Source organism: Myotis nattereri, assembly GCF_964212035.1.
Source record: "Myotis nattereri genome assembly, chromosome: 12".
Lineage (NCBI taxonomy): Eukaryota > Metazoa > Chordata > Mammalia > Chiroptera > Vespertilionidae > Myotis > Myotis nattereri.
In genome coordinates this window covers 73206008-73493592 of record NC_138087.1, presented here as the reverse complement: position 1 = coordinate 73493592, position 287585 = coordinate 73206008, and the positions used below count along the sequence as shown (strand labels likewise).

Below are 287585 nucleotides of genomic sequence, written 5' to 3'. Positions count from 1 at the left end.
GTGGCGGCGGCTGAGGGCAGGGTGTCGGCCGCTTCCAGGAGCAGATGGCTGGTCTCTTGGAGTTTCCCTTTTCAACTCTCTCCTCCCTCTGTCGGTGACTTCACTGGGCCACAAAAGTTGCTGACAGATGAGAAAGAGTCCAGGATGTTAAGGAAACTCCCTAACCTCCCCGTAAACCTGCTGTACCCCATTTCTCCGAGGCCAAGATCAGGGGCCCTAGTTTTATAAACTCTAAATTCTTCTTTTATTCTTTGGCTGTTCACTTTCCAAGAGAAAACAGCACGTGTTTACTGAGCACAACTGTGCACTAGGTACAGGTGAGTACAACTGTGCACAGAACCCTAGCCCTTGAGCATTTTACAATGCCTGACGAACTCCTACCCAACCTTCAAAGCCCAGTTCGAAAGTCCCCTCCTACCTCTCCATGCTACTCATCTCTGCCACTTCCTGGCGGGTTCTCTGCTTACAGCCATGTGAGCTTTTCAGCAGCTCCTTGAGGCCAAGTTCCCATTCTCTCAAGGACCTTCACTGGTGCTGCCCCCTCCGAACGCTCCCTGAGCAACCCACACGCATTCTTCAGATCTCAGTGTCCCTGGACTTTACCCTTAAAGCCGTTATTGCAGTCTGCAATTTAAAGCATGTTTATCCGAGTCCTGCCCGTCTCCATCCCAGGAATGTAAATTCCACAGGAACAGGGAGTGTGCACGTTTGATTACTTTTGTCATATCAGGGTCTGGTATGCGGAGGACTCTCAGTATACGTCTGCTAAACGTACCCCCTCTTCCATGAAGTCTTCCCCGATTTCCTCAGTCACAGTTAGTTTCTCTTTCACCTAGACATCTCTCATCGCTTTCTTTCTTACTTACTTTGTTTGTAAATTTTTACTATTCCAGAATATCTTATACATGTAGAAAAGTATATAAAATATGTGTACAGTTTAACAAATAATTTTAAAGCAAACATCCACTTGACCAGTGGTTCTCAACCTTGGCTGCACATTAGAATCACCTTGGCTGCACATTAGAATCATCTGGGAATCTTTTTAAAATCCTGAGGATTTTAAAAAGATTCCCAGATGATTCTAATGTGCAGCCAAGGTTGAGAACCACTGCACTTGAGTGCCACCCAGGTCAAGACAGAGAACATAATCGGCAATTTAGTCAGTGTGTCTTTCTCTCCCCACCAGAGTTAGCTATGATCCTGTTTTTTGATCGTTTTCTTGCTTTATTTTATACTTGTGCTGTCTACACAGACATTCTGAAACCACAGAGTCTAATGTTGCCCGTTTTTGAGCTTTGCGTGCACGAAATCAGACTGCGTGTGTCTTTATGCGTGTTTGGCTTCTCTGGCTCAATGCCGTGTTTGTGACGCTCACCCATGCTGGGGTGTGAAGTTGCGATTCATTCACTTTCTTGGCAGTATAGTATTCTACCACATGACATCACTTACTTATTCATTCTGCTGTGGACATTTTAACTGTGCTGTAAATATTTATGCAGCAACCAATGAGCCTGCGTGTCTGCGTTCTGGGAGAAAGGAGAATGAGGTTGTGCCTCTGGGCGGTCAGGCCCCTGCCCCAAGCTGCCTCGTTCCAGAAGTGGGCCTTGCAGAAAGCTGCCTCCATGCTCAGCCTGGGCCTGAGGCTGTCCTCACCGTTAGGACCGGGTTCAGGATATGGGCTGAAAGCTTGCGGGCCGGGCAGCCTCGCTCCGGCTGGAAGTCACACTGTCCTTGCCTAGAAGGTGGGGCTGTTCTGATCCGCCCCCCCCCCCACCCCCAGGCTTCCGCTCCACTGTCCTTCATTTTTAAAATAGATTTTAAATCCTCCCTGTGGAGCGTGGGGACTCCGGTTTCAGAACTGACAGGTCAGAGCCTGTGGGTCCTGAGCCTCTGTGAGCGGAGGCGAGTGGAGGCTGCTTGGTGGGGTGGCTTCTGCCTCCCAGGTCTGGTTCTCACCAAGTCCCCGGGGGACTCCCGTCTCTGCCCTTCTGCGTGGTGTCCGTGGTTGACATCCAGAAGCCGGCCAGCTCCCCATCTGGGGCCATGCGTTAGGAGGGGGGTATGGCACTGGGACCTTCTTCCTTCCCTCCCACATTGTCAGCGACGGGACTAGTCATCATAATAATGCGAATAATAGCAGCCGCAATCTGCTCAACACGTACTGTGTCTAAGACCCTGTGCATAGCTGGGCTCATGTGACCCTCACAAGGACCGTGTGACTTGGTACCACTACTGACCCGCTTTATAGATGAGGAACCAGAGAGGCTGAGGGTGCCCAGGAGGAATTCTAACTTGGGTCTGCCTAACACTGAAGCCACCTCCGGGCCCGGCCGCCCAGGGCCTAGGCCAGACTTCTGGGTCCTGCCCTCCCTCCCTGCCCCTTGGCCCCACAGGCCTGCATCTGAGTGAACCACTCGAGGCCTCTCTTAGCGCCTTCTTGCCCTTAGGGAATGCCCCTGGGTCACTCAGCGACGCCCCAGCTGGCTGCCTGGTCCTGGCTCTTGGTGCAGGGGGAGAGCCAGCCGTGTGGGAGCTACAAGCACTGCCCTCTCGGGGACCTTGGTCTTCTCCTGCCACGGGGACCCAGCAGTCCCTCCAGGCCCCTGAGAGCCTGCGAGGCCCTGGGCCAAGTCCTTGGCAGAGCGGCCGGCCGAGGATACTGAGTGGAAGCAGATGTGACTGGACTGCGTCTGGCCTGGTGCCAGAGGAGCCCTCAGGCCGGAGAGGATGCTGGGCTGTTAGCGCCGGAGGGGGCTGGGCTCGGAGGGAAGCTACCTCGGACCCCATATTTTAATCTGTTCGGTTTAAGCACCAATCAAGTCTTCGTTTTGGTTGTGTACACCAGAGCTGGGTCCTGAGCCGAAGGTCATTGGAGATTGACCCCACCCTCTGGTGCAGTGGTTCTCAACCTTCTGGCCCTTTAAATACAGTTCCTCATGTTGTGACCCAACCATGAAATTATTTTCGTGGCTACTTCCTAACTGTAATGTTGCTACTGTGATGAATCGTCATGTAAATATCTGATCTGCAGGATGGTCTTAGGCGACCCCTGTGAAAGGGTCGTTCGACTGCCAAAGGGGTCGCGACCCACAGGTTGAGAACCGCTGCTCTAGTGCATCTTACAGATCAGGAAACTGAAGCTGATGCAGGGAATCGTGCAAGGCCCCCACCCTTGGTGCAGTATGACATGCTGTCTAAGTTAGGATGATGATTGGGGGGGACCTGGGTGGGGGCCCCAGCCGCCTCTGGCAAGGCGCTCACAGGCATCTTTTCTGGCCTGAAGTGGGCCTCAGAGCCGTGAGGTTTTCCGGAAGGGACCCCCCACCATTCCAGGAAGGGGAAGACGGCCAGCGTCTACCTGTCCAGCGAGGTGAACTCCTGCCCCAAGGCCGCACCGGCCTCGTCACCATCTACTGGCAAATGGACGCACCTCCCGGGGAGAAGGGAGCTGCCTTTCCTCAGTGACCTTGCTGGTGGGGTCAGAGAGAGAGAGAGCGCTCCGAGCTGGGACTGGAGCCCTCTGTTCCATCCTGGCGTGCTGTGTGGCCTCGGGCAAGCTGCTTCTCCTCTCCGAGCCTCAGTTTTTCTGTCTTTGGCATGATACTTCAAGACTGTGGCAATCTTGTTCCCCAACAACTTTTACCCCAGGGGCCTTAGAAGTGGTGGTCGCCATCATCACCATCACCACCATCATTGCTTTCTTGAACAGGCACTTATTAGAATCGGCGTTTCTGAAAAAGCCAATGGACAATAAGACTGTTTGACCCTGGTCTCACTTGGACAGGCTGACGCTCAGAGAGGCTCAGGGTGTTCCTCAGGCCAGCCCTTGCCAGACATTCCCAGGCACACCGATCCCCTGGGGACCTCGCTGGAATGCAGATTCCCGCTCAGAGGCCTGCGTTCCCGGTACTCTCCCAGGTGACTCGACGCTGCTGGTCCTCGGGCCACCAGTGGACCCCACACCAGTTAGTGGTGGAGCTGTGGCTGGTGTCGGCTGCGACGGCCTGCCCACCCTCCTTCCACCAGCCGTCAGGGTGGCTGGAGAGCACTGGGCAGCCTGGGACCAGGCTTAGGTGATACTGTATCCAAAAGAGCCAGGCCTCCTCTGTCTATATAGAGAATTAGAAAATTAGCATATTGTAACCTCCAGTGTAATTAGTGATTTAGGCAAGAATCATCAACGCGTGCTAAGACCACGGGGTAAACGTTGCTGGGGAACAAGATCGTCACAGGCTGAAGTCTCACACCAAAGACTCCTTGTTAGTACAGAGGGGAGCGGGCTGTGATGCTGGCAAGTCCTGGCGTCACCTCCTTCACGTGACGTCAGCCTGGGCTTTGGCCGTGGGAGATGGGCTGACGGCAGGGGCTGCCCTTGCCGGAAACACTTGGCCTGAGGCTAACGTGGGGATCCCGGGGGACATTCTGAGGGACATCTGGCCTGGATTCCTCAAAGGGTCTAGTGAGACATCACAGCCGAATGCCATACACGATGCTTGATTGCATCCTGGGCTGGGAAGAAGAAACAGCCACCAAGCATGTGTGCGAGGCAACCGGGGAGTGTGAGTGCGGACAGCGCTGGGTGATGTTGCCTGATTAACGCTGATTAGCTTGGGTGCCGTGTGCATGCGGGACTGTGCAGGGGATGTCCTTGTCCCTGGCGGAGGCACGCGGAAGGGCCTGGGGATGGAGTATCACGATGTCCCACCTTATTTTTAAGTGGTTTGGCAAAAGTAAGGTATACGTGTGTGTGCACATGCATGTGTGTGTATGCACATGCATGTGTGTGTGTGTGTGTGTGTGTAGATGGAGAGAGAAGTGTGTGTGGAGTGGGTGTGGCAAGATGTTAGTGGTTGGTGGATCTCCGTGAGGGGTACTTTTTGAACTATTCAGTGTGTTAGAAATGTTTTTAAAAAATGCAGATAATTATAAAACAAAAAAAAGCCACCAAAAAGCCGTAAATCTTTACTGAAATCTAAGGGATGTGGAGACAGGACTTATGTCGTAGGCAGAAGAGTGTCTGACCTATCCTCTTCAGCTGCCCACCACTCCCTTATGATGGAAACTGCTCCTCATAAAGTCCCCCTTTCTCTCTTTATAGTCCCTTTTCGAAGGTTAGACGCCCGGTGTGATGTCTTACTCTGGCATTTACATGCTTGCTGTATGTGGCTTCAACCTTTCTGGCCTCACTGTCCTCCTCTGTGACGGGGGAGAATCCTGGCACCACCCGCATCGTTCTTGTGGGGCTTGAAGACACAGAGGCACGTGGCAGGTTGTCCCGCCCCAGGCCCAGCCTTGTGGGAAGGCTGGCCCCCACTGTGGCTTCCCCGGCGTCGCTGCCCACCCCAAGGTGGGCAGCCGGACATTAGCGCCGCTCATACCAGATCCCCTCCTTCTCCAGCGCGTGTGATGACTGCAGCCAGCCACCCTGACTTGGGCATGGCCACGCGCGTTGCTGTGACCACCAGGTGGAGGCATTTAATTGCAGATGCTCCCTTCCCTGCGCTCTGTTCCCAGGCTGACATGCAGGGGCCGCGCTGAGCCTGCGTGAGGTCCGTGGGCAAGCTGCTTCCTGCGCCCGCGGGGACTCTGCATGAGTGAGAAATGCATCTTTGTGGGTTTAAGCCTCTTGGATGTAGGAGTTGTTTTGTTCGCAGTACAGCGTCATCCAACTGATAAAGGGGCTGCCGCGTCCCCGGCCGAGGCTCCCTGGGATGCTCATCTAAAGGAGGCTCGGTCTTAACTGGGACCTGCTGAGCGTCTCTGACTCCCAGTCAATGCCCTCACCCTGTTGGGAGCCGCTGTGTTCAGCTCTGCCAGCCACCGGCTGTCCCCTCGCCCCGGCCGAGAGCCACTGAAACATGATCACAGAGGAGGCCTCCTCCTTTGCCCCAACATAGGCTCTTATCGGCCCCATCTGCTCAGGACTTTCGGTCACTGTCTTACTCTAGACATCAGAATTTAAATCTCTTATCGGCTCATAGATGGAGGAAGTTGGGTCAGTCAATGTCAGGGCCAAAATTCCCCGGCTTCCGGGGCAGCTGCCGCCGCTCCATGGAGACGAAGCCTGTTGGAAGGAGAACCCGGGACGAGGGCAGGACACTGTGATCTCAGAGTCGCTCTCGTTGTCTTGACCAAAGGTGGAACAGCCCTGCCTTTTCCTGCCTCGCGGCCTTTGCACCGGCTGTTTCCTTTGCCTGACATCTCTCACCATCTATCTCCCCCTCTTCACCTGGTCATCTTGCTCAACATCACATCTCGGCCTACAACTCAGGGTCACTGTGGTTATATGCATCCTGCGTGCTGCCCTCAGAACACACACTTGTTTGCTTTAATTACTTGAGTTAGAGTAATTTAATTACTTGTTCAGAGACCGTCTCCCCGCTGGCTCTGAGCTCTGTGAAGGCGACAATCTGTCCACCTTTCTAAGGAATGAGTGCTGTACGTGAATCTGACCTGTGAGAGCCTCCCTGGGCACGGAGGGTGGCATTGAAGGGTGCCCAGTCCAGGAGCTGCCAGAGGACCCCTGTCTTCCAGTTCCCCTTGGCAAGGGTTAAGTGCGGGCCAGAGACTTGGTCCTGTGCTGCCCCCTGGTGTCCACTGGTAAGATCCCAGACCCAATCACTCCATGGAGGAAACTGGGTGCCCTCCCTGAATTGTCTCCTTCATCCCTAACAGCAGCCCAGTGAGACAGGGGTTATGATTGCTCGTTTTATGAATGAAAAAAGCCCATATCTGTTCGTTTATTTGGAAAATATTGATCAAGTTCCCTATTATCTGCCAGGCACCTTGTTAGGAGCTGCTGCTCCGCTGGTGAACTTTCTGCCCTCACAGAGCTTATACTCAGGTCTGTGACGGGCAAGGAAGATAGCAAACAAATGAGCAGGCGTGTCTGTGTTTCTCTGTGTGTGTCTGTACATGTGTATGTGTGTGTGGCCAGCACATTGGTGGCCCAGATGTCAACTGACTTGCCCAAGGTCCCAGAGGTGCCACTAGGTTGGACCCAGCGGTAAAGGTCACAGCTAATAACGACATACGCCCTAAGGTGGTGCCAGGTGCCGAACTCTGAGTTCCTTACACGTGTTTTATCCTCACACAAACGATGGTCATTCCATTCTGCAGATGGAGAAACAAAGCACTGAGAGGCTGGGGAACTTGCCCGAGGTCACGTAGCTGCTAAATGGTGGAACCAGGACTTGAACCCAGGAGATCTGGATCCAGAAAAGCTTAACACTACACAAACTCCAGGAGTTTTGACACCCAGGGCTTCAGTGGCAGTGGTCACAAATCCAGTGCCACCCTTCCTTCCCACCCCAGCTGAGAAGGATCAGACGGGTCCATCCTGGCACGTGACTTGTGGAGAGCTGCGGGGAGAGGGGCTGCAGATGGCCCCTGCCTCGGGGAGCCTGGCCGTGGGAGCTTGGCCGTGGGAGCAGAACCAACCCTGCTGGGCTGTGAGGTGAGGGGCTCAGGTGCCCAGAGCCAGGGAAGGCTTCTCGGAGGAGTGGGGGGTGGGCTTGGCCTAGGAAGCTGCATAGGATTCAGAAGCATAATTGTGTGGAAGAGCAGAAGCAGAGGGAACGGGGTGAGCGGAGGCTCAGAGGAAGGAAAAGTGAAGCTGCCTGCGGGCTCTGAGCTTCTGAGGTTGCCTGCCAGGTCGGGAAGCTGGACTGCCTGTGGCGTGGGAGCCCTTGAGGGATCGGATGTGGTCAGGTAATGGCTTTGGAAAAGCCTCTGGCTGCAGAGTGGGGCGTGGACGGTGGGGCAGAGAGGCCTGAGAAAGGGAGATGAGGTGGGGGCTGTGGCAGGCGTCCAGGTGAGAGGGACAGGGTCAGCCCGGGGACAGAGATGAAGGACTCACAGAGGCTGAAGCCAAAGATGCGTTTGGGAATCACATGGCCTGCCCCCTACAGCCTCTCTGACTTCGGTTCCTCCACTTGCCCCCTCAGTCCCTCCACTCTTTGTTCTTGCTTTGTTAAAGGAAAGCTATTCTGACACTTGTAAATGGTAAAGACTTGGTTTAAGACTACTGCAATAGGGGTGGGAGGCTGAACTCCATTTTGAATACAGCAAAGGTGGCTGGGATTTATAGGCAAGAAGAGTGAGGGACCAGTGGATAAAAAATTCCCAAGGTGTCAAGGTTAGGGAGGTGCTTGCTAAATGGGTCTAACAGTCAAGGACCTAGATATCAAGGGTAGGGGATTCTTGCTAGACTAACTTAGCAGGATTCTTTGCTAAAACATATGTACATCTGTGTGGCCAGGCACACACACACACAGATACACACACACACACGTACACATGAGCAGATAATCGACACATCCATGTCCACACATGCACATATACATGCAATATATATCCTGCAGGTATTTGCACACATATGCGCACATGCATGTCCACACACACATGCATACATGACACCCGGACTTTGCCTCCTCCTCCTGTCAGGACAGGGATGGTGTTGCCCCCCAGTGTGGCGCAGGCATGGCCATAGCCAGATTGCCAGGGCTCCTTGGGTATCTGTGGACTCAGAGCCTGTGTGGGTGACACCCACTGATCCTCTGTTGCCACCTTGTGGCCACTTCCCAGATAGCAGCACGTAGAAGCCCCCAGGCCCAACCCACAGAGCCCCGGGGAAACTCTTAGCCACCAGGAACCTTGCCCACCCCAGAGCACTTGGTTTTGCCAAGTTCTGTGGGTGATTAGTGGGGCCCAGAGCAGGGCGATGGCCTACCTCTCCCCGCTGCCCCCTGATCTTTCCCATCCCCTCTTCCCTCTGGGCCTTCCCGGGGCTGTTTCCTCTGCGTGGAGCACTCGCTCCCTGTCCCCCATGGCTCTGCGAGTCCATTGGGGCAGAGACATGATGTGCTCAGCTCAGTATCTGGGGACCCGCATGGCCTCTGGCACAGACAGCTGCTCAGTGAGTGGAGGACAGAGGGAGAAGGAAGGAAACAAGAGAGAAAGGGAGAAAGAGGGGGCGGGCGGAGGAAAAGATGGGCTTGGTAAACTGTTACCAGGAGAGCCGTGGCCCTGCCCATCCCAAGGAATGACTTAGCAAAGTTTAAACAAGGAAAGAGAACAAAAGCACCAGAGTTTCCCCACAACCTTTATTTTATCTTGTCTAAGTTATTACGTGTTTACTAAGATTTTTTATTACAAAATAGAGGGGGTCCTCACCTCTAAGTGCCCCCAAAAGGTGGAAGTGACGATTGGATGTGGCCTATGTCCGTCACCTACATAAGAGGAGGCGGGTCCCTCTACTCCTGAGAAGTGAAGTAGGTCCAGGGAGCAGGACCAGAGCTGAACCCCACTCTCCCATCCCCTCTAAGCTGTAGCAGGGGGTGGGGCAGTCCTCCACGGCGAAGCTTTTAAAGCAGCGAGCGGCATCTCACGAGCGGGGGACTGAAAACCTAGTGCTGACAAGTTGTGATGACAATTTGGCACTATTTTGAGTAGATACTAGAAGGAACTTGGTGGAAAACCCCTTTCAACTCATGTCTGTCTCTCAGAGTTCTGGATCTTTCTGTCACTGGCTTCCTGAACGCTCCCCAGTCCCCACACGGGTCTTAGTCACCATGAGCCTCCAGGCCCAGCAGCAGGCACTCAGTGCTGGGAATCTACAATCGGAAACCTGAGCTGGGCTTCCATTAGGAGGCAGCCTCATGCCAATGTCACCTCGAGGCCCATTCCCAGCAGTTGGCGGTGCTGGGTTGACAGGGTGGTCAGAAGGGCCCGCAGCCTCCAGCTGGGCAGCCCCAGGTGCCCGGGCCTTCGGGCCGAGGCCAGCATATCCCGTGACCTGGATTCTAAAGAACATTTTAGAATCCCGGAAAGCACTTGAGGGCAAAGGGAAGGGCGGGCCTTCTGTGGGTGGAGGTGAGGGTGCGCAGCGGGAGGAGAGGAAGGCTTGGACCGAACCTTCAGGACCTGTGCTTAGAAAACGCAAGGGCAGAACTGGCATCATACAACTGGACATTTATTAAACTACCCTTATTTATCTAACATTTTATAAAACCCCAGGTTGCCTTAAATTGCATTTGAAATCTGAAAAGATCAATGCACCATCTATCTTTCCAAAGACAGAAACTCAATTCCCCTCTGCTCTTGGGGACAGAATGCAAAAATAGCCACTGGCATTAGGGTCCAAATGCCACCTCGATGGGGAGGAGGAGGGGTGGGGGCAGTGCCAGCCTCGCAAGGTAAGCTGGGCAGAAACAAGCGTCCCAAACTGCCCGCTGTGGAACCGTCACTGAACCAGGTTAAAAAAAGCTATTCCCACACAGGCTCCTCCGCCGGCCGGCGAGCTGATGCGGAAGCCGCCAAATGTGTGTATTTGTGGAGTTGTAAGTAGGTCAGATATTTCCGTCGCTAATTATTACGTGTGAAAAAAATATGTCGTGAGCTTGCCGCAGGGAGAGTATCGGGAGCAGCATTGATCTGCGGAAACTCCAGCCAGATCTGTCTGTCCAGGGCCGGAATCCTGAGGACAGTCAAAGAGAAAAAATGTCCTAAACCCAGTGCACACGGGGCAGAGGGAAGTCCAGCAGGAGGTGGGGAAACCTGGGTTCCGGTCCCTCGTTTTTATTTCCCTCTCCTGGGCTTTGGTTTTCTCATTGAATTGGGTTTTATATTCGGTGCCTTGGCTACTTCCTGGAAGGTCATTTTCTGGGGGCCAGGGACGTCCCTTGTGTTTTAGGAAAACGTGTTGTCCTGTTCTGGGAGATACAGGCAAAGAATTAGCTTAGAAGGGACACAAAACTGGCACTAAATGTCAGTGGGAAATTTTACGGCATCTGCATCAGGTCCACGTGCCTAAATATTTGCTGAGTGTTGACTGTGTGCTGGGCATCGTGGCAGGCGTGCTGGACACGCTGATGCATATGACCCTCCCACACCTTCGTGCACTTAGGGTTGGTGGCCCCTTCTTATTGCGTTTCAGAGGGTGAGACAATTTGCCCAAAGTTAGACAGCGAGTAAGTAGCAGAGGTGGGATGAAAACCCAGCTTCTCACCTGGTATTTCCAAACCAGCCCCCGTAGCTGTGCCTGAGCGAGCATTTCAGAGGACAAAGATGCCCCTCCCCTCCCTTCTCCTAGATGTGAAGTCTGGGTACCAGGGCAAGATGATGCTGTAATTAGTCCTACTTTCCAGGCTCTGAGACTTGTCAATGCTTTATGCAAAGTTATGCAGAATATGCAAATCAGCAGCGGCTCTGGTTGTGTTGTAACCAGCACAGCACCTGTGATTCTCTGATCTGAAACGTACTCACTGCAGAGCTTCCCGGTGGTGTGGGCAGTCGGAAGGGCCCCGGGCTGCCTTTTGCAATGTCATACTTGCTTGCACGTCTGCTCTAAGAGTGTGTCCATTTTCGGGAAAGCTAACGCCCTTGCCATCCGGACAGTATTAGCCCCACATGCCTGGGCAGGGATGAATTGAGTTGATCTGAGAAGTTTCCTCACCTTCAAAGTAAGCGAGCTGGTTTCGATGGGCTTTATGTGCCTGTGGTAACCCTGATGTTCGGCATCCCGTGTGGAGGCTTCTGGGAGGACCGGTCTCTCCTTTTCTTCAGTCCCCTGCTTAGGATGCCCCAGCTCCACCCCAGCATCCCCGGTTTGCATCTTCCCTGTCCCAGCAGACTATGTGGCCCTCGGAGCCTGCCCTGCCTTGTCTTGCCTCCCGTGCTTTGCACATGCCCTTTCTGTGGCCTGCGATGCCGTTCTTTCTCCCTCTCTCGCTCTAACTCTTCTTTCACGGACCAGCTGAGACATCACCTACTCCTGCCCCCAACCTCAGGCAAGACCAGGCATCCTCCGTCCCCAGCCCTTTGATAGTTCTTACTGGCTGGTTACTTGTCCACACCCCCAGAGGTGGTAAGCCCACTGGAGCCAGGGACCCTCACACAAGACCATTAAAGTAGTTGTGAATCAGCATTTAAGGAATTAACAAGTCAAAGAATAGATACACCACTTTAGCTTAGAAGAGTCCAAAGAGATCAGTTGCAATGATCCGCCCCCCTTACCCCCCAGCTTGTGACTTTAGACTAAAAATAGGTAAAGGGACACCAGGCTCCTCCAACTCCCTAATATGAATTTTAATTTTTAATAACTTGAGAAATCAGTGAGCGATACCTATGGGAAAATGATGAGGAGCCAGCCCCATGAATTAATGGAAAGTATGTGTTCATATTATCTAACTATATTAAGTGTGAATAATAATTAATTATAGATCCTACATGCGGTCTTGTCTTAGAGACTTTGATGTGGAGGAATTTAAAAAGTCATTCATCACCCCCTGTGCTCCACCCCAGGCCATAACATAAAACGCAATGGCCGAAGAATTTTCCATAATTTATGAAATTTATCATCATCTTAGGGGGAAAATAATGCTCATTAGGAGCATCATAACTTGGGAGAAGAAGCTGTGCCCAAGCTTGATGCTGTGTTCATTGATGCTGTCGTGATCATCTGCCCCCCGCCCCCTTCCCTTTCTCCCCTGCATCTATTCGTTCTTCCGCTCACTCTGTGCTCTGTGGTGTGTGGAGAGGTGGTCTGGCCAGTGGATGTGAACATGAACTCTAGAGCTGGGTTGTTTGAGTTCAAAGCCAAACTCATCTACTCTGCAGCTGTGTGGTCTGAGGCAAGTCGCTTAACCTCTCTGTGCCCCAGTTTCCTGATCTATAGAATATAGATAATAATAGTACCTATTGCATATAGTTGGCGTGTGTGTGTAGGGGGGGGAGGGGTGGTAAAGAAACCAGTACATGTGAAGTGCTTAGCAAATAGCCTAAGCTCTCAATAAAGCTAACTCTAGTTGTGGCCTGGCGCAGTGCTGGGTGCCACTGAAGACCAAGTTTCTGTCCTTGAAGAGATTGCTGACTGGTGAGGGAAACAGACTATAAATAAGCAAGCTCATTTTAATTGCAAATGGTGTGTGTTATATATGGAAGTGAGTATGGAACTATGATAGGGAATGGTGGGGGTTTCTTATGGGGGTGGGGCGGAGAGGGGGGGCAGGGCCACTCTCTAAGGAGGTGATGTGTCAGTCAAGACCCGAAGGGGAGGCGGGAGATGGTGGAGTGGGCAGCAGGGCAGAAGGTTTCCGGGCATGGCTTGGGTGCCGTACGCTGCCTGGGTTGCCCTTTCTCCGTTTTCAATTTTTAAAGCGTGGACCTGTTGTATCAGCTCTTAAGACAAGCTGTAGAGCCAGGAGGAGAAAAGCAGTGCAGGGAAGGGCACGGGAAAGTCAGTGGGCAGTGGCTTCAATGTGATGATAGTTTATAGAAGTGCCACGGACAGAGGGGGGAAAGGTCGGAGGCCGAAGGCGGTGGGAAACGGGCCTGCTAGTGGGAGAAAATAAAGGCTAATCTCCGTACCCTACGCAAAAGCTGGGCTCCAGAGAGATGGAAGATGTAAAGGGAAAACTCGGAGTGGAAGGAAATTGGGAATAATAGGTTTCTGACTGGGGGTAAAAGACTTCCTAAGACCCAAAAGGCACAAAAAAAACAGGCAAAATACTGTTAGATTCGACTACATTAACATGAAGGACTCTGTTCAGCCGAGAGTAGTAAACAGATGGAAGCCGGGAGACGATGTATTATGTCTAAAACAGAAGGGGATTACTATCTATACTACACCAAGGCCTCCTTCCGATCAGTAGGGGAAAACCCAGTTACGTGCAGTACAGATGGCACAGGACGTGACGAGGGAGTTCATGGGGGGAGAAGGCCCGATGGCCCACAGCTCATGGAGACCTGCACAGATGCCCTGAAATCCCAGGGAGGCAAAGAGCCTCCTCCGGAAGCTCAGGACGGGGACCCTTCGAAAGGCAGGCAGCACCAAGGATCGGGGGGAAGGGAGCCCCTCTCAGGAATGTGAGGAGGGGCCATGGCCGTTGGCTGAGGGTCAGGGTGGGCTGCAAGGCAGTCACTGCCGCCTGTCAGGTCACGTCCCCACCTTGGGGCTGACTGTGCCTGGAAGAAGGAGAAGCCCCTGGTAATCACACAGACCCAAGCCTGGCAGCCCGGACAGGGCCCTGTGGGCAGCATCCGCCAGGAGGTGCCTTTGGCTGGGTCTCACAGACATATCATTGGGTGATGGGCCCTGGCCTTGGGAACTGCCCACAGTTAAGGATGTAAAGTCAAATGCTATCCATGGCCCAGCGAGACCCCTCCTATCTCAGAGACATCGCACAGGACACAAGGGGCCCTCTGAAGCTCCACAGCAGCCGAGTTTGCAAGGTCAGGAGCGTGGAGGCCACCCAGGTGTCCATCACTGGGGAAATGTCTGAGAGAGACACGTTGATTCTCACCATGGAATATTGCGCACCGTTAGGAGCAACTTTACACACCACTGAATACACCCGGCTGGTGTGGTTCCGTGGTTGAGTGTTGACCTATGAACCAGGAGGTCACCAGTTCGATTCCCGGCCAGGGCACATGCCGGGTTTCAGGCTCTATCCCCAGTGTGGGGCGTGCAGGAGGCAGCCCATCAATCATCATGGATGTTTCTCTCTCTCTCTCCCCTCTCCCTTCCTCTCTGAAATCAATAAAAAATGCATATTTTTTAAAAATATGAACAAATAATGAGGGAACAAATGAGCCTGCATCTTTGGCGAGGAGGTCATGCTCTGTGGTTCCGGGGCGGCACATGGAACCCTCGGAAAGAATGATGTCTCGGAGGAACGGAAAGGTGGCCCTTTGATGCATTATTAGGTCCTAGGGCTGATGCCATTAGGCCTGTTTTTGTTTTTCCCCAGAGTGACCCCGAAAAGCCCCAGCTCACCATCTACAGAGAGAAACCTGTAACGGGCACCAGTGTGGGCTGTGAATTCTGAAATCAATCCGAATGCTGAGAATTACTAAGACACACATATAAAGCCTGAGGTGCTATGATTACTGTTTCCGATGCAGAGAGGCTGGGGGGCGGGGGGGTTATTTGTGGCAGCTCCCGCCTTGTCATGTACACAAACCCATCTCCATGGCAATGGCTTGCTCTGCAAGTTCCCGCGAAGCAGCCATTTGTGTCTGCTGATTTCCACACAAGGATGACCTTGTTAGGTCCTGTTAGATGGGAAGAAGGCGAATGCGCCAACAACACAGCTTCTCTGCTGGTTCCCTCTGGCTAATTACAAGGCGCATGAGATGCCCCTTCGGATGGATTAACATGAGAGGCCTGATGGGTAATTTAAATAACAAACAGGGTCAGCTCAGCCCTCTGCTGATGGCCGCCTACCCTGGCTGTTCCCCTTCAGCCAAAGGGTCTGGTCCCTGGGCCCAGCTAGACCGAGGAGGGTCAGAGGTTGCTGGAGCCAGGAAGCCTTCGTGAGGGAGACAGGCCAGCCTCGAGCTGCAGTGGGGTGGAGCCAGGTTTGGGTCCACATTGCACACCCAGCCACTCCCCCGCCCCCCAGGGGGCAGGAAGAGATGGCCAGGCCCCCAACCAGCAGGATGGAAACCTAGGCCAGCACCATCCCCTTCCGGGAACTGCCAATCCTATTGATCTCCTTGGCTCTATTCCCACCATTGTCTCTGGACCATCAGCTGGCCTCCTGGTGGGTAGAATCTGATCTACCCAGCCCTCCTTCCCTGATCACAGCAGCCCCATCCTCTTTCTTGGGGGGAACAGCCCCTGCCTCACTTGATGTGGTTCAGGTGGAGCATCCCCAGATGTGAGGGTTTGATTGATCTGGGTTGTGGCTTGAGCTGGGGGATTGTAAAGCCCCTCCTGGTCAAAAAGCTCTCTGCTCTCGCCTCCTGGCCTCCCCTCTCTCGGCTGGAATCGAACTGCAGGCCCTTCAATCTTCAGGCCAACGCTCTATCCACTGAGCCAAACCAATCTGCACTCTCTCTCTTTTTTTTAGGGCATAAGGTATAGGGTTTTAAAGCCATACCAAACGGAGGGATAAAGACCTCTGCTTCTCTACTTGGACACAGAGCAGTCCAAGTAAGACCCCACAGGCTCGAAATACTGTACAAGTTGGGGAATTATAATGTGTTCCAAACATAGAGTGAAAGAAAGGATGGAAGGAGATGAGGTTGGAGAATGGGCTCCCAGGCTGTCCTCATGTGGAAGTCATTACAAAGCCTCTCTTTCTCACACTCCCTCTTCACTCTTTCTCCCTTTCACCAGGTTTGTCTATTTGCTTTAAAATAACCCCTCAATTGAAAATTGAAAACAATTCAGGCCTTCGTCAGGATTTTCACCTTTATCCTGAGAACAATAGGAAACCATTTGGCAGACTTAATTAAATGAGTGGTCAGAGCAGGTTTTCTTTTTAAGTTTATTCTCGTTGCTGCATTGAGAATGGTCTGGGAAGGAATGGACAAGAAAGATTTGGACAGAGCAGTCAGGTGGTGACAGGTAAGAGAGATCATGGTGAACTGAAGTGGTGGGAGCAGTAAGATAGAAGGAGGATTGGGCAGGTGTGGACAGTATTTCTAAGGTAGAATTGATAGGTCTTGCTGATGGGTTGCATGATCTTTTACCCTCTCTGCCTCCACCCCCTTCGGCATTTAACTTTGAAGTGTCCTCTGCCTCTGTCTATGGACTTGACCGTGTGCCTGGCTTTGGGTAAGAGAATGAAGCAGAAGTGCAAGTACGGTGCTTCTAAGTCTACAGCTCGAGAGGCCTTGCTCTTTCCTGTGTTTCTGTCATCTCCATGAGGACATTCCTGAGGTCGCCTCCTGGCATGGAACAGGTACGTGGCAGAGACTTGAAGTGCCCAGTCAGCCCAGTTGAGACTCGTCTAGATCTGTGGTCGGCAAACTCATTAGTCAACAGAGCCAAATATCAACAGTACAACGATTGAAATTTCTTTTGAGAGCCAAATTTTTTAAACTTAAACTATATAGGTAGGTACATTGTTATTAACTTAATTAGGGTACTCCTAAGGCTTAGGAAGAGCCACACTCAAGGGGCCAAAGAGCCGCATGTGGCTTGCGAGCCGCAGTTTGCCGACCACGGCCCCAGGTGATTCTAGAATGTAGCCAAGTTGGGAAAACCACTGCCTCCCTCCTCTGGCCCAGGGGTAAGCAGATGAACCACAGTGGGCCAATCAGGCCTTCCCTGGGATTTTGCTGTAGATAGGAGATCTCTCTTTAAAGGCTGCTGGCCCCTCGGTCCCCCACCTGCCACCTGCACAGCCCTCCTCCCCACTCCCCAACGTTCACAGCCCCCCTGGATCACACGTAGCTCTCAGAACCACAGGGCTGCTCCCTGGATGTGCATCTACTTCTCGGAATCCCATGTCACCACCAAGAGCCTAGTGGACATGGTTGATTCTGGGTTTGGGCCACTCCCCTGGACTGCCACAGCCCTGTGTGCTCCACGGAGGACCCCCTCCCTGGACCTTGTCCCTGTCCATACCTGTGTTCCCGCAGACTGTGGCTTCTCTGAGGCAGCGGCTGTGTCCTGTTCCGGTCCAGCCGCCTATGTTTAGCTGGCAGCTGGGCACAGGGTGGGGAATCTCTGTTTGCAAGTGAGTTGTATTTAGCTCCCAGGAACATGGAGGGGGGACCACCCAGACACAGGGCTGGGGCTTGTCCTGTTTCTCAGTGCTTCTGAGATGGAGGGAGAGGAGTGTGTACAGATATGGAAGTTGAGGTCACATTCAAGGTCACCCAGGCAGAGCTGGCACTGGAGCCGTGGTCTCCTGGCCCACTACACATGGCTGTGACACCCCTTCCTCCTTCCTTTCCTTCCTTCCCTTCCTTCCTTCCTTCCTTCCTTCCTTCCTTCCTTCCTTCCTTCCTTCCTCCCTTCCTTCCTTCCTTCCCTCCTTCCCTCCTGTGCCAAACCTGGCTTTAGAGTGTCTAGGATTTAGGAGGAGGCTGCAGTGAACACAGATGCTGGAGGTGAAGAGAGCTCGGGGCTCCCATGGGCCACCGGGGCTGGGGTCTTGCAGAGACGTCACACCTCTGACCACACTGGTCATTCCATGCCCTTTCCCCAAGCCTGGCCCCACTGATGTGAGCAGCTGTGCCTGCCCCTTGGGAGCAGAGGCAAGCTGGGCTGTGGGGAGATGCCCGATGCACGAGACTGTTGGGAAAAGGCCACTTTGTGAAAGTGCGGCCCACACCAGTGCTGGGGGGCATTGTTTGCTTCCTGGTTAGACCCACAGTGTCGCTCTCCTCGGTGGATGCCTTGGGTGCTCTGATGTCCCCCAGTCTGTTCCCTGAAAATTGGGGACCATGTTCATGTCCAGAGCTTGCAGTATTCAGAGGGGCTGCTCAGGCAGCGACCAGGCCAGCGGGTAGATGGAGCACAGAGACGGAGACAGGTACACAGACAGAAAGCACCTGCAGGATGTCATCAGTGAAGGGCATCCCTCAGGGGAACCGGGACTTAAACCCAGGACTCCCTGCCCCTTGTAAACACCCACGCTCTTCACCAGCAAGGATTCCAGCTCTGAAGATCGCAGATGGTTTGGGAGCAGCAAATAAGATGCTATTTGTCAGAGAATGTGGACAACAGAAAAGTGAGGAGGGATGACATTAAATTTATGTCTCGTCCCTGTTCTAGGTGCTTCTCAAACATTATTGCAATAATAATAAGCCTGTTGCTACAAAGAACAGAGGCCCATGGGGGTACAACCTCTTGCCCAGGGTCACTTGTCAGTAATGGCAGAATCAGATAGGGAGATCCAGTTGTCAGCGATTACTCCTCCTGAGAAGTCTGTAAACTGATCATTTAAGAACGTAGACTGCACCGTCAACCCGAGGTGGGGTCTCCTGGCCTCCACCAGAGCCTGGCCTCCTTCCCTTTCTAGAATTTTCCACGTCTCCCTTCCTTCTTCCACTTGCTTCGTGAAAACACCAAAAGTCTTGCAATGAAATAAAACAACTGATTTCACCGCAAACAAAACAGTCCCTTCAACTGGCTTCTTTCTTCTCCGATTCTTTTCTTTAATAATTGTAACTTTGATTTCAAGACATTTGAACAACCCCCCCTAAATGATCATAACATTTCCCCTGAACTTGAAAAATAAAAAGTAAAACACTCTACTGGGAAGAAAGGGAAATTGTATGTTCTTTAGTTTGCACGAGTGTACAGAAAATCGATACAGATCTCCACGCGGCCCCGGCGATTTTCCATTGTGATATGGGAAGAAACATGGAGAAGCTGGAGTTGGCAACCAATCTCGAGGGATTTCTTTTCTATTCAAGTGACCCCTGAAAGGCTTCTGAGCATGCAGCTATTTTGGAAGGAAAAGAGAGGTGGCCCCATTAGCAATAGTTCACCCAGATGCTAGCTTATTCTGATGTTTGCTTGTTTTTATTTTTATTTAATCTGATGTTTTGATGCAATTGTTGGCATTTTGTTTTCAACCTTTAGCCAGTGTAACTCACCTTGGGCATGCCAAGAGAGGCACGGACTCTCAGTGACCAAGAGGCAGCCTCTTTTCTGAAGTGTTGACCCCGCCACGTTCATAGATGAGTGAGGGTCATCTGGGGAGATTGGAAGGGGCGGTGGCGCTGCTTTGATCTTATCTCTCATCATAATTCAGCCCTGGCAGCCTGGAATAGGAGCTTGTTTCCTGTCCCCCCAAGGCTTCCACAAGAGGCCTTGCATTTGAGCCAAGTCCTAACCCATAAATTCCAGATGCAAGACGTGCAGAATGAAGAATTGCTTTCCTAGAATTCTGAGCTACGTACATTCTAAGACTAGTAGATTGAGTACTGGATTGGGAGTCTGCTAACGCAATCATCCCATAAATTCCAGGAAGAGAGTTGTTGTTGTGCCCATTTTACAGATGAGGACACTGAGACATGGAGAGCTGCTCAAGCTAGCACGTGAGGAGTGGAGCCTTGGGTTCAGCATAGGCTCCTCCCTGCAGAACCTGGGAACTTAAGGACCAAGCGCAGTGCATCTCCAGATCTGCTATGTGACCTCAGACCAATCCTCTTCCTTCTCTGGGCCCTTGTTGCCTCTTCTCTAGAGTAAGGAGGCCTGGCTGGATGACCCTTTGTAGCCTTGACTACATATAAAAGTTCGTGATCTTCCCAAAAGCCCAGAAGACACTGGACAGGGGTTGTAGGTGAGTTTCCTCTCCAGAGCCTGAAGAAGGAGAACTCGGTGTGCGCGGAGAGATGCGGCATTAGAAGGCACTGCCCTGTGTGCTGTGTTTTACATGTGCCCTTTGCTTTCACTCAGCCTGTACCATAATTTAATAAGGTCAGTGCTATGGCCATCCTCGTTTTGCAGATGTGAGAACTAAGGTTCAGAGAGGGCACGTGGCTGGTTAGAGTCACATAGCTGGGGAGTGGGGAAGCCAGGGCTAGCCTCGAGGTCCCCACTGTACGCTGCTCTACCCGATCAGAGAGCCTCGTGAGCGCCTGATGCTCTAATTGTGTCGGGTCTAGACCATGAGGGCTGAGTGGCAGGGACCGTGGTTTAGTCTTCTCTGTACTTCTAGGGGCCAGCACCGGGTCTGGCCCAAAATCAATGGTCAACAAACATTGTTGAATGAATAAATGAACCCAACACTCCAGAACGCATTCTATTTACTGAGCTAACTGCTCAGGAGTCTCAGTTGGAAGCAAAACAGTGGGTGTGGGGAGAGGGGCTCAGAAAGAGTCCTCATGTACAGGGTGAGCGGATGTGGCTCCCAAACCCAGATGCCCACCCTCTTCTACAAGCTCAGCTTGACAAAAGGTTTTGCTGAAACGCTTTCATTCTTTCTAAATAAATACCTGGGGAACCAGGAGGACTCTCACCTCATTCCTTTCTCCTACTGGCTGTGATCTAATTAGAAAGCTTACCCTTGAGTTTTGCTCTCTTCTTTGTGATTTTTAGTATTTTCAAAATGTTATATAATGATCTTATAAAAGCAAAATAAATGCTTAGGTTTTTAAAGGTAGGACCAGTCATGAGATTGGATCTTCATATTCCCTCGCTTCGGAAGACAGCAGGTGGTGTTTGGGGAGGGGTAGGATATTCAGGTAGCATTGAATTAAAGAGCACTGGACTTAAAAAAAAAAAAAAAGGAGAAGAAAAGTCCAAGAAAAGCAAGGTTCCACCTCACAGAGGCAGAATAAGTTGGAAAACCTGTTGCTACTGATGATGCCCACAAGGGGGCGTCTCGGGGTCATCAGGATGCAAAACTCAAGTCCAAGATCCACCTTGGCAGCTGCAAATGACTGAAGAGCAGGTTCTGGAATATCAGCGGTGACCCTGCCTCTCCAGCACTTTCTACGTTACGTTAGGGTCTTTCTCCTCCCCACGGGGTTCCAGCCTCCCAAGGCCAGTTCTCTGAGTGGCTGTTTGCCTAGCGGAGCAGCACTGGCACAGCGTGTGTGTGTGTGTGTGTGTGTGTGTGTGTGTGTGTTTGTGTTTGTGTGTGTGTGTCGGTCCGTGGATGAGCAGAGATGCACGCAGCCTGCCACAAGCTGCTCATCTGGCCGTACATCTGGGAATTCATTCATGAGATGTGGCACGCCCACCAATCCCCCTCCCTTTTCAAAACTCCGGGTCCACAACAACCACATTAAAAACATTTTTCACCAACCCTGTCAAAATCAACCTGGTTTTCCAGAGTAGAGGAGGGAAAAGCAAGGAATGGACCGCCTTGCAGCCGTGGGTGGGATGGCAGTCTTTTCTCGACTGAGAAAGGAGAGATGGGGGCCATCTTGGCTGAAACCCATATGGGCACTTGGCACATGTTGTCTCTTTTAGGGGCCACAATCATCCTAGGAGGGAGGTCTCACCATCCCCATCTTACAGGTGAGAAAACTGATGCTCAGTGAAGTTGAGCCATCTGCCCAGCACCACCCTTCCCCCCCTCCCCTGCCCAACTCTCGAGGACACACAGAAGCAAGACTTTAACCCTAGAAGGGCCCAGCCTCCACCAGCCACATCACTGCCTCGATCGAAGCAGGGACAGGCCTGATATTGACTTTCCAGAGAAGGGGTGAAAAGCAGGGGTGGGTTGGGGCTCCAGCTCCCAACCCAGGAGGCCAAATTACCCACTCCAGGGTTCTAGCAGGCTGCGGGGTGGCCCATCGCTAGATCAAGGGTTCTGTGAGCCAGAGCATGAAATCTTTTATGAGTTTCCTCATTAATGCAATCTGTACTTACACTTCTTACTATAATTATTCTGCAGTAATTAACCAGGGGAAATAACACATCTGGGCCTATACTGACACTCCAAACAGACGTACAAGATGCAGAGGCACTTGGAGGGCCTTTTGGTGATTTGACGCATGTGTACTGAGCACGTACTATCTGTAGCCTGTGAAGATGCTGGGGGTCCAGCTGAGAGCTCTCCAGGCGAGGTACCTGGAGAGAGCGTGGGGGAGGACATGAGCACATCAAAGGTGTCGGTAGATGACTGCTGTGAGAACAATAAAGCAGGGTGACATGTGGCCAGGAAGGTCTCTCCCCGGCAGTGACATTCGAGCTGCGGCCTGTGGAGCTGTGAGGAGAAGCATGCGAGGTCCAGGGAAGGGCACGTGCCAAGGCCCTGTGGTGGGAACGAATGTGTCCCGTTTTGCGAGGGCCCAAGGCCAGTGTGGCTGCAGCGGAGCACGTGGTCGTGTGGCGTGGGAGAGGCACAGAGAAGGGCCAGCCGAGACCCTGGTGGCCTCTGGAAGCCGCCTGAAGCAGTTGGGTGGCCCTTCTCCCAGACAGCGGGAAGCCCACGGAATCCCCTGCCCACGGGCCTGCAGCAGGCTGGTTAGGAGAGAAGGGCGGCTCTGACTCCATGGGGAGCCCCTCAGCACAGAGCCCAGCTGGCGGATGGCCCCCCTGCAGCATGGCCAGGCCTGCCCTGCCCAGCTGCGACTGGGTCCTCGGAGGTCTTTCATTTGAATCCATGTGGAAGGCATTCTGGGTAGAGGGCTTGACATGTGCAAATACCTGGAGTCAGGAGAGAGCAGGGAGTTGCTGAGGCTGGAGCAAGGATGGAGGGAAGAGGGGAAGTGAGGGAGGCAGGGGCTAGACCTTGCAGGCTCTTATGGGGACGCCTGTCCTGAGGGCAGTGGGGGGGGGGGGTGTTGTATTGCTGTTGTCGTTGTTATTATTTTTATTCCCCTACACAGATGAGCCAACGGAGAATCCTGCAGGGAGCGGCTTGCCTTTGCAGGGCTGAGCCTGGGGGCCGGGTCTGGGGCTTGGGAAACACAGACCCTCTGAGGGGAAGAAAGCCCAGGCCGGCGGGCTCAGGCCCCTTCATTCTCGCCCCTCCAGCCCCGGCAGAGACACCCCCAAGGCTTCCCAGGCCAGGCCTGGGGCAGGGCCCTGAACCAGGACCTCCTCACAGGCAGACTCTGGGACATGCCTCTTGGAGCCTCTGTAAACACAGTGCAGTGGGGGAGAGGGAAGAAAGAGAGAGGGCGGGAGGGGGGAGGGAGGGGGAAGTCGGGAGGAGGGAATTGGGGCCTGGCCTGCATCACCTTTTCGAGGAAGGGCTGACCCCTAGCCAGGCCAGAGGACTGGCTCCCTCCTTCCTGGGACCCGGTTCTCCCCAGCAGAGTGGGGTGGGTTAGGACCAGGAGACCTGTCTCGGGCTTTCTGCTCCGTTTTCTCTCTCCTCCCTCCCCCGCCTCCCAGTTCGGGGGGATTTCTTGTTCTGTGTGTGTTTGGGGAGCGGGGGAGGGTAAGCAGGGTGAGAAAAGCCTCTTATAGACACGGGTGGGGGTTGGGGGGATCATTGCTACTTTCTGAGCCGCCCCCACTATCATTGCACTTTCCCGGCTTCTAGTAACGGTGTCTGAGCCTATCCTCCCGCCTCCCCCGCCCCGCCTGCTTCTCCGGGCCCCAGGGACCCTCTACAATTATCTCTCCTGCCCCCGGCTCCCTTATACACCCTCCCCCCTCCTGAAGAGCGGGCTCCCTTATACACCCTCCCCCCTCCCGAAGGCTCTCGCTCTCGCTGCGCAGCCGCTGCAGGCGGATGCCACTGGGGACCCCTCGAGGCTGCGCGGGGCAAGCGGTCCCAGGCCCGATATGGAGGTTTACAAACTGCCAAGTCAGCCAGCCTCCGGGCTGCAGGGGCAGGGTTGGGATGGAGGTGGGGATGGGGGTGGGGAAGGACTTGGGGTGGGGGTGAGTCTGGGGGCACCAGACTCAGAGTCAGGAGGGGCCAGCCCACTGCCGCTGGCACCCAAGCCCCCTCTTCTACCCCAAGCCTCCCCCGCACTCCCATCGCAGTGACCACCTGGCCCCCACGCCCTCCGCAGACTGTGGCTGGGGATTTGTCGACCTTGGCCCCTCCAATCTGCTTTCTCTTTAGAAACCTGCGGAGACCGTAACAGTACCGACCCGAGAAGGAGTGAATGCTTGCCAAAACTACTTTGTAGGCAGGATGATGGATTTATATATCGGGGGAGGACGCTCGCTTTGTAGCCTTTCTGTGCTCCAGAGTGGTTAGGATGGCAGCCTGGGAACGGGGCGTCCTGAGTTCTAATCCCAGTGCTGAACAACCCGGGGCAAGGCCCTCCGTTTTTCTGCACCCCCGGCTCCTCTTAGGTGGGGTGGGGTGATGTCGGCAGCCCCGAATGCGGTCAGTTTGAGAATCAGTGCTTCAGACACCTGGAGAGCTTAGGAGAGTGAGTGCACACCAAGCGCCCATTAAGCGTTGGCTATGGTAGGATCGCCCCGTTTTGCAGGTGGGGATAGAGAGGCACAGGGTCTGCCTGCCCCTCCTCAGGGCTCCCAGCTGATAACCTCCTCCCTGTGCGGCTCCTGCATGGGGCCAGCTCACTTGGGTTGCCCATTTTGCTTGGTTTCAGCTCCCAACCTTCTCCCACCTCTACCTCCTCCCCAGGCCGGTCCTCTGAGGCTGAGGTGTAGCCAGCAGGGGAAGCCGAGATGCCCGCAGCGGCGGGCTAGCCCTGGGCTCTTGGGGGAGTGTGAAACAATGCACGGGGTGGGGGTGGGGGCCCTTGGTGCCCTCCGTGTCCTGCTCCACTAGCACTGTGGGCAGTCACTGCCAATCAATTGAAGTTGGCATGAATACTGTCACCCATTTTGCCTCCCCAGTTAGCAACTTTCTTAACAATAATAAATTCTTATTAAATAGGAAGGGTCACGGAGGAAGAGACTCGTTAGGCTCAGGGCTTGGGACTCCTGCAGGCAGGCCTTGGTTAGAAGGCTGCTTCAGGGAATGGTCGCTCATTTCTCCCACCTAATGAGACAGCCTCAGACAGGTGCACGCGCGCGCGCACACACACACACTTCCTCCATGCAGCCTCTCTTTAAACCACCCCCCCCAAATCACCAAGCAGCGTCGGCAAGGAGAGAAGAGATAAGGCCAGATGGGTTTGGGGGTCAGCCAGTGACTGCAGCCAGGTTCCCCGGGCTTCCTAAACCACGCAGTGGGCCAGATACCGCAAGCAGGCTGCCCCGTAATGAATTAATCACCGATAACAAAGACTCACATTCACTCTTATCTCTAAACAGGGGAACGCTTTTGACTAGCAAATTGGAAATTTTCATTTTCATCGCGGCAAAAGCATGAATTTTCTCTTGATTTGTCATTTCCCGCACAGAAAGTATTCCTTACAGAGCCCAGGACTCAGCCGCAGGAAGCCCTGACTTTGCAGGTTCCTGCTGACAGGAGTGGGGAGAGGCCTCACCGGGGCGGGGACACCTGGCCCTTGTCATGTGACCTCCCTGAGCCTCAGGCCTTTCACCATCTCAAGGGGATGGAAATGCCCCCTGCCTGGCTGCCATGGTGCAGGGCGGTGCAGGGCGGTGGGGTTAGTTACCAGCGGGGTAACTTTGGGTAAATTACTTCGCTTTTCTGGCCACAGTTGTCCTACTTAGGAAAGGGAAGATAATGACCATTTCTTGGACGAGGTGTTGAGCAGATGACACTCGATGTGTATGCAAAGGCAGTGCCTGGGAAGCGCAGAGCAGAGCTGAACCTGTCTTGTGAGTCCCTTCCCCACATCTCACTGAATTATTGTAAAAAAGAACGAAGGTGATTTAGGAGGAAACGCCATTTGCACTAGTGCTGTCATAGCGTTAAACCTTCTGCGATGACGGAAAGGTCTCCTGTGTGCGCTGTCCAATGCACTGGTCACCCGCCCCACGGGGCCATGGAGCACAGAAAGCATTGCTACTGTGGTGAAGTACTTACTGTATTTGAAAGTGCATTGGATTTAATTCAATTTAAATGAAATAAGCCACATGGGACTGGTGGCCGCTAGGGTGGACTGGACAGACCTAAGCATACGGCCGTGATCTCCGTGAGGAAGTAAATCTTTTCTCCGTGCCCCACACCCTGGGACCAAGCAGTCATTGGTCCCCAAGGGTGCACGGGTTCGGCAGCTGGCTTAGAGAGCAGGAGCCTTAGAGACTGTCCAAGCCAAATCGGTCATTTCTTATAGGAAAACAGACCCAGAGCGGGCGGCGTGACTCGCCCAGGGGCCCAGGTGTGCTGCTTCCTGGTGGAGTGCTGTCTCCACAGCAGGGAGGGTCTGCCCAGCCGTGGCGGGCTCGCTGGTGACCTGCATGGGGAACTCTGTCTGCAGGCTTCGACCCAGACCACTCCACGTACTGCTAAACGCCGGCAATGCTGATTCCCAGCACAGGAGCCCCTACGGCAGACTAACAGTTAGGTTTCGTCCTTTCCCATCGCTAGGAGGGTCCTGCAGAGGAGCCACAGATCTTCCAGAGGGAAGATGTGTCCGGCTAAGGGCTTTTCCTGTGACCTGAGGGCCCAGATGCTGAAACTCTGAGTGACAGCCAACCTGGCCCTCAGGCAGGCGAAGCTCCGAGTTGTTCTGAATTTTATCTCCTCTTCTTAGCACAGCATGGAGGCCCTTGCGATGGATCTGGTCCAGCAAAGTCCCAACAAAAACACCTGGTAGGAGATCATGAAGACTAAGGGAGAGGATTCAGCAGAGAAATGGATTAACTGAGATATCATCTTATCAAAACCGAAGGCAGAAATAGTCCCTTTAAAAGCAGAGCCATCCCCGTCAAGGGGATCGGCCAAAAAGCTCATCATGGGGATTATGTTATCTAAGAGGGTTTTTGTGCTTAAGACACTGCTCAGCTACAATCGGAGCACTTTCTGCTACTTTCTGTGGGTCGTGCCAGCAGAGAACACTCCTTGCTGTGCAGAAAATGCATGGGTTCCTCCAGTGGCAGCCTGGCTGCCAAGCACAGGGGAGAGAGAGGAGTCAGGCCTGCCAGGGTCGGCAACAGGTTTGCTGAAAATACACGCTTCCCCTGTACGGCCACCACAGCCCTTGGTCAGTAGGAAGAGCTGCTGGGGGAAGGCCCACTCCCTGCCCTTTCTTGGGATCAATTGGAGGCGGTGGGCGACGCTGGCTCTGGGGTTCCCAGGTGGTGAAGCTCGAGTTTCCAACAGTGCAAAGGGGTTTGATGCCACGCTGGCCACCGGCTGCCTCCCTCTCCCTGCCTCTCGGCCTCACACTGTCACCTTCATGGACAGTGTGCACAGATGTGTCCTTCCTTAGGGTGTGCTTCCGGGGGAACCCAAACCCAGACAGGCCCCGCATCAGCCAACTGCACAGGACGGACCCTCAGCGCCCTCTCCAACGGCGGCCCCTTCCAAGGATGTGGGCAGTAATAGCAGCCAAAACTAAGGGCCAGACACACGCTAAGACTTCACACGCACTGACTTTGGCAATCCTCACAACAACCCCATCATCATCATCATCGTACAGACGAGGAAGCGGAGGCGCAGAAGGGCGAAGCAACTTGTCTGAGGTCTTACAGCTAGAGCGTAGTGGAGTTAGAACATCGTGGGGGTAACATCTGAGTTTGTGGGGACAAAACCAGGTGCGCGTGCAGGTTGGTTATGCATCTGCCTGCCGACGTGCCATGTCCGGTTCCTTATGTCACTTCGCCCCTTGTGATCTTGGATCAGCGCTATCAAGGGGGACATACAGGCCTACCTCAGGCCCGGCACATCCTGCTGTGTCCTTCCTGACACTTGTCACAAGCTGTATTTATTTCTGTTTTGCTCTGTTTGTTTCCTTCATGGTCTGTCTGCTCCGTGTGACAATAAGGCACAGGAGAGCAGGGTTCCTCTGTGTCCCGATTTTGTGGTGTATCCTTAGCACCCATTGCAGTGCCTGGCAAATAGCAGCTGTTGAAAAATACCTACTGACGAGTGGATGACGACATGAGAGTCAGAGGGAGCCGGAGCCTTCTCGGTTGTGTGAGCATCCTGTCCATGACCTGGCTCATCCTCCTAGAACACGGCTCAGGTTCAGTAGCCACCTTGCCCAGGTCACGTGGAAATTAGAGACAGCGGGCAGTTCCCAAATGGGGGCTCTATGTCCAGTTTTACTTCCTGGAAAGTGCCCCCAGATTTTAGCTTTGCCAGTCCAGAGGCCAGACTCCCAGGTTTTCAGTTGAAAAATAACAGCTGTCAATACTAATGACAGGTCAGCAGGATGTATATAAATTTCAATTAGAAGAGAAACGCTTTCATCAGACCTGTCAGTCATCACCCCCTCTGCCGCTAGGACATTTCTCAATGTCAGACACGTCTCGCATGCAGACTTACTCTCTGGAATCCGGCCGTGTGGCCCAGGCCGGTGGCCTCCACTCTGGGCCACCCTCCCCCTCCCTGGCCTCAGTCTCCCTGCCTACCTGGGAGGGGGATTCGGTGTGGACAGCCTTGCTCTGACTACCCAACTCTCAGCATGATGGGTTCCAGGGTGGTACATCATGTCTTTGTTCTCTGCTCATCTGGGGCCTGCACAGCTGTCTCTTCTCTCCTAACAGGGCCTGCAGGGGCTCCCTTTTGCCTGGAGAATGCAGCTCCAGCTCATTACAGAGCTTGGTCTAGTCGCCAAATCCCTTCCCACTCACTTTGTGACCTTTCCAGGTGGGAGCCCCTGCCCTGCCTCTCTCACCTCTTCTGCCTCTGCTCCTGCTGCTCCCTGGTCCTCACTCACCCCCCTCCACACCTCTCCCCATCCTGTTCACATCCCGGGCCTGCAGAATGCCCACCACACAGTGGGTCCTCAGACGTGTGCTTTGTCTCTCTGCTCAGGAGACTGAGGAAGGCTTCAGGGACAGGTGACATTTAAGTTGTCTCTTGGTGGCAAACGTGGAGGATCTGGACAGGAAGGCACTGTGATGACAAGAGAAAAGGAGGATATTTCGGGTTGTGGATGTAGCAGACCAGAGTGACCGGCATGTAAGAGGGTGGAGTGAGGGTGGCGGTCAGGGAAGGGGAATCTCATGACCTGGCATTTTAGGAACCCGCCCCACTGACCCTTACAGGCTCTCATGGCCAGCTCTGAGATTTCATAGAAACATTCACTGGTCATCTATTCTCTGCCAGGCCCTCAGCCAGGCACTGGACATGGAACTTAAGAGACATCTATAATGATAAAAGCGTAATATGCTAATTAGACCAGACATCCTTCCGGACGTCCTTCCTTCTGGATGTCCTTCCTTCCGGACAAAGCTGCAGTGGGCGAGGGCCTCAGCAGAGGCAGCAGAGGCCCCCAGGCCTTGGCAGTGAGAGGGGACTGGGGCCAAGGCCCTTGCACGAATTTCATGCATTGGGCCTCCAGTATTTAAACTATGAGCTGTAGCAAACGGTGAAAGAGCTGTGTAGTAAGAAACAGGGTGGGAACTATTATTTGTTGGGCACTTTCTGCCCACTCCTCTCGTGGTGGGTTTGTTTCCAACGACACTGCAACAATATCCCACCCCATGCGCTCCTGGCCCATGTGACTACACCACGTACCCACCAAGAGCTGGTGTATATTTCTCCTCCCCTTGCATCTGGTTGACTGTGTAACTTCGGAGACTGGGCACTAAGAGATTGGCAGCATATTCACTTTCCTGCTTCGTACTCTCCATGGTGGCCCTCTGTGTCCAGCCACCAGAGACCGTGCTGTGAGGAAGCCCAAGCTAGTGATGAGGAGAAGCCATGGAGAGGGACTCCAATGTGTCAGTCACGTGACTGAAGCTGTCTCGGAGCTAGTTCAGCCCAGCCACCAGCCAGAAGAATGGACCCCAGGGGACACACAACTCCTGGACCAGGACCACCCACACCTGAACTCCTGATCCCTAGAATCTTGAGCAAATATAATGGTTGGGTTTTTTGTTTGTTTGTTTGTTTTTATCAGCTTCTAAGTGTTGGCATCATTGGCTGGGCTGCAATAGAAAACCAAAACTCCTCTTAACCCTCCTTCACAACTCCAAGAGGCAGGTGTCATTATCTCCACTTTACAGACAAGCACACCGAGGGTGGGACAGCTGGGGTGACCAATCCAGGGTCCCAGGGGAAGTCAGCGGCAGAAGCAGGATTCAATCCCAGGCCTGGGTGACCCACCCACTTAGCCGGTTCCCTCAGAGCTGAGGGTAAAGGCCTTTCCCTCTGGGGAGGGGAGCTGGGGGCGGCCAGGTGGGCAGAAAACTTTTCTCTCTACTCTTTTGTATCTTTAAAATTTTGCATAAAAATTATCTACTCCACACTGAACAAATAAAGGTAATATTTTTATTTAAAAGAAACATAATAGTGGTATGTGTGCACGTTAGGGTGGGAGCAGATGAAATTAGAGGTCATCTCACAGAACAGAAGCCTGGCTTAGAACTGAGTGGCTCCCACGCCCGGCTGCAGGGTGGAGTCACCTGCAGAGTTTTAGAACTTGGACCCCAGGCCCCGCCCCCAGAGCTGCTGGTTTAATTGCCAGGGGCGTGGCTTAGGCCTCAGGATTGTTCAAAAGCTCTCTGGGTGGTTCAAATGTGCAGCCCAGGTTGAAGGGAGGCCCAGGATTCTGCTAGGGCCTAGCAGCCTGGCAGTGAAAGGCTGGGGAGGGCACGGGTGGGCCGTGCAGGGCCGAAGTGGGTGATTTGTGTAGAAAAAAAAGAAAAAGCATTGCTTTGGGGGTGGAGACGCTTGAACAAAACAAAAGAAAAGAAAACAAAACAGAACAAAACAAAACACAGCGGAGTGGCCCTGCTTTCTGCGCCCTGGTGTGTGTGCGATCGCTGAACAGTTCACAGAAATGCTCAGCCTTCAAGGCCAGGTTGATCAATCCCAGAAGGAAGGAATGTGAAGGATGGTGGAGAAGAGGTTTGCTCTGGGGAGAAGGGATAGGCAGTGCACGAATCCATCATGGCACGGGCTGCCGTTCCTAGTTCCGGCTTAGCCAGGAACCTCAACCTGCCGCCAGCCAGGGCCGGGCCCCCGAGGCTGCAGGAGGGCCTGGGGCTCCCTAGGAAGGAGGTGCAGCAAGAGACCTTCCTTGAGCTTCGAGGGAAGGAAAGTCCCAGGCAGGCCATTCAGGCTGGGCCCCACCTCAAACCACCTGGGAACTTTGCCAACAGATGCCATCCTGGGGTTCAGGGGCCTTTGGTTGCTGTCGGGTGATGGGTCGCCTGTTGAATTGTGGTTCTCTGGAGGCCTCGGGCCGATGAGAGCAGTGGTTCCCAGACTTCCTGTCAGAACCACCTGGAGGGAAACCGGAGAAGACAGGGTCCCAGGCTGGTAGAAGGAGAGTGGGACCTGGGCCCCTGCAGGTGATCCATGTCCCACGTGGTTTTGATGGACACCGAGGTTAGAGAGCCGCTGCGTTAGTGCTAGTTCTCAGATGTGGGGAGTTAGAAACGACTGTTACTTTGGTGACACTCCTAGAGATTCTGATTTAATTAACCGGGGGTGTGGCCTGGGTATGAGACTTTGTAAAAGCTCCTCAGGTGATTCCGGCATGCAGCAGAGTTTGAGAACCCCCAGGTTCTGGAGTCCAGAAGCAGACTGAGGTATATGTGGAGGTGGGATGTGATAAAGGTGGACATTAGGATCAGTGAGGAAAGGGTGAATTTTCAGTAATTGGGCTGGGTCAACCTGCTGTACTTTGGGAAATGAAAATGGGTCTTTCCTCATGTCACAAACAATAATAAATTCCAGGTGAATCACAGACACAAATGTAAAGGACAGAATAACAAAATTACCATACAGGAAAATACTTCCATAATTCCAGGGCGAGGAAGGCTTTTCAAAACGTGATAAAAACCTCAGAAGCTGCAAAGGAAAAGATTGACAGATTGGTTATCCCCCAAATTTAAAACGCTATTGGGCAAAATGAGCAATAAACAAAAATAAAAGACACATGACCTGCTAGGAGAAAATATGTGTAACCCACATAACAAACCAAAGATTAATATCTACAAGATATTAACTATGCTTACAAATGAATAAAACAAGGACAATAACCCAATAAAAATGGGTCAATGGTATGAATAGGTAATTCTTAAAAGGAGAAATACAGATAAACATAGGTTTATATGCCAATAAATATATAAAAATGCTCTCCATTAATAATCAAATAAATATAAATTAAATAATGACAAGATGGATATTTCCTTTATTGGGAAGGGTGGGAAGGGAGGATGGGAGCTCTTAAATATTATTGGTAAAAGTATAAATAGAACTTTTGGGAGGGGCAACTGACATTAATTATCAAAAATTTAATGTATCTACCCTTTGGGTTAGTGATCCCACTTCTAGGGATCTATCCTGCAGAAATACGACCAGCCGTGCACAAGGATGCTCACTGCAGCGTCGTTTGTAATGGTGAAAATGGGAAAGAACCAGTGTCCAACAATACAAGGGAATGAGTCAATAATCTGCAATACAGCCGGGCAGTACACGCGTGCGGCTCTGTGTACTGATACGGAAAGATGTGCGCATATGCTGGCAAAGTAATGAAAGCCATTGCAAGACAACATGGGTAATAAAGAGCTATTTCCACAGCATTTTGGGGCAGCAGTGGTTGCAGGGATTAGGCTGTGATGGTTAACAGTTTCTGCCAAGACCCACTTTTGGCAACAATCAACCCTAGTTTCCAGAATGACTGAGGTAACTTTGGGGTGACAACCACACAAAGTCTTTGAAGGGATCTTACTATGAGACCCATGAGACCCTAATGCTTATGTCTTGAGGTGTTGAAATGATCAGTGCAACCTACACTAATAAAAGAGAAACATGCAAATTGGCGTCACTCAGCTGTGCCCACCAGCCAATCAGGATGAGTATGCAAATTAACCCAACAAAGGTGGTGGTTAATTTGCATATGCAGGCATGGAGCGAAGACTGAAGATGACTGAAGACTGAAGAGGCTTTGCTTCTCTGCTGCGGCTGGAGCGAAGGCCTGGGTCTCCGATGCCAGAGGAAAACCAGCAGCCAGGGGAAGGAAGGCCTATTGCACGAATCTCTTCATGCAATGGGCCTCCAGTGATAATAATAATAATAATAATAATAATAATAACAGCCAGCATGGACACAGTACTTTCTGTGTGCCTGGCACTGTTCTAAGTCCTTTACGTGTATTAATCTGGGCAGACTAGTGTCAAATCCCAGCTTGGCCACTCACTAGCTCTGTGAGTCCTGCCCCAGGGTCTCAGTGGTCCTGTTGGTAAATAAGGATGCTGTTTGCAACGAGGTGACCTAGGTGCAGGGCCTACTCCATGCACGTGATGACCCTCCAGGATTCACTGCCAACCGAAGGGTCACTTCCGCTCACTAACCCTCATAATGTGGACTTAACGTTTAAACTCCGCCTATTGACCCCCTTCCGTTAGTTAAAGCTCTGCTATCTGCTTCCCTAAGATTTATCAGGGTTTGGTTTCAGATTTTCTCTTCTCCACCTCATAGGCAACGCTCTGAGTCTTGAAGTCATTCGGCGCCAATTTTATTATTTCCCACTATAAATTGTCTGGCCCTCTGTGACCCGCTGAGGCCTCCGGCTGTGTGTGACATTTTAAATACTAACATTAGGTTCTTGTCTTAAAGGAAGGAGAAATTAAGTTCAAATGGTGGCTCTTTAGAAATACATAAAACATGAGCTGGGCTTTTAATGGAAAAGTCACCTTCTCATAACCTCTGCCGGGCACGGCTGGGACAGGCAGATTGAGTCCCCTCCCTTTTTCAAAATCAAGAGCAAATATTGGTTTACCCTTAACCAAGATGACCTCAGGCCCATTCTTGCTGTAGAAAAACTGCAGTAGGTGATCAAATGAGAAGGAAGTCAAGGCTGAGCCTGTGAGGGACCTCTTACGGAGGGCAAAGAACACTCTTCAATTAAAGTGTCCTTTTCTCAGGAAAGAGTCCTTTAGCCAAAGGAAGGAACCTGGTGTGACATGTCAGGCATCTGGGGAGTCCTTGAAGGCAGGGACCTCCTTCGATGTTTGTGTCTAGCATTGGGCTTGAAGTTGTCCCAGAGGCTTCTTACGCCAGCTTCAGATTTTTAAATTCTTTTTCTTTTTGACGTTCTGATTGTGTGTTTTCTGCTTCCTTACCTTCCAAATCACTGACTTGATCCTCTGCTTCATCTACTCTACTGTTGGTTCCCTGTAATGTGCTCTTCATTTCATTTAGTGTATTCTTCATTTCTGACTGGCTTTTTTTAATGATTTCCATTCCTTTTTTATGCTGTTGAAGTTCTAAGTTCCTTGAGCATCCATATAGTCATTGTTTTGAACTCTGTATCTGGTAGTGGCTTGCCTCCATTTCATTTTGTTCTTTTTTTTCTGGATATTTCTCCAGTTCTTTCATTTGGGACCTGTTTCTCTGTCTTCTCATTTTGGCTGCTGCCCTGTGTTTGTTTCTGTATCAGGTAGAGCTGCTATGTCTCCTTGAGTTGGTAGAGTAGCCTTGTGTAGTAGGTGTCCTGTAGGGCCCAGTGGCAAAGCTCCCCAGTCACCTGAGCTGGGAGCCTAGGTGCACCCCTTTGTGAGCTGTGAGCACAGTCTTATTGTAGTTGAGACTTGATTGCTACCAGTGTCACTGGGAGGAATTGACTTCCAGAGCAATTGGCCGTAAGGAGCAGCTGTGACTACAGTGGGAGAGCTGCTATGCAGGAGACACCCCTATGGAGCAGGACTTGCTTCAGTGGGGCTTTGGTGCTTACTCAGTCTCTCCCTTTAATGTGTTGCTTATGGATGTATAGAGCTGTAATCTGGTATGGTCTGACACTGACCACTGGGTACACTGGCTTTTGGGTCTCCAGGGAGTTGCAAAGTCAGCCACTGACTGGAGCCACCCAGCAGAAGCTACAGAGAGATCTGCAGATTCCTCCTCTTTGTATCCTGATGGTTTGGAAGTGCCCAGACAAGGCTCAGCTGTGAAGCAAGGCAGGTTGGTGCTGGTGCTGGGTCTTGGGCCTTTTATTGATAGGTGTGAGGCTCCCTGACCCAACTGCAGCTCCTTTGAGAGATTTAGCCTTTCATATGCAAAAGCTGCTGCACACAGCTTGGGTGGGGTTATAAATTATATGAGGCGGGATCTTAGGGAATCACCAGGGCGAAGCAAACAGAAATGGCTGCCAGTCAGCCCTGCGACCAGGGAGGTCCCAGCATAGGAACAATGACCCCTGTGAGCACCTCCATCTGGGAGAAAGCTGCCCTGAGTTCCTGCCCTGATGCCAGACAATCCAGTTCCTCCTGGTATGTGTCTGTGTTCCCTAGAGCCTCACCCTGGTGCTGGAGCTCAGAGGAAGCAGGATCTTGTAAGTTTAGTTTATGGTGCCGGCCTTTTAAGAGGAACAGCTGGGTCTCCAGCAGCCTCTGCGTCACTGAGCCCCAATACACCCTGGTTTTTACAGCCTGTAGTTCTTACTGCCCACAGGGGCTTCTTTTCCCAGCTCTGGGACCCTGGGCTAGCCCATTCCGCGCCTCTGAACCTCCTTCCAGTCTCAGTGTGCTTTCTTCTTTACTTCTCTAGTTGTAGAACTTCCATTCGGCCAGCTTTCTGGTGGTTCTGGATGACGGTTGTTCTGTATTTTAGTTGTAATTTTGATGTGGTTGTGGGAGGCGGCAGGTACAGGCGTTTACCTATGCTGCCATCTTGGCTCCTCCTCTTGAGAGCTTTTAGTAAAGTCCAAAGCATGAGCCAAGACAGGCCATTTTTATAAAAAAGCCACTGGACCAAACCAGCTTGGATATGCCTGAAAATTGGGTGGGGTGGAGTCTTAGGGAATCACCGGGGCAGGGCCACAGTGTTAGCCAGGTTCCTGGAGAGTCAGTAACTCACCTGCTGGCTGTGTGGGGTGGGCTCAGCAAAGGAGCAATGGTCTCTGCCAGGACTTCTGACTGAGAGAAGGTTGTCTCTCCAGCCCTCGTCCTGAAGCCGGACAATTCAGTCCCCGCTTGGATGTCCCTGGCACCTTTCAAGCTGCTGGCCCAGCGCTGGAGATCCGAGCCAGTGAGTCAGAGTAAGTACATGTGGGCCCTTTAAGAGAAATGTTTTTCTGACTCAGCTACAATCTCCTCTGGTTTTCACAGCCAGAAGTTAGGGGGGCTTCTCTTCCCAGCACTGGAACCCTGGGGGGCATAGTGTGGGGCTGGGGCCCCCTGGTTCCTCGGGGTGGAGGGAACCTCTGCGGCTGAGATAGCTCTCTCGATTTTCATCTGCCACTTGTGGTGTGGGACCGGCTTGTTCAGCGTCTCTGCCCCTCCCACCAGTCTTGATATGGCTTCTTTATACTCTTCGTTGTAGGACTTCTGTTCTGCTAGATTCCAGGTGTTCTGAATGATGCTTGTTCTGTAGTTTATTTGTAATTACGATGTGGTTGTGGGTGGTTCTGAGTAACGCGTTTACCTACGCCGACACTTTGATCCGGACTTCTAAATGAGTATCTTTAAGAATGTTCCAAGCAGAGGGGGGGGGGGGGGGGAGAGCCTCAATGTTTGGGTCCCTGTGAACAGGGGAATGGACATTTCTGGCGTCCAGATACCCCTTTTGCCTTACACGGACCTCCCCAGCTCTCTTGTAGTCGTTGGGGCCATGTGACGTTTCTGGCTCATGAAATGCAGCACCATGCAGCACTCAGAGGCTGACGGGGTGGGATTCAGGGCAGTTCCCCGGCGTCTCTCTTCCTCTGCCACAGGGATCACAGAGCGGGCCTCAGACTGTGATGGGAGCCACACGATCAAAGCAGCCTGTGTCATGGGCTCACGGCACTGGGACCTGAGTGGATTTTCATGAGCAAGAAATAAATGTCTGTAGTGTTAAGGCACAGAGGGTTGGGCATTGTTTGGTGCTGCATAAGCCATCATCCTGACTAATACACAGAGAGAGCAAAGGACTATGGGAGGGGCTGCCACTGCAACCTGCTCAGAACCCCAACTCTAGTTCTCCCCAGAGAGTGAGGAAGGCTCGGCCATCGTTTGCTCTAGCTCCATCCCCCATCCCACCCCCTCAGATTGTCCAGTGGTCCCATGGGATCCACAGGCCCCTCCTTAGGAGCCAGAGCTGGGATGCTGCCGGCCCTCAGGTGACGTGGATGTACTCAGCGTCCCAGGACACACTGGTGCCGGGCCAGCGAGGGCTCTGGGTGTGGGAGGTGTGACTTCATTGGCTTTCAAGAGGTCCCTTATGCAGGGAGTGAGGATCTGCAGGCTGGTTGCAACACGACAAACCTGTAAATATGTATTTGGAGTCGCTCACTGCCCGGCCTTTGTATGAAATCTGCATTGCAAAGCTGGGTTCAGAGAAGAGGGCTTTGTAATCAGGCCAGTGGGGCCTGCGCCTGGCTGGCACTGCCCCTCCAGCAGCCTCAGTCCCCTCGTTTGTAAAATGGAATGGTCGTCTCCACCTTGCTGACTCTCGGCCAGTGTTATAGGTTGAGAAGGAGGATGGCCTTGAGGGTGCCCTGTACACTTGAGGGTTCTCAGAAATGAACTAAAAGCACAGATCATGTCCTCTTGTGGCCAGGGAGCCCGTTAACAGGAGAAACGACCCTCCACACAAGGAAGGGGAGTACGCTGTGAAATGCAGAGGATGAGAGACCATCAGCAAGGAGATCAGGGAGGGCTTCCTGGGGGAGGGGGTGGGTGTAATGGTTCTGAGGGGCAAGTAGAATGTCGACAGGAAAACTGGGAGCAGCGTAAGAGAACGCGTGCACCTGACAGCACATTCATGCGCGCAGGACAGCGAAGAGGTGGTCGTTGCTGCCCCTCCCTCTGCTGCTGGAATCCTCGGTAGAAGTTCTAAGCAGAGGCCCTGGGCAGACCAACCTGGGCTTCAGTCTTGGCATCATCACCTCTTGCTCTGTGACTTTGGGTAGTCACTTTACCAAACTCTGATTTATTTGCCTGTAACATGGGGCTGATAATAGCCACCTTAAAGGACAAAACCATGCACAGTAGGTGGAGACCTTCGCACTTTGTCATGTGGTTTGCGCCCCACAGAGGGTAGCTACGGACAGTGGCTTTGTCCAAGAGGCCAGACTGATACAGGAAAGGAGGAGCTGGTATATCCATCCGGTTGGCAGTCGCCTCTTTGGGGAGCTGGTAAACCTTGCGTTGAGCCCTAGAAAGATCATGGTTTCTGGACTCAGAGGCTCTAGGGGCGGGTCCCAGCTCCGCCATTTCCTACTTGTGTGACTTTCTTCTGAAACCTCCGAGAGCCTGTATTCTCTCATCTGTATGTTAGCATCTTGGTTGCAAGGACTGGGTACCCCTGATGCCATCTGGAGAAAAGGAGGTTTATTGTAAGGATAGGCATGGAGTGGGAGGGCATCAGGATTTGAAGAAACTCCAAAAATGAGCCCCGTGGGCCCCCCATGTCATAGGTGGCCAGCCTACAGGTGGGTCCTCGGTGGGCCAAGTGTCTCCCTAGGCCAATCAGTGGTGGCCATTCATAAAGGAACATCCTGCCGGGTCTATTTTCCCAGCAGGGGTTGTGGGAGGGAGCTTGGCTGTTGGGTAGGGCAGCCCCAGAGCAGGGGGTGTTAATTTCCTCTCCCAAAGTGTCTCAAGGATCCTGTGACCAGTGGATGTAAAGGGACCAGCCCAGAGTCTGGCCATGTAAGGGCTGGAAGGGTTGGGACACGTTAGCTCCAAGGGCAGAGACGTGAACAGAGAGACTCAGTGTGCCCGGCAGAAGCAAGATCAGCGCTCCTGGCGGAAGGATACCTGGGGCCTGTCCTCGGAAGCAGAGCCCGGGCCTCCCAAGGGGTTCGTGGGAACGGGGGGCTGGAGGCAGTGTGGATCAGGGGGTGCCACCAGTCCCAGTGTCGAGAGGCCCGATTTTAATCTCTGCTCTGCCAGAGACTTGCTGCGTGGACTCTTCTGGTCAGTTCATCTCTTTGTACCTCACAGTCATCACATTTGTAATGACGCGCGCCCCCCCCCCCCCCCCCATCTTTCTCCCCTGGCTGTCCCTCAGGACATGCATTTAGCTTTTCTGTCACTGATGGGATGTAGCGGTATGACCACAGCCCTTTTTGTATAGAGATGCAAACTCCCAGCTGGCCCCTGCAGGGAGCTGGAGCTGGTGCTGTGAGTGAACGGACAGGCAATATTACCAAGTACTAGTGGAGTGCTGGGAACAGATGCGCGACTGTGATTTCCTACATGTCTGTATACATTGTCTATGTGATCATGGTCATATCCACGGGCAAAGGATGGGGTATGGCTGAGACCAACTGTCTACCGGGGAGGGAAAGAAGCTCAGCTTCTACCACGCACCAAAATAAATCCAGATGCTTATAAGATTTAAATGTAAACAAGTAATAAGAGTGTATAATTATCTGATCTTCATTGTATCAGATCTTTCTAAACATAGGTGCAAACACACAACCACGAAAGTAAAAAGGTTGCTATATTTAACGGAATAAAACTTTACGAATTCTGCAAGGCAAAAATACCTAAACAAATTTGAAAATCTAACAATAAAATGGCCAAGACAGCAGTAATATATATCACAAAGAGCAAAAGCCATTGCAAATGAATAGGAATAAAGAAGAAAGGATGTGGAATATAAAAAGACAGTCCAAAACAAACAAACAAACAAACAAAACCCACTAGTGGCCAATAAATGTATAAAAATATTCACCTTTGCTAATCATAAAATAAATTTGGATTAAAATAATCATTTATTCTCCCACCAATAGTCCCAAATTAAAAATACTCAGCATTGGTGAGGGTGGCTGGAAATAGGAGTTTTCAGGCTGAGGGCCAATACTGGTACAGCTGTTCCAGGGGTAAACAAAAGATGATGCATCCAAAGTCTTAAAGCCATACCTACCTCTTTCAGCCAGCAATTCTATTACGACAACCTTATCCTGAGGAAATAATCATGGAGGTCTACAAATATTCAGCAACAGAAATATACATTGCAATGTCTGTGTGTGTTTTATTATGACAAAGTAAATGAAAACAACCTAAAAGTCTAATAAAAGGTAATTGGTACTGTAAATGATGGAATAGCACCACAACAGAATAAATCCTTGACTGCCATTAAAAATGACAGTGTAGCCCAGCTGGCCTGGCTCAGTGGCTGAGCATTGACCTATGAACCAGGAGGTCATAGTTCAGTTCCCTGTCAGGGCACATGCCCGTTTGCAGGCTCGATCCCACGTGGGGCATGCAGGGGGCAGCCGATCAATGATTCTCTCTCATCATTGATGTTTCCATATCTCTCTCCTCTCCCTTCCTCTCTGAAATCAATAAAAAAAAAAAGTGACAGTGTAAATCTAGTTTTAATAACAAGGAAATATGTTCTAATTTTATTATTTGGGCAAATAAAACATATTACAAAATGGTGTTAAGTGTGACCCCATTTTATAAAAATTATATATATTATTTTTACAAAGAGAAAGGTCTAGAAAATGTATACTGAAATCAATATATCTCTCCAGGAAATGGGATTTTTTGGTGACTTAGTTTTTTTCTTTTTTTTCTTTTTTTTTTTTTTTTTGCTCACTGTTACTTTTCCTCTAGAACAGTGGTTCTCAACCTGTGGGTCTCCAACCTGTGGGTCGTGCCCCCTTTGGGGGTCAAACGACCCTTTCACAGGGGTCGCCTAACACCATCGGAAAACACATATATAATTACATATTGTTTTTGTGATTAATCACTATGCTTTAATTATGTTCAATTTGTAACAATGAAAGTCCATCCTGCATATCAGATATTTACATTACGATTCATAACAGTAGCAAAATTACAGTTATGAAGTAGCAACAAAAATAATTTTATGGTTGGGGGTCACCACAACATGAGGAACTGTATTAAAGGGTCGAGGCATTAGGAAGGTTGAGAACCACTGCTCTAGAAGATCTTATTTGTCTATTAAAACATACATGAACCAATAAAAAGTAATACATAGATGATTTTGCAGTATGCAGACATTCACACCTTTAAACCAAGTTATCATCACAAAGAGAGAAGCTACCAACTTTATGTTCTAGAAAAGAGACAAAAATAACCCAAAGGAATATGGTAAGAATAACATAATAATAAAGATGAAAGTTCAAGTAAATAAATTAGAGAGAGAAAAAAACAAAAACAAAAACAAAAAACCCAGTGGAATCAATAAACAAAACAAAGAGCTAGGTCTTTTAAAATATTAAAAAATATAGAAATTCTGGCAAATCTAATCAAAGGGGAAAAAGGACACGCAAACAAAATGAGGCAGGGGCATCGCTGCCCATATGAAAAAGGATGACCGCAGATAGGACATGCCATGCACGGCTTCGTGGTCATCCGTTAGAAACATCTTAATGGAAATGGCTCATTGTCCGCAAAATACATGAACTACCGTGGGCCTCCGAAGACTCTCCTCATTTGCAGGACAAAATTCGACCACCAAGGAAGGCGGCGGAATGGACCAGCTTTCCTGTGCCATTGTTCTGAGAGTCAGCCTTCCTCTCCTCTGGACAAAATAAAAATGAACCAAATAAATAAATAGAAAGGGAAACTCCTGCCAGAAACTCGATCAAGCATATCAAGATTGGCCTCACAATACTATAAAGACTCGTTTGGGCTGCAGGGTGAGATGACATCATTTGACAGAGGCTGAGCTTTCTAAGTCTCAGCCACAAGCCAGCGCAGCCATTTCCGAGGCACTGGCTCCCGGGGGCCTCCGGGTCACCCGTGGCCTCTTCTGCTGGGGGAGGCTGAAGACCTCGGAGCGTGCTTCTCGGCGAGGCTCCTGGGTCCAGGCCCACCTGTGTCCTGGCGAAGTTGCAGCCTTGGAAAGAAGGCCTTCTCCCGCGAAGACCCTGGGTGGAGGGCCATGGATTCAATCCTCTCCTTCGGTGTGTCGGCCTCATGCTTTAATGAGCTTGAACCTGCCCCATGAGAAACACCGTGCCCCGAGGATCCCAACACATTTGTGGGCGAAATGAGAACCACAGGGTGGCCCGAACCGGTTTGGCTCAGTGGATAGAGCGTCAGCCTGCAGACTGAAAGGTCCCAGGTTCGATTCTGGTTAAGGGCATGTACCTGGGTTGCGGGCACATCCCCAGTAGGAGGTGTGCAGGAGGCAGCTGATTGATGTTTCTCTCTCATCGATGTTTCTAACTCTCTATCCCTCTCCCTTCCTCTCTAAAAAAAATCAATAAAATGTTTTTAAAAAAACAAAACCACAGGGTGTGGGCGTTTCCTTGTCCATTCTTTGCTCTGACATTTTCTAACTTAATCTGGGTCCTCTGTCAACATTAACAGATGTTCGTAATCATAACTGCAAAGTAAGTCTTTTTTTTTAAAGTATATTTCTTTTTTATTGATTTCAGAGAGGAAAGGAGTGGGAGAGAGAGAGACATCAATGATGAGAGAGAATCATTGATCAGCTGCCTCCTGCACACCCCGCACTGGGGATGGAGCCCGCAACCTGGGCATGCGCCCTGACCAGGGGAATCTAACCGTGACCTCTTGGTTCATAGGTCGATACTCATCCACTGGGCCACGCTGGCTGGGCCAAAGTAAGTCTTAAAGTATACATTTTAAATATCTCTTCACGGGAAACTATTGTAGACATCCAAACCCAATGATGGGGATCACATGTTACCTAAGCATGTAGACTGCTGCCCACCACACCGTACTCACTGGGAGAGAAGTATTAATTTGTCATAAACCATTGTCGTTTAACAAAGACTAATTTTGAAATGCCATACCAAAAAGGAAATCAGAGGGAAAACATAAGTTAGGGCCCCTGATTTAAAGTCCTCCCCCAAAGCTCATCTAATTCCCCGAGCCTGAGTTAAGACTCTTGGATCTTACTCTGTCCTCCCATGTCAGCCTGGCCAGGGGCACCTGCACAGATCCACAGGGCGTGGGGGCCGATAGACACGGGAAAGATGGGTCTCCTCTTACAGGTGAGAAGACAGAGCCCCGAGAAGTACAGAGAGCCCCTCCACTCCTCAGGAATTAATATAAAGGGCCGGCTGGGGACTGCTTCCCGCAGGCACCTGGCAGGGCTCGGCGGGGGCGGGGGGGTTGGGGGGTGGTTCCCGGGTGCAGTAGTTAGGGTTCTCCACCAGGGTGCTTGTGTGGGGAGGATAGAGACACAGCTGTAGCTATAGAGAGATTTTTTTTAAAAGAATTGGTCTATGAGATTATGGAGGCTGCCACGTCCAAACTCCGCCGGGCAGGCTGGCAGGCTGCAGACCCACGGAAGAGTCGATGTGGCAGCTTGAGGCCGAAGACAGTCTGGAGACAGTGTCCTCTTCCTCCGGGGAATCTCAGTATGTTTTCTCTTCAGGCCTTGGCCTGATTTTAGGAGGCCCACCCACTCCCAGCACCATGATCTCTGGGTGTTATTTAACCTCCCCGAGGCTCAGTTTGCTCATCTCTCAGGTGGGGGTAGTAATACCACTTCCAGGGACTCTTGCGAGCATTGGAGCAAATGTCCTTGGCCTGCGGAAAGTGCTTAACAGGCAACCTTCTCTCAGTCCCTGCGGGGCAATGCACGATGCACAGGGCAGTCCCTGCCTTTGGGAGCTTCATGTTGGGTGCCGGTTAGTGTGATTAAGTGAAGCAAGGCGACAAGAGAGAGAGAGAACCCGCTGCTAAACGTGTCCCAGGTTCCCCAGGCTGGAGTACACAGGCCGGGCTGGGCCCAGGGCCTGCCTGCAAGCCCAGCTCTTCCTCAAGCCCACGGGGAAGGAGCCCTTCTCAGACCAGCCCTCTCCTGGCTGCTGTCAAGCGGCCCTCAGGAAAGGCAGCACAGGGTTAATTACAGACCTGCACTGGAAGCATTCAACATTGCCTTTCCTCAGGGAACCCACCCTATTGGAGAGAGAAGCTCTGCTTCTGATGCACACACAATCACACACATGCTTACACGCACAAACACGCAAGTGCGCATGTAAACACACATGCATGGACACACATGCACATACCACACATATGCACACATACACACGTGTACACACACATCAGAGAAAAGTTCAGGAAACATGGACTTTCCAAGTAATAATGGCTACTGAGCTCTTTCCATTTGGCAGGCAGTGGGCTAATGCTCACAGACATTGTTGCACTGAATCCCCTGAGGACTCTATGAGGCAGAAACTATTAACACTGGTTAACAGATGGGGAAACTGAGGCACAGAGAGGTTAGCTAATTCGCCTGGACCCGTGATGGCGAGCCTTTTGAGCTCGGCGTGTCAGCATTTTGAAAAACCCTAACTTAACTCTGGTGCCGTGTCACATGTAGACATTTTTTGATATTTGCAACCCTAGTAAAACAAAGACTTACATTTTTGATATTTATTTTATATATTTAAATGCCATTTAACAAAGAAAAATCAACCAAAGAAATGAGTTTGCGTGTCGCCTCTGACACCCTGGCCTAGACGCTGATGCTGTTAAGTGGTGGAACCGGAGTTTGAACTCAGGCAGGCTGAGTCCAGAGTCTATCGTTTGACCTCGAAAGTCTACTGGCTGCTTCGGATGCAGGACGACAGGTGATCAGAGTGGCGGAGGTTGGGAGGAGCTGGAAGAGTCAGGGAAGGCTTCCTGGGGGAAGTGGCACTGAATCCAAGTAAAGGACAGCGAGGAAGGGCTGAGCATCTGCTTGATTCAGGCTCCGAGTGTGGAGTATGATGTGGAGAGGCGGGGAGAACTGGAGAAGGCATCATGGGTGAGAGCTGTGCAGCAGCAAAGGCAGGAGTGGTGCTTGAGTTGAAGTGCGCTGGGCACCATGAGGAAGTGAGCCCAGTGCCGGAGAAGGCACAGGGGGGCCCTGGCACAGCGTCCCGGCCCCATGCCCTGCCCTGCCATCACTGCTCGTGCCTTAGCCCTGGGATCAGGGATGCGCTCCTTTCCTGGCTTTGGCGGCTGGCACACTGACCCACATCACAGGCAACTGCGCGCTCAGTTCCCGCTGTCTTGGCCGAGCCTGCTGGCTTCTTGGCTGCCGTCACCAAGTCTTACACTTGGGCGGCAGGATAGGAAGCCATCCCAGCCAGAGAGCCTCCTGCTCCAGGATCCACTGAGGTTTCCTCCGAGCCTGCCTCCTGCTCTGACGCCTGTGCGTAGGCCAAGGGAGAGGATGATGGCTCTGGATCCAGCCGCTGCCTGGAGAGAAAGCAGCCAGAGGCCTATCACTCCCCGACCCCCAGAGCCCCTCAGCTCCTGCCCTGTGGTCTGCAGCCTGGCCACCGGGGTGGTGGCTCCTGGAGAAGGTGGCTTTTTGTGTGTCAATTACAGTTGCCATTCCATATTCTTTTATGTCAGTTTCAGGTGTACAACGTAGTGGTTAGACATTTATGTAATTTACAAAGTGAGTCCCCCAATAAGTCTAGTACCCACCATGCATAGTTATTGCAATATTACTGACTGAACTCCCTATGCTGTACTTTGCGTCCTTGTGATTATTTTGTAACTACCAATTTTTACTTCTTGATACCTTCATCTTTTTCACCCAGTCCCCCAAAATTCCCTTGGAGAAGGTGGCTCTTAATGGATGGGCAAGCTTTCATAGGTAAAGGGAAGAGATAAATAAAAAGAAGAGAACTAGGTAAGCCAGGTATCTACGTGGGCCAGGAGTCAGTTGCTCATTTATTCAAGCAACAAACGCTTCTTGAGTCTCTACCGAGGCCAGGCCATTTACAAGAACAAAAGCACCTCGACTTTTCTCTGAGGGGTGGCAGAATAAGGCTGCAGCTGTCCTGTGGGACCTCTCTCCCCTAGATGTTCCCCAGGTCCCTCCACTTCTGCATGTCCCCACCTGATCTCATCATGCCTGTCTTCTCCCTGTGAACTCCCTGTCCCCGTGAGCAACATCACCAGGCACCCAACTGCTCAAGCGAAAAGTGTGGGTGACATCCTTAACCTCTCCCTCCCTCACTGTCCACGTCCACTCCATCCACCCCTCCCACTGCGCGGTCCCTCTGAGCAGCTCTCAAATCTGTCTATTGTTCTCGGTGTTCCTGATACAACCGTGATCGAGGCCCATCCTTCTGGCCGGGACCGCTAACCTCTCTGCAGCCACCTCCACACCGGTGTCCGCGCACTCACCTCCCTCCTGCCCATTCCCTGCACGGAGACCCGAGGCATCAGTCAGAAGCATCGAATGGATCACAGCCTTAACATCCTTTGTTGCTGCTTCTCCCGCTGCCCTCAGGACTCAGCGTCCAAAGCCCTGTGTGCTCTCCCTCGCCTACTCCAGCCAGTTCTCTCCATTTCCCGGATGTCACCGTATCTGACTCTCCCGAGAGCCCCCTTGACCCCTGACAGGAGGTTCCTTTTGCCTCTGTGCCACCCTCTCCCCCCGCTGTGGAGTGGGGGCACACTGCCAGTGTCCTCCCACCGGGCTTCCACCTCTGGGCCTGTTGGGGCTCTCTGACTTTGGCTGATAAAAATGTTTTGGAACTGGATAGAGCTGATGTTTGCACACGACTGTGAATGGACTAAATGCTACTGGACTATATACTTAGAAACGGTGGGTTTTACCTCAATCAAACAAAAAAAGAAGTGGGGTGGGTGTCTGGCTGCCCCAGCTCCCATGCTGCCCCCTCACAAGACCCCTCTGCCCAAGCCCTGGTGCTTCCCACGGAGCAGCCACCAGGCCTTCAGAGGTGGAGCCACCGTGACCTTCATCCCTCTCTGCTCTTTCCTTTGACGGGGGAGGAGGGGGGAGGGAGGCATGGGGCAGGGGTTGTCTCACATTTTGAATCCTACATTCCTCTGGGAGAATTTGGCCGGAACTGTTGCTCCAGGTAACAACTACTTCTGCCAAAGGTGTGAGAATATTTACGACGGCTCACGGGCTTTATGCTCACCCTGTCGGGCGCACTGTTTGCATGTGTGCTGATGATAAAAATTCAATTTATAATAAAAACAAGCATTCTGTTGTAGAATTGGGTCTTAAGGATCCTGTAAAGGCTTTGCAGGGACTTATTTTCGCCTCGTAAATGTCCTGCCCCCGGGTGAGACTTCAGAGCCTTCCAACAGTTCGTTTGGAAGGATTTGGTGATGAGAAAACCTTTACAGTCTCTCTAAGTTAATGGGAAAAGAACAACCAACTGAATGGCCTCGGGAAACAATGGGTTCCCCGTGCCCGGAATGTGTTGCCGCCCTAAATGGGTGGGTGGTGCAGGACCACTGGGCGGCTGGAGTGGGAAGCCTTGGGTTCAAGGCTACTTCAGCGCTAAATAACTTTAGGCAAATCCCTTCTCCTCTCTGGGCCTCACTCTTCTCTTTTAAACAATCTGAGGGGTGAAATTTTATGTAATAAGAACGTTTGATCCCATTATCTTATTCTTAGGAATTTTTCCTGAGGGGAAAAAATTCAAAGACAGAAATGATATGTCTAAAACGGTTCAAGCCAGTATTACCCATACAGGGGGGAAAAAAATTGAAAAATCTAACCCACGAGTTGGAAATAGCTGATAGGATTATAGAATTTATGACAGAATAATAAACTGACATTAAGATAGTAATTGTCATATATATACCACCCGACCCAACACCACCAAGACAAGGGATGATGCTCATTAAAAAGAAACAATGGTTATTACCAGATGATGGGATTCTGGTTGATTTTTGTCTTCTTTATGCTTTTACATATTTTTCAAATTTTCTATAATGAACACATATTGCTTTTATAATCAGAAACAACAACTGTCATTGAAATAGCAATTAATTTTTATAAAGAATACGTGACAAAGAAGAAGATGCTTTAGTTATCATGTGAAATGAAAAGGAAATAGAACATGAAATGAATATTCAGACTGCAACGAGGTTGAAATGGTAACAGACCAAATCCTTGAAAATCACTTTGCCTAATTATCAATTCATCTAATAACCAATTCTGTAAAGTTTTACCCCCTGCCTTTAGGTGTTTTTATATCTATTCAATTATCATATTCTTTTTCATTGTATTATCTTTTGACAGATTGAGTTGGTTATTTAATTGTCTAAGGGTACTTCTGATAATTTTATATTTCTAAGAGTTATTTTAAACATTGGCACCATCCCTTGATTATGGTATTGTTTTTATCCTTGCATAAGTAATTTATTTCTTTTCAATATACTTTTGAATAATTTAAGGATGTGTTAGGCTGTTTGTTAAAATTCTTTTATTCAAAATTTAATATTTCTAACACACTTTTCAATGGTGCCCAAGACTCTAATTACAACCAATTGTAAACCTCCTTCTGTCTTGACCCGTCATTAGACCCTTATCACCAAGGTTATAGATCAAGCAAGACATGGATGGGTGTCCTAAAAGATAAAAACATCATTTTTGAAATGCTGATGGTCGTATCAGTATAAAATACCCAAAAAGGTGGCAAGAAAGATTAAGATACCTAAATAGATTGAATGCAAGGCCAAATTGTAGGTGAAGTCATCTTAGGGAACTGGCTGTAGGTGGACATATCTAAAACTCATGAACATTGAAGGAAAATAGAAAAAATATATACTTCTGTGTTAAGGTGATGGAATTTAGAAAAAAAATTAATGCATTTTTATTGATTTCAGAGAGGAAGGGAGAGGAAGAGAAAGATAGAAACATCAATGATGAGAGAGAATCATTGATTAACTACCTCCTGCAGGCCCCACACTGGGGATCGAGTCCAAAACCCAGGCATGTGCCCTGACCAACAATTGAACCGTGACCCCTGGTTCATAGGTTGACACCCAACCACTGAGCCACACTGGTCGGGCTGCAAGCTAATTTTTTTTTTTTTTTTTTTAATTTTTTTATTGCTTAAAGTATTACAAAGGGTATTACATATGTGTCCATTTTATCCCCCCGCCCTAGACAGTCCCCCAGCCTCCCCTATCCCCCAGTGTCTTATGTCCATTGGTTATGCTTATACGCATGCATACAAGTCCTTTAGTTGATCTCTTACCCCCCTACCTCCTGCCCCCCAACCCTCCCCGGCCTTCCCACTGCAGTTTGACAATCTGTTTGAGGCAGCTCTGCCTCTGAATCTATTATTGTTCAAAAGTTTATAATGGTCTCTATTATCCATGAATGAGTGAGATCATGTGGTATTTTTCCTTCATTGACTGGCTTATTTCACTTAGCATAATGCTCTCCAGTTCCATCCATGACGTTGCAAATGGTAAGAGTTCCTTCCTTTTTAGAGCAGCATAGTATTCCATCGTGTAGATGTACCACAGTTTTCTAATCCATTCATCTACTGATGGGCACTTAGGCTGTTTCCAAATCTTAGCTATGGTGAATTGTGCTGCTATGAACATAGGGGTGCATATATCTTTTCTGATTGGTGTTTCTGGTTTCTTGGGATATATTCCTAGAAGTGGGATCACAGGGTCAAATGGGAGTTCCATTTTCAGTTTTTTAAGGAAACTCCATACTGTCTTCCATAGTGGCTGCACCAGTCTGCATTCCCACCAGCAGTGCACAAGTGTTCCTTTTTCTCCACATCCTCTCCAGCACTTGTCGTTGCAAGCTAATTTTTAAGTTGATAATTTTGTATGGCCCACGAATGATGCTATAAATACCCAAATGACCCTTGGCAGAAAAAGGGTTCCCCACCTCTGCGGGCCTGTGTCTTCATAATGTTCTCTCTTTGTATTTTATTTATTGTTGCTGTTTGTTTGGTGCTAGAGGGCTGAGGGGTGTGGAGGTAGACAAGGCACCCATGAGCAATGTCATCTTGACTATACATTGTGTAAGGTCTGCCATCATTTACAATTTTAAACTATTTTTCAACCTGAGACACTGTCTATTGACTCTCCGCCCTGATAGATGAGGAAATTAGCCTAAAATGATTTAAAGAGACACTGCATATCTATGGCATGCTTACACACTGGGGGCAGGACTCCGGAATCTGTTTTTCTGACAAAACTGCTGCTGCTGCTTTCAAAATTGTATAACTACAGCCAGCATCTATCTTGATTTTGCTTTCTACGAAAACACAAAGAAATAAGGCACCAATCACCATAACAAGGAATTTTTCCTTTTCTTTTGTCAAGCTTGTTTTATGAGGGCGAAGAAGTGGCTCTGTGGAGGATAGAAATAATTCCCAGAAAAACCGTGATTCTATTCAGTTAGTCTTTGTAGGCATATATGTATGAACCTGCATGAAAAACTATAATGCCCAATTGAGTATAAAAACACACCCACCAACTAGAAATTTAAGGAATAGACTGGCTTGATCCAATCTGACCAAGTTTTATTGAACTTCTACAAGGCACCACTTTGAATCCGAGGCACTGAAGGGATTACAGAAGGAGTAAATACCAGGATAGGGGAAGGGAATTAAAGAACTTAAGGGCAGGCACTGTGGTCCAGGCTGGCTTGACAATCTACAGAGAAACTGTTCCTGAGTGCAGGCCTGAGGACCAGGTGCCTCTGATGGTACCTGAATATTTAAGCACAAACTTCACCATATTACTGAAAGCCCAATGATGAGGAAGCAATGAGTGTCTTTATTTGAAATTTTCCCATTGGCTTTTTTTTTTTTATCCTCATGTGAGGATATTTTTTCCATTGATTTTTTTTAGGAAGTGGAAAGGAGGGAGCGGGAGTCAGGGGAAGAGAGAAACATTGAGGTGAGAAAGACACATTGATTGCTTGCCTCCCCGCATGCACTCCAACTGGGCCCAGGGATTGAGCCTGCAACTGAGGTATGTGCCCTTGACCGGGAATTGAACCTGTGACCCTTCAGTCTACGGGCTGATGCTCTAACCACTGAGCAACTGGCCAGAGCCCCACCGGCTTCTTATGGATCAACTCAGTGTTCTAGAAATGCAAATACTAATAATCAGTTGAGTAGGGACACAGCTCTGAAGGGTATTAAAATGTAGTTACTTCACTGTTGAGATCTGGAGGGGACCTAGTTCCAGAGAAATCGCCTTCTAACAAATCTGTCTAATCCCAAACTCTGGCTGTTCGTCACCAGCTCTAGTGGCTTCAAAGCTCTTTGAGGGTCTTTACAATGAAACACCTCCCCATTCCTAACAAAGCATTTATTAAGACTCATGGCACCCTGGCCGGTGTGGCTCAGTTGGTTGGCGTGTCGTTCCATGCACTGAAAGGTCACCAGCTTGATTCCCAGTCAGGGCACACGCCCAGGTTGTGGGTTCAATCCCTGGTTGGGTGCATGTGGGAGGCAACTGACTGATATTTCTCTCTCACATTGATGTTTCTCTCTCTCTCTCTCTCTCTCTCTCTCTCTCTCTCTCTCTCTCTCTCTCTCCCCCTCCCTCCCCCCCTCCCTCTCCCTCCCCCTTTCTCTCAAAATCAATAAAAACATATTTAATAAAAACACATGCAGAGTGTGGTGGGAGGGCCTTGGGGCTCCCTGGGGGTTCTGGCTCCTGTTTGCTGCTTCTTTGTTCTTGTCTCCTGTTCAGCCAAGTTTCTTTACCAGGACAGCTCATCGGGGATCAGGGGCCAATGATGCTGCCCCGTATTCCTTTGTTGAGTTTATTTTTTGAGGCACTTTGTCCTTTTTTTCAAACTCCATTTTTTCCCCTTGAGCCTCCTACCACCTGTGAGGAGGGAAGGACAGGATGGGGAAGAGAGACTCACCGAAGGGTAGAGAGGGCTTAAGGACTGTGAGTGGCCCGGGCTGGTGGCTAACTTGGTGACCCTTCAAACCCATGTCCTTAAATAGTTGTCTACCATCTATTTCAAGAAGGCGAGGAATGACTGACTTTATATTCATAGATGTTGTACAGAAAAAGAAACTCACTAATTTGCCTCCTCGGGCGAAAGTGGTATCAACATTCTGACAAATACCTGCCGCCCCCACCCCCCACCCCCACTTTCCTGTGGTTCTTACCTCTCTTCCGTCTTCTCTGGCAACTTGCTGGACCGGATGTACAGCTTCTTGGTGGGCATATTGAAGGGTTTTATATTTAGTTAATGAAATAAGCTCCTTGTTTCCAGCAAACAGCCCACCTGTCCACTGAAGACAAGGCTGTGCTGAGGGAATGCTTTACTCTTATTTTCCACTGGAGGGCGCTGTCTGCTTTGGTGGAAGTGGAAGCACGGTCCATTTCACCAATTATTCTAGCGATCTTTTCGTTTCCCTCATGGATTTGTGCCCTGGGCAGTTGTCCAGCTGTCCACTCCTCAATCTAGCTTTTTCCAAAGTCCCCCGGGCAGCAGTGTCGGAGCTTAGGTGACACCCTGTCAGTCTGAGTCTTATTGGGAGGCCTCTGCACTCAGGTTCCCCCCCCCCCCCCCCCCCCGCCACCTACCCCAACCCCCAATAAAAATGCCAGGGCTGACCCCAGCCTCACCCCTTATGTGTGTGTCTATTACATGGTCCCCTACTGTTTGTGACCGAATTTCCGTAATTTTGCCTCCTTTGTCTTTGAGAAAATATAAACTAGGCATCTCTCAAGTAGCACCGGCGTCCTGGGTCACAGCATGACCCCCCAGGTTGCTGGCAATGGGCTTTGGGGTACGGCTCCTCCAATTGTACTGAGCAAAGGAATCCGCTGGGCATCCTGTGAACACGGGGATTCTGATTCGGTCGGCTGTGAGAGTGGGGCCCGAGAGTCTGTCCTCCTAGTGAACCCTTGCGTGTGCACACAATAGTAAGCACACAGGAGACGGCATCCGTGGAGGCTGTGGGGTCGGCCTGCATGCATTCAAATTCCGCCTCTGCTGCTTTCTCGCTGGGTGGCCCTGGGTGAGTTACTTCACCTCTCTGTGCCTTCGTTTCCTCCTCTGCAGAATGTGGCCGGTGGTGCTTCTGGAGGTCCTTGTGAACATTAACTGAGAGATTGTGTGTGAGGCATTTAGAATAAGCCTGACACATCACAGGCCCTGGATAATGATCAGCGATGTTATAGTCGCTCAGCCTGGTGGGGAAGGTGAGGAACCCAAGGTCCAATGAGGAGAATGACTTGCACTCAAGATCCCACAGCAGGGATGGTAACACAGCCCTAGCTGGTTTGGCTCAGTGGGTAGAGCGTTGGCCTGCGGACTGAAGGGTCCCAGGTTTATTTTTGGTCAAGGGCACATGCCCGGGGTTGAGAGCTTGATCCCCAGTAGGGGGCCTGAAGGAGGCAGCCAATCAAAGATTCTCTCATCGATGTTTCTCTCTCTCCCTCTCCCTTCCTTCTCTGAAATCAATAATAATAATAATAATAATAATAATAATAAAAAGAAGAAGAAGAAGAATGGTGGCACAGCAGGGACCAGTTCCGACTCCAGCTCCAGTGCTCCATACACTCCGACCACACTTCCAAATGCCAAGTGTTATTCCTATCAGCGTTTTCCTAGCATCCTGCTGATCGGCGTTCCCTCTTTCCTTCTAATGGGATATTTCCAGCTGGGGTGATTCACAAATCTGGGACCACATGGCTCCTATTAACTTCAAGAAAGTCATAAGGCAAAAAACCCACATCAATCAAGCCTCCAAATTACTCATCCGTCTTTACAGGTGACGCGTGGATTAAGAACAGAATGAAGCGGGCATCACAGGATAACTATTTAGATCTATAAAAATCACGTAAGAGTTTACACTAAGTCCCAGGCTGAAGCTTGCAAGGTGAGCATCAGGAGTAAGAGACAGGATGTCACAGTAGAACCGCCTTGGAGCTTGAAGTCCCAGGAGCTGGGACGCCCAGCTTCACTACTTCCTGGACTTGTGATCTTGAAGAAGCCTTTCTACCCCTTAGAATCTGTTTTCTCATTTTTGTCTTCATCCTTGCAACAGAACAAGGAGTTAGTTATCATCCCCATTTGACAGATGGGAAAACAGGCACAGAGAAGTTCAGTGACTTGTCCAAGGTGACCAAAGATAAAGCAGGCTTCTACCCCTGTATCTGAGTCCAGAAACCTATGCCCTTATGCCACTCTATCTCATAAGTGAGAGGACGGGTCTAGAAGCAGCAGGCGCTGAGTAGGAGCTTAATAAACCTTTTACTGAATCAGAATCTGGAGGACAAAACTCGTATCTCACTGATCTCTTATTCTCCATACACAGTACCTTTGAAAGTAGTAGGTTTTCAATGAATAAGAGTTGAGCTGCATTATTCCCCCCCGGGAAATAGTTGTGTTTTTATGTAATGACTTGCTTAGATGCATTTTAATATGCAGACCACAATGCTTTTTGTGCAATATCTTCTGGACTGCGAGGCGCGGGCATTCATTATTTTATGAGACGCATATGTCATGCACAGCATAAGCCCTTTTCTTAAACCAACACAACATGCAAATAGAAATTTCATGTAAAATCACATTCAGACAGTCTCAAAGTAGAAACAGATGTCTGAAAAAACATGAACGCCAGGCTTATTAAATATTTTATCATCAAATATTTCATACATTTCAAAAATGTCATCTGTGAAAACACAGAAATACCGCCTCAGGAGAACCAAAATATTTAATCACTTTCAAGAAATTCTTAAAAATAAGTCTTCACCTCCGAACTATTCCAGGCAGAGAACAAATTTCCAGGTGCCGCAAGCTATATTTATTATATTTTCATCAAAATCAGTAACCTCGTTGAAGGAGCTACAGTAATCAGTAAGGTCATTATTAGGTAAGATAATGACTTCTGAATGAATTCTCTCATTAATCTCATTACAAAATGGTAATGGTACCTGACTAATCACGCCGAAGGGGAGAGCTGTGTTGAATCAGAGCAAAATTAAGGCTGTAATCACAGAGCTGCTCTCGCCATTTCCTCAGGAAAGGCTCGCTCTGGGCTTGGGGACTGGCTTGAGGCTCCTCTGACCCAGGGGCCCATGGATCTGCAGGCGCCCACCAAGGCCAGGGGCAGGGTGAGGAGCCAGGGCAGCAGCAACCAGGAGAACCTGGCCTCTTCCTGCTCTGTCCCCTGCTTCCTGTGCGACCTTGGGCAGGTCATCCCTGTCGCTGGGCTCTGTTTCTGCTTGCCCTGGCTACCTTTGCCCTTTATTAAAAAAATAATAATAATAATTTTATTTTTATCGATTTCAGAGAGAGGAAGGGAGAGGGAGAGAGAGGTGAAACATCAACAATGAGAGAAAATCATTGATCAGTTGCCTCCTGCATGCCCCACACTGGGGATCAAGCCCACAACCCGGGCACGTGCCCTGACCAGGAATCGAACCGTGAACTCCTGGTTCAGAGGTCACCGCTCAACCACTGAGCCACACCAGCCGGGCTACCATTGCCCTTTAAACATGTAAGGCAGATCTCATCGCTCCCCGAATGGTTGCCCGTTTCACCCAGAGAAGGGTCCAGATCCTCCGTGGACCGCACACCCTATGTGTTGCCGCCATTGCCTTTCTGGCCCTGTCCCCCCACCATGCCTTCCCTCCTGTGCCCCCTTCACTTCAGCCATCCTGACTTCCATGCTGTTCCCTCTGCCTGGACTGTGCCCTCCCCTCACCCTCTATGTTCACCTGACTCACCCTCACCTCTTCCTAGTCTTAGCTCCAGTGTCACCTCAGCAATGCCCACCCGGCCCACCATCCTGAACACTGTCCTCTCCACCCACACTCCACTCTACACTTTCTCCACATCCTCACTGCTTTCTAACACACTGTGTAATTTGCTAAGTTCCTTGTCTGTCTCCCCACCTGTGCCCCGCCCCTGCTGCTCCGGGTGGAACGTGGCTCCCTGAGGGCTAGGATCTGTGTACACTCACATGTGTGCGTAGAACACAGCGGATATGCAATAGCTCTGACAACTGTGGACTTTCTCACATGCTTGTGGGCTCCCAACCTTGCTGGACACCAAGGGCTCCCCCAGTGTGTGAGATGAGGACCAGGGTGAGGAAGCACGCGGCCACTGCCATGCGGCCCCTCTGCGGGGGCGGGAAGGGGGGTGGCTTTGCTGTCTAGTTAGAAATCAGAGATGCAGCAAGTGCTTTGTTTCCATGAGGACTGCCCCGCGCACACCCATGCGGCGTGGCAGTGCCTGGACTTGGAGAAACTCAACAGCCGGGAGCAATGGGCCAAACTGAGGAAGGTGGAATCGACAGAGACAGAGGGACTCCCTGTTCAAAGTCCCAACCCCAGCATCAAGGTACAGGGTCAGGTGACAGGGCCCTGCAGCAGCCGCCGTGCAAAGACCTCAGGGGGTTCAGCAGATATGAGACCTCGGATGTTCTACCAGACTCCGCATGACCAAGTGGGACGGGTGGCAATCTCACACAAACCCCGCTGGTCAGACCACACAGCACAGGTCAGGCTGCAGGCTCCCTCTTCATTCATCTCTGTTCACGCTGGAGCCAAAGAGAAACTTCGGAACGTGTGGGTGTTCGTTAAATGCTCTGCTTAGCATGATGATCGCCAGATGCATCCATGCTGTCACAAATGGTAAGAACTCCTTCCTTTTACAGCAGCATAGTATTCCGTTGTGTAGATGTACCATAGTTTTCTAATCCACTCATCTGCTGATGGGCACTTAGGCTGTTTCCAAATCTTAGTTATTGTAAATTGTGCTGCTATAAACATAGGGGTGCATATATCCTTTCTGATTGGTGTTTCTGGTTTCTTGAGATATATTCCTAGAAGTGGGATTACTGAGTCAAATGAGAGTTCCATTTTTAGTTTTTTGAGGAAACTCCATACTGTTCTCCACAGTGGCTGCACCAGTCTGCATTCCCACCAGCAGTGAAGGAGGGTTCCTTTTTCTCCGCATCCTCGCCAGCCCTTGTCATTTGTTGATTTGTTGATGATAGCCATTTTGACAGGTGTGAGATGGTACCTCATTGTTGTTTTGATTTGCATCTCTTGGATGATTAGTGACTTTGAGCATGTTTTCATATGTCTCTTGGCCTTCCTTATGTCCTCTTTCGAAAAGTGTCTATCTAGGTCCTTTGCCCATTTTTTGATTGGGTTGTTTGTCTTCCTTTTGTTAAGTTGTATGAGTTCCCTGTAAATTTTGGAGATTAAACCCTTATCAGTGATAACATTGGCAAATATGTTCTCCCATGCAGTGGGTTTTCCTGTTTTGTTGATGGTTTCTTTTGCTGTGCAGAAGTTTTTTATTTTGATGTAATCTTATTCGTTTATTTTCTCTTTAGTTTCCGTTGTCCTAGGAGCTGTATCGGTAAAGATATTGCTACTACATATGTCTGAGATTTTGCTGCCTGTGGATTCCTCTAAGATTTTTTTATGGTTTCCCATCTTATATTTAAGTCCTTTATCCATTTTGAGTTTATTTTTGTGTATGGTGTAAGTTGGTGGTCTAGTTTCATTTTTTTGCATGTATCTGTCCAATTTTCCCAACACGATTTATTGAAGAGACTGTCTTGACTCCATTGTATGTTCTTGCCTCCTTTGTCACATATTAATTAAGCATAATGGCTTGGGTCGATTTCTGGGTTCTCTGTTTTGTTCCATTGGTCTATATGTCTGTTCTTGTGCCAGTACCAGCAGTTTTGAGAACAGTGGCTTTGTAATACAGCTTGATATCTGGTATTGAGATCCCCCCTACTTTGTTCTTTCTCAAGATTGCTGTTTGGGGTCTTTTTTTATTTCATATGAATTTAGAAAAGTTATTTTTCTATGAAATAACCACAATGCACAAAAATATTTGGGTTCAAGGGTGTTTATATAATGCTATTTGTAATTTTTTAAAAATTGGAAATAAATCAAATGTCCAATAAAAAGGAATTGGCTAAATTATGATTTTTAAATGATAGCATAGAAGATTATTCATTTATATAGCTAAAATTTTGTAATATGTTATTAGGTAAAGAAAGCTCATTACAAAATAGCATATTCGATATGATTACATTTGTAAAAAGTCTGTAACTGTCTACCTCTGGTTGGTAGAATCATGAGTGATTTTTATTTTCTTCTTTTTGATTTTTTCTCTTTTCCACATTCCCAGTGAATGTGTCTTAGTTTTGTGGTCAGAAGGAAGGGAGCAATAAATGCTTTGCTTTGCTTTTTTGGAGGAAAAAAATGCAGGTGGTCTCTTACTAGATGATGAGGCTGTAATGAAGGACCAGATGGAGGGACTGTTTCAGTGGGAGAGACTGTTTCTGTGAGCTCCTCAGCTTTGGCCTCTGGACCAGTGTTTTGGAGAAAGGGTGGGAGGGTCCTACTCAGGCTTGGTGGGTCCCCAAGCCCTTGGACAATGGCCAGTGTTCCAACCAGCACAGAAAGTGCCTACTCCCCAGGAAGCCTTCCCTTCATAGAAGCACTCCATTTGTTAAAGAGCCACAGTGGCAGGAGAGCTTCTGCCTGCACTCAAACCTTGAGTCCCCTGGAGCCTCAATCTTTTATGAAATAGCTTTTCATTTTTCCTCCTCTCTACCAAGGGCTATTACAAGCCACTGCATCGTTCTTTGTACATCAATTTTTAATCTTGTTAAGGTTTTTTTTTTTTTACTTGACCAATGCTTAGTTCATGAATAAAACATCCAAAATCTGCTCTAGTTCCTTCTGTGGGCTTTGTTTGTTCATGTCTGTTTTAGTATGGCCTCCAACGGGGAGGAAGAAAGCGATGAACACATCACTGCCTGGCCATGTCCTCTGCCCATGTACAAACCTTCCATGGCTCCCTACTGCCAACCAGGGGGAGCCCATACTTCCCAGCCGGGCACGCAAAGCCTCCCAGGACCTGGCCCAACTATCCTTTCTAGCTCAGTTCCTCTCCTCTTCCTTCCAACACACCCCAAAGGCAGGAACCACTGCTGCTCCAGAACGTACTCCACTTTCCAGCCTCCTGCCTCTGCTTACCCCAGGCCCTGTGCGGGGAATGCTGGGCAAAGATCGGGTGGCTTTAGTGTAACACGTTTCTGTATGGTCCTCTCTGAGTCGTGTGGAAGCTTCTGCCTCGCTAACTTTGCCTGGTTCTTTGTTGATAAGGCTGCAACTTAACACACCCGGGACTTGACGTTAGACAGATCTGGGTTTGAGTTACACTTTGTGACACTGGTCAAGAATTGGTAGCTCCATTTATTTCTTCATAAAATGGAGAGAGTAATGCCTACCTAACAGGGCCCTCATCCATTATCTGCCTATCTATCTGGATTTATAGAACCATCTATCCTTTTTTTCCCCTCTTTTGTCTGATGCACTTGAAAGAAGTGGCAGACATAAGCAAAGGTCACTTTCAGTGTTTGTATTTGATTCTCTCTCTCAAAATTTACTCGTGGATATTTAAATGAATGCATTTTGTTATAACCCATTATTTCCATTATTGGTTTTGATGCTCAGATTGTCCTAATTTGACTTCAAGTCAACTCCCATCTTTAAAAAAATTTCCCCTAACATATTATTTTGAAAATTTTAAACATCAAGAAAATCTGAAAGATTTTTCCAGTGAACCTACATACACAGCATCTAGATTCTGCCACTCACATTTTGCTATCTATCTTTATCAGATAGCTATCCTTCCATCCATTCCCCTCTCCATCCATGAATTACTAGGTATGATGTTAGAATCCAGTGATATGTTCATTAAGTGACTATCTAATTGTCCTGTGTCATTTATCTTAAATGTTCATATTTCTTCATGAATTTGAGGTTTCTTCTTTAATAACATAAACTTTCTATGTGTAAGGGGTCTATTTCTGGTCTTTTAATTCTGTTCTATTGATGTACCTGTCAAATTATGTGTCAATATCATATTATTTTAATTTTAGAGTCTTTCTTATATGTTTTAACATCTGGGAGAATTAGTTCCCTTGCTACTGCTCTAAATTTTTGGAATTTTCCTGAATGTTTTGCTTGTTTTCATAAAAACTTTAAAATTAAGTTGTTCAGTTCCAGAAGAAAAAGTTTTAGTATTTTTACTGCAATTGGACTAAACTTAAATATTATCTTTGAATATAGTAAGTGGTATTACCTAAGAAAGCATCTATGGAGATGATCATATTATTTTCCTTATTAGAATTATTAATATTTAGGATTATTCTAATTTTCTAATATTAAACCATCCTTGAATTGTTGTCATAAAATTTGGCTACATGTATTATTTTAAACGTGTTGTGGGAACTGTTGCTTAAATTCTATTTAGAATTTTTGTATAATTATTGATAAGTGAGATTGGTTTGCTTTCTTTCTTGTATAATATTTATCAGGTTTAGTTATAACATTATTTTTACTTTATATAAAAATTCAGAAATTTGCAATTTTTTAATATTATTTTGAACAGTTTAAATGGCATTGGGAATATCTCATTTTTGAAGGAATGGGTAAAAAGCATTTGAAAGCATTTGTGCCTGATATTTATATGGGAGTTTACTCTTTCATAACTTTTCCTATTTATTATAAAGATTGATCTATATAAGTGATCTCTCTGTGTCAATTTCAGTAAATAAAGTTTACCCTAGAAAGTTATCTTTTTCATCTAGGCTTTAAAATTTTTATGAATACAATTGTGCAAAATATCTAAAAAATTTCATCATTTCTTGGCTTTTTGGCTAAGGTCAAATGGAGATCTGAAAAATTTCTTCTGTTTCAATGTTTATTTCTTCCTTGGCACTCCCTATTTTGTGTATTTATTCTTTCTGCTTATGTTTTAGTTAGCTATCTCTTTAGTCTGTGTTTTTTTTTATATTACTTACTAAGATCTCCATTGTGACCTAATGTATTGCTAATTTCTGTGAACATTCTTTCATGTGCACTTGAGAAGATGTATTCTCTATTACCAATCAGGGTCTAAATTTTGATAGATATACATAAGATGTACCTTACTGATGACATTGCTTAGGAGTTCTATCCATATTAGTTCTATCCATATTATATTTTGTCTACTTCTTATTTCTTAGAGTTAAAATCGTGTGTTAAATCTTCCTTCATTAGTGATTTCTGTTTGCTTTGCATCCACTATAGTTTCTGCTTTACAAAGATTACTGTGTGCTATGGGGTGCATTGATATTCATAACTGCCACCTATTTTTTGTGAATTGTAGCGTGTACCATCATCAAGTTTCTGTTTTGTCTCATTTCATATTTTTGAATTTTACCTTGGTTTAGGTCAAGGTACCAGTTTTCTTTTTACCTGGCGTACTTTGGCCCAATCCTTTGTTTAGCCTTCCCAAATCACTTAGTCTCAATGGAAGCCAACCTGAACATCTTCCTTTTTCTAGTAGGTAAGCGCTATAGATGGAAGGTTTATATCCCCCTCAAGTTCATTTGTTGAAACCTAATCTCCAGTGGGACAGTGCTAGGAGGTGGGGCCTTTTGGAGGAGATTGGGTTGAGAGGGTGGGGCCCCCGTGAATGGGATTAGTGCTTTTATAAAAGAGACCCCAGGGAGCTCCCTCCCCCATTTGCCCTGGGAGGACACAGTGGGAAGAGAGATATCTGTAAAGCTTCACCACACACCGAATCTGCAGGCATATTGGACTTCTCTCGGTTTCTCAATGGTGGTTGTCTCAGGACCTTGGCACCTGCCATTGCCCACCTTCCTGAAACATCCCATCACTGTTTTTTGTATCCTTCAGACCTAAATATCAACTCTTCGTATCTAAGTAGGGTTCTTCCACACTTACCTCCATTATTCTCTCTCACTATACATTACTCAGTTCCTTTGTAGCTCTGATTACAATTTATATTTACTTATTTGGTTGTTTGCTGTTCCTCCATTAGATTGTAAATTCTGTGAGGGCAGGGATCACTCTATGTTCAATCACCTCTCCCTAAAAGTGCTAGGACTGCAGTAAATATTTGCCAAATAAATGACGCCCGAAGAGAGTAGGCATCTATCCCCAGGTCACACAGTGGGAAAATAGAGGATCCCCAATTAGAATCCTGGTTTCTCCAAGCTGAGTGCTCTGTTCATTGGCGATGCTGCTTCTACAGAGAGGATACCATCCTCTCACTGGGAGTATACGACAATGTCTGCTTTTGCCTCAATTAACCTTCTAAAAAAATCTCCATACTCACAGGGTGAATATGAGGAAATTAGGTAAATTAAAAAAAAATTAAACTCCAGGCCCCGGTGTTCCAAAGTCAGCCGTGAAACCAAATCCCTGTGCTCAGCCAGGCAAGGCAGCCTAGGGCCTGACCAGAGGGAAGGGGAGGGAGGTGGCAGTGGTTCCGTGGCTGCAGGTGCCAGGCAGGGTGCTGGGCACTGGGGACTCATAGGTGGCCAGGCAGGCATTTCCCTGTCCCCCGGTTGCCCCCAGTGCTGTGAGTCACAGCCACAGCGCAGTGTTGTGTTATGAAGTGGGAAAGACAAGAGGAGACACCTAATCCGTTCTCAGGGTTTAGGGAAGAGGGATTCCAGGAGGAAGGGGCTTGGAGGATGAGCAGGAGTCAGCCAGGTGAAAGACAAAGGAAGCAAGTGTAACAAGTAGAGGGCTAAGGACCGGACAAGGGAACAGAGCACTTGACAACGGCAGGGGCTTCGAGAAGGACCCTGGAGAGCTGGCAGTGTGGTGCAATGGCAAGAGAGGAGATGGGGGGGGGGCGGGTCACAGAGGGCCTCGGGGGCTGCGGCAGGAGTCAGGGTGTGACCCGGAGCACAATGGGCAGCTATGGAAGAGTCGTCCGCAGGGCAGGGGTATGACATGGGCCGACTCTGACTCACAGCATCTGATGCAGACGGGACCTCAGCAGGGGTCTATTGCAACCCCCACTCTGCACAGGAAGCCCTGCTGGAGGCTTGGAGGTTGCCACCTCTGGCGACGGGAAGCTCATCCCTCCTTGATAGCCTACGTTGCTGAGTCCTTCTGACTAGAAGAGAATTCTTCCTGATAGTGAGCTGAAAGCTGCCTCCACTCAAAACCCCTCTGCTTTTAATTCCCATCTCATCCTCCTCTGGGCTAACGCTCCCCCATCCCCTTGACCATGACATCGCTGTGAGAGGTCTGTGATGCTGGAAGGTGCCACCAGCCCTGCCACCAGCGCTGGGCAAGTGTCTCTTGGGAACAGAAAACCACTGCATGGAACTGCTTCACACCCCCAAGAACCTCAGTGGCGACCGCAGCAGGTTGCTCCCCACCAAGGTCTCTGACAGATAAGCACGGATGGGTCTAAAGCAGTGGTTCTCAACCTTCTGGCCCTTTAAATACAGTTCCTCATGTTGTGACCCAACCATAAAATTATTGTCGTTGCTACTTCATAACTGTAATGTTGCTACTGTTATGAATCGTCATGTAAATATCTGATCTGCAGGATGGTCTTAGGCGACCCCTGTGAAAGGGTCGTTCGACCGCCAAAGGGGTCGCGGCCCACAGGTTGAGAACCGCTGGAAGGTTCCAACTCCTGTGGCCGCTGCGGCTTTAACAAACACAGCAGACAGCACAAGCAGCAGCTGCGCCGGTGAGGGTCCGGAACTCTGCTCAGTGTGTCCTCCTTGCTTCCTGTGACTCAGTGTGTGTGCTTTGCACCTAGTAGACCCCCTCCGGGTCTCCCCAGTTCCTGGTCCTTGGCTGGTAGGGAGACCCCAGTTTCTACTCCCTGCACTTTGGTCCAGACCTGTTGCCTTGCACCCTCTCCCTGTCCTGGCCCCGGGTCCGCACTTCATTTTACGGGCCTGTAAGCAAATTCCACCCAATGGAAGTATCTGCTGCGACGCACATTTCACAAGGGGAAAGGGGAATTTTCATCCGTCAAAAGCACACTTATTTCAAGGGGGCCTATCACTCACTGAAATCCACAAGAGTAAGAGAGGCCCAAGAAAATCAAGGGCATTTGCATTACAATCCACCTCCATGCCCAAAAATATCCCGCTGAGCAGGCAGAATTCCATGCAAAAGAGTGTGTTTTGCTTATTTGCAGGAAAGAGATGAATGTTCAAGGGAGAGTGAAGCTGAGGTTTAAATTCTCAGACGCGCAAAGGAAAGCATTTGGTAAACGTTGACCAAAGACCCCCCCCTTTGACCCTGCAGATTTTGCAGCTGACCCTGGCAGCAGTGGCCAGGAGCCACACGGTGCAGAGGGACAGTCACTGCACTTGGCCGGACTGGAAGGGTCTGAAGCTGGGGGATCCTGACCTCGCAGTGCCTCTGGGCCAATGTCTTGACAATGGAGGTGATGGTAACAGGCCATCGTAAGGGTTTTATCTAGGCTCTGCCAACGCGTCTCCCAGTGGTTGAGAGAAGTGAGCAAGAACTTGACCCACGCAGCTGCCTCCCCCACTTCCCTTACCACCTCCCCCACTCTCCACCCCCGCCCCCCAGCTTGGGGAGAGGCACTGCCCACAGCTGGCTATCACAAAGCAAAAATGCCTTTGAAGTTTTGTGCTTGAGGCTGAAATTAATGTGATTTGTATCCTACGCCCTAATAATCTGTGTTTATAATATAAAAGTGCTTAAAATGATTCCCAACTGGGGGAAAAACAAAAATCAACCACAAAGACCCTGCCTGGCTCGTAGGTTAATGGGGGAGGTGCTCTCGATAACAACAAGAAATGATATTTACTGGCCACGTCCTCTATGCCAGGGATCATGCCAAGAGCTGGCCAAGTATACTCTTATTTAAGGAGATTAAGAAACTTGCTCGGAATCACGTAGCTAGAGAGTGGCAAAGCAGGACTCAGAGTCATGCCTGTCAACCCCAAGCTTGGAAGCAGGAGGGCAAGGGGCTAACGGGAGGTGTGATGATGGCTGGTCAGGTTCAATTCCAGGCCAGTTTTCTCTCTGTCTTAGAGTCATAATAGTTTAAGAATCCAGACTTATGTGAATATGTGGATTCAAGGATTCTTCTTTTTTAAATGATTGTTTTATGAGCCACATCAGTGATCTGCAAGGGGTGAGAACCAGAAAGTGGCTAAAGAGTTGATGTGGGGCAGTGTTCTCAGGGTGACCTTGGAAAGTTCTAGATGGGGGCCCGTCCTGTTGAGAGGTCGGGTCCCTGGCCTTCTGACCCCGGGTCACCCTTTTCTGCTATCTCAGCGGACGTTCCAGGCGATGAAGTCTGCCGGTGCTGAGGGTCCCTATTTGTACCTTCCATGCTATGATTTTCACTGCCTCATATCCTTTCCCACCACCAATTTTCTTCATCTGGTTCTCAGACTTGCTTGGGGCAGTAGAGAATCAGTTTGCTTTGTAATTGTTGTCTGAGAGTCACCAGCTTAAAAAAAAAAATCTGCTAAATATTTTTAGAAATTAAATATCTGTGAACACATTTCCCAAAGTTCCAACCCTTCTTTTATCCTCAAGTCCATCTGGAGAGAAAACGAAGGACTCCACCCTGTAGGGGCAGCTTTTCTCTGGGCTTGCCTTCCAGCCTCTGAAGCCCTTTCCATGGGCGTTTGGAGCGGTGTGACTCTAGGGCAGGGGTCGGCAAACCGCAGCTCAAGAGCCACATGCGGCTCTTTGGCCCCTTGAGTGTGGCTCTTCCACAAAACGCCACGTGCGGGCGCGCACGTACAGTGTGATTGAAACTTTATTAAGTTAGTTTTAGGGAACGTTGTGGAGTGAAAGAAGATGTAGTGTCGAGGATGGAGAAAGGTATGTTGAGATGGTCTGGACATATAGAGAGGATGAACGGAAGGAGATAGACGAAACAAGTATACAAGAGGAGTGTGGATGGGAGAGTTGGAAGGGGTCGACCTCAGCGAACGTACCTCAATCAGACTGAGGACGATTTTAGCAAAGGCCTGCTTAGGAGTACCCTAATTAAGTTAATAACAATGTACCTACCTTTATAGTCAAAGTTTAAAAAATTTGGCTCTCAAAAGAAATTTCAATCGTTGTACTGTTGATATTTGGCTCTGTTGACTAATGAGTTTGCCGACCATTCCTCTAGGGCTACAGATGTGAAGCAGTTTCATGTTCCCCTATTTCTATCCCGGTAGCAGGTCCCTTGCTGACATCTCAGAAAGACCTCTTGGCTTTGGGGTCCTCATGGCTGTTAGAAGTCAGTCTGGGTCCAAGCCCACTTCTGAGTCAGGCTTTCTCCCACCTCATAGCAGGCAGACCTGGGCCCTTGGACCTGAAGGGGCAGGTGTGGTCTGCTTTCTCCTCCTCGTGTTCCAGCATCGGAGTGTGGGGAAGGAGGATGAAGGTCCACCTGGGACACTTCCTCCTACTTTCCTTTTGGGCCAGATGCCCCTGGTGTGAGGAAACAGGAGGTGGGACAATCCCCTCTGTCCTTCTTTATCTTGGCTGTGCTCCTCTCTCTGTTGGCTCTTTGAGCTTCTCTGGCTAGGTCTGATGAAGGTCAGTGTCTTCTGGGCAGCTCTCTTTCTCCACCCTACCCTCTCTTCTCTTCATCCTGCTCAAATAGGATCAAAGGGAAGATCAGCAAGTCTTTGGCCTAAGTGATACCAACTGGGAACATGAGATGCCGTCTCTCTTTGCAGGCACCTCAGTATCTATGAGCGAATTTCTTGGTGCCCTTCCCCACCATTTGTCTTGGGGACGGAAGAGTAGCATTCTGTTCTCTCCCAGTGGTAAACAGAGGGAGGGAAACTGTCCTTCCTACTAGGCCACAAACACATATTTCAACAATTTCCTCTCCCTCCACCCTCCAACACTGCTTATATGATTGAGGAGTCCTGCCCCAACTGTTCCTGGCTCTTTAGCATTCAGAGTGCTTAATGCTAGCTCTGCATCCTCTGCTCGGGGTCCTAATCTCACTCCACATACTGCTATATATAGTTGGAGAGTTTTCATCTTTATAAGACAGAGTCCACCTCTCACTATAAGAAGATGAATGGCAGAAGCTCACTTTCCCAGGTTCTCTTGCAGCTAGGGTGCAGGTATGTTACTCGGCTTTTGATAGTCAGATGGCACCAGGTTTTGAATTAGAAACAAGGAACAGAAAGTATTAGGGAATCTGCAGAAATCCCATATGACCACGGGTGGCAGCAGCCACAGTCGCTGCACCCAGTTTCTAGGGACACAGTGACATCGGCTGAGTGTCCAGTGTCAGGGGGGTCAGCGGTGCAAGCCACAGAGCCTGTGCAGCAGGTATGTTGGTGATGTCTCCATGGACCCCGTCTGCAGCCTGACTTGGGGCATGGCTCTGGGCTGGAGGCACTCAGCCTTATTCTCAGGCCTCCTGAGATTCCGTGGGCTTACCCAACATTCTTTTAGTAAATTTCTTTTCTTAACTCTAACACCCTCCCCTGCTATAGCTAAAACAAATGTATAGCAGTATAGTTAAGAGGGCTTGAGAATTACTTCCTGTTTCATTACATATTTGTCTAAATGGATGATGAATCAAACTATGCTATTTTGGGGGAAAGTTGCTTTTAAAATAAAAAAGCCTCACCAACATATTGAAAATATTGAGTGGAAGACATTTCTAGGCAAAATACCATTAGTGACTAATGCAGTAACTGCTGCCCTCCTATTTTGCAGTGGCTTTGATAACAGCCCTCTCACTTAAGCTATATAATTGATCCCATCTTCACAAATATTCTTGATTTTTTTTCTAGTTGATATGGTCCTTCATTAGAAAATAAACTCAGGTCCAGCCAGTGTGGCTCAGTGGTTGAGCATCGACCCATGAATCAGGAGATGACGGTTTCGATTCCTGGTCGGGGCGCATGTCTGGGTTGTGGGCTTGATCCCCAGTAGGGGGTATGCAGGAGGCAGCTGATCAATGATTCTCTCTCATCATTGATGCTTCTATGCCTCTCTCCCTCTCCCTTCCTCTCTCTGAAATCAATAAAAATGTATTTTAAACAAAAATTTAGAGTAGTGGGCACTGCTATTAGGGAGGGTGGGGTGATCGCAGAAGGATGTTTTACAAGGAAGATTTCACAGCATTGGCAAGGTTGTTTCTTCAGTTGGATAGTAAGTATGTGAGTATACATGATGTTTTTAAACTTTTTTGTAGATCTTGGATAATACATATATTAGTACATTTAAAAATCCTATATAATAAAAGCCTAATATGCTAAATGTCCGGTCGGCCATTCAACCAAGCAAAGCATAATATGCTAATGATATGCTAAGACCACTCAACTGCTCACTATGACATGCACTGACTACCAGATGGCAGATGCTCCAACCAGTAGGTTAGCTTACTTCTGGGGTCCAGCCAATCAGGACTGAGCGAGACTGGCCGGACATGCCCTGGAGCCCTCCCATGGTCCCTCCCTGGCTGGCCAACCTCCCGTGTCCCTCCTCCGCCCTGATTGTGCACCGGTGGGGTCCCTTGGCCTGGCCTGCACCCTCTTGCAATCTGGAACCCCTCAGGGGATGTCAGAGAGCTGGTTTTGGCCCAATCCCAGATGCCGTACTGAGGGACCCCACTGGTGCATGAATTCGTGTACCGGCCCTCTAGTTTTAATAATAAAGGAGAGGGGGGAAACCCTAAAGTTTAGTAATGAGGAGAAGATACTATTTGCAAGACAGATAGGATAAAAGAAGAGAAATACATTTAAGGCAAGGTCTAGAACCATCCATACATATAATAGGCTAGCATTTGTATATGCTTGTGTATGCATAATTATCTCTGGGAAGATACATGAAACTAGTAATAGTGGTCTTTTGGCGAATGGGCCATCTATTATCTGTTTTTAAAATAGAAATGTTTGAAAATGACTTGCTGAGAAATCATATAATATAGCCCTTCTACACCAGCAGACCAGAGGTTAACACTGGTAAATAGTCACAACCAAAGATCACATAGCTCTCAAAGCTTAAAATGTTTCCTTTAGGGGAAAGTTTGATGATTCTTGATTTAGAAAGGATTTGGATAAAAGAGATGAACGTGAAGGAAATATCAAGTAAGATGTCCAGGTTTTGAATTTGAGTTTTGGATAGAAACAGTTAGGGGTGGTACTTGCTGACCTGGAGCACAGAGGAGGAGCAATCGTGGTAAAGGAGGTATGTTGACCAGGGAGACAGTTGTAGAAGATTCTGGATAAAGTAGATCCCTTATCCACTGGGGATATGTTCCAAGAGCCCTAGTGGATGCCTGACACCATGGATAGTACCAAACCCTGTATATACCTTGTAGCTTCCTATATGTACATACCTACTGTAAAAGTTAATTTATAAATTAGGCACAGTAATAGATGATCAATAATAGCTAATCATAAAATAGAACAACTATAACAATGTGCTGTAATAAAAATTACGTGACTCAGCCAGAAAGGGGACCAATGAAAATGAGCAACGTTTAGGAAAGGGGGAAGAGAGAGAAGTCCCTAGAATTCTGAGTCCTAGTAATTTTTACTGTATTCTGTAGACATTAGGGAACCGAGGCAGGATGTTGAGTAGAGGAATTAATTAAGAGAAGGTAAATATTTTTTTTAAAAAGAAGACTGAATGTATAGCAACTCTCTGGGAATATTAAGATTCAGCCAGATTTCTTTGAAGGTTAGTGTCTCGAGAATTAGGACCCAGTGCCTCTGCATCAGTCCTTGTTAAGACTGAACAGGGAAAGAATTCATTTCATGTGATTACACAGAACCAAGCCATTTCCTGGTGCACCTACACTTGAGACTTGGGGAAATGGCATGTGGAAGAGATGGGTACTAGTAATTCTGATGAGGATTTAATTAAGAACTCAATTTTCCCAGACTTCCAGTACTTGACTGCCTGATGTTTCTTTAATAGGAACTGTTGATATGTTCTAATTATGGTGGGTTATTTATGGGAGCAGGTCTCATCTCTCTGCTCAATTATGTTTTGTTTGGGAGACTTGCTTTCTTTTATGACTCTGGTTCTTAATTGAGTCTGTTGTCTTCCCCAAAGATGCACTTAGTCTGGGGACCCATTTGTTTGTGGCTTTTCCTCTCCCAGAGTTCCCACCACCTCTTGCCTTTCTCTTGTTTTCACTGATAAACTCCAAAGCCATAAGGAAGGCGACTCCCCGCCCCTCATTCTCAGCTCCACCTGTGGGTGTGCTCCTGGCCCGTGACTTTGGCCTGCAAACTCAGCTTCCTTTAAAGTTTGGAGACAGGATTCTTTAAAACTGTGCCTCAGTATCCGTTGTCTTTGAAATTCAGAGAAAACGGCAAATTTCAGGTGCCTGGGGTCAAGAAACACATTTGAGATTCTGAAAGGTATTTATAGATATTTCTTTATGGAGGAAAGACTTCTGGTTCACTACCTTGGAAATATTCTCTGCTGTGGGCACATTATAGTTGGGTCCTAGGACACTGGGATATTGCTGTATTATTTTGTAGCCTGGATTCCTTCCAGCATTACAGGATGGTGATGTTCCCATAACCATAATGTGGATCTGCATTATGTTGAATGACCACAGGAATAGTCTATGTTACAGATACATGATAATTCGTGTAACCAGTTTTCCGTTGGTGTGTATCCAGGGGGTTTTCGGGCTGTGATGGGTAACTTCAGACATGTGTCATTATGCACATCCATAGTTACTTCTGAAGGATCAGTGCCTGGAAGGCAAACGGCAGGGTCCACGGACTTTTAAAAATCTCTGGACTGTCACATCCCAACAGCTCAGATTTCAACTGGAGCTGAAGGCATGAGTAGTGGGAACACATGCCGAGAACGGGAACGGCATGTGTGAGAGTATGGGTGCTAGGGCGTAGCATGTGGGGTTCCCTCCCTGCTGGTCCACTTTGAAGATAACACTCTCATGATGAGATCAAGTCAGTGACGGAACTGTCTTCCTTTCAGGCACAAAACCTCGGCTCCGCGGTAATTTGGTAAATGCTCTTACCAAAGAGCATTCCCTTTTCCTTGCACAGCACACAGCACACAGCACACAGCTGGGTGTGTGGTCCATGTGTGCTGGACTGAGCTGAGTCAATCCTCCTCCTTCAACACCCTGTCAGCCTAGAATTGTGGGATAAAATGCAATAACGCGGAAATTGACAGAAGGGCTTGATTTATCACAAGTTTGTGATCACGAAGGGAGAATTTCATTCTACAAACATCCCCTTTTCCTCATCATCTACATTCCCAGTTTTGATTCCGTAGCCTTCCAGACATGCAGGAACTATGCAGTGGGATGAGAACGTGAAACACGAGCACAGCCGTTTATCACGTTTGCTGAGGAGGGTCCCGATCCCCTGGGATGCTCGTGAGCCTGGGATGCTTCCAGCGTGTGAAGCTCGCTCTCCCGCCACTTGCCCCTCTGGCTGCTCGTAGGGTTGTCTCAAGCTCCTAGATGCTCTCCTTGGCACTGACAGGTGCTCTTTGGGGGCTGGGAGAAAGTCCCCCACCTCCCTTGGAGGGAGCTCCCCCTCCTGTTTCACCTCCAAATCTGACTGATGCATCAAGGTCGGACTCCTGAGTCACACCCTCCGTTCAGCCACATCCATCGCCGTCCTGGTCTGAGCCCACTTCTCTATACTATGCGGGGCCTCCGGAGACCACAGATGGCCCTTTGTTCTCTCACTAGAGGCCCAGTGCACGAATTCATGCACAGGTGGGGTCCGGCTGTCCAGCCCCAGACTGGGGGCGGCGGGTAGGGGCTGGCCCCGCTGTCCGGCCCTGCCCCCTGGTCAAACTCCCAGTCGAACTCCCAGTCAAGGGGACAATTTGCATATTAGTCTTTTATTATACAGGATTGGTCACCACCCGCAACAAGAGATCTGTTTCTAGTGCTGCCATAACAAATCACCACTAAGTTAACTGCTTACAGGAACGCCCGTGTATCACGTCACAGTTCCGTGGTGAGAAGTCTGGGCACAGAAACCTTGGTGGGGCCTTCGCTGACGGTCTCACCTGGCGGGGGCCCGGCTGGGCTCTTACCTGGATGCCCTGGGGCAGAATCTGCCTCCAGGTAGAGTTTTGCTTCTCGGCTTGTGGACTGAGCCCCCACTTCCTTGCTGGCCACCAGCGGGGCCAGGTCTTTGCTGCCAGAGGCTGCCTGCACTCCTCTTCCTTACTTCCTATACGGCCCCCTCCAGCAGTGGGGGTTCTTGCTTCTCTCCTGCAGCCAATAGCTCTTCTTCTTTTGTTGCTTCTCTCTAAACACAGCCGGGAAAGTTCTGTGCTTTTAAAGGCTCCTATGATTAGACTGGATGCCCCCCCACCCCCCTCCGCGAATAACCCAGGATACTCTCCCTGTTTTAAAGGTCCCTTTTGTCATGTTAACCTGACATTCACAGGTGTTAGGGATTAGAGTGTGATCTCTTGGGGGAGCAGGGGCTGTCTGCCCTCTTCAAGGGGTGACGGCAGGGACCCAGCTTTCCTCACTCTGTCTTTCTGGCCCGGTCTAGCTCAGGGCCAGTTCCCTCGGCCCTGGTCTCAGCCCTCCTCGCCCTGTGGAGGCCTCTGTGATGTACGTTGCACAGACGCCGGACACCTCTCCTTGTTGCAGAGCACTTTAACATTGTGGAGCAAGCTAGTGCGGAAGCTGAGGCTCAAAGAGGGCGATTCACACGGGGAATGCGAGCGTAGACAGGGCACGGGGTGCCCTGGTCACACTGCCAGGGCCTGCAGTAGGCCACAGGTCCCCAGGCTGCCAGGCCAGCACTCTTTCCAAATCTGGAGAATTCCCTGCAACCGGAAGCCAAATGGTTAAGGGACGAATAAGGGAACCACTGGCAGGCCAGTTGGAAGTTGGGCAGGCTGTCCCTGGGCTCCCACGGCTAAGAACTGGCAATGACAGAGCTGCCCCCCCGGTGAATGGCCCTCGGGTCACTGGCCCGGCCTAAATGGAGGCACCAGCGTGGACGAAGCTTCCCTGCGTTTTCCAAGCCGACACGTGGCTCTGACTTGGCCGTGGTTCATCTCCAAGTAACAGTTTGAAAAACAGGAGGAAAGTCAGAGAATCACGGAACAGGAGAGCTGGGAGACAGTGGAGAGATCATCTAGTCCAACCTCTTGCCCTGATTTTAAAGATGAGGACCACACGGGTGGGGAGATTGCCCGAGTGAGCAGGAGGCTCATGACTAAGATCCAGCCGTTCTGCTTTCCAAGTCCATGACGTCTCAGTCGTTTCTACTCAGCCATCCCGTGGCCTCCCCTTACAGCCCACAGCATCGCGGCTCACACACATGCATGCACACCAGTGTGTTTGTCTATACGGTATTCACCCCCACACATACACCAGCAACTTTCGTAGGCTTAATGGGACACTGGGCTCTGACGCCAGGCTATCTGGGTTCAAATCCCTGAATGCTAACTTAAGCTCTCAGTGCCTCAGTTTCCTCATTTGCAAACGAGGATAATAATAGTAGCCTGTTCATACGGTTGTTTTGAGGATCCCCTGAAATAGGATACGTAAAGGGCTTAAAACTGTGTCTGGCATACAGAAAAGTGCTGGGAAATTGCTTGCTATTATTACTTCCAGAAAGTTTACTGCCATGCCTGCCTATTATTCTCTTGGTTGAAAAATAATGATCTAATAAAAATAATAATTCCATACAACAATACTCACAAACTGAAATGCCTAGAGGGGCTGGGGATTGAAGTGGGTTGGGTATAAGAAAAATTGTGTGACCAGCCCCCCTCCCCTGATTCTACTTGCTTTTCCATTTTGAAAGAGAAATGAGCACAGAAAAAATATTTCTTATAGTAAAAGCAACAGTGAAGCAAGCACAGCGATACAGGGTGACTGTGCCTTGGCCTCAATGTTAGGGACAATAGGGCGTGGTGGGGACTGTGGTGAACTGGAGCAAGAGGACACAGGCCCTGTGCAAAGGGGCAGTTGCTACTCAGTTTCAGCTGATTGCTGCCATGTGGGAATTTAGATCTGATGATGTCAGATCTCTTCTTCTTTTTTTTTTTTTTTCAAGAGAAGCCAGAAATCTGCATTTTTAATGTAAAATCTTTCAATTATTAAATATTGGCTCAACTCTTTGAAAACATTTGATGAGCCAAACAAAACATCTGTGGACCAGATTCAGTCACAGCTGCCAGTGCTGTTTCTGCCTTGCATTTGAGAGCTGCAGTCATCCTCTGACTTAATCCTGTGGTGTCCGTGTGAGCATCACTGGGTGGCTATCAACGGCCCCATCTGGGGATGAGATAAAGAAACTCAGAGGGTGGCAGCTCACTGCAGGTAACTCCGCTGGTGAAAGGGAAAAATCTGAGACTTCAAGCTGGTTTTCCAAGGAAGTCTGCATTCTGTTGGTAAGATAGGCCCTTCCCTTCCCTGGGCCCCAGTTTCCCCATTAGCAAAGCAGACAGAAAAAACAGGGTTTCTCCCAGTGCTTACTGAGTACTATCATTACTTCAGGCTACCCCTTATCACATGTACGACCTGCAGGGCTCTAGGCTGAGTGGCTTTCATGGTAGGACATCTGCTGTTTTTGTCTCCTTGCTTTCCTCCCATTGGGGACCATTCCTTCTCTCTCTGTGTTTCTGGTGGAGCCATTGATTATAGTATACTAGAGGCCCAGTGCACGAAATTTGTGCACTGGTAGGGTCCCTAGCAGCTGCCGTCTGCCTGCCGGGGCCTTCCTCCCTTCCCCTGGCCGGCCCCACCCCCTGGTTGAACTCCTGGACGACCTCCCGGTTGAGGGGACAATTTGCATACTATGCTTTCATTATATAGGATAGTAAGCATCAGCCATTGGCCACAGTATCCAAGCATGGCCAATCCTGCTTCTCCATCTTCCCTGCAACAGTGAGGAATTAGTTCAAGAGGTGGGAAGGTGACCCCCGGCAGGGTCTAGGGAACTGATCTGGGATTGCCCTGTGAATGCTGACAGAGAAAAGCCCTTCTCCTTTGGGGTAGCTGAGCTAGGGCTGCTGGTGGCCATGTCCCCACCGTGCTGGAAAGGTCTCTCTGCACCGGGAGAGAAAGGGCCAACGTGTAGAAAGGCAGAGACAAGACGGGAAAGCAGAGGGAGAGTTGTGATGGTCCAGAACTCAGTCTTCAGTGCTAGATGCCAAGACCCTGGGCCCCACAGCAATTTCTCAGCTTTAATGGGCTCCCTCATTATGCACAGAATCCTAAGAACCAATCAATCCCTTAATCAATTCCTTAAGCAAGTTGGGTTTCTACTCATCGCCAACAAAAAAGTCAGACAATTGCCAAAGAACATTTTTACAACCAAGCAATTCAGACGACGGCATCTGAATGTGAAGTCCACCAGGACGTCGCTGGGCGAGCGCAGGGCCACATCCCTCTTCCCTGCTGTGTTCCCGGGGCTGCGAACAGGACCGGGCCCCTGGGAGGGTCTCAGGAAATATGTTATAAGTGGATAAATAATACATGAGTGTTGCCTAATGTTATCCTTGCACAAACCCTACTGGGGAGACATTATCGTCCAGAGCGCTGAACGGTAAGGTAAAGGCCAGGTTCACCTGCTGGAAAGTGGCAGCAGCCAGGTTTGGATGCTACTCTTAAACCTGGACCTCCCAGCCTGACAGCCCCCTCTAGCTCGTGTCCTTGGCTCTGTGCACGCAGGGAATCAGAGTGATCTTTCAAAGGCATGGACTGAATTCAGTCGCGCCCCCTCCCCCCCTGCCCCCCCACTTACAACCCTTTACTGGTGCCTACCCATCTCCCCTTGCAAAGGCTGGAGTCCCTCACAGGGCCATTCCGCCCGTGCCCATGCCCTCCCCACTGCCCCACTGCTTCGCCCTGCCCTTCGGCAGCGCCCAGCGCCCAGCGCCCAGCCAGAGTTTCCCTGCCTGCTGGTTTTTGTTCCTCCCAGTCCTGTGAATCTGTTCCAAGTTTCTGGTGAGTTATTGGATCCTCAGTTTTAAATCTTTTTCATATGCAAGTAGTTTATTCTCATTAAGAGAAATCCTATCTTCTGCTTGTTTAACTCTGTCAGTTAAATCCGTTAAGTTTATTTGTGTTTGCCCAGTGGTAATTTCTATTGAGAGAACATCTGAAACCATCTGCAGGGTGGAAGTTGAAGGAGCCGGTGGAGGGCCCCGACTCTGTGACCGACTTTCCTGACTTCTCCCCCACCCAGAACAGCGCCGTCCATCCACGGAGGCTGGCCACAGGGCTGCTCATCTCTGGGTCCTTTCGAGTTTTGAGTTTGTATAGGAACTGCCTCAACTTTCAGGATTTCACATTGTGTTGGAGGGAGTTTCAGGGAAGAGCCGGGTTTCGTGACTTCTGATGCAGTTTGTTAATGAGCACTGTTCCGCCCTCATGAAGGAGAAGGACCCGGATTCACCCCCAGGGGCGTGATCTCTCCGTCTGAATTCCTGCTGCAATTTGTACCTTCTACAGGCCTGACCTTTCCCCCTCAGATCAGATTCATCTACCTTCTTCCCCTTCCAGACTCTGAAAGCCTTGAGTAAGGGCTTGGATAATTAGTTACACCCCCTAGTTTATCTAATAGAGCATCTTGAATATAGTAAACTCTTTTCATGTTTGATGATGAATGAATGAATGAATGAATGAATCTATGAACATCAGCTGCACACACACCCTGCCTTCCCAGAATGCGTGCTGCCGGGAACAACCACAAGTGAGTGGTCCTAGTAGTTCCAGGGGGGTGATTATCGTTGCTCCGGTTTTACAAGGCTTTTAAGCATTTATTTTCTTATCTTCATTTTCTTCAAGGGAAAAAAAATATCCTCACCTAGTTAATCAAAAGTTTCCAGTGCTGGTTCTTTCAATGCAAATTGCAATTTCCAAATGACGCAGAACAACGATAAACCACAATTACAAAACCAGGCAGCTCCTCAAAAAGAGAAACTGGAGATTGCAGAGGAGAAAAGATAAACAAAAGTTTGCCTGTCGACTCCCCTCATTCCCACCCAGGTTTTTTAGCATCTCATTTTGACTTAAGAGAAGTTTGTAATAGATGGAGCTTTTAACTGTGAATTAGGTTGTCACGATCGATAGTGAGCTCCCCATCACTGGAGGTAGGCAAGTGGAGGTTGAGTGACTAACAATGGGGAAAACAGAACAGAAAGCAACTGACTAGAATATAGGAAGGGTCCGATATTGTGCTCTAAGAACCCCAAAATGACAAATTCAATGGTACAACAGGTGGACAGAAAGGAGTCGTGAGAAACAGCTTAAGATTTAGGTTCAGACAGTTCTGAGACTGACTCTTGGCTACAGTGATGAATAGCTGTGTGGCTTAGAGGAAGTTACATAGCTTCTCTGATTAAATGGGATATAAATCTAAGGAACCTAGCTGGCAGAGAGAACATTAAAATATGCTAGTTTTATTTCTTTGTTCTTTTAAGAGGAGGAGGAGTATGGTAGGTTGCAAAATTTTCTCCCATTTATGTAAGCATACCCATCTGCAAAGTGACATTATCTCTACAGGCGTGTTCTCTCTCTCTCTCTCTCTCTCTCTCTCTCTCTCTCTCTCTCTCTCCACTCAGGAATCTGGCTGTGGTTATGTGATTTGCTTTGGCTAATGAGGCATGGCATTACCCAATTTGGCACAAGCAAAAGCTTGCAAAGTATAGTCGGGAAACCCTGAATCTTATGGCCATGAGTGAGCCTGGTCTAGCCTACTGGATGGACAGATGCACGTGGCTAGTTTCCCCCGCTCACTCTAGCCAATATGTGAGCGAGGTCCTTCCAGACCCTTCATTCCCCAGCTAACCCACCAGCTAACTGTAGAACTGCTCATTTGACCCACAGATTCCACGATCAATAATAAAATGGTTCTCATCTTAAGCCATGGGGTTTTGGGGTGGTTTGTTACACAGCAAAAGCTAACTCTTACAAGTAGACTGGAAAAGTTACCTACAGAAATCAATGCGGACATGGAATTTGCTTTTCAGAAACTCAGTTGACGGGTGACGTTGCCATAAGACAAACACATCCCCTGATGCAAGGGCCATCGGTGTGGGCAGAACTGTCAAAACATAGCTGAACTGTCTGCCTGTCGGGCTTTCAGCCAATTTACTCTACAGAAATGTATGGGAGGCCAAGAGCAGTGAATATGAATGCTTGGGCTGCTAAATACAAAAGGATATTTAAGCCGTATTGACACAAGTGCTGTCTTCCCAGAAAAAACCCCAGGTCCTCCTGGAGAGGAGGCTGGCTTGGGGCCTCCCTGGTGGAGAGACTGCCTGTGATCCCTGGGTACAGCGGAGAAATAGTCAAACATTATTTAGAGCTCACTTTAATATCACCTAAAAAGCGCCGTTCACAGGCTTTGATGTCTTAGCTTGCTAGAAATAACACTTCCCTCATCAAAAAAAGTTGTTTGATCCCTGAATTCCATTTTTTTTTTCTTTCCCATATTAACTCAGAGCGTGTCAGTCTCCCTGGAGGACGGAGCAAAGAAAGTGGGCAGTCAATGGAGTGAATATAGTTCTTTAACATCATTATTATTGCAGCCCTGAATGGGGGCCCTAGCCTGTTGATAATCCCATGGTTCCTGCTCTGCCCTCCCCCCAGCCCCCGCCCCCCGCCCCCAGCCGACTAGCCAGTTCTCACATCATCTCACACACGGTGATGGCAGCTCTTCTTCTGCTTTCAGCACTGTGCCTTCAAGACTCGGGGTACACACACCACTGAGTGATCTTTTAAAAACGCCCCGCTCCTGCGATTCGCTGGCTCAGATACCTGCAATGGCTCCCAGTTGCCTAGGCCCCTGAGACGCACCCGTGAATTTTAACTGTTAGTTTCCCTCTTGTGACAGTTTCCTAGGGCTAGCATTACAAAGTGCCACACACCCGCGCAGCTTAAACTACAGAAATGTGGTGGCTCGACGCCGTTCTGAAGACCAGAAGTCCAAGATCCAGGTGCTGGCAGAGCGGGTTCCTCCTGAGGGCTGTGAGCCAGGATGGGCTCTGCTCCTCTCTCCCAGCTCCCAGCTCCCAGCAGCTGTAGACCATCCTCCGCCTGTAGGTGGCAGCCTTCCTGTGTCTTCACCTCGCCCTCTCTCTATGCGCACCTGTCTCTGCCTCTAAATGTCCCCCTTTTTTTATGAGGACACCAGTCACACTGAATTGGGACCCACCTTCCCGACTTCATCTTTACTTCATTATCTTCAAAGACCCTATTTCTAAGTCACATTCACAAGTCCTGGGGCAGGGGGGGGGGGGGGGGTCAGGACCTCACCATCTTCATGGGGAACTTTCCAGGCTGTAGAAGCTCTTTTTAAGGCCCTTCCTAGGCAGGGCCGCATCCCTGTCCTGGGTGTTGTTCCCTGACGGTCCTTGTGTCTTCGCAGTTCTGGCTGCAATGCCATCCGTTGTGTCTAAGGCCCAGCTTCTGTTCTGTTTGATTGATAGCAGAACAGAATTTCTGCGCCTCTATTTCTTTACCATTAAAATAGACATAATAATAGGCCCTCACCTCCGGGGCATTGCTGTGAGATTTCAATGAATTTATAAAAATAGACCCTTTGAGTAGCGCCAGGCTCCTGAAAAGCATTCGGTGAATGTTAATTACCATTATTTTTATGTTTTGCAAAGGCTTGCCTTGTTTCTTTCCTCCAGGGAGGCTCACCCTTTCACTGTCCCCAAATAGGAGGTTGTGGTGGCCTCCCAAGGGCACACTGCAAGGCCCCAGGATTGAGACCCGGACCTCTCCCCCGAAACCAGGGCTGTTGCATGGTCTTGTCGCTCCGTGCCTCCCTGGCCCCGGTTACACGCTGCTCCCCCGCTTCTGGTGCCTTCCTGTGATCCCAAATTGTCCCAAGGTTGAGCCACGAAAATCGTTTTCTAAACAACCAAGCTTCCGATCTGAACTGAATGCGCCCTGAGTGTTAGCAGCCGTTGTTCTGTTCCGTGTTAATTTGTCACTGGGGGAATCGGAGGGGCCGGGGAAGGTACTGAGTCCTGGGTAATGGATCTCTCCGGAGTTTGCTCCCAGTCTTCATCAGCATCCTAATTATTCCACACCTTTTTAATAGAGGAAGCATTAGCATTCCTAAACTGCGTGGGGGTCTGATTGAAATAATGTCTCCTGAATTATCTTTTCATAAACCAGAAAAATAAATAAATAAGTGGGAAGCTCCACAGGCGCGGCCTCCTGCTGGGCTGCTGCCTGGCCAGGGTCAACTGGGATTGAACAGGCTGTGGCTGCGTTGGACCCATTGGGGGCAAGAGATGTTGTTGCCTGGTCCCTTTGCTCCTCCTCCCCATCCTCCCTCTCTGCGCTCATCCCTCCGGGTCCAGTCCGTGTGACTCCTCCTCCAGGGAGCCTTCTCTGACTTCCTCTCCTGGTTACATGCAGACTATGGACCACCAGACCGGGCTCTTTAATTCTCTCAAGCACCACCCCTGCTATTCTGTGTGTGTGGCCCTTGCCAGTGTGGAGCTCACATTTCTCAAAAAGAAAGCCCTGTTGGAATCTCCTCTTGTCTTCTCTGTAGCTTCTGGCACAAGCCCAGGCTCATACTAAGTGTCAATATGTAATTATTGATTGCACTCCCAGAAAGAAAGACAGTCTGCACGTCAGTGTATCCTGGTCCCTCCAACTGTCCCCCACTTCAGCTGTCTCTCCAGATGTGACCACTCCAGAGGACAGCATCAATGAGATGCAGAGTGGAGCTTGATGAGCAAAACAGGTCTTCCCAGCAGCCAGTGGTCTGAGCAGGGAATGGGATGGCTCCCAAAGCCCAGAGTTCACCATCTCACGGAGCCTCAGAGCAGCAGATTGGAGACCCTCCATGGCTCAAAGGCTCTGAGGTTCCACGGCTGCCGTGTCCCACGGCTCCGGGGTGCTGTGACCCTCAGGTTCCATTCTAAGTTTCGTGTCATTCTTTGCAAAGGAAAGACCAGCTCGCTTCAGTAGCTCCCGGGCCATGTGCTAAGGAGGAAATCTGTAGCCGTCGCCCGCCACGTCGCTTAAATTGGCACAAACAGAACATCTCACATTTGGAGCTGTCACTCCACTGAGAGTCATTCACGTAAACAACGAGGTCCTCGTGGGTTTGATGGCAACACAAACACCACTTGTGAGTCAATTACGGCAGCGGTAATTAAAAAGGGGAAACAGTACGCAGTCTCTCTAATCATATCTTCCCACTGGGGCCTGGCCGGCTCACTGGCAGGATCCAGGACACCCAGGGACCTTCCCCCGGCCTGTGCTTCAGCCCCCGGTGGGGCTCTCCAAGGTGACCTGTGGAAGGAGGAGGGAAGACATGGGGACAGGGTCCTCGACCTCAGGGAGTGACCAGCAAGTGACATGACAGTAAAAATGATGGTGAATTAACAAAGTGTATCTAAGGCAGCGGTTCTCAACCTGTGCGCCGCGACCCCTTTGGCGGTCAAACGACCCTTTCACAGGGGTCGCCTAAGACCATCCTGCATATCAGATATTTACATGACGATTCATAACAGTAGCAACATGACAGTTATGAAGTAGCAACGAAAATAATTTTATGGTTGGGTCACAACATGAGGAACTGTATTTAAAGGGCCAGAAGGTTGAGAACCTCTGATCTAAGGGGTTGCAGTATTGCATCCCCCCACCAAAAAAAAATTACTCACAATTTCTTGAGTCTTAAATAATCATAACCAATATATTTTTTTATTTTTACTATGTTGTAAGAATTTTTCGAGTCTCAAGTCATAATCATCTCATGTGATAGCTGCTGGTATTGACTCCATGTTTCTAGATGAGGAAACGGAGGCACAGGCCCCAAGTCATTCAACTAGGAAGAGGCAAGACTAGTGAGAATTTAAACTTGGGGAAGCCTACTCTCCTCATCACTATACCCACCACCTCTCACCTTTATGAAATGCTCATTCCTGGGTCTTCCTTGACTTTACCATTTGTTATATACCTACTCTGTCCCATGCACTTGACGTGGAGGATCTTGTTTTATAAAGTAGGTATTGTGGTTATCCCCATGTTACAGATGGGGAAATGAAGGCTCTTAAAGATTAAATTCTGTCCCTCACCCAGCTGAGTGACAGAGCCTAGAATCAAATCCATACTTATCTGACTCCAAGTAATTTCATCCTGCATTTTATCTGGGATAGGATTGGTCCAGGCCAAATAGCAGACTAACAGGTATTTTTCATTTGTATCCTGCTAGGCTAAGAGAGTGGGAGGACAGGACCCAATAAGAGGCTCCTGTCCTTGAGGGTTGCTAAGGATTTGAGCTGTGTTCCCCCCCAAATTTACATGATGAAGTCCTAACCCTCAATGTGACTATATTTGCAGACAGAGATTTTAGGAAGCAATGAAGGTTAAATGAGGTCACAAGGGTAATGTCCTAACCGGATCAGATTGTTGATCTTCTAAGAAGGTGAAGAGAGAATAATGTCTCCCCAAGCACATGCACCAAGAAAGGGCCACATGAGCACACAGGAAAAGAGAAGCAGACCCCAACCGTGCTGGTATCCTGACCTCAGAATTCCCGCCTCCAGAAGTGTGAGAAAATAAATGTCTGTTGTTGTTTCAGCCAGTGAGACTATGATATGCTATAGCAGCCCAAGCTGACTAACACAAGGGTCTTATAATCTTTTTGAAGCATTAAGACATTAAGGCATTGTGGCAAGCACGGACTGTGGCTGACCCATCACCCTCTTATGGAATGATGGATGGGTGGATGGATGGATGGATGGATGGATGGAGAAATGAATGAGTAGATGGATAGATAAATTGGATGGATGGATGGATGGATGGATGGATGGATGGATGGATGGATGGAGAAATGAATGAGTAGATGGATAGATAAATTGGATGGATGGATGGATGGATGGATGGATGGATGGATGGATGGATGGAGAAATGAATGAGTAGATGGATAGATAAATTGGATGGATGGATGGATGGATGGATGGATGGATGGATGGATGGATGGAGAAATGAATAAGTGGATGGATGGATGGAAAGCTGAGTATACATGTTGTTCATCCAGAGTTAGGGACAATGCCCATGGATGGGTGCTATTCTGATGACTGTTCCATATCCATCTTGGTAGCTTTTCCATTATTTCCTCTCAACTTTCATGGGTGACTGCGATCACAGAGAAGAGTCTTCAACAGGTAGCAAAGAATCGGGATGCTGCTCAGTGAGCTTTGACCGAATGATCGGTGGAATAACGTTCAGTCCTGACCCATGAGGCAACTCTCTGAAGTATTTGTGACTAAACAAATACACGGAGGGACCACAACCTGAGATGACTCTGATGTATGCCTTCAATTCTATAAATCATATCTTCTATGTTTGGGGCAGGATGTTTGGGAAGAGTAACAGCTGTTAGAATCCTTCGGGGACACTGGACCCAGGTTTAGCTTGGGACTTAGCGAACATTTTCTGCATGCCTACTGTGTGCCAGGCCCAGCGAAGGATGCTGGCGACACAGAGGTGAACAGAACCTCTTGCCTGCCTTCAAGGAGCTCCAAGTCTAGGGGAGGTTTACAAAACCTCCACCTCCATCCTCAGAAGCTGGGCAGGCTCACTGAGTGTCTCTGTTGACCTCCACCCCAGCCTACCCCAGGAAACAGATCACTAAACAAAGGGGAATGGAAGGCAGTGCCCCGGGGACAACAGGCTCCAAACCCAAGAACAGTCTCCAGGATTATGTCCAAAAGGTGGACTAAATAGAAGTAAAGGGCCAACATCGTGGGAAACTAGAACAACTTTTATGTTGGGGGAGTGAAGTGGGGCAGGGATGAGGAATTAAACAGAAGGCAGGGCCAGAGAAGCCAGCACGCAGAGCGAAGGAGCTGCCTTTTAGGGAAGCACATACTCAGAGTGGACAGGAGGACAGTTCAGCAGGCGGACAGTTCAGCAGGCGGACAGTAGCAGCCGCTGCTTGCTGAGTACCATACCCCGGCATGTCAGGGCACGCCACATGCCCTAGATCAAGTCTGAAAATGCCTGTGACATAGGTTGTATTTACCCTGATTTTTTTTTTTTTTTCACTAAAGATGAGAAAGTAAAGGTCAGAGGACTAAAGCTTCATAAACTGGCCAGCACCGTGATTCCGGCCCAGGCCCAGATGGACTCTGAAACTGGCAGAAACTCCACCAAACTTCTCTGGGCTGACTGCTTTTCCCTCTTCTGTAAAATGGGCTGTTTAGGGGTTGAGGAGGAAATGAACCAATGTGACAAAGAAGCATTTGTCAAGCGGTGCATGTTATCCAAGTTGGTGGGTGTGGCTGCTAGTTAGAAGCAGTGCGGGGAGAACAATGGCGGTAAACATCCCTGCAGCCCTCAGTCTGTGCCAGGCACTGCTCTGAGCATCATTCATGATATGATCCCATTCGATCCTCACCCCAACCCTAGGAGGGAGGAACGGTGATCTTCATTCCACAGGCCCGGGGCGTTGGGGAATGTCCACAGCATCACATGGCTGCACACTCGGCCGCTGCCTTCAGGGCCCAAGCTCTTCCCCGCTCCAGTCTACATGGCAGAGCAGAGAGAACGCAGGCCCGGTGCCCAGAGAGGCGGTGAGAAGCCTGGCTCTGCCTAATGGTTCTGTGCCCTTTGGCAACACTCAGAACCTCTCTGGGACTATTTATCTCTTAAATGGAGATTTAAATGCAAGTGCTCAGCTCACTGGGGCTGTTGGGAGAGTTTCAAGACATGATGTTCGTAAAACACTCAGCCCCATGCTTGGCACGTGTAAGTGGCTAGATGAATGGCAGCCACTGTGATGGTGAGGAGGAGGAAAGGAGAAGGAAGGAGGGGGGAAGAAGAGGAAAGGGAGGAAGACAAGGAAGTAGAGAAAAAGAAAGAGGAAGCATAGGAAGGGGAGGGGAGGCGAAGGAGGACACCCATTACCTGCTCTGACTTGCCTCTATTTCTGGCTCCCCACTTGGCTCAGGTGAACCAGTCTGCCATGGCAGCCATGGGCAGGGTGGGCGTAGTCACTCCCAGTCCCCAGGCAGGGCTTTCTCTCCATGCCCTCCTGCCTCCCTGGCAGCCCCTTTCTTGATCCCAATAGTCCCAGAGTCCCAAGTGCAAGGAGCTCCATCAACACATCTGTTTCAGGAAAGGCCACCATTTGGGCCTGTAAATCAATAGGCTTTCTGTGGCCATTTGCAGAATTAAAGGCCTCGTCAGCTCCAGATCATGCATCAGGCCTGAGAGGCCAGGGGGTGGAGCTGTCACCTCAGCCGGCCAGGAGCAACATCTGTGTCTCCTCCTGGGCCCGAGTGCTGGTGTCGCCGAGGGCTGCCCACTCGGTCCCCTGCAGGGGCTTACATGGGGCAAATGGCGTGGGGCAAATGGCGTGGGGCAAATGGCATCGGGCAAATGGCATCGGGCAAGTGACAGTCGCCGCTGCTGTTGCTGCTGTGTGTGCATGCATTTAGTTAGAGAAATTTGTTGGGTGTTTTTTTTGTTTATGTGTGTGTGTGTGTGTGTGTGTGTGTTTTCCAAGAGGCCATCAGCATTCCGGCAGCATCCTGAGAAATTCATCAAATTATTTAACCTTTGCTAGAATAAATAATACATGTGCTTTCTCAGGATTTATTCTGATTAAGCCATTCTGGAGTGGTGCCAGGCCTGAGCCCGCCCCAGGAAAGGCAGGAGGGTGCTGGTGGCACAGGATGGGAAGTCCGGAGGCCAGCTGAGGGCTGGGTGGGAGGGGGCCGATGAGGCCGGAGATGGACCCCATGAGCCCCTCCAGGATGGTCGGATGCAGAGGAAGAAGATGGATTTTGCCAGCCTCCTTTCTTCACCTGCAGGCTGTCTGCCTCCATCTTGGCCTGAGGGAGGAGGCGCCGTGCAGGGAAAGCTGGACTTGGGGTGACTGCCTGTGTGTCCAGGAGGCTGAGAGCCAGGAGGCCTGGGTTTGAATCCCTGCTGTGCTCTCTGCCCACTCCTGCCACCCCATCCATATGCACCTGCCCAGGTGGTGCCCGTGCGGGGCAGCAACTCCTCTCTATTGAGTGCTCAGTAGATATGAAGTTGACACACATGTAACTGCTGAGAAATGACCAGGTCCTTTAACCTACAAAAGGACCGTCTTGTACGGTTCAACCTATATGTGGTGAGGAAGACCATGCTAACACTCTTTGCTCCAGTCTGTCTGCCTTCAACAAATCACCTGGTTTAGCTTCAGTCCCAGGAGGTCTGCACAATTATTATCATCCCCATTTTGCAGATGGCGACACTGAGGCCCAGAGATGTCAGGAAACCCATTCAAGGTTACCCCACTGACAAGGGGGCTGAGCTGGGATTTGAACCCAGTGTAGCCCCAGAGCTCCTCTCAGTGATACATTATGAGGTCACTTGTACTTTGCCTTCCCTGGGAGGACGCTGCCACTGTGCATGGGGGTGAGAAAGGCAGAGAGAGAAGGCTCTAGATTTCCAGATTGGGTTGCCTGCGTGGAGGGTAAGTAGGGAATAAAGGTGATAAACTGAAATATCTGAGCCCATCAGTGACATGAAATCTGAAAGGACCCGATTTCAGTGAGAATCTCTAAACGGCAGAGACATTGAAAGAGGGAAATTGTCATGATTGGGGCTTTTGCACACTCGGCAGTGTCAGAGGACCCCAGGAAGGTTCTAGAGATCACCCAGGAGCGGCCATGGCAGACTCAGCTCTAGGAAAAGCCTGCGGGTTCCAGTAAAAGTAGCCCCTCCTCTGCTTGTCCTGGTCCGTGTGGAGCTCCCAACATTTCAGCCAACAGGTCTTCGAGGCTGTCAGCTCAGCTGGCCGGCAGAATGCCGCCGACAGGGGGATTCAAATTCAGAAAGTTATTTTCTCGCCCTGTGGAGGCTGGAAGTCCAAGGTCAAGGTGCCTGCAGAGTTGGCTTCTGGTGAGGCCTTGCTTCCTGGCTCGAAGATGGCCTTGTTGCTGAGTCCTCACATGGTCTTTTCTCTGTACTTCTGGTGTCTCTTCCTCTTCCTAGAAGAAGGACACCAATCCTACTGGGTTAGGGCTCCACCGTATGACCTCATTTAACCTTCATTACCTTCCTAAAGGCCCTGTCTCCAAATGAGTCGCATTAGGGCTTATGGCTTCCACATACAAGTTTTGGTGGAACAAGATTCCGTTTATAGAAGTCAGTGCAGAGGAAGGCTGGGCAGAGCTGACCTGACCCCAGAGTGAGGGGAGGGCCCAGGAAGCAGGCCACCCAGCCTACCCCAGACTGGAGGCTTTGTGGCTCTAGACAAGTCCCTTCTCTTTCCAGGGCCTCGGTGTCCCCCGTATTGCTGAGTGGGGTGGTTGCCTACTCCACAGTCCCTCTGCTATTAACGCTCTGTGATTCTCGAGGTGTCTGCACGTTAAGGGAGAGCAGGCAGGGGCTCTGGAGGCACTGTGCGTGGGTTCAAATCCAGCTTCACCACTGAGCACCTTGGACAGGTGCTCAGGTCTGACCTTGGGCAGGTGACCTCATCCCCTGGAGCTCATTTCTTTTTTTCTTTTTAATACATTTTTATTGATTTCCGAGAGGAAGGGAGAGGGAGAGAGAGAGAAATATCAACGATTAGAGAGACTCATTGATTGGCTGCCTCCTGCACACCCCCTACTGGGGACTGAGCCTGCAACCCTGGGCATGTGCCCTTGACCGGAATCAAAGCCTGGATCCTTCAGGGCACAGGCCGACACTCTATCCACTGAGCCAAACCGGCTAGGGCTGCTGGAGCTCATTTCTTAAAATATGGTGTGTTTTTTAAAATTGATTTCAAAGCAAAGAAGGGAGAGGGGGAAAGCAGGAGAGACATCAATGATGAGAGAGAAACATTGATCGGCTGCCTTCTGCACGCCCCTCCTGGGGGTTGAGTCCACAACCCGGGCATGTGTCCCGATAGGGAATCAAACTGTGGCCTCCACGCTCCACCACTGAGACCCACCGGCTGGGCGGAGCTCATTCTTCATGTGTCGGGATGGGTAGCGGTAATCCCTACCAATAGGCCGGCAGGTTTGGTTAAGCACAGGTTTCTGTGGCTCACCTGGCTGGTAGCGGGGATTCCGGAAGCAGCAGCTGGCGATCAGGCAGCCAGGGATGGTGGAAAGCTGGTCTCAGACTCAGAGGGAGCAGAGGAGAGCGTGAGCGCCAGGAGCCCAGTGGAGTGTCCCAGGGAGGAGACCCCAAACCCACAAGGATTCAAATCTCAAAGCTCCATTGGCCGAAGACCCCCGAAGGCCTCAGCATTTCCACCACTTCCCAGTCGGCTCCGCTCTCCTTCTAAGAAGCAGACGAGTGGGGTTGGAAAGACTCACACTTGCCCAACGATAAACCCAAATCATCTTTCTTGAAACCACATATCATTTTCCTCTTAAAGAAACGAAAGCTCTAATTAGAGTTTTCTCTGAACGTTTTCTCTTTGAAAAAAAAATTAAAAATGTATAAGCCTTCCTGTACCATATATGTATATTTCATTGCTGCATAATTGGGATCTTTGTCAGGAGCTGGGGTAGCGGGCGGCAGCCTTTTAACCGGCTACAGATGCTAGAGCAGAGAGAGACATTTTCCTCCTCTTTGCTCAACTGTTCCAGCCGGAGACCAGAGTCCTCCCTAATAAGTATTTATGTCAAAATCCTTTTTGGGGAGTGGGGGGAAAGAGCAGCTGGAGCCCAGTTGAAAGACGGGGCTCTGATTACAGTATGCCGGCAAAGGGAGGGGGGATCATTTTTAGAGCGAAACAGTGTTAATCAAGTTAATCACAAAACCCGCGCTATAATTGCTTCTGCTCTCAGACAAAATTTTACTTTTATCTAAATTACTAAAGTGAGGAGAGTGCAATCCACTCTAATTTAGCTTTTGAGCTAAGGAGAAAGAGTGTGTGGAAGGCTGGAGAGGTTTTTAAACATCAGGAGAACTCAAGGAATTCAACTCTTCCTGTCTCTGCCTTCCTCCCTCCCTCCTTCCTTCTTCTTCTCATCAAGACAGCTTAGCCCAGGAGTTGGAAGCTCAGAGTCCTGGATCGACCGCTTAAGGCTGTGTGAATGAGCTACTTAGCTTCTCAAAGGCCCCAGTTTCTTCATCTGTGAAATGGGGGTGATAATGGCACCTACCTCAGGATTGTGGGGCAGAGTAAATGAAGTAACAAGGATGAAGTGCTTAGAACAGGACGTGCTGGGTAGACACACACACACAGGCTCATACATACACCACTCAAGAAGTGTTAGTTGCTCTTCTTCTCTCTCAATTTTCCCTCCTTATTTTGCCTCCTCCGCCTCCTCCTTCTCCTCCTCCTGCTCCTCCTGCTCCTCCTGCTCCTCCTCCTCCTCCTCCTCCTCCTCCTCCTCCTCCTTTCACTCCTTTCTCTCCTCACGCCCACCTCCTGTTATGAAGCGCTCTCTGTAGGAAGCATGTCCTGTCTTCAGGAAGCTTACAGTCTGGTCCTCCATTAGTTCAAATATAAGGGAAAAATGAACATGGACTCAAGACACTACAAAGAACTACTGGAGTTTGGACTGGAGGGGACCTCTTCTTTTGATGGGGCAATCAAGGAAGGCTTCATGGAAAAGGAGGCACATGGCTGGGCACTGAATGACACTAGGGTTGTGGAATTAGGTGGGTGCCGGAGGGAGGACTGGGACCCACACTGCAGAGGTCAGGAGGGGACCTGCAGGAGCAGCCGGAGCAGGACCTCTACGCAGAACTGGCTGCTGGCAGGTGGGGCTCGCGGAGCGTGGCCCTGAGGACAGGCCAAAACTATCCTTCTGGCCCTGGGCAGCCTCAGGTTCCCTCCAGGTCATCCTCCCGTCCTCAACGTCCAGCAGATTGAAACGCACACAGTCCTGGTGTCATCGGCTGCCATAGCGTCCTGCCCTCCACCAGCTTCCCTCTCTCCTCTCTGGGCCTTCCCAGTTCACGCTTAGCCCAACGAGGAGCTGATGTCATCCAACTGGCCCGGAAACACAGATTAGAGAAAACACACACAGTCAATTTAACTGGCAATTAAACAGGCTCCCCTATGCAATTAGCGTCAAGACAACTCACAATTACTACGGGGCGCGCCTTCGCAGCCCAGGCTCCACATCTATATACGGCGACAATTACTGGGCACTAATATCTTCGCAGGAAGCAGAGGAAATTTGGGAAACCATTGCAAGGAGGCAGACGGGCCTATCCCTCTGCACTGTAAATAACTCTTCTGTAGATATAACGCTAAAATTAAAGAGCGAATGCTCAACAAAGAAAAATCCTCTGTTGAGAGTGACTGATGGCTGTTTCGGGATGACTGATTTCAGGACCTAACTAGTTGCACGATGTTGGTAATAGCAAACGCCACTGCGGGAGGGCCTCCCGGGCCAGGCCCATTCAGACTTTATTGCACCAGGTGTCACATGGCTCTCTTACAGAGACGGGGAGCTGAGGTCAGGGGGTTGAAGCAGCTTGCTCAAGGTCACGGAGCTCATGAGGATACAAACTTGGGTCTGACTCCAAACCTTTAGGCAAAACCACCTCCCACGCAGCTGCACTGTGCTGCCCGGCCGAGCTCACGTTCAGTCCCAAACGCTCATAGCACAGTGGGAGGGGGAGGCTCAGAGGGGAAGGACTTGCCCAAGGCCAGCAGCAAGAACTCTGGATCCTGGGTCTTCTGCCCCTTACCGTCTGGCCCTTTCCACCGTTCCCTGTTGTGCATGGAAAAGGAAGCCTGGACGAGGTCACCCACCAAAGAGTGCCCCCACTGGTAATGCCATCCCACCTAGGACTACCTCACAGGTCTGAGGTCCTCATGCCCAGGGAGAGGGAGGCCTGAGATGGGCTCAGATTCCATGCAACTGAACCCAAACGAGAGAGCATCTGGAAGCTGTGAGCACTGCACAGGGCACACAGTAAGCATTCTCCTCCCTCTTCCCTTCTTCTAAGCCTTCAGAACCACCCCTGAAAGGAATAGCAACCCTCCCCCAAATTAGGAGCCCAGCAAGTAGGAACATTTGGCCAGGCTTAATACATGTGCTCAGCTCAGCAAAGGACCTTCACTGTCCCCATCACCACTCCAACATGCACTCATCTCCATGTGTCCGGCAAACTGGGGTGGACGGTCTTATTTAACCCTTACAACCGCCCTACTCGGCAAGAAGCCGCCATTGGGTGCTGCTGCATCTGAGACTCAGGCAGCATTAGGGAACATGAAGAATAAAAGATGAATTTTTAAGTGGGCTCTTCCTAGAGGCTAACCGTCTAATTAAAAAGATAAAAAGCAAAACAAACACACACACATAGAGTAACAACTGTGACACAAGAAAGCTGGGATTTCTCAAAATTAACTTTCACGTCCCTTTACAGCCTCTCTATCTTGTGAGTCAAGGTTAAGAGTCTGGCTTTGGAAAGTCAAGGAAAATTATGTCTGACAAGAGTTTCCCTAACATAAGGAATTTGACTTAGTTCTCCCATGGGGGGGGGGGGTCTTTTTCTGAATATATTTGTTTACAAATTGGAAAACCTTTGAATCAACTAAGGGCTGGTGATACTGTTGGGCCACTGGGCTCCCTGAAATCTTGGGAAAGAAGAATCTGTACTCAGGGGTGCTCTGGGTCATGTCAGCACTCCCCCATGTACGTAGAAATAAATACTAAATCCAATGTATCAGTCCTGATCATTCATCTTTCTCCTCACAGCCAGGCCCTTTAATGTTATGTTTGCATTGTTTTAAAAAGTCATGGATGAAGCAGTGTGTTACCGGGAACACAGCAAGCAAATGGAGTGTTACCCGAGAAAGCCAATTGGTCCTCAGCTCTGACGTTTTCTGGAAGCACCAAGTCCAAAAAGGACATTCAGGTGTCTCGGGTGTACTGTGGTTTCTGAGAACATCCTAGGATGAGCTTCCGAGCTCGATGCCTCATGACCCTCTTGTGGAAACCGGAGGGTTTATTCACCAGATTTCAACTCACCTTCCTCTTAGTTAAGGGAAGTGCTTACTTCCTGCTCCTCCTCACCAGAACTCTGGCTCATTCTCAGAGTCTCCAGGTTCATTCATTCATTCACCAAAGTGTTGCCAAAGAGATAAACAGACCAGCTTTGGAGAGGTGAAGGTGGACATAGGCCTAAACAGTGGCAAAGCAATGTCGGTTTCGGGAGGCCCCAAAAGGGGACCGAAGAAAGTGTGACCAGGGCAGGAGAGATGGGGGCAACAGTCAAGGAAGGCTTCTCAGAGGAGGTGGTATTTGGGCTGAACCCAGCACATCACAGCACCTTCTTCCTCAAAGCACTAGTCTAGAGGTTTCTAGGACAATGTTTTTTAGACAAGATGAATGTTGAAATCCGCCAACTTTGAGTAAAGCAGATTACTCTCCATGATGTGGGTGGGTCACATTCAATCAGTTGACAGTCACAGTAGGACAAGACTGATGTCTCAGAAGAAGTGGTAATTCTGCCAGCAGACTGCCTTCAGACTTGAGCTGCAACATCAGCTCATCCTCAGACTTTTAGGTCACCAGCCCACACATACACATCCTATGGGTTCTGTTTCTCTGGAGAACCCTCGCTATTACTCCCCTGCTCTCAGCAGCTTCCCATCCTCATCTGAAAGATGGGGATCACTGCAGGGTGGACCCCTTCCCTGGCTCTTCCAACAGCCTGTGAATATGTGTGAAACCCAGGCTGGAATCACAAAGCCAAATTCAGTCAGGGCCACGTTTGGGTTTCAGGAACTCCATGGACCACCTGGAATAGGGATAATGTGCTCATTGATCCATCCAACAGATTGTTATTGCTTGTCTCCTCTGGACCAGCATAGTGCCTGTTGCTGGGGACGCAGAGGGAGTGATTCAGAATGGGGTGGCAAAGGAACTAGACAGACAAGAACAAGCGAATAGAGACTGACCATGTGTGCCAAGTGTCAGGTGGGAAAAAGACAGGAGCCAACAGGAGGGGTCCTCATCTCTAGGGAAACCTCCCAGCTGAGGCCTGACAGAAGAGGAGAATTAGCCAGCCCAGGAGTGAGAGGAAGGGTGTGGAGGGAACAGCATGTGTGAGGGCCCTGAGTCGGGAGGGAGTTAGAAAGACAGAAAAGAGGGGCAGGAAGGGATGCGTGGGGCAGGGAGGAGGCTGTACAGCTAGGCTGGGACCCAACCACACCAGTCAGTGGGTCTCTGTCAGAACTTGGGATCTTATCCCAAGGGCATCGGGAGCTACTGGAGGGTTTCAAACTGGGGACAACACAGTCTATTTGAGAATTGTTCTTTGTCTCCAAGGTACCTGGGTATTCCTGGGGGTGGAGGAGTGGGCGTCCATGCAGAATGGTCCCTGGGAGTCTGCCTGCCTTTTAGGCAACTCTCCCACATACACTGGAATGGGGAGACTGAGGCACCCCGAGGGATGTAGCAGCAGAACAGATGGAAGGGTGTTCAGGTGGAGTGGGTCATCTGGAGAACCTAGAGCCCCCCGGTTGCCCACTGCTTCCCTCCCCATTGCCACCGTCATTTGACTGGGCCCAGGAATTGAGCTGTGGCATCAGGCGGCACGTGGTGAGCTATCGTAATTAAGCGTCTGTCAATGTTTCCACTGGAAAGGCAATTTTGCGAGGGCATCTGGGTTTTCTTCTTTCTTTCCTGGGTACAAAGGAGTCCGGGCAGAGCGTGCTGATTGTGCATGCGAGACTGGGCCTAAGGTCGTTATGTGAGTGTTAATGTTCCGTTACAATATACAGTAATGAATTGGGACTTTCAGAATAATAGCGGTTTGTGCTATTGGCCAAAATGAGTGTATTCATCTTAATTTTTTAGCATCTATGGCCTCGGAGAAGCTGCTGTAATTAAATGTTTGGTTGCACCAGCAAATAAAAAGGGCCTAGCAGCAATCCTGGCCCTACTGCCTCCCCCAGAGACATGCGGGGGTAGATTTCAGTCCATCACAAAGAGGAAGGTATGATGCTTGCAATCCCCGGGCAATAGAGCAGACTTCTTCCTGAAGGGTAAGTGCCCCGTTGCTGGTGGTATCCACGCATAGCGTGGGAACTGCTCAGCGGTAGAGGGGAGTCCGACGTTAGAGAAAGGATCGGTGTTTTCAAGGTACAGGGTTTGTGGGTGGGACTTGCACAGGGGCATCTTGTCGCATGAGCTGAGAGGAAGGTTATGTGGGGAATTGGTCACCAGCCTCCAGGATGGCAGTGGCGCCTGCCGGCTACCGGAGTGTGCCCTTCCTCGGTGGCGCATGCACCCTGCCCTCTTCCAGTCACTCCTTCCTGCAAGCGGCGCTGTGAGGGGGGTGTCTGTGTCCTTGCAGATACTTCAGGGTAACGAAGCTGCATCTTCTTTAACTTACCCCTAAACTCTCCATTCATTGCTCTTCTGATTGGCCGTCCCCAGGAAAGTAAGTGGTCAGGACAGCTCAGCAGAACTCAGTGGAGGGAGTCCCTTCTGGGTTTACTACAAGGGGTTACCTCGACACGGGATTGGCCTCCTCCTGGCCTCCTCCTGTACCTGGGGAATCAGATTCCAGCGGATGCCAGTGTGTTTTAGAATTCCTAGAGTTCCTCTTAGAAAGCTGAGGGCTCTCAATGGCTCCCCGGTTTCATGAAGAAACTGAAAGGGCACGTTGGGCTCATTTTGGGGGAAATCTCCATGACCCCGTGCTGACCTTTGCTTAAGGAGCCCCCTGCCATGGTGTCCTTCCTCCAATATGTCCCCACAGCAGGCCCCTGCTGGGAGACCCTGTCCCTAGGAGGGTCCTGGCTCTATTGGCTTTCCTGTCTTTCTCCCACTGGACTGTGACTTCTTCACTCTGTGCCCTACGCTGCCAGCTCGGTGCCTGGCACACAGTCAGTGTCCACGAATGAACGTTTGTGGGATGAATGAATGCCAACAGAGGGCGGAGCTGTTTTAAACGGGGGGCAGGGGGTTCCCCTTCCTGCCTTCTGAAGCCAGTTAAGACAGAGACAGAGTTTCCCACCCTTCTCTTCTCCGCTCCCTCTTCCTCTTTTAAGATAATCTAATTGTTCCCAAACCATAATGTCAGGTGTGTGTGCTACCCTTCCTAGCTGGCCAAATCCTTTCGTAGCCATCTCCTCATCTGACCTGCCTATTTTGAGGTGCAGAAACTGAGGCACAGATCTCCGGAGCAGGAGATGACCGAGAGAGGACCCCAACCCTGGTCCTCAGATTCCAAATCATAGGCATCCACAGTGCATCCAACAAGTCTTGCCATGTCCAGGACCACGTCCTCAGGAAAGAGCAGACCCCGGGGGGAGGGGGCACCCTTCATTTCACTCGCCTCACGCAGACCATGCACGCGATGGTCCCCGCCTTCCCTTCTGCTGTCCCCCTAACTGCTGCAGGACTCGTTTGTAAGGGCTTTTCCTCGGTAGGCAATTACCTGAGTTCATGTGGTTAATTGAAATATCCCTTTTCCTAGAGTTTTAATTCATCCAGCATCGTTTCAGGAGCCACAGATAATAAGACCTAATTTATAATTAGGGCTTATCAAGAATCAGCTAATTTCTAGACCCCTGATTCCCAAGGAGGGAGCGTGCAGGGTGGGCGCTCCTCTCCCCTTCCCAGGGAGCTGCTACCCGAAAGCTCCAAGAGGCACCAGGGGAGGAAGAGAACTAATTGGGAGCTGGCCCTCCATCCTGGACACGTTATTAATTGGATTATGGGAAATCTCAGGCCCCAGGCATATCCCAGGGAGGCACTGCTGCCTCCCTTGGTTCACTGTGAGAATATTAGTGGCTCTTCCACAAAATACCGACTTCTGCGCATGGGCCACGAAGTTTCAATCGCACTGTACGTGCGTGCCCGCACGTGGTATTTTGTGGAAGAGCCACACTCAAGGGGCCAAAGAGCCGCATGTGGCTCGCGAGCCGCAGTTTGCCGACCACTGCCCTGGCCTCTCAGAGCTCATGGGGATTTCATGCGATGATGGGCAGGTGCGTTTCAGGAGCTATCGTGAGTCCCTCTGGGGCCTTTGTGCTTGGCCTGGGCCTGAACAACATCCCAGGAAACGGCCTCGGAGAGGTTGAGACTGGCCAAGACCCACAGGCAGGAAGAGTCCTTCTGCCTGGTTTATTGAGCCTTGCATTGAGTCTTCAGCTTCCAAGGTCTTGAACTCTAGTCCCTCTGTTGCTTACCTACTGCAGGCTCCACTTGTCCCCGGAAGCCACTCAAACACCCACTCGCCCAGATCGAGTGTCAGGAAGGGGTAATGCAGGGACAGCGGGGTGAGCCCAGCGCTGGAATCATACAGGCCTGGTTTCAAACCCTACTCTGCCCTTTGCTCACTGTATGTCAGGGTTTTTTTGAACCAAAAGAATGTGACATGTGATGGAAATCGAATTCAAATGATCTTAAGCTAAAATAAATATTAGCTAATGTATCTAAAAGCTCCAGAAGCACCGGCTTTAGGTAGGGCTGGATGCAGGTGCTCAATGATGGGGACCGAGCTTTTTTTCTCTCCCCAACTCTTAGCTGTGGTTTTCTCTATACGGATTCCCTTCCTCATCAGCGTTTCACCAGTGGTGGGAAGGATGGCCTTGGCCCATCCCTGGTGAGGGAGAGGCGGTGGAATAAGCCCACTCTATAGACAGAGCGGGATTTCCATGCAGCAGGGAAGAGTGGTTCTACAAAGAGAGGGGCATTGGGCAGCCAAAAAGCCATGTAATCGCAAGCCAATCACTCTCTCTGGTCATCGCTTTTCTCGCCTATGTAATGGCATCAATAGCAATGTTGCAGGATTAACATACAAAAATCAATTGAATTTCTATACACTTTCAGTGAACAACCCAAAAAGAAAATTAGGAAAACGATTCCGTTGATAATAGCTTCAAAACAAAAAAAATATTTAGGAATAAATTAAGCAAAGGACTGTAAGATTTGCACACTAAAAGCTATAAAACATTGCGGGAAGAAATTAAAGAAGATCTAAATAAATGTAGAAACCCGGCATTCATGGAAGACTTAATATGGACAAATAGTGATACTCGTCGTGTTGATCTGTCTCCTCAATGCAATTCCTGCCAAATCCCAACTTCCTTTTCTTCAGATATGGACACGCCGACCCCAAAATTCACATGGACACACAAGGAGCCAGATAGACAAAACAATCTTGAAAAGGGAAAGTAAAACTGGAGAACTCACAACTTCAACTTTAACTTGCTAGTTTCAAAACGTTCTCCAAAGCTACAGTAATTAAGAGATAAGGATAGACATGTAGATCAATGGCATAGAACCGAGAGCACAGAAATCAATCCGTGCATCTCTGGCCCCTGCCTTTCAACAGGGGTGTCAAGACAATGACGTGAGGAAAGCATAATCTTTGCAATAAATGGTGCTGGGACAACTGGCTATGCATGTGCAAAAGAATGACGTTAGACCCCTACCTCACACATTATTCAATGGGTCATACATCTCGATCTAAGACCTAAAACCATAGAACTCTTAGAAGAAAACATAGGTGTCTATCATATGGCCTTGGAATAAGCAATAATTCTTAGATAAGGTGCCCAAAACATGGGACAACAGGATAATAAATTAGACCTCAAAATTAAAAACTCTTGTGCTTCGAAGGACCACATCCAGAAAGTTACAGAGAGAACAGAGACAATATTTGCAAGTCATATATTTGATAAGGGAATTGTATACAGACTATACAAAGAAATCTTACAATCTATACTAATAAAAGGGTAATATGCTAATTAGACTGGATAGACTGGACGTCTTCCGGACATCCTTCTGGACAAAGCCACAGCGGCTGCGAGGGCCAAGGAGGGCACGAATTTTTGTGCACCAGGCCCCTAGTTCAATAATAAAAAAGATAAATAGCCCAAAAGATATGAACATACATTTCTCAAATATGTACCTTCAATAAGCACATAAGAAGATGCTTGACAGCTCTGGCTGGTTTGACTCAGTGGATAGAGCATCAGCCTGCAGACTGAAGGGTCCCAGGTTCAATTCTGGTCAAGGGCACATGCTCAAGTTGTGGGCTCGATCCCCAGTAGGGCGCGTGCAGGAGGCGGCTGATCAATGATTCTCATCATTGATGTTTCAATCTCTCTCTCCCTCTCCCTTCCTCTCTGAAATCAATAAAAATATTATTTTTAAAAAAGATGCTCAATAGCATTAGTCATTAGGGAAGTGCAAGTCAAAACCACGGAGAGATACCATTTCACATCCACTAGGATGGCCATAAACAGAAAGATGTGCAATGAGAAACACTGTCAAAGATGTGAAGAAATGGGAACTTTATTGTTTTTTTAAAATATATTTTTATTGACTGCAGAGAGGAAGGGAGAGGGAGAGAGAGATAGAAAAAACAATGATGAGAGAAAATCAATGATTGGCTGCCTCCTGCAAACCCCCTACTGGTGATCGAGCCTGCAGCCAGGCATGTGCCCTTGACCAGAATGGAACCTGGGACCCTTTAAGTCTGCAGGCCAACGCTCTATCCACTGAGCCAAACCAGCTAGGGTGGGAACCTTCCTGTGTTACTGGTAGGAAAAATGGTGCAGCTGCCTCGGAAAACAGTGTGGCAGTTCTTCAGAACATTAAACATAGAGTTACCATATGACCCAGCAATTCCACTCTCAGCAAGTCTACTCCCACATTCAAGAGAACCAAAAGCATATGCCTACACAAAAACACGTGTGCGAATGTTCACAGCGTTCCTTATTCATAACAAGCAAAATGTGGAAACTGCCCAGTGTCCACGGCTGAACCTTGGGTCAACAAGATGTGCTATACCCATACAATGGAATATTATTCAGCCATAAAAAGGCATGAGCCACTGATATGTGCTGCAAGATGGAGGAACTTGGAAAACATACAAAGTCAAAGAAAGCAGTCACTAAAGGCCACACATTCTATGATTCTATTTATGTGAAATGCCTAGAGTTGACCGATCCATACAGATAGCAAATAGGTTAGTGGCGTCCACGGGCTGGGGGGGAGGGGGTAATGGGGATGAGTGTTAATGGGTGTGGGGTTATGACATGTTCTGAGATTAGATAATGGTATGGTGGCACGACTTGGTAAATATTCTAAAGCCACTGACCTGTATACTTTTAAAAAGTGAATGGATGGCGTAATGGTTGATTTTATGTGCCGACTTTACCGGGACATGAGATATTTGGTTACACACAAATATGCTATTGTATTTGTGAGGGTGTTCCCGGAGGAGATGGGCATTTGCGTTGGTGGCAGATTGCCCTCTGCGATGGGGATGGGCCTCATGCAACCCACTGAGGGCCCGCATTCTCTCTCCCTGCCTGGCTGCGGAGCTGACCCACCCATCTCCTCCTGCCCGGGAACCGGGGCTTACACCATGGGTAAGGTTCTCGGCCTTTGGGCTCAGACAGGGACTCCCCCACTGGCTTTCCTGGGCCTCCAGCTTACAAATGGCAGATTGTGGGGCTTCTTAGCCTCCATGGTCATGGGAACCAATTCCTGATAACTCTCTTTTTTAATACTTTTCTTAGAAATATACATATATTTGCATATATATTATAGCATCTCTATTATCTGTATTTATATCTCCTATTGGTTCTGTTTCTCTGGAGAATTCTGACTAATTCAGGTGGCGTGTGATTTATATCTCAATAAAACTGTTATTTTAGCAGCTGTTATCAAACATCTACCATACCGGGTAATAGTGGAGAAGAAACGAATTGTTGAACCGAAAGCTCCTAGCAGAGTGCTAGGCACACAGTAAGTGCGAAGCGTTCGTTTTCTTTCCTTTCCAAATAAATACTTCCCTCCACCCCCACCCCTCTTTAGGCCATTCCACCTAGTTTATAAGGTAGAACCTTGAGGCATTCCACAGAGAAGGCTACGTTACGCTCAGCTGCTCACAGAGCAGCCAGGGTCATGATTAAGATGGCTGGGCTGGTCTTCCCTGATGTTACTGAATAAGATATTCATTTCGCTAAGAATGCATCAGCCTCTCTAGCAATCCCGCGAACACAGGGGGAGACAGATGCAGCTCTATTAATCCGAACAGGCTTCACATCCACTTTGATTCAAAGGTCTCATTCCGGTCTCTTTCCATGAGGAGGATGGTTTATTAGTTGGCGATGACAGGCTAAGTGAACTCAGGTACCGGGTGTTTGGCTAAAGATGACGACGAGGCTATTTTTAAGTCACTGGAGTTCAAGGGTACCTGCCTCAGCGCTTTTGTTTAAATTGATTTGTAGTCCTGCTCACTTGACCTTGCTGCATAAAATAGTTCCAAGGGGGAAAAATAAAACAGCTCGATTCTAGCCAAGGGAGCAGATGGGTCCCAGCCTGCCTGCCCCTCCCTCACACCAGCAGTGACCTTGAGTGTGACCTTCAACTGTGACGTGGTCACCACTCAGCGGTCACAGGAATTTGGAGAAAGGTCCAGCAGGGTGATCCCTAGAGAGGAAGAGGCTTGCCCACGGCCACAAGATGAGTCAGTGACAAAGTTAGAATTTTAACCCAGGTTGGTAAATCTCAAATTCCTTTCAACTCTCGTAAAACTATGCAACAAGTGCCTACCACATTCCAGGCGCTCCCTGACGCTTCATACACATTCGCCCCCTTAATTCATACAACAGCCAACGAGATCATGTACTAGTGGTAACCCCATGTTACAGGTAAAGAAACTGAGAATATTTGTTTTATATGGAACTTGAGTAATTTGCCCAAAGGAGGCAGAGATGGAATGTGAACTCAGGGAGTATGGCACAGGAACCAGCCTCTCCGCCATTACACCAAGCATGTCAAACACGCAGCCCACGGGCCATGTTGATCTACAACAAGCATGTCAAACCCAGAGGCTAACACGGGCCAAATAAACGAGGCATGCGGCCCGCGGGCCGTGAGTTTGACATGCTTGCATGACACTGTGCCACCTCTACTTGCTTATTGCATTGTGAATGAACATGAAATCAGATTCCGGCAGGGTCTAAGGTGGACAGTTCGGCTGCTGCACGAGCCAAATTAACCTGGTAATTGCTGCATCCCCAAACCACCTCCTGCAGAATGGAGCCGGGTGGCGTCTCTCTTTGGATTGACCCCTCTATCTAGGTTTCTGGAGTGTCCCAAGCAGGACTGGCGAATGGTATGAAATGTGCTGCTTCTGACAGTGTCTCCTAGAACTGCCCAAATAAGCTGCTCCTTCCCCCCCTCACTCTGCGCAGTCAGAGACCTGCACCCTGCTCCTCTCTTTCTGCCTGTAGCTAACCAGCCTGCTGGGGTTTGTTACAGGGATAGGCAGGAGGAGCACTGGATTGGGAGTCAGGGCATTTGTGTGAAAATCCGAGTCACTTACCCTCTCTGGCCCACAAATGCCTCACATGTGAGATGGGCATAAGGATATCTGCCTTTCTCACAGGACTGTTCTGAGGATTCGGAGAACTTGCATGACATGGGTGGGTTTTGAACCGTGGAAAAGGCCAAGCATTTAAGGAGTTGTTATCACCAAGAGAGAGCCACCCGCAAGTGATGGAGTGTAATGAGAGGGAGTGACCAGTAGGTGGCAGTGCTCCAAAGCAGCCGGTGGGATGCCTGAAGGAACTTGCTATGAACCCTTCCTCTTTAGGCATATGGCCTGCAACCTCCCGTTGCCTGTACTTGCTGCGATCAGTACTTCCCTCGCCTAAGCTGGACCCCAGACGGGATAGGTGATGGGTTAGAGACCAGGAGATCTGTTCTAGCCCCAGTCTCACCTCCAGCTTGCTGTATAACCTTGGCCAAAGCCTTCATTAAGAGGTCGTGAAATCAATTTAGTGGGTGTTTAATTGTAGAAGAATTTTTAAAATACTAGTGCATATCTGCCATAGTACAGCTAAACATTTTTAAAAAATGGTTCCACTTTTATATATGCATGCATGAAAATCCTGTGTGTCCGTGGTGTGTGTGTGTGTGTGTGTGTGTGTGTGTCCGTGGTGTGTGTGTGTGTGTGTGTGTGTGTGTGTGTGTGTGTGTGAGATGGGTCCTGGTATAAAAGGCAGTTCATCTTGTGCATCAGTCTCCCCGTTCTGAGAATCCCATCTGAGGGCCATTCTAACTTTGTTCTTCAACCCAGTGTCTCCTGCCTTTCACTGTCTTCACATCTCCCAGATGCCCCTCGGCCTGCCTAGTACCTGGTACATTTCTGCTTCCGTCCTCGGCAGAGGAAAGGTCTAGTACGCTCATATCATCCATATTTAATACGCTGATAACGGGCACAATACCATGCTCTCCTCAATGCAGTCAATCCCATGTGGCAGATATTCCCATCTACAGATGAAAGAACTGAGGCTTTGAGAGGTGATGTGACTTGCCCAGGGCCTCACAGCTGGCAAGTGCTGGAGGCAGGACTTGAACCAGGGTCAGCCTCACCCTAGGAGGTGGGGACTCCACTGCCTTATGCACAGAAGGGCCTAGGGGCGCCTCCTCCTAGGGAAAGCAACAACCTCTCTCACCAGCACTCCCATTTCTCTTATTCCATGTCACTTTTATTTTCTCTCTCTCTCTCAAGTTTGATTGGATTTACACTTAATGAATCCAACTTTGTCATTTAGGGGATGTTGGAGCAATAACACTTGACAAGGCCTGAGTGATGATGCAATCAGCTGCGCTGGGAGCGCTGGCAGGCAGCAGCCCAGAGCCTGGAGCCATCCCTGCTCCCTCCCTGGAGTCCTGGGGCACAGCTCAGGCTCTGGGGGAGCAGCCTGACTCCCCACACAAAGCACAGCTGGGTGTGGGGGCCACGCACTTTATTTGGGCCAGGTCAGAACAGGCCGTTTAGGTTAGAATGGGTAAACAGGGATGCGGAAGGGGGGGTGGGGGGGTGAGATGGGAGAGTGAGTGCCAGTTCTGCCACTGACCTGCTTGCTCCATGCTCCTGGGCAAGTCACACTGATGCTCTGGTCCTCAGTTCCTCCATCTGTAAAACGGGGCAATGGTCTAAATTTGCTGCGGCTTTGTAAGTGGTAGGAGGGAGGCTCAGGCTCCTGTTGGCATTTTAAAGGTGGTTGTTTGACGGCACATTAAACTGCTATTTGCTGATATTAAAGGGCAGCTCCTCTGTTCAAGCCCCGCCCTCTCCCCACCCCACCCGCAAAGCCCCGCATGTGCAAGGCTGGTGGGAGGGCCCATTCTAGATCGCTGGGTCTTTTTGGAACAGATTTCTCCTTTTACAAATGCATGAACACATGCAAAGATTCAGACACCTGTGGAGCCCAAGGTGGTGGAGGGGGGTAAGGCAGGGTAGGATGGGGACAGGAAAAGTCTTGTGGCATAAAAGACCTCCTGCAATGAAATGTTTGGGTCAGATACCTCCCCCCCCCAACCCCCTACCCTGCCCCCAGTGGCCTCTCTGACACAAGTTCATACCACATTATGTACTGGACCATGGAACTATGGGTCTAAAACAGGGCATTTTAAGACCACAAGAGGTAACTCAGTACGAAGAGGTAAATTCTGTTTTAGGCGCTTTATAAATTAAGACACACACACACACACACACACACACGCACGCACGCACACACACACACTCACACACTCACACTGAAAACCAATGGCCTAAGCTTACTGCTTTAGGTCTCAGATAACAGATTTCCCTTCCCCACCCCCACCACACACACACACCCTAAGAAAAATAGTAGGCAGGAAAGAAAGGAAGATAATAACAGGAATAAACAAATTAGGAAGCACAAAAACATTGAAATCGATAAATAAAACCAAGAGCTGATTCTTTGAGAGAGCTAATAAAAAAGACCAACCTCTAACAAATACAATCAAGAAAAAAGGCCCAAATGAAATCAGAAATGAGGAAGTGATTACAATGATGCATCAAAAAGATTAAAAATATTGAGGGGGACATTGCACATAATTCTTTAGCAAATTTGTTTGAAATTATCAATTAAACAGACTATAGTCTACCAAACTACACAATAATCTAATTCATACAATAAGCAGCGTAGGTTAGATCAGCAAATGAGGAAGACTCTGAGGGAATGAGAAATTTATTAAAGAATGACCCTCCCCACCCCCCCGGATAAGGCAGCCTGTGCCCACTTGCGTCTCTGGAGAAATCTATCCAAATGTTACAGAACAATGCATTTCCATGTTACATAAATTATTCCTTACCATAGGAAAAATGTTTTTAAAAAAACAACACGTGCTCATTCATTTTGCAAGGCAAATGCAGTCCTGAGTTTAAGCCTTGATAACAGAATTGTTTGAAGGAAACAGGATGCCATATCATTTGAGAGCACAGTCCCAGCAAACAGTGTCCGGCAGCACACGAAGAGACGGCAACACCATGGCCACAAAGGCCTCGCCAGCAACGCAAGGAGAGTTCGGCACATCCCACCCCCCAGATCAACAGCTTAAACAATAGGAACCGTATAATCACCCTCATGGATGCCAAAGCATGCCTTTCAATAGATGTCAAAACATTTTAAAAAATAAGAATTGAACGATATTTTCTTAACATAAAAAAGATCTATTAAAACCAAGCCAGCATCCTTTTTAATGGGAAGACATTAGAGATTTTCCCATTGGAAAAGAAAACATAATACATAAGCTCTCTGTCACCATTATTATTTAATATTATATTGATACATCTTGCTGATGGAATAAGACATGAAAAGGAACCATAGGAATAGTTATTAGAAAGATAGGAAACTTCATTAGCAGATGACATGATTATATCCTTTAAAAATCTTATGCTCTCAGTTAAGCCACCATCAGCAGCAATACAAAAAGTTCAATAACTGGCTAGCTATGGATACATAATAAATATTTTAAAAAATCAATCACTTCCTTAAGTCAATGCAATAACAAGAGGAGAAACAAATTTTAAAATGGGATCAAATTCATTATCAAATATAATTAATTATATATTAAGACATTAACATGGAGTACCAAAATTTTTCAAATTTTCTTAGAAGACGTAAAACAAAATTTGAGTAATAGAAAATCATAAGTCTAAATACTTTAATTTTCTGGTTTCATGATTCAAGATAACTCAAAATAATACAAAAGAATTTCTTATAGAATTTGACAACATGCATCTTTGAAAAGACAGGCAGGACAGCAAAGAACATCGTAAAAAAAAAAAAAAAAAGAGCCGTGATAATAGACAACATTTAAGTATGTCATTAAAGAACAATAACTGAAATGGTAGGGTGGATTTGAAGTGGAGCAAATTAGATCAATAGTCTGATGAAATCAAAGGTTCCCAAACAGACATGATGATGTAAGAGAATTTAACACCTATAAAAAGGGTGTCACTAAATGATAGGGAAAAGAAACTCCATGTTGGTAGGTAGGCAGAGAAATTAGTTTAGGACTACACATAAAAATAAATTCCTGATTAGAAAGAATGATTTTTTTTTAAATTATACGAAGATAAAATGGTATATTTGTCCCACCTAAGAAATAATTATAATAGGCCAAGGGTAGAAGAAATTACAACGAGGAAAAAGAGACAGAGTAAGCTATATTAAACTGCTAAATGTATGCATACACTAACTAAAAGAAAAATAACACACTAGGGAAAAGATTTGTATCACATGGGTTCTTAACTATTTTTTAAAATTTGACATTTTTGAGAATCTAAAGAAAGTTAGGACTCTTTCACCTACACACACAGACATTCATTCATACACAGACACAGGAACACACACGAACATTCACATTGACATATACATACATATACATACATACATACATACATACACACACATAAATGGTAGGTACACTTGTATAGGGCCGGTGGTCTCCCTAAGCCTCTGCCTGGTCCCAAGGTTAAGAGCACCACATCTCAACAGAACAGAATATATTAAAATACGTAAGAACAACCCAAAGCCAAACAGAGAAGTGAGCAAAAGGTATGACCAAACAATTTACTGAAAAGGAAATAGAAACAGTAAATGCAAAGACAAATGATCAATAGGCATGAAATATACTGCAAATGTTGCCTACTGAATTATCAAGTCGGTATGAAACCGATTTTAAAAAGCAAACTAATGCCGATGAGGTTTCAGGAAAAATGCCACATAGCTGGTCCCTTTTGAAAAGTAACTTAAAATACTTAGCAAGAGCCCCAGAACATCAATACTTTTTGACCTAATTGTCCTTTTTCTGGGAATTCATACTCATGAAATAAATCTGAGGAACAAACCTCCTCAAAGGCCTTCATCACACCATTTATGAATTGTGTTCGTGCAAAGTAGAACCCTCTAAATATCAACAGAAAGGCCAGGGGGACAGCCAAACAGCTTTGGGAATCAGCAAAATGGAATAATGTGCTGCCATTAAAATGAAAGTGATGAAAATGAAATGATATGTGCTAAATAAAAAGGAAAATAGAATTTTGTATACTTTATAGTATAAAATGGTGGTGAATGATACATTTATTTCGTAATTTCCTTAACGTTAATGAGCAAAAACTTAAAAAGTTATATTCTAAGCTAAGCATGGAGAGGACACCATATTATAATAGAACCTGAGAAAAGGAAGGATCTTTGAGAGCATATGGGGCTGTGACTCAAATCCAAGACTCTGACTTAGTCTAATTGTGCGCATGAGCTACTTGAGACAAGGAGGGCCCTGGGGACTTCTGCGATGCACCCAGAGTTCCTTTCCCTTCCTTTCTTTCTGTCTTGTTTTCTTTTTCTTTCTTTGGAGGTGTAGGTGATGCTTACACTTCATGATCATTATTCAAGATTACTACCTCCCCCAATCCTATCAAACTCATAAAGCATTCCAAATATCCATGTCCATGTTGGACTTCAGGGATCTTTTAAAGTGGATGTGTTATAAACAAGCTCAGAATAAGGGAGATAAAAGTCTTCACACCTTGTAATGCAACCCTCCTCTAGAATACAAGCTCCACTTCTGTCTTCTTCCATCATTGAATCTCTGGCATCCAGAACAATACTTGGCACATAGTAACTGCTTAATAAATATCAGATGGATGGATGGATGGATGGATGGATGGATGGATGGATGGGACAAAGGACCCACCTAAGAAGCAAACCTTAAAACCCTAAAACTCTGGGAAGATCATGGCTGTGGAGATCCATATGGTGGTCAAGAGGGGCAAATCAAAAGATATTAGAATGCGCTACACTCAGATATTGGAGCCGGCCCCACACTCAGAGCACCTGGCCGCAGCATTGGCCCCATCTTCGTCTGAGGTGCACTATAAGATGGTGCGCCTAGTTGAGATGGATAGTCAGACTAGTTAGAGGAGAGGCATGTGTCCCCTGCTAACTCAAATAACAAAAGCAAAATATGCCTGATTGAACCCTGAATGTCGCTGATCTGTGAGGCTTTTTGCAACTCCCACGGGCATCTGGACTTTAAACCTCGTCCAGATGCCTAGACCCAGGGGCTAGCATTAAAAGTGAGCCAGGAGGCAATAAGAAGTGAGCTGATCTCAAGCCCATGAAGGACTTGGAGAGCTGCCTGTCATGCTTACACTGGATAGGGGTGAAAGGCCATGTTCTACAAAGAAGTGAGCTGCTGTGCTAAATGATTGTCTTACCAGTAGTCATAAACTACACCACAAGAATAAACTGAGCGCCCTTACCAGACAGCCATAGCTGGTTTGGCTCAGTGGATAGAGCGTTGGCCTGTGGATCAAAGGGTCCCAGGTTTGATTCTGGTCAAGGGCATGTACCTTGGTTGCGGGCACATACCCAGTAGGGAGTGTGCAGGAGGCAGCTGATCGATGTTTCTCTCTCATCAATGTTTCTAACTATCCCTCTCCCTTCCTCGCTGTAAAAAATCAATAAAAAATATATTTTTTAAAAAGGGTCCCAGGTTCAATTCCAGTCAAGGGCATGTACCATGGGTTGCAGGCTCCTCCCTGGCCTGGACCCTGCTTGGGGCTTGTGCAGGAGGCAACCAGTTGATGTGTTTCTCTCACATTGATGTTTCTCTCTCTTTCCCTCTCTTTTCCACTCTCCCTAAAAATCAATGGAAAAATATCCTCGGGTGAGGATTAACAAAACAAAAAACAAAAAACATTTCTTCTTCTCCACATCTGAGATGAAAAGAACTGAACTTGTTTCTCCTCTGACAGGCTTCATTTCCAAATCCAGACCTGCCTCCAAAGAGTAGGTAAAACAAGAACAATCATCGAATTGTTATGCTAGCCAGTACAAAAGAAGGAATTCATTCAGATATATAATCTGAACAAATGTTCCCTAATGACATAGCCTTACTTTAAGAAACAGAAAGAAAAATTTTAATATCAAATTTATATTTTCCATGAGATTAGAGAATATATTGCATTTTTGAAAAGATAATTATCTGAGATAAGATGATATTACTTTAAGATGAAAACCGTGATTACAGAATTTTTAAATGTAGTAGGGGCAGTGAAGGGCATATTAAACATTGAAGAAAACCGCATTAATAATTTAAATTGTCTGTTGAAAAAAAATCTAGAATTCAGAGAGAAGCATAGTGAGATGAAAGAAGATGAGCAAAAGCATCAGAGTAAATCTAAAAGCAGCAATAACAGTTTGAGAGAAAAGCACTCACCAAGAGCGGGTAAAATTAATTAAAAGAATCCACATCTAGACACAATCTGATGAAATTTCCAAATGTCAAACGTATAGAAAAGGAGTCAAGAATGAATAGGGTTTGAATAATTTTAAAAATAGGATTAACCAAAATAAAAATAAGAGAGTACACATAACTTCTGAAAGAATAGAAGAAAAAATAGAAAGAAAGAAAGAAAGAAAGAAAGAAAGAAAGAAAGAAAGAAAGGGGAAAATGTAAAAAATAGAACCGAAGACTGGGAAAGAAAACAAGAAACAGCATAAAATACAGTGACAGAATTAAGAAAAAAGACATTAGTCATCACAATAAATATAAACAGATCAAAAGACAAAGATTATCATATTGAGTCTAAAAGCAAACTCCACTTAAACCAAAATAATAATGTTTAAACTAAAGGAATGGGTCAAAACAAATCTGTAAGGCAATTGTTAGTCTGCAAGAGGAATACAGCTCCAATCTATATATATAAAAGCCTAAGCACTGACCACCAGGGGACAGACACTCAGTGCACAGGATCGGGCTCCCTCCTGTCTAGATTGGGCCTGCAGGTATCGGGCCAAAAATGGCTATCTGACATCCCCCCAAGGGGTTCAGGATTGCGAGAGGGTGCAGGCCAGGCCGGGGGACCCCACCAGTACATGAATTCATGCACCGGGCCTCTAGTATTAACATAAACAGTTGAATTCAAACCAAAATTGTAAATGGGATCGGGCTAAATTATTTGATCAAAGTAAAATCCTTATTTATGATGTCATGAACTTTAGGCACTAAATAACATGGCTTTACAATACACAAGGCAAACAATCATGCTGAGAGGTTTTACAAACACTACTCTATCCACACTTTCAGTTCTGATGGAGCAACTGGAATCAAACTGGCCCTCCTGTCGCCAACATCTAGAAAATTGAACGGAATGTATAAAACAACCAACAGTGAGAGAAATCAATAGGCAATAAAAAGTGTTAACAAAAATGTAGAGACATTGAAACTCTCACATACTGCTGAAAGCAATGTATAATTGTACAGCTATTATGAAAAATAGTCTGGCAGTTCCTCAAAAGGTTAACCATAGTTACCATATGGTCCATCAACACCACCTCTACTTGTACATGAATGTCCAGCATTAAAACCAGAAAGTGGAAACAACCAAATGCCCATCAAGGGTGATTGGATAGGAAAAAGTGTTATGCTATCCATATAGTGGAATATTATTTGGTCATGAAAAGGAATGAAATACCGATATATTCTAGAATGCAGATGAATCTTGAAAATATTATGCTAAATGAAAAAATACACTCACAAAGGCCACATATTCTATGAACCCATTTGTATGAAATGCCCCAGATAGGCAAATCCACAGAGACAGAAAGTTTATTAGTGGCTGCCAGGGATTGCGGGGGCGAGGGGAGCAACGGGGAGTGACAGCTTAATTGGTGCCAGACTTCTTTCTGGAGTGATAAAAATGTTCTGGAATTAGATAGCAGTTATGGTTATAAAGCTTGTGAAGATATTAAAAACAAGTGAATGATTCTCTTTAAAAGGGTGAGTTTTATGGTATTTGAATTACCTCTCAATAAAAACATCTATACTATTGAGAATAATAAAGCATTTTAAACAAAGATCTAGAGAAAAGATGTTATTTTTAAGTGCATATTACACAGCAATTACAAAATACAATGTTCCAAATATTGAAAATTTGAATGAACTAGATTATTTTGTAAGAATATACCTCCCCGCCAAAACTGGTTCGGCTCAGTGGCTAGAGCGTCGGCCTGCGGACTGAAAGGTCCCAGGTTCGATTCTGGTCAAGGGCATGTACCTTGGTTGCGGGCACATCCCCAGTAGGAGATGCGCAGGAGGCAGCTGATCGATGTTTCTCTCTTATCGATGTTTCTAACTCTCTATCTCTCTCCCTTCCTCTCTGTAAAAAAATCAATAAAGTATATTAAAATATATATATATATATACCTCCCAAAATAGACTTAAGAAGAAATCTAAAACCTGCATAGACTAAAAACCCTAGCTGAATTTGAGATGGTTGTCAAAGAGTTGTACCAAGAAGGTACTAGATCAATATTGTTTCATCAGAAGACATTTCAAACTCCGGTTTGATAACACACACTTACACAGAAAAGAAAGCTAATAACCAGTCATGGTTTGGGTTACGGATATAAAATCTCCTTTTAAAAATAAAAGAAAGATTGAATCCAGATGTACCTTAAAAAAAATAATACACTACCACCAAAAAGGGCTCATTATGAGAATAGAAGGTCAATTCAATATTTAAAGTCCATGATTATAACTAATCATATTAATATGTCAAAGATGGGAAACCATATTAAACTCTTTATGTACTCATGAGATAACATGTATGCAATTTGTTTTTTTAAACTTATATCAAATCAAATGTCAGCTTTATGCTTAATGACAAAGCCCTAGAAACATTGTAATTAAAATCAGAAAGACAACAAGGCCCTCAATTATCATTATTACTTAACTTCATTATGTAAGTGCCCACTGAGGCAATCAGATGATGAAGTGTAACAAAAGCATGGGTAATATTAAAATATTTAACAAGGAGTTTAGTAATATAAACTAATGTGCTCATTAAAAATGTTAAAATTTAGTCCCTTTCACTCTCCAAGAAAGCTAAACTCTAAATATAAAATTTCCTGCCAATTATTAGCAGTTATAGTTTTTTCATCAAATCATTCTAATAATTTCCAAGCCATTTGTTGATTTTTAGAAATTGTTGGTGCCATTTTTAAAACTACATCCAACACTAATCAAATGATGCATTCTCTGAGCTATAATCTGACACACAAGCCACACCAAATTCTTTCAACAACTTGGCCATTCATTGGTAGCCAGTGAGTGACCCGGAAAACGAATATCTGTTAAGGTCCAAACTATTGCTCATAGTGTGAATTCATCTCTCAGTTTCTGCTGAACTTACAGCAACTGATCTAGAATTTTTCTAGCCTTTAAAATATGTGGCTTTCTATATATTTCATTTCTATTATCAAATAAATCACAAAATTGGTCCTAGCCAGTTTGGCTTAGTGGGTAGAAAGTAGGCCTGTGGACTGAAGGGTCCCGGGTTCGATTCCGGTCAAGGGCATGTGCCTGGGTTGCGGGCACATCCCCAGTGGGAGATGTGCAGGAGGCAGCTGATCGATGTTTCTCTCTCATCGATGTTTCTAACTCTCTGTCTCTCTCCCTTCCTCTCTGTGAAAAATCAATAAAATATATTTAAAAAAAAAAAGTCACAAAATTGTTTAATACTGCAAGTAATTAATTTACTTTTAATTCATAGAGCTTCATAAACATTATTTGGCAAAAAAAAAAATAGCCAAAGCAACATTAGTAATTTGATAAATTAAGGAACACAATTTATTGAAGAAAAATAAGTTGAAAGAAAATGAAAAATTATTATTTTAACTTTTGTCATCAAATGACAATGCATTTTTGATAATTTACCAATTTAATATATTTTCTTTTTGAATTAGAACTTTATCTTATTTAAAAGGGTATATTTCTTTACTTCTATAAAATCTCCATTTTCCTTTAGTTTAATTTTTAAAAAAATATATTTTATTGATTTTTTTACAGAGAGGAAGGGAGAGGGATAGAGAGTTAGAAACATCGATGAGAAACATCGATCAGCTGCCTCCTACCCACTACTTACTGGGGATGTGCCTGCAACCAAGGTACATGCCTTTGACCAAAATCAAATCTGGGACCCTTGAGTCTGCAGGCCGCCGCTCTATTCACTGAGCCAAACCGGTTAGGGCTTCCTTTAATTTTATACATTCAAACATTTTTTTTAAATTTGGGGGCATTAAGCTGTCCACTATAATCAAGAAAATTTTCTATAAAAATAAAGATAATTTTTATATTTTAATTACTAAATTAGCTTAAAGTGAACTCTCTTTTTTAAAAGAGGCAATTTTCCAATTGTTTTCTCCTATTACACAGTTTTTGTTCAATTGATAAACTTGATATAATTCTCACACTGCTTTTTTAATTCTAGCATCATGGCCCAAGCATTTTAATTTTCATTGTCTCAATTCCCAAATCTTCAGATGTAAATTTTTCCTGACATTATATGATGATAAGTTAAGAAAACATTTACAATTTCTTATTCGCTTTATGCATTTCATTGCATCATCCAGGATAATTGAATTCAGTGACTTGGACAATGCCAAATTAAAACATCCCAAAAATTTCCTAAATTTTGGCTGAACATGTAGACTCTCTTCCTAGCTATTCACAGGCACTGTTAATATAAAACCCAATGAGGTTTTCCTGGGAATATTTCTCAGAGACCATTTTTCTCATGTGTCAACAATAAATTTTGATAAATTATATCAGATGTTGCTCTTTCCTGCTTCATGAGATCAACAAAAACCATTAAATTATCTTCAAAGTCTTGAATTTCACATTTTAAATAAATTATTAAAACTATTTTATATGAAACTGTTGAGACTTCATCAATAATGACTGAAATTTTACTGCCTTGATTTATACATTTTCCAAAAAGTTATTTTCTCATATCGGTAGATAAATATTTTGCAATAAGCAAGCCCATAAATTTAGATTGCTATAAGTCTATATTGATATTGCTCTTTTTTGAAAGTCTATTAAATATTTTATGTTTGACAATGTTCAATTATTTTTAACCATACAGATGGTATTTTCTAGAAGTTTTTCATTCGCTTTACCTATACTTTGATAATTTTTTCAAAATATAAAATAAAAATAATAATTTTTATTATTACCAATTTTTTATATATGAAACTTATTTTAATATTTTTAGAACTTTCCTTATCTATAAGAGAATTTTTAAAATGTAAACCATGAGTTTTAGCAGAACATGTTACCTTTCTGAGGAAAAGTGGAATGATAGCATTTTCAACTTTCAATTCTACAACTTTTAAGCACTCTTTGATCATCTGAGCCACATGTTTACACTAACAATATAAAGTCACCCGTACTATTTGTATTAAAATAACCAAGTTGTCTTTATCCCACTTATGCAAATTTCTTTATTTTGCATTCTTTTGTACACAGCATTAAAATATATCCCGGGTTCTGGTTTCCACATAAAATCAGAAGCTATTCTTGGTGTGGTTCATTGTTAATATCATTTCTCCTTTGTTCTTCCACAGTCAGAAGGCTCATATTTATAACATTTAAAAAGAACATTAGGAAACTTATCCAAACTCCTCAGTATCTTCACCCTAGGTTTTATTTTTACTCTTTAATTATAAAGCCTTAAATTTAGAGACATCAGAACACTGCACAATTACTACTTACGCAATGAAATGAGAGCACCCTGAAAAGAAAATGCAAGTCAAAACTCAACTGTTTAGAAGCAGGGGCAATGGCATCATTTGGGTGTGGTGATAAACTGGGAGTTCTTCTAAAGCAGTGGTTCTCAAACTTTTTGGTCTCAGAACCATTTTACAGTGTTAAGGGTTATTTAGGACAGCCTTCGATCTTTGTTTATGTGAGTTATATGTATGGATGTGATATTAGAAGTTCAGACTGGGAACTTTTCATTTTTTGTATTTAGTCCGTTAAATATCTATAATAATAAAAGCATAATATGCTAATTAGACCAGATGTCCTTCTGGACGTCCTTCCAGACGACCTTCCGGACAAAGCCGGGGCTGCCCAGGCCCCGGGTACCTGCCTGTGGACGGAGGGAAGCCTGGGTCCCAGGTGCCAGAGGGAAGCTGGTACCAGCAGCTGGGGGAAGGAAAGCCTACTCTTGCATGGATTTCAGGCCTCAAATAGCAATAATAAACCTATAAGCTAACAGAAATAACATTTTTATGAAAATGACTATATTTTCCAAAATTAAAAGAAGTGGGAAAAGTATCATTGTTTTACATTTTTGCAGACCTCTTTAATGTGAGGCCTACTAGAATTTAGCTGGATTCTGAGATCTGCTTCTGCATTCAGTCTGCTGTGGCAGCACACATCACGTAGCTCTGAAGAAGGCTTAACTCATATGCGAATGAGAGTGAAAAAGGCAGATGATACCTTAGTAGGATTATTATTAAACGTTTTGTCCCCATAGACTCCTGACAGGGGCTCGGAGACCCCCAGGGGCCACCTACCCACAGGTTGAGAACCACTGTCCTAAAGCATAGAGTACTTCCTAAACTGTGTGCCACGAAGCCATTCTGCATCCTATAAAGTGGACCAGACTGGCAGGGAATGCTTCATAAATTGCTCAGACGTCACTTTGATGAGAGTCCCATATATTGGCAGTGGTCACATGTTACAGCCACTATCTTGAACTCATGGATTTACATTACAATCTCTATCATGAACTGATTTTGCCATACCTTGTTGTTACTGCTACTCTATTTGCGAAAATTTAAAGACCAGTAAGCCATACTGGTAAGTACCACAGAATATCAGAGTTATCAATTGTTAAATGGAGAGTCATTCTTTGTCAGAGATGTATTGATATATGAAAGCCAAGATTTTTAAAAATTCAGAGGGCATCTAGTAAGAAAATCTATTGCAAAGTGAAAATGTTTATGTATGTTTGTGTGTATATCAACATCTATATCTGTTATATCCATATCTAGCTTTCTTATATAGTAAGGACAATTCAAACAATAAAAATATGGAGAACATTGATGAAGAATAGAACCTGATTGGACACATAAACGAAGATATATTATTATCCTAAATGAGACGTTTCAATATTATTAAGTTAATCTATATATTCAAGACTATCAAAATAATGCTATTATTTTTAACTTGGTAAAATTATTTTTAAAGTTTTTATTTAGGATTAATTTGATAAAAATAAAGATGTGAGAATAGCAAAATAAAGTCTGGACAAAAAGAATGAGGCAGGACGTATTGGGCCTATTGTATTAAATGTTAATGTTTATTAAAAATTTGCAGTATGAAAGTAATGTAGCTTTGAGACCAGAATAAATAGGCATGTTAATGAAACAGAACAGGAAGTCTCTAAAAGACCAAGGTATATACCAATTTAGACATAAGAAGGGGAGCATCTCAAATTCAAAGGAAAAAGAATTGTTCAATAAATGGTGGCACAACTGATTAGTCATTTTGAAAGAAGAAAAAAAAAAGTTAGATGCCTAGCTCACATCATACACCAAAATAAATCTTAGCGGCCATTAAAGATTTAAATATCAGTGAGATATTTAGAGCAATCGGGCAAAAATCTAGAGAAATATTTATGTAATCTTGAAATAGAATACGCTCCTCTAAGCATACAAAAAATGTTGGCCACATAATTTTAAAATTACATAAAAATAACGAATAAAGCAAAAGTGAAGAACAAAATCATAAGAAAAAGTTGATCATCCCAGCAGAAAAGTGGACAGCAGCATATTTACGTATAAACATGTGACCAGTTAGCATAAGAAAAGATGCTTAACACAGTTGTAGGTTAAGAATAAACATAGCCACCGAAACCGGTTTGGCTCAGTGGATAGAGCGTCGGCCTGCGGACTGAAAGGTCCCAGGTTCGATTCCGGTCAAGGGCATGTACCTGGGTTGCGGGCACATCCCCAGTAGGAGATGTGCAGGAGGCAGCTGATCGATGTTTCTCTCTCATCAATGTTTCTAACTCTCTCTCTCTCTCCTTCCTCTCTGTAAAAAATCAATAAAATATATTTTTAAAAAAAGAATAAACATAAACACAAAATGCCAGCTTTCACCTACCACGTTATGAAATGGTGTGAAGTTGGTGGGCTCGGGCTCCACCAGTGGAGCTGTAGCTGTTGCTATTATTTCCCTGGCGGTTGTATTTCTCAGATGAGTCAGCTCTGAGGCTGAAGGGGCTGGAGACCCCACCACTCCCTGCCGTTCCCATGGACGTGGCTCATGGTGAGACCTGAGAACTCCCATGAGATGGGCAAGGCCGCTCAGGCCCAGATTTTGACTTGCCCCAATCACCCAGGGAGCTTGTTGTGGTGGCCATCGGTGTAGAGCTTCTGCCTCTTAGGCTAGTGCCTTCCTCCAAGCCAGTGTTCTCTCTGAGGAAGAGTTGAGCCCCCTTTGTTGGTTTGTTTGTTTTTTAATTTAAGTTCCCAGAGGAGTGGGATTCCCCAGTCTCTTGCATCGACTGCGTTTCCCTGGCGCAGCTGCCTTGGGTGGGTGGTGAAGCCGGGCTGGTGCTCAAAGCCTACGCTTGCCAAGCAGGCAAACCGCACAACCCAAAGGGCACGCTTGCCAGGAAGCAGCAGCTCCAACGGCAGGCGGCAGGCCAACGCAAGGGAAGAAACTGCTGGGGGCCGTGATCGCGCACTGGACACGCTCAGAGCCCCCGTGGTGTGGTCACTCGCAGGTGTGATGTGCATCTGCCACTCAGATTTCGTTTGGGTGTTGAATCTGATGATGCCACACGAGCACCCACGAGGGCAGGGAAAGGTTTATTACTCACATAACGAAGCGTTCTGGTCCATAAAAGTACTTGAGAGAACGAGGAAAGGAGACTAATTTGGGGTGTATGGTTGTCTGGAGGGGGGCTCGGGTAAGCGTTCCCACGTGCACAGGTTGGGTTTTGTGTGGTATTGAATTCTCCAACTATTGTTGTTGAATTGCCTGTTTTTCCTTTCAATTCTATCATTTTTTTCATATATGTTGAGGTTGTGTTATAGATATATGTATAAAAGTACAGTATTTTCCTGATGTATTTATCCTTATATTATTATGAAATGTCCCCCTTGGTCTCCACTAATTATCTTATCTTAAAGTCACCTTTAAATCTAAGGTGTGTCTCCTATAGAGAGAGCCTGTAGTTGGATTATGCTTTTTAAAATCCAGCCAATCTCTTCCTTTTAATTGAGTGATTAGATCATTTACATTTTGATAGGTTGGATTTACATTTGCCATTTTAAAAATATATTTCTTAATTGATTTCAGAAAGGAAGGGAGAGATAGAAACATCAATGATGAGAGAGTATCATTGATCGGCTGCCTCCTGCACGCCCCCTACTGGGGATCGAGCCCGCAACCCAAGCATGTGCCCTTGATCGGAATCGAACCCGGTATCTCCCAGTCCACAGTCCATTGCTCTAGCTACTGAGCCAAACCAGCTAGGGCTACATTTGCCATTTTTAAATTTGCTTTCTATAGATCTCATCACTTTCTGTTTCTCTGTCCTTCTGTACTTCCTTATTTTACATTAAATAAATACTTTGGGCCCTGGCTGGTGTTACTCAGTGTTAGAGAGTCGACTCAAGCAGTGAAGCATCATGGGTTCGATTCCTGGTCAAGGGCATGTACCTGGGTTACAATACTGTACCATGTGGCCTCCATTATGTTGGGGTAGCACCTGACAATTTTTGTTTCACAAGTATTAACTTTATTTGGTGTTCAGGACAATCCTGTAAAAAGTTCTTATTATTCTAGTTTTTTGTTTTTTAATTGATTTAAGAGAGGAAGGGAGAGGGAGAGAGAGATCGACACATCAATGATAAGAGAGAATCATTGATCAATTGCCTTTTGCATATCCCCTACTGGGGATCAAGCCCGCAACCCGGGCTTGTGCCCTTGACCGGAATCGAATCTGAGACCCTTCACTCTGCAGGCTGATGCTCTACCCACTGAGCCAAACCGGATTGGGCATTATTCTAGTTTTAAAACTAAGGCAGGTGAGGTGTAAGAGATACTAAAGATGAATATTTACAAGTGAGAAAATTTGGATTTAGAGAGAAGGATGTTCGTTGGCCAAGGATATACAACGAGTCAATGACCGCCAGCACTAGAACCAGGCTCTCCCATCTCCCGGCTGGGCGAGGATGGGGTGTAGAGTACCTGTCCTCATCCCCCCACCCTTCTTCCCCATCCAACCTCTCCCCTATCCTGGCCTTACTTGTGTGAAGAAAAATCACAGGTCAAAGGGCATTAGGTGATTGGACCTTCCTGCCCCTAAGAGGGCGCTGCTCATTCTGAATCAAGAGCATAGGCTGCCTAGAAAGGTGGCTTGAATGTTAAAGCATTTTGGATTATGGCAATTGCATGCATTCTTTAGATCTAATTATAGCAGGATTAATATGCCTTTAATAGGTGGCTATTAATAATTTACATTGTTATCTTTACTAATATAATTCTGTATAAAGCGTCCACTTTTATCACTGTTCTCGGGGACTTTCCCTCAACTCCTGGGTTTTATAGTTGGAATTGGTAGCAGTTTTTGAAAGCATTCATGAGTGGGAATTTAACAAGGCCATTTTTAGAGAAATAAAGATCTATTTCCAATGAACGGAGGTGCAAAAAAAAAACAACAACCCTATAAAATAAGTAGATATCACCCTGGCTGGTGTTGCTCAGTAGTTGGAGCGTCAGCCTGCACACCAAAGGGTTGTGGGTTCGATTACTGGTGAAGAGCACCTACCTGGGTTTTAGGTTTGATCCATGACCCCAGTCAGGATGCATGTAGAAGACAGGCAGTCGATCAATGTATCTCTCTCACATTGGCGTTTCTCTCTTTCTCTCTCTCTCCCTTCCACTCTCTCTAAAAATCAATGGAAAAAGTATCCCCGGGTGAGGATTAACAAAACAAAACAAAAACCAAGCAGATATCTGTGTATCATAATTAAAAGTGAAAAATAAAAAGCCTCCTAAACGTCTCTGAAATTCCTCCTACCTCATAAGCTTAGACTTTGAGATTCTTCTGGGGATAGATCCCTTCCTTTTGCTGTGGCTTACCTTGACTGAGAAGCCTAATCTTTTGTTTAAATAACAATTTCAAGTTCAAAATGGAAAGCCTGCGGAACATTTTCTGGTTGCCTGTCAAGACCTACTCTCTCCCCTTTTCTACTTTGCTCTGTGCCCAGGAGGCTGACCCCTAAGGACTAGATTAAGTAGCTCCCTCGCCCTCTGGCTTCTAGCAGATTCCACCAATGGGAAGAACCAGCAGGAAGCCCATGCAGGAAGAGTGAGAGGTGGTATTTATTCCCCCAGCGCGCTCCCTGCTACTGAGGTTTGGCAGTGATCATGTTCCTTTACTTAAGACATGGTCTTCCTGTTGGTGGCCTCTCTATAGCTGCAGGTCTCCCGGGCCCAGGTAAGGGCTCTTTCTCTTGCCCTTGGCCCCGGGGAGGAAATGGCTTTGCTAGTCTCTGGTACTTTGCCAGCCCCTGCTGCTTTGCCTTAACCCTACCCTCACCTCTGTAAATAGACACGTAATTGACTTCCCTGCCTTTCATTCCCTTTGAGGGCTGAGCCCTGCTGGGACTCTGACTGATACAGAAGTCCAGCCGGGATAAGGAAAAGCAGGTCAGTCACTCTTCTTGGTCCTAGCTCAGGGACTATGACAGATGATCTGGGTAAAGTCTTTTCACTTTTGTGGTTTGCAAGTGCTTCATCTGTAAATAGACCAGTTGGACAAAATCAGAGGACTTTCCAATTTTTTTTATTTTTTTATTCTTTTTGCTCGTGTACCTGTAAAAGAATTCTCAAAAACCACATAATCACATACTTTAAAAATTTGCCATCATGGATTTAAGTAGTTGTAAAGGTTGTTATGTCCTGCATACTGTAAATATTAGTGTTTAAAAATAAAACTGTTACATCACCTTTTACAATATATCCAATGGAATTTAAACATCATACTGATTTTATACCTACTGGCATCCATTTTGAAAAAAAAAAATACATGAACAAACTCTTAACAGCTAGACATTTTATAATGTTCCTCTTTCTCCTTTAAATCATTTTTTCCATTTCACTTCTCCCACAGAATTTTATAGGAAGGTAATATATTTTTCTGCTTGTAAGTTTCATATGGATCATTTTGGCATAGTCTCTAAATCAAAAATGCTCCTAGACGGAAATTTTAAAATGTTTATATTTCCTGTGATCATAACACTCTAAGGGTTAAGCATTTTTCTGAATTGAGTCATCAACACAATTAATATTAAGACACGTTGACCAAAATTCTGATAATTGTTAAGCATAAAAAAGTAAAATTAAAGGAAAAGTTGTCTTTTCATGGGATGGACAGAAGAGGCGTCATGGTGTCTTGGTCAACGGAACCTCTGCTCTCCAGTATTTGGAATGAGCCTTAGGTTTGGTGCCCAAACCCCCAACCTCCAACCCCCGACCCAGGCTTTTCCACTTTGGGCAATGCCCCCCAGTAAGACTTGGATGAATAAGGGGTACACCTTTATTTTGTCACGTGGGAGAAGGGCAGCTGAGAAAGGGAAGGGGAGAGGAGAACCAGGTTCATGCGTTCCCATCAAGTTCCCAGGCCAGTCAGTTGTAGGAAATCATCCATATGGCAGCCGAGAATCTAGAAATGGATTCCCTTAAAACTCTCTATGTCGACTACTCCTTGGAAATGGTACCTCCAGAAGATGTGCCTCTTAATCCGAAGGCCCCTGGGCATGGTGGTGTCTGCAGGGCGCCCCTGATGGGAGCTTTCCTGGAGTCCAACTCCCTTCAGTGCAGCTTCCTGTCTCCATTTCCGTCTGCAAACTGGGGATGCCTACACTCTACCCCATGGGGAATCTTTAAGACTTAATCAACATGATGTGTGTACAGCACCCCATATATGGCAAACAGTATATCCAGAAAGTATCATAGGATTGGGGAGATGTCTCCCAGTTCTGACATACCTGCTGAGCTGTTTTGGGGGGGTAAGTTTTACTGCTTATAGAGCCTTTTCAATATTTCCAAAAAAATGTCAGTCACTCTCCACAGATGGTGACCTTTGCCCCCTCAGGGAGGCTGATAATGCCAGTGCCCTCTCCTGATAGAAGCAGAGGGCCATGGAGCTGTAGGTTGGAGACCTGTGAGGCTGTCTTCATCAAGCTCCCCGCCTTTGTCAGAGTAAAAGAATTATACTCAGGCTACTTGCAGGCTGCGTGCACCTGACAGTTCCTGCTTTCCAGGAACGGGAATAAAGTGTTTATTCACTGATACCCTCCTGGAAAAACTGGGGTTGCCTGGGGGTCAATGTTGAATCAGGCAAGCCAATATTTGCACTTTCTGCCTGAGAAGCAAAATGAAGCATTGATATGCTAAGAAGTTGCCAACAGTCAGTTTTGCTGCTGGCCGGCTCTGATGTGACTTTTGTGCTAACGTTATTGCTCAGACACCAGGCCCGAACAATGCCTGCCCCGCTGGCTGCCACTTTGCCTCGGAATGAGGGCCTCCCCGGGACGTCAGCGGACTGAGTTCTGCATCCTGAATTTTCAGTTTCATTTCCAATTGATACAGAGGAATGCCGCTCCTTTCCTTTATAAAGAACCCGGTTGTGCATCTTGCCCCTGATTTGGGTTCGACCTCTTTACCATCTCTCAGAGTGCAGCGTTAATTGATGAAATCCTGGGCAGCTTTATCTAAATGATTTTTGACTTTGAAATTAGATTTCTTCCTAACATTTTTTTTTTTTGAGAAGGAAGAAATCGGTGATACGTGTGGTAGATGGATTGTGTCAGACTTTATCCCTCCCTGGACCATGCCCTGGGCCGTGTAACTGTGCAGGATTCTGACTCTGGGCCCAGCTGTATGACTTCTTTGGGGCAATGGGATGCTCATAAATATGAGTTAAACAGGGGCTTGGAAAGTGCATACACAGTTGGGCTTGTCTGCTTTTCTCTTCTGCCATTGCCAAGTGAAGGTGCTCGGGCTAGCCTGCTGGGGAAGGAGAAATGTGTGGACTTGACCCGTATGGCCCTAGTTGATCCAGCCACAACCAACGTAGAACAGCTAAGAGTCAGCCAGCCCCAGGCATGTGAACTAACCCAGCCAAGACCAGAAGATCCTTGCAACACCAGCAGACTCGTGAACTAAATGCATGCTTATTATTTGAAGCCACCGAGTCTTCTGGCTACTTGTTAGGACCACTGTAGGGTCATACAGACCAAGCAGAGTGGCAGACTCGCCCTCCGGGAGCAGTGCCCAAGGGAACTCTGAGCCCATGTGCAACTCCTCCCAAGGACGCTGGAAATGGTGAGAGAGGAAGGAAGGAACCTCACCAGGAAGGCCGACGTGCTCCCACCATGCAGGTGGGCGATCCGTGTCTGAGATTCAGGATAGCAAAGTAAATACGAGTTCAGGCCCTGTAGTCAGACTCCCGGGTCCCAAACCCAGATGCTGTGTTCTTGACCTCTTTGTGCCTCAGTTTCCTTATTTGTAAAACAGGGGGGATAATAAATAGTACCTACCTCATCAAGTGTTTACAAAAAGTAATGTTTTTCCCCCCAATATATTTTTTATTGATTTCAGAGAGGAAAGGAGAGGGGGAGAGAGAGATAGAAACATCAATGATGAGAGAGAATAACATTGATTGGCTGCCACCTGCATGCCTCTCCCTTACTGGGAATCGAGCCCACAACCTGGGCATGTGCCCTTGACCAGAATCGAACCTGGGACCCTTCAGTCCACGGGCTGATGCTCTATCCACTGAGCCAAACCAGCTAGGGCAAAAGTAATGGTTTTAATGCACTTAGAATAGCTCGTTGTAGCCCTAGGGAGATATTTGCTAAAGAAATAAATAAAATATGCCCTAACCAGTTTGGCTCAGTGGATAGAGCATCAGCCTGCGGACTGAGGGGTCTCAGGTTCGATTCTGGTCAAGGGCATGTACCTTGGTTGTGGGCACATCCCCAGTAGGGTGTGTGCAGGAGGCAGCTGATCGATGTTTCTCTCTCATCGATGTTTCAAACTCTCTAGCCCTCTGCCTTCCTCTCTGTAAAAAAAAAAAAAAATCAATAAAATATATTTTTAAAAAATAAATAAATAAATAAAATACGACTCACTTATACCCACAGGCTAGTAAGGCCTGGGGAACTTCTGGATTACATTTGTCTATTGCTAGGACAGATACATGTGGATCGTGGAAAGACAGTTTCTCATTTCATAGAGTCAAATATTGACTTCCAAAGAATCAAATGCATACTCAAGGCCTCTCAGAAATCTGGAAAAAAGTTTCCCTTTGGAAAATTCACTCTATTGTGCGAAAGTCCTGGGCTCAGTTAATTCACCTGACCAGGTTCTTGGGCAGAACTCCATAGGAGAATTCAAGAAGAGCACCAGGAATGATGTTATCCATTGTTCAGGAGGCTGGGAAGGATTTCCACTTCAGATTATTGAGATAAAAATTTTGGTGCATGGAGAGGTAATCCTCAACTACCTGAAAGGCTCAACTGAGAATGTTTCTTTCCCTGAAGACTCTTCAAGTCATAACTTTATTGCACTATTATTATTATTATTACTAGAGGCCTGGCCTGCAGGGATTGGGCCGAAACCGGCTCCCCGACATCCCCTGAGGGGTCCCAGATTGCAAGAGGATGGTTCTTGGGTGACGCACCCCGGAATCGGGCTGCCTGCTCTCTGGTTCCAGGTGTGTCACCCGAGAACCACAGCTGCCAAGTCACCGCAGCTTGGCAGCTCCTGCATTGAGCGTCTGCCCCCTGGTGGTCAGTGCACGTCATAGCTACCAGTCAGAAAGTCCAATGGTTGGATGGTTGCTTAGGCTTTTATATATATAGATTTTGCAAAGAGTGGTCAACTTTTAATTTTGCCGTATTGGTAACATTGGTGTCATCAATCCTCATTTTGTGAAAGGACTTATGAACAACAACAAAAAAGGTAACATATCTCAGATAGTTTCAGAGGAAAGGAAACAGCTGGCAACTTTATAGCCACACACAGATTACGGAACCAAACTGTCTTGGTTACTTATTGTTTGCTTTGATGCAAGCCCTTTAAGGTTGGCTGACCCCAGCCTCAGGGCCTTTGCACTTACCGATTCCTATTCATGGAACCCTTTCTCCTCAGGTCTTTGCACAGCTGGCTCCTTCTTGTTCAAGGCTCAGCTACAATGTCATCTGTTCAAAGACACCTTACCTGGTCCCCAATTTAGGTCCCCAGTGGGTGGTTGAGAAGCAGAAAGGGCTCGCTGTGATTCCAGAAAGAGGTGGCCGAGAAGGACCCATAGGATTTTCCAGGCCAGAAGACCCTGGACACAGGCTGTAGGTCAATCCAGGTTGGTGTAACTGACCCTTTGGAGAAAATGGTGAAAGCCAAAGATTTTCTTCCCCCAAATGTCCACATAGACATGTTTGCTTACCACATAATATTGCTTAGTTCATGGGTCCCCACACCTATTCAAGGTCTCTATGGAAGGATCCGGATCCAGAGAGCCCTGCCATCGGATTAGGATTAAGATCCCGAGAGGATGGGTGCTTCTAGCCAGCCTTCCAGCGGGATGTTACTCTTCCTGGAATCTTTGCTGGCCCCACAGGCGGAGTGGAGCCCTTCCTCTTCCTCCTGTCTTGTAAAGACTCAGGGAGCCCAAGTCTCCCCGGCCGGGCTGTCACAAGAGAGCACTTCCCTCCGGGTTTAGGCGTCAAAAAGAAACCCAGCTTGAGGAAGGAGACGCCATTTTTGTGAAGTCCCTGCCTAATTCTGTTTCACACCCTTTAGAACAGGGGTCCTCAAACTACGGCCCGCGGGCCACATGCAAATACAAATATTGTATTTGTTCCCGTTTTGTTTTTTTACTTCAAAATAAGATATGTGCAGTGTGCATAGGAATTTGTTCATAGTTTGTTTGTTTTTTTAACTATAGTCCGGCCCTCCAATGGTCTGAGGGACAGTGAACTGGCCCCCCGTTTAAAACATTTGAGGACCCCTGCTTTAGAAAGTATCGTTTCACTCTGAAGACGTCTTCTCCACCAAGATGGACCCACAAGATTTTAGCCAAGCCCCAAGTTTGCTTTGGGACCCAAAGACCACGACTGAGGCAACTCATGTCTCCTTGTTCCCCTCACTGCCTGTGACATGAGCCTGACATCTACTTACCACCCTCATTCAATAAAATCTCACCGCCCTCAGTTCCTGGTTACCCAGTGTCTCCAGACTCCAACAAAAGGAAACACACACACCTTTTGAGTGTGTCGGTTTGTCAGGCCGTAAGCCCGGCACCTTTACACCCCTGAGCTCAGCAAATCCTCACAGTCCTCTATGAGGTTCAACATTTGAGAGGGCTGCCCAGCCCAGCAGCGCTCCCCCCGCTGGGCGGGTCTCAGAAGTCTCTGTGAAATATATGACCCTGATCCCCTGGGCCATCAGTGATTGGCTCCTGTGGCACCTGAGTCAGGTGTGGTCACTCACATTCCCTGTCCTGAGAATCTGGATTGGAACAGAGGCACTGGCCAGCACCTGCTGGCACTGAAGGACGGTGGGCTGGCCAGGTGGCTGCTTGGACTGTGAGCCTAGAGAAGCAGAGTGCTCACCTGACAGAGGCAAGGAGGCAGGGAGGATAAGAGACAGAGACAGAGAGAATGAATTGGGGCTGAGACGTCAAGAGACCTATGGCCCAGAGAGATGACGAGAGCAAGCCCAGTTCCTGATGATTTTCTAGTTCCTAGCTCCAAATCCTCTTAAGGGTTTGCTTTATTTCCTCCCCTCGGGTACCATGATTTACCTCCTAATCTATAATAATAAAAACGTAATATGCTAATTAGACCAGATGACCTTCTGGACGAAGCAGGGGCTGCAAAGGAAGCCTGGGTCCCGGGTGCCAGAGGGAAGCTGGTGCCAGCAGCTGGGGGAAGGAAGGCCTACTCTTGCACAAATTTCATGCATTGGGCCTCTAATTTAATAACAATAATAATTCTCTTTCTGTTTCTCCTCATCCTCCTCCTCCTCCTTCTTCCAGTTCAGCATCATTTTGTTACTACTGGTTACAACTACAAGATGTTGATAAGACTGGTAGGTTGTAGGATCCCCATTTTATAGAGACAGAAACGAAGCTCAGAGATTAAGTCACAAGCCCAGGGTCACACCTTAGTCAGTGGCCAAGGTGGGAAACAGGTGTCTCTGTGATTCCAGTTGCTGACATGTATAGAGTACATTCTTCCTGCCAGGTATTTTCTAAAAGCTTTACATGTGCAGCCCTAGCTGGTCTGGCTCAGTGGATAGAGTGTCAGCCTGCGTACTGAAGGGTTCCATATTCAGTTCTGGTCAAGGGCTCATACCTGGGTTTCAGGCTCCATCACTGGTCCTGATTGGGGTGCATGCGGGCCACAACCAATCGATAAGTATCTCTCACATCGATGTTTCTCTCTCTCTGTCTCTCCCTCTCCCTTCCACTCTCTCTAAAAATCAATGGAAAAATATCCTCAGGTGAGGATTAACATAATAAATAAATAAACAAAGGCTTTACATGTGTTATCTCATGTCATCCTCAGAGCATCCCCATGGGGGAGATACTGTTGTCAGCACCATTTGAAAGATGAGGTATTGTTGGTGCTCTTGCCCCACTTCGGGCGTCCATTTATGCCGGGGTTCATGTCCCAGCATCAAGAAGGGTTCAGGAGTCTGGAAAAGGGGCTGCGCGTAGATGACATAGAAACCCAGAGACTAATAAAGAGTCTGGAGACGAGATATAATTTTGAAAGGCATTGGGGGTCAGAGGACCTTCAGCTAAAGGAACTGAAGAGTGTCCCTCCTTGTCTAGGACCCTTGCTTTTATTAACACCATTTGTCCTAAGGCAAGGTGAAGATAATACACTTCATAGGGTAAGGTTTCAAAGGGCACAGAAGCATTGTCAGTTTGGGGAATAGCCTATGGCTGTTCAGGTGTTTGGCCAGTAGGAGGCAATAACATGTAGATTAAGATGCCCTTTAACTGTCTGGCAGCCACAATCAGTTTCCTATTCAGGTTTGGGGAAATGCCTTTAGCCATTCCCAACAGGTGACTACATGTGTGACTCAACCCTGTTGAGTCCCCAAGTCTCATCAACCTTTTGATGAAACTCTTGAAATTATGACATGCTGGAATGGGTCTCCGGCATCTCACCCTTTTTGATTTTTTAAATTTAACAAGAATGTATGTTTTAAGATTTTTAAATTCAATTGAAAGGACAGAATTCTATCATGTCCCTTTAAATTGCTGCCAGGCATTAAAGGAATTAGATTGCAATAAGTTTCTTTCTGGGCCAACAGTTCTTAGAGTTCCAATTTCAATGTCCAACAGTTTCTTATATGTACATGTCAGCAATGATATTTCAGTTCTGGATGGTGGACAAATGGTGGCAATGGAGGTCTGACCTTCTCTGGTTTGGTCCTGGGCAGCCTGCAGCAATACACAGCTGCTAACTGCTAGCATGGCAAGGCATCTTCAGCATCTTCATTTCTGGACTGTCTTTCTTCTTGTTGTCTCATGGGGCCACTGCTATTCTGTGACTGGAGCACTCTGGTCAGTTCCTCTCTGGGATCCATTGTTGCAGGAATCCACATGGGCTTGGAGGAGTTTTCTGGAAATATACAAACATATTCTCGACCAAAGGTTAATAAAGGAATCTTATCTATATATTAGACTTGGAATCCTTTTTATTTTTGCCCAAATGATTTTCCTTTGGCTTATTTTAACACCATATGTGTTTTTATGGGTGTCTTGTTATTAGCATTACAAATTAAAATTAATTTTCAAGTAAAAAAATTTTTTAATGTAATTAAGGCTTTTACTTACAGGGCATTATTCCACTATCCCCCCTTTTTTGATTTTAATATTAGGAGGCTTTTAGAGATTTTACAATGCAGTCTTGATAACTTTTAATTTCAATTTCTTGTATAGAAATATGACTGCTCTGGATTTATTGTATGTTAAGCAATTTTTGAACCATCAATAAAAATTATAGTTAATACTTTAGGATCAAGTTTCTTGTACAGCAAATTAAGTTTCTTGAATATTTATTTATTTCAATTAGCCAATTTAAATTAGTCTGAAATAAGGTTTACTATTATTATTTTTAACTTTACTTGTCCTAGTTTATAGAGAATAAATGATACTAACTAAATTTCTGCAATTAGTCTTTGAGTAACTTACACTGGCTGTATTCAGGGAGGCAAAAACATAAGTTATTTACCTTTTATATGAGGCCCAATGTAACTAATTTGTAATTATAGCCCTTCAGGTGTTCAAAGGAAATCTTTTTATTTACTCCTAGTTTTACAGGCTGTACTTAGAGGATTTCAACTGAAAAGAATTTTTATCTTTCTTTTACACTACAAACAACAAATGTTAACAAATACTGCTTTTGGGATGTTGACTGATAATGCCAGGCTATGTTACATTAAACTTTCCTTACGGTCATGGTGACTATTGGTATCAGATTTGGTATTTTAACAATTTTTAGTTTATTCTGTAAATATTAGTGAAAGAGATTTTAAAATTTTTTAATTTTTTCCTTTTTATTAAATTTAGAATTATATTTTTTTAACAGCATTCCCTTTCGGCTTATTTGCATATACAGAGGGATCATGGGAAGCCTTCAGTATCTTTTTTAGAAGAATTTACTTTACTAGGATTAAATTGCTTACAAAGATATTGGCTTCTCATATAACTTAATTTATATGAGATCTTGATTATATTTTTAAAAGTTAATTTATTAAGTAATTTAAGTAGGTATTTTTATTTAAAAAGCAAAGTTAGTAAATTTAGTAAACTTTAACGTCTGATTCACAAGGTGCAAACGCTGCCTCCAGCCTAATTTAAAATGCAGGCGGCGAGGGCTTTTGTTTTTTAAATTACATCTTAAAATTCCACTGCTGTATTTTAAGAGATATTAAACAAAATAACTTGTTTTGCCCTTTCTTAGAGGCAAAAACTTAAAATATATTTATAAATTTTTATTTGATAAAGCTTTCCATGTGATTTCAAGTATATTAAATTTGGTTAAATTCAAAAATATTTTCTTTAAGTGAGAACAAACCTTTGAAAACATTTCAGGGCCCGTGAAAAGCCTCAAGGTTATTCCTTGGTTATAGTTTGAAATCCAACTTGAAAGATCATCAAATATATATATATGCATATATGACTTAAAGATTATATACTTTGTATAATTATTAAGAGATATCAATTAAATTTAAACTGGATTTTGCATTAGAAATTTCGGTTGGGATCACAGAATTTATCCTCTTTTTCAATTAGACCAATGAGTAATATATTTTGAATTCCTAATTTTTTCAGAGAAAATACCAGATTTTCTTAAAATTAAATTTCTATACTTTAGGCATTTAGTTACTAGAACTACAGTTTCTCCCAATATAATTTAACTATAACTTTAAACTTTTAGCTGGCAAGTTAAATATTTTGCATTTTTTTTAGATTAATAACACCTTATATTCTTAAGAATAAACTTCAAAAATACAAGACACAATCAATAGATTCAATTCTGTCCTCTAGATTTTTCATGAGGGAAATTTAGATTAATATTTTAGCATTTTGTTATTTCAGAATATCTAATTCAATTTAGCAAACTCTCAAAGCCTTGGGCTGCCATTGACTGGAAACAGGTAACCATTAAAATTCAAATTAGTTACATTCTTTCTCCCAAGGAGGGGAAACTGGGAAGCAAGCCTGTCTTTAGAAGTTGCCACTGGCAGGAAATTTTTGGCCTACCTGCTTGTTCTGTTGGGGGAAGAAAGGCTAGCCCTTCCTCCATTAGAAAGGTGCAGCTAGCTTTTTTAACTAACAAAGGGCCAGTTTTTTACCTGGGCTATTTAGATTTTTTTTTTAAAATATATTTTATTGATTTTTTACAGAGAGGAAGGGAGAGAGATAGAGAGTTAGAAACATCGATGAGAGAGAAACATCGATCAGCTGCCTCCTGCACATCCCCTACTGGGGATATGCCCGCAACCCAGGTACATGCCCTTGGCCGGAATCGAACCTGGGACCTTTCAGTCCACAGGCCGACGCTCTATCCACTGAGCCAAACCGGTTTCGGCGCTATTTAGATTTTTATAATTAATATATTATTCAATAATTCTTGAGATTCAAATCCAAATATTATTTTAAGGCATATTTAGCAAATTTTTGCAACAAAGACAATTTTACTGAATTTTCTTTTCAGCCTAAAAGTTAACTTTGGAACAGGCTTCATTAACATTTTAAAAACTACTCTTTATTATGGAAATACCCATCTTGCTCCTAGAATCTAGCCAGCATCCTTTTTCCTTGGGTCAAATTTGCCATTTTTCTTAGGAAATAATCAGTCTTGGGTTTTATTTTGTACATTTGTAAAGAGATTCCAGCTCAAAACTCTATCTAAATGTCCAAAAACAGGACAGTTGCGCGCATTTCTTTTGGCCACATTTCTCTTTACACGTGCACAGAAATCCCAGACGCATTTTTAAATTTTGTAAAACTTTTCAATTACGAGAAGGAGTATACTCGGGGAGGGGGCGTCCATATTGGATTGCCATGTGGCTCCCTTCTTCCCATCCCCCACATCCTGCTTTGGAAGAAGTTTCAGCAAATGACCTGGTGGCGTATTTTTTCCCAAAGTCATGCTTATTAGAAGAACAGATTTTAAATTTTTTTCCTTTTTCGCTTTCCAAGGTAATTACTAGCACCCAAGGTTATGTTAGCCAAATTTGGTTATCATAAGATGTTCTCCGGTAATTTTTAAACAAAACATCAAGTAATCTCATTGTGGGAGAGCTTATAGCTCTGCCCTCTCCTGCCACCTTTGAATCTCTCCACACCAGAGATTCCAAATACAAATTAAGACTTTAATTTGAACAAGAAACCACATTAAAAATGACCATGGCACTCTTTTTTTCAGCCTGATTTAAAAGAGTACCTTTTAGCCCTAACCGGTTTGGCTCAGTGGATAGAGCGTCGGCCTGCGGACTCAAGGGTCCCAGGTTCGATTCCGATCAAGGGCATGTACCTTGGTTGCGGGCACATCCCCAGTAAGGGGTGTGCAGGAGGCAGCTGATCAATGTTTCTCTGTCATCGATGTTTCTAGCTCTATCCCTCTCCCTCCCCCTCTGTAAAAAAAATCAATAAAATATATTAAAAACAATTACATAAAAAAAAATAGTACCTTTTAATATTCCAATTTCTTTATAATTTTGCCCTCTTATCAAAATTTTCCCCATAATAATCTGACTTAAACACAAAGTATCACTCATGCACTTTCGGATCCGTGGGCTTCCGAAGCTAACATGGGCTCTAAGCATAGTTACTCTTACCACCATTACTGGTGTTGTTTCCACTCAGGCGAATCCTTCTTTTCCAGATGTCCAACGCCATTAATGGTGGTGCTTCCAGGGTTGTTGGTGCTCGGGCGCCATTTATTGTTGGTGCTCTTGCCCCACTTCAGCCGTCCATTTATGCTGGGGTTCATGTCCCAGCATCAAGAAGGGTTCAGGAGCCGAACCGGTTTGGCTCAGTGGATGGAGCCTTGGCCTGCGGACTGAGGGGTCCCAGGTTCGATTCCGGTCAAGGGCATGTACCTTGGTTGCGGGCACATCCCCACTGGGGGGCGTGCAGGAGGCAGCTGATCGATGTTTCTAATTCTCTATCCCTCTCCTTTCTTCTCTGAAAAAAAAAAATCAATGAAATATATTTAAAAAAAAAAAAGAAGGGTTCAGGAATTTGGAAAAGGGGCTGCGTGTAGATGACATAGAAACCCAGAGACTAATAAAGAGTCTGGAGACGAGATATAATTTGGAAAGGCATTGGGAGTCAGAGGACCTTCAGCTAAAGGAACTGAAGAGTGTCCCTCCTTGTCTAGGACCCTTGCTTTTATTAACACCATTTGTCCTAAGGCAAGGTGGAGATATACACTTCATAGGGTAAGGTTTCAAAGGGCACAGAAGCATTGTCAGTTTGGGGAATAGCCTATGGCTGTTCAGGTGTTTGGCCAGTAGGAGGCAATAACATGTAGATTAAGATGCCCTTTAACTGTCTGGCAGCCACAGTTTCCTATTCAGGTTTGGGGAAATGCCTTTAGCCATTCCCAACAGGTGACTACATGTGTGACTCAACCCTGTTGAGTCCCCAAGTCTCACCAACCTTTTGATGAAACTCTTGAAATTATGACATGCTGGCATTGGTCTCCGGCAATGAGGAGATAGAGGCAAGGGGAGGTTGAATTGTCTGCTCAAGGTCATGTCGCCTGTGAGGGCCAGAGCCAAGGTTGGAACCTAGGCAGTAGACGCGCTCTTAAAACTTAAGCGCTATGGGTATAGTATTAATGCGGCCTCGATGATTCTGGGCGCAGCGGACTGGGCGTGGCAGGGATCTGAAGTTCCCAGAAGTTGATAAATGTAGGTGTGTCAAATCGAACCATGGACCGTTAGAGAATGGGTAAGCCCTCGGAGGTCCCTACTGGACCCCGTTTCCACTTAACGTGAGTGTCTGTTCTTGGCAGCTCTGACCAGTGGTCACTCCGCCCCTGCGATATGGTGCCTCTCTAGTCCATCATTGAGCAGGCTGGGTCTAGCCCCCTGGGCTCTCACTAAATACTTGGGTCCTCTTCTGCCCTTCCCCCCTCAGTAACCCTTAGGTTACCTCCTGAGCAGGCATACCTCACAGCTCTGGGTGACCGCAGGGTTTCCAGTGGTTTGGGAGATGCATGCATTTAGAAACGGGATCTTGTCAGGAACACAGCAAGCTCAGCCCTCGTCCCCTCAGCGTGCCCTTCATGGCCCAGAGGGAAGACAGGGCAGACCCTCCAGGGCTGGGTCCCTGTGGAGGACAGCCTGTCCATGGTGGTGTGGAGTGCACTCCGGGCTCCCAGGAGGGATGTGCTGACAGTGTCTGTGACCTGTGGGTGGTAGAGAAGCAGAAAGGGCTCGCTGTGATTCCAGAAAGAGGTGGCCGAGAAGGACCCTGAGGATTTTCCAGGCCAGAGGACCCTGGACGCAGGCTGACCCTTTGGAGAAAATGGTGAAAGCCAGAGATTTTTACCCCCAAAATGTCCACGTATACATAAGTTTGCTTACGACCCAAAATTGCTTAGTTCATGGGTCCCCACACCTACTCAAGGTCCCTATGGAAGAATCCGGATCCAGAGAGCCCTGCCATCGGATTAAGATCCTGAGAGGATGGGTGCTTCTAGCCAGCCTTCCATCCAGCGGGATGTTGGGATCTTCGCGGACCCCACAGGCGGAGTGGGGCCCTTCCTCTCCCTCCGCACCTGCCCATTTCGCTGTATTGCAGTAGTCTTTTAAAAATGTGGCCCTTAGACCAGCAGCCTTAGCATCACCGGGGAACTTGTTAGAAAGGCAAATTCTGGGTGGGGCCCAACAACCAGTCTTTGCACAGACCTCCCTGTGACTCTGAGGATTGCTCAAGTGTGAGAAGGGCCACTGCCAGCAATCCTCTGCTCTGTGCCAAGCCTGCCCTACGACGCATAAAGTGCTGGGCACATAGTAAGTGCTCAATGAATATTAACTGCATCCTGTTCCCCTGATCCCCAGAGCAGGCTTCTCCCCCCCGCCCCCCCCTCACCCCTTGGTCCCCTATAGCTCTGAGTCTGGTGACTGCGATGCAATGTTATTTGGGTCCAGTTTCTTTCTATTCCAGGGCTTACGGTCGGTCAGGATTAGTTAGCTCCGCTAGGCAGAGGAGAGGGCTTGGCCTTGAGGAAGGTGCCCCAAAACTTCCACACAGGGATGGAACCAGAGTCATCAAAGCTGGCAACATCTGTCCGGGCTACAAGGCCTCAGCCACCTAAGCGCAGTGGTCGGCAAACCGCGGCTCGCGAGCCACATGCGGCTCTTTGGCCGCTTGAGTGTGGCCCTTCCACAAAATACCACGTGCGGGCGCGCACGTACAGTGCGAAGTTGACTTAAAACTTTAAAGTTTTTTAAGTTAGTTTTAGGGAACGTTGTGAAGTGAAAGAAGATGTAGTGTCGAGGATTGAGAAAGGTATGTTGAGATGGTTTGGACATATAGAGAGGATGAACGAAAGGAGATAGACTAAACAAGTATACAAGACGAGTGTGGATGGGAGAGTTGGAAGGGGTCGACCTCAGCGAACGTGCCTCAATCAGATTGAGGATGTTTTTAGCAAAGGCTAGCTTAGGAGTACCCTAATTAAGTTAATAACAATGTACCTACTTATATAGTTTAAAAATTTTGGCTCTCAAAAGAAATTTCAATAGTTATACTGTTGATATTTGGCTCTGTTGACTAAAGAGTTTGCTGACCACTGACCTAGTGGATGAGGGGCAGGCAGGCAGGGGGCTGACCGGCCAGCAAGTATGCCCAGGGCTCATGGGAGCCCAACTCTGCCAAACTCTGCAGGTTGGCCTGATCCCTTTGGTGCCTGCCTTACACCAGCTTTGGCAAAGTCTGCTGAACCTATGCCAGGGTGGCAGGCTGGCAGGGAGGGAAATGGACACTTTATTTTTAATGACTCTTCAACTTTTGGGGATTGGGGGAATGGTTAGAAGATCCCTCTTCTTAACCTCGTGTGTGTGTGTGTGTGTGTGTGTGTGTGTGTGTGTGTGTGTGTTCCCTGGTAAGAGTGTGTCTCTCAATTCTATGCCTCCTATGGAGAGCTATATTCCCACATTTCATTCTTCAGGGGAAAGATGTGTCTTCTATACTGTCCCTCAGTTTCCTGACATTTATTTTTAAACTATATTTTTATTGATTTCAGAGAGGAAGGGAGTGGGAGAGAGAGATAGAAACATCAATGATGAGAGAGAATCATTGATAGGCCACCTCCTGCACGCCCCCTACTGGGGATCGAGCCTGCAACCTGGACATGTGCCCTGACCGGGAATCAATCCCGTCATCTATCTGGGTTCATAGGTTGATGCTCAACCACTTAGCCACGCCAGCAGGCAGTTTCCTGGCATTTAAAAAAATATTAACTTTTCTGAGGAGTGCACAGAAAAAAATTCTGTAATCCTTTTTGTTTCATATCGATCCAGCTCTTAACTTTTTTTGTGTGATTTTTTTTTAAAAGTGGGGTCAGTGCAAAGATACCTGTTTATCCTTAATTTCTAATGGTTTTATTTTTAAAAAGTAACCTCATAGTTTTCTCTCGGGGAAGGGGAAAAAAAGATTTCCCTCATCTCAACTATAAGCAGTTCTTTAAGTTTTTATTCTAAAAATCAATCAATTGTGGAAGATGTAGGATGGACACAGTAATCCCTCTGTCTCTTTAGGGAGCAGGCCCTTCACACTTAATTTTTTAAAGAATTGATTTTGGGGACAGGTGAGGAAGAGAACAGGAAAAAAAAATCCCCTTTAAAATTTCCCAAATCACAATAAGGCAGTTCCTCAAAGAAAAAAAAAAAAAAAGAAAAAGAAAAAAAGTGATTATTTAGGATGTTGGATAGAAATATTCTTGTTCACCATTTATTTCACATAGAAACAGTTTCTCAAGTTTTTCTTTTGAAAATGAACCTGATCGGGGGCTATGGGGGGGAGCTAACCCCCCTCTAACCTTTATTAACCCTCTTGTCTTATATAGGGCCATTTCTTCAAACTTATTAAAATAATCGTTCTTGAAACATTTTTTTTTTTGCACTAGGGTAAATAGACATGCTCTGTTCACCCCACATTTCACATAATTATAAAGCAGCTCCTCAAATATTTATTTTAAAAATCAGCCTGGGTGGGGGGCTAGGAAAATTCCCCTGACTGCTCTTGACAGCCATGGGGCCATCTCTTCAAACTTCCACATGACACGGGAATGTCTGGAGGGCGGCCACGGGGACATCTCCACGGAGCCTTCCATAGGCCAGCTCTTCAAACTTTATTTTTTAAAAAATCCATCTGATTTTTTGGGGGGTGAAGGGGGAGCCGAAGAAGAGTTCCCATTAACCCCTTGTGTTCCGCGGGGAGGCAGCTCCCCAAACTTTTTTCCCAACGTGAACATGACCTTTCGGAGGGGCTGGAGCGCGGGGGGCGGGCAGGAGGGCGCCGGGGGCGGGCGCGGGGGCGCGGGGAGGGCTGGGCGCGGCGCGGGAAAGTTTGGGGGGCGGGGGCGCCGCGGCCCCGGGGCTGGCGGGCGGGCGGGAGCGGCGCGCCCGGGGCCCGGCCGGCTTTGTGTGCGGCGCGGAGGCCGGCGGCGCGGAGGCCGAGGCCGAGGCCCGGAGCTCGCGGGCCGCGCGGCGAGGCCGGGGGGGCGGGCAGGGCGGCGGGGGGCGGCGGCGGCCCCGCGAGGGGCGGCTCGGCGGCGGCGGCGGCCGGTGCGGGCTGGAGGTGGGGGCGAGGGCCGGGCGCCCCCCCCGCGCGCCCCCAGCGCCCCCGCCCCCCCGGCCTGAGCGGGGCGGGCGGAGGAGGGAGCGGCAGCGGCGGCGGCGGCATTGTGCGCGCACCAGCAGCCCGGCCCGGGAGGAGCAGGACGCGCCGGGGCCGCCTCCTCCCGCACGGACCCATGAACCAGCCGGGCGGCGCGGCGGCTCCGCAGGTACGAGGGGGCCGGGGGCGAGCTCGGCGCGGGGGACCCGGGGGGCCGCGGCCCGGGGCGCTGCGCCACTTCATTGCCAGATGTGCCAAATGCCAAGTGCCTGGGCACGTTTGCGGGCTTTTTGTGGGCGCCCACGGGAGGGTCGGGGTCTGGATCGCGCCCCCCCCGGGCGCCGCGGGGTGCGAGGAGGGTGGGAGACGCGGTGGGGTCTCTCCGGACCCCCACCCGGCGCCCTCTCCGGCCCCGGGCTCGGACCGGAGCCCAGAAAACAAAGCGGCGAGAGAACAGAGCAGCCATTTCAGTTTGGACAATTCACATTTTGCAAAAATGCAACCCCTGCCAGCTCTTCCCCCTCCCCTCCAAATTTGCAATTTCCCCCTGACCCTCTCCGCGCGCCCGGCGCCTGGTGAACCCCGGGAGGTCTTTCCTCCCCTGGCCCCCCATCTTTGCAACAATCTTCTTTTTTTTTTTTAGGCCATATTTCCCTTTCTCATTTTTTTTTCTCTAATTTTTCTTCAAACGGTAGTTTTTTCCCATTAAAACGACGCCACCTAGAGGATACTATTCTGTAAATAAAAAAGAAATTAAAATTGAAAAGAAATAATTTTTATTTCTTATTTTTTCAAAAGTTTGCACTATAAATCAGTGGAGGGGAAAGGGATTCTTCTTTTTTCTTTTTGGGGTGAAAATTTTCTCTTTGATTTTTTTTCAGCAGCATGAAGGCAATTTTTATTTCTGAAGCCAAATCCAGATAATATGTAAATGAAAATTAAGCTGGAATTTGAATGAATTCAGTTTTTGAAGGGATCAAAGCAAAAAGCCTCCTAAAACCAGTCAATTTGGCTGCCCAACTCATTTTAGTTTGAGCAAAAAACTAATTGGAATGAGGAAAAGAGGGAAAATTGTTGAGTTTGGAGAAAACTGGGAGAAATTGGCTTTATGAAGCAATTAGAAATTGTACTTCATTGTAATTTGGAACTTGTTTAGTTCCGTGGGCAAAAAAGACTAATTTCACAATTTGACAATATTAAGTTCTATTTCCAAGAAGGAAGGATTTAAAAGAGAAAACAGACCCTAAAATGTTGGCTTTGGACACACCCAGAAATTGTAGGTTTTTTTTTTTTTTTTCAATTTTGCATTTACATTTTACTGCATTTAAATCCCAAGGTTCTAAAGAAGAACAGAAACTGGAAAAGTTAGAGTGAAATCCTCTCTTTTTCTCCCTGCGTTTGTTGGGTTTGTGTTATTCTGTTTTGTTTTGATGAAATAATTAAGATTGTTTTCTGATTTTGTTTTCTGAAAGGTCTAGGCATTTCTTTTTTGTTGTTGTTTTATTCAAAAAATGTCAGAAACCTTTTTTGAGCAATATTCAGTGGAAAAAATGTAAATTCATTACATTATACAAATTGAGTAGCCCACAGATTTGTAGGAGAGACCGCCATTAAAATAAGATATGCATAATTAACATTATTATGAAAAAACTAACAGTGGATTCATAGAAGCTCATTTTTTATGACATGCAATTGAATCAGTGGATAAAGACAAGGGTTGAGGAAATCTTGGAGGAAGAAAATTTTCCCTTCTCTGTGCTTGCTCACTCTTCCAATTTGAAAAATTTATTATTTTAAAAAAAATCCAGATTGATCTGAGGCCTCTTTGATTGTAATGTGGGCTTGGTAGTTTATTAACATTCGGTATTTTTTTTCACAAATTTGATTATTTTCAAAGGGGAAGAAAAATCCATTAGCCTTCATCATTTTGGGGTGTTTGTGATTTTTATTTCTAAAGCACAAATTTTACTGACTTAACAAGAAGGAAAGATAAAAAGGGAAGGACAGAGAGGAGATGAAAATTCTGATTCTCATCCACTTCTCTAGTGAAATACTTACTTTGCTGAAAAAATGGGGTAAAACACCAATTCAGCTGATTCTAGTATCAAATTTTAATTTAATTTTTGAAGGAAAAAAATCAAAATACAAACAAAAGCCAAACCCAAAGCTACTTGATGAAAGCATATGTGCTAACAGCATTTGATATTTTTTTTGATTTTAAAATGAATCAAATGAAGGTGAAACAAAAAAAAAATTTTTTTTTTAGAAGACAGATATTGACCGAATAAAAATTTAACAGATGAAAATAAGGTACCCACCCAAAGTTGAAGGGTTATTTGTAATGAAGTACTATCTGATTGAAGTTGCTGGGGATTTTGAACCAAAAACAAAAACAAAATGTTCTAATTTTTCTGTCCCCAAGGGGAGAATATTGTCAGCATTTGCAGGGTGGGATCTTGTGGGGGGGTGGGAGGGCACGACTGATGGTGGGTCACACAGAGGAATCTCTGTGCCCCTTTGACTAGCCACCAGCTGATCTTGGAAGAAATGGTAGTCCCGGTCCATGGATTCCCAACCCTGTTTTGTAGAAATTCAGATTTCTAAGGGGATTCAAATTCTGTGAAATATATTTGACGGTGGTAGAGGTTTGACATTTCCCATCATGGCCATTGCATTTGGGAAATTTTATTTTTTTAGTAACAAAATCCTTTAGGGCTGATTGGCCACATTCTGACATATTTGGAATGAGCTTTTTTTTTTTTTTTTTTTTTTTTTTAAGTAGCATAATTAAATTTTTTTTTTCCTGTTGAATTATTTAGGCCGATGTCTAGGACGGTCAAAGAATTTACAATTTCTAAGGGTTCTGATGGCCTCATGAGACAGTAGACCTGGGTTTAAGCCAGAGATAGAGGAGAGCTGGGCCCTGGGCAGGGAAGCGGGTAGGTGGGCATCCCTACCAGGCATCAGAGAAAAAGTCAGGATTGTAGATAACAGGTTATTTCTGGTGCAAGGAATAAAAATAATTGCAGCATGTCCCTTTGTGTGTCCTGGTCCTCCTGACACACAACTCAGATGCCTTCCTTCCATTCTGCTGAAATTTTGTTGTGTTGTCTACATTGTAAAGGGAACTCCTGGCTGGAAATGGAAAATCATTTCTGTTTTGTAGACCTGTTTTTCTCTTAAAAAAAAAATTGTTTATTCTGATCATGTTTGTTGTAGAGGAAATCGAGGTGCATGATGGTACTGTTGGAGGCGGGGCCAGTTTCCTTTTGTTTCGATTGGCGTCTCTCAGGATTGAGATCTGACCTGGGCCTTGCGTTTCTCACCTCCTATTTTAGGTGGAAGTGTGACCAGAAATGGACACGCGAGCTGATTTTCATTAGCCCATGTCTGCTTACCACACTCTCTTATAACATTGGGCAAAAAATCTGGCACATTGGACTTGAGGGGTGGTAATTTGACGATGGGCAGCGTTATTTTGGTGAAAGATCATTTATACTCTCTTTCACAGTGGAGACTCTTATTACTTCATGTTTTGCTTTTCAGCCTAAGGAGGTTTTTTTTTTTTTTCTTCTAATAAGGTTTGAAATTTCAAGGGCCTGCTTTATAGCTTGACTTTGGACCAAGCAAGGGAACAGGGTTTGCTTATACTTTAGCCCTGCGAGGTGGTGAACTTGAACAAGGCCTCTTGCATTTGCTTGAAGGAAAGCAACAGAGATGGCTGGTCAGTGGAAGGCTCACCTCTTCCCTGGTCCTAGAAAATAAACAGCCAGTGGTTTGTTTCACTTGAGAAACAGAGTTTAAAAACTCCTCCATTGTCAGATACAGTTTCCCCCCCACCTTTGACTCCGCTCCTGGCATGCTGCTTCCCCGGACTTCAGAGCCCTCAAGTCTTCTCCTGGGTGGGGAGATAAGAACTTCCTTGCTGTGCTCTGCTGGCGGTATCATTGACTTTTCATGGCCACGATGAAATTTGAATTTTTCCACGTTCTTGGAATGGTTTGTGTCCGTTGTGCCTCCTACCTGCCAGTGCAAAGTGAAGTAGATTTGTGGGTTCGCGGGCGTTCTAGCTTTCCCACAGTCTTGCTGTATGTCCTCGGGCAAGTCACTTTTTCCTTCTGGACCTCAGGTTTTTTTTTTGTTTTTTTTTTTTTTTTAATATATTTTATTGATTTTTCACAGAGAGGAAGGGTGAGAGATAGAGAGTTAGAAACATCGATGAGAGAGAAACATCGATCAGCTGCCTCCTGCACATCTCCTACTGGGGATGTGCCCACAACCCAGGTACATGCCCTTGACCGGAATCGAACCTGGGACCTCTCAGTCCGCAGGCCGACGCTCTATCCACTGAGCCAAACCGGTTTCGGCAAGGACCTCAGTTTTTGCATCTGTCAAGTGAGAGCTTAGGATCCGAACAACAGTAATAAATAAGTTTCATCTCTAATTCTGCCTCCAGGTGATTGGCTGTGGTTGCCTGAATCCTTGTGTTGAGAAGGCTTCTGAGCTCACGTCCATATTCTGGAGAGAGGGGTGCAGTGTCTATCACGGAGTGGGGAGTGCACCTTAGCTACCATACCCAGCCTAGGCTGTGCCACGACCCATTCGTGGATTGTAAAGTCAGTTTAGTGGATCCCAATCAGCATTAAAAAACAGCAGAGGCATAGCACAGTACTGAAAGCAAGTGTTGTCTCATGAGACGTTTGTTTTATTTATGTTTGCTCATGTATGTTGCATGATAAGAAATGGAGTTGCTACTGTGAGTCATGGTGAAACAGAGTTTGGAAGGTGCTGGACTATGATCCCCCATGATGCGCCGCAGTTACACTTTCCTGCTCATACTTTATTTTCTCATATGTTATCCTGGCTGAGTTTTACGTGAACCCTGTGGGGTGGGTGTCCTGTGCCACAGGTGTGTCCCCTGGTTGAGGCTGCCTGGTGCTCAGGCTCGCACCGCAGTTTGTTGGCCTTGGATGAGGCCTGAAGGACAGGTGTAGAGCGAAGGCCGCGTCTTTGCCAGGTTTCCTTGCTGGAAAGGAGGTTTTGAGTCATTTGGAATCCCTCCCTTGGTGGGAGGGAGAGCCGTAACAATGACTTCTGTTCCTCACTTTTACTTCAGATTGCAGAGGAATTGTTCTGGAGTGAGAGTTCATGGTTGTGTCGTATTTAAATTTTAATCAGACTGTGTGTGTGTGTGTGTGTGTGTGTGTATTTTTGTGGGTATGAACTTCATAAACACTCCAGAATTGCTGTGGCAGTCCCCTCATCTTTGAAATGTGTCAGACCAGTGCTGTCCAATAGAAACGTGATTCGAGCCACAAATGTGAGCCAGTGTGTAATTTTAAATTTTCTAGTAATCCTTTAAAAAGAGAAAAAGAAACAGATGAAATTAATTTGAATAATATAGTTTATTTAACCCAATATATCCACAACACTATTTCAATAGGCCAGTAACATAAAATTATTAACGCAGTGTTTTACATTCTTTCTTTGGGGCGTGCTAAGTCTTTTCTTAATTAGCCCCATTTCATGTGCTCGGCTGCCACGTGTGGCTAGGACTTCTGTATTGGACTGCACACGGTCAGACCAGTGTTCCATTTAGTTGCTATTGGTGGCCTCAGAACGTTAGTGACGCATCTTTTAAAACTCTTGGTTTTGTTGATGGGACTTCCTTCCTGAGCCCTATCTGCTCAGGGGCATTGCCGCTGATAGTGGTGCAGAGTCCATCCATTTAGCCTAGCCGTGGGCAAACTACTGCCCGCGGCTGGATCCTGCCCGTTTGAAATGAATAAAACTAAAAAAAAAAAAGACCGTACCCTTTTATGTAATGATGTTTACTTTGAATTTATATTAGTTCACAGAAACACTCCATCCATGCTTTTGTTCTGGCCCTCCAGGTCCAGTTTAAGAACCCATTGTGGCCCTTGAGTCAAAAAGTTTGCCCACCCCTGATTTAGCCTCTTTTGGCTTAGGTGGTTCACACCTCCCTTTAATTTGTCCCAAAGCAGCCTTCTGCCAGGGTTACGCCAGAATGCTGTGCTTCTAAATGACAAATGATGGCTAGAAACTCCAGCATGTGTGCCATTGAAGTTGAAAAGTGCAGGAGACAGTTGTAGGAGGTGGGTTTTAAATAAAGTATGGATCGAAAGGATGAAGATATAAGAAGACAGCAGGTGAGTAAGGCCGGCGTTGGGGTTCGAGGGGAGGAGGGAGGTGGAGCAAAGATGATCTGTCGGTGAAATTCATTTCTGAACTGAATGCGGAACCACCAGGAAATTGCCCCAGGATAGCCCTTAGGTCAGAAGCTCAGACATTTTCTGACATTCATCCAGTTGGTGAGATGGAAAGCTGGATTTGAGGCCGGCCAGTCTAGAGTTTGAAATCCATCCTCATGGCACGGTTAGCTTGGCATTGCTTTGGGAAAGTCACTTCTGGTTTGGGAACCACAGCTTCTGCATCTGGAAGAAAGGGGGGGCAGGGGAATAATCTTGACCTTGAATGGTTGTTTTACAGTTAAATGGAGCAGCGCTTATGGAAACACCCAGCTAATCCTTTGAAACTGGTCCTTGGAAGGTGGTCAGCACTTGTTAGTTATCTCTTGATCCAGTGGCCAGTGGATCTCCATTTGAGTCCCAGTAACGAGTCCCCCAAATAAAACATGCTGGCTTATCTTCCAGGGGCGAAGGTAGGTAAGAGTTGAAAAGGTCCACTTTTTGGTGGTGGTTTTAAGACAGAACAAGATGAGACATCTCCTGGGCCTTCTACATCTTTCTCGTCAGAGGTGTTCTCAGTGCTTTAATTCTAGGGAGGCTCTAGCTCCTCCGAATAGATCTGGATCTGTTTATGGCACAGTGTTTAAAAGCCATAAATCTTAATCTTGGTGAACTGTGTACTTTGAGCTTCTGCTCACACTGAGCCTCCTGTCTCTAGCGCCCTTCCCCTCGTTCATCTCCGCTCCATGAGAAACCAGACCCCCTCGAGACCACCTGCACGTGCTCTTCTCTGGAGCCCTCCCGGGCCTCCCCAGGCAGAGTTCATGTCTCCCCACTCCGAGGTACTTCCCACGTGCTCTGGACCCACAGATGAGCATTGGTTGGTTAGATTTCTGTTTCTCCGGCCAGCTCGTGAGTTCCTTGAGGGCAGAGATCATGGGTTATTCATTTTAGGGCCTGGCACAGAGCAGCAGCTCAATAACTATTTTGATGACTTAATTTGATTTTTGGAAACAGCTCAGATCAGTAGGATTTGAGTCCAGTGAAGAGTAGGGGACCACTTTGGGTTTGGCCATTTGGTCAAAATCAGTGTTTGATTAAGGAGCCATAGCTTCTTTCCTTAGAGCTGGCTCTGAAGCCATAGGCCCCTTGGAATGAGAAAGTAGAGGAGGCTTGTTGGGTGGGAATACTGCTGCTTTGACTTTACATGTCTTGGGGAATTTTTTTTAAAAGTTCTCACCCCCTTCACTCTGTTGTGTAAACTATTTCTTTAAAATGGCTTGGGGGCCTTCTAGGCTCATCATCCGGATGGCCGATTTGCAGGTGTGATAAATGGGACTCAATTTCTAAGGATGTGGAAAGGGGGAAGCCTTGAGAATCTCAACAGTACTGGGTGTTTGCTCTAGGAGCTGGTCTTCTTGGCCACAGGCCCAGGAACTGGACATCAGGGGGCTGCTTGCAGAACCCCCGGATACATGGTCTCTTAAATGTAAAGTAGTTGTGTAATTTGATGTTCAACCAGACCCCATGTTTGGGTGGTTTCTGGTTTGCAGATGCCAAAGATTCAGGAAAATTTATGGGAGAAATCTGAGGAGAGTCTATTTGCTTAATCATTTTCCAGTAAGTTTTATAAACCACTGCTATTTTTTAACACTTTATGTATGGATCAGCTTAGCATGTGAGCACAGGATCCAGGTTTGAGGTGGGCCATATTTCCTCAAGGGCCATATTCCCATATTTTCCCATATCTGAAATTGGGATGTGTGAAACAATTCAAGTCTTCTGTGAGCACACTGTTTCTCCCTCTTGTTACTTTATTTTATTTTTTTGTATTCTCGAAAAATGCTTACAAAGTCAATGGTGTATCTAACCATCTCCAGCACCTTGGAATTCAGGGTCTTGTTCCTGGTGGGGTGCACTGTGACATTAGGGATTTCCAGTTAAGCACTTTTACTTTTTTTTAACCTCACTTATCTCTGGGCTTGGCTTTTCCATTGTACAGCGAGGCAGGACTTCACCCTGCGAAGAAGCTTCTGGAACTCTGAGCTTGCACCCCTTTCCTTTCATAACTTTGCTTCTCTTAAAGGTGTAAGTAACCATGGGCGGGGAGTGGTGATGCCTTGAAAGCAATGGCCCTTCTGTACCGCCGCATGCGTGAGCTGGCCTGCCCGTGGCGGCACACCAGGCTGACATTTCCAAGGGTGGAATGAACAGACTGAAGTTCCAGGGGCAGGGCGTGGCTCCCCTCTCTGCTCCACCAGTTATAATGTTGTGATCGTTGCCCGAGTCCTTCATTTCCCTGCACTTTGCTCTCCTTGTGTGTAAAGTGGGGATAACGATGATGATGATGATGGTGATGGTGATGATGATGATGATGGTGGTGGTGGTGATGGGTATGGCGCAGGATTCTTGTAAAAAGTTGTGAGGGATGTGAGAAAGAAGCTTTGTGAAGGGTAAGGTGCTGTTCACGTACAGTATGCTATTTGTACATCATCTAATCCAGGAATGGTCAGTAAGTAACATTCATGCCACCGCTCCCCATTTCCAAGCCTGCGGCAGGCATTGCTAATCGAGCATAGGCCTCTTCCATTGGGTCTGGCCTGTGGCCTCAGAGCCCTCCTTAGTATGATGCAACCAGTCAGTATGGTTTAGCATGGGACATAAAGCCAATTTGTCATTTTTTATCTACACGCACACGCACACGCACACACACCGAAGTGAGGTGGAGTGACTTGTCCAAAATCTCAGTGAATAGGCAGAGGTGGAACGTCAAGCCTCAGATTTCTTAGCTCCTCAACCAGTGCTTTTCCTACTGTTTGCACATACATCCGTCAAAAGGAATTAAAGTTAATTTGGTCTTGAGAAATAGAGGCTCTTGACTGTTATAATTAGATACCCTCGGGGTTGTCATCAAAGCAGGGCTGGGTGACCTGCTTCTGCCTGCTCCTGGAGTGATCAGGTTTCCAAGGGGAGATTCTGGTGGCGAGGCCACTGGATGGGGAGGTATCCCTTGCTCACTCTTGTCGTTCAGGTGCCATGGCAGAGGGGCAAGGCAGGCCCTAGGGTTCCCGGATGGCGACCTGGATTTGCCACAAGTTTGCTGTTTACACACAGATGGGTTTGCTGTAAGACCACAGATGGGTTTCTCAGTCTCCGATTCTTAATTTCTACATCTGGGAAATGGGATGGAATAATCCTGCACAAGAATGAAATGAAATAACATATTTGAAAATACTCTTTAAACCAAAGCCCTACATATGTACGCTTTATTTTTTAAATTGCTTTTTAAAAAATCCTTAACCGAGGGTATGTTTTTTATCGAGTTTAGAAAGAGGAAGGGGACGAGAAAGAGAGAGAGAGAGAGAGAGAGAGAGAGAGAGAGAGAGAGAGAGAAACATCCATCTATTGGTTGCCTCCTATAGGCACTCCACAGGGGATTGAACCCGTGACCTGGGTATGTGCCCTGACTGGGGAGTGGAACCTGAGATCTTTCCGTGTACAGGGCGACACTCCAACCAACTGAGCCACACTGGCCGGGCCCTGGTGTTATTTTTTAACACGTGTTATTTTTGTAACTAGCACTAATTATTAGTGCCCTGCTAGGTACATTGATTAAACCAAGTCCCAGACGGGTGCTCACAAGGTGAACTGGTCCCTTCTCTTGTATTTTATTTTATTTTATTTTATTTGCCAGTGTAAGGGTTAAAAAGTTTGGAATTTTTAAACCTTTGACAAGGTATATGCTGTCCTGTTAGATCAGCTCCTGCCCCCTCCCGTTTCATTCATGTCTGTGCCCTGCCTGGTCCCGGGAGGCCCTGGGTCTGGGCCCACTCACACAGCCCCTGTTTGTCTATCTGTTCAGTGGGCCAACAGTCCACTCATGCACCCCTCACAGGCCTCCTGCAGGCATCCCACAGCGGACTCAGAAGTGCTTCATAAACAGGGAGGACGGGAGAAGCATGTTGGCGACAACTCCTTTCTTCTCTTAAAAGGGAAAGGAGGGAGGCTGAGGTGAGGATGGTATTGAGTTGACAGAAAAATGATATAAATATTTTGGCTGACAAAGCAGAAGGCGGCTTCATATATAGGCTAAGGAGAATAAACGGAGTCAGGTGGTGCGCGGCTCCCCTGTCTGCCGTGAACACGGGCAGCCTGCTTTCTAGTGAAGCGAGCTTTGTGTCAGGGATGGGATCTTAGACTCCCAGGGGCCAGCCCTGGTCCTGGGGGTGGGATGGGGTGGGAGATGGGGGGTGGCGCCCAGGGAGAAAGAAATTGGATCTCTTTTGCATGGGTGGAAATGATGCCTGCAAAGCAGAGGAGGCCTTAGAGTCCCTGAGGCCCCAGTGTCCCCCGGCAAGCCCCTGGCCTGCTGGTAACATTCAAAGTCAGTAGCTGTTTGGCCAGCTTACTGGCTGTGTTATTGTCCAAGACAGCATGCCTGAGGGCTGAGCCGTTTCTGCCCCTCAGCTTTGAGCCTCCCCCAGACAAATCCCAGCAGTCCCAACACTACTGTAGGGAATGACGGATGGGAATTTTCATAGGCTGAAATTTTGCAGAGAATTTGTGTTTTGTTTCATTTGGGGCTCAGTGTTTTGCTAGCCAAGTGGACATAGCCAGGGCACTTGGAATACCCAGGGAGACTCGATGGAGACATTTTTGGATGCTGGGGAAAAAAATTTTTTTTTGTTTGTAATTTTATCAACTGGGAAAAATAACTATAAAAATTGAAGGGTGTTTCTTATACTGTATGCTGGAAAAGCAGAAAGTGAAACTGATGTGAAATAAAACTGAAACTGGCCTGAAATGAAACCTCAGGGAAGAAAAGCTTCCCTGGGGTGCTACTGGCTTGAGGTGGAATTTGTTGTGTGTGTGTGTGTGTGTGTGTGTGTGTGTGTGTGTGTCTAGTCTTCTTTCTGGATCAGAGAAGTCTAGAGCTAAAAAGGTAAGTAGGGATGACCTGAACTTGTGCCAGCCGGTATGCATTGGTAACCACTAGCCACAGGTGGCAATTGGGCAGTTGAACTGTGGCTAGCCTGAACTGGGGTGTGCTGTAAGTGTCAAATCCACACCATTTTTTATAGACTTAGTAGGATAAAAAGACTGTAAAAGATCAGATCTCAGTAATACTTTTAAAAATATCGATTACAGGTTGAAATAACATTTTATATATTGGGTTTAAATAAGATACATTATTAAAATTAATTTCACTATTAACCTTAGTTTTCCTTAAACAGTGGGGCTGCTAGAATATTTGAAATTTCCTATGTGGTTGTATTATATTTCTACTAGAGGCCCCATGCATGGATTTGTGCACAGGTGGGGTCCCTCAGCCTGGCCTGCGCCCTCTCGCAATCTGGGACCTCTCGGGGGCGTCAGAGAGCTGGTTTTGGCCTGATTCCCACAGGCCAGGCCGAGGGACCCCACTGGTGCACGAATATGTACACTGAGCTGGTTTCGGCCCAATCCCCGCAGACCAGGCTGAGGGACCCCACCGGCACCGGGCCTCTAGTATGCATATAAATTAATCTCTTCCTGTCCTCTCCCCTCTCCCTTCCCTCTGAGATTCATCAGTCTGTTCCATGTTTCCATGCCTGTGGTTTCCGCTCCTGCGTTGAGCATCTGCCCCCTGGTGGTCAGTGCGTGTCACAGCTACCGGCCGGTCAGCTGGTTGCTTAGGCTTTTATACACACACACACACACACACACACACACACACACACACACACACATATTAGGACAATGCTGATCTAAGCTAACCTGCTCCCCTCAGAGAGGGGTAGTGACTTGCTCAGAAATATACAGCGCTCCATCAGGTAACTGGACAGACTGTAAGACTCAGTTTGGGACTGAGAAGGAAGGATGATGTAGTGGTTTAGGCATCAGCATAAGCAGGTGGTTAAAATGAAGGGGTGGTGGGAATTTATGAGAGTGAGACACACAGAAAGAGACAGAGGGGAAGAGGGAAAGGAGAGAGAGGGTGGAGGGTGGGAGAGAGAGAGAGAGAGAGATTGATTTTGAGAGATTGAGATTAGTAATTTAGGGGGAAAATGAAGCTGTTTTCCACTTTGCTTAGACATTCCCCTAAACATTAATTAAACACTTAGGAAGGAAGCAAGTAAATCTAACAACGCAGGCAAAAATAAATCTAAAAGATTACCCCCAACAACTTCTCTGCTTGCCAAAAAATTCCAAAGCCTTTTTTAAAAAAGTCTTTTGGTTTTAAATGGGTTTTTTTTTTGAAAACGAGTACAGTGCAGGGCATAGAAACCCAGGCCACATTAGGGGCTGTGCGTTTTGGGTCCTGGGGACCTGGAAGCTATTCTCTTGTGAAGTCACGTGTGCTCTCTGTATAGATTTGGGAGGCAAGGCTTCTAGGAGACCCGGAGGGCATACTGCCATAGCGGACAGAGCTGGTCGGGTGGGCATGCCATGAAGCAGCCCTGACCTCCAACCTGGCACAGAGACTGGAGCGGGGCGACCAGCCCAGGGGAGCAGTAAAGCTGACTTGAACCCCCGTCTCTAACTTTACAGCCCATTTCTCCTGTTCTTAATGTTTTTGAACTGTGTATTGGAAATTCAGCCTTTTAAACTTTCTTTCCTTCTTTTCTTTAATATTGTTCATTGATTTTAGAGAGGAAGGGAACGTTAGAGAGAGAGATAAAAATATCAGTGATGAGAAAGAATCACTGATTGGCTGCTTCCTGCACTGGAGATTGGGCGGGCAACCTGGGCATGTGCCCTAACTGGGAATCGAACCATGACCTCCTGGTTCATAGGTCAATGCCCAGCCACTGAGCCACAATGGCCTGACAGATTTTTGTTTCTTAATCAGAAATGCTTTCTGTCAAAAGACTCAAGTTTAGAATTCTTATTTATTTCACTTGATTTTTGCAAAATAGAATTTTTCTGCCTTCAACTCTAGTTATTAGCCATTTGTGAGTGCTTATTATATGCCAGGCTCTGGGCTAAGCATTTAACATCTATTGTCTCATTTAATGCAGTCACCCTGGAGAGTAGGCTTTTGTTGTTTATTTGTTTGTTTTAAATATGAGGGCATTGAGATCCAGAGGTGAAAGGAATTGCCCAAGCGGACACAGCTGATATCAGTGGCGGTTGGATTCAAGTTCAGATGATCACGAGAAGCCAGACTCCAATAGGCCTTGGAGTCTTCCAAGCCCTGGCACCAAGCCTGAGAGTAGAGAAGACTTTAAGAGGACCATTCCCGTTTTATAGTTGAGGAAGGTGTGGAGTTGGTGATTGTGCTGGGACTTGAGCCCAGGGCCTTTAGATGCTCTGCTCGTGCCCTCTTGGGGGTTGTCCTGAACCATGGTGTCTTGGGAAGTTGTCCTCCCCACTCTGTGGGGCCTGGGCCCGGGCTCCCAGGCTCCTATTCCCCAGCTCCCAGCAGCGTCTCTGCAGACCAGCGGGTTGTGTGTTTCCTGCACGTAGAGCCTTTAATACCGAGTTTGAAAACAGTTGCAGAAGGTTTGCTGTAATTAATTACATTTGACATACTTGGAATCGGGGCCCCCTGGATTCAGAATGCAAATTTATGCCCCGGCAGATGTAAGGTATGCTTGGAGCCAAGAGCTCTGGCACATGCCAGCCAGGGCCTGTGGCATCGCTCTCTGCCCTGATGGGACTACTGTCAGAGGCAGCGAGTGGTGGAGGCAAGACTCAAACTCGGGATTCCTGGAGCCCACAGGCTGCTGGAGGGGAATAACCCAGGTCTCCAGCCTGAGACCTGCTCCTAACTCAGCCATGGTCTGGGGTAATTTCTTTTCCCTTTTTGGGCCTCAGTTTCCCCTACTCTACAGCAAGGGCTTGGATCTCAGAAAGCATGTGCTGATCACTTGTTCAGGGGCAGGAGGGCAACTCGCCAGAGTTGGAACTTGGCAGGTGGGCTTTTAGAAGTACCGTGGACAAACAGCTGAGATGACGAAGGTTTGGCATAGGAAGGTAAGCAGGCAGCTATGGGAACAGACAAGAGAGGCATAAAAGGCCTCAGGTTAGCACAAGATGCTGCTCATTTCCAGCTCCTCATAGAGAAGTCATCCATTCAGCACCAGTCCAGGATTAGATGGTGTTAGATAGTTATTGCTGTGTACCAAAGCACCCCAAAACTTAGTGGCTTACAAAACAATAATTATTTATTGTCTCTCATGGGTTCTGTGGGTCAGGAATTTGGGAGGAGCTCAGTTGTTGGTCTGGTTTAGGGTCTCTCTGTGGTCATGTGATGGCTCTGGTAGGTCATCTTAAAGTCTTCTCTATTGTCATATTTGGTGCTAGGGCTTGGAAGACTTGAATAGCTGAAGCTCCTCGGCCTTCCTTCCTTCCTTCCTTCCTTCCTTCCTTCCTCCCTCCCTCCCTCCCTCCCTCCCTCCCTCCCTCCCTCCCTCCCTCCCTTTCTTCCATATCCATGTGGTCTCTCCAGCATGGAAGCTTCATACATGACCTGACTTCTCCTTGAGTCTCCAAAGTGCATTTCCTAAGAGAGAGAGCATCAAGCAGGACTTAGCCTTAGAAATCATGCAGCATAACTTCCACCTCAATCTATCCGTTGAGGCCATTACAAAGATGTGCTTCAAGTTCAAGGGAGAGAGATGAACCCCAGCTCTCAAAGAGGTTGTGTCATTATCACATTGAACATGGGAGATGGGATACATACCCATGTGGTCATCTTTGGAAAATACAGGCTGCAGTACCATTTGTCTGCCCATCATGTAGTCCCCCAATTCATTGCTCTATTGGATTTTGGTTATTTCTAATGTTCTTACACATGATGTTTGTCACTTGTATGGCGGTTTCCTTAGCATCATTTGCTAGAAGGCTGAGTGCTGAATCATACTATTGTCACCTTCTACAGGTGGGATAGATGACCTTTCTACTCGGAGATGGCCAGTGCTCATTTTACACATTGTGGCTATCACCTTGTATGGCCAGTATTTTTAAGCTTTGATGTCCCAATGGGCAAACTAATGAGGCCAAACATCTGTTGGTATGTTTTCATGTAGCCACTTGCATTTCTTCTATTGTGAATTGCCCATTTCAGCATTTTCCCTTAGGGGGTTTATCTTTTCCTTTATGTTTTTTCAAAGCTCTCTGAATTTTATAGTTATTGACTCTTTGTTATTTAGGTTCCAAGTATTTTTCACAAGAGTTATTTTTTTTTAACTTTGTTAATGTTACTTAGTGGTGGTGGTGGTGGTGGTTACATAAAATGTTTACATTTTTGTGTTTTGGAGTCTATGTTTTTTTGGTGTTCAGCCTAAAAAGACTTTCCCACATTAAGAATCCATAGTGAAAAGGCTGTCTACAGATTGGGAAAAAATATATACAAATCATATACCTGATAATTTTCAGAATATATAAAGAACTACAACTCAACAACAAAATAACCCCAATTTTTTAAAAAAATGGGCAAAGATCTTGAATTGATATTTACCTAAAAAGGTATACAGATGGCCAACAGCATGTGAAAATATGCTCAACATTACTAATTAGAGAGAGACAATTTAAAACCACAATGAGATATTATCTCACAGTCATTAGGATGACACTGTTTTTTAAAAAGTAAGTATTGGTGAGGATGTGGAGAAATTAGAGCCGTTGTGTACTGTTTGGCATAGCTGCTGTGGAAAACAGTTCTTCAAAAAATAAAAAATAGAATTACCATATGATCTGGCACTCCTGCTTCTGAGTATATATCCACAAGAATTCTAAGCACCATTTCAAAGAGATATTTGTATACTTGTATTCATCGCAGCGTTATTCACAATAGCCAAGAAGTAGAAGTAACTCATGTGTCCATTAATAAGTGAATGGAATGGGTAAACAAAATGTGGCATATACATAAAATGGAATATTATGCAGCCTTAAAAAAGAAGGAAATCTAACTTGAGGACATTGTGCTAAGTGAAATAAGCCAGTCACAAAAAGGCAAATAATGTATGATTCCATTCAGCTGAGGTATCTAAAGCCGTTTAACTCATAGAAGCAGACAGTAGAAAGATGGTTGACAGGGGAACAGGGAGATGGTGAGATGTCGTTCAATGGGTATAAAGTTTCAGTATTAGAAGATAAAGAAGTTCCAAGATCAGTTGCACAACACTGTGACTGTATTTAGCACTACTGAACTGTGCACTTAAAATGGTTAAGATGATTTAAAAAATGTTAAACATTTATGCAACCTAACAAATCAACAATTTGTCTTCTAGGATCATATAGTAGTTGTCCTTTATCTGCAGCGGTTACATTCTCAGACCGCAGAGGATGCCTGAGACCATGGATAGTACTGACCCTATATGTACACTGTGTCCTTCCCTGTACATACCTACCTTTTCACGTAAAGGAAGCACTTTATGGCTTCTCTTTGGCATATCCGAATTGCCAGCATTGCTACTCTTGCACTTTGGGACTAATATTAAGTACAATAATGGTAACTTGAACACAAGCACTGTGATGCTGCGACAATTGACCTGTTAACCAAGACGGCTACTAAGGGACTAAGGAGTGGGTAGTAGAGACAGCCTACAGTATGGAGATACTCGCGTCCTAGGCAAGATGGAGCAGGTCCTCGAGATTCCATCACACTGCTCAGATGGCGCACAATTTACAACTTATGAGTTGTGCATGTCTAGAATTTTCCATTTAATGTGTTCGGCTGTGGTTGACTGCGGAATCTGTGGAAAGTGAAACCGCAGGTTAGGGTGACTACTGTATGGTATATGGGCGAGGAGTGTATTATGAGTGCTCATGAAAGAATTGTTTATAACATTCAGTGCCCAGGAACAAAATAAAGAATTTATAAAAATATTCATCCTTCTTTCTTCTGTGTATAGCTTTTGTTTTCTTACATTTACATCGATTGTCTGTCAGGAACGTATTTGCTTTAGAGGAGGGACACAGGGGTCGGGCTCTGTTTTTTTCCAAATGGTGAGCTACTTGCTGTAGTTGAATGGTCAACCATCTTTAACTCCTGGGACATGCCATCTTCATCTTATTTCCATATTCTTAGGTCTGTTTCTGGACTCTGTTACATTCCCTGGGTGTACAGGTATAACACTTCTTAATTTGATCCCTTTAGAATAAACTTGAACACTAGAATCCTGTATTAACAGCATGCTTAGAACATCCTATATAATAAAGAGCTAATATGCTAATGAGACCAAACAGCAGAACAACCGTCTGGATGACCTCCCAGGCGAAGCCGAGGCAGCGAGGGGCTTCGAAGGCCGGATTTCAGGCCGAATTTCGTGCATCAGGCCTCTAGTAGCATATAATGGCCAAATGTGGTGCTTAAGAAGTTGGGGCAGTTTTCTGGTGGGTTCCTTCCCTGAACAGACTCTTTTTTTCCCAGAGTGGCCTCAGGGCCATTATACAGATGGAAACTGAGTTTCAGTGAGGTTAGCCCAGTGGTCGGCACACTGCAGCTCGCGAGCCCCCTGCGGCTCTTTGGCCCCTTGAGTGTGGCTCTTCCACAAAATACCGACTTCTGCGCATGGGCCACGAAGTTTCAATCGCACTGTACGTGCGTGCCCGCACGTGGTATTTTGTGGAAGAGCCACACTCAAGGGGCCAAAGAGCCGCAGGTGGCTCGCGAGCCGCAGTTTGCCGACCACTGGGTTAGGGTAACTGCCCTCGGTAGCTAATTGCTGCTCTCATTCACCACATCTGGGAAGTGGCAGTCTGGAGTTTGTCCAACCTCAAAGCCTACGGACTTCCTTCAGTAATACTCCGCGTCTCATAGACGCATGGGTGTCTTTCCTGAGGGACCATACGCACCTCTGCCTCCACTGTGCTTGGCACAAAGAGGCTCTAGTATGTGCTTGTTGAATTGGATGGAAAGCAATAGTCATGGCTCATTCAAAACAGAATTTATTAAATGGATTATTCCCTGGCTGCCATTCGATGTATGCTAACATTTGTTTTAATAGATTAATTTTTAAATAATTAAAGTAACCGAATGATATTACAGAGAAATCAGAAAGTAAGGAAGTAAAAAGATCACGATAAATCAATTCTGGCCCCCTATATCCACTATTAAAATTTGGTGCATTTCCTTCTAGTTAGTTTATAAGCATATTTTTATTATTTGAATTGTAATGTATTAGAGTTTTGCCTCCGGCCTTTTCCTTGCACTGTCTTGTCTTTGCTTTCTAGTCATCTTTTTCAAAACTGCATAATATTTACAGAAGGAAATGGATGTAATTTATTTAACATTTAGGTTGGTTCTAATTTTTCTGTTATAAAACTACACTGTAAAGAAGGTCTTCACGTATAAAATATGATTTGGAAAATAAATATGGTAAATTCTTTAAAAAATGTTTCATTGACTTCATTATTGTGAATGACATTCATGTTCAATGGGAAAACCTAGACTATATACAGAAAAAAATAAACTCCATAATTCTACACTTCTCCAAGATGATCTCTGTTAATTTCATATTTATCCTTGTATTAGTTATTTATACAAATATTAATTTTTCAGTAAATTATTTTAAATCTCAGATTAGAATTCTCCAACTCATTTTCCTGCATTTACGCAGATAATCCATTTTTAGATGATAATCCTTCCTTTTTTGAGGTTCTAAACACCTTTCGAGTTTATCCATCCATTGAATATTTTCCCAACCATGGTGCTTAGGTGCTGCATCAATATGAATCCCGCTTACAGCCATCTACAAAGTGCCGTAGGTGGTCAGTGCTCTAAGACAGGTTGCCAGGGGTGCTGGGTGGAGGGAAAGATGAAGGTAAAGGGAACCCAGGGAGGAAACTTCTGGGAGGAAATGGCATTTGAGCTTGGCTTTGAAGGACAGATAAGATTTGAGGGTCTAAAGATGGGTCTGTGGGAGGAAAGGGGTAGAGCAGAGCATTCCGGGCCAATGGAATAAATAACATGAATCATCAAAGAAAGATGAACTTGTCTTTAGTGAATTTTTAGTGTTGAGTACTTTATTGTATTGTAAATCTAGGTCTTTGAAAACGGATGAATCACAAAATTCTGCCCAAATGTGGTTATCCTTTATGTGGGCCCACAGGAATGTTTAATTAATCTGAACTCTGAGGGAGTGGGGATAGGTGAGAGGGTCGTGTGTGTGTGTTCGTGTGTGTGTGTGTGTGTGTGTGTGTGTGTGTGGTGTGTTGGGGGGAAGATAGGAGGTGGGGAAAGTCAGAGGAAGAAAGTTAGTCTTGGGTAACCTGACCTCAGGTCAGAACAGTGTTTGAACTTTGTGGAGAGATTTTGCAAATGTGGTCTCATTGCTCCCTCCTGGTGTTCTGACTTAACTGACCTCTGCAAGGCCTGTGCCTTGTTCAGAGCCTCAGAGCAAGGCAGTGACCACCAGACGTTTGTGACTGACCCACAGGAAGAAGTACCTTTTATGTCACCGTCTGATGCACATGTGTACTCAGACAAGTGAAAGCAAAAGCAGGTTAAGTGTTTACATTTAACCACGGGTGACGCATTTGATATTTTCTGTTTTCATATATATATATGCTGGATAAGATTCATTTAAATTGATTTTAAGATCCAACAACGGGTCATGACCTGCTATTTGACAGCTGGTAGACTGGAGGCCCCTGGATGAAGCCCGGCCTCAGATTCTCCTGCTGGGACCCCCCAGCTGTGAGCAGGTGGAATCCAGAGTGCCTTTTCCGCTCCTGTCCAACAGATAAGGAATAGCGCAGGTGTGTGCTGCTTGCCTGGCTCCCCCATCCTCATGGTGAATAGTGGTTTTTGTAACTTCCCCTTTAAGATGTGAGTACATGAAGCAGGAAGCTGTGGAGCTTCCGAGTTGGTGAACTGAACTGGACCAGTTTCCTAGAAATTACTAGAAAGCTCAGGTTCCAATGAGCCCCAGGCAACAAAATCATTAACGGAGATTATCTTGGAGAGGTATAGGATTATAGGTCTTTCTCCCCCTTCTTTTGCATATGTATTCTAAATTTTCTTTATTGAACATGAGCCTCTTTCAGAATAATAAAGTCAACAAAACAGTTTTTGAGGGATTTGCTATATTTCTTTTTCAAATAAAGAGAATTCCAAAGCTTAGTACCAATAAATGCCTATGTAGGGAATGGCAAAAACTGTGTGTCTGTGTGTCTGTGTATTATGAGATAAACTGGTATCTACTCTTGACCCAGTAATTCTTCTTTGGGCCTATTTCCAAAGGAGAGGAATTAAAAGTATCAAAACATTTTATATATGAAGATGTTCATTAATTTTACAAAAGCTCAATGTGAAGGCTGGCAGGAGTGTGCAGTGTGGGGCTAGGTGCTGTGGCACATGATGCTACTCTGGCTCCAGGAAACATTACTAGGTTACTGCTCAGGTAAGGGAGCAGTGGATGTGCACTTCAGAGCCAGATTACTGGATGCAAAACCCAGATCTGCCCCTTCAGACCATGTGACTTTGGGAAAATTACTTAACCTCTCTTGGTGTCAGTCTCCTCATCTGTAAAATGGGTAGGTTGAGAATTAGATGGGTCAAGATTAAGAGCCCTGGAACAGAGCCTGACACATGATAAGTCCTACATAACGATTAGTTGGCTAATTCCATCTGAATATCACAGAAGATGGAAACTGTGTAGGCCCAGTAGTCATGTATCTGAGTCCATTCGGGGTATACAACCTACAGCGTGGAAGGACTGTTAGACCAGATGCAAGAGACCTCGTGTTGAGGGCTCTGTCCCTTAGTAGGCCTCTGCTGAATTTGAGGTGTTATTTCCCCACTTGGAAACATTGTGGTCTGGAGTAGGAGATAGGCGCTTTTTCTGCTCTGCCTTGCAAAACTGTCAGGATAAAACCACGTTCATCCACAAAATGAAGAAGGAATTGGACTTTAGGGATGTCCCAGGCCTTCCATTATGAATTCCTGCTGTGGTTGGTTGGCATCGGTTCTGTGGGTAGGCCATCATGGGAAAGAGAAGCTAAGGTTGATTAGTGATGTCTGCCACTGGGAAGGCGGTGTGGCAGTGGCAGCGCTCACATTTTCTCCTGGGTTGGATGGTTTCATAGGCCCCACTTCATCCATGGTTGGGCGGTTCTGAGGGTTCCAAAAGGACTGAGGAGTTGGCTTTGTAACACTGTGACCAAAGATGGGTGGATTTGAGGCCATCTTTTCCAAATGTAGATATTAAAATATATGACAGTCCAGAAACAGACCCAACAGACCCAGTGGTAACTGTAGTTCTGTACCTTCTTTTTGTTAGTATTGGTTTTAAATATTTTAGTATTTGCTAAAAATCTCTCCCAGTTATTTTTTCTTCTAATCTTTCATTAGTCTCACTGAACTTTAGAATCATTTTTTCCAAGGTACAAATGGCCTGTGATTGTAATTGTATTAAGCTTATGCATTGAATTGAGCAGGAAGGACATTTTCACAGCTTTATGTTTTTCTGCCCAGTAACATGGTCTATCTCTTTACTCATTCATGTTCCCTTATATGACCCGCAGTAAAGTTTTGTAGTTTTGTCACATAAATTTTGCACATTTATTTGGTATTTTTGACTGCATTTGCAATGGGATACTTTTCTTCAATGTATATTTTGCCTAATTAATGCAAGTACATAGAAAAGCTACCGGTTTTAATGTTGTTGCTTTGTTAGTGGATAACTTACAACCCTATCTTTTACGTTCTAATGGTTTCTTGTGGTTTCTAGGTAAATGATAATATCATATGCAAACAATGCTCATTTCCCTTCTTGTTTTACATTATTGCCTTTTTTTCTTATATGAGTTGACTAGACCTTCTAGAACAATTTGAATAACATCAGGGGTAACAAGTATTCATTTATTGTCTTATTTCTTTTTTGTGAGAAGGATTGTAACACTTTGTAATCAAGTATGAAGGTTTATTTTGGTTTCCGATACGTATTCTTTATCACTAAGTAAACATCCTTCTGGGTTGCTAAGAGCTTTTTCTTTTCAATTTTAATCAAGATGGAGGTGAGTGGTATGATTTAGGAGTGATTTTCACTTTTCCATATTTGAATTTTTCTTTTGCAATGGAGTGTGAATCATCCCTTCCCCCACTATAAAGCTACTTAGTAATGAGAGGGGAGAAAAGGATGATGAATTTTTAACAAATGCCTTTTCATTATGTACCCAGATGGCCATATGGTTTTCCTACTTTGATCTGCTGATGTGATGAATTATATTAATAGATTTCCTAATATTAAACTGTCCTAGAAGAAGCCCATTTTGTTCATGGTGTTTCATTATTTTAATATGTCCTGGGTCTGTTTTGCAGTGTTATTTATTAGTGAGATTGTCCTGCAGTTTTATTTTTAGTGTGCTGTTTTAGTCATTTTTTTTTATAGGGGTTATGCTAGTACAGTGGGTTATAAATTGGAAAGCTTTCCATCATTTTCAATGATCTGGAACAAGGAGGATAAATATATTTCAGATTGTGTACCTATTGGTGATAGCTACTGAGGTTGCTGTGTTGAGAAGGATTCTGAGGTCCTGTCATGTGTAAACAATTTAGTGTTTTGTAAGAGTGTAGGAAGTGAGCGTTTACGCGTGCATGCCAGATGTTTATTTGTAGTTCCTGCCAGGAATTATTTATATTGCATGGGAATTAGCTATCTTCTGAACATTTAAGAGGACTTGCCTTTATAACTGGCCATCTTGTTAGGCTTTTGGAGATAATTATTTTCCACTGTAATCCTTTCTTCAATACTTTTTTGAATTTTGCTTTTGTTGAAATAGTTTTAGTCATTTATATAGTCTTAGAATTTTTTTTTCATTTCATCAAGAATTTTGAACTGTATTTTCATGGAACAGAATTTTTGTTTTTTTAAGAATTGGCCTCTGTTTGGTTATACTTCCTTATCTGATTTTCTTGTAGTTATATTTTTTTCTTATTTATTTTTTGGTTGAATACTAATTTCCAGGCCTATTTATTATTTTTGCACTTCACCTTTTAAAATTTTAAGGTAATTTTCAATTCTAACTACTTAAAACATTTACAAATTATTATATTTGTGTTAAATAAATCCACACTTCTGCTTTCTCTCTAGATTTTTATCTTTAAAGTGAATTCTTAGGGTTTTTTTCCTGCTGTTTAATAATAGAAGGACTTAGTCAATGAATTTTCCTCTGAGTGCATTTTTGGTCACATCTCATGAGCTTTACTGCAAAGTGTTGTTACTACTTTCGCCTCTAAATCTTATGTAATCTTAGTTTTACTGTTCTCTTTAGCCTCAATATTATTTAAAAGTATAATTTTAAAATTTTGTGTGATCCCTTTCTTTGCATTACTTTTTATTATTACTCATTTTTAGTTTATTGTGAGAGAATGTTGCCAGTGATGGTTTTGCTTTTGGTAGTATGTAGAAATTTTTGGATTCCTTTTAGAATATTAGTTTGTGTAAATGTTTAATTTGCTTGTAAAAGAAAGTAATTTCTGCACTTAGGGTTTACTGTTTGTTATATACATATATTTCTCAATTTCATATATCATTGACATTATTAATTACAATTTTCATATTCCCTAAATAATATGCCTTAATATTGTTTTTTCATTTATTATTTCAAGAATTTAAGACTGGTACTGTTCTTCAGTACTACATTTCTTTTTATTTTACCTTTTCTTTATGTTACTTTATATACTTTATTGCTATTTTATTTAACAGAAATATACCTGCCTGCTACATTTTATTTGTGATAGATTTATTACCACTAATCTGTCAAAATAGGCCCTCCTTGACTTGTTTTATGCTTTCTACTTTCACTTCTAGTTTTTCTAATTTAATAATGCATTTTCTGCTTTCACCTTTAATTCTAGCGGGTTTGTTTTCTTTTTAGACCACTTACTGCTTTCTTTTGTTGGAATTTACCTGCTATGATTTTACCTATTTATCTTTTAACTTTTTCATGCTCTTTTAAAAATAGCTATATTTCTTTCAGATAGCATGTGGTTTTTTATACTTAAAAAACTCAAGAGTTTGAGTGTCTGTTTTTAATATGGAACTTACCCCTATTTGTATTTATTATAATACCTAGTGTGTTTTTTTACTTCTTTCATCTTAATTATAACTCCTTCCCCCCTAAATATTAATGTAACTAAAAAGATATTGATTCCTTCTCATGTAAATGGCAACTGGGATGCATAGAGTATTTTTGGGTTACATATTTTATCTCTCAGTACTTACTCTATAGATGCTCTGTAGTCTTATGCTGTTCATGTTGCAGAAGATAATTCAGAGGCCACATGATATTTTACTTCAGTGACTGGTTCCCCCACACCCCTGAATGCCTGTCTCATTATTTTTCACCCTTGAAGTTCAAGGGTTATTCCAGCCAATATCTATGTTTTGGCGTCTTTTAATTAGTGTGCTAATACATAGTATGTACTTTCAGTCTATAGATATAGCTCTTAGTAATAGGACACTTTTGGTTCCATATGTTCCACTGGTGTCATCGCTTTTGGGAATGGCAATTGTCCATGCATATCCATCTATCCCTATTGTTTGTTTTCCATAATTTTCTTTTCTTTTGATTCTTTTCGTCTCTTTATTTCCTCTGAGTTTTGTAAGTGCTTTTCAAGTTTATCCTTTGCCTCACTCAGTTTTCTGCATTGACAGTTCTGCTATTTATTGCTTCTGATGCTGGTTTTACTTCTGCCCTGGCGTTATTTGATTCTTTGCAGTCTTTTAATTCCTTGAGCTTTCTTTTCATTTTACTCTGTTCTTTTAAATGTATTTTATTGATTTTTTAGAGAGAGAGAAAGAGAGAGGGAGAGGGAGAGGGAGAGGGAGAGGGAGAGAGAGAGAGGGAAACATTGATGTGAGAGCAAAACATCCATCTGCTGCCTTCTGCAACACTGCAGATCTAGTTCGCAACGAAGGCATGTGCCCTGACCGAGATTCGAACCAGCAACCTTCTGGTGCATGGGGCAATGCCCAACCAATTGAGCCCCTCTGTTCTTGTTGTCTAGAATTTTGTTGAGCATGCAAAAGAGAGTGTGTCTAAAGTTTATTTCAGCTTCCTAGAGTAAAACTAGGGTGTTTGGTTTTTTTTTTTGTTCCTTTGAATCTTGGAATGCTTATCTCCTTTTTTTTTGTTGTTACATATTTTTATTTAATTTGCCCTCCCCCTTTTGCTTCATTTATTACATTTATTTATTTTTAAATATATATGATTATTGATTTCGAGAGGAAGGGAGGGAGGGAGAGAGATAGAAACATCAATGATGAGAGAGAATCATTGATCAGTTGCCTCCTGCAGGCCCCCCACTGGGGATCGAGCCTGCAACACGGGCATATGCCCTGACCGGGAATTGAACCGGGACTCCTGGTTCATAGGTCGACGCTCAACCACTGAGCTACACCGGCTGGGCTTTTTATTCATTCTAAATAAGGAAAGGTATGTTTTGATATGGTATATACTCTAAAATGATATTGGTGGCTGCTTCCTCAGATCTTGAGTGGAAAGGGGAGGGCGAGATGTTAGAAGCTTATATGACAGATGCGTGATTCCCGCAGCCCAGGGTGGAGGGGGTGGGGCTGGGGCTGTAGGCTACCTCAGTCTGGGTCCCATCATCTGGTTTAGTGAAGCTACACTGTGAGGTGCCAGGCAGCCAGCGTCTCTGCCCAGATTCTCTCCTGAGGCGGTCAGAGCTGAGTTGGAAAGGCCCAGCTGGGGGATGCTTAGCTGCCACTGGGATTTCTCGGCAGAAATCCCACAGGCGGGGCTCCCTGTCACCCTCCCCTCCCCCGCCATGTTCGGTTGGCATCTTACTGATTCTGTGTCGGAATCTCAAGGGGGTGGCTCTGCGATGGTCCTTCGTGATGTCCTTTGATTTGTCCCCACCTCCCAACATCTAGCAGAAGTGCCTCAGTGGGTGGTGACTTGTATATGCAGTTCTCTTCTAGATTTCAGGATCTCAGAGGTGTTTAATGGTTTCAGAGGTTTTGAAACATAGAACATGTCCAGCTCCCAGAATATTCCCCTCATCCTTTGTCGGTTGCCGCCTCCTCCCTCAGGAGCAGCCTCTTTTCTGATTATCTGCGTGTGAGACTAGTTTCCGTGGTCTAGAACCTCACATCCCCAGTGCCTCCAGTTGTATGTTCCTGTCCTCGGTCTCTGGAGGTGGGGGTGGGGAAGAGAGGAGGAGGTGCTGGTGGCCCCAGTACCCTCTGCCTCACAGGACTCCCCTCTTTCTTCCTTTTGCAGGTCGGGGGTTCAGTTACCACTGCCTTTGTGTTTCATTCTGTCCTGATAGTGTTATAAAGGAGCCCCATGAAAAAGCCCCAATGTTTAAAACTCATTGCTATTCGTATATTAAAAATTTGATATATAGAGAACTAGAGGAAGAGAAATCCATCATGGTTATTTCCCTGCATAATCATGATTAGCATTGCTCTGTGTTAACTGTGTCTTTTTTCTGTGTCCTTTTTCCTTTGTGTAATTTAACTGTCATCATAGTGCACTGTATATCCTGCTTTTTCACTAGCATTGAAATGTCATTATTTTTCTAGCTGGCTCTGTGAATGTCACGATGGCTATTTTTTATTGGTTCCATAGTAGCAGTGGTAAGGGTTGTCATTTGTGCCTCACGCTGTACTAAGTCTTCTGAACTCATTGGATCCTTACAACATACATGTGAGGTATACAGTTACTCCCCTTTCACAGATGGAGAAATTGAGGCCAAATGAAATGTCACACACTTGGTGAGTAGGAAAGCCAGGAACCAAGCCCCCAGGTATCCTAGCTCCTGTCCTTAACACTTTCTGACGGTATAAACTTCATTATTCCTTTGAGTGAGCTGCAGAGGGGGGATCTATTCCTCCGTTTCCATTTTACAGATGCATAAACTGAGTCACAGAGAGGAAAAGTGACTGGTGAGGTGAGGCAGCAGGGAAGTGGCAGAGCCGAGGCTAGAACCCAGGCCCCTGTCTCCTAGTATCATCCTCTCCCCCTGTTTCTGGAGGTTCTTTGTTCTGCTTGGGGCGGGGTAGGGGCCGGGGAAGGTCCTGCCTTATCTCTCGTTCTTCCTCAGGGTAGCATCACCCCCTTTTTTCAAGCTTCTGGTTTTCCTTGCATTCTGATTCTGTCATCTTTCCAACATCCCTCAAGTCTCCTCACCTCTCTGGGCCTCGGTTTCTTCATCTTTAAAATGGGCAGCTCCTTTCTCTCCCTCCTATCTGAGCTGCTGTGGCTTCATCCCCTCAGTCGTGGACTTGGCCAGCCCAGCGCTCTTCCAGAGACTAGCAGGGAACTTGTGGCTGAGCTAGCATCTGCTTCCCCATCTGGTCCCGACTTTTTCCTTAATTACCCACTGAATTGGCTCTAACAAAACGCTGACAACTTGAATGAGACATTAGCTGATACATCAGCGCTCGTGCCAGGGCCTCATGGGCTTTTCCAGGCCCAGCAAAGCCCATGTACCCTGGCTGGAGTCCCCATCCACGCTGAGTGGCAGGCCCAGCCAAGGTACGGGGTTCCCATGGACCTCATAAATGCCGCCTCCTAGTAGCTGAACCCCAGGCTCTCTTGTTGTGTTTGGGGCTGGGTCACAAACCTGGAAGCAAGTTTTGTCCTCTCAGCCATCCCTCCCTTGGTCCCTAACCCTTCGGGTCATTTGTTCCAGTTATTGTTCTTCAGGTTATTTTTGTTTTGTTTCTTCTCCACATTTCTGACTCGTCTTGAAGCAGCAGGAGTCAGTGTGCTGCGGAATGAGGAGGTCGGGGGCGGGAGCTGGCCTGGGATTTCTTGGCCTCCGGTGCCTCCTGCATGCTTTTTGGGGCCTCTGTTTGTGTCCACATTGAAGGGGTCCAATGAGGTGTAACACAGGCTTTAATTCGAACGTCCGTGATTCTGAGAAGAACAGGCAGAGCGTCCGTTTTCTCGTTGTAAGCAGGGCAGGTAGAGCTAGAGGCTACCTCGTAGGTGTGAAGAGCACCGACCTCAGGGCCGGCCAGTGTGGATTCAAGTCTTGCCTCTGTTACTTCCTCCCTGTGTGACCTTAGCCAGGTTTCCCCACCTGTCTGTGCCTCAGTTTCCCCTTCATAAACTAGAGGTCAGAGAACCCCATGAGCTAATGATAAAGACGAAAGGAGTCAATACATGTAAAGCCCCCAGCACACAGTCACGCAAATGTCACCTGTTTTTACCTGCCCTCCCCTCCCTTTCTAAAGCTCACGTGCAGCAGGTTAAGTTAATTATACTCGTTTTGGGGCGCATGATCATTTTTGGCTCATTGCAGTCCTCCTTTCTTGCTTCATTCAGTCATTTCTTTTTTTTCTCCGTTTCCCTCTGGCTCAGCTCCTCCTCATCTCCAAGTCATTCATTCGTTCTGTGTATTTACCATGCATCTTTTTGTTTATATGTGTTCTTGCAAAATGTGTGCTGTTGTTTTGTGTGTATGTTTTTAAAAAGTTTACATCAGTGCTATAGTGTCTAGATTCTGTTTCTCACTCCTGTCCTCAGCTCCAAGTTTTTACACAGCCGCCTTTCAGTGATGGACAGCCAGGTTGCCTTCATTTCTCCCCACCCCAAGTAGAGCTGCAGTGAGCATCCTTACACATGCGCCCGTGTGAACTTCTGTAAGATTTTTTTAGGAAGTGGACCCGCGGGTAGAATTTAGGATCAAATGAAATAGTGAGGCAGGAAGCAGTAGGAGTGGATGCTTTCATCCGAATTGAGTAAATCATAAATAGCAGTTGGCCAATTAAGAAGTTGACTGTCTATTGGGCTTGTCTTGAATCCTAGCCAAGGACCTCTTTTGTTTTTTAAATGTTTAACTTGAAATCACATGAATGCATGTTCTTTGAAAAACAATTCAGATGACACAGAAGTAAGTAGGATAAAGATTAAAAACAGAAAGGGCCCCTTCACATTGCTCCTCATCTTCCTAAGCCCCATTTCCAGTGGGTGAGCACTAGTGGCAGTGGGATGTTCATGCTAAGTCATTTCTTGCACATTTACAGGCACAAATGCGAACCATTCCTGTTGTTTTGTTGCTTAGCTTTTCTCACTTTATAAGGTCATTCCACGTTAGCCCCAATAGATCTGCTTCAATTTTTATCCATGCTCAGTATTCCGTTTTAAGGATCTACCATCTATATATATAAAAGGCTAATATGCAAAGTCTCCCCTTGGGAATGCGACTGGGAGACCGGAAGTTTGATTACTTGCTATGACGTACACTGACCACGAAGCGGGGCGGGGGGTGGCGTGGAACGAAGGAAGGCTCCTGCCGGTAGCCGGAAGGAAGGCCCCGATCAGCCCTGATCGCTGGCCAGGCCCAGGGACCCTACCTGTGCACGAATTTCGTGCACCAGGCCTCTAGTAGTTTATGTAACTAACTAGTCTCCTTCTAATGGGTATTTTCGGTGTTCCCAATTTTCTGGATATTATAACGAGAGAACCAGCACTTCTCATGGTGGTATTCTACTGGTGATGAATTCCTTGACCCTTTGTACTTCTTTATATTTGAAAGATATTTTTTGCCAGCTATCAAATTCCAGGTTGACAGTTTTTTTTTCTTCATTCAGATGCACATCTTTGAGTTTCTCCTTGCCTAGGTTTTTCTTTGAAGGATTTTCCTTTCTCCTGATGGGACTGTTTAACTAGTTTATCCAGTTTTGAGGATTTCCCTCCTTCACATTTGAACTGCTCCCTCCAGAATAAGGAGGGGTCGCTGTGTGAGCTCGGGAGCCAGTCTGAAGTGTGGGATCCCTTAGTGAAGGGGTCAGCATTATTATATTCCATCTAGCACTTTCTGTGTCTTGAGACATACACTGGAAATGACGTGAAAAGGAAGGATAACACAGAGTGTGTCTACATTTCTTACTAAGGAACGCTGACCCCTAAAGCCAGTGACACATCAGGCCTGGTCATGAGAACTGGGGGCTATAGCTGTGTCGCAGAGGTGGAGCCTTTGGCTTGGGAAAGCTCAGTGACTCACATGGCGTCATATTTCAATTTGTTCATGAGTCGAGACCCTAAAACTTGGTAAAGAAAAAAACGTGATTATTATTATTTTTAATTCACTACGAGATTTCAAAAATTGTTTTAGCTGAAGAACCCTTTCACAAATGGAATCTTAACATGGGAGCTCAGTATATTAGATAAAAATGATGGTTAAAATTGGGGAGGGAGGTCCCCATTCTGATTTTCGTGGGCTCCTTCCTGCATAAAAATATTAAAAATTATAACTTATGACTGTATTCGTATACAGATGAGTATGCTAATGTTATAGGCCAGACGTTTTCTCTGAGCTAAAAGTTCAGCTTCTATGCTCTGATTTTAAAAGAAAAGAAAACATTTTTGTGGGCTCAGGTGACGGGGAAGTGGACGGGGGAGACAGGTTCTTACCTGCCTGGCCGCCCTTGGGTGACTCCTGAAGCAGGCGGGAGGAATGGAACCCAGTTTGAAGACCACAGCACAGACTCATCACTGGTACCTTATCGGACCCTGCTTATCAGTCAGCTCCGCTGAGGAAGACTCATAAAATATCACAACCAGGATGTGATGCCAAGTCATTCTCCTCCTCACCCCCAAACCCAGGTCTTGTTCTTCCGTCTCTTCAGTATCATATCTGCCAAGTGATTGTCCAGTTTCTGCTTGATCCCGTCTAGGAACAACGACCTTGTTACTGCGTTTGAGTTTTCTCCGGTCCAGCTCTGTAGGACTTCGTGGTGCCCAGCAAGCCCCTGTGCCACTTACCATCTATCCTCTACGCCGGTGACTCCTGCAGTGCCCAAGCCAGGAGCCTGGGGTTTGGGGCGCAGCAAGGACCCCAGTGAGGCCCTCTCCCTCTCTGAGCGTGCCCTCTTGGGAAAGGAGCAGGTTGGGCACGATGGTCCTCTCTCACACGTCGCTGTTGTGTGACGCTTAAAGGGAGACCAAGGCTTCTCCGTGGCTGCTGTGCCCGCAGCCAGGGTTATTCTGGGATGTAGAGAGCTTGTTGGCTCTTGCTTGGAGGTCTGCGTCCCTCTCTCCATGGGTCCGGGTGGGGCACCGTCACAGGTCTTGACAACAACGTTTGGGGAAGAGAAAGGAGAATGGGCAGGTGTGTCGGAATGATCGCTGCACTTTTGTCCCCCATTCTGCTTCTGATTGGCTTTTCCTGAGATTTAGGAAAGTGTGGCCATTCCACAACCTAGTGGCCAGCCATCCAGTGCCCTCCTGGTGCTGTGTCCTGCCCACGCAGGTTGTGAGGCGGGGACCCAGGGTGTGGTGTGCTCTCCTCCCTGGGGCTTGCAGGAATGAGCCTTGGCAGAGTGGGAGTGACCCTTCCCTTTCCCTCTCCTGTCCAGCCTCTCCCAGGCCCCTGATGCTTAGAAGAGAGATGCTCCCATCCCATACCCTGCCCCCCCTCCCCTCATGGCCCAGCCTATGTTTGTTTCCCCGCTTCCCCATGTAGCCCTGGACCCTGCAGTACTAAATGGCTCTCCTAGAAGCTTCTGTACTTTTGTATGTCCCTCGTCCCCCATGCACTTGGTGCATGTTGTCCCTCCTGCCGGGGCAGTGGGTGTGATGGCTTCCCAGCCCACCGAAGGAGTGGGGTGAGGGTGAGCCCCCATCCCGGCCTCTTACCCAGCTTCCAATCCATGCCTGGTGTTTGCTCACCTGGTTCCTGATCTCCACGTAACGATTGATTCCTGGGCGTCCACTTACCATGCGGCTGGGGTGAACTTGCCGAGCACCAGCATCAAGGGCTTAGGAGTTCCTGGAAACAGTGACTCATCGCCGGCGTCATGAGTGTGTCTGCGGCCAGGTGTGTGCAGGAAAAGCGTGAGCATGCGAGGTGCCGTCCAGGACACCCTCATGGCACCGGGGGAATTTCCCTTTCTCCGGGGTCTGTCTCTTCGGGGTGGTTTTGTTTCTCACCATTATGTTTTTTATTTAAATAATTCATCCAGTGAAATGCCAGGGAAGAAGTCAGTTTCATAGAGTTGTTCGTCTGAAACCATTTCCCTCCCTCCCTCCGGCCCTCTCTCCCTTCACACCTACTGTGCGCAGGGCAGCGAGGGAGAGAGACACGCTCAAATGCTGAGTGAATTCCACGTTAGTGTAGAACTTTCTGCTTTCTCAGGGGTATCTTCTCACAAAATCTTTGTATAAAACAAAGTTTGTCTTACTTCATTATGAAAAGTAGCATGTGCTCTTTACAGAAAAAGTTGGAAAACACAGAAAAGTCTGAGGAAGAAAGAAAATCACCTATACCTCTGACATTTTGATTGTTTTCCTTCTAATTATTATATTTTTAAGCAATAGGTGCAATAGATACAATTTTTCTCCTGCTTTAAAAAAAAATGCTCACCGTTCTACAATGAGTGTTTCCCAGTTTTATTGTAAACCCTGTGGTTTGGGCTGTCTGGTGTTCCATGAAGTGGCTGTACCCTAGTTTACCCAATCCTGCCCTGCTTGGCTGCTTCTGGTTCCCCCTATCACACATCATGCTGTGAAGAATATCTTGTAAGTGTCCTGGCCGGTGTGACTCAGTTGGTTGAGCATCGTCTCATGCACTGAGAGGTGGCGGGTTTGATTCCTGGTCAGGGCTCATGCCCACATTGCAGGTTCCCTCTCTGGTCCAGGTTTGTGCGGGCGGTGATAGATGTTTCTCTCTCACATCGATGTTTCTCTCTCTCTCTCTCTCTCTCTCTCTCTCTCTCTCTCTCTCCCCCTCCCCCTCTAAAGTCAATTAAAACAAATGCAAAGAATATCTTGTAAGTGAATTGGTTTTCATATTTTGGAATGTTTCCCAGACTTTTCATCTAGAAGGAATGTTAATAATCACTCAGACCAGACCCCCTCTTCTCTACCTTCAGTGTGTGTACCACCTGGAGGGCTTGTGAAAACAGCCCCCTGGGCCTCTTCCCGGAGGTGCTGATTCAGTGGGTGGGGTGCTCCAGAGCCTGCACCCTCACAGGCTCCCAGGTGCTGATGCTGCAGGTTCGAGCACCACCCTTTTAGTGGCATCAACCATCCTCTCCTTTGAGGCTGTGCGGATGGGACAGTGGGGGATAGATAGGTGGCCCTGTCCCCGTCCCGGCCAACAGATGGCTCCCACGCTGGGGCACTGACCTCCTGCCACCCGGGGAACCTGCGGGAGAAGCCCGCGCTCATTCCACAGGGGAGCTCCTCCATCCAGGTGTCCTGGGGATGGGACTTCAGCCACTCAGGGCAGGCACATGTCTCAGCTCTGGGATTCAGGTGGGGCCAGAGTAAGAGCCAGTTCAGGAAGGAAATTGGTGACGACCCGATGGGTTGTCTTAAGTGGGAGTGAGTGGCAGCCTTTCTGGGACGCAGGGGGTTAGACAGGCGGCTGGCACAGCCTCCCCCGAGCCAAAGGGAACTCAAGAGTAAGTCGTGATGGCTAATTAATTCAATTAAACCTTTATCAGCTCCGCTGGTGTCAGTAAATTGTTAAAGTCTATTAAAAAATCAGTGGGACGTGATGAGGGTTGGGGACATCGCACCACCTTCCTAGAGCTCTTCCCCCCATGGTGGGTGCACGAAAGGAGGGGTGTGGGAGGCCCTGTCTGGTGCCCCCACTGACCTGCTGCGTGTGCTGAGGCAGAGCCCACCTCCCTTGGGCCTCAGTTTCCCCATCTGGGCAGGCTCTTGAGAACCCACCCCTTCGGCACCAGAGTTGTTAGGATTTTCCAATCCCTTCTGGTCAGAGGCAGCCGTCACTGCAGATGCGCTGCCCGGGCTCTGGCCTTCCTTCGCATCAGGCTCATCTGGTCAGTTTCCAGGGCCGGACGTAAGGATAGCTGACCCAAAGGGGGGGTGCAGGCCCTGGGAGGGGGGAGTGAGTGGGGTGCTGTTCACCGAGCAGCTGTGCTGAATTATGGGGACTGCTTGCAGCTTCTCGTTCAGCACCTCCTCCAAGCTGGGAGTGGTACCCTCCGCTTTTAGGGGTGAGGATACGAGGCTCCCAGGGCCAAAGCAGCGTGCCCACGAGTAAGTGGTAGAGTTGAAATTTAGATCAAGGTTGCCATACCTCCGCGTCCCCGTGGCTCAGTGCTTGCTTCCACAGATGTATTTTTTTTAAAATTCTTTTTCTTTTTTAAATTGTTGACACTATTGCAGATGTCCCTCATCCCCCTGCCTGCCCCTGCCTTTACCTCCCTCCCCGCAGCCCTCCCCCCCAGTCCCCTGCCCCGGCTGTTACCACATTGTTGTCTGTGTCCGTGGACTATGCGTCTATGTTCTTTGGCTAATACACCCGCAGCTGTATCTACAGCTGCATCTCCCAGGCAAACCCTACAACGTGCAGCATTGCAGACACGGGAAGCACCAGAAGTGTTCTTTTCCTCGAGCCCGCATCCAGACACGGGGAACCCGAAAGGGGGGTGACATCCCTGCCCTTGGAGGTATGTAAGCAATCGTTGGCTGATTGCTTGCTTAGCTGGGCCTCTTAGAACCAGGCTCCTGCATGGTGGGCCTGGCTACTGGTTTCTCCTTTTGGAGCAGTTTGTGCTAAGAACAGGCTGGGGATTTGGGAATCGCTCCCTGGTGCTTGGACACTGGGATTCTTGCCTTGTCTTCTGTCAGATCCTATCTTGCTCAGCCAAACAGTAGGCCAGGCAGTGCTGGTGTTGAGGGAGGGTGGCTACCCCTGGGTTCAAGGGTAGCCTCGGTCACTCACTGGCCAGCTGTGGGTCTTAAGTCCATTCCTCTCCCAATCCTAGAAGTGTACGCTTGTTCCCCTCATCTCCAGAAGTTGGCGACAGGCGGTATGCTCCATGGGTGGTCCGTGGGGAGAGAAGGAGAAGGGGAGGGTGAGTTTAGAGCCAAATTAACCTGTGAATGGAGCATCCTCTGTCATGGGACCTTTCAAGGCTCTGAAAAGTCCTGCAGTAAAGAAAGGAGATTAACTTTGTTTACTCAGCTTCTCTCAACCCAGCCACTCATTCCATCTCCAAGCACACTTTTTGTTTAATGACCTGCTGGCTAAGGTGAATAGACTTAAATACTTAAAAATTGCCCTAGGAGAAAGCTGCTTTTTTTAGGTGGTTGTTTCTCTGGTTCTTTTTGTCCCGAGGACACCCGTTCAGTAAATTGGATAAACCAAGCACTTAAGGTGATATCTAAATCCCCTACGGTGAGTTTTCTTACACTGGAGTCCATGTTTGTTATAGGACCCAGAGCCCTCCAGCGGCCAGGCCCTCAATGGAACATCCTCTACTCGGGGTTCCCTCTGTGAGCATTTATCCGTGGGACATGCTGTTAGTGGGGGTTTGGAAGTTGCCTAAACGTGTACTACAAAATCCCAATAATTCGGAGCTGCCGGTGTAAGAATTTGTGAACTGCGGCTGACCTTTTCAAAAGAAGGGTTGCCAAGGAAAATGCTAGTGTAAACAAGATTTCTTCAGGGGAAGAGCTGGAAGGGGTGTAAGGACTCAGTCTATTTTTAAGCCTTCTGAAAGCTCTCCTTGGAATATAAACACTGTGCTAATTATAAAAACACCTTTTCTCTTCAAAAGTGGTGTAAACAAGATGTGTGTGTGTGTGTGTGTGTGTGTGTGTGTGGGAGGTGGGGGCGGGTGGAGGAGGGGAGAGTGTTTGCACAGAGGTTAAGCCAGAGATTAAACTCTGGCCACAAGAGCTGACTTAGTTGCCTATCTGTAAAAATTCAGATTTCCCACTAGTTTTGACAACCTGGACATCTGGGCAGCGGTGGACACATACTCCCGCTGGCAACGGTCCGCAGGAACGGGTGAGATCGCTCTCCTTGTCTTCCCAACTCTGGACCCCAGCCTGGTTTACTTGTGGGAGTTGCCTGCCCAGCCCCTGACCCGTTGACATTCACACGCCTGCCTTTCTAAGAATAGTTTCCCATGTTTAAGAGCACAACATATAATTGCTCATTTCTTCTCCATTAACCACGGAGGAACTTCTCTGCCTTCTTCAGCGAATCTTTCAAGATGAACAGTCTCAACAACAACTAGCCATTATTTATTGAGCATCTACTATGCACCAGGCTCTGTGCAAGAAGCTGGACTTGGTGTTGAGAAAAACTGCCCCCTGCCTTCCCGGATCTTGCTACCCACCACCGTGGCCATGGTGGAGTGCGTTGGAGGGTGCTTTTCAGCCACCAGCCACTTGGTGCCCAGAGCTGCCGTCCTGCCTGTCCTGTGCTGGACGGGGATTCTGACACTGTGGACATGGCCCTTGCTCTTGACCTGTCGTTGTCAGAGAGGCAAGAAGAAGGGTGAGGTGGACTCCTGGGAAGTCAGGCTGTTGGCTCCTTTATGGCTTTGGGGATGCTGAGGTGTGGTGGTGGGTGAGAGGGGACTTGGCCGGGGGGTGGGAGGGGGGGTTCGGGGACACCTGCTGGAGGAGTGTGTGACCTGTGGCGTGATTAATATTGAGATAGGCAGAGGGAAAAGGAGAGGTCATCCTAGGCTCTGATGAGAAGTAGGAAGGTTATAATTGGGGGAGGCTTTATAGGCAAATGGTCTTTCAAAACGCTTAAACATATCTTCTGAGGGAGGATGAAAGTAGCCGCTGGTCTACTTGAACAGCGTATTTGGGGAGTGGTGGGATGGAAGGGCTGGGGGGTGGGGGGTGAGGAGGAGGAGGACGAGAAAGAGAGAGGCAGGTGGATAGACGGACCGAGGGGCAGACATAGACTGGGTGTCCTTGTGGAGGACCCTAAAACAAGGTGAGGACTTCTGCTCACCAAGGACATGAGTATGAACAGGCCTTGAGCCACGTGCAGGCACAGTCTGTGTCTGTCTTTTCATCACTGTCCTCAGTTCCCAGCCGAGGTCTGACACAGTCAGTAGCTACCTATTAACTCCTTGTTGAGGGAGTGAATGGAGGCACTTAGTTGGTATTTATCACATTTATCTTTAGGGCAATAATATGAGGAGATATTATTCCCCTTTACCGATGAAGATGGGGTGTGTGTGTGTGTGTGTGTGTGTGTGTGTGTGTGTGTAGGCTTTGGGAGGGAAGCATGAGGATACCAGAAAGCCTTTTTTTTGTAACAGCACCGTGAAATATTGATCAATTTGGTTGCGTTGTATGACCCAGGGACAATTTTACTAGCAGAAAATATGACCATGTTATACGGCTGTAATAAATCCCAGGTTGAGCCAGGCCCAGGAAATCGAGCAGCTGACCACGTGGGCAGGACTAGTCCATTCCACGTCTTTCTGCTGGAGTTAGTTTGATGTTTATGCCTTCATGGTTCTAATGAGCTCAGTTGCAGATAGGATGTAACAGGTCTCAGCCAAAATTTGTAGGAAAAAAGCTTAACAGTGAATTGAGGTCGTTGTACTCCTGCAGTTAGGAAATGTGGATAGGAAGTGTATAGTACAGTCTGAAAACCGTCCCCTGGGGAAGTTTTTCAAAACTTAATGTATTGATTTGAGAGAGAGAGAGAGAGAGAGAGAGAGAGAGATGGATTTGTTGTCCTACTTATTTATGCATTCATTGGTTGATTCTTGTATGTGTCCTGACTGGGGATCAAACTCATAACTTTGGGGTATTGGGACGGCGCTCTAACTAACTGAGCTACCTGGTGATGTTAACTCTGAACTTGATTACGGTGATATCTGTCAAGTTCTCTGTAAAGCTACTCTCTTACCCTTCATATTAGTATTTTGTGGGAGACACGTCGTGACTATGCCGATACCTTACCTCCTCGTACTTTTTGTCCACTAATTTTGCCTGCAACAGTTATCACTGTGGCATTTTCAAATACGGATTTCCTATTGCCATCATTCCTTCTCATTTATTAATTTGAATTCTACTGTAGAACGAGTTCTACTTCCCCTTCCATTTATTTGCTTATTCACTTATTTGTATCAGTGTTACTCCTGGGTGTCTACACTTAAACCAGTTTAGACTTCTTTTATGGATTACAATGCATTACTATCATTAATTACTATCATTATTTTGTGGCTCAGATTATTCCAGATTTGGCCAGCGGCCGCCCCTTCGAGCAGGCTCCTCTGTCCTTTGGAAGGTCTGGGCATCTTTGGTCAGTTTCTCACACGGTCCACGTTATCCCAGGCTCACCTGGTGCTGTCCCTGCCCCAGCTCAGGAATCACCCTCACTCCACGAAGGAGGGCACGTGTTCTTGTCCGTGTCCCTCATTGTGTTGTATCCCTAGCGCTCGCAGTGTCTGGCCCACGGTAAGGTCACAGCAAATAATTTCTGGATGGATGGGTGAGTGAGTGAATCCTAGAGAGGGAGCTTGAGTAGGCCAGGTTACAGAGGCTGTGGTGCATGCTTTTAATAGCCTGCTCCCGGTGAGTGGGAAGGGGAGGGTCTTTTCTCTCTTTCTCTCCCTTATGCCTTAGGGCAGGGGCTTAGCAGTCTCATTTTGTCCCTTTCAGCCTATTCCCAGTGCTGCAGAGTCTGAAAGGCAGCCCAGGGCATCCCCGAGCTTGTAGAGCAGAAAGAGCCAAGAGCATGGAGAGCAGCCAAGGGAGCAGGCTGGCTGGAGCACTAGCTGTGCCCGGCAGAGCCCAGACCTACCTCCTCGCTGATAATGACTCGGTTGAACACCAGCCACAGCGGGCAGGATGCTACAGGCATTGATGGCACGGGTCCTGGGGCCCCCCCTTTTGTGTCTGTAGCTGGGGGCTGCCGAGAGCCACCTCCAGCCTCCTGAGATGCACAGGCCTCACTTGAATATTTTATGAGTTTTTCTTTATGAAAGATTAAAACTCAGTCACATTAGCTCGGGAAAAGCCTGTGATAATCAGATTTTTATTTATGAGTGGAACGGTGTGTGCGTGCCCCCGAAGAGGAAAACTGGCTGCCAGGCTTTGTTGTCATCCATTCGGGCAGGCTTTGATGCCAGGAGCGAACTTGGCAAGTGGTAGCCTTTTCGTAGTCAAGAGAGGCCGGGCTGGCTCCTGGCCACAGTTGCCCGTGTCCTCTGAGAATGGCGCTGGCCCCTTCGCAAGGTAGACCCTTCTCCGGGGAGACTTAAGGATTGATGCAGAATTCAGGTCTGCAGAGCCCCTAACGAGTCTGCATTTTGGTCCTGGGAAGCGGGCCAGGCAGGGATGGTTGTCCCAGTTTGCAGACCGGGAAACTGAGACCCGCAGAAAGGGAAGCGACTGCCTCTCCCTAGTGCTGAGGAGTCTGGAAGTCATGAACATTTTAAAAAACATCACAGTAGCCCTGACCGGTTTGGCTCAGTGGATAGAGCGTCGGCCTGCGGACTGAAGGGTCCCAGGTTCGATTCCGGTCAAGAGCATGTACCTTGGTTGCGGGCACATCCCCAGTAGGAGGTGTGCAGGAGGCAGCTGATCGATGTTTCTCTCTCATCAATGTTTCTAACTCTCTATCCCTCTCCCTTCCTCTCTGTAAAAAAAACCCAATAAAATATATTAAAAAACAACAACAAAAATCACAGTACCTGGCTGGAGCTGCAGGGGACACCTGAACACCAGCTGCCAACCCCTCCTGGCTCTCTGTGGGGGGCGGGGGGCACCCTAGGTTTAATGCATTTGAGGGAGATGTGGGAGCAGCAGAAGGAATAATTGTGGTTGCTTGGAGCAGGCCACCTGGGAGGGAAAGGGCAGTGTGAGCTGGCCTTGAACCTGTATTTATTGAGCACTTCCTATGTGATACTTACTGGGACAAGGGCAGATGTTGGAAGACCGCCTGTCAAGGACAACCAGCCTTCTGTGGTCTTTAGTTAGGGATGCTGGGGGCCTGTTTGCTCAGCCTGGGGGTCTGTTTGCTCAGCCTGGGGGTATATGCCCCCAGCTTAGCACTCAGTATGTCTGCCTCCCTCTAGGGTAAGTTGGTCCAGAGCAGGAAAGGGACCCATTCTAGCATTCTTGTCGATCATTTACTCATCCATCTGAGAAGATTTATTGAGTGCCTTGAGTATGCCAGGCACCGTCCTAGGCACTGGGGTGAGCTAGACAGCAGGACCCCTGCCCTGTGTTGTTCAAGATAATGAAACGGGCGATAAAATACAGGGTGGGGCAAAAGTAGGTTTACAGTTGTTCCTTTGGAAAATAATTCAATAATTAATAAATAATAATACAAGAATACACTCTTTTTCCCATACTCAGAACTGTAAACGTGCTTTTGCCTGCCCTGTATGTAGGTAAGTGCTCTAATGGTGGCCATCCAGGCTTCTGTAGGAGGCACCCTTGACCGTACAGTATGTGTATTTCATCCTCGGAACAACTCGGGGAAGGAGGTGCCTTCACCGTCTCCATTTAGTGGGTGAGGAAGTTGAAGCTCAGAAGTTACTCTGCTAATAGGTGGCAGAGCCCGGGTGGAGCCCATGTGCCTGACTCCGCAGCAAGGGTGGGCACTGCGCAGTGTTGAAGTCAGTCCGTGGCAGAGCTGGGCTGAAGCCCTCCCTGCCCCCCAGCCTCCCCGTCTCACTGTGATCTGAGTGAGGAAGGATGCCGAGGACCTGCGGCCACGGTCCCTTCCCATCTGGACTGGGCAGGTGCCTGGCACCTGGTTGGAGTTGGGGAGCAGGTGGAGCCCTGGCTGGGCATCAGCGCCTCTGCACCTCTGGGTCCAGAATGAGGGATTTCTGCTGGAAGAGTTCCCAGGTACCTCTGGGTCCTCCTCCCTCAGGCCTTTGTACCCCGGGTTCCTGACAGGCCTGGCTCAACTAGTTGCCATGGAGATGCAGAAGTTACCCCCATGGTCTCGTTGAGAATTTTGCCTCAAGAGAGGCCAAGAGGCTGGCGCGCTCTCTCTCTCTCTCTCTCTCTCTCTCTCTCTCTCTCTCTCTGGTATTGTGTGTTTGGGGTAGGGCAGGGGTCTCTGCTTGGTGCAGCTCATGCCAGGGGCAGTTCTCATAGTGCTGGGAGAGCTCCTATAAGAAGGTAGTATAGTATATTTTGATTTTTCACTTATTTTCAGAATCTCAATCTACTTGCCTGCAAATGGGGATAAGTGAGCTCACATCATAGGATGGTCATTGGCTGTTCATATCCAGTCATGGGTATGAAGTGCCAAGCACAGTGCCTTGCACATGGGAAGAGCCACACGGTGACAGTTGGAAGTGGTGTGAATGGGATTTATCAGCGGAGGTTTCTGCAGGGTGCCACGTGGCCAGCTGTAGTTTTGCCGTATGTTTGCATTCCACCTGGCTGAGGGCGTGGACTTCAGCCAGCAGACTGTTTCTCAGGCGGAAGTCAGTGTGCTGCTGGTAGGAGTTGTGTGGTGGGTTTCCCGTGCCAACATGCAAGCTCCACGGGGCAGAGACGGTGGCTCTCCCTTGGTGGTCCTGGCTCAGAGCCTGGCCATTTTTTAAGGCTGGCCATTTTCAAAAGTTACTTGAACATAAAGCTTCATTTATCATGGAGTGTTAGCATCTGTCAGACCAAGGTTGGAGTCCTGAGTCCTGTTTCTTCCACTTAATAACTGGATGAGTGTAGGTAAATGACTTCCCTTCTCTGATCTATCTCCTCATCTGTCAAGTGTTATGCTCCCAGACTCCGCTCTGAGGCCAGAGATCCAGAGAATGGCTCTTGCCTTTCGCCTGTGAGGCTGAGGATATTCCTGGGTCCATCCAGTTCATTAAAGGCTCCTTTCTGGTTATAACAACTGAGAATCCAATCAATCTCTCTTTCTCTCTCTCTCTCTCTCTCTCTCTCTCTCTCTCTCTCTCTCTCCCTCTCTCTCTCTCTCTCATCAACAAATAAAAATTAAAACAACAACAACAAAACCACCTGCTTCTGAAGGAGAAATCCCAGAGGCTCAGGGGTCAGGAGCCGCGGAGCTCAGAACTGACAGAGCTGGGAGTGTGGGGTGACCGCCCTGGAGGAGGAGAGAAGGAAGTGACGCGTGGCTGGAAGGCAGGGAGAGGAGCAGCTCTCGTTCTCCTGGGGAAACAGGACTTTCTGAATTTCACACTGTCCTCAAACGTTTCCCACAAATCAAACCCCCTTTTTGGACTGCTCCCCGCATAAAAAAATTTCACGACAAAGCCTTTTACAAAGCAAAAAGTGCCTTCAATAAAGTGAATCATCACGTCTGATGTTTCCTTTGTATAAAGCTGGCCTTCCTTATATTGTGATTTCTTGCCTTTTTTTGCTTCTGTTATTCTTTTTATTATCCAATGTAATACATGTTCACTATTGAACAGGTAGGAAGTTCAGATGAGCCAAAAAGAAATACAAAAATCCAAACGGCCCATACATAACCTTCCCACCCAGAGGTAATCGCACGGGGTGTTGATATTTGATGTACACGCTCAGTAGACGTGTGTCACGTACATAACTTAAAGGCTTGCTCGTTTGGGAAGTGTTCTCTGAGCAGCTGCCATGCGCACAGTGCTGGGGAGAAGGCAGGGCCCCACAAATAGAGGCAGTTCCTCCAGGAGGCAGTTGATGCAAACCAAAGGAAGGAAATAAAGAGGAGTGGACCTGGGACTGAGGAAAGTCCTGACTTCGATGTGAACAGTTGCCACGGGCTCTGAAAGTTTTGACCTGACTCGGGAGTGGTTGGGCATGAAACAGGCTGAATGGGGCAGAGGGAGGGTAAGTTGGCAGCTGCCAGGAGAGCCGACATACACTTCTCAAAGAAAGTGGTGGTGGATGGTGTCTGTGTATGCTGGGGAACAAGGGCATGTCTGAGAAGGTGGGGGCTTTTTGTCGTTGTTTTTGCATGTCAGTGTCCAGTTCTAGCACCATTTGTTGAGAAGACTATTCTTTCTCTATGAATTTTTTCAAAGATCATTTGACTGTATCTGCATGGGTCTTTTCTGAGCTCTCTATTTCTGTCCCATTGGTCTATTTGTCTCCTCTTTCCCCAACACCACAGTTTGTTGTTTTTTAAATATGTTTTTACTGATTGCAGAGAGGAACATAGAGGGGGAGAGAAAGAGAGAGTCATCGAATGGCTGACTGCCTCCTGCACACCCCACACTGGAGATGGCGCCTACAACCTGGGCATATGCCCTGACCAGGAATTGATCCGTGACCTCTTGGTTCACAGGTCGCCATTCAATCACTGAGCCATACAGGCTGGGCCCCAACACCACAGTCTTGATTGTGGTTGCTTTAGAGTAAATCTCAAAGTTGGCAGGTAGTGTAAGTTCCTGATTTTTTTCTTCAGTATTGTGCTGGCTACTCTAATGCTTTTGTTTTTTCATATGTACTTTAGCATTAGTTCATTAATATCCAAAAGAACTGGCTGGGATTTTTATTAGGGTTGTGTTGATTCCATAGATCAAGTCGGCAAGAATTGACATCTTAACAATATTTTGTTTTCCTTCCATGAATATGAGATACCTCTTCATTTATTTAGATCTTTAATTTCTTTCATCAGAGTTTTATAGTTTTCTTCATAGATCCTGTTCCTATTTTGTTAGATTTATCCTAAGTAATTATTGTTTTTGTTGATGTTAATGTCAGTGGTATTGTGTTTTAAATTTCAAATTTCAGCTATTCATTGTTGCGCCATGAAAGCAATTGACTTTTTTATGTTACTGATTTTTAGAGAGAGCGGAAGAGAAAGGGAGAGAGAAAGAGAAACATCGATTTGAGAGCAAAGCATGGATTAGCTGCCCCCTGCATGCCTCCCACTGTGGGAGCCTGCAACCTGGGCATGTGCCCTGACCAGGAATGGAACCGGCACCTTTCAATGCATGAGATGACGCCCAACCAACTGAGCCACACTGGCCAGGGCGACTTTTTTTTTTTTTGTATCTTGCCATCTTCATATAATTATTATTAGGTCCAGTTTTTTAAAAAATTGATTCTTTGGGATTTTGTACATAGACAGTCATTAGCTGTGAATAATGGCCATTTTATTTCTTCCTTCCCAATCTACATATCTTTTATTTCCTTGTCTTGTCTTATTGTGTTAGCTAGGATTTCAGTATGATTGAGTAGGAGTGGTGAGGTGGGGACATCCTTGCCTTGTTCCTGATCTTAGGAGACACACACCTGGTCTCGCACCATTAAGTGTGATGGTAGCTGTAGGTACGTGTTGCACATGCTCGTTATCAAGTTGAGAAAGTTCCCCTCTATTCTGTTTTCTAAGATTTTTTAAAATCAAGAATGGGTGTTGGATCTTGTCCAATGCATATCTATTGATATGATAATGTGATTTTTCCTCTTATGAATTGATTTTTAAATGTTGAGCCAGCCTTGCATACCTGGAGTAAGTCACACTCAGTCATGGTGTGTACTTCTTTTTATACGTTGTTGGGTTCAATTTGCTAATATATTGTTGATGATGTATGCATCAGTGTTCAGGAGCGATACTGGTTTGTGGTTTCCTTTTCTTGTAATGTGTTTATCTGGTTTTGGTATTAGAGCAATGCTGGCCTCATCTAACAAGTTAGGAAGTGTCCCCTCTGCTTCTTTTTCCTGGAAGAAATTACATTGAATTGGTGTCATTTAAGTGCATGTTAGAACTAAGTGCTGAAGCCATCTGGGCCTCCTGCTTTCTTTTTTGAAAGGTTATTAATTATTGATTTGGTTTCATATACATATGTATATATGTATATGCATATTTAGATGATTTCTTGTGTGAATTTTGGTAGATTGTATCTATCAAGGAATTGGCCTGTTTCATCTAAGTTATCAAATTTGTGGACAAAGAGTTGTTCATAATACTCCTTTATTATCTATTTAATGTCTATGGCATTAGTAGTACGGGTCATTTTTTTCACTTCTGATATTAGTAATTATTTGTGTTTTCTGTTTTTTTTTGTCTTGGTTAGCCTGGCTAGAGGTTTATTAAATTTTATTGATCTTTTCAAATAATCAGTCTTTGGTTTCATTAATCTTCTCTACCGATTTCCAGTTTGTAATTTCATTGATTTCTGCTTTAATTTCTATTCTTTCTTTTCTGCTGATTGCTTTAAGTTTATATTGCTCTTCTTTCTCTAGTTTCCTAAGGTGGATGAATAAATTATTGATTTTAGGTCTTTTCTTCTGTGTACACAATGCTATAAATTCCTTCTAAGCACTGTATTTGCTATTTTTTTGTAATTGTATTTTCATTTTCATTTAGTTCATAATATTTTTAAATTTCTCATGAGACTTTTGCTTTATTATGTGTTATTTAGAAGTATGTTGTTTAATCTCCAAATATTTTGGAATTTTCTAGCAAATATTTTAAAGTTTAACCAGTTTTCTGTTATTTATTTCTACTTGAATACATGTGATCTAAGAGCATATTTTATGTAGCTCTCTCTCTCTCTCTCTCTCTCTCTCTCTCTCTCTCTCTCTCTCTCTCTCTCCCCCTCTCCCCCTCCCCCCTTCTTTCTTTCTTTTTAAAGCTTGTTAAGGTGTCTGTTATGTGATCTCTCTTGGTGAATATTCCACGTTGAGCTTGAGAAGAATGTGTGTTCTGCTGTTTGATGAAGTAGTTTATGAAGGTCAATTAGATCCAGTTGATTGATGGTGCTGTTCTGTTTAACTATATCCTCACTGATTTTCTGCTTGCTGGATCTGTCAGTTATTGGTAGAGGATATTGATAGTGGGTTTGTCCATTTTTTTCTTGCAGTCCTCTCAGTTTTTTGCCTCACATATTAAGATGCTTTGTTAGGTGCATACACAATAAAGATTATTAGTTTTGGAGAATTGATCCCTTTGCCATCCTGTAATGCCCCTCTTTATCCCTGACAATTTATCTTGCTCTGATTTCTGCTTGTCTGAAATTAATGTAGCTTCTCTTCAAAAAAATTTGTTAAATTTATTGGGGTGTCATTGGTTAATTAGATTCATTCTAATTAGTATCAGCATGGTATATCTTTCTCCATATGTTTACTTTAAATCCAAATATATGTCTTTATATTTAAAGTGGAGTTTCTATACAATATACAGTTGGATCTTTTTTTTAATCCACTCTGAAGGTCTCTCTTTTAATTGGTGTATTTAGAACATTCACATTTAACATGATTATTGACAGAGTTGTATTAATATCTACCATATTTAGAACTTTTTTACTTGTCCTTGTTCCTGTTTTATTTATTTATTTTTTTGTCTCCCATTTTCTCCCCTTATTTGGTTTTAATTGATAATTTTATATGATTGTCTTTCCCCCCTTTATAGCACCTCAGTTCTTGAAAAGAAACTTTTTGGTGCTTGTCCTAGACATAATATTAACTTTTACAATTAACATTCCCAATTGCTCCCTTCCATTCTTTTAGCATTACTGTTATTCATTTCACTTTTTTATAAGATATAATAATCTAATATAATGTTATTATTTTGACCAAACTGTTTTGTATTAGGTGAATTAAGAGTAAGAAAAGGAAGATATTTCATTTTCCTTTTATTTATTGCTTCTCTAACACTATTCCTTTCTTTGTGTCTATCGAATTTCTGACCTATCTTATTTTTCTTCTCGCTGAAGAAATTAACTTTCTTGCAAGGCAGGTCTACTGGTGACAGATTCCCTCAATTTTGTCGTAATTTTTTCACTTTTTAAGGATAATTTTACTGGATACAGATTTTTCCAGGTTGGTGGGTTTTTTGTTTCAACACTAAGTATTTCACTCCACTGTCTTGCTTGCATGGTGTTTGGAGAGAAATCTGATACAGTTCTTACCCTTGTTTCTCTATAGGTAAACTGTGGTGGTTTTTTCCCTTCTTCTTCAGGATTTCCCCTTTATCTTTTATTTTTCTGCAGTTCGAATATGATAGGCCTACGTGTAGATTTTTTTAAAAAACATTTATTCAGCTCTGAGCTTCCTGGATCTGTGGTTTGGTGCTGCCATTCATTTTGGACAATTTTCAGTCATTATTACTTCAAGTATTTCTTCTCTTCCCCTTTTCTACTCCTTTTGATAATCCCATGACATATATGTTACATTTTTTGTAATTGTCCTGCAGTTCTTGGATGTTCCATTATATATATATATATTTTTTTTACTTTTTTTTCTCTCTTTGCTTTATCAATTTTGGAAGTTTCTCTTTGTAGCATTTCCTTTTGATTCTTTTTTTTTTTTTTTAAATATATTTTATTGATATTTTTTACAGAGAGGAAGGAAGAGAGACAGAGAGTCAGAAACATCGATGAGAGAGAGAAACATCGATCAGCTGCCTCCTGCACATCTCCCACTGGAGATGTGCCCGCAACCCAGGCACATGCCCCCGACCGGAATCGAACCCGGGACCCCCCAGTCCGCAAGCCGACGCTCCATCCACCGAGCCAAACCGGCTTTGGCCCTTTTGATTCTTTGTTAGAGTTTTCACCTCTACATTCTCCTCTGTTCTTGCATGTTGCCCACCTTTTCCATTAGAACCCTTAGCAAATTAATTATAGTTATTTTAAATTCCTGGTTTGATGATTTCTATTTCTGTGTCATATCTGAGTCTGGCTCTGATGCCTGTTGTATCTTTTCAGATTGTGGTGTTTTGTTTTTGTTGTTGTTGTTGTTGTGTGTGCATCTGTGTGTTTTAACCTTTTCGCCTGCCTTGTAATTTTTTTGTTGAAAGCCAGACATGATATATCTAGTAATATATATGTAATCAGCATTTTAGTGTGATGTTGAAAGCTGAGTAAAAGATAGAGAGGCCTCTCCTGTGAGGTTTATGTTTATCTGGCTAGGAGTTAGGTTATGTTAACAGTTCTCTGTAGTTGTAGGTGAGACTAAAATTTTCTCTGGTCTTTTTGTTTTTGTCTTCCCTATTATCTTTGGGTTTCCCTAGAGACTCCTTAAGTAGGAGTATGAGCCTCGCAGGCCTTTCAGCTTTAATCCACTGTTATTATTCAGGAGCCCTAATGATGTGTAAGTAAGGTGTGGGAGGAAAAGCATTTGAGAATCTTACCATTAGTTTTCAGTCTTTAGTGGGCTTCTGCCCCTGAGCTGTGCCCTTAACAAATGCTTCTCAGATTTTTCTTACCCCCCTTAGACAGAAAGGCCAGAGGGGACTAGAGCTGGGTACTTCCTCCCCACACCCTCTCAGGCCCTGGTAAAACTCACTTTGGTTAGACTCTGGTAAATAGTTTATTTTGAGGGTAGGCCTTTGTTGGATAGAACAGAACACTCTGGGTATATTTCAGCATTGCTCCTTTTCCCCTCCCCCTGTTGGAACCACAAGGAGATTTCTCTTCCACCTTAACCCTGAGGAACTGGTGAGGCTCTCGGAGGAAAAGCTCATTGAAAGGGTTGGACCATTTCCATATGAGAGGCAAATGCAGAGGAACACAGCCTACTGGGAACTAGGAGTTCTTCTCTCTTAAGTGAGTCCATGCTCAGTTTCCTAGTGTTCCTACCAGTTACTGGCTCCAGTGGCTGCTTCGGCCATGGTGAGTGTTGATTCTTTTTATTTGCTTGTCTCCAGGGGTTTGCCCCATGACCTCAGTTCTCTGGTAGATCTCAGAAAAGTTGTTGATTTTCAGTTTGTTCAGCTTATTTTTTTTTTATTGTGAAGTATGGGAGTGATGATTTCTAAGCCCTTTCCATGTCAAAGTGGGAATCAGAAGTTCAGATCATCTCATTTTTCTGTCCCTTTGGTTATTTCAATTTGGGTAGTTTCTGTTGACCTGTCTTCCAACTCAGTGATTCTTTCCTCAGCTGTGTCTAGGCTGTTGAAGAGCCCATCAAAGGCATTCTTTATTTTTGTTGCTAAGTGTTTGATACATAGCATTTCCTTTATTTTTTTAGAGTTTTCATCTCTCTGCTTATGATACCCATCTGTTCTGTTTGTTATGTAATTTTTCCATTAGAGCCCTTCCGTTAATGTACCTATGATTAACGTATTAATCCTCTAAGACTGGGTCTCCAGGATGTCTTAATCATAGGCATGTTACATTGTATTCCGAAGTCTGTGTCACAGCGGAGTCTGGTTCCTGTGTTTGCTTTGTCCTTCTAGACTGTTTCCCACCCCTGCTTTTTAGCATGCCTTGCAGTTTTTTGTTAAAAGCCAGACCTGATGTGTTAGTAATAGGAACTGAGATGATGAGGATTTCAGTGTGAAGCTTTATGTTGATGTGGCTGTGTTATGTTATTGGGCTGTTTTTAATGTTTGCTGCAGCTGTGGGTTTCAGAGACTTCAGTTTCCTCTTTGTTTCCCCCCTTTCCTGTTGTCTTTGGGTTTCCCTAAGAACTCCTTCTTTTTTTTTTTTAATATATTTTTTATTGATATTTTACAGAGAGGAAGGAAGAGAGATAGAGAGTTAGAAACATCGATCAGCTGCCTCCTGCACATCTCCTACTGGGGATGTGCCTGCAACCCAGGTACATGCCCTTGACCGGAATCGAACCTGGGACCTTTCAGTCCGCAGGCCGACGCTCTATCCACTGAGCCAAACCGGTTTCGGCAAAAACTCCTTCTTAAATAGAGTCTGTGTTTTGCAGCTTTCAGTTGTAATTCACTGTTGTTATTTAGTTTATTTATTTATTTTTTAACTTAAATTCTTTATTGTTTAAAGTATTCCATAAGTCTCCTTTCCCCCCCATTGACCTTTCCTTGGCCGCCCCCACCCGCAGCACATACCCTCACCTCCCCACCCCCGTTTGTGTCCATTGGTCATGCTCATGTGCACACGTACAAGTCCTTTGGTAGATCTCTCATCCCCTACCTCCCCCTGCTTCCCTCATAGGTTGGACTGTTCAATGCTTCTATGACTCTGGTTCTATTTTTTTCCCCCATCAGTTTATGTTGTTCATTCCACAAATGAGTGAGATCATGTGATATTTATCTTTCTCTGACTGGCTTATTTCACTTAACATAATGCTCTCCAGGTCCATCCATGCTGTTGCAAACGGTAAGAATTCCTTCTTTTTTACCGCGGGGTAGTATTCCATTGTGTAGATGTACCACAAGTTTTTAATCCACTCATCTGCTGATGGGCACTTAGGCTGTTTCCAAATCTTAACTATTGTAAATGGTACTGCTATGAACATAAGGGTGCATATATCCTTTCTGATTGGTGTTTCTGTTTTCTTGGGATATATTCCTAGAAGTGGGATTACTGGGTCAAATGGGAGTTTCATTTTTAATTTTTTGAGGAAACGCCATACTGTTCTCCACAGTGGCTGCACCAGTCTGCATTCCCACCAGCAGTGAAGGAGGGTTCCTTTTTCTCCGCATCCTCGCCAGCACTTGTCGTTTGTTGATTTGTTGATGATAGCCATTCTGACAGGTGTGAGATGGTACCTCATTGTTGTTTTGATTTGCATCTCTCAGATGATTAGTGACTTTGAGCTTGTTTTCATATGTCTCTAGTTTTTGTGTTTGTTTTTTTTTTTTGAAGTAGTGCTAAAATAGTAGAGGAAGTGCTGTGTATCTTACGATTAAATCTCAGGCTTTCTTAGTGGACCTTTATAAGTGTTTCTGAGCCTTTTCTTTTTGTCCCTTTATGTGAGACGGAAGGCGGGAGGGGCTGGCATGGTCCAATTGCCCTTCTCCCAGGGCAGACAAGTCTATGATAAAGTAGTTTCTCATGAGGACAGGCTATGTTCTGTTCTCAAAATTTCAAATGGTTACTCTCCTTCTCCTCCCCATCTTTCCCACTGAAGCACGAAGCTGTCGAGGCTCCTGGGGGAAAAACCTTCAAGGTGTGGTGGCTCCTCTAAGACTGGGTCTCCAGGATGTTTAACTCTCAAGCTAGTCCACACTCAGCTTCTAGCAATTAAGCGATTACAATGTAAGTGTTCCTACTAGTCACTAGCTCCACCTTCTGCTCCAGTTCCCAGTCAGCTCTGTTCCTCTGCATTTGCCTCTCTCTCCCATTTGTCAGAGTGGAGGTTTGCTCTGTGACCCCAATTCTCAAATCAAAGGCAAGTTGTTGATTTTCAATTTGTTCAGCTTTGTTCTTGTTGTGAGGACAGAAGTGATGACTTCCATGATTTTTCCACATGAGAGCTTGAAACTGTAAGTCTTCACCTGGTGGGTTTCGATGTTCTCTTATTTCATGATTGTGCTGGAGGGCTTGGTGCTCTTAAATTTGCCCAGAGACAGGAACACAGCCAGGGCCTGCGCATGTAATAATTTCTGCTGTCTTTCCCTTTCTCTCTGAGCTGTGCTTGGCCTGGCCAGACAGATTACAGTAAAATAGCCATTTTTCACATGTGGCTATTGAGTTCCTGAAATGTGGCTAGTCCAAATGAAGACATATTATAAGTAAAATACACACCCCGGGCTGCTGGGAGGGGAAAGAATGATGGAAATGAGAAGACTTGTTGGGAAGCTTAGAGGTAGTCCAGGTGAGAGGCGATGCTGGTAGGGTGATGGAGAGATGGCGTGGAGGGGTCAGATGTGGGATGGGTCCTGGTGGCATAGGCAGTGGGATTTACCAGTGGGTTGGATGTGGAGTGTGAGGGAAGGTGGATGGCTCAAGGCTAACTCCAGCCTACATGTTTTACATGTGTTTGGAGCGTGGGTGATTGGTGGCGCCCTTGCCAAATGGGGTGAGACTCGGGAGGAGCAGGGACTGGAGGGGTGGGGGTGGGAAATGGGGACCTTTAGACATGCGAAGTTTATATGATGCCTCTGAGATGAGGGCTGAATATTAGATTGGTAAATCATCAGCATCAGATGGCATTTAACTCTATGGGGCTTGGCTTAGGTCACCCATGAAATGTAGGTACAGAGGAGTCCCAAAGCTGAGCTCCTGGAACTGGAGGAGAAACCAGCCCGGGGCACTGAGGGAGTGGTCAGTGAGGTGGGAGGGAAACCAGGAGGTGAGGGTTTCTCACAACCAAGAAAAGAGAGTTTCAGGAAGGAGGGAGAGATCAACAGTCAGTTCACTGTTGACGATGTGGAGAATGATGTCATTGGTGTGCTGGGGGCGGGGCTGGCATTGAATGGAGTAGACTTAAAAGAATGGGAGGGAGGAGGTGGAGCCAGTGAGGAGAGGCGTGTGCTGATGAGTTTTGCTCTAAATGGGGGAGAGTTACGTGGAGGGGCACATGGGTCCTGGTGCTGGTAGTATGGCCTGTTCTATGCTGTGGGAAGCATCTAGTGGAGAAGGGAAACCGATGTTGCAGGAGACGGGAGGGGAAATTGCCCGAGCAGTGATCTGATTTTGAGGAGAGGGATGGGACCCAGTGCCCAAGTGAGGGATTGGCCTGCGGGGAGGAGTACATTCGGGCCAGTGTATCAGGCAGGAAGAGAGACTCCTTAGTGCAGAGGGAGTCGCCCGGGGTAGAAAGATGAGTCATTTTCTTGCGATTGCTTTTATTTTCCCAGGAAAGTGGCTGTCAGCGGAAAGTAGGCTGTTTGAGGTTTGAAGAGAAAGGGGAAGGTCTCAGATACTCGTGCAGGAAAGTGAATCGAGGATGGAAATGGCCGGGCTGTTCTAAGGGCCCACTCGAGGTTTGTGGCCGTAAATTTAAAGTAGACGGGCCGTGTGGGTGTGCGTGTTTCTCCAGCACAGGGTGGACCAGGAGTTGACTTGGGGTTTTGCCAGGGAGTAGAATATTATGTCAGGGGGGTTTATCCTGATGGGCCTGGTCTTAGCTGGGGAAGGGTAACCGTCAGGGAGGTGGACGGGAGATGGGTTGGAGGTCCCACGGGGGGGTGCCGACTGTGGAAGGGGCTAGGAGTCTGAGACAGGTTCTGAGACTGAGGTCGCTGGTGTGGTGGTTTCATGGGCGAGGACGAGGTGTGAACGCGGGAGCTGGTAGTTGAGCCGGTGGAGCGGAGGTGAAAGGAAGGCCACTGGGAGAAAGATTAAAGAACCCATTGGCCAGAGGCCCAGGAGCTGTGCATATTGTTGTAACCGCAGAGCGAGGAGCGTGGAGGGAAAGAGCGAGCTGGGGGCCACACTCTTTAGCATGCATTGCCTGTGGATGACACCACTCTGAGGACTGGTGGCGTGGGCCATGTGCTTCAGCGTTGCTGCCATTTCAAAGGGGGCTGGAGGAGAGAGGCTCTGGAGGGGCCGAGTAGCGAGGAGGACGCCCGCAGACCGAGCCAGCCCACCCAGCCCGGCCTCGGCCCTGCTCCCAGTGTTTTCCGTCGGTCAGGCGATGCTTACTCACCTGAAAAGCGAGGAGAATAGCTGCACCAGCCTCATCCATCGAATGCAAGGATGAAAGTACTGGAGCGACCATAAGCCTGACGCTCGGTGTATGGGAAGCACCCAGAGGCGGGGGTAGGTCTTGTCACCAAAGCAGAACCGGCCTCAACGAGGAAGATTTGTTTCCAGAGAGGCACTTGCAAATGTGCTCCCCAAAGTGGGATTGTTGGAACGAGAACGCAGCCTCCCAAGGGCACTTTGAAGAGGACACCCCCTTCTGGACACGTGCATTCTGGCCTGTTGGTTAAGCTTCGGTCTTTGGGTGCAAAACGAGAAAAAAGACACTGTTAATAAGCTGGATTCAGTTAATTCCCGAGCTGTGTGTGACCCCGGCAGGTGTGAGGCGCCAGGGCGACCTTGGGTGTGAGGTGTGCTTGGCCTTGGTCTGAATGTGGAGAGGCTGGGGCCGCTAGGGTGTCCCAGTTGTACAGCCCTTACTGCTTTATAAGCTCTTTGCTACAGCACCTCCACGAAGGAGCTGTGCTGGGATAAAGAGGAGAAGGGGCTCAGAAGGGTTGTCACGCTCAGGAGCCCAGCCTGGCCCTCCCCAAGTGCAGGCCTGAGCGGCCTGGGACTCCGGCCTGGTTTTATGAATGGCCACACTGGGAGGCTTCAGGGATTAGGAGAAGTGCAAGCCGCCTGGCTGGAGCCCCTGCCTGGTGGGAGGTGCTGCTCTGTGGCCCAGGCCCTGGGATGGGGCAACTCGCCTTGGCCACTCCGATGTTTCCAGCTGGTGCCCCCGTGGAAGCAGGTGGGCCTTTCCTCCCAGAGGACACCGTGGCCAATCGCAGCAGGTTCACTGAGGGGAGCGCTCACCAAGGTGAAGTGTGTCCTTTTAGGAGCTACAGTGGGAGCCGCCAGGCCAGGGGCAGGTCCAGGAGAGGGCAGGCCAGTGCCCTCTGGCCAGCTCCCCACAAGGTGCATTGGGACGAGCGTTACTCACAGGGACAGACACGCCACCTGCTCTCTCTGGCCCTGGGAACACCCAGCACTGTGCCCTGAGCGTGTCTTTGTCACTTCACCCCAGGGAAGGGGCCCTGTCCCGGGACTGGAGTTGGAAACCTTGAATTTCAGTCTCCCGCTTGTTGGCTGCCTGACCTTTGTATAAACAAGTTCTTTTTGGGCTTTGGTGTTGTTTCTGAAATAGAGGGAGGCATGGGGGTCTCTGGGAAGCTCCCTTAACCTCCTTCTTTGTCCCCTGCCCCCAGTCTGTCCTTATTAGTTTATCCATAATTGTGGCTGGATATTCAGTTGTCTGGACTGCAAGCTCTTTGAGGATGGGGTAAAGTCACTCTGATTCCCCGCTGTGTCCCCAGGACCCGGCACGGGATAGCTGCTCAGGTGTTAGCTGCATGGGTCATAGCCACGCTTACTTGCAGCTCTGAGCACTGTCACTCTAGGCTCAGCAGAAGCAGATTGGGGCTGGCCGGTGTGGCTCAGTGGTTGAGCCATCGCCCTGTGAACCAGGAGGTCACGGTTTGATTCCCAGTCAGGGCACATTCCCAGGTTTCAGGCTCCATCCCCAGTGTGGGGTGTGCAGGAGGCAGCCGATCAATGATTCTCTCTCATCATCGATGTTTCCATCTCTCTCTCCCTCTCTGAAATCAGTGTGTGTGTGTGTGTGTGTGTGTGTGTGCGCGCATGAATGAAGCAGATTGGGCCTGTTCTTCCTCACATCCCAGGAGAGAGGCTGGTTGGCTTGAAACTGCAGCTGGAATTCTTTCTCCTCCTCCAGCGGGAGCCTCTCACACGGAACCTGGCACATTGAATGCTCAATGGAAAAGCTGCTGCTGCCTAGTGGTCAGGGCTGACCAGGCTCCTGAATCTGAGCCTCAGGTAGCCCTGCTCAAAAACAGTAGAAAAAGCGACCTCATGATGGCGGTGTGAGTATTAAATAAAATAAGTGAAGCACTTACTACAGTGGCAGTAACATTCGGTAATTAAAAAAAATGTGTAGTCAATATTTGTTGAAAGAGTGAATGGGGATCTTCTAGAACCTTGTAGAATCTGGTTGCTCCTGGATTTATTTCCTTCAGTTTGGCAGGTGCAGGAATTGCAAAGAACTGGGGCCCTTTGGCCAGGAGCAGCATGCAAGGATGAGCGTTGGTGCAGAATTTTGGAGTCTGGGTGGGAGGTGTCTTAGGCCTGTGGCCAAAGGTTCTCTCTGAACCTCATCTGTGTTCTGGGAATACTAGATCACCCATCATTGGGTTGTTTATAAGGATCAATTGAAATAAGATGTGTATAAAATGGGTCGAACAGAGCCTGGCATATCGGTATTATTTTTTGTCATTGTTTTACTTCGTTTTCTGAAGAGGTTCAGAAATACTTCTTCCAATATTAAAAAAAATTCTCCTCTGTTTATTCAGTGGTGGGTTTTTTTTGTGTGTTTTTTTTTGGTGTGTGTTTTTCTTTCCTGTTTAGTTATCGAATCCATCTGGCATTTATTTTTATGTATTTTTTCCAGGTGTCTCTTATCTATTTATACATTTTATTTATCTGTTTTCGCCACGTCTGATTGAATTTAATAAAACTTTACAGAGAGAGTTGAAATCCCCTTCCCCAGTCTCAATTCCCTTCCTCTCCAGAGGTAACAACAATCTAGAATTTGGTGTTTCTAATTCCCAGACACGTTTCATAATAATTCTTCATATGGAGGAAACCACAACTTTCCCAAAGGGATCTCGCAACTTACATTTTTCCTTTTAAAAACTTACTTTGTCATAATTTTAGGCTTAAAGAAAAGTTGTAAGACTAGTATAGATAATTCCTATATCATTTTCACCCAAATTTCCCAAATGTTAACATTTCTCACATTTGCTCTCCCTCACTGTCTTCCTCTCCTATCCTCTTCTCCCCCCCCCCCCCAGCTCTCTCTATAAGATTCTTTTTCTCAAGCATTTGAGACAAAACTGTAGGCAAGGTACCCCTTCACCCTTAAATGCTTCAGGATGTATTTATGAAAAACAAGGACATTTACTTACATAACCACAGTTCAGTGATCAAAATCAGGAAAGTAACACGGATGGAGTACTGTTTGCAGATCTGCAGACCTTATTCCAGTTTCACCATCTGTTCTAATAATTCCTTTATAGGGAAAGAAAAAAAACCTGGATCCCAAGCTGTATTCAGTTGTCCCTTTAGTCTCTTTACATCAGCTCTTCAGGCTTTCTTTTGTCTATTATGACCTTGACTTTTTTCTCTCTCTCTTCAGTGTGGGCTGGTTATTTTGTAGAATGTCCTTCAATTCGGGTCTGTCTAATGTTTCCCTGTTACTAGATTCTGGTTAAGCAGTGATGCTGCTTACCCAGATGTGGTGCCGTGGCCTTCTCCGTGCGTCGTATCAGGAGGCATTATTATTGCATGAATGCTCTATCCTTTTCCCATAGATTTGAAATGACACATTTGCAGTTTTCTAAATTCTCAAAATCCATGGTCTGCCTCTTTTAAATTGATCAGTTTACCTAATTCTGTGCCCCCCCCCCCCAAGTGGTTTAATTGCCATACCTTCCGTCGACAGTAGGTTTGGTTCTTGGTGTTGTTATAACTCGTGTTACTCCATGGGAATGGTGTTTTTCCTCCCATTCTATTTTTTAATTGATGATTGTTGATGTATAGGAAAGCCATTGACTTGTGGATATTTTTCCTGCATCTGGTTACTGAATTCCAATCTAATAGTTTCTCAGTTGATTCTCATGGATTTTTTAAAACTGTAGACAATTACATCTGCAAATAATGGCAGCTTTGTCTTATCCTTTCCAATATTTATATTCTTGTTTCTTTTCCCTAGTCCTTTTACATTGGCTAGGATCTCCAGAATAATTTTGAATTCTATGGTAGTGATATTGGACATTGGAGTCGCTCTGGCATTATATTAAGTGTTTGAGGGGGTTCTACAGAGATACTCTTTTTTTTTTTTAAAATACTCTTTATGTGGAGGCTTTAAAAAATTCCTAGTGGATTATATTGATCTTCTTTTTAAGTCTCAGTCTATCCTAGGTGACCTAGGTTGAAGTTTAGGTTTTTGAGGTATATTACTTTCGCAATTCATTGGCATGTCTTATTTGCTAACATTTATGTAGGACTTTGGGATCTGTATTTATATAAGATTTATCTGTAATTCGTTCCCTTTTAAATTATTCTTGACCAGGTTTAATAGGAGTATGCTGGCTTTGTAGCAGGAATTGGGCTGTTCCCCTCCTCTCAACAATTTAGAAACAGATTTTATCTATGAGGTTTTGGTAGAAATTGCCAATAAAATTATTTGAACATTCCCAATAATTTTATAGTTCAAATTTCTTCCTCTGATTATTAGTGTATTCAAGCTTTTTATTTCTTCCTGAGTCAGTTTTGGGTAACTTTTATTATCTAGAAACTGATCTATTTTGTATGCATTTAAAAATATATAAATATAAATTTTGAAATAATATAGCCTTCTTTCCTTTCTTCTTCCCCCATTCTTCCTTCTGATTCTTTAGTTATAGTCACCCTCTCATTTCTCAATATTTTAAATTTTATTTTTTGGGGGGCAAGTAGCTATTTTATTGGTAATTTCAAAGAACTTGATGCCCTTGCTTTTATTAATCAAATTTTTGTTTTCTATTTCTTTAACTTATGATTAATTTTATTTGTTTTCTACTTTCTTTTGGTTTATTTTTTCTTCACTTCTTTGCATGACTGCTTTCGAAGTATTTCATGATTTTTGCTGTATATTACTCTCATTGTTTGTGTGCTCTCCTTGTCCATTTTAAAACAGTCTGCAGTTTATCTTAATTTCTTTTAAAAAACTTCTCTAATCTTTGGGTTACATTCCTACATGCTTAAATTTTTTATGGTTCTCTTTTTTGTTTAATTTTTAGTGTTATTGCTTTGTTGTCAGAGAACATGGCCTGTGTCATTTCTAATTTTAAAAAAATACTGAAATTTTCTTGGTGGCTTATCACATGATCAGTTTGTAATTGTTCTTGGGGTTTTTGAAAAAATGTTCATGATTTTATAAGTACATTTAAAATAAAGACTTCACAAGGAGTAGCAGATATAATGTACCCTTTGTCTAGCTTTCCTCATTGATAAGATCTAACATCATTATAATACCTTCTGTTGTAGCCTTTCTGGGTCTTTTGGTTTAGCTGCTGACCTATCTACACCCTTCTCTTCCTCCGCCCTCATTTGTGATACCATGTGGTGTTTTTGTGTGTGTGTGTTTTGTTTTGTTTTTAACATTTTTTAATTAAAATTTTTTTCCAATTACAGTTTACATTTAATATTATTTTATATTAGATTCAGGTGTACAGCATAGTGGTTAGAAAATCATATACTTTACAGCGTTCCCTCCTGATATTCCCAGTACCAAACTGCTGCCATACATAGTTATTAGAATATTATTGACTCTATTTCCTATGGATACCATGTTTTTAAATGGCGGAATTTATATGCCATTCATCTTTATTGTGGTTGCTTGTCTAAGTTTCAGTTTCTTTGTCCCATCTTACTTTGTTTTTGGTCTTCCATGACGTTTTCTCCTGCTTATTGTTGGACTGCTAAAGTTTTCTTTAGTTTCCCCTTTGCCTTTTCTCTTCCTCTTACCCCTGCTGCTTTACTCCCCTACCCTCCCACCCCTACCCCCCATTGGTTTGGAATTCATAATCCTATTTCTCATTCATGGTTAAATTTTTAACAAACGTTTAAACTTGGACAGGAACAAGTTACCCTCACCCACCCACACAAATATTTAACTTTTGAATTCACTTAAAGTTTTCTTATCCTTCATAATCAGTTCTTGGTTAATGTGAGATGGAATTTTATTTCCCGCGTTCAAAAAAATCTGCATTATATTTTTGGGAATTATGTAACAGCTGCTTTGAGGCTCTATCTTCAGTCACTGTTTAGAGGTAACTTTGCTGTGTTGGTTTTCTTTCTCTTCCTTTTAAGAGTCTGTCATCTGTCTTCTTTCTCAGATTCATTTTCCTTAATGTTTTTTTTTTCTGAAAGGGTGCTGGGGTGGCTCCAGAACCTTCATATCTGAAGTCATTATTTTTCCTCATACTTGAGTGCTGGGTTGGTTTGTGATTGAATTCTAGGTTCAGAGTCCTTTTTCTCAGATCCTTGTAGCTACTAGTATTATACTCTTGTCTTCTGGCCCTTGATCTTGCAGATAAGTCTGATGCTAGACTAAGTCTTATTTCAGTATTGGTTTGTGGGTTTTTGTTTTGTTTTGTTTTTACCTCGTTTAGGATTCTTCTTTGTTTTTGGAGTTGGGAAATTTTATCAGGATGTGTTTGGGTGTCTTGTTTAATTTCTCTTCCTCAGTTAGCAATGGGGGTTTTTGCTCCGAAAACTGCAGCCTTTGTTTCTGTTCTGTGCTCTGTAGAGATGGGTTAATATTGGGTCAGTATCGGGACTTCAGGGTAGAGAGACAGTGAGGTCCCAGCAACCCGATTGCTTGCGGTGCAAGTGCCGCTGGACAGCTGGTCAACCCTCTCTACGCCTCACATTTCCCTTCTGGAAAAGGCAGATGAGAACAGCTGGTACCACATAGGGTTGTTGGGAAATGAAATAGGACCCACTAGCAAAGTATTTCGGACAGTGTTAGACATGGAGTAAGTTATCAATAGTGGGGGCTTTCCATAATTCCTTAGAGGTTCAGAAATGGAGGAAGGAATGGGTATTTGAGCTGGACTTTGAAGGATGGACAAGGTAGGACCTGCTCTGGGCCTTAATCTCCTTTCTCAAAGTGATGGAACTTGATAACATTCATTAGTATAGTTTTCCTTTTTTTTTTTTTTTTTTTTAAATTTCACACAGAGGAATGGCTTGATGGGAGATAATTTCTCACTTCTGAATCCTAAGTCTGGACTCTTCTCCCCTTTTCTCCTTTCTCTCCCTCATCTCTCCAGTCTCCTTTCTCTCTCCCTCTGTCTCTTCTCTTTCCCCCCGTTGTATCTGGTCCTTCTGGTTAATGTCATTTTGTCAAAGGCAGGATCCACGGTTCAAACAGAACTTTATTTTGCCAAAGAGAAAGGACTGCAGACTTGTCAACCTGAGCCTGGTTGGACGGAATAAATGAAAAGCTGGACATCCTTGTGCATGATGTGCGTCTGCCATGCCCTTTGAGGTCTCCTCTGAGTCTGTGGCCACTTCACTGGGCTACACACTCACCTCTGCATCCCCAGGCCTCGCCTCCAGCAGGTGCTCAGGAAATGCTCACGGAGCAGGTGATGAATCAGGGCTCCATGTTTCCTGCACGGAGAGATGACTGCTTCTCACCCGGCTGGGCAGGTCCCCTTGCATTTGTTGTTTTATAAAAGATTTTATTTGTGTTGAATGACAGTCAGTTCTTTCAGGAAAACTAGAAGAACTGGTTTAGGGCCATTATGAAACTTCATTTTAATAGCAACAAGACGGGGCTCTGGCAACTTCAAAAAGGGCAATCAAGATTTTCTTGTTTGCTCAACAGAAAAAGCGATTTAGGGTGGTTACATGGGTTCAAAGTCACTCCAAACTCCATATAATTTTCAACTTCTAATGATTTTTTTTTTAGGCTCTTGGGTAATTGTTGAAAGTGTAATTTATTTAGAGGGGTGTTCTAGGTTGGTTTCGCTAAGCTGATGACTACCCCAGGAGCATCTTGAAACATCACCAGAAGAAATCCCGCTGGGGAGGAGACAGGGTGGGGCGTGATTTCCAGCATGTTCTCTCTCCTCTTGGCCTGGCTCACCAAGCACACGTTTTTGAGCCTCTTTTCTGCCTGGCAATGATGAGACTGGAGAGAAAAGCAGGATGTTGCCCTCAAATGGCTCAGCATCTGGTGGAGGAAGCAGGAGGGGAATGAATGATCACAGTAGAGTGTGGTAAGTGCGGAGCGCAAACGACCCAGGAGAGCTGGAGGGGCCCGAGAGCTGGAGGCTGGGAGAACCGTGTGGGATGCGGAAGAGCTAGCGGGGATGGGGGGGGGGGTTCTGGGCTAAGGTTGCCACAGATTACAGAGGCTCCAAAACGCGGGATATGCTTAGCAGCTTGAGTATAGTGAGAGGGCAGGGCACAGACCCACACGTGACAGGGATGGCGAGCACCCCTGTTCCGTCTCAGGGAAGCCATTCTTACTCAGCTACAGCGGATCGTGGCCGTGCCAGCACATAGGCGCCCTGTGGCCAGGTTTGATTTTTTTTTTTAAAAGAGAAGCTTTAAATCTGGAGTATTATGTAAATATTTTTAAATTTCATGGTAGGGCAACTAATTATAAATTAAAAAAAAAATAATGTGACTCCTTCCCCTTCCGTCCCCCCAACCATTCCAGGCCACTAGCTTGTGAAATCTGTTTAGGGGATGGGGAGGAATGAGGATGAAGAGGGCCTCGCCCCACCCCCCACCCCCACCCTCCACCCTCCCAACCTGGCTTGACTGTGTCCCTCCCATTGCCAATGTCAGGAGAGAGAGTTTGGCTTTGAATTTTCAAAGAAGTCCAGGTAACTCTGGAGAAGATCTTTACTGTGACTTAGGGAGCGGGAGTCCCAAGGGTCTTAGGATTTTAGATTTTTCTCCTTGTAACTTATTTTTTTTTCTTACTAAGTCTGGATGGGGAATGTGATGGTGGTTGTTGGGGCTGGTTTGCCTCTTAGAACCTCCAGCCTTCTCTGCTCCCACCCTGTACAGCTCTGATTCCCTGTGGGATTTCCACTGTCCTGGAAAACAGGGTGAGGGCCAGATTCATACACTCCGGGGCCTAAACTAGCACCATGGTCATGAATGCTCATAAATAAATATTCTATTTAAAAATTTTTTGTTTTTAAAAACATAATGCAGAGATGGCCGATAGGTAGTGCACCCCATATATATAACTTTAAATTTTCTAGTTGCCACAATGAAAAAAAGGACAAAGAAGTGAGTGAAATGAATGCTAGTAATATATTTAACCTAATATCTCCAAAATATTATCATTTGATATGTAATCTATATAAAAATTCTTAAGCAGTTAGGCATCTTTTATTTCATATGAAATCTTTGAAATTGGTGTGTGTTTTCCACCGATAGCACCTCTCACTCTGGACTACCACGTTTCAAACGCTCAGTCCCCATGTGGCTACTGGCAAATGTGCTGGGCAGTAATGGCTATAACAGGTGCACAGAATGATATCCCACAGATACAAAAGAGTACATACGGTGTAGTCCCCCTTATCTGCGGTTTTGCTTTCTGTGGTTTCAGTTAATCATGGTCAACCACAGTTCAGAAATATTAAATCGAAACTTCCAGAAATAACCAATTCATAAGTTTTAAATTGTGCACTGTTCTGAGTGCTGTGATGAAATGTCAGGCCATCCCGCTCCATCCCTCCTGGGGTATGAATCATCCCTTTGTCCTGTGTATCCATGCTCTACTAGTATGTACAGTATAGTAAGATATTTTGAGAGAGAGAGAGAGACCACAGTCACAATCTTAATTACAGCATATTGTTATAATTGTTCTATTTTACTATTACTTATTGTTAATCTCTTACTGTGTCTAATATGTTAAACTTTATTATAGGTAGGTATGTATAGGAAAAACATAGTATGTATACGGTTCGGTACTCTCTGTGGTTTTCATGCATCCACTGGGGGCCTTAGAATGTATCCCCTGTGGGTAAGTGGGGACTGTGGTATTCAGGCCCGTCGAGAGCCAGTTACTTAAAAGGATCATGCTTCTTGCCTGCTTGAGCCTTGGTCAGCTCTCCCTTCTCCGGATGGAATTCCACCGGCGCTGTCGTCTGTCCAGCCCCATCTCACACCCTCCCGCCCTCTGCTCGACCAGGCTGACCTTCCCTTCCTTCCTCAGACATGTCACGCACCTGGATTCCAGCCTCTGAGCTCCCATGTATGCGGATCCCATGCCCCCCCCCCCTTTCCACCCCTTCCCTTTGCCTGGCTTATGCCAAGCCATTTCTCAGGTTAAATATTAATTTTTCAGGGAGGTCTTTCCTGATCCCCCTGCTGCCAGCTGTAGACCAGATTATTTTTCTGTTTGATGCTGTCGGTGGGCCGGCGGGTGAGGGGAGAGGAGTCTCTCTCTCCTCGGCACCTACCTCAATCACAGTGATGGAGTTACCAGTGAGATCAGCGGCCAGCGGCTAGCGTTTCTCTGCCCCGTTGGAGGGTGTGCTTTAGGAAGGCAAGGGCCGTGAATGCTTTGTTTGCTTTTTTAGCCGCAGCAGCTCGTATAGTGGCTGCAGAAAATAGATGATCAATAAATATGAGGTGAGTGATGCAGGGCCGAGGTTCCGTCCTGTAGAGTAACCGGGCCCCCGACCCCGGAGGACGCAGACCCCTGACAGTGAGGCCAGCGGTCAGCCCCCCGGCCAGCGCTGGACCTCCCGCTTTCTCTTCAGCAGAGTCAGCCTCTCCCCGGTTTTCTCCGGACTGGCTTTCGGTTGCCTGTAAAATTATATTTTTGGTGGCTGTTAATAAAAATATAGGGCTGAGGAAAAAAAAAGACTTCTCCTAATAGAATTTTATTAAATGGCACTAGTTTAAAAATGTCTCGTAAAAAGTTAATTAATTTGGGATTTGGGGATGAAAGGCGTGATATAAATGTCAGTTATTATTATTACAATTTCAGCCTCACGCTCACGCTCTTGATCCAGCCCCTGATCTGGAGTTCCTCCGACACCCGGGGACTGGCAGCCCTGCTGAAATGCCAGAGGCAGGCTGGAGCTTTGGGGCCCCATCGGGGACAGAGGGGGCCTTTGCCAGGGTACGCTGTCCCGCCTTTTCACCCAGGATCTCGCAAGACCTTGAGAGCTAGTGCCACCGACTCGGGGCGAAGCTGCTCCGAGCGGGATGGGCTCGGGCACTCTGGGGAGCTCCCGGCCGAAGCTGCCAGGAACATGAAGGTCACGTGCCTACTCTGAGCCCGGGCACGGAATCCTGGGATGGACGAGCTGCCAGGGCTCTGAGAGATTTAACAGGGACAGAAACTGAATTTGAAGAGGGGCTGTGGCTCGCCTAACCCAAGGTCACATAGCAGGTTAATTAAATTTATGGAGAAAAAGGCAATGAAAGCCATTAGTGAAGTAGGGGAAACCTTCCAAAAAAAAAAAGATTCAGGCAATTTATAGGTGACAAGTCTAGAAACTGTTTTCCAGGGAAATAGAGTCCTGGGACTCCCCGTGAGTTCACAGAGGCAGACAGCCCTTCCCACCTTCAAGACATCCCACCCTCATTTCCCTGGCTGCAGGCCTGACCCCGCGTGTAATTACTTCCGAGAGGTGGGGGGCAAGCTGGGATGTTACCATCCCACAGCCCTTTACGTTTCTCCACCGGTTATGGGCCAAGGAGTAAGGATCTGTGCGTGTCTGTGTCCTCCTTTCTGTCTGTGTCCTCCTTTCGTAAGTGGGGTGTGGGAATGCCCCCTGCAGGGGTGTGATGGGTCCAGGTGGGTGGAAGAGTATGTGCTATGTGCCGTGGAAATGGCCGTGTGCAAGCTGGGGGTCTCATGCTCTTGGACCGATCCGCACTCACTGAGCTGAGAGAGAGACCAGCATCTGGTTGTCAGGGCAGCCTTACTGGACACCTGCTCCCACTACGGGATTCCTGACCAGGCTGCTTGTGTCCAGTGATAGGACCCACCTGCTTCTTCCCTGCAGCCCATTCATTCTTTTTTTTGCGTGGCTCTGGGAAGGCCTGCCTCCTCCTGACTGGCCATGGCTCTAGACTCCTGCTTCTGTTTTGAGGATTCATTGACGGTGTCTCTCTCTCCCCTTCCAAGTGGAGGCTGCTCTTGCCCACAGCGCTCTTCACTCGTGTAGTGTAGGTAGAGTGCCTGGTTCAGGGGGAGGCGGGGGCGGCGGGGCTTGGGAGGGATTGTAGGATGAAGGGAGGAAGCAAGCCCGTGCCCATTTGACTGTCCTGAAAAAGGATCTGTCCGGGGATCTGTTGGTTGGGATTGTCCTGAGAACTTGTGAATCAGATGGAGCTAGATTTGAACCTGGGCTCCTCCCCTTGCACAGATACTTCATCTCAGTAATTGTTTCCTCATCTGGACAGTTGAGATGTGGAATGCCTGCCACACAGCTTTATGGTAAAGATTAAAACAGGCAATGCATGTGACGTGCTTCATACACCGCCGCACACATAGTGGACGCTCAGATGCTGCATATGACATTGAAGGGATTTCCGTGGGACACCATCTCGACTGTCCCAGGTAGCAAGTTCTTTGAAGTGCCCTTTAAATCCCCAAAGTCTAGCACTGGTCGTGGCACATAGACTGTGTCGAGAAGCTTCCAACTCCCACAGCCACATCCTCCTCTGAGTATTAAGCGACTGTTGAACTGAGCCGAACTGAATTGGGAGTTCTGGCCTGCGTTTCCACGCTCAGGGTCAGGCCCTCGGAGACCCTGTCAGGGGCGAGGCCTGCCATGTCTCCCTGGCTGCTCTTTGCAGCTGGAACAGCCCTGATGTGGATGGAGGCTTCTGAGCAAGTACGAGGCCTCCCAGCCATGTAGAATGTGCAAGCAGCCAGTAATTCTCTTGACTGGAAAACAAGCGCCGTAGCTCTGCTTTTATGTGTTATTATACATAAAACTGTTGTCCTGGCCGGATGGCTCAGTTGGTTGGAGCGTCGTCCCATGCACCAAAAGGTTGCGGGTTCTGTTCCCAGGCAGGGCACATACCTAGTTTGTGAATTTGGTCCTAGTCTGGCCGTGTATGGAAGGCAACCGATCAGTGTTTCTCACATTCATGTCTGCTTCTCTCTCTCTGGCCCTCTCTCTCTCCCTTCCTCTAAAATCAACAATGTATCCTCGGGTGAGGATTTAAAATAAATAAATAAAATGGTTACTCGCTTAGCCCCTTGTCCACTCCCCTAAAGAAACCTACAGCTGCCTCTGACTTTGGAAGGCCTTTTAATTGAGTCCCTATAAGAAAGCCCGAGAGAAGGGTGAGTCCAGGACATTTTTTTTGGGGGGGGGTGGGGGGTGTCACCGTCTTGTTGCTCTTGACAGAGAGCGTCAGAATGGCAGCCTGCTTTCCCTCGGTCGGGGGCTGGTCAGGGGCAGAGCCGGCAGATGGCGGGGAAGGCGATGCTATTGGCCGCGCCAGAACAGAGCAGCTCCCCCGCCCCTCATCTTTATTGGATTTCAATGAGCCTTCCTGCCCTGGGTCATACGCGCAGCGCAGCCTCATAACTGGCGCGCTGGAATTTCGCTCCCTTTGTACTGAGGGCCTCGAGCACACTCCATCGCCATTGTCGGCCTTGAGTGGAGAAAATGCAGGGAGCCGGCAGCACTCCTTCCTCCCGGGCAGCCCTGAGCTTGGGAACCTGACTGTGCTGGAGAGAGGCACAAGCTCGTCAGGAGGCAGGTGGGGAGGGCAGTGGAGGCCGCCTCTGCAGACTCCGTGGCCCCTGTGTGGCTGCCTTTGCCTGGAAACCCAGATCCTCACACTTCTCTGTGGAACGTTTCAGGGCCTTAAAGAGTATTGCGGGGCCTCAGAGCTTTACAGTTGTCAGATCCGAGGAGGGGTCCCAGGAGACATGTGGCTGTGGGAACTGGAAGGTTCTAGAAGGCACTTGGAGACCCTGTCTTCTGACCCCGAAGCTCAGGTGTTTCAGAACAGAAATTACTGGATTAAAAGGACACACGTCATTTTATCAAACCCTCTTGGTAGATGCCAGTTAAGTGCATCATTTTGAGTGCCCACTGTGTGCCAGCATGTGCTTCGGAGCCGGCTGTGCTGGGCTCAGGCAGTTACAGGTGCAAGGACTTCAGAGGGCAGTGTCCTCCTACCGGTGAGGTGTGTGCACGGGGTCAGAGCTTTCTGATGAAGTTATCTGCACTCTCCCCCCTTCCCCCAAGAAGGGGCACTGAGGGACCCCGCGGGGCAGGTGCTCTCTGCCTGTTCCTCAGCCGCAGAGTGGCAGAGGTTAGGCGTGAGTGCAGGTTCTCCCGTCCGAGGGGTAGATGTGCGTCTGTCACCTGGGACGATGGAGAAGAGGGCCCTGGAGCAGAGCGGGGCCGCTGTGGTGACCATGATCGCCTGTGGGATTGCCTGGCTTTGGCCTCTGCATTGGAGCGTCCCATTTCCCACGTGGAGGTAGCTTTTGGTGGCTGCAAATTGCTGCCTGTAATTGGGGTGGGGTGGGGTGGGGTGGGGGGAGTAATTGGAGAAGGAGCATTTTCCAGATACAAGGGCTAGGTCTTCAGGATGGAAGTCCCGTAGCTTGGGGGGGCGGAAGGGCCCTCTGATGTGAAGAGAACATTTCTCTCCCTCGCTGTCCCTGCAGACCCCTTAGGCCCCTCTCCTCTCTGTACAGTCGCTCAGAGGCATCGGCTTCTTCCTCACCCCGATTCCTCTGTGTCCCCACCACACGATCATCCAGCTTGAATGCCCTGTTGTCAAGGTGCTCACTATCTCGCCATTGGCCTCCGGCCCTGGAGGAGAAGGTTCCTCTTCATCCTGAGCTCAGAGCTGCTTCCCTCTAATGACTGTCGCCAGGGTTCCCCTGCACAGGACCAGAGTGAAGGGGCAAGTCTAGCTCTGTTAGCTGCCGCCACGCTCGCCCCGACCAGGAAGATACTGCCCGCCGAAGTGAAGTGTAAGTGTGTCCCTGCTAGTCAGTGCAAAGGCTCCAATCCGAGGGCCTTTCTAGGATCTTTTCCTGATTAATTAGGTCAGCGTCTCTGAAATCAATTTCCAGTGACATCCGCCGCCTGGTTGTGTGCTCCCGCCAGCCGGGCGAGGGAGTTGGCGGGGATGCGATTCCCTGGCCTCTGGTGCAGGTCAGGCCTCGTCTCCACCTGGGAAGAAAGTCCTATTGCACATCTCTTCTGTGATTATCCTGACTTTTTATTTCATATGCCCTCCCCCTCAGATCTCCCATTAAACCCCTGTAGATCCCGCTTCAAACAGGCAATTAGACTAACAACGTAATTATATCCCTCAATGCTAATTGTAACTGGTTTAGGGGAAAAGCAAAGAGAAAGAGGCGTCAAAATCTCTGGAAACTAAAAGCAGCTATTAAAATTCCCAGGTATTTCTTGTCCACGTGCCTTTCCTGAGAGCCCTGGCTGCCGGTGTCTGGTGTCGGTGTCTGTGTCGCTTTGCAGTTGGCCCAGCTCACCCTTACGACAACCGTGGGCCTGTGTCTGCTGTCCTGAGCATGTGCTGTGGCACCCCTGTTCCTGCCCGTCTGTGGTTTTCTGTTCCTCGCTCTCGTTTCTCTGACTCTTTCTCCACCACTTTTATCCTCTGAGAAAAGAATGAACAGGCGAGGAGGTTGAAGGAAACTACATTTCTTCCATCTCTTGTCAATGCTCCATCACCACCCCCCACCCCCCCATGGCCATGGGTTGCTGGTCCATGTGATTCTCCCTCGTGGAGGCTGGGGAAGTCTGGCAGAGCTGGACCTGGTCCCAGGGTTTGAGCCTGTTGTGTGACAAGGATGCCACAGGAAGACATCTCCTGCTACCCCACCCATTCTGAGCAGCTCTGGTCCCTGCCTTGGGGCTGCCCATGTCCAGGGAAGGTGGCAGGCAGGTAGGTAGTTGAGCAGTGGGACCATTGGGAAGAGTATATATCAGAGGAGACTCAGCTCTGCCTTGATTGGCCAGGGAGAGATGAGAGGTGGAGTAGGGTAGAGTAGGGATACTGAGAAGTTTCCTGGGGGAAGTGATGTCTAGGATGAGACTTGACTGAAGGAGGGGGAGGAGAGGTAGCCAGGAGCAGGTGAGGAAGCCTCGTGTGGCCGGAGCATTAGGTGTGAGGTTTGTGCTGTGGCAGCTGGGAAGGAGTGTGGATTTTACCTTGGCAGGGGAAGGGGACTCGGTGAAGGTTTTAAACAGGGAATGACCGGGTCAGACTTTTATCTTAGAAAGACCAGAGAGGCTGCAGGTAGGGGCTGTTGGATTGGAGGACTTTGAATGGAGGCTGGAAGGAAGCTTGGGTGGTTTTTCATGAGTGCTGACTGCCAGCCTTCGGACCTGCCGTGGTGGGGATGGACTAGTGCGTGACCCTGAGGTGGTCACTTCTCTGAGCCTCCCTTTCCTTGCCTGTTAAAGCGAGGGTAGGCATGTTTCCTTTCCATGCTGTAGGGGGGCATATCAGAAAGATTTGGGTCTATAAGGTCTAGCTCCAGGCCCGACATAGAGTAGACATCAGAACGGTACTTGTGAATAGGGAGTATGTATCAGAACGCACTTCCCAAATATACCTGCCTCTCCTCTGTGGACTCCAGCATTTCCAGAGGAGGCGAGCCCAGGGACTCACACTGTGTCGATGGACTCCTCTTGGGAACCCTAGTAGGGTCGATGGATTTTCAGTTTTGTGCGTTCTCCCACCTTTGGTGTCAAGCCCCAAACCTTGGCCTTGTGCCTCAGTGCAGTGCGCCATTTTCTTTTTCTCAGAAATGGGGTTTGATCATTGAATGTGCTGACGATGTTGCCCTTGGGTAAGTGTCACTCATGTTGCCACCTCGGACGTCCATGAGCTTGGGACCGCACTGTCTTTCGGTAAAAGGTTCTCAAGTTCCCATGGCACCTGACGTGGGCCATGCAGTGCCAGGTATTCTGTCCCTGGGTTTGCCATCAGTTATGCAGAAGGGACGATTTCATTAAAATTTCCATTAACTGTTTTTTTTCTTTTCTTTTTCATTTTTTTTTTAAAGCCAGTGAGCAATTTATAGATTCATTAACTTTTTACTACACTTGTGAAGCCAGAAAGAGGGGAAAAAAGGAAATGAAATATTTGGTCCGCAACATATCTCTAAAAGATGGTGGCCTTTAAATGCGGAGGATGACGAGCTGGGCAATTAGGAAAGTCTGGGATTTTCCAGAAGGATCCAGAACTGAAATATCGTGGCAAGGAACACCACCCTTTTCATCCCCTGCTCTCCCATCCCTGCCCCAGTCATAGCTGACCCACCCTTTTGCTTGTAGCCACTGATTATTCTTTCACCAGATGGCTGCCCATCCTTTGATGACACAGCTCCCCTGGGGAGCTCACTGCCTCTGGGCAAACTGCCCCTCTGAGCATACTTCCTTATAGAGTGGTGCACTCTGACTCCTTATAGCTCTCATTTCCTTTCCTTCTGCGGGGAGGGGGGGGAGTTAGGTATGGCCTGATAGTTGGTATGGCACATGGGCTTTGGGGCCAGACAAGCTTGGGTGCTAACACTAGCCCTATTCCTTACTAGCTGTGTGATTTGGGGCAAGTAAAGTGGACCTTCACTGAGCCTCAGTTACTTTATCTATAATATTACAGTGTATTAGGAACTCTGGGAAGGTCCAGAGAAATGGCAGCCATATTCTTCACTGCACAGTTAGTTGTGAGGATAAAATGAGATGGTTTACTAAAGATGCCCAACCGACATTCACATTCCAGACCATGCCATGTGGTGGGACTGCTCCTCTCCGAGCATTCTCACTTGGATCTGGTTCCCCACAACGGCAGGTCACTTTGCCTGTCAGGACCTCAGTTTCCCCAGTCATAAAGTAGATGAATAATTCTTGGTTAATGAGGATGTTGGATGAGTTCAGATACATTTGATGAGCCTTGTAGAGTCCCTGGCACATAATAATATCTCAATGCACTCAAGCAGTCTATAATTACTGTGGTCTGTTGTACTAAAAAGGCAACAGGTTTAAAGATTACCTCCCTCAAGAGCCTCTTAGAAAATCTAAGTGCTTGAAGGTGGTCTCAAGTTCATCTTGTTCAGCTCCCAGGTGGAGCTTGAATACCCTGAGGGCTGAACTTCCCAGTGGATGATGCACCTGGGTCCAGCCACTATGTCTACTCAAGTGGCTGCATTCACGAGGACAGGCTGTAAATATAGGTCTTTAATCTGGAGAAGGATGTCATCCAGGAAGTCACCTTATCCTGAAACCTGCCATTATAGATGTGCAATATGTGTAAACTAGAGTGAGTTTTCCCTCAAAAGTAGACATGATAGAAAGCTAAGCAGGAAGGAGGGGAAAAAGTCATGTACTTCTGAGCCACCCAGGGCAAGTGCTTTTGGGGCAACTATATATGTGCATGTATTGTTTGTTTATATGAAATCGTATGCATATCTAGTTTTGATTTTGATCTTGTCATTTCACTTCAGCACTTAGGCATTTTTTATTTAGCTCCTCACCATTTGTGAGCATTCATTCTAATGGCTTCCCGTGTATATATTTGTTGACACTGTTGTGCATATAGGCTGTTCCCCAGCTTTTATGATAAATAATGCAGTGGACATCTTTGTGCGTGAATCCTTTTTCTTCTTTTAGGTGATAGTCATAGAATTTGTTCCTCAAAGTGGATTACTAGGTCAGAGGATATGAGGGTTGGTAAGTCTGTTGTGATAGTGCCAACTGAAAGGTGGCAGTGGATGTGACAGCTGAGGGGACACAGTGCTTTGGAGATTCTCGTGGAAGAACTCCATTTGGGAGAGTTGACATGGTAGAACGCTGCCTTCTCATCGTCTGTCTTAGCTGGGTTGGTAGTTGCTGACTTGTTTCGTTTGCACTAAACCCTTTGGGTCAAGCAGTGAGCTGGTGCCTGGGGTATTGACTTTTATGTGCCTAAAACACATAGTGCCCATGATTGCAGGGCCTCCCATTGGGCCTGACAAGGCAGCAAGAAGGCTAACTAACACTCATGAAAGGAACTTGAAGGTTGTGTTTAAACACATGTGACCTTGAACGTGTTACCTCTACTCTGAACCTTTATTTTTCCCTCTGCAAAACAGGCTTTCTGGCTCAAAAGACAATGAGAAAGTACTGTGTTTTGTGCACTAAGGTGTTGTCCATGAAGTCGATCAGGAAGGGAGAGTCTAGTGTAGTTTTGAATAGAGTGTTGGTGGTTGCCTGGTACAGTGCTTTGGATAGACTTCTGAGAATGATATAATATCTTCAAATATCTCTTCTTAACCGTTAAGTCATTTGACTTTCTTTGGTTTTAATTAAATGTGGGCATTTTCCATATTCTGCTGCTTTGGCCATGAAGCATGCTAACTGTTGAGGTTGTGGTGAGTTGACGTTTTGAAATGAGTTTTACAGCAGTGAAGAAATTACGATGGTAACAGTGAGGACAGTGGTAGCCATTACTTATGTAGCACTTAGTCTGTGCCAGGCACTCTTCTAAGAGCCTTACATTTATTAACTCTCTTTATCACTTAATGATTTCATTAAATCAATTCATTTCATGAAAGAGAAGCAAGACGTGGGGTCTTAGAAAGGGAGGCTGGAGCCAGAAGAGGGAAGGAACTCGGTATTTGTCTTGGAAGAAGAACTGGGTTTGATTCTCACCCCTGCCAGTACCTAGTGGTTTTGGGCGAAGTCACTGAACCTCCACTCCCTTCTCTCTGAAATGGAAATCACGACTCCTACCTTGTAAAGAATTAAATGCAGTAATGGGTGTAAAAATCTCATCAATTGCCCTGGCCCGTGTTCCTAAGTGGTTAGAGCATTGGCCTGCACACTGCAGAGTTATGGTTTCGATTCCTGGTCAAGGGCAGGTACCTGGGTTGTGGCTTCACTCCCCATCCGTAGTTGGGGCACTTGCAGGAGGCAACCAACTGATGTCTCTCTCACATTGATATGTCTCTCTCTCTCCTTTCTACTCTCTGAAAAGCAATGGAAAAATATCCTCGGGTGAGGATTAACAACAATAAAAAATAAAAGTCGTCAATCACTAAACAAATCTGGGGCATTGATAGAATGTGTTATTGCTACCTCGCCCCACACTCAGCTCTGGGAACCTGGGTCATCTTCCCCTTTAAGGATGCTGTGTAGATGCTTTCTGTGTGCTGGACCACGCGGTGGGCACTGGGGAATCCAGAGGCAGGGCCCCTCCCGGGGAAGATGTATGGTCCAGCTGGGAAGACAGGTCATAAAAAGATGACTGAGTGTACCAGCTGGTTGATCAATACCATTTGAATGGCCCAGGCAATAAGTGCTTTAAGAAAAAGGGGAGGGAGGTCGGCAGTGTGGCTTGGGGGAGGGGGGAATGGTACTTTCAATGAAGGGGAAGGGCAGAATGTAGTGTGAAACCAAGCCTTCCATCACAGCCAGGACAAAGAAGTGTACAGGATTGCGTCTACGCCTTATGGGACATGAATGCTCTTGTCTTTTATGATGTGGTTCATAAAACAGCGCCATCAAGTTCCAGTGTGAATCTGGAATAGTAGCCCTGAAGGTGGAAAGCCCTGAGGTGCTAGGGGTGTTCTCCCCTCAGCCAGCCCAGCTGGCATCAGACTTCGGTACCACAGAGCCTCCACTCCTGGTCCTGATGAACATAGCGTTCTAGCTCTGCTTAGGAGATGCTTCTAGAGTGGCCGTTGGTTGCTTGGGTCTTCTGAGTAACAGCTTAGGGACAACCAGCCTTCCCCATTGTGAATTTCCTGTCAGTAGCAGATTTCAGCCAAGATCCGAAGTGAAAATATGCGGGCAGGCCATCCAGACATCCCATGTGTTGGGAGACTGGGCCTGGTTGGCCAAGCTTCTATTTCTCAGACTTTCAGGGCCCTGTTAGCGGAGCTGTGATTCTCCTGGGGGAGTGTGGAAGAAGATACAGTCCGAGGGAAGGTAGTCCTTCCCTGTGAGGAAGGTACAGTCCACACGGGGAAACTGGACTCAGGTGGAACCCTTTCTTTGGTGAGCTGTGCGGGACACAGCCATCAAGTGGTTGCAACTCTCCAGGAGTTTCCTGATCCGAGCTGATCGCCTGTTGGTTTGGCCTCACTCCGCTCCATCCCTGCTTCCCTTTACTGTGCTCTGTATTACAAGGAACTGCATTCCCAGGTGCCCTTGCTCTCTGGACTTTGCATAATTGAGCAAGAAGGATGCCAGCAGGTGGGAGGAAGGGGCAAGCCCAGGGTATTTCTCCCTTCTCACTGTCTGCTCTCCCGTTGTTTTCGGTGTAGCTCCAGCCCCTCAGTGATCCATTCCCTTTGGGAATCCTTTGCTGAACAGCCCCAACTTCTGGTAACACCATCTCTTCCCTTTCTCTCCCCAGGCCTAGAGGTTGTAGCAGCAGCTTCCTCATATGGGAATCCTTGGTTGCCTTCCTGTCCCCTGTGTGACTTCTCAGCCCATTCATCACCTGTGTACTCAAATCCCTATATTAAACGCCCTCCTCCCCGTGAAAGACCTAGAGTGGCTTCTATTTTTCTGGTCCAGATCGTGTAGGACGGACCACCCAGATCAGGCCCCTTAGAACATTTGGCTCTTCCCACCCTGCGTAATTCCATGGAAGTCATTGTAAGATCGTGGCTGCCCTAATAAATTCAGGCTACCAGATTCCCCCCCACCCCCCTGCAAAGAAAACAGAATTGTAAAAGAATTTCAGAATCGTCTGGCTGTCTAGATTTCTCAGCAGGTGCCCATTGGGATGTGGAGAATTACAATCTTTCTTTTCTTCATGGGTCTCTCATTTTGTAGGAAAATGGGTGACTCCTTCTGCGAGAAGAACTATTTTGATGTTTAAAAAATTCATGCAGTCATCCCCCTCCCCGCCCCCATTTGCCTGGGCTGTTGATCTTGTGATATATTTATAGAGATTGTGGTTGGCTGACCAAGAGTTACTTTGCAATAGGAATTTGTAAGATTTCTACTTTGAGCATGTGTGGCAGACTTTTCTTTTTTTTAAAAAAGAAAAATTCTTTCTTAGAACATCTACTGTGTCCTTCTGTAATAATTTCTCTTTCAAACCAAAGTGAGCCTTGTGTTTTACACATAGTTTTCTTCTGTGTGTATTTCTTTGTCTCTGGTCTTCTCTCTTCTTTGAGATCTCTTTACGCTGAATTTTAAAAGGCCACAGCTCCTCCTTCTTGTAGGGATGATTTTACAAATGAGAATGTAATCATCATCAGAAAAACAGTGCTTTGGGGGTCAGGAGACCTCAGTTTCTCTTTCTATAAAAGGATGGTGTTGGACTAGATTTGAGGGGTCAAGCATGCTACCATCCCCAGCTTTACCACACTCACTGCAGACATCAATAATCAATCACCGCACTCTTCCTAGATGAACTCTGATGTGGCCTCAGAATCCTTGTCCACACATTGTCCCAGGCAGCCACGGCTGTTTGATCAGAATTAGCACTGGAAATGAAACCTGTTTGCCACGCTTGGACTAGATGATTTCCTAGACCCCATTCACCACCATGGTTCTCAAAGTATTGGCAGGACAATTTCTTTATGTTTCAAACCAGTTGACCTTTATTAAGCCCCTGTTGTATGCTGTGGAGTCACAGAGGAGCTGTTTATTAAAAGCTGGCCATGCTCATAGAATTTGCAGTTTGAGAGTGGCGGTGTCCCCAGGCGTGCGCAGGTACGCCCTGGGACCTCTAGGAGGTTGCCCCTATGTTCCAGGAAGGCGCTTGGGATCCAGCTGGTCCGAGAGGACAGCGATCTAGGCAGGGGGACAGCATAAGCAAAGACAGACACAGCAGCATCAACAAGTATCTGAACTTGGAGAGGCCTCAGAGCCCAGCCATCTGGTCAACATGCTCCAGTTGATGGCTAGGGAAACCAGCTCAGGTTAAAACAGGGACTTGCCTGAATGTTAATAAATGCTATAGCTAAAGTTTAATAAGTTTTATATAGCACTTACTGTGTGCCAGGCATTATTTTGAGAGCTTTACATCTGTTAACTAACGTAGTCCCAAGTAACCGCGTGAGATGAGTGCCATTATTATCCCCATTTGACAGAGGAGGAAACTGTCCGAGGGTGAAGTGACTTCACCGAGTGTCACCTGTCTCCGAAGAGGTGGAGTCAGGACCGAGCCCAGGCCACTCCAGGTTCTGTGCTGGGAGCTGTGCCAAGTAAACCCCCTGGGAAGGACCCGAATATCTTGGGGCTTTCTTTAGTGTATTAATTTTGCTCATCGCCATCAACGTAATAGTGACATCCTTCAGATCTGTGGCTCATGTAGTGCCGTTGGCACGAGCTGAGAATGTTGGAGACTCCCAGCCTTTTTACCCACCAGCTGCTGTGTTCTGAGGGGCTTTCCCCTCTATTTTACATCCGAGGAAACTGAGGCCGAGAGAGGCGATGCGATTTGAGCCAGGTCACCCCGCTCCTAGTGGCCCAGACCATTTGAACCCAGGTCTGCCTGGCTCCACCTGTCACAGTTGGGAGTCCAGCAGCCTCATTGGATGGAAGGGCAGAGGGAAGGTCAAAGGTAGCCTCTGACAGGAGTCAGAGGGGGGGGCCTCGGGGCTGTCGGGACCATCCCTGTCACAGGAACCCTTTACTTTGTCCCTGGAAGTGGTTTGAGGACCAACGTTTTCTTCTTACTGCCTTAGTTAAAAATACCTAAGGGGTGACTTTTAAAAACCCTGTCCCCTTGCCCTGACCGGTTTGGCTCAGTGGATAGAGCGTCGGCCTGCGGTCTGAAAGCTCCCAGGTTCGATTCCTGTCAAGGGCATGTACCTTAGTTGCGGGCACATCCCCAGTGGGAGATGTGCAGGAGGCAGCTGATCGATGTTTCTCTCTCATCGATGTTTCTAACTCTCTATCCCTCTCCCTTCCTCTCTGTAAAAAAAATCAATAAAATATATTTTTAAAAAGTAAAATAAAAAAAATAAAAACCCTGTCCCCCAATTCTGAGTTCACTGATTTGGATCTTATAACCCTCTGTAAACCTGTTTATAATAGGTATTTTCCCTCGTGAAGCAAAAAAGTTTTCCTTTTTTTTTTTTTTTTACATTCCCTTACCTCCCCCCCCCCCCCCCCCACTTCCTGCTGATCTGAGGCGAATATTTATCACGTATTTAATGAGTAATCTGAGTCCTGGCCTAGTGAGGCTGCACCAGGACATGGTTTATGGCTGATCTGGTTTTAACTCGCTCCAGGCGGTTTTCCCTGGAGTTTTCTGTAAAATCATAAACCTGGAGAGAGAATTTTTGTGGAATTCAGTCACATGACTTTCTCTTTTGTAAATTGAGAGATTAACTGTGTGACTGAAGAACTGAGAAATTTTTCGTTGTCTTTTTTTTTTTTTAAAGAAAACAAACAGCGGCATTTATGCACCCAGAAGAGCGTGTCCACTCTTAAAGACGGGGGAATGTCAGGCGCCAAGGTCACCTGCTGGGCTTTTCAGGCAGCATGGCACAGGGTTTGAGAACATGGACTTGGAATTGAGCATCTGAGCCTCTCCCCAGCTGGTCCCTGCACCCGGCGAGCCTAGCTCCCGTCTCCACAGCGGGGCTGGGGACAGTCGCTACCACTTACTGTGGTTGATGTGGTGCGGGCAGTGCCCGAGCCCAGGCCTGGCATACAGGAGGTGCTCAGTAGATGCTGGACGCTCCGGGATTGCTAGTATTATCCCCGTTGGAGGCCTTTTAAGCTAGATTAATAGCACAAGGTGACACTGGATGTAAAAGCCCTGAAATAAGCACACAGCTGATTAACTCAGTCCTCACGACAGGCTCTGAGATGGGCACCAGCATCATTCCCATTTCACAGAGGAGAGGACTGAGGCCGTGAGAGGTCAAGTTACTCGCTGAAGTCCCACCAGCAAGTGTCAAGGCCTGTGTCCCTCCTGACTCCCAGGGACCACCACCCCTGCTCTTTGTGTCCCTCTGCGTGGTTTGGTCTTGCAGCCCGAAGGCTTTTGACTGCTGGTCCTGGGGAGGGAGAGCCTCAGCTGACCCTGGACTCTGATCCCTAACTAGTCTGAATGCCTCTTCGTATTGCCCCCTCCAGCAACCCATTTGCAGACAGAATTCTGGTTACGTTTCTCCCCTGCCCGAAGCCCTTCATGGTGGGTGAAGGGTAGAAGAAAACTCCTTGTAGTTTCTCTGCAACTCTTCTATAAATGTAAAATTACCTCAGTATAAAAAGTTCAAAAACACACACACACAACACAAAACAAAAATACCCCCAAACCGTTGCTGAGCCTGACCACAGGAATAACGTCACAGTTTTTGATGCAAGTGTAGAACTCTGTGACCCAACCCGGCTGGGCATGTAGAACTTACACACATTAAACAACCAGGAACTATCTCAGAACCCTTAGATCCAGATGTGGACTGTGGGCTCCAGCTGCAGTGGCATCCGGCATCCGGCAGGCCCCTGGGAATGAGAACAAGGCCTGTGGTCTGGGTGGTGAGTTCCTCACAGCAGCCCAGCGGAGGCTTCTGCCCCTCCTCTCCGAGGCCAGGACTCCCTCTTCTAAGGTTTGTGAGTCAGGCCCCAGGCGGGGAGGAGGGTCCATCTTTTACTTCCGTCCCTCCCAGGTGCCCAGGTCTGTGCTCGGAGGAGACCAGGCCCTCCACACACCACAGCTGCAGCAGTTTATTTTTTAAACCTGCCATTTATTGAGCAACTACTGTGTGCCATCCTGGGTGCTCTCCACGCTCTATCAGCAGTGATCTTTGTCATGCCCAGTAGCTCTCATTCCTGGAGTTCTCTCCTCTCTACTGCTGTCCCCGACCATCATCATCTCTTTCCTGGAAGGTGACAGTGGCCTTCATGTTGGGCTCCTGCCTCCATACTGCAGCCAGCAGTGGCCTTCAGAGGTACACGTGCCTTCTGGGGTGGCCAATGAGCCTGGGAATAAAGGAAGGCTTCTTAGCCTGGTTTACAGGTGCTCAGTAATTACTAGTGGTTGGTGATGATGACAAAGACAGTGCTGATGGTGATAGTGTCAGTATTAGGGTCCTGCTGTCCCCATGGCTGCCTGCTCGGAGAGGAGAGGAAACTCAAGTGAAATATACAAGGCCTGTGCTGGTTTCATTTCTAGGAAACTTGATTTATTTCTTGACACTTGACCTCAGGCAGCAAGGGCTTGGGAAGAGGCAGAAGGGCAACGTAACCAAGAGGAATGAAGGCACTGGTCATTTCCCATGGGTTTTCCCTGTAGTTGGAACCTTGGCCAGTCGATGATGGCATCGCTGGGGCCTCTCTTTGTCTCTGGCCTCATCCTGGAGTTTAGGCAGGAGCTCTGGTGAGCCTGGGTGTGTCCATGGGCTGGTCCCCTCTGGAGGTGAAGGCCCTCAGAGACGTCTGCAGCCCTGTGGGGTTCAGTGCCCGAGGCTCCCCAGCTGGCAAGATGGCGCCCTTCTCCTTGCTCCCTGGCACCCAGCTGGTGTTAGCTTCATTTGTGTCTAGGTTTTACGTGTCCCCCACTGAGCAAGGCTCTGTGTGCCCTGCTCCAGCATCCATCCCTCGGGAAGCCCTTCCCGACTGCAGTTGCACCGGGTCCTGTTGTCAAAGATGCTCATGGCATCCAGACTTTTCTCTTTAGACAGCACATCTCACTTGGAAGCTATACATCGATCGCATGGTGTAATGAAGTAATCACTGCCTGTCTCCCTCACGATTCTTGTTGCTGTTGTGTCCCCGGTAACGACCCTGGTCACCAGCACATTGTAGGCACCTGGTAGATAGTATCTGGGTGAATGACTAAGGAACCGTGTCTGATTCATCTTACTATCAATCTCCCAAGGCCTTGCTCAGAATCACACATCTGTTTATGAACTATATCAGTACCTTTTGAAAAAAATGGTATCACCCATCTGAATTCCAGTTCTTTATTTTTTCTTCTTTTTTTTTAACTGAGAGCCTTCTCTGGCAGCTTTTACCACCCCGGAAGCTTGGAACCCAGGGCCGTCAGTGTCTCTGAGTAACTGTGTTCTCTTGGGAAAGCAAATATACGAAATGAAAAGCCGAGTACCACATGCTAGAAACATATTGCTGAATGTGATCTGAGAAGCAAGGTCTAATTCGGGATTTTATGCTATATTTAGTTTCCTGGGAATGGAATCCTCTTTATAACTTGCAAAGCTATTGTTCAGGGTTGGCACAGTCACCCTGAATAGGTGTTTCAGGAGCACCTGGTGAATAAAGCGCGGACTGCTGGTGCTTCATCGGGGGTAGATAGAAAAGCAGTTCATCTTCATGGTTTGGGGCCAGATTTGGTTTCTTGGTCCTCGAGATTGAAGGTGTGTGAAACACATGGGATCCCTGGCCATGCCATTGACCCGCCGTGTGACCTTGGACAGGTCGCTTGGCCCCTGTCTGTGCTTGATTGGTTCTTGGTCAGAGGGGGATAGTTAAACTGCAGTGTCTCCTTGGGGTTATTGGGAGGACGCCATGCAGTGTAACCATCTATAAAGTGCTGGCTGTGCTGTGATTAATATTTTTATGCACCAGAGAGATGCAATTCCATTTTTCTTGGTGCTAAGACACAAGATTTTTGAAATCTTCCTTGACTCTCTCTCAACTGTCACATCCAGTTCATCAGCAAGTCCTGCTGGTTCTACTTTCTGGTACATCCAGAACCCAACCCTTCCTCACCCGCTCACTGCCACTACCCAGGTCCCAGCCGCCCTCATCTTTTACCTGGGCTGCTGCAGTCACCTCCTCATCGGCCTCCACCCTTGCCCATGGTCTGTTCTCAACACAGCAACCAGAATGATCTTTTAAAAATGAAAGTCAGCCGAAACCGGTTTGGCTCAGTGGATAGAGTGTCGGCCTGCAGACTGAGGGGTCCCAGGTTCGATTCCGGTCAAGGGCATGTACCTGGGTTGCGGGCACATCCCCAGTGGGAGATGTGCAGGAGGCAGCTGATCGATGTTTCTCTCTCATCGATGTTTCTAACTCTATCTCTCTCCCTTCCTCTCTGTAAAAAATCAATAAAATATATTAAAAAAAAAAAAAGAAAGTCAAATGATGTCACTTTGCCAAAACCTTCCAGTGGCTCTTCAGAGTAAACACCAAAGCCCTCGAGTCTCCCCACTGGCCATTCCCTTTCCCAGACACCACATGGCCACCTTCTTCCATTGTTTGCCTACTCTGATCACGTGATTTAAAACTGCCATCCCCTACTCCTCCCTCGTTTCCAACCTTCCGATGACCCCTGTCTTTCTGTTTTCCTCCTATAGTACTGGTTACTTTCTAGCATACATATTTCTTACCAACTTATCACACTTACTGTTACTGTCTCCCCCGTTTGCATGTAAAGGCTGTGGGAGCAGGGATGTATCCCAACGCCTAGAACAATGTCTGGCGCCTAGAAGGAGCTCAGTAAGTGCTTGTCCAATGAGCGAATGACTGCTCCTGATTTGAGTCCTGTGCCTCAGTGGGAGGGAGAGAAAGTTCAAGTTACATTTGAGGATCCACTGGGCATTGGAAAGGAAAGAGAGAGGTAGATGCAGCTTGCGGTGTTCGGGACACACTCGTGCTCCTGTCCTCTGGCGGGTGCTTTCACGGGTGTGCTGCCTCCTGCGGGCCTCCAGGTCAAGGGCACTTGATTTCACTCCTGAGGCTGAGCACCTTCCTACAGGGTCCGTTGGACCAGTTGGTCATGCAAAACAGAGTTTATCGAACTAACATGCATGTATGTGCAGGAAACACACACATGCCAGGAGTAACATGCATTTGATATTTGTGAGTGTGACATCCACGTAAGTTAGTAAGAAAGAAGACAAGACTCCAGGGGGACATTCACTCTTCCCTCCCGAGGGTGGAGGCAGTCCCAGAAGCAGTGAGCCGGGGGGATTTGGAATGGCCCACCAGTGGATTCGACCTTGTCCACCCAAAGCTGAGCCCGGTGCTCGACACATAGTAGGCTTTCAAGGAAATATCTGTTGAATGAGTAAAGAAGTGATTGATTACTTCAGATCAGTTGCTTATATTTCATCCAAGTCTAATTGCCAATGCAGTTCATCATTCATCCAAGCAACCCCATTCTCTGTATTTCCTGAGAAATAATAACTAACGGATTTGACCCTGTTTGCCGTGTGCTAGGCCCTGAGCTGGGTGCTGGAGACGTGGCCACATGAGAGACGGTGGCTTTGTCCAGGAGGAGGGCACAGTCTGGGGGCAGGCGGGCGCTGCAGGAACCGTGGTCCTCATCCCCTTGAGTTGGTGAAAGGCACTGGTGGGGGGGTGTTAGCAGGTTGGCGAACAGTGAACAGGATCAATCCAATAAGGTGCGGGAGGGGGGAGTCCTTGCCGTCTCCAGAGAGGAAGCAATTTTGGAGTTTCAGTGGGGGAGGGAAAAGGCAAGATCCTAGTTAGACCCCCACGGAAATGTGCTGTGCCAGGCCCTGGGCTTGGCTGGCCGAGGTGCCATGTTGGAGATGCCCCCTCCCAGCGCGTTGGCCCCCTCCATCCCCTCCGAGCTGGGGGAACCGCGAGCCCCCACATTCGCTGTGGCACCCCAGCCTCCCTGAACCTCTGGCTCGGCTCTCTTTTCCAAGAAAGGCATTTCATTCTTTGAGATCAGGCAGCCAGGACCCAAGGAGCTGTTTTCCTCCATTGTGCAAGCATGACAAATCATTAATTTTTGATTGATTTGCTTAGAATTATGGGCGCCCCAGCATTCTTTCCGCCGCTGAACAGCTGTATAACAAATGAATATATCAGTGTGCACAAAAGATTGGAGATCTAAGAGAAGCCATTACATTGGCCACCCTCCCCCACCCTCACCCCTTCCGGGGCAGTGAAGGGAGGAAATTTTTACCAGAAATTCCTCAAGTGGCTTAAAGGGGGGGGAAAAAAAGCCTTTTTATAATTGAATTAAATCTTTATCTCTTCATCTTGTGCGGCAGATTTCCAAATACACACCAGGTCCCCACGTGCTTGGGTTTCATCCATCCAGGAGGAATCTTTAATAATGAAATTTCAACTTGTGAATTAAAACCAAAAAGGGGGAGGAGAAAAAAAAAAGCAAATTCTGCCCCTCCTATTTGCTTTTTTTTTTTTTTTTTTTTTGGTTGCTCTATTCCTTTAAGATTTTGGAACCGTACCAGTGCACTAAATGTGACCTCCATAACTTTTAAATTAAGAATTTATGCTGGCTTGAAATTTATGAAATATTTCAGCATGAAAGAAAGCCTTTTTCCCTCAGGAAAATTGAGCAATAAATCACAGCACTGTGGATTTACTGCCCCAGAGCCAGCGAGAGATAGGATTTTTTTTTTTTTTTTGCTTCATTCTGAAAAAAAAAAAAAAATGTAATCATATAAGACAGCTTAGCTGCTATCCTCCCACTCTCTAGAATTTTTAATTTCAGCTGTTTCTGCTTGGATTTATTTCCAATATTCCTGCTCGGCTTTTCAATTTCCTCAGTTATTAAATTTTAATTCAGTGCATTAGCATTTAAATTAAAAAAGGGTTTATTTTATCGAAATCGTTGGCCAGCCCCCATCCCGTAGCACACGAATTGCCTGTTTCTGCCATTTGCACAAAATGTGAAATGCAGCTAATGTATTACAACTTACATTTGCACAAATTTAGAAATAAAATTTCTGGGTTTGGAATAATATTTTCTTTCCAAGAAAATCCTTAATAAGAGAATGGAAAAGAGCAACTTAACATTCATTTGGGGAGGGAAGAGGAGGGTTGAATGGAACCAAAAATAGCCTTGCTCAGGTTCTAAGGAGAAGCCGGTATATAAGGAATGGATGGGGCTAGGAACCCTGATGGGGAGCTGGGGGTGTCTGGGTGTCTTTACCCCCACCTCTGAGAGAGTGAGCAGGAGGGTCTCTCATGGCCCACTGTCCCCAGCACCTTTCATTTGCCATCGAGGGGTTGGGTAAGGTTGGGTCAACTCCACATAGAAGACAGGAACGTAGAGGGTGGAGATGACCTGACATAGCTCTCCTGCTCCTGCTCCCATTCTTGCCTATGGGCAAGCTCAGGTCCAGGGAAAGGAAAGCTTGCCCAAGGTTCAAAGGGAGACCCAGACAGAGCCCGGGCAGGAAGGTGCATATCCTCTAGGAGCACATGGCCCAGTAGCAGTGGCGACAGCAGTGGAGGTTCCATCACTTAAGCGATTGCAGCACATGCCTGGCCTGCGCTTCGTACCCTATCTGCACCGCCGTGTTCAGTGGTGGGGGGTTAGGTGGAAGCTCATGAGATGCTGACTTGGAGCCTGGGATTCAGATCAGGCCTGAGACAGGCCGGGGAGACCCCCGGTGCTGCCCAGGGCCAGCTCTGCAGCTGAGCCCTGCTAAGTACGTTTACCTGTGCTACTCTGTAAGTTACCTTGTTTTAAGCCTCATGCCAGCCCCATGATGGAGGTCCTGGGATTACAGTATTGCCGTTTTGCAGATGAGGAAACTTGCCTAGGAGCATACAGCTAGGAAATGGCAGAACCAGGACTCGAACGCAGACTGCCTGAGTCTAAACCCTGTCCTCTTTTTTTTAAAAAATATATTTTATTGATTTTTCACAGAGAGGAAGGGAGAGAGATAGAGAGTTAGAAACATCGATGATGAGAGAAACATCGATCAGCTGCCTCCTGCACATCTCCTACTGGGGATGTTCCCGCAACCCAGGTACATGCCCTTGACCGGAATCGAACCTGGGACCCTTCAGTCCGCAGGCCGATGCTCTATCCACTGAGCCAAACCGGTTTCGGCAAACCCTGTCCTCTTAAACTTCAAATTGAGATCAAGTCAGATTACCCTGCGTTTGTGGTTCAGGTTGGGTCACATGAATGTGCTGGTATTAGAATCTTAGGGCCTAGGAAAATGGCAGTGTCAGTGGTGCAACTGATTCGAACAGTAGGGGTCGCTATGATGTATTGATGGGTGAGGACACACAGCACGCTGGCCTGGCCTCTTAGGGAGCTCTACGACTGAGCGTTGGCACCTTTAGCACTGTGGGCTTCAACTGGGGCTGGGAGGGGTTGTCCTTGTCATTATGGTGGGTCTAGACCAGCCGTGGGCAAACTACGGCCCGCGGACCGGATCCGGCCCATTTGAAATGAATAAAACTAAAAAAAAAAAAAAGACCGTACCCTTTTATGTAATGATGTTTACTTTGAATTTATATTAGTTCACACAAACACTCCATCCATGCTTTTGTTCCGGCCCTCCGGTCCAGTTTAAGAACCCATTGTGGCCCTCGAGTCAAAAAGTTTGCCCACCCCTGGTCTAGACGCAGGCCCGCATGCTGTGATTGACAGCTGCTGTGATTGACAGGTGCCATTTTCGACAGTTCTGACTTGAGCCCATTGTCCATCAGCTCTACTCCTGCCAAGGTAGCACTCCTCCTCCATCGGTTTGTTTTCCCTTGTGCCACCACCTTAGTCTCTGCAAAGGGATTTGTTTAGACAACTATTTGAACATTTTTATTCACACTTTGTCTTTATTTTATAAAAATGGGTGGAAAACAAAAATGAGTGTTGCTAGCAGTGATACAAAGCTCCAGTATCATAAGCATCATAGAAGGGCAAGGTAGCTGGGGATGATCAGGTGTGCAAAAACCAGAATCTTCTCTCGTACCCAGCCACGTTCCCTGTATTGGAACTAGTCAACTCTGTTATGAAGGAAAGGGACAAGAGACAACATTAAAAATATGTATGAAATGCTAGAAATCGAAGGCCAGAGTTGAGTCTGGAAGGCGAGAGGTCATTTGGGATTGTACTGGTTTTTTTTTAGGCTCTCTGGGACAGAATTCCCACCCCCTGCCACTTCTGCCTCTTACGATATGGACGTGAAAACAACGTCTTCCCGCTGCTTTACAGACAAGTTTTGAGGAATGCAGTGTCGGAGAGAGGCTGTAATTGATCCTGTTCTTCTGCTCCCAGTGAAATGATATGCAAGCCATTTTCTGCTTTGTTTCTTCTACTGAAATAATACACCGGCATCCCATTAATTTCTCCTGCCCAGGCCTCATGCTTCTGCCTCCCCATTTGTCCTTCCCCTTTCTACTTCCCTCCTGTGGACAGTCGGGGTGGTGTGGGCTCACCCCATTTCTCCATTAGCTCTCCTGGATGTTGGTGGACAATAAAATATTACAGAGCTGAGAAGGTAGGCGCTGGAGTCACCCAGACCTGGGCTTGTAGCCATGGGTGTTGGATAAGTGGCTGAAGGACCCTCTGTGCGGAACCCGTAAAATGGGAATATTGTGTATGTGTGTTGGGGGACCTATTGAGAGGATTAAATAAGTGGCATTTAATGTCGTACACTAGCACCTGCTGGGAAGTTCTCCAGGGGGAGAGAGTGTGGATGCCCACAGGGGCCAGGCTGGAGGACTGTGTAAGAGGCGAGAGGTAAGGGTAGAAGGAGGTATGTCAGCTGTAGCTGACTATGGCCATGTGGGGACTGTGTTGCTGGATTAACTGGTTTTTAAAGAGAAGCTGAAATGTGGCCTTTGTGTGTGTGTGGGGGTGGGGGTGGGGGGGGTGAAATGCCTTTACTTTTATATATTTACACTTTGGATTGAAGTCCGCCGTCTGGTTTTGCCAGTTTGCAACTTCCCCTAAGCACTCATCAATAGGCAGCGGCTGCTGTGTTTATTTTAGGTCACCAATCCTTCCTCCACAATCCTGAAATGCGAAAAGTTTGAAAACAAGACAGGTTTTTTTGTCGCTGATGAAGTGGCAGGACTTGACCTCGGAGAACAGACTAGTTGCCCTCTTTATCTACCCCAGTGGGGCTCGCGGTGTGAGTTTCTCTGTAGGAACATCAATGTGCTTGAGTCCTGGGGGCTCCCCAGACCCCGCCAGGGTTGTTTCCAAATGCAGAACACACGTGGCAACATCACCTTTCTAAACTTGGAAGGATTCTGAATCTGGGAACACATGGGTGCCAGCAGTTTGAAGCTACATTATTTTAAACGTTGGCACAAAGCTAGGGGCTGCTTCTTCAACCAGGGGTGGTGGGGAACCTGGGCCTTCCCCCATGTCTGTGGCCTCCGCATCGCGGTCCCCCCAGCACTGGCCTGGGATTCAGGATCCCCAGGTCTCTGTCCCTCAGTCCTCATGAGACTGCAGGCAGCTTCCTCCTCCCCCAGGGCCTCAGTCTCTCCATCGGAAATTTTATGATTTCTGAAAATTTAATTTGGTCAGCCTTATTTCCCCACCCACCCCCGCCCCCAAATAAAGAGATTAGGAACCAGCACTCTCTTGCCTCCCCCTGCTCAGAGGGTTGGGGGACAGAATATTTTAACATAAATGAATTTCCCCCCTCCGGTTGGTGGGAATAAATCTGCGGCTACTGTTTTATTGGAAATCCCAGCTGAAAATAAAAATGGTGCAATTCAATCTCAGATTTAGCTGGTTACTTACTTTTCACCGAGTCCCCAGGGTTCTGTGGTTGCTGGGTTTGTGTTGGCAATGGGTGCTCCGCTGGATTTAAAGGGCCCAGCAAATGTGGGTTGGGGGTGTGCTGACTCCCTCTCACCACTGGGGGCAGAGTTTTCCAGCCCGAAGGAATGGAGCAGGGGACAGGGCCAGCTCACCCCTGTGTCCCAAGGCTGTGCTGGGCAGCAGCCTGGTGGGGTGGCAGAGGGTAGAATTCTGTGTCTCCCCGCTTGGCTAATGCAGGTGTTCGGGTTTCTTTTGCAGGCTGACGGAGCCAGTGCGGCTGGACGGAAAAGCACGGCGAGCAGGTAGGTACGCCCTCACCTCACCACGCCTCCCTCACCGCTAGCAGCCACCTCTCCCTGGTTTGCCTCTTTCTTCCTCCCAAAAGGATGGATGGTCCGGGCCAGGCCCCTTTGCTGAGAAGTACCCGTACTTCCCTGGAGGATGTACTGTTGTGGGCAGCACTCTCCAGGCCTCCTGGTGTCCTCTGTGGGCAACTGTGCCTGGAACCAAGGATGACTCAATCCTAAATGGGCCTTTGGCTGCTCAAGTTGGGGAGGAAAGGTCCTGCTCAGGGTCATGTGATGAGTGAGTGGCTGTGTCGAGGCCTTGAACCTGCCGAAGCTGAGTGCACTCTCTACTTAAAAACAGTGAGCTCAAGTGAGGGTCGAGCAAGCCTATCCCACCGTCCTCCCTCATTCATTGAGCACCTGCTAGGTTAGGCCCAGTGCTGTGTGCTACGGGCCCAGATGTATGTGACGCTAATTTATTCACCCAACGGATATTTGAGTGTCTGCTGCGTGGCAGGCACTGTTCAAAGTGCTGGGTCTACAGCAGGGGACAGACAAGGCTCCGTCCGTTTCTCATGATTCTCACGCAGAAGTGGTCTTTGCCTTCGTGCATGAATCTCCCACGCCAGCATATCTGCCTGTTGTCAGGGGACAGCAGGCGGGTTTCCCCATAGTCCTAGTGGCTGCCTGGAGCTCTGTATTAGGTCTTAGCAGCCCACGGCTGCAGCGGGAGGGAGAAGAGTGCTGAGATAGATTAGAGATGCCTGCCCAGTCAGGGGAGCGGGTGGGTGGCATGCGTGCCATCTCTTTGCTCCCCGTGACTAGCCTAGGCTTGAATATACTCAGTCACGGAGCCCCGTATTATTACCAAGATGCCAGAATATACCCCAGGAAGGACTAATCCAAACCTTAGGGTCCTGTGTCATTTGAAGAAATTTCTAATAATGATGACTACCATTGAGTCAGCACTTACATGTCAGCTCCCGACTATGTGACTTACATGTATCAGCTTACTATTAAAAATTCATGTGATCTTTATAACAGCCCTAAGTGGGAGGTGCTCTTCTTCCCACTTTACAGACGAGGAAGCTGAAGCACAGAGATGTGTTTGGGCTTCAGGCTTCCCAGTTGGAAGTGAGCAGGACAGCCAGGATGCTCACCCAGATCTGACTTCTCTGATGCATGTGCTTAACCACTGTGTCCTCTCACTTCTTGGTATGAAGTGATCAGCTAATAGGAGTTAACGGAGACTGTTAGGGGCCAACGGCTCTGCCATAGGCTGGGGGCTTGTCAAGAAGGCAAGGACTCCAAAGGAGCCAACACGTGAGTTTATATTGATTCTGTCATTAAAGCTAGTAGCGCATCATTGAAAGACCAAAGCGGTAATGTTATACAGTTGACCCAGCATTCAATCTGAGAAGTGACTTACGACTTAAACATCAGGAGATGGCCTTAGCTGATGCTGGTGAACTTGACCCTGGCCTGGGTTAGATTGGCCAAGTGGGGCTTAGACTCGTAGGCACTTTGTGGAGCATTAGACTCCCTTAGTCCCTGTTTCAGATGGGGAAACAAAGCCCTAAGGCTCCCTGGGGTCAGAGGTAGGCTAGATGGAATGGCCTTGAAGGACCTGCGACCCTCTGACATGGGCTTCCCCTGAGCTCCCAGCCGTGCCACAGCACGCTCTCTTACACACCAGGGTCTACTTTTGTCTCAGCACCTTCCTGTTGGCCCAGAACACCCCATGTTGTTACTTCTCCAGAGGGCCTCTGGCAAAACCCCAAAACCAACAGCATGGGCTGCTCAGGAATTAGTGTGAAATTGAGGGGGAGAAGGAGAGATGGTGCTTCTGATCCTGAGACAACCGAATGTGGTTTGGTTTATTCCTTGTAACCCAGCCTGGGTCGATTTTACAAGACCAGTGATCCCAGCACTTGAGGTTAATGCTGACCTGGTGTACAGGTTACAAGTCACAGAGCACAGCTCAGCCAAACCTCACTTATTCTCGGGGCATAGGGACTGCGGGGCCTTGGCTGTGGAAAATACTAAAGGAAATGTGGTTTTTATAATCAAGTAAATGAAGCCACGGGCTTGCTGTGGTGAAGAATTGTTGCCTTTTGTTGTCAGTTGAAGGTTTTCAGGCGTGGAAGGACTCTGCCGATAACCTACTCCAGCGCTCTCATTTGGAGATAAGGAAGCCAGGGGTGGAAGAGGTTAAGGGACTCATGTGTTCGCTGCCTAACCAAGTGATCAGGACTCAGTAGACAGGGAGATTGTTGGGGTGGGGGTGAAAAATCATTCTCGGTCATTCATTCCACAGTTGCTTACTGAGCACCTGCTTAATGCCAGAGTCTGACCTATGACCTAGTGCTGGATATATAGTAATGAACAGCAGACAGCAACCCTGGCCTTATGGAGTTGATGTTCTAGTGGAAGTGGGAGAGACATAATAAATGCATAAACTCTGTGGTATGCCAGCTGGTAAAAGGTGCTATGGGGGAAAGCAGGGAGGGGCATTAGTGAACCAGGGGGAGTATTGCATCCCCAGGAAGGTGGCATTTGAACGAGGATCTGAAGGAGATGAGGGACTGGGCCAAGCAATCATGAGAGAAGCACATTTCAGGCAGAGAGAATAGTAGGTGGGGGAATAGTAGGTGCAGGGCCGTGGGGCAGGAATTTGGGTATCATATTGGAGCAACAGCAAGGAGGCTGATGTGGCTCTTTAGGGCCTTGGAGGTGGGGAACCACTGGGGATTTTGGACAGAAGAGTGGCATCAATTTTGTTTTTAAAAGGATCATTCTGGCTGCCAGGAGGAGAGTACATGGCAGGAGACAAGATGTTGTAAGAAGTGTTGCTAATGTTCAGGACCTTAGAAGGTAGGCTTGGAAGTGAGTTTCTAAAGGTTATTTTAGTCAGGACTAAGGAATGCCGTTTTGCAAAGCTGGGTTGTGTGAGTCCTGCATCCAAAGCGCATAGCCTCCCGCTTGGGCCTGGGAGGGTGTGGAACATCCGTACCCGCTGTGGCTCCCACTCTCCATGCCTGGCCTGCCAGGCATCCATCGTCCTTGACCTCTCTCCAGCCCCCTAAGGGCCAGGCAGCTTAGCTCAGTGTTGAAGAGCCCAGACTGCCTGGCTTCAGATCCTGGCACTGCCCGCCTCCTGGATATGTGACTTTGGGCTAGTTATCTGTCCTCAGTTTCCCTGTCGTTAAAATGGGGGTTATATTAGTACCTCCCTGATAGTGTTGTCATTGGTAATAATGTTAATAATAATTTAATGTTGTTATTATTAAGTGTGATAATGAGATGTATACCTTAGCACCATGTCTGGCCCATGGTAGATGTTCAGTAAATGCTTGTTTTATCACCACATCTCCACCATGCTCGCTTCCACTCCTAGGAAAAGGTAACAGTGGGGTGGCAATTGACTTCTTGTAGAGCCTGCATTGGCGAGAGGGCAGGAGGGGGGGTGCAGGTGGGGATGGAGCTTGTATTTGCTGAGGGCCTACCATGATCCAGCTACTGTGTTATGCAGTTTATACACAGCTCATTCGATCCTCCCAGAGGCCCTCGGAGGCAATGATTGGCATCCCTCTTCCTTGGAGGGAATTGGGAAATAGATGTGTCCACCGTTACCCAAATAGTCAAATGGCTTTGGGCTAGGCCGAGTCTTGTCCTTTTTAGCCAAGATTTTTCACTGGTGAACCATTTAATTTGATAACCACATGCGTGTGGCTGCATCATTATTTTTTGAATAACATATTCTTGTTGTTTAGCATTTTGGATTTCAGCCGTAAAATAAAAGTAGCCCTAAACTATCTTCATTTGCATAAAATTTCGCAGGAACAGTGGGCCCGATGCTCATCAGTGACCAGTGTGGTGTTAACAGCATGTATCACTTGAGGACTCGGGGTGTATTTTAGGCTGCGTCTCCCATCTTGACTTTAGGTGTATACGCCTGTTAATGGAGCTTATTTAATTTCCAGAACTGTGTATTCTGGAAATCTTTGGGCAAACTTCGGGCAGAGTTGGACCACAAAAATCATAAAAACTGCAGGCTGGCTTGGAAAGTTAAATTCCCAAGTGTGAGAAGGAGAGGGAGCACGTTGCTTTCTTTGGTGGGCAGAGTTCACTGCGCTTTATCAGTTACTGTTAAACCAGGACTCTGCAAATAGGGCAGATTCTGAAAATTCAGCGACATCCTTAGCTTTGCTCTGTGGAGACAGCCACAGAAATGCCACTCACGTAGGCACATCAGAATCAGGGAATCATTTCTGCCAAATGGCCTGTGGCTCTCGAACTTGGGTTGGTCCTGCAGAGTGAAGTGACGGGGTTCTCGAGGGAACCTCTGCGAGGTCGGTGCCCCCGCCCAGCTCGGATCTCCCCCTTGGGCCCTTTGAGCAAGTGAAGAAACTTCCGGTGAAGCTGTGACTATAGTTCAGAGCGTCCGGAAGTCCTGCCTTGTCCTGAAGAAGCGCAGGCTTGGGAATGGTCACTAGGATGATCCGACCTTTCACTTCTTGAGGTCCTTAATGACAAAGGCCCTTGATCTGAGAAAGCAACCCGGAAAATTTCCAGAACCTCACCGTCTGTCTGGCTCCGCCAACGGAGGAGAAACATCCTCACCCTCGGCTTCAGCTTCCTCCAGGTCCCATGCAACACATGATGGTTAGGAAGCCAGTGTATGCCACGGCCACCTCGATCACCCCCGCCTTCCCCTCCGGTAGGGAGTGGCTTGGCTCTCTCTTCATCGCTGCTGCATGGAGAGGGGCCCTGCCCTCCACTCCTTTTGTTTTGATCGGGCCTAAAAACCCCTCCTACATGCATTTATGAATACTCCATCCATGGCCTACGAGCTCATCTTTTTCATAGTTTCACCAAACTTTTCATATTTTGTCTGGCAAGAGCTTGGTAAGAATGGGAGGGAATAAAACCACCATTTATTGATCCCTACTATGTGTGTGGTGCCATGCTGGGCATCTCTGTGCTTTAATCTTCTACACAACCCTTAGTGGTTAGTGTTCACATCCCCGGCTCTCACATGAGGAGAGGGCGGTGTGGGCAGGTTAGGGAGCTTGGCAGTGGTCCACGCATCTAGTTATCATCCCGGTACCTTGGGAGGACCTGGACTGTGCAGTTAGGAGGCTTATTTGTATGTCAGGGGGTGGGGTGCCTCTGGGAAGTGAGGGACCAGGCTGGGTCCTCCCCCTAGAGCAGCGGTTCTCAACCTGTGGGTCGCGACCCCTTTGGGGGTTGAACGACCCTTTCACAGGGGTCGCCTAAGACCATCGGAAAACACGTATATAATTACATATTGTTTTTGTGATTAATCACTATGCTTTAATTATGTTCAATTTGTAACAATGAAATTGGGGGTCACCACAACATGAGGAACTGTATTAAAGGGTCGCGGCATTAGGAAGGTTGAGAACCACTGCCCTAGAGTGTGTGGACAGAGCTGCTGTGCATTACAAACCTCAGTATGTCATCAGCTGGCCTCCAGGACTGGCGGGTGGAGTGTGGAGGGGAGAGGCCAGATGTAATGCCAGGGCGGGGTGTATGGGCACTGCCATTGGAGAGATGGCCGCTGGACATCTCCGGGCATCACTTGTTAGTGTGGGCAGCATGTTGGAGAGGAAGTGGTCCTGTTGGGTAGGACCTTTCATTCCAAGGAGAAAGTGGCCAGAGGAGTTGTACAAGGAAGGGATGGGAGCTAAGTCACAGCCCCGGCAGGAAATACCGTTGGGGGAGAGGGAGTGTGTGTCCATCATCCAGCGTGAGGACCAGCTTGGGGACTGCCTCACTCTTCACTGACTGAGTTACCTGCCCTCTGGGGTCTGCTTCGGACCCATGGGTGCCCCAGAAGATGCAAAACCATGGGCATGGGCCCCCCCATGACCTGTGAGTGAGTGGGTCCTGCCTGGGCGAGAATTCTTGAGTCTACAGGGTCCCGACGGATCTGAGTTGTGCCACTGCCGGCTGACCCACTGGAAGACGAACGAAGGCTGTGCTTTCGCTGAAGACGCTGTTAACATTTCAGTGACCTGGGCCAGCCTTCCATGTACCAGGACATCCGTGAAAGAAATTTCCAGCTTTCCCCAGCGTTGCTCAGGACTCCTGCTTTTCTCTATGTTAGGCTTACTTTAACCAGGGAATTAACTCTTCATATTTAAATCCTCACGCTGTCGTTCCGAGCTGCAGTGTCGCCCAGCGTTGTGGCTGACTGACACCAACATGGAGACAATTAAGTGCCTAAGACTGATCTCAAGCTAATGGTATATTTATGCATTGTAGGCTGTTTTGAATTTCTAGACTGTTAAGAGTTGTTAAATAGGTTAATAGTTTTAATCTATTATTCTCATCTCTTCTACTTGACTATTTATTAAAATATATCAGTGATACGTGACAGAAATGGAGGTGCAGATAATTCCGAGGGTTATTAAGGCCCGTGTGTGTGGTGCCGTGCAGATTTGAAACACGGGAGGAATAGTAACTACAGACCAGGCCTCATTACCGGGGGTCCGTGGAAGCCGGGGTTTTGCTGTAGGTCCCCTCTGTCTGTCCTTCCAGGATAGTGGACGGACGTTGCGCCCTTTCTCCCCGTTGTCATTTCCGTCCTTGCAGTTAAAGACAGGAGCCTCTTTCTAGGCAAAGAACATGCGTGGGCACAGCGGCCATTTTCAAACACGTCAAGGAGAGTTGGAGGTCAGCGGTGAACACAGCGCCAGCTACTTTCTTCTGTGGCAGAGATGGATCCCTGAATTTCAGCTTCGAGCACGTGCTCCATTCTGTCAGGATACGAACGATGCCGGGGGGCCTCGGGAAGAGGTTCCCCATCTCTGGGAGCTTCTGGTCATTTGTTAATGTATCTGTTCATTCATTCAACAAGTTGTTGAGAAGAGAAAACAGAAATCATCCAAACGATCAAAAGCCCAAGCGCCGGGGTTGAATCGCGCTTTTGTCACTAGAAGGCTGTGCGATCAGGAAAAGTCACTCTGCGTCTCTGATCCTAGGTTTTTTTTATCGGAAAACAAAGCTGCCTACCCTGGGAGGCGTTGTGGAGTGAGGCGCCCTGCCTGGGCACCGCGGCCACGCAGTACATCTCAGCTGCCCTTGTTCTTGATTGCGTCCTTTGGGCCGTCATCGCCACCGTCACCAGCAGCACCTCTCACCCTGCGTGCTGGCGTGTTCACATCGGGCTTTTTCCTGTGTGTATCATTCAGCAGATGTTAACGGACGTCAGCCAGGGGCCAGGCACCGGGGTGGGGGCCCTTGCCTCTGGAAGTCTCTGAGAACCAGGCGGAATTAGTGGGCACAGTGGAGGCAGGAGCCTGTCCGAAGCAGAGGGGCATTCCCGGAACCCCTGATGTGAGACGCAGGCCCCCCCCCGAAACCTCAGCACCCCACCCCGTGCCCTGAGGACCCAGGTCTGCCGATTGATGATAGAACGGCGACCCTGCACCCTCAGGAGTTGGTGTCACTGTGCAGTATCAGATCATCACATGGTACAGTTTATATGTACATGTGTCATGTGTCAATAATATCTCAGTAAAGCTGGAGGAGGAAAAGCTGGTGTCAGAGTGTTCCCAGGCTACTGGCGTTTCAGGAGGAGAAAGAGTGTGCTGCATTCGTGGGAATTTCCATTGGGAAGGAAATAAATAGGACTTTGACACTTCAGGAATAAGCATCACTTTTTCCGTTGGCTCCTGGGGAACATCTCCGACCCGTGTTCCACGAGGGAAGGTGGGTGGGACATGGCTGCCTTCAGTTCTGAGCAGTTAAACCGTTGACATTTGGCGGGCGATGCTGGAGGGAGACACCCTGGAGGCTGCACTGGCGTTGACCTTTCCAGGGCACGTGCCTTGGGTCCTTAAATGAACAGGGTGCTTACTGGTCACTTCCCACATGCCAGGCACTGCTGGAGGTGCTGACATGTGACCATGAACTGACAAGATGAAGTCCCCGCCCTCTTCTAGCTCATGTTCCAGTTGGGGTAACAGACAGTGAAGAGGATGAGCGGTAACAAGAACGTTAGGTAAACAGGGCAAATGCTAAGCAGAACGCATCAGGCAGGGAAGGGGATTGGGGCGCCGGAGGCCCTGCATCCGTAGCCTGCATCTCCACTGGCGCTGGGATGTTTGATAACAGACCTGAAGGAATGGAGAGCTCGAGCCACGGAGGCACCTGGGGAGGGGGAGAACATCCCAGACAGAGGAAAGTGCAGGTGCAGAGCGAGGCAGGAGTGAGCCTGTGTGCTCAGGGGACAGCTGACAGCACAGCATGGAGATGGTGCGGCCAGTGAGGAGGAACGGGGGGCGGGGAGGATGTTAGCAGACGAGGTCAGAGGGCACGTGGGGCACGTCACAGAGCCCTGAGGGTCAGGTGAGGACTGTGGCTGTTACTCCGGGTGAGGTGCAGAACCATAAATGGACTTTGAGCCGAAGAGTGACATGACCTGGCTTGTTTTCATAGGATCGCTCTGCCTGCTGTGTTGAACATGGATTTGGAAGCGTCAGGCTGGGCTAGGAGCAGGGAGATTGGCTATGAGGTTATTACAACAAGACAGGAGGGAGGAAGGTGGCTTGGACGAGAGTGGTGGCCGTGGGGGGTAAGGAGTGCTCAGGTTCTGGACATATTTTGAAGGTGGAGTTTATAGGATTTGCTAGTAAATTCAAGGCAAGGATAATTCCAAGGTCTGGGCCTGAGGAGCCGGAGGGATGGAATTGTTAGTAAAGGGAATGGGGAAGATTACAGCTATTCGCTGGGGGTGTCTTAGACTCAGGGGTCAGTGGGGAGAGCACGGGCATAGGAGTCAGAAGAACTTTTTGTCGACTTGGGGGAGGGCCGTGGCAGCGGCTCCGTTTGGACCTGTTATGTGTGGGTGCCGGTTAGGCAGTTGGTGATGCAGGTGTGGAGGTCAGGGGGCAGGTCCAAGCTGGAGATACAGTTTGTGATTCATCTTCACATAGTTAATATTTAAAAGCAGGAATCTGGACGAAGTAACTTAGGGAGTGAGTGTGGATAAAAAATAGAAGAGGCTCCAGAACGGATCCTTGGGGCATGTTGAGGTATAACAGTGGTGGAGAGGAATCAGCAGAAGGCACAGGAGGGGCCAGCAGGTGAGAGGCCCACCGGCAAGCACAGAACTAATTGGGGGAAGAGCTGGACGGAGGAGAGAGGGGGGCTCTCGTCAAAGGATGGGTTCAATGAAGAGCGAGAACGGACCATTGGATTGAGGAGCATGGCGGTCCCAGGAAGTCTTGGGAAGGAAGAACAGCTCTAGGAGGCTGGGGGAGGCAACAACCGCATCGGACTTAGGAAGCATTGCCAAGGAGGGGGTCCACCAACATCTACAAATAGATAGTCATTTGCACTCAGATCCTTGGGTGGTGGGCCGATGGGTAGAGTTGGAGCATTGGCCAGTGGTCAGCCCCTGCAGGAGGGTAAACACAGCCCCCGCAGTCATGGTTGGATGTACGTTCATTCATTGAACACCCCACGCAGCCATGCGTTCCTGGAGAGTGTGCTTAAGCACAGCGTGAGGCCGGTTAACCCTCATTCCTAATGACTGGAGTCTTTAATGAAGTTGTATTCTAGAGGGAGCTAACCGAGTCATTATTTACACGCTGTGATTAGAGATTTCCCCCTCTACATGGTTTCAGGTGGTTAAAGTAGCAGTAGCCTTTGGAGGGGGTGGGGCGTCCTCAGGCTGAGTCTTGGGGTGCGATGGATGCACTGCTCCCCATCCTGTGCCAGGAGACAGGCGCACCTGCTGCATAGAGGTCCAGCCCACTCAGTGTGCAGATGAGAAAGCTGAGTGCAGCAGGCGTGAGCATTTTTGGTGGAATGATACGGGCATTGTACCCAGGGACGAAGTTGTCTGACTCCTGAGACTCTTCCTCCAATGTGGCCAGAAATGACCATTGTCCTTGGGCCTCAAATCTACTGATTTGTTATTTGGTTGCATTGTCTCTGGCTGCAGAGTGTTGTGGGACCGGTTCCCATCCTGGAGCTGGAAGAATTGTTTCCAGAACAGACTCATCCCTGGAAGTTGAGTGACTTCGGGCATGCCATTCGCTCCCGGTGTTGATGGCGTCCCTGCTGTGCACCCGGCCTGTGCACCAGGAGCACGTGGATGTGAAGAGGGCTGCTCTGTGCTGCGGCGTCTCCCTCTGGACCGCAGGGCTCTTGTGAGCGCCCGATGGGGTGCGGTGGGTCTAAGCACTTGGAGGGCCATCTGGTAACACCCAGAGGAAGAGAGTTGCTCTGCAGCCTCCCCAGGCAGGCTCTCTGGGCACATTGGACTGGCCAGATGCAGTAACAGGGACGAGTAGGAACGAAGCAAAAGGAAACTGAGGGTCGTGGAGGGTAGTGGTTTACAAACTTAACCACTTGGAGCTATTTCTTCAAATGTAGTCGGATGTAGTGTATCAGTTTCCTGCCGTGACAAATTACCACCAACTGGGTGGCTTAGACCAGCAGAAGTTCGTTCTCTCACAGTTCTGGAGGCCCGACGTCCAAAAGGAAGGTGTCGGCAGGGTCACAGGTCTCCGGGCTTCCGGGAGAAGCTTCTCTCTGCCTCTTCCAGCCTCTGGTGGCTGCGGCATTCCTTGACTTCGAGCTGCATCCCTCCCACCCCTCCCTGTGGCCATGCTGCCGCCGCCCCCTTATCTGTGTCTATCATCTGTGTCTGTCCACTCTCCTGTGTGTCCTTTTAAGGCAGGGTGGGGAACCTTTCTTCTGCCAAGGGCCATTTGGATATGTATAACATCATTCGAGGGCCATACAAAATTATCAACTTAAAAATTACCCTGTGCCCGGCCGGCGTGGCTCCGTAGTTGAGCATCGACCTATGAACCAGCAGGCCACAGTTAGACTTCCGATCAGAGCACATGCCCGGGTCGTAGGTTCGACCCCCAGTGTGGGGGTGTGCAGGAGGCAGCCGATCAATGATTCTCTCCTATTGTTGATGTTTCTATCTCTCTCTCCCCCTCTCCCTTCCTACCGGAAATCAATAAAAATATATTTTTAAAAAATAACCTGCTATATTTGGTCAAACATTTAATTGACTCACCCCTAATGCGTTGACAGGGCCAGACCCAATGATTTCGTGGGCCTTAGGTGGCCAGCGGGCTGGATGCTCCCACCCCTGCTTTAAGGATTTCTCATTGCCTGTGGGCCCACCCAGATAATCCAGAATGATCTCATCTCAAAATCCTCAATTGTTTACATCTACAAAGAACCTTTTTTTCTAAATAAAGTCTCATTCATACGTTCTAGAGGTTAGGATGTGGGCATATATTTGGGGGTGTCGGGGCACCATTTACCCCTCTACAGGGAGAAAGAAGCCCAAATATGTATACATTAGACCAAGCTATGCATATCAGAGAGAGAGAGGGGTCTTGGAGCCCCGTTTAATACCACCCTCCTCATTCAGACCTCATGAGTGCTTTGGGGGCCACTGCTTTGGAACCCCTAGGCCTTTAAGGAACACACTTTGAGAAGCATCACCTTAGTGAAAGGCGAGGGCTCTTAGGGAATTCCTTGGGCAAGAACCCGCTTGGTCTGGCTTCTGTCCCAGCATTCTGGCATGAGGAGTAGCCAGCGACCGCAGACGCTATGTACTTGCTGAGGAATAGCCTCGCGGTGCCCGGCTTTAGATTCTATGTTGAAGTGTGGCTCGGGCTAAATATAAAATTCATGGCATATCTTGAGCAACTATTTTGTAGTTATCTATATATAAATCTGTTTTACAGAGACACAAATAGAATAGATTGTGGAGTGTCAGCGTGTAGATGGATTCCGAGTGCTTTTCACTAATATACCTAATGATTCGTGCTGAGAATATCCAAGGGCTCCACTGTACATTTAAATGGATATAATTAAAATAATGAGCTCTATTTTAAAAAATGATAGATGAGAAAAAAAAATTTTTTTTTGCAGAAGTTAGAAGGAGCTGCGCCACTAATTCAAAGTGATGTAAGTACTCCTGCGATTCCGTTGTTATGAGGACGCCTAATTAAATGCAAAGCAGCCGAGAAAAGCCACATTTGGGCTTGTAAATCTGAAGCATGAAGCCGTGTCCTCCGCACAGCAAGGCCTCAGGGGTGTCACATGTAAGGGAGCGTATGTTGTGTGCCACGGTGCCTGTGGGTGAGAGGATGGCTCATGTGGCTCCCAGTGTAAAGTGGAAGAATCGCCTGTGCAGGGCGGATGGGACATTCAGAGAGCGGTTCTAACTGCATCTCCAGTGAGCAGGGCAGGCTCCCGGAGGTGGGGATGTCATCCTCGTAATGACAGCTCCATCCATGGAAACCTGCTCTCTGCCAGCTCCCTGGCTCATCTGCCCCCGTCATATCTTGAGCAACTATTTTGTAGTTATCTATATATAAATGGTCCCCCTTTAATAGAGAAGGGAATCCTTTGCCCGAGGTCACCGGGTGTATGGATGCCCGGCCTTTCTGACTCCCAACGGCTCCTCCCCCTCAGCAGGATTCCGTGATGCTAGTGAGGTCCTGGAGAGCAGAAAGGGACCCTGAGTCCGTTCAGACGGCACGATCAAGTGCTCACAGTACTCAGGCTGAGCTTCCGAACACGGCCAGTGAAGGAAGGGCTGAGGTAAGGGGGCCCAGCCTGTGCCCTTCCCTGCCCTGCCCTCCCCTGCCCTTCCCATGACCTCCCCTGTGGGGAACACTGGCAGGTTCCCCCAGCGGGCCTCTTTGCTGCTCTTGGGAAGCTGTGCTCCGGGCGGCCAGGGTTGGGACCAGCGAGGGCCAAGCCAGGGAGAGTCCTCAGCTGCCTGCCCAGCTCCCTCTCCCCCCCCCCCCGCCCCGACCTGTGGGGTGTGTTCTTGCTGGATTGGCATCGAGACCCTGGCTTCCAGCCTCAGAGCGGGCAGGATTGGCTGACCATGAGCGCCCACGTGGTCTCAGCTAGGGAATGGGGATTTCAGCCACTTCTTCCACCAGTTCCCACCAGCCTGATCATCTCTATGAATTGATTTAGACAAGGTCCTGGATTTACATTTTTGCAGTTGATCCTCACAAGGCCTTTTGAGTAGGGGTGGGGGCCTCGCTTCATGGATATGCAAACAGGCTCAGAGAGGGTCGTGGCTCGCTCAGCGTCACCAGCCAGGAAGCGATAGAGTTGGGATTTGAACTCCTGTCTGTCTACCTCTCCAGCCCCTGCACTAGAGCCTATGCCATGTAAGACCCTTCACCCGCATCCTGTGCATACTCCCCCCCCCCCAAGACAGTAGGTACCCACAGAACATCTCCCCTGGGGCACTGTCCCAGGCCCATGCAGATACTGCCTGTCCTCTCTGCATCACAGCGCTGAGGGGTGGGTGCTGTGTTTACCCATTGTATGGATGTGAAGCTTGGGGTGGGGAAGAGTGTGAGAAGTCACTCATGCAGAAACCCATTGCTTGGGACGGGCAGTGCCGAAATTTGGCCCCCGGCTGATTCGACTTCAGACCCTGATGCTCTTTCCATCTCAGGTCATCACATCCCATCCTGCCAGGCCTTGAGCCAACTTCTGCTCCAGTGCCTCAGGGCCAGGGAGCTCCCCTCCCTAAGCATGCCCCTCGTTTGGCTGGCTGGCTGGCAGGAATATTCTCCCTCCTAGATCATAGCTGTCCCTTGTAACTTCTCAGACCTGTTGGTCCTGGTTATGCTCCTGGGACCCCCCTGAACCCAGGCTTTTTGTGGGGGGATGGAATAGGCATGATGCCCTCCCAAGGGGGGCTCTGGACCTTAGCAGGGGGGCTGTAGCTCAAGATATCTGGGGAGGCAGCAGCAGCCAAAAAGCCAGGAGCCTCCCGCCTTCCTGCACACTCACTAGCACCTTGGCCTGACTCTGTTCGGATGCTGAAGGGCAGGAATGGTGATGTGGGGGCTGCCATGGCGCGGTGGGCAGCTTCCCTCTGACGGGTGCTCTCCCAGTCTAAGCATGTGGCAGCTGAGAACCAGGGTGCCTGCATCAGTTCTTGGTTCCGCTTCTTTGTGCCCATGTGACTTTGGACAAGTTATTTCACCTTGTGCCTCAGTTTCCTCATCTGTAAAATGGAGATAATACCAGGACTTACCTCACAGGCTGTTACTGAGGGTAAGCGGAGTCCGTGTGTTAGAACAGTGCCTGGTACATAGGATACTTTATTGAAATGTTTCTTAAATCAATAAAGGAAATGAATGCTGAGAGGATTGAATCACCCAGTTTTACATTTCCCACCGAGGAGAAGGGCATGAGGTCAGACAGTGTCTGGCCGTGATGTACCAGGCACACCAGGAGGCGTCACTGGGCCCACCGGGTGCCGAAGATGTGCTGACGGTTTGCCATTATTGATAATAGTAATAGAATGGCGGCCGTGTCTTGAGAGCGGTTGCAGGCCAGGCACTGTGCTCGTGTTTTTCAAGCCTTGGTTGCTTGAAACCCATATGAGAACCACGCTAGCTCCATTTTGCAGATGTGAAGCTGAAATTCAGAGGTTCGGGAGCTGGCTCACGTCACACCGGAAGTGACTGACTCCATAGCCCTCGCCAGTGGCTGGTGTCCCCTCTGTCTGCCTTTTCATTCCTATCTGGTTCGTCTGAGTCCTGGCCTCCTTATTAGTCAACTCAGGCTGCCATAACGAAGTACCATAGACTGGACGCCTTCTCCCAGTTCTGGAGGCTGGAAGTCTGAGATCGGGGGCCAGCAGGGTGGGGTGCTGGTGAGGACTCTCTTCCTAGCTTGCACACAGCCACCTTCTCTGTCCTCACACAGTGGGGACAGAGTCAGAGAAAGAGGAGTCCCTCTGTCTCTCTCCTTCTGAGGCCACAGCCCTATCATAGGGCCTCACCCTTATGGCCTTATTTAACCTTAATTACCTTGTCGAGATCCTCTCTCCAGATACAGTCACACTGGGGATTAGGACTTCACCATGTCATTTGGGGGGTTGAGGACACAATTTAGTGTATAGCACCTCCAATGGCCTTTCTCTGCCCCCTTGTTAGTTTGGGGGTCTCTCTCTCTCTCTCTCTCTCTCTTTCTCTCTCTCTCGGCTCACTTTCTTTACCCTGGACAGAGCTGGGAGGGACGGAGATGTGATAAAGCCCATGCTGTTGTGGTAGGTGAAGCTGAAGCTGGAGCCCAGAGAGAAGGGTCTTGGGCTTGCATCACACAGCAAGGCCACTGTGGGTCCGGGATCAGAACCTGGGTCCCTGCTTCCCAGTTGGTATGCCAGCGGGTCTTGCCAGGGCGGCCTGGAGTCTGGGCCTTGAAGGCCGCCCTGCAGACACTTCTCTGGAGCAGTGGAGGAGGCTGGGCGTGGCCAGGGCAGCAGCCCCGGGCCTGGAATCTGACTCCATTTCCCAGCTTCTGCACATCTTAGCTTCCCCCCCTCAGAAGCAGGAGCAGTGGTGACAGTCTCCTGCCAGGAGCATGAGCGAGTCCTATGATAACGCCGTTCAGGAGTGGATGGCAGGGACCGGGCTTCATGCCGTGACCTGCCACCAGTCTTGTGTGTGGCCCAGGGCCAGTCACAGCTCTGCTCCAGGCCTCCGTGTCCACCTGTCCTGCCCGCCTCAGGACTGAGTTCTTACCTGGAGGACGTTTTCTGATATTTGAAGAGCCACTTAGAGGCCAGTGTGTTGGGCGCCAAGTGTTGGCTCCAGGACATCTCAGCCCAGTGAGCCTCTCTGGCTTCTGGTTTCCCGTCTGTGACACTGGAGAGGGAAGAGCTTGGATGAGGTCTCTAGGCCTCCTGCCAAGGAGCGAAGAGAACAGCACCAGACACTTCGCACATCGAACCACGTACGCGCTTGCGGCTCCTTGTGCAGGAGAATTAGCAGCGCCAGCGTCAGGGAGCGCTGGTTAGAAACGTAGAAACTCAGGCCAAACCCCGACCTGCTGAACCAGAATCTGCGTTTTGCCACGATTCTCATTTATGTGAAGCTTGAGAAGTTATTTCCATCCGCCAGAGCCAGTTCCAGGAGTTCCTGGACACAGGTAGACCTCTTTAGACCCCAGCTTCCCCATCTGTAAAGTAGGTGGTGGTGGAGCCAGGCTAGCCCAGTATTTTCAAACTGTGTTCCTGGGAGCCCCAGGGTTCCCCGGAGGACCCTCAGGGGCAGCCACGGCCAGGTGCTTCAAAGAGAGGTCCATGTGACAGGTGGGTCTGTACCTAAAGATCGTGCCACCCCCTGGGCTGGTGGGCCCCCAAGTGGGCATGGGGTCCACTCTGAACAGACTCTCTTCTTCCCCAGGGAGCGCTTGAAGCGCAGCCAGAAGAGCGCCAAGGTGGAGGGGCCGGAGCCCGTGCCGGCCGAGGCCTCGCTGAGCGCCGAGCAGGGAACGATGACGGAGGTGAAGGTGAAGACAGAGTTGCCCGACGACTACATCCAGGAGGTGATCTGGCAGGGCGAGGCCAAGGAGGAGAGCAAGGCGGTCAGCAAGGATGGGACCGGCGACGTGCCCGCCGAGATCTGCGTGGTGATCGGCGGCGTCCGCAACCAGCAGACCCTCGGTGAGTGCTTGCCCTGAGGGGGTTGGGGCAGTGAAGGCCCCAGATCTCTGCCCCTCCTGGCCCAGAGCCTGTGGTGGCTGCCCTCAGCCCGCGGGGAAAGAGCTGGTCTCCTTAGACTTCTCTCTGCCAGCACAGCTCTAGTCCAGAGCTCTCCTCTCTCCACCTGACGTGACAGAACACCACGCATCCTTTGAGACTTTAAGTCAAATGCCTGGAACATTCTGCAGACCAGTGAGTCCCTCGTGCGTGGGGCTCCCATGCCCCAGGGGGGCGTCTAGCGCAGCCCGCTATTTGGCTGGTGTCCCAAATGCCTGTCGGTATTTCCACCTCCTGTGCTGGGCTGGAGACTCCCGGGGCAGCTCCCAGTGCAGGTCCTGCTCAGAGCAGATGCTCAGTCAGGACCGGATGGGGGACGGACTGGTACCTTCTACCCCTGCCTCTTCTGATCTGGGCCAGGCTCAGAGGAGCTCTGTGAAAACAAGCTTCTTAGAAATCGTCGCTCCCTTCACTTCCCAGCATGAGCCAGGGGATACCCCTCGGGCTGCCTGCATTCCTGCCAGGTTCTCCGAGGCCCTGCAGATATGTTTATTTAGCACAAGGAGGGATGAGCCAGGCAGGCAGGTGGTGGGGACCGAGTCCAGCTGGAGCGCCCACACCCCGCGTGCAGAGGGGGCTCGCTCCTCAGCTGCTGCCGACTGTAATTGGTGGGGAGACAGGCTCAGTGTGGCCAGCTCTCTGGGCGTACCGCGTGCCAGAAGTGAGAATTTTCATGTGAATTCCTTTGGCTTTAAATGTTGGCAACTAAATATTCCAAACAAAACATGTGTGGGTCAGAGTCATTCCATGGGCCAGAAGTTTGCAAACCTAAGTCTGGAAGATAAAGTCCACATGCCCCGGGCTGGCATCGAGGCCTCGCCTGGTCTGTTTCGGAGTGCCTTCCTGCTCGCTTTCCGCGTTCAGTGTGTTCTTAGAAAGTTCTTAAGTTCTGCCATCTCCCTCGCCTCTGCCGGTCCTTCCTGGTCCAGCTCTAACTCATTCCTGACTTCTAGGCTCACGTCCAAGGTGGGGAACTTCCCCTGTGTCTGTTTCCCCAAGTTTGGCTCAAGTCCTGTTGCCTTATCTTTCCAACCTTGGGAACGAGCCTGGAACTCCCTATTCTACCTGTTCCTTTGTTGGTTGCAGCCACCATCAGCCCCACCTGGGTCATTGTGGCATCCCGCTAACAACCATGCCTTTGTGTCTCCCTGCATTCACCTGCTGTCCTTTCTGGCTCCCAGGGGCCTTGGCCAAAGCAGGACACTGAGCATGTCACGCCCTGATTCTCACTTGGGATTCCCCACTGTGTCTAGGGGATAGCACCAGGAATCTCCATGACCTGAGCCTTTGAGCCTCATTTCTTATTTCTCATCTTTCCGGACCTTTCACTCCAGTGCAGTCTGTTCTGCAGCATTTCCTGCCCTTTCCCCTTGCTGTTCCCTCTCCTCGGAATGCCTTTGCCCATTTCCTCATGCCCCAATCCAACCCCTCCTTCAAGGCCAACTATATTGCCACCTCTTCCCAGAAGGCTTCCTTGATTTCTTCTGGTCAGAAGTGGTGTGTTTCTACCCTGTCTCTCACTGGGGCACTTCTCATTAGAGGTGCCCGGTCCATGCTCATCTGCCACAAGGTGAGGAACTCTTGGAAGTGGAGCTCCAGGACCTGTCAGGTCCACGTCCCTATGTTCTCCTAGCAAAGTCCTAGCGTCTAGGAAGCAGGGCTGACATTGGTGCTGAAACTGTCAGGATGGGGCGAGGTTATGCCACAGAAATGAAGATCCCAAAAGTAAAAAAGCAATCTTGGTAGCTAAAAACCACAAAGGTGTATTTCTCAGTCACACTACGTGTCCATTGTGGGTGAGCTAGGGGGCTCCACCCTGCTCTGGACCCAGGCTAAAAGCCGCCGTTGTAGGGAATGCTGCCACCCTGTGTCAGAGGGAGAGAGAACTCTAGGGGGACTCACACTGGCAGTTAACCTGCTGCGACCCGAAGTGAGAAGTGCTAACTCCATGCAGTCATGGACCAGAACTAGTGACGTGGCCTGCCCAACCTTGGGGAGGCTGGGAAATGCCACTCTAGCAAGTGATGGAAGGAGGATGAACCCGAGATATCGGTGAAGAGCGTGAGGGACTTAGCCCAGTGCCATATGAGAGAAGACTCTTTTCAGGGCCTGTGCCTGGCCTCCGTCTGTCAGTGTTCATTCCCCAAGGCTGAGGACTGTTAGCCACTAGATGTGTTAGTTAACCTAGTTAACCAAGGAGAGGACATGTCCTTGTTCACTTGCGAGGGGGCGGGGGGGGGGGGGAGTGTGTTAAGACTCATTGGACCCAGTAGCTCTTTATGCCCTCCACCAGGAGCTGCCCAGAAAGTTAGTTGAATTTGAATCTTGGGATGGAACTGGCAGTCTGGATTCAGCAGGGAAAGCCTGGAGCAGCCATGCTAGGGAAATGTGGGGAGCCCTTCCTGGGCCAGCTGCCTGCACAGTGAGAGGCCTCAGGGCCTTGGCCGCATGCCAGTCACCATGCTGGTTTCCCTTGGCCTCGCTGTGCCTCATGGTCCTCCTCTGCTAAATGAGGCATGCTCCCTGTCCTGGCTGCTGGAGGGGTGTGGGAATCACTGTTGTGCCGCGAGAACGAACTCGTCTCCTCCGATTGGGAGTGAATCCAGGCTCTGTGGCTTAATAGCTGTTGTACCTTGGGCAAGTTACTTGACCTCTCTGTGCCTCAGGTTTCACTATTGCAGATTCATTGGGCTATTTGAGGATTTAGTAAAAATGATCTATGTCAAGCGCTCAATGTTGTACTTAGTAAATGGTTAGCTATTGTTAGTACTGGTATGCATAGTAAAAAGTACCTCTTCAAGGGGAAAGAGTAGTAGTATTTCTGCTTTTGTCCCCCAAGTGTAAGAGATAAGCCAGTATGACGGAGAGACGAGAAATGGGATGGAGTCCCTGGCGCTCCTTCCAGTACCGCCTCCCTAGAATTCAGGAACTTGGAGCATCTCTGAGTTAACCTGCTTTTGGCACACCCTTGTGAAAAGGTGTGAAAGCCAACGGCAAGTTAGAAATGGAACCACCTTTTTAATGGAGCCCATACCAAACAGGCCCAGGGCGCCCCCTGCTGGTCGTGGCCGCCCCTCTCGCACCCATCCAGCCCTACCTTCCTTGAGGGTGTAGTTTCTGCCAAGGGTCAGGCTCAGAGGAATGTGGCTTGGCCTCAGCACCAGGAAAGAAAAGCATTTAACAGCAGCAACACACACACACACACACACACACACACACACACACACACACACATCAGTGTTAGGATTGAGCCTTTTGAACTCATCTAATCACAGGATGGCAAGTAGATTTTATCTGTGGGCCAAGTCCAAGTAATTGCAGCGGGCTCAGGGGAGTCTGTGTTGAAGCTTCTAAAGGGTGGCATGATTGATTATTGGTGTCTGCCACGGCTGCGGACGTGGGCGGTGGGGCCACACATGCTATGGATTTGATACCCGTGTCCCCTTCATTGCATAGAAGGGCGAACAAAGGCCCACGGGAAGAAAGAGAGCCGCCCTGAGTCACACAGCAGGTCGGTGACGTTTTCTTCCACTTTGTGGAGGCCCTGCTCCGCCTCACAGCACCCCCGCCCACTCACTTCTGGAAGGGAAGGACTCCCCGGGGTCTCGCCTGGGGTGAGTGCTGGGTAGAGCCATCCCTTCAGATGAGCCTGTGCCACGAGGCCAGGCGTCGAAGGGTTAACATGTTCCCCAGTCAAGTTGGCCCGGGGAGAGCGGGGCTCTGGGCAGCAAGGGCCTCCTGAGTGCCATGCTCAGGGCTCAGAGCCGGGCTCTGTTGATGACTAGAATAGCGGTCCTGTTTGATCGCCCGTGCCGTGCCACGAGGGACCCTCCCATGCGCCTTCTCTCAGAGCTCCATCCCCCTTGTCATCCCCCCTCCCCGTGTCCTCACTGGCCCTTCGATGACCATCAGATAAACAGTGCTCCCAATGACACATACTATCCGAGGCATTTCCCATGGATGAGCCCAGGTCATGGACATGTGGGTGGCATTTGGCAGCTTCTCAGGCTGGGAGAGTCAGAAGGGGCGTCAGTGCCTGGGAGGCTGGCTGGCTGCCAAGCCTGCAGCGGTGGCTGCCACCTCCCTGCTGCCACCCTTGTGCAGAGAAGGGTGTCCCTCACTCTTAGAAAGCACGTCGCTGCCGTTGGTATGGGGCTTAGGGGCAAGACCTTGAGCTTCCTTAGTTAGGAAGAAGAGCAGGGACAATACTGACTGTGACAACTTTGTTGGATAAAACCGGAAGTGAGCTGACAACTGCCTGTTCCCTCCCCACAAGCCACAGGCAGAAGTCTGCACAGCAGCCCGAGGCATGGCAGGACCACACAGAGGTTTTGGGAGCTCCTCTGTGAGGAGTGCTAATAAACAAGGGGTGACCACGGCTACGCCCCAGTTCGCATCCATGGCATCGCCAGTTGGTCACTGCATACTGTCCCAACGAAGCACCTCAGAATCCTCGTTAACACAGGATACCAAGAAGTCACGGCCGGTCTGCCAGAATGGAAAAACCTGAAGTAGAAAACCGCTTGCCGTCCTTGACTTAGATGGTGAGGACGAAGCAAGCTGGGTTGGCAGCGATCAGGACCTCCGGCCCACGGAACATTTTCTGGTTCAGAGAGAGAAGCATGCCCAGTCCCATCGGGTGGTCAGAATGTCCCACCAAGCAGTGGGTGCTCGTCTCTGTGCTGTGAGACGATGGGTCCTTCATCCAGAGAGGTTCCTCGTGAAGGAGCGCAGGGAGAGCCCCCGGTGCCTGGAGACCTGGTGGGTGGTCCAGGGCTTCCCTCGTGGTTGAGGAGCCCACGGAGGGAGCAAGTGACCAGCTGGGCTCTTCCTCAGCGGAGGGGTGTGGGCCAACAGATTATTCCAGAGTTAACTAACTCAGTGTAGGGCGGAGCCTCATGGCAGAGCTAAGGGCTGTTTGTATGGGGCGGGGGCTGTGGGCCGGGGGGATGATAGAATCTATAAGTATTTTGGGGGAAGGGGATGGAGCAGACACATCCCAAGCAGCCCCAGCCAGTCTGAGGTAGTTACCAGGAGGTGATTTCAACTCAGTAAAAGGAAGGACTTTGTGATTATGGGAACCATAACCGGATATAGGCCTGTGAGGGAGGGAGTTCCCTGGAGGTGGGTCAGCAGAGAGGGTCACTGTAGGGGTGCAGGAGGGGGAGTCAGGGATCACCTGGGAAAATGGCTCCTGCAAGGATGTTTCTAGGCAGCGAGCTGTGAGCACCAAGGAGTGGAGGTGTTTCCACACATACACAGGGCTGCCTGGGGAAAAGGGGCAGGAGGAGGAGGAGGAGCAGGAGGAGGAGGAGGAGGAAGAAGAGGAAGGGGCCTCAGCTTTGGAAGGAGCAGCAGAAGAGCAGACAGCCATTCAGACAAGGCCACATGAGTTTGGTCTGTGACAAACCCAGCAGCCAAGGTGCCAGGTCCTGCTTCCAAGTGCCAGCTGATAGTTAGTTTCCTGTTTCAACAGGCTGTTGGCAGGGCTTGGCGCCGGAGCTTGCCAGAACCAACACTCAGCTCTTTGCTGAGCCACCCAGAAAGGAGGGGTTTGGCACCGTCCCAGGTGCATCTTGTCTCTGCTGAAGACTGTTCATTGGGATGTCCAAGGTGGGAAGGGGATCCCAGTTGGAGGGTCCCCATTGGCAAAGGCCCTAAGGCTCTAAGCCAAGAGCCTCAGCATGTGCCCTGCTATGGGGCCTTGGACAGACCCCCTCAACTTTTCTGAGCCATACTGTCTTGGTTGATCAGTGAGTATAATAGAATCTGCCGGTAGGTTCACTGGGAGCAGAGTGAAGTAATAGGCATGAAAGTGTTTTTTAAGGGGGGCAGGGGAGCACTTGAGATCTTGCTTCTCGGCATGTCATCAGGTAGCTCAAATAAATTAAAATAATCTCTTATTAAAGGGGGGGGGCGGAATGCAAAACATATACCAGTGGGATTAGCCGAAGCCTCAGACACATCTGGGGTTACCTCTGGAATGATAAGACTCTAAAGGACCTATGGCTTCACACTTTTTTTGTTCAGTATCTCCTACAAGAATTTTGAGAAACGATATTCTCTTTCACATTTTTTGTGTTGACATCTAACATTTTAATCCAACATTTACGTAATCACAAAGGGTATAATTTCTGGCATATTGTGTAAAAATGTGGCATTTGAAACAAAACTGTGAACCACTCTTTTAAATGTAGCCAAGATAACCCAAACCCCACTGCTACTCGTATCTGCCATCATCCATTTATGAAACCTAGGAACAGGCCCATCTTTAACAGTCAGAAATTTTACATCTTTCCTTTTTCTCCTTGAACTCATATTTCCAGTCCACTTCCCTCACAGGACTTTATCCTAATGTAATATATTTTTTATGCTTGAGAGTCTTTTATTGATCACTGTTTCACACTCATCTCCCACAACAAGATGTATGTAAATTGAAATTTCTAAAAAATATGTTGGGATCATAAAGCTCTATATTTTAAAACATTTTCTTCCCCAGATAGAGTTGTTATCAGCATACAATTTGCCAAAAACAAATTTAGAGCGATCGTAAATGTACAAGGAAAATGTTATCGAAAATACACCTTTTCATAAAACGGATGGGCTTTCTGTTTCAATTGGTTCATGTTTCTGTGAATTAATATGTCTTTTTTGTTGAATGAGACAGGATTCAGCATTAACTTAATTCCCGTGTTTCGGTTTTCGTAAGTGCGAGTGCTTAAAAGCTCGATCACATAAATCAGGAGGCAGGGAGGGGTGGCGGTTTGTATTAGCAGCGTCACTTAGTTCTTTAACTCCAAGTTGTCTGTCCAAAATGACATGTGGGCATCTCATCAGACATTATTTTTAATGGTCTCTCCGCTGACAACTCCATTAGATCTTCAGTTTTGTTGAGAGCTGAGACTTAGAAAGAGCCGGAATCACAAGAGGAATTGTTCCCAGTCACTAGACCACTTCCCAAGTCCGATGCCTGATGTTTCTGATCTCACCTTTGCCTGGAGCCCTGGGATGATAACCGCCCATGGAGGACACACAGGGTGGAATTGGGTGGATGACAGAGCTGTCATGTCACCCAGCTGGTGTGGCTCAGTGCTTGAGCATTGATCTATGAACCAGGAGGTCACGGTTCAATTCCCGGTCAGGGTACCTGCCCGGGTTGCAGGCTCCATCCCAAGTGAGGGGTGTGCATGAGTCAGCCAATCAATGATTGATTCTCTCTCATCATGGATGTTTCTGTCTCGCTCTCCCTTCCTCTCTGAAATTAATAAAAGTATATTTTAAAAAAAGAATTGTCTTGCCCGTAAAGTGGGAGAAGGTGAGGGTGAGAGGAGAGGAGGAAGGAGAGCAGCGGAGGGGCTCCCAGCCTGCTGCCACTGCTCTGTCATATTGCTTCTAGGAAAAGAACATTTGGAAGTGTTTTCAACGGCCTGTGCTCCCATATTCCCAGGGGACTTGCACTCGACTTGGAAGATGGTGGTTCAGAGGACATTTGGTCTGAGGCCAAACCCCAGGGACCCTCTGGAAACCCACGCGTCCACGACTTACCTCTCCAGGCCCCCTTTCCCCAGCCCGCCCTGGGCCCAGCTCCTGTTGCATCCTAGAACCAAGCGGCTGGTTCCTCCTCAGCATTTGATCTGTAAGGAGCGGCCGCGTGATGCTCTGAGCTAAATACAGGCCTGCCCGTTGTGAGGGGCCGTCCTCTCTGCCCCGACTCGTGTTTTCCTTTTCTCCTTCCCCTCTCTGGAGTTCTGCCTGCTGCATTTTGTGTGTCCTGAGATGTGTCTGAGCTTCTCTGGGGCTGGCTGGGTACAAATGGTGGAGCTGAGGGTTGCTCCACACCTTCTCGTCCTCAGGAGACCTCTGCCCTGGCGATCACCACTTCTCCCTCCCATGGCCTCGGGGATGTCTCTGCTGGGCCCTGCTGCCTCTTTGTTTACTGGGGACAAGACTGCCAATGGCCAACAGATCAGCCCTGCCCCTTGAGCAGAGCTAGCAGTCCCTGGAGGCATCCCCGCAGGCACTGGGGCCTCATGGCTGCCGGTATTGGGTGCTGGCTGAGCGGTCCCTTTCTTGCCTGTTTCCAGGGTCCTATGAGTGTGGAATCTGTGGCAAGAAGTACAAGTATTACAACTGTTTCCAGACCCACGTACGCGCACACCGAGGTGAGTGGTGTGCCCCTCGGCAGAGTTGGGGGGCTTCCTGTTCTCTTCCTGGTTTTCCACCTGGACCCCTCCTGGGTGACTCCAGAGGCCCTGTGAGCCCCAGGCTTCTCTCTCTCTCTCTGCAGTAGGAGGGAGACCCCAGGAGGAGAGGGGGAGCTTCCTTTACTTGGGGTTGGGGGGGGGGGGCAGCAGGACATGCCACCAGACTCCTGCCTGCTCCTCACAGGCCTGATTTCTCCCAGAATGCCTCAGTGCTGCTCAGTGTCATCTCGCGTGCTCCCCAGTATGGCCCTGGAGTGGGGCAGGGTCGCCCTCTCCGTTCTGAAGATGAGGACACTGAAGCTGAGGGGACCGGGGGCTGATGCCTGACACTCCCTGGGCCTGGCAGACAGGGAGAGAAGGCTGGGGCAGGGGGACTGACTGACGAGGGGTGGGGACTAACGGAGAGGCTCTGTTCCTTGCCTTCTGCATTGGAGAGGGCCCCTGGGCATGTTGTAATGTGTTCACCAGCCCTGCCATTGGCCCAGTGTACCCACCTCCTCATTCATTCTCTCTCCCCCTCCCTCTCTTCCTCCCCCCTCCCTCCCCCTTCCCTTCTCCCCCTCCCCCTCCCTCTCCCTTTTTTCTTACAGACACTGAAGCCACCTCAGGGGAGGGAGCCTCCCAAGGCAGTGAGTATTTTTCCTTCCTTGTGGGCTTCTGGGGGCGGGGAGTAGTGGGGGGGGGGGCCCAAGAGAGCCAGGGGTGGAAGGAGATGCTCTTATCCCCCCAAGCCCCTATCACCAGGAGGTCCCACGTGGCTTCTGGGAGACACATTTCTTATGGTCCAGGCTTTGGGACCAGTGGGTCCTTATGAACTTGTAAGATGGTAACTCTGAACAGCCTTTCCCAAAGTGTGTTCCGAGACATACTCAGCATCCTGTCAGGAAAGAGTTCTCTGGCCCAACAGCCCGGGGAACCTTGAGCCTTGCATAGAAGAACGGGTTTCTTGCTGTAGACTTCCCAGGCCCTTCCCTGGCAGGTACGCCTGTTATGCCCAGATTTCAGGATCCCCAAGAGACCACACCAGGGAGCCAGCCGTGTCTGATGCAAAAGCAAAGAGTCTTTTATTCAAACCCGGGCTTGGCTCCCCTACCCTCCTTACTGATGCATCAGCAAGTGGCAGAGAGAGAGCGAGCTCTGTGTGGGAGGGGTTTTATAGGGGGGTTGGAGTAAGGGGAGGAGAGAGGACTGTGGGCCCTGCCGATTGGCCAGGTGCAAGTCGGTGTCTTGTTACACAGGATGTGGTCATGTCTATGGCGCGCACGTCCCTTGATTATCATTGGTTAGTTTAAAGAAATCCTAGGTGTGGCTAGTAAAGGCTTGGGCTTCTTCCGGGAAGAAACTCTTTGCTGAGCACATGGCTCTGCCCAAAAATGGAGGATTCGGGGCAAGATGGAGGGCATAGCCCTCGCCCTTTCACGCCCAGGCCCTTCCAGGAGGGCCCAGCGGGGGCAGGTGCCTCTGTTCTTTGACTCCCATTGTGGGTCTGGGGCTCCATAGCCGATGTGTGGGGGCTCCTGCTCCAGAGAGTTATCTCATGAGCGCCTGTGGGCACCAATCACTGGGGTGTGGTGTCCCAGGCCCGGGCTGTGCAGGGCCTTGACCTCTGGGGACAGTGTTCTGCTTTGCTGCCCACAGGCCCTGCTTGCCCTCCCTCCACATCTAAATCCCCGGGCCTGGTAACAGCAGCCAGAAGGCTGTGGGCTGGGCTGCAACTGTCCCTCCCCAACAGCCCCGAGCCTCGGAGCCCAGCGGCTTCACCCCAGGTGTATCCCCAGCAGCAGTGTGTGCGCCTGTCCACCCTGCGATGGGAACTGGGATGCTCTTAGCAGCACTGTGTGTAACCGCTCCAAACTGGGGACCTCCCGAGTGAGCGCCCAGGAGGTTGAAGGGGTAAATGAGTCACGGCGTGTTCACGCGAAGGACTGCAGCACAGCATGGAGAGCCGGAGATAGAGACTTACACACAGCAGCGTGCATTACCCACAGACAATATTCGCAAAGGAAGCCGGGACAAGAGTCCCTCCTTAGGTCTGCGTACAGGACGTGCAAAAACTGGGGACGGGAGTTCATGCTGGAAGAGTCAGCATCCTGGTCACCGTTAGGACGGGCTTCTGGGGGTGATATTTGAGCTGGGCGCTGGTCACACAGGTATTTTGGGTTTATGGAAACTGAACAAGCTGCGCACTTAGCATTTGTACCCCACTTTTTGTAGGGGACCATGTAGTAAACGTTTTAGACTTTGCAGGCCACCGGACGCCTCTGCCACAACTGCTCATCTCTGCGTGCAGCTCAGATAGGAACTCCTGTTCTGTCTATGTGCTTGTTAGACCTCCATCAAAAGCTTCTTAAAATATAAACACACCCCCCCAGGAAAAATCCAAAACACGGGCCTGGGGCTAAAGCACTGGTCCTAAGAACACGCCCCCTGAGGCACTTCCCCATCCACTCTCTTTGATTCTTACCCCGTGTGATAGGCAGGCAGGCCTGAGGCTACTCTTCTTTCATTGGAGGAGAATCGGAGGCTCACGTTGGCCAGCACCTGCCAGAGGGCCCAGGGCCGGGAGGAGGCGAAGGCCTGGCCCTCCTCCCCAGCCCCGCCTCTCCCAGCCTGGCCCCTGGCTCCTTCTCCCTATAGCTTCCTTCTCCTCTGGCTCCCACGGCCTGCCTGTGGTCAGCCACCCATTTAAAGAACTTTCCGGTTTATCTTTCCTCCCTCGGCTATTCCTGGCCTCCCCGGCAGCCTCTCAATGATACGTTGTGTGCTGTCTGGCTTCCGCCTTTGCCGCGGGCCCGCAGGTTGTTGAGGACTCTGTAGCCTGAGCTGTTTTTAGTCCTTCCATCACTTTTCCCTTCCTACTCTGACCCGGGCTGGCAGTGTCTGCTCAGAAAGTCCGGCTTCCTCACACGCCGGCTTCGTCATGGGACCCCGGCCACGGAGTCCTGCAGCCAGAGGGTCCCATTGGGAATAGCAAGCCCAGCCTTCCCGTCCTGCAGATGAGGCTCCCGAGTCCCAGAGAGAGGTCATACCGCTTGTTGGGGGTGGAGGTGGGCACAGAGACCAGGTTTCACGCCTTTAGTCCAGGCATCTTTCCTTTATTGGTGAGAAAAATTGTACATTCACATGTAGAGGCATCTACCCACTTACCCGTCTCTCAACTAAGAAAATAAAAGGTTAACTCCACGTCCAGTTCTCTTGCACACTCACTATGTGGCTGCTAGCAGGACTGGTCCTTCCCAAGCTCTTGGCCTGAGGGCCTCAGCACCCCACCGGCTGCTCACCCGAGGCTGCTCCCTGGTCTCTAAGGGGCAGCTCACAGCACATCTGCTAACAAGAGCGAGATGGTGTGAACCGGACGGGTCATGTCCTCTGACTGATCTCAGAGTGGTTCCGTCACTTCACTGCATTCTCTTCATTAGAAGCAAGTTGCTGGGCCCTGCCCAGACTCTGGGGGAAGGAAACACACAGGACATGAGCACCAGGAGGCCGGGGTCATTGGGAGCCATCTCTGAGGCTGTGGGGCTTGGGGCAGGTCCCTCTGAGCCTGTTTCCCTGTGAGGACGTAGTAACCCTCAGGTGCAAGGACTAGTGGATACGGAGGAGGGTGGGACCAGTTATGGCCCGGCCCTTAGGAGCTCAGCTCACAGGAGGTGAGATTGGGGGTTGGTTTGAAAGTCACCTCAGGGCTTCCCGGTCTGCCTGTGTAGAGGACCCTCACACCCCAGAACTGGTTCTCTGTGGAGTCACCCGTTGGGGTCCGTCTGAGCTAGTCCTTTCTTTGGTTCCTGAGGCAGATGAGCTGGCCCCCAAAACTCCACCCCACGTGACTGAAGCCCTGGTGACCACGTGTTGTCTTTCCGTCCCCCACAGACAATTTCAGGTACACGTGCGACATCTGCGGCAAGAAGTACAAGTACTACAGCTGCTTCCAGGAGCACCGAGACCTGCACGCGGTGGATGGTGAGCCAGGCCCCTCACTCCCGGGGAGTGAGTCCCATAGAGAGACCCCGCACCCAGGGCCGCTTACCTGGCCCCTCCCTGCCCTCCGCCTGCCCAGACGAAGGTCATGCAGCAGCCAGACTATGAGGGACGCGCCCAACCCCTGAAGATCCTGGAGAGAAAAGGTCCCCGTCACATTCCATACATACTTCTGAGTAGGCGCAGTGATGGCGAACCTTTTGAGCTCGGCGTGCCAGCATTTTGAAAAACCCTAACTTAACTCTGGTTGCCGTGTCACATATAGAAATTTTTTTGATATTTGCAACCATAGTAAAACAAAGATTTATATTTTTGATACTTATTTTATATATTTAAATGCCATTTAGCAAAGAAAAATCAACCAAATAAATGAGTTTGCGTGTCACCTCTGACACGCGTGTCATAGGTTCACCATCACTGGAGTAGGGGAACCCGAGTGAACTTGCTGGCTTTGTAAATCAAAAGCAGTCGAATAGCCACAATTTTATATCAATTTATTATCCGATTTCATATTGAGTATTCACATGCTCTGGTGAAATTAAACCAATTTTTAAAAATGAACGATGGTATTTTAGTGTCTTAGATTACAGAGTTAGGAATTAGAACAATAAATTTAGGTAATTTGTTTTTGAAAACGGAAGAATCCTAGAAATAGGGTCTTGGGTCTGGGAGGATCTTGGGGGCTCCCTCTGGAGCCGCACCCCCCCCCCACCCCCCCAGCCCATCTCCAGCTGTGACAACCCAGCTTCCCACCTACTGGCTCATCCTTCTTCTCGCCTCCTCCTCATTCCTCTCCTCCCGGTCTCTCTCTCTCTTTTTCTCCCGCCCTGGCCCTCAACTGGGTGCTGATAATCCAGAAACAGGGCAGACAGAATGTCTGCCCCCCGGGCTGGGCCCTGCCGTGGGAGGGAGAGGCGTGGAGACGCAGGCTGTGTCCTGGTTGGGGCGCACCCTCCTGTGGCCGCTGGTTTTCTGGGCCTGCACACTGGTCAGGGCCGCGCCCCTAGGCCGAAAGGGCAAGTGAACGTGGACGGGGCTGGGAGCGGCGGGCAGAGGCAGCTGTGGGTGGGGACTAACAGGGCTCCTGTTTGCTTTTTTCCTCCTGCGGCTTCTGCCTCCTGCCCCGGCGCAGTGTTTAGTGTGGAAGGGGCCCCCGAGAATCGGGCAGGTAAGTACTTGGTGGCTGGCCACCTCCCTGGTCCCCAGCTAGGCTCCCGAGGCCTGGTGACCAGGGCACTAAGGGCCACGTGTTCTCCCACAGACCCCTTCGACCAAGGCGTCGTGGCCGCTGAAGAGGTGAAGGAGGAACCCCCGGAACCATTCCAGAAAATCGGGCCAAGTATGCGGGCCTCTCCTTGGGGCCGGGGCTGGGTGGGGAGACAGGCGGGGGCTGGCTGAGGGTGGCAAGGTGGGTTCCGCTGCTGGGAGAGGGTGGCATTGCTCATCCGGCAGTATCGCCTGGCTAGCGAGCCACTTGCCTTCTTGCACCTCACTTTGTCCACCTGTCAGATGGGCCAGTCAGTGTTGAGATTCAGCTTTGGAGAAGCAGGACAGCACAGGGTCAAGGTCAGAGCAGTGAAGGCAGCACCTGGTTGGTGCCCTGGCAGTCTGTTAGCCGTCCTGAGCCTCGGCTCCTCACCTGTGGCATGAGGGTGACATTTCCCCACAGGTTTGTTGGGGGATTAAATGAGATCGTGGCTACCAATCACCTGTTAATTAGCACAGTGCCTGGTACATTATAGGTGCTCGGAAAATAACTTGTTATTGTCACCTGAAGGGGTTCATCAGCCAGTGGAGCTGTCCAGGGGAGCCATACGCAGACATCTGTCCTTGTCCTAGAAACCCCCGAGGGCAGGAGCCACGCATGCGACTTGCCGTTTTCGGCACACCTGTACTGAGTGTTGTGGGGACGCAGCAGTGAGCAAGACAGATGTGGCCCTCCCTTTGGGGAATACGGAGGGAGCCCGCAGGTCAGTGAGGAATAGTTACAGCATACCTAGAAGCACAGGCGGCTGGGGGTGCCAGGGGTGCCTGACCAGCCTTGGGAATCCACGAGGCTTCTGAGTGGGGACCAGGGTGGGGAATGAGCCCTTGCATCCCCTCGAAGGCAGGAGAGCAGCACTTTTCTGGGAATTGAAAGGCCAGTCGATTCTGAATTCAGGTCTTGGAGAGGCTCGAATACCGGATGAAGTTATTTAGACCTAAAGACCTAATCCTGAGGGGAGTGAGCTGAGCCGGGAAAGTTTACTAAATGGGGAAGGGACTTAATTCAGTTTGCATTTTAGGAAGACCATTCTGGCTTGGAGAATGGACTGGTGTTTGTGGTAGCCTCTCACACGTGAGACTGGTCCAGCCCTTCAAAAATTTACATGTACTTCCTGTGCCTGTCTTACTGCCGGCAAGAGATGACCTTCATGGGCTCTGGCTCACCACACTAAGGATGAAGGCAGCTTGCAAAAATATGCACTCAGACATAGAATGAAAGGATGTGGAAATCTGAGGGAGGGAATCGAGGGAACTACCACAGTGAAGCCGCATGGTCCCAGGCCCTGGGGAGGCATTGCTGGGTCCCTGGATGCCTTTTCTTCCTCCTTCCTCTTAGGGGATAATTCCCTGCTTGATTTTTTCTCTTAAACTCTCAGGAAACTGCAGATGTGATCCTATCTGTAAAGTGGTTAGCACCATGCTTGTCATATGCATAGTAAACAATAAACAATGACATTGAAATAACCTTGAAGATAAAGAAAATGATGGAAACCTCAACACAAACACTGCCAGGAGGTAGATTGTGGGAGATCCAGATGTGAATCAGACATGTTCCAGGACGGATACGGGACAGGGAGTCGCAGCATAGCACTACCCTTCCATGTCTGTCTAGCATTATAATTATGAAAGTTGGCTTTGGAATCCAACAGGCCCCGGTTCGAATGCTGGCATCACCAGTTTACTAGCTGCTTACCCCCTCGGAGTCTCCTCTGACTCCTCTGTAAATTGGGACAAGAACGCGATCTGTTCTGCAGGATGAATGGGTCAAGTGTCTAGCCAGCACCTGGCTCATACTCAGGGCGTCACACGTGAGCAGTGCTGCCAAGGGGTAGTTGAGAGTGAGAGCTTAAGAGCCATCCCAAGTCTGAATCCCAGCTCTACGCCTAATCACCCTGCGACATCCTGCAAATACTGTAATCTCTCTAATCCACCATTTCCTTAATTCTGAAATGCAGTGATGACAATAAAACTCCCCTCTCAGGATTGTCATGGAGATTAGCTCAGATTATATTTATAAAGGGATTAGTCCTTGACACTTACATGGAAGCATTAAGTAAGTGGCCCCTATTACCCGGAAGGTGCAGAACAAGACGAAACTTGTTCTATGTATTGGCGACTAAGCCTTACAGCAACCCGCGCTAGGTCCTGGGAGGAATTGTCACAGATGATGCAGAGGGAGTAGGGAATTGCAGTGAGAAAATTGAACTGAGTTGGTCGTGTCCGTCCCCTCCCCTACCCCCTCTACTCCCCCTCCCCCCTCTACTCCCCCTCCCCCCTCTACTCCCCCTCCCCGCTCCCTGCTGCTCCCAGCTTGGCACTATGGGAGTGAGGTTGCTAGAAGAGTGTGATGCTTTCCCTTGTTACCACTCAGGAGCTGCCTTGCGAGTTAAGACTGCTGCTGCTTGGGCTCCTGACACGTCTTGCAAGCAGGCCATTGCCAATGCCACAGAACCCTGAAACCGACGAGGCGTAGAATAAGAGGAGCCAGTAGCAGCGTGGCACACTGTGAAGGGGCTAGTTGCCACGAGTAGCGATTGTAGGTGGGGGAGAGGAAGAAACCGGGTAGCAGTGCATGCTGGGAAGTATGCCTTCCACATCCACATCAGCTGAACCATTAGAGAGTTAGGCACTTGAGGAGGAAGCCAAGGCCACGGCAGAGCAGAGACGTCCTGCTGGAAGAGGGAGCTGGTCTAAGGGGTCCTGTGCGTCAGCTTGCTCTCCAGCTCCAGACCTGAGAACTTTTACCGTGGTAATGGTCTACCGTGGTAATGAGAAGATTCAGAGCAGTTCATTTGTGCCAGCGGAAACAGAGTCAGTCTGGATTTGTTCATAGGCTATTCGATTTTTATATGTGGATAAGAAAGACTTAACTTGGAAAATAAATAGATAGATAGATAGATAGATGAATAAATAAATAAAACCATGGGGAACTATGAAATTCCACATCACAAGAAAAAGAGAATTTAGGAGACTCAGGGGAAGAGCATACATCTGAAAATGATCTACTGCGAAATCTAGATGAAAATTCTCTCTGGCAGCCACAGTTGATTATACGAAAATATGACCTGTCGTGGGCTGCCTTAATGTGTAGCTTAAACAACAGAAATTTATTTCCTCAGTTCTAGAGGCTGGTAGACTGAGACCAGAGTGCCAGTGTGGCTGGGTTCTGTGAGATTACTTTTGGCCAAATACCATCGCATTGGGAGGTAGCGTGTGAACATCTGAATTTGTGGAAGACACAGTACAGTTCCTAGCATGAGCCCTGTGAGAAAGGAGCCCAGAGCTATATGGTGAAAAAGCAACAGGGTACGGTGAAAGGGCAAAGAGCGAAGTGTGAGATGAGGGAGGATTGCAGAGAAGCTGAAAATATAACAGAACTAAGACTTTCATTGCAGGTAGTAAAGAGCAGAGTCAGTCTATGGAAATAGAATTAATGATGTGAAGGACAGATTTGAACAGATGAGATAATTAGAGGAAAACATGATAAATATGGAGAATGGGGAACTGCCGGGAGCCGGTCCATCCTTGCTGTTTCAAAGGAATATGGCATACTGTTCTTAATATGTTTGCTTACCTTCTTGGCACTATGTGTTTTAACCAAGGTCTCCTCTCTGAGAAAGGTTGTTTCCCCAGGTAGGGATTTTCCCCTGAAGTTAGGGAGGGAATAAAACCCCTCAACTAAGTGCCAGGCGGGTAATTAATCACTTTAACTATGAACAATCATGCTTAAGCTACATAATCTTTACTCCCTGGAATGGAGATAAGAAACGCCCTAACCTTTGTAATAGAGATTGATAGGATTGAATCAACTGGTATAAATACAGATGTAACAAGACAGAAAGAGACAGAACTTAGAAGACAGAACTTAGAAGACAGAACCTACACAGAACCTAGAGACAGAAGAACTTCGCTGGAGAGAACATGGCAAAAGATCCTGGACAGAAACTGGCAACAGAACCTAGAGACAGAACCTAGCGAGAGAACCTGGCTGAAAAACCTAGAGACAGAACCTGGCTACAGAACCTGGATAGAACATGGCAAGAGAACCTGACTAGAACCTGGTGACTGAACCTGGCTGGAGAACCTGGACAGAACCTGGCTGGAGAACCTAGCGAGGGAACATGGCTACAGAACCTGGCTGGAGATCCTGGAGAACCTGGCTGGAGAACCTAGCGAGGGAACATGGACACAGAACCTGGCTGGAGATCCTGGAGAACCTGGCTGGAGAACCTAGCAAGAGAACATGGACACAGAACCTGGCTGGAGATCCTAACCAGAACTTCGCTGGAGATCCAGACCAGAACTTGGCTAGAGAACCCAACCATGCTGATCAACTGAACACTGCCTCTGTGTCATTCCTTCTTCGCCGACTCCGTCCACACCTTTGGGGACCCCTGGACCTGCTGGGGTTGGACCCCAACAGGGAACCAGTTCCAGATCATTGATGATATTGTACCAGTGGGACAGAAGCTGTGAAGATATAATAGAAGAAAAATTTGCTCAGCTGAAGGAAGGCCTGTGTGAAGGCCTGTGTATGAAGGTTTAAGGGCTCGTCTTATGTCAGAGTCAGTATAAAGAGATCCCTAACTAAATAGATCTTTGTGAATTGTCAAAACTATACATATAAAAAAGAAAAATTATAGGGCCATCTAAAAAATAAAAAAGCAAGTTATATACAAATGAATCCAAAATGGACATGCCTCAGTCTTTTCTGCAATACTAAATGCCAAAGATAATGAAATCGCTTTGAAGGGAAAAAGTTGTATTCTAAGAATTTTATATCTAGACAAATTGTGATGTATGTGTAAAGGAAAAGGCCAGCTCTCAAAAACATACTATATCTTCTACGTACCCATCTTCAAGAAACTACTTGAACTTATACTCTGAGTAGAGCACACGTAAGGGCTCCAGTATGAGGAAATAATTCACAGTATTGAATACTAAAGCCAGATAAACTAGAAATACGTTTAATATGTTGCGCCTGGCTGTGTGGCTCAGTGGTTGAGTGTCAACCTATGAACCAGGAGGTTATGGTTCAATTCCTTTTCAAGGCACATGCCCAAGGGTTGCAAGCTCGATCCCCAGTGTGGGGTGTTCAGGAGGCAACCAATCAATGATTCTCTCTCATCATTGATGTTTCTCTCTCTCTCTCCCTCTCCCTTCCTCTCTGAAATAAACTTAAAATACAGTGGGGCCTTGACTTACGAATGTCCTGACTAACGAGTTTTTATGAGATACGAGGTGTCTCTCAGCCAATTTTTTGCTTTGAGTTGCAAGCTCAAAAAAATTCAGGTTACGAGCCAGCTTCATATACCCCACCGCTAGTTGGTGCAGCGAACGTCACAGTGATTTGACATACGAGTAATTTGAATTATGAGCTCCTTATGAGCTCCGTCACGGAACAAATTAAACTCATAAGTCAAGGCCCCACTGTACATATAATGTTGCAATTCTGATTGTAAAAATTAAGGCAAAAGACAACGATTATTCTAAAATACTAAAAATGAATTTAAAAACACAAGAAGGCAGGCATGGTGAGGGATACAGTAAAGGTGGGTTAAACCAGTCCTACTCATAGTGTGGTCCCCTGAGCAGCAGCATCTCCTGGAAGCTTACTACAAACAGAAATCCGTAGGTCCCACACCAGGCCTACGGAATCAGAACCTCTGGGTGGGACCTAGCGATCTGTGTTGTAACAGACTCTCTAGGATTCTTAGACATGTTCAAGTTTGAGGAGCACTGACTTAAACTCCCTTTTCAATGGTAATAGATATGAAAATACCATTTCCTCCTTGATTATAACATTTAGAGAAATATATATTATACACTGTCTAAAACAATGGAGAATGTTGGAAAGTAATTGAATATTGGAGGATAATGGAAAGGCAAAGAAAAGAGTCCATGCATCAAACAACTGAAATTTTGTTTGATGAAATTAAACAACCCAGAAGGGTGGAGCAAAGGAAAAAAGATAATCATAAAACAAGTGAAACCAAGTCAGATAGAGCCATCAAAGCAAATGGCATGATCTCCTTTATTAAAAGACAAAGGTGCTCAGGTTAATTTAAAATAATCCAATTATTAATGCCTTATTAGAGACATGCCTAGTTAATTCATTATCTTTTCTCTTTCTCAGGAAACTCTTTGCTGCTTCCTTAGCTAAAGTGATTTCCCGATTAGAATTTTCATAGCACTGTGAATGTCTCCTTCAAGAGCACCCACCGCCATGGATGCAGTTTTAAATTTGCGTGATCATTTGACTTTCTGTCTCCTTTTCCAGACTGTAAGCTCCTTGAAGGCAGGAACCATGACTTTTTGCTCAACATTTTTGTGCCGGCATTTAGCACAGTATCTTTAATGAATGAAAGCACAGGGAAATGTCTCTGGGCACATGCAAACAGGTAGAAAGGAGAATCCGACCAAGTAATTGCCAAGAATTAGTAACATTAATGCCAGGCAAACTAATAAAACTGTGGTTCTTAAATGTTACCAAGCATCAGAACTTTCTAAGGGGTCTATTAAAAGACGGGTTGCTGGATCCCATCCCTAGAATTTTTCTTTCAGTCAGTCTTGGTTAAGTCCTGAGAATTTGCAGCAGGTTCCCAGGTGCTGCTGCCGCTGGCCCAGGGACCTCACTTTGAGAAGGACTGCGCTACAAGACAGGGAAATCTTAACAAAGGGCACAGTTCGCAGTGAAGGTTTGGATCCCTGAGCCTTTGTGCATCAAACAACATTATATCTAAATACACAAAATAAATGTAGAAACACCACGAAGTGGGAGGATTTATTACAGGGAGTCTTTGGCAGAGCAGGTAGACAAATAAGATTACATAGGGATACAGGTGACCTAACAACTTTGAATCCTGCAAATAGATCTTTTCATGAATCAGTTACAAAAATTATAAAGTTTTAATTTTATAACAAACAAATTTTAAAGTTTCTATATTGAGACAGAAATCCCACAAACAGAATAAGAAGCCAATTTGAGCAAAAATACTTGTAACTAATATCAAGAACAAAACATTGGTATTCTAATCTACAGAGTCTTAGCGATTTGAAAAAGGTAAGTATACCTATAGAAACATTGGCGGTAAACACAGAAAAGTCATGAAAGAAAAACTGCAATTAAGCATGAAAAATAGTAAATTTCTTTGCAACTCAAAGAGGAGGAAAATAAAATCAGCACTGCATTATAGTTTCCCATATCAGTCACAATTTAAGAAGACAATAATATCTAATGTTTGCTACCATGTATGGAAACAGTCATTTTCCCATCTTTCTAATTGAGATACAAATTGGCCCAATCTTTTGATAGGTAGTTGGTGCTTTGGTTATCAAAAGCCTTAAAAATGCATACCCTTCATTTATCCCGTGGAAGTAATGTGCAAAGATTATGCTCAATAATCTTTATTTTGCCATGATGTGCAAAAAATAATGAGCACATGTGCAAAAATTTCTACAAGTATGTGGATCATAGCATTATTTTTATATATATATTAAGGGAAACTTGGGGAGACATTCTAAATGTCCCCTGGTGTAGGCGGCCAGCGCAGCAAATTCTAAAGTCCACTGGAACCATGCAGCCAATAAGTGCAGTAGAGATCGAAGTTTATTGATTGAGCAAGATGTCCACAAAGTATTGTCAATCGAATGCACCAGGTTACAAAGAGCATATAGATCGGGGCCGCCCATTCAAGGCCTGCAGCAGCCAGACAAGATGATGTCAGTGTAAGGGGAGCGAGGGGCGGGGGCTGGGGCAAGTTGAAAGGTGCTGGTTCTACCCGAGGGGTAGCTGCTACTCTTTGTTTTGGGGATTACAGATGATTGAAATTTCTCTTATTTTTTTTTAAAAAATTTTGTATTTATCAATATTTTATAATTTTCCCCCAGTGAACAATATTACATCAGAAATTTTTAAGAAGAAAGAAGTTAGGCAGACCCAAAAGAGAGGTAAAAATAAAGTCTGGTGGGACCTGAGAGGAAGAAGTGACCTCTTCTGCTGGGGGGCATGGGGTGCTTGGGGCAGGGAAAGGTCCTGGAGATGAGGGGACCCCAGCGTGGCCATTGCAGAGGGCCTGGTAGAGAGATGGGCACTGGAGGTCAGTTGGGGTCACCACACATTTCCAGAGCACCGGGGCCTGAGGGTGGAGCGATGAGGGAGAATAGCGTGTGCCAGGTACTGTTCTAAGCACTTGACATAGAAATTTAATCCTCACAGCAATCCTATAAGGTGGTCCTATTATTACCCCCGTTTTACAGATAGGAAAACTGAGGCACAGAGAGGTTAAGAGATTTGCCCAAGGTCACACAGCTCCAAATGGCAGAGCTGGGATTTGAATTTAGATAGTAGTCGACTCAAGTGGGCTCCCAATTCTAGTTTGTTGTCCCCGAATGAGGAGGAGCTTGGGGGGAGGGAGCGCGCTGCTGCTGCTGGATGGGAGCCAGGCACCTGTTCCCACACTTTTATCTCCTTTTTGGACAGAAACCGGCAACTACACCTGTGAATTCTGCGGAAAGCAGTACAAGTACTACACACCCTACCAGGAGCACGTGGCCTTACACGCCCCCATCAGTGAGTACCTTTTGTTGTTGGGGGCCGGTGGGCCAAGCTGTAGTCCCAGGCTCTGGGGTGTTACTAGGGGAGGGTGAAACTAAAGGTGAACTTGATCTGGGGCAGTCTCTAGGTGTCCAGGTGTGATCTGGGGCCACCTTACTCAAATAGCTGGGAAGGCCCCACTTTTAAGCCAGGAAAGCCCGAGTCTTCCAACAGTGGATTCAGAGGGTGGGCACCATTCATCCAAGTCCTTCAGTGTCCCTGTCCCCACCTCCTCTAAGCACCTCCAAATCATGTTCCTGGATCCCCAGCCCCAAAGCCAGCACCATGTGGTGCAGCCCCAGTCTGAACCCATGCAGAGCCTACCCCAGGCAAGGGATGGCCAACTAGACGGATAGCTCCCCTTTGTCCTTGGTGGTGGGAAGGGTGCAAAGCCGGAGTGCTAAGCCAGGACTCAGAGCCCTGGGTGTTAATTCCCGTGGATTCATAGGCTTGCATGTGACCTGGGGCAGGCCCTGTCTGATATCTGGCCTCCAATCTTTCCTTCCAGAAGGGAAATGGTTCTCAGGGCCCTTCCTACAGGGACATAGCAGCCTTCCATTCTCCTGATGCTGCCGATTCCCCAGTGCCACTTCTGGATGTTGGAGCGGGCTCCATCACCCTTCTATCCCTAGCATATGAGCTGGAGGCCTTCAGTCCTCAACCAAAATCCGATGGAGGCGAGGCTTAACCAACTTCGCAGGGCGGGATGTTTAGGAGCGGATGTAGGAGTAACCCCTGCTTTTGTTTCTTAGGACAGAGCTGAGTGGATCCCACTCCATAATCTCTAAATGGGCAGAGCATCAGAGGTGGAGGGTCTCCCATGGGCGAGAGCTCCCATCCTGAGATCCATAACTGGGCTAGGATTCTTGTCCTACTCAGCCTCTGACCTGTGCCTGTCACTTCCCTTCTCTGGGCTCAGGTTTCCCTTTGTGGGAGCTCTCGAGGTCTTTCCAGCCCAGGGGTCTGAATTCTAGGCATCTCCAAACCCTTGGGCAGGTAGACCAGGTGGCCCAACTAGAGGAACCCACCCTGCCAGTGAGGCTAGGGATGTATGGGCCACCCATTTCCCACCACATGTTCTGGCCTGGGTGGAGGGAGAGGATACGGTGTCCGCTTGGTGGGCATGACCCATCATTTGACTAGTGGTGCTGGTGCTGAGTCATCAGCGCTGTGGCTGGGCTTGAACTCCATGGCCTGGACCCTCTGAGGACCCCTCTTTCCGTGGGCCGGACTGGCAGCTGTGTGTGGACATCTGTCCTGCTGCCTGGTTCTTGGAGAGGATGCCACCCAGAATGCACTTAGATGTTAGTTGCAAGGCCAGCCTGCAACCACCATGGTGTCAGCCTTTGGAGAGCACCTTCAGTGCTGCTTCTGTTCTCCCAAATTTCTGGAATAAGTTGAATACAGTCATGGAGTTAACAAGAGGTGGAGTTTAGCTTTGAACCTTGGAAAGCCATTATGAACATATCTGTCCCTCCCAAAAGTTTCCTTGTGCCCTTCTAGAATTCCTTGGTCACAACTTCCCCATTCACAGGCAAGCACTGATCTGCTTCCTATCAATATAGATTGCTTTGCATTTTCTAGAATATTGCCTATATAGAATCATACTCTTTTATTGTGTGTATGGGGGTGTCTGGCTTCTTTTACTCACCTTAATTGTTTTAAGATTCTTCGTGTTTGCATGTATCCATACTTCATTCCTTTTCATTGATGGGTAGTAGTATTCTATTGTCTAGATACAGTAAGTTCTCACTTTAAGTCGTCAATAGGTTCTGTAATTTTAAGTGAAATGATGTATAACAAAACCAGTTTTACCATGGACTAATTGACACAAGAGTTAAGTTCCTATAGCATATCATCAATGTTATAATGAAATGGCATTGAACAAAGTTACATTATTTGAGGACCTACTGGATAGATACCACAATTTTTTTTATTCACTTGTGGATGGACACATGGGTCGTTCCAGTTTAGAGCTGATGCAAATAAAGCTGCTGTGAACATTTCTGCACACATCTTTGTATGGACAAGTGCTTTCATTTCTCGGGTAAATACCTGGGAGTGGAATGGCTGGATCATATACGAGTAGCAGGTGTATGTTTGACTTTTAAGAAACAGCCCAATTGTTTTTCAAAGCGATTATGCCATGTTACATTCCAGCCAGCAGTGTACTTTTCTTTTCATGTAATGTTCTTGTCTAATTTGGGTATCAGAGTAATACTGGCCTTACAGAATGAGTTGGAGAGAGTATTTCCTGCATGGCGTGTCATTTAGATTACAGTGATTGATAATATTGTTTACATCTCTACACCTTTCCAGGATTTTCAAAAACATATGCTTGTTCTGCCAAATACCGAGAGAGCAGAGTTAAAATCTACAACTTTAATTCTAGAGATGCTGTCTCTCCCTTTAGTTCTGTCAGGTTTTGATGTGTATATTTTGAAATTTGTTTTTAAGTGCACACACTTGGGATCATTATGTCATGATGAATTGACCCTTTTAAAATTGTTCAATGCCCTTCTTTATATCTGGTAATACCCATTGTCTGAAATCTACTTCATTTGATATTAATATAGCTACTACAGCTTTCTTAGGATTAGTGTTTGCATGGTATATCTCTCTTCATCCTTTGCTTTTTACTTATGTGTGTTTTAAGTGCATACATATACTAGTAGTTGGTTCTCACTCCTTTATCCAGCCTGACAATCCCTGCCTTTAAATGAAGTGTTTAACCCATTTACATTTGATATATTATTTTGATATGGTTAGATTTAAGTTTTTTATCTTGTTGTATTTCTGTTTGTTTCATTTCTTATTCATTTTTTTGTCTTGCCTTCTTTAATATTAATCAAGAATTTTAAAAATTTCCTCTGTTAGCTTTCCACCTATACTGCTTTTCCTTTAGTGGTTACTTTGTGGTTTATAATATATATCTTTAATGTATTATAATCTACCATGACTTTATATCATAACACATTATACATTATGTGAGAACCTTATCACAGTATACTTCCATTTACTACCCTCCTGTCCTTTGAGCTATTCTTACATCATACATGTAAGTGTTAACATATGTATCATACATAGTCTAAATAAGTTATAAAACCAACAATTATTTTTTGCTTTAAACAGTCAATCCTGTGTTAAAGTAATTAAGAAATGAGAGAAAATGCCTTTTATATTTATTACATATTTACCATTTTCTGTACTTTTCTTTATGTAAATCTGAATTTCCTCTATTATCCTTTTCCTTTATTCCCTGAAGAACTTCCTTGAACATTTCTTACATTGTAGGTCTGTTGGTGAAAGATTTTCTTAACTGAAGATGCTTTTGTTTCACCCTTTGAAGGACATCTTCTCTCGATATGAAATTCTGGGTTGAGAAATTTTTTTTAGCACTTTAAGAATGTCATTATTTTATCTTCTTTGCTTATGTTGTGTCTTGTGAGAAGTCAAAGGTCATTCTGGTTGTTATTCTATACTTGATGTATCTTTTTTCTGTGGATTATTTTAAATATTTCTCTATAATACTGGCTTTAGTAATTTGATTATGGATATATAGTATTCTTTGGCTTCATCTTCTTTGGGGTTTGTTGAGCTTTTTGGATCAGTGGGTTTATATTTTTCATCAAGGAAAATTTTCAGTCAGTATTTCCATAAATATTTTTCTTCCCCAATTTCTCTTTTGCCTCCTACTAAGACTATTGACATGTATGTTACATTTTTTTTTACGATGTTTACAGATCAGTTAAAGCTGTGTTCAGTGTTTCAGCCTTAATTTCCCTGTGTTGCTATTTGGATTGTTTCACGTGCCCTGTTCTCAGGTTTGCTGATCCTTTCTTCTACAGTGTCTTACTTTGTTTCATTGGAAATAGCCATTAAGTGAATTTTTCATCTCAGCTATCGTATTTTTTAATCTCTGTAATTTCCGCTTGGTTCTGTTTGACACCATTTCTTTCTTCATTATGTTCATGTTATCCTTTAAATCTTGGAGCATATTTATAATAGCTGTGTTAAGGTCCTTGTCTGCAGAGTCTATTGTTGCTGTCATTTTTGTATGTTTCTGTTGACTGTTTTGTGTTTTTTTTCCCTGTTGAATATCATTCCCGTTTTCCTGCTCCACCCGATGGCATCCTTTTTTTTATTCTGTGCTGCCTGTGTGGATGCAGTGTTGTTGAGTGTCTGGACTTTGCTATCTTCCTTTGAAAAATGTCGAATTTTGTTCTGGTCGGCAGTTAATACAGATTAGCTTGATGATTCAAAGGCTCACTTTTAAGCTGTGTTGGGGTGGGGTCTGGAGTACAGTAGCCTCTCCTTATCCACAGTTTCACTTTCCATGGTTTTAGTCAACTGTGGTGTAAAAATACTAAATGGAAGATTCCAGAAATAAACAATTTATACATTTTAAGTTGCACACTGTTCTGAGTAACAGGATGAAATCTCATGCCATCCCGCTCCATCCCTCTTAGAACACGAGTGATCCCTTTGTCTACCTTATCCAGGCTACATAACTACCCACCCCTGCTTAGTAGCTGTCTCAGTTATCGCATCGGTTGTCACAGTACACAGTGCTTGTGTTCCAAATAAGCCTTATTTTAATAAAGGCCCCAACGCCATGTACATAACTTCTATTACAGCCTGTTGTTACAATTGTCCTATTTTATTATTAGTCCCTGTTGTTAATCTCTTAGTATGCCTAATTTAAAAATTAAAATGTATCTCAAATATGTATGCCTCGCAAAAAACGGTACCTCTAGGATTCAGTACTCTCTGCGGTTTCAGGCCTTCATTGGAGGCCTGGGAATGTATCGCTCCTGGATAAGGGGGGATACGGTAGTCCTTGTGCTAGGGTCAGCGGAATCCTTCTGAGGCCTGGCTCCTCTGGGTCTCAGCTGAATGCCTGGGTATTCAGCAAGGTCTCCTCTCTGGCAAGTGGGACCTCAGACATCCTCTAACCTTGCACACCCCGGACTCCTCACTCACGCGCAGCCCCGCAGTCCGTTGGCTGCCAGGCTTGCAGGGGTCCCTCTGCACGGTCCAGGAGCTCTTTGTTTTCTCCCTTCTTTGTTATCCTGCCCTTCAAACTCCAGCCACCTTGGAAGCCCTGAACTCTGACCGCTGACTCCTCAGTTCAGGGTGACTGGGGTGCTTTCTTTGGGTTTCACCTCTGTGCTCTGGTCCAGAAGGTCTCCCCAGGCAGAGAGCAGGAGGGGCTCCTGGGAGGTCTTCTTCCATGACTCACAGGAGGCCCTGCACCTCCTTCTGTTCACGGTCTGAAACGGTGGTTTCACGTGTTTTGTCCAGCTTTACCTTGCGTCTGGAGGAGGGCTAGCCCTACACCAGCGGCTCCAGCGTGGCCAGAAGTGTAAGGTCTCCAGTTCTCTTCCTCAGACTAAAACCCACAAGGATTTCCCAGATTAGAACCTGTGGATCCCGTCTCCCTCTCACTTCCACCTCCAGCCTTTGGTCCCACGGGGCCCACTTGCCACAAATTCATTTCCACTCCCCCTGCTTCAGGGATTCCCTGCCCCGACCGCTGGGCCCCGGTCTCTTCTCCCTCTCGGGGGCATGGTTACTTTTTTCAAATCCATCTATTCTCTGTATGTTCTGCTCCACTTAAACTTTCAGCTTCACAGGAAGGAGAGATCACTGTGTTCTCTTATTTTTAAATATCTCTTTTATGTGTAAATATCTCCTACGTTTCTTACAAGAGCAATCAGCCAGTCTGTCTAAAGCTCTTCCTTTCTCTGTGAAAGCCCAGGTAGGAATTCCAGCTGGACAGCATTTCACGTGAGAAGGTCAACAGATGGTGTAAACTATGGAATGAAATGAGTTAGGAGCCTGGGCAATGCATCGTGGCTCCATCCCAAACTGCTCTGTGACCCCGGAGTGGTGCCTGTCCCTCTCTGAGCCCCTGCATCCCTCTCTGCCTATGCCCTGGGGCCATTGGAGGGTAACGTGTGAGATAGGCTTGCCTCGAGGAGAAGCTGGGGAAGGTTCTAGACTCCCAGGTTTTTCTCAGGCTCCAGGTAGGAGCGAGAGTCTTTGCTTTCTGTGGACTGAGAAGAGGTGTCCACCCTCGAGTATGGGGGGCGGAGGTGGGGGCGGTGGCTCGAGAGGCCACTTACTCCGCCAGCTCCGAGGGCTCTTGGGGACTGAGAGCGTGACCCTCTCAGGTACCGCCCCCGGGTGGGAGCCACCGGACGATCCAGACACGGGCTCTGAGTGTTCACATCCAGAGGTCTCCCCGTCTCCACGCTTCGTGGCCGCGAAGACCCAGACGAACCAGTCGGGGAAAAAAGCTTCGGCCTCCGTGGTCCGATGCTCCACCCTCTTACACCGCACCCCTCCAGCCACCCAAACCCAGACGTTCCGCACTCCAAATTCAGGATCTCCAGCCAACAAGGCAACCTCAGGTACCAACGGCCTATGTCACCCCACACTCCCTCCATTCCCCCTCCCCCCACCTGCCACACCACAGCTGTGCCCGGGGTCATTGTTCCCTTGCAAGAGCAACAGTGGGGGTCCCATGGTTCTGTGGGACGAATCTGGGTCCTAGCTCTGCCTCTGACGGGCCCTGAGACCTTGGCGAGCCGCCTAACTAACCTCTCTGAGTCTAAGTTTTCTTATCCTAAATCAGAGGGTTGCACAAGAGAGTTTGCAAAGTTTTCTCTTTTTAAACAAGAGAATATTCCCCCCCACGTCATGGCCTGAGGTGTTTTTAAAAACTGCTTTAAATTCCTTGCCAACATTTGGACGCTAGGAGGATTTATGTGAAACTTGATCTCTAGCTGACATGGACAAGTCAGCTCCGGCCGTTCCGGGCCCACTTTCCTGCAGTGCAACAATTGGCTTGGGCTGAGCCACAGCTGCCTCCTGTATTCATAGAGCATGTGCTCTCCAGTTTTCCACAGTCCCCACCACTCCCTCCTGCCTACCCAACACAAGAGCCATGCGGCGGGTGCCATCTCTCATTGTGATCACACTGTTGTCTGTCTGACATGCAGCCCGGTTCATCCATTCATGTCCCTGCCTGGAACCCCCTCGGCATGCGTTTGCATCCCCCATCTTTCCGAAACCCAGCCTAAGAACTCATTTCTACGAAGAGCTGTTCTCCTCGAAGCAGGGTGGCTGGCCGGAAGCTCTGTGCTCTTGGCCTCCCGCTACTCGTGAAATCGCTCCCTGGGCCGTGGCCCAGCAGGAGACCAATGGATGCCAGCTCCAGTGTTTTCTGGTCCAGGCGGAGAGCCAGTTATCAGGAACCCTGACTCATGCCCAGATGGAATGAGCCTTGGGCGCCTGCCTGTGGGCGGAGGGTAGAGTGATGTAGGATAGAGTGATGATGTGGTCCTTCTGGGATCAGGGACCTTTCAGTTGCTGTCAAGAGGCCCACAGCCATCCGTTAAACATACAAGTGATCAGACTGAGTTCAGTGACCCAGTAGGTTGGGCTGGCGGTTGACGAGTTGTGTTTGCCATTATTCTTTGGTTCGTGGGCTACTGTGGGGCAAGGATGTGTTCGCCAGAAGTGTTTGAAGATAGGCTTATGAAGTTTAGATGTCCCGGAAGGAGAATAAGTACGTAATCAACCTTGAGCATCATGGATTTTGAGGTACTGCGTTGAGAAAAGCCGATAGCCGTTGTATTTTTCTAGAAACAGGCTGGTCCTCATGGGCTCGTCGGTGGTAGATGTTGGCTCAGCTAACTAATGGGATCCCAAGTTTCAAATGTTTGCTTTTTCTTCTTGACCTTATGGCTGGGAGTTTCCACGTCTGTAGTTCCTGCAGGGAGCTGCCTGGAAGGGGCAGCTCTGGGACCTCAGTGTCCCCAAAGAAGCATCCCGGAGGCTCTGGGACTTGCTTCTAGCTGCCTTTATGTGACCTGGGAGACTTGGGGCTGGGGGCAGAGCAGGTGGGCAGAGCAGAGGACACCAGGTTTCGGCAAGAACCTGCACGGGAGAGCTGGAAGTGGTCACCGCCTTCACCGTGTTGGAACAGGCAGCTGTTCCTGGGCGGAGGTGCGGGCCTGTGCCTGGGACCTCACCCACCGTACAGCCCACTGGTTTGTGGCCGGAGGTGCCCGTGGCAGGGAGAGCCGATCAAGTTTGCATTACGAGCTGAGTATGGGGAAACGAATCATGACCTCACTTGTCAGTTCTGCCAATAAAGTGGCGAGGCTGCATGAAAGTCCCCCGCAGAGGGGTCGCCACCCCCCTGCACGCACGAGGATTAAGATGCAGAAAGGACTCACTTGTGAAAAAGGACGCGTCTGCCTGTGCGAGAATGAAGTCTCATTCTGCCGTCTTAGAGGATTAGCAGCATGTTCAGCCCCGGGAACGTGACAGCCTCACTTTCCTCTGGGTGCGTGTGTGTTTTTCACCTATAAAATGGAAGTGACGGTGTGGACCTCATAGAGCTAGTGGGAGAATTAAGAGAGACCCTGGGTGCAAGGCATCTAAATCAGTGCCTGGCACAGAGTAGGCGCTCAGTAAATGAGTGCACCCCCCCCCTCCCCCTAGGCAAAGAACTGAGGTGCTTTCTTTGCCCATTTAAAGATGACTTCTTGAAGGAGGCAGGTATGGAGCTCTCGGCCCAGGCATTCTATGGATGCCTTTTGAAGAGAGGGTTATCTTTGTGTTGTGGACAGCCTCTGTGGAAAGGAGGCTGCCTCAGGAGACGTCGTTGGGGTCAGGGAATGGGACATTGAGCAGGACCTGTAGGAGCCGCCTCTGGCTTCCTTTCCTGTCACCCGATGATCGCCAGAACCCCGGCCCCCACAGCCTGAGCGAGAGCCCTCTGGCATGGGGTGGACTGGGTGACAGTGGTATTTCCCACAGTGAGTTCCTGAAACCACCGTTTTTTGAGGAATAGTAAGGAATCTATCCAATAATTTAAAAGTCGGCACCTTAGCTTCTTTGGCTCAGTGTATACAGTGTCGGCCTGTGGACTGAAGGGTCCCGGGTTCAATTCCAATCAAGGACACATGCCCAGGTTGCTGTCTCGATCCCCAGTAGGGGGCATGCAGGAGGCAGCTGATCAATGATTCATCATTGATGTTTCTCTCTCTCCCTCTCCCTTCCTCTCTGAAATTTATAAAAATATATTTAAAAATAGGCTTGAGTGGCCAAATCCATTTGGAAAGGCTGGATTAATAAAGCCTGACGGACCTCTTTTCAGTGAACTTCTCCGAGCCTTTGACACGCTGGTGCAAGTTGCTTCTCCCTAAGAAAGGGGCTGGGTCGGCTGTTCCACCCCGTGACTTGTTCCCAGAAGTCTTTGTCTCCTGGAGCATCCGGCACCCATTGTGCCAAGAGCTTGGAAAAGCCGAGTCCCCTCCCAGCCTGGATACTCAGTTTCAGTACCTTCTGCAGGTGGGGGAGAGGTGGGCACTAAATTGGTATTTTCCACCTTGAATTCTGTCTCTGCCTCTGGGGTTACAGGCAGCGCCTGGGAGAAGAAGGTGAGCCACTAAGAAAAGTGCCGCCTGTAAGCGGAGATGCCCAAGAAATCATCAGGAGCTAGTCCTTAACCCGGGTAAACTCTGACAGGACCTCACCTGGTCTTTGGCCTCCTGGGGTGTGGGCTGCCCCCACTCTGCCTGGCACACCTTCTCTCCAAGGCCACCCAGGGACCACTGGGCATGTGGAGCTGTCCGGCCCACCTGCTCTGCCAGAACTGCTTTCAGGAGACAGTCTGCCCTCCTCCCTGCTCCGTTGTGGGGCCTGAGACAGCGGAATCTGGCATAGGGACCGGTGGGGACAGGTCCACATTACTCAGTGGCCCACGTGTGGCTCCCCAGGGGCCCAGATGGGAGACCCAGGCCCATTGCTGTCTGCTCACTCGGCTGGATTTCATCTGCGAGCTTCTGGACAGCTCACCCACACATGCCCCCAGGCCTGGACCTCCACCCCCCCTGGGCACTGTCCGGAGGGTCTCCTGGGGCCCTGACAAGGTATCAGGCGACTCGGGTGAGCTTGAGGAGCTGGGGCTCTGGTTTGGGACCCTGGAGCTCCTCATTGTCTGATCCCCCCAACATCAAGCCCTGGGCCTTCCTCAGCCTCTGAGCCGCCTCTGGCATGCCCCCGACCCCTTTGGATCTAGTGCTGATCAGTCACCGTCGTTTTCTCTCACTCTCTCCTGTCCTCACCAGCAGAAAGCGCTTTCAGTCGGAGAGTAGAAAGCAAAGCACAAAACCACTTTGAAGAGACGAACAGCAGTTCCCAAAACTCCAGCGGTGAGTGTGCCCTGTGCCAGGCGCCCTGTGCTGAGGTTGCCGGCTCTGTCTGCTCCCCCCTGTGGGCTGGGGTCTCCATGATGCATGCTGGTGGTGTTGGGAGGGGCTGAGAATTAGGAGGCCAGGGCTGGGCAGAAACCCAGGGGCCTAGTCTTCCAGGGGCCTCCTTCTGGGCCACGGGGGCATCTCGGGGGACTGTGGCCCTTCCTGTCTCTTCCCCATGGAGAGAGGAACTCCCCCTACCCCATAGCCTGCAACACCTACATGCATGGCCCCAGAGAGCTGAGCCTAAAAGAGCCATTTCTATATTTTTAGGGAAAACATCAGCCATTTTCTTTCCAGCAGAGGCAATGGGGTTACAGCAGAGAGAGCTGTGGCCTGGTAAGCCAGAGGCCCAGAGTTCTGGCTCCACTTCGGACCAGGAACCATCCAACGGTTCCCTTCCAGCCCCTGCCCGCCCAAGGTTTGCCTGAGGTTCCTGGCAGTGTTTTGGCGCCCCCTGGTGGCTGCCTCCGCCAAGACCCTGGCAGAACAGAGAGGGCCTTAGAACAGAGCTGCCCAAGGCCCCTCTCCCCAGATAGACCTGGGTCAGCCCGTCGGGGCCTTGAGGGGTCACCAGCTGCCTCCGTCCGAAAAGGCATAGCCAGGTGGTCTGCACAGTGGCAGCCAGGGCAGGAAGGGAAGGGGAAAGAGTTCTGACACTGGTTATAGTAAAGCAAGGCACCCCCTCTCTGGCACAGTTGAGGTTCCGTTCGTCATACTCGGTTCCCACTTGTGTCCCGCATATCCTGGGCACTGCTTGTGTATAGACAGATGCTGGGCGCAGCCTGACCGTCCATCAGGGGCTTCATGAAACAGTTGGGAACACAGGTTTGAATGTGGAGGCTTCTGCGTAGGAATCTGAGCCCCAGCTCTGTCTCCAGCCAAGACTCGAACCTCAGCTCCGCCCCCTGTGAGCTGGTGGCTGGGCCTGGACTCTCAATTCTCCTCCGTTCTAAAGTGGGGATAGCACAGACGTCCCTGCGTGGTGAGCATTCAGCAAGTGTCCTGCAGAGATTACGTACCCACTCACGTAATCTCTTTAAGTAAACCCAGTTATTCTACAAGGACCCTGAGCAAGGGAGTGAGGGGTGCTGGGGTGGCCCTGACAGGACCCCTTCACTGTAGAGAACGTGTCAGCTTTTCCAAGCTGCTTCAACCCTTTTGAAAAATGTAATCCAGCAGCATCTCCAACAAGTGGGCTTAAACGTGGTGGCGTTTTGCCCAAGGCCACACAGGATTAAGCATCAGGACCGGAGCCCTGGCCTCCCGGGAGTCTCTGCTCTGAGCCAGGCTGCACCCCTGCCCCTCCTTCCACCAGAGCCGATACTCAGAACTGGAAACTGGCTGTGTGAAGGGCAGACACCGTTTACTGAGCGCTTACTCTGTGCCTGGCATGTGTTCAGAGCTGTGTGTGTCTTTCCTGTCTTCACGTGTGCCCAGCCCCAGGAGGAGGGTTATCTTTCATTTGGGGGTGAGAAAATGGAGGCTCAGGAGAAGGGGGTGGGTAGTTGCCGCAGGTCCCCAGCTTGTACGTGGTGGAGCCAGGACCCCAGCCGAGTCCGCCCGCACCACTCTGCCACCTCCTGCGTCTGAGGCTCGCCTGGCAGCACCCGGCAGCGTGGGGCAGGTTCCAGCAGGCAGAGCACCTCACAAGCACAGGCCTCGGGGCCAGGACCTCGAAGCAGCTTCCCGTCCTGTAGCCGAGCGTGGACGTTCTCACTGTGCTCTGTGGGCTCACCTTTGGAGAGCTGAGTGTGTCCTAGAGGGGTGGCCCTGGCTGCCATTGCCCTGCCCAGTGTCCCAGCCCCACCCCGGAATCTGAGCCTGGCTCTGTGCTCCCCTCGTCTGAGGGCCCCATCTGGCTCACCACTTGTTAACAATGGAAATAATGACTGGTCATCTGAGAGCACCAGACCTGGAGGAGACCTAGCTAAACTGTTTCTCTTTTGCAGAAACTGCAAGTCCCCTGATTTCCAATACTTTCCCTCTCCTACAGAGTAAGTGGTGGTCCCATGGGGGGCTGGAGAGGGCGAGGCCGGGCAGGGAATGAACGGAGTGGCCCCAGCTCTCAGGGCCTCCCCAGAGCATCTGACCTTGGGCCGCCCTCCCAGGCAGACAGGGCAGCTAGTAGCAGCGCAGGAGGAGTGCCCAGCCCAGGCCGGTGGAGGAGTTGGCACGGGGGACGAGGCAGACCCCCGACAGTGGCAGCCGCCTCTGTCCCCCAGCCCTGCAGGAACACAGACCTCCCCATGTCAGCCATCCTCCTCTCTTTATCCTTTCCTCCTTTGTACCCCTTCTTCCTCCCTCGTCTCTTGGGCATTGACTCGAGTATTGGGAACAGAGATGAAAGATAAAGGCCCACTTGTCCTGGTCCTGTGTGCGGTCATCCTCCCTTCTCTCCCGCCCTCCGCCTCTCTCTGCCCTTTCCGCGTCTTGTCCCACTTCTTGCTTTTCTGTGGCTTTCTCCCCTTCTTACCCTGTTCTCCAGTGTCTTCTTCCTCTCCTTTCCTCTGTGTGCATTGCCTTGTTTGGGGGTTCATTCAGACATTAACTCATTCGTTTGCTCAGCAAACAGTGATGCCCGTGTGCTTCTACAGGCAGGCAGATGGGCCGGGGAACCAGTAAGACCCGGTCTCTGGCTGAGAGCTCCTGTCCCTCCTCCAGCCCATCTGCCCCACGCACCTCACCCCCAGTGCCCAGACAGTGCCTGGCACACAGTAAGCACTCAGTAAATGGCTGCCTGACCGCATCAGAGGCTCTCTGAGGCCGCACGTCCCCGTCTCCCCATCGATCCTTCCTGCCCCGGCCTCCCGCTCACACGTTAGTGCCAGGGGCAGGTCAGGCTGGGCCCAGAGCTCCAGTGTGTGTTGGGGTTCCCAGTTCCCAATCAGCCCACAGCCCAGCAGGAAGGCGCCCAGGTCCTTCTGCCCCTAAAACGGCTGCTTCGTTTCTCCCCGCAGAACCCTACACGTGTGGCGCCTGTGGGATCCAGTTCCAGTTCTACAACAACCTGCTGGAGCACATGCAGTCCCACGCGGGTAAGCGCCCCCACAGCCCATTGGGGCGCTGCAGCACCCCCCCCCCCCCAGACCAGGGAAGGCCACTCTTTCCCAGGAAATGGTCACAGGACATGGGACCTGCCTTCAGGATCCCCAGTCCATCGGTTATAACACAGGGTGGGGTTAGTGGGGACAGCAGGCTCGGGAGGGCACAGAGAGTGGCACGGGGCTGAAGCAGGCTTCTGGAAGGTTGTGGCTCCCATGTTGAACCTAAAGACCAAATAGAAACTGACCAGGGAGATGTGAAGGTGGATGTTGAGTGTGGCTTGAGGTCAGAGTGAGCAGAGGCCAGAGATGCGAGTGGGGAGGCCCAGGGAAGGCCTTGAATGCCAGCTCGGGGCATTTAGACTTGACCTTACGGGGGAATAGTGACAGCAGTTGAAGGCTGCTCAGGGACCACGGCCTGAAACTCCCACAGCCCACTCCCTCCCTCCCTCCTCTGAAGCCCCAACCCTCCACCTGCTCTGCCCGTCTCTGGAAGCTGAGGCTAATTAGGGAAGAGTCTGGAGCCAGTGCTAGGCCATGCCTCAGGCAGTTGGGCAGAGGCCATTAAAATGCAAATCAAGGCTGCACCTCCTGGTGGCCCCCCCTCCTCCAGCACCTCCACTTTTTCCATGAAGAGCTTTGGGCCGCTTTGTTCTGGTCCAGTGCCGGCAGAGAATGCGGGAGGCAATCCGGTGCAAAGCCAGGCTGAGTCCCAGCCAGGCTGCGTCGGGATTAAAGGATTGACTCCATAGAGAGAAATTAAACGTCATGATCTGCGCCGTTCACAGCGCTGCTGCTAAGGGGGATCAGCCTCGAGTAACACCAATCTCATTAAGAGGCTGCTGAAAGGCACAGGGTAATTCCCGCTAATAAACTTCCTGTCGGTGCCGGAGGGAAACCTGTCTTGCTTTGTAATAGGTCAGGAGCCTGTTTTGTCAGGAATAATACTAAAGACAGCTAACAGTCAGTGAGTGATCAGTATGTGTCAGGTAGTTATTTCGTTCCATCTGAACAAGCCTGTTCGCCAGCTGACAGGATCCCATTGTACAGATGAGGAAACTGAGGCTCAGAGAACAGAATCACTGGTCCAAACAGCTACTAACATGATCTGAGCTCTTCCTTGGTGCCAGGACTTATTCTCAGAGTGTCACACATATTAGCTCACTTAACCTCAGAACATCCCTCTGAGTTAAGTGTCTGTATTAGCTCCACTTTACAGATAAGGAAATGGAGGCACAAAATGGCCTAGTAACTTCCTGATAAATGTACTGAAAAGTCCAAGGCTATGCAGTCACGATGTTAGCCCCATGCTCTTCCTCCTTCCTGCATTGGTCCCTCCCTGGGGGACAGCCTTTATTCCAGCTTTGCATCCAGCCCCTTGTAGACCAGACGTGAGTGTGTGTGTGAGTGTGTGTATGTGCGCGCGCGTGTGTGTACCTGTGTACATAGGGATAGCCACACGGAGTAAATGTTTTGTCCAGCTCAAGCTGTAAGTCAAGCCTTTTTACAGAGCATTTACAGCACCTCACCCATGCAGTAGCAGCATCTGAGATATGGAGGGAACATTTTATTTTGTTTCATTCAGCCGATACCAGACAGTGTTATCTAATGCTAGGCTGAGTAATTTGGATTCCAAGTCCCGCGGACAGTCAGAATGAGGGAATGACCCTGCAGCTTGTCCAGCCCCAGCGTTTTGGAGGGAGGAGGGGGAACTGAGGCCCAGAAGTGACGAACTGATGGTCACACCCACAGCCCTGGCAGAGCTGGGTTCAAACCCAGGCCTTCCAGATCCCTGTGCGCTAGTGGAGAACGTCCACAAGAAAGGCTGCCTGTTTCCATTTTAAAATCTGCGCTCCCCCTTTTTAAATGTAAGATCTGTTCATTAAAAGAAATTCGGGAAAATGCGGAGAAATTGGGAAATGAAGAACGGGCCCTAATCTCAAAGTTAACCACTGTTACTCTTTTAATGTGTTTCTCTTCAGTCGTTTTAAAGTCAGATTCATTGAGATATAATTTACAGAAGTGAAGTTCTCAAGTTTAAGAGTATAGTTGGACGGGTTAACCATCAACCCAGAACGCTCCCTCCTGCCTCTGTGCAGCCAGGCCCTCCCTGCATCCCAGCCCTGGAAACCACTATTCAGATTTTCTGGTTTTTGAATCATTTTTGGTAGTTTATGTCTTTCTAAGAATATGTCTCTTTCATTCAGGTTATCTGATCTGTTGGACAACTACTGTTTGTAGTATTTCTTTATAATCCTTTTTATTTCCATCAAGTTTTCTCTGATGCCCTTTACCAAGTAGATGTTTCCTTCTCTTCCTAGTTTGCTCAGAGTTTGTGTTGTGGGTGGCTGTTGAATTTGGTCATATTTTAATGTGCATTTATATCTGTGGGGATGATTTTTCTATTTGTTTTTTCCACTTAGTATAGGGCATTACACTGATTGGTTTTCAATTATTAACCTCAACTTGGATTTCTGGGATAAACTCCATAGTCATGATATGCTATTCTTTTTCTATATTACTGTATCTAGCTTGCTAATATTTTGTTAACGACTTTCATGTATATGTTTACGAGGGATATTGGTTGTCATTTCTTTTCTTGTAATGTTTTTCTCTAGTTTTGGATCAGGATAATGCCAGCCTCATTAACTAAATTTTTAATAAATATACTGAAAAGTCCAAAAAAAAACCACACTTTGAAGACGTGAGAGTGTGAAATGCTTTAGAGTGTAACTGGAACCCCTCCCCCATTTCAGAGCTAGAATTCTGGGGTTGTGGGGGGGGGCAGGGGGGGGACCTCCCAGCCAGACCCGGGTGCTGTGATCCCCATTTGCTCAGCACTTACTCCATGCCGGGCACCGTGCTCCGCCCTTCCCCTGCGTTATCTCGTTAGTCCTTCCAGCAGTTGTGTCCCATCTGTGTGATTATCTTCATTTTTCCAAATGATGAAAATCAGGCTTCGCAAACCTATGGGAGCTGTGTGAGGAGGAGCCAGGATTTGGCTCCAGGCCTCAGTCCCAGGGGGCATGCGTGCCCGCCCCCGCCCCGCTCTAGTTCTCGTCTGTTAGTCCACAGGCCTCTGATACTGTAGGGTGACACACCGTCCCCTTTGTGCCCACAGCCGACAACGAGAACAACATCACCTCTAACCAGTCCCGATCGCCACCTGCTGTTGTGGAAGAGAAGTGGAAACCCCCGGCCCAGAGGAACAGCGCCAACAACAGTAGGTCTCTTCCAGGCTGGAGCCGGGGGACTCGCGGAGGTCTGCCCCACGCACCTCCAGCCCCCGCTCGGGTTGCTCCCTTCTGCCCGCATCCCCACCACCTGTGCCTCCCAGGGTGACAGAAGGCCATGCATAACAGTTTCCAAAGCACTTTCACACTTACTAGTAAGAACTCATAGGATCGGCAAAAGGAGGCCTGGGGAGAGGAGGTGATCTGTGTGTGATCAGAGAGTCCAAATTGGTGACAGGATCAGAACTGGCATCCACTCTCACAATTTCTGTTGGTTGCTCTTTCCTGACATGTTGGCCTCCTGCATTTTGTTCACTGGAGGTGCCTTTATTAGCAGCCATTGCTATACTGAGGAAGAGGTTAGACCAGTGGTCGGCAAACTGCAGCTCGCGAGCCACATGCGGCTCTTTGGCCCCTTGAGTGTGGCTCTTCCACACAATACCAACTTCCACGCATGGGCCACGAAGTTTCAATCACACTGTACATGCGGGCCCGCACATGGTATTTTGTGGAAGAGCCACACTCAAGGGGCCAAAGAGCCGCATATGGCTCGTGAGCCGCAGTTTGCCGACCACTGGGTTAGACTAGTTGGCTTCAAAAGTCTGGGTGACTGGCCCATGCAGCAAGTATGCTGCACACATACCACTGTGTTGTATTCCCACGCCCATGGCAGGCATTATCAATCCATCAGTCATAGAATGTTATTCTCGTGAAACTCATGTAATTTCTGTGCAAGATGAAATCTGTTCATAATTCCTAATAATAGATGCTGGGAGTATTAGTCTGCTGCTGGATCAAGGAGCCTCAGATGCCAGGGTTAATCCGATCTCTCCTTGTGTCCCCTGCCAGCCACGGCCAGCGGTTTAACATCCAACAGCATCATCCCTGAGAAGGAGCGGCAGAACATCGCAGAGCGGCTGCTGCGGGTCATGTGCGCTGACCTGGGAGCGCTGAGCGTGGTGAGTGGGAAGGAGTTCCTGAAACTGGCCCAGACGCTGGTGGACAGTGGCGCCCGCTATGGGGCTTTCTCCGTCACCGAGATCCTGGGCAACTTCAACACGCTGGCACTGAAGCACCTGCCGCGCATGTACAACCAGGTGAAGGTGAAGGTGACGTGTGCCTTGGGCAGCAACGCCTGCCTGGGCATCGGCGTCACCTGTCACTCGCAGAGCGTGGGCCCCGACTCCTGCTACATCCTCACTGCCTACCAGGCCGAGGGCAACCACATCAAGAGCTATGTGCTGGGCGTGAAGGGAGCGGACATCCGTGACAGCGGCGACCTGGTGCACCACTGGGTGCAGAACGTGCTGTCAGAGTTCGTGATGTCGGAGATCAGGACAGTGTACGTGACGGACTGCCGGGTGAGCGCTTCCGCCTTCTCCAAGGCCGGCATGTGCCTCCGCTGCTCAGCCTGTGCCTTGAACTCGGTGGTGCAGAGCGTGCTGAGCAAGCGGACGCTGCAGGCCCGCAGCATGCACGAGGTCATCGAGCTGCTCAACGTGTGCGAGGACCTGGCGGGCTCCACCGGCCTCGCCAAGGAGACCTTCGGGTCGCTGGAGGAGACGTCGCCGCCGCCCTGCTGGAACTCGGTCACGGACTCGCTGCTGCTGGTGCACGAGCGCTACGAGCAGATCTGCGAGTTCTACAGCCGGGCCAAGAAGCTGAACCTCATCCAGAGCCTCAACAAGCACCTGCTCAGCAACCTGGCGGCCATCCTCACGCCGGTGAAGCAGGCGGTCATCGAGCTGAGCAACGAGAGCCAGCCCACCCTGCAGCTGGTGCTGCCCACCTACGTCCGGCTGGAGAAGCTGTTCACGGCCAAGGCCAACGACGCGGGCACGGTCAGCAAGCTGTGCCACCTCTTCCTGGAAGCCCTCAAGGAGAACTTCAAGGTGCACCCGGCGCATAAGGTGGCCATGATCCTGGACCCACAGCAGAAGCTGCGGCCGGTCCCGCCGTATCAGCACGAGGAAATCATCGGCAAGGTGTGTGAGCTCATCAACGAGGTCAAGGAGTCCTGGACGGAGGAGGCCGACTTCGAGCCCGCCGCCAAGAAGCCGCGCTCCGCCGCCGGCGAGAACCCCGCTGCTCAGGAAGACGATCGGCTGGGCAAGAACGAGGTGTACGATTACCTGCAGGAGCCCCTCTTCCAGGCCACCCCCGATCTCTTCCAGTACTGGTCGTGCGTGACCCAGAAGCACACGAAACTCGCCAAGCTGGCCTTCTGGCTCCTCGCGGTCCCGGCCGTGGGGGCCAGGAGTGGGTGTGTCAGTATGTGTGAGCAGGCGCTTCTCATCAAAAGGAGGCGACTGCTCAGCCCCGAAGATATGAACAAACTCATGTTTCTGAAGTCCAACATGCTTTAAGACTTTTACTTCCGAACAAAAGAAAAGCGAGAGAGAACGGTAGGGAAAAAAATTTACACAACACTGTCGCAAACAAAGGAAAGGAGTTTAAGTTCTAAACACTGTGGACCTCATTCTAAACGCCCCCTGGAAACTTAAGTGCTTTTTCCAGTGTGTGTGTGCACGTGTGTGTCCCAGCACGCGGACCGTGGGTGCGGGCGCGAGGCTCTTTTGCTCATCTGCGTGGCCGTTGTAGCTTCGCGCACGCGTGCACACACATACTACCCTGGTGCATGTCCACGCCTGCTCGTGGGCGCGTGTGCATTAAACTGGGCGTGTCGGGAAAGCCGAGGGTGTGGGAAAGAGGGAAAACGCTCACCTCGTTTCCTCGGCAAGGGGCTTCGAAGACTTGGTTTTCAGGTGCGCAGGTTGGTAGGACGCCGATGTTGCAAAGTGTTCAGGCAGCTGAAATCTGAAGTGACTTGACGCGCTCTGTCCTCAGCCCATGGTCCCCCTTTTCCCTTCATGCCCCCTCCCCCCAGCCCTCCTCACCCTAATGCACCCTCCCCGGCTGCCCCGCCCTCCCCGGCTGCCCTGCGATGGATTCTCCAAACTGCATCAGATGGACAGTTTCTGCACTGGACTTTGTTCTTGTTCACCTTCAGGGCATTGAGCAGCTGCCTTCGAGACACTGGCGGGTGTCACGGGGCAGCCGCCTTAGAAACACACCTATCTATCTCCCCAGATCAGGAAAGGAGACTTTAAGAATAGAAAGCTGACTTTTGGCTTTTTAATATAAGAAGAAAAAAAAAAAGACATATTTCAGAGAAGTATAGATACTATCTCCACTCCTTAATTCTCTTCCTAACATTTTAGCCGTTTTTACCTTTTGGTTTTGTTTTTTCAGATTTGATTTAGACTCTGCTAGGAGGCACTGAATGTCTATAACTTATGTTTTGAAGGTTGTTTTTTTTTTTTTTAATTGCCATTTTTGTTCCTCAAGTCACACTGTAAACTAGCTCATCTCAGTGGTATATTCGCTCTCCTACGGTTTCCATTAGCCTTCCCTGTACAGTCCCGTGTCTGTATTCGAACAGCCAGGACCATGCACTGGTCTGTGCTGTGTGGAGACCAGGAGTGGGGTTGGAGTCACAGGTTCCACGGGGGTGGGGTTCGGTGGAAGCCATAGGGACGCCTGTGGTTGAGGATTTCTCCTGAATGTAAGTGAAGGCCCGCCCTCCTGGCTCGCCGCGTCCGGTCCTGCGAATGTCCGACTGATACCCAGAGTGCATTATACCACTCGCCACATCACTGACACTCTCAGCTCAGCAGGGACTCAGCAGGGACTCCTGAGCTGATCCACGTTCACGTCCGTCACACCTCAGACCCACTGCCTCCCCACCCCTCCCCAGGACCCCAGGGGTTCCGGTGGGTCTGTTGCTCACAGCCCTGGGGTCCCCACACTCGAGCCTCAGCCCTCCTTCCAGTAAATAGTTGCGCGCGGTGCCTTGTGGGCCAAACGATGGATGTCTGGAGGGTGGAATGGCATGAGGCCACACTGAATGATGCTGTGAAAGATGTCCGTAGGCTTTTCTCTCCACGAGCAGTTCCGTTTGTACACACTCAGTCCAAACACCGAGGGTGGGCGCGCCCCCCCCCCCCCCCGCCATCTAAGAGGTGGTTCCGTCAGGATCAGTGATCAGCCCCGGCCCACCTCTCTGTGAATAAAGTGCTGGTGGTCTCCCGTCCTCCGGTGCCCATGGCTGTGGCCTGGAGATGGCGACACCAAGGGCTTCAGGCTGAGGACGGCCACGTGGCTTCCACAACGGCACATTCTACCGTCTCGGGGGCTAGGGCGCCTCCACCCCTTCCTCCTAAGAAAGCATTACTCAACTGCCAGATACCTCGACTACAGAAAGCACTGTACCCTGCCCTCTCCCGGCCCATGGCAGATGGGCAAGCGACGCTGGTATAGAAACACTGTCCCGGGGGCCTCTCCTGCCCACTTTTCCTCATGAGAACCACCCCTCCGAGACTTGGATGTACTGCAGTGTATGAGAGTGGGCGTGGGCACGTTCTCTCCAGCAAAGCCATGGCCTCAGCCACCGCCTGGCCACTTCCTCACCCAGAGAAGGGCTAGGTGTTTCCCCGCAACGTCTCCAGCTGGGCTCACGCCATCAGAAGAGCCTCCATTCGCACTGGCCAGTCACCTGATGTCACTTCCTAGAGTGTCTCGGCAGACTTCGGGCCTCCGGGCCTTGCAGAAGGTGGCTGCAGGGGTGCTGAGGAGTGACAGGTACCTCCAGCTCCAGGTTCCTCCCGCCCTGCCCTGCTCTGCTGCCAGGGAAGGGGCCACACCAGGAGGGTCAGAGCTGCTCCCTTGGTGTGGTCGGTGGAAACGGCCTTGGGCCCATCCTCCCTCTACGTGGAGCAGAGCTGTGTGCTGATGTTGCCCTGTTTTGCGGCCAGTTCGTTAGGAAGTAGGCATTTCATTTTCTTGTAAAGCCATCAGAGACCAAGTCCAGATGTGCATTTAGAGTCTTTGGACCACGGGATGTCAGCCCTCCAGAATGAAATTCGAGTCTCACTAAATTCTAGGTACCGAGTCACGTGTCGTCACCTGGTCTTCCGTTCCACCTGAGTTTAGTCCTTAGGACAGGCGCTGAAGCTGTCTCCTGGGGCTGCCTCGACCACCTGTGGTGACGAGGTGGCAGGTAGCCATCTCTCTCGCAACCTCTGGATCCCCAGAAGCTGGTGTCGCTCCTCAGCCTGCTTCCTCACACAGGCAGTTCCCATAGTGCAGATCCTGCTGCCACCAACCGCTTAACAACCCAAAGATCTCACAGGTCCAGCCACTGGCCCCGATTTATAGCAATATCCACCTTGTTCAGATTCTAGCTCAGCCAAAGGAGAGGTGGGCTCTTCCACTTAATCTCCGGGCACCGGACCTGGCCTTGACCTACGGAAGGGTCTTGTCTCCTGCTTCCTGCTCCTCTGACAGCTATGGGGCTTCCCAGCACAGGCCCGTGGCAGCTGGCAGACCAGGGACCGTTCCTGTCATGTTCTGGGCAGCTCCAGGTGTTCGCCTGCTGACTTGGACACAACTCGTCTCAAGCCACGTGATTCCCAGGACAGAACGGGCCTTTGCTTTGGCGTACACAGACCCAAGAGGAGACTGCGGGGTTGGCCCCTCCCCTGAGGTCAGCTGGCTTCCCCACCCAAGCCCAAAGGACTGTGCTTCGTGGGTGGTCCTCAGATTTGGAGTAGCCAGGGGGTCTCGACTCCACCAAGAGCAGCGGTGCCATCCCAGTCATCGCGCGTGGATGCTCCTATCCCAGCAACGCCCTGCCTTCCCTGCGCCTCGGTCAGCCAGCCAGGCCCCCCCACCCCCCCCAGGTGGTAGGTAGAAACCAGGAAACACAAGGGCGGGCCACCTGCTGCGTCTGCTTCCAGCCCACCTGGCAACCTCATGCTTGGCCTTCAGAGTGGCTGTTGGCTGGGCAAGGCCTGATGGCACACTGAGGAGTGTGGGTCTCTGGGATTCTAGGAAGGACTGTTTGTCTACACCAGGTCCAGAGGCTGCCAGGAGTTCTCTCCTTGGGTTTGCTCCTGTCCTTCGCTTTCAAGAAACACCGGAGGCAAATTGCAGGGCAGGTTTTCCACGGTGACGCCAAGCTTCTGTCTTTGGGAGTCCCCCGTGCTTGCGGGAGGCTGCCTGCCTCCTCCGGGACTTGGACCGGGTTCCTTGGAGAGTGCATGAGCCCCTGGAGGGATGTCAAGGATACAGCGCATGCTCCCTGGGCTCCACAGGGTCACAAGGAAGGTTAGAAGTGAGGCTGGGCTGCGGATGGAGAAGGAGGGCCCGTGAGAAATGGCCCGGAGCGGACAGTACCTGGAGATTGTCATCGTGAGGGACACGCTTGCAGAGATGGAAGAGGAAGTGCACAGGACATGTGAGTGGGCTCCTGCGCCCTGGAGCTGGACTGAGTTCATGGCTACGCCCTGGCCTTGGGGACAGGCCAACGCCTGTGTCCCTGGGATGTACTTGCAGGAGGGCTCCTAGACAGGCTGCTGCTTTAGACAGAACCAAGAGGCTAAGGAAGGCTCAGGCTGTCCCCAGAGACAGGAGATGAGGGCTCCTGTCTTGGCCCTGCCTGCCCTGGCCCAGCCCCCGGTACCCGCCTGGGCCGGTGGGCGTCTTGGGATGGGGCTGCCCGTCTTCACTGTGGCTAATGTTTGCTAGGCCAGTTATGGTGAACCAATGATACAGTGTTTTCCCTCTCCTCTTCCCCTCCTGGCTCCCCCCTCAGGATTTTCTGGAGGATTTGATTGTTTCTCTTGGGCTCTCATTTGGGTTTGAGGATCGTAGTCAGTCAGAGGCCTGCCTTTCCCCGAGGGGCCCTGTGCTTTCCTTGCGAAAAGGCACCTGCTCCCCGCGTGGATGAGGGTGGAGATCCTGTTGGTCTATTCATGCCCCCTCCGCCACCACCACGGTGTCGCTTCAGAGACGGCTCCTGTTCCGAGGAGGATCTGCTGGGTTTGCAGTTGGGCGTCAGCATTGGACCCATGAGGGTCCCACCCATCCACTGGGCACCTTGACTCTTCAAACCAAAGTTCCTTACAGGGGCACAGCCCAGCCTCGACTGCAACCTCAGGGGCCCGGGATCCCTGTGGCGCTTCCTGAAATCCAGGTTGGCAGAGACCTGGGGGTCTGAGACCAGCTGGAAGGAGGACCCCCTCCCGCCCAGCCAGGGCATCTGGGTTCCCAAGCAGTGAGCCAGCTCGTGGACTGGCCTGGGGCTGGGACTCACCACCCAAGAGACAGAGGGACCTGCGGGGCTGAAGGCTCAGACCCATCGGGCAACGTGTCCAGGGCCATTCAGATCCCAACCATCAGGAAATCATTTTGTACAACCACCCGAAGCAGAGATATTTTTAAAAAAAGGATAAATTATTTTCCGTTCTCTTCTGATCCTACCTTTGTCTTTCCCCCACAGCTTCCCGTCGGTGATTCTTTCACATCAGGTAAAGCTTGAGAAAGCCTTGGTGCCCCTCCCTCCCAGGCCCCACTCCGTAGCCACGTGCGCACACCCCCATCCTTTCTCAGTAGTGAAGACGTTCTAGGCAATACCATAGGCACATCTGACTGTGTCTCTCTCTTCGAGTGCAAGAAACTCAAGTCATCTTAAAAAAAAAAATGCAAAAAAAAAATTTACAAAAAAGCAAACACAAAAAAATATCTTTTTTAGGCCAGAGTTTTCTACAGGTATTAATGAATATTTTTCTTAATCCTTATAAGTTTTATGTGTTTAATATTTCTTAATACCGGTAGCATTAATTTATACTTTTGTAGCAACACAATATTTTTATAAACAGCCAGTGCTTGGCTCAAGTCTCCACGAGGGGTTTATACAGGGCCATCCTGGCACCCTGTGTACCATGTACTGTATTTAAAAAAAAAAAAAAAGTTACCTAGTGTCACCCTTGCTGTGTTAATTAACAAAAGACGTTGTTTGCGGTCTCCTGTGTCGGTGTGGATCCAACAGCCTGTGGGTCCGACAGCTCTGCAAGGGGTCACATTGCATGGGGGTTGCGTTGACGGTTCTTGTGTGATGTGTGAGCCCCCGAGACCAAACTTGTGGGTGTATTTAAGGATTTTCTGTTTGTCCTTTGGGTTTTTCCGTTTCACTTTGTTTGGGTCCCTGGTACCGTTTTCTCCATTTACAGCCAAATCAATTTCGTGATGTTTCAAACTTTTACTGATGTCAAATGGAGGAAAGGAACAGAAAAAGGAAAGGTTTTTACGAAGTAATAAAATTTAAAACTGAGCTGTTTAAATGTTGCTGTTTTTAACTGTCTGTTCTTGTCCAAAAGTGGGACATTCCCAGGGAGAAGAGGAAGGTTCCACTTGGTTCCTTAAATCGCCAAAAGCCCCCGCCCAGAATTCAGAACCCCTCGACCCCATGAATTCTTGCAACATTATTTCCCGGTTGGTTGATGCCAAGGCAAAAGACATCCTTTTAATGGTTAGAGAGGATCAGTTGCTTAAATGATTTCATGTCGGTGTTGTATTTATGGTTTTACAATAAAACGACCTTTAGGAAGATGGCAGTGTGTGGTGGTATTTTTTGGGTGTGCGGTTGGGCTGTGTCATCCAGTCAGGAGCATCTACTGGTGAGTGGAGATGGATCAGGGGCAGGGTCCCTGGGGGTCACAGCTGGAGTCCAGCCCAAGGCCAGCACTGCTAACTCATCTGACTCATCGCTTACCTCCAGCACCAGACCCTGCTCAGCCAATGTTTGATAAATGATGGAGGGACATGGCCAAGGGGAGACGGGGTCCCTACAGGCCTGGCTCGTGGACATCGTCCTGTGGAAGAAAGGATGGATTTCATCTGGGTCCTACAGACCCAGTGCCTAAGGGGCAGATCTAGTTCGCCTTGCCCAGCAGTCGTTCCTGTGGCTCTTGTGAGCCTGTGGCCTTGGCCGCCCCAGTGATGTGCGCGGCGTTATGTGTTGTGTGTGACATCTTGTTTTCTGGGGAAGGGTGTCCGGGACTTTGCCA

At 48.0% G+C, this 287585-nt stretch overlaps 1 protein-coding gene and 1 long non-coding RNA gene across 4 annotated transcripts; one reads left to right on the top strand and one right to left on the bottom strand.

Moving 5' to 3' along the window:
* Positions 1 to 136111: 136111 nt before the first annotated feature.
* ZNF618 (zinc finger protein 618) lies at positions 136112 to 286116 on the top strand. 3 transcript variants are annotated; one of them, XM_081103620.1, is made up of 16 exons: positions 136112 to 136254; positions 223456 to 223499; positions 239726 to 239985; positions 248166 to 248243; positions 248876 to 248914; positions 252156 to 252245; positions 253396 to 253431; positions 253525 to 253602; positions 261420 to 261479; positions 262012 to 262101; positions 268302 to 268541; positions 272277 to 272357; positions 275360 to 275437; positions 278565 to 278666; positions 279526 to 281081; positions 286019 to 286116. In XM_081103620.1, the coding sequence occupies exons 1-15, from the start codon at positions 136222 to 136224 to the stop codon at positions 281040 to 281042; spliced, it is 2826 nt and encodes a 941-aa protein (XP_080959746.1). In that variant the 5' UTR covers positions 136112 to 136221; the 3' UTR covers positions 281043 to 281081; positions 286019 to 286116. The 3 variants fall into 3 exon arrangements, with proteins under 3 accessions (XP_080959746.1, XP_080959745.1, XP_080959747.1); XM_081103619.1 differs by lacking the exon at positions 286019 to 286116 and having other exon boundaries at positions 279526 to 281822; XM_081103621.1 differs by lacking the exons at positions 268302 to 268541; positions 286019 to 286116 and having other exon boundaries at positions 279526 to 281818.
* On the bottom strand, positions 221719 to 223196 carry LOC308528105. The gene is made up of 3 exons (XR_013996673.1): positions 223177 to 223196; positions 222321 to 222435; positions 221719 to 221734 (listed from the first exon to the last, which is right to left on the bottom strand). It is a non-coding gene; the product is annotated as an uncharacterized lncRNA (long non-coding RNA).
* Positions 286117 to 287585: the final 1469 nt, after the last annotated feature.

What these genes read in the sequence shown, in the direction of transcription:
- ZNF618 (XM_081103620.1), top strand. Translation starts at nt 136,222, where the DNA reads ATGAACCAGCCGGGCGGCGCGGCGGCTCCGCAG. An exon ending in GCGGCGCGGCGGCTCCGCAG is followed by an intron (nt 136,255 to 223,455) that starts GTACGAGGGGGC and finishes TTTCTTTTGCAG; the next exon opens with GCTGACGGAGCCAGTGCGGC. An exon ending in TAGGCAGACCCAAAAGAGAG is followed by an intron (nt 261,480 to 262,011) that starts GTAAAAATAAAG and finishes CTTTTTGGACAG; the next exon opens with AAACCGGCAACTACACCTGT.